General features: G+C 40.7%; 10 protein-coding genes, 1 long non-coding RNA gene and 2 other non-coding genes across 37 annotated transcripts in view; 7 read left to right on the top strand and 6 right to left on the bottom strand.

Annotated features, from left to right (window-relative positions):
• The first annotated feature begins 86,948 nt into the window (after window positions 1-86,948).
• Window positions 86,949-165,723, top strand: celf4 (CUGBP, Elav-like family member 4). 16 transcript variants are annotated; one of them, XM_061042201.1, is made up of 14 exons: window positions 86,949-87,680; window positions 107,575-107,657; window positions 148,701-148,749; window positions 153,005-153,133; window positions 154,074-154,153; window positions 154,461-154,625; window positions 154,941-155,079; window positions 156,300-156,452; window positions 156,879-156,989; window positions 158,426-158,488; window positions 159,024-159,104; window positions 160,509-160,652; window positions 161,695-161,891; window positions 164,641-165,723. In XM_061042201.1, the coding sequence occupies exons 1-13, from the start codon at window positions 87,404-87,406 to the stop codon at window positions 161,820-161,822; spliced, it is 1,602 nt and encodes a 533-aa protein (XP_060898184.1). In that variant the 5' UTR covers window positions 86,949-87,403; the 3' UTR covers window positions 161,823-161,891; window positions 164,641-165,723. The 16 variants fall into 16 exon arrangements, with proteins under 16 accessions (XP_060898184.1, XP_060898187.1, XP_060898191.1 ...); XM_061042204.1 differs by having other exon boundaries at window positions 160,509-160,640; XM_061042208.1 differs by having other exon boundaries at window positions 160,509-160,592.
• On the top strand, window positions 107,670-111,195 carry LOC132977556 (uncharacterized). The gene is made up of 2 exons (XR_009673832.1): window positions 107,670-109,810; window positions 109,927-111,195. It is a non-coding gene; the product is annotated as an uncharacterized LOC132977556 (long non-coding RNA).
• A 4,091-nt stretch (window positions 165,724-169,814) lies between the features above and the next one.
• kiaa1328 (KIAA1328 ortholog) lies at window positions 169,815-184,681 on the bottom strand. Of its 2 annotated transcripts, XM_061042198.1 has the most exons (12): window positions 184,575-184,681; window positions 184,181-184,216; window positions 183,824-184,086; window positions 183,552-183,649; window positions 183,252-183,367; window positions 178,535-178,659; window positions 176,368-176,723; window positions 176,015-176,233; window positions 175,750-175,845; window positions 175,550-175,629; window positions 175,203-175,311; window positions 169,815-170,197 (listed from the first exon to the last, which is right to left on the bottom strand). In XM_061042198.1, the coding sequence occupies exons 1-12, from the start codon at window positions 184,627-184,629 to the stop codon at window positions 169,969-169,971; spliced, it is 1,782 nt and encodes a 593-aa protein (XP_060898181.1). In that variant the 5' UTR covers window positions 184,630-184,681; the 3' UTR covers window positions 169,815-169,968. The 2 variants fall into 2 exon arrangements, with proteins under 2 accessions (XP_060898181.1, XP_060898183.1); XM_061042200.1 differs by lacking the exon at window positions 184,181-184,216 and having other exon boundaries at window positions 184,575-184,673.
• A 100-nt stretch (window positions 184,682-184,781) lies between these two features.
• On the top strand, window positions 184,782-187,768 carry tpgs2 (tubulin polyglutamylase complex subunit 2). Its single transcript, XM_061042217.1, has 7 exons — window positions 184,782-184,976; window positions 185,095-185,174; window positions 185,269-185,356; window positions 185,545-185,685; window positions 185,853-185,966; window positions 186,132-186,295; window positions 186,720-187,768. The coding sequence occupies exons 1-7, from the start codon at window positions 184,790-184,792 to the stop codon at window positions 186,936-186,938; spliced, it is 993 nt and encodes a 330-aa protein (XP_060898200.1). The 5' UTR covers window positions 184,782-184,789; the 3' UTR covers window positions 186,939-187,768.
• On the bottom strand, window positions 187,266-192,039 carry aqp7 (aquaporin 7). Its single transcript, XM_061042219.1, has 6 exons — window positions 191,683-192,039; window positions 190,561-190,687; window positions 190,319-190,456; window positions 190,086-190,204; window positions 189,782-189,999; window positions 187,266-189,603 (listed from the first exon to the last, which is right to left on the bottom strand). Exons 1-6 carry the CDS (start codon window positions 191,818-191,820, stop codon window positions 189,414-189,416), a joined length of 930 nt encoding a protein of 309 aa, XP_060898202.1. The 5' UTR covers window positions 191,821-192,039; the 3' UTR covers window positions 187,266-189,413.
• Window positions 192,040-201,384: 9,345 nt separating this feature from the next.
• zgc:64106 (uncharacterized protein LOC393348 homolog) lies at window positions 201,385-212,982 on the top strand. The gene is made up of 6 exons (XM_061042221.1): window positions 201,385-201,644; window positions 208,707-208,946; window positions 209,663-209,752; window positions 209,904-210,092; window positions 211,072-211,181; window positions 212,165-212,982. Exons 1-6 carry the CDS (start codon window positions 201,488-201,490, stop codon window positions 212,342-212,344), a joined length of 966 nt encoding a protein of 321 aa, XP_060898204.1. The 5' UTR covers window positions 201,385-201,487; the 3' UTR covers window positions 212,345-212,982.
• Window positions 212,722-215,524, bottom strand: mlnl (motilin-like). Of its 3 annotated transcripts, XM_061042224.1 has the most exons (5): window positions 214,655-215,500; window positions 213,999-214,124; window positions 213,213-213,314; window positions 212,992-213,097; window positions 212,722-212,849 (listed from the first exon to the last, which is right to left on the bottom strand). In XM_061042224.1, exons 2-5 carry the CDS (start codon window positions 214,116-214,118, stop codon window positions 212,842-212,844), a joined length of 336 nt encoding a protein of 111 aa, XP_060898207.1. In that variant the 5' UTR covers window positions 214,119-214,124; window positions 214,655-215,500; the 3' UTR covers window positions 212,722-212,841. The 3 variants fall into 3 exon arrangements, with proteins under 3 accessions (XP_060898207.1, XP_060898206.1, XP_060898205.1); XM_061042223.1 differs by having other exon boundaries at window positions 212,722-213,097; window positions 213,999-214,129; window positions 214,655-215,524; XM_061042222.1 differs by having other exon boundaries at window positions 212,722-213,097; window positions 214,655-215,517.
• A 2,363-nt stretch (window positions 215,525-217,887) lies between these two features.
• On the top strand, window positions 217,888-224,473 carry nop56 (NOP56 ribonucleoprotein homolog). Its single transcript, XM_061042220.1, has 12 exons — window positions 217,888-218,012; window positions 218,715-218,804; window positions 218,889-219,003; window positions 219,953-220,117; window positions 220,338-220,536; window positions 221,030-221,217; window positions 221,495-221,646; window positions 221,835-221,935; window positions 222,481-222,629; window positions 222,828-222,949; window positions 223,129-223,242; window positions 223,506-224,473. The coding sequence occupies exons 1-12, from the start codon at window positions 218,010-218,012 to the stop codon at window positions 223,812-223,814; spliced, it is 1,707 nt and encodes a 568-aa protein (XP_060898203.1). The 5' UTR covers window positions 217,888-218,009; the 3' UTR covers window positions 223,815-224,473.
• On the top strand, window positions 221,282-221,401 carry LOC132978278 (small nucleolar RNA SNORA26). The gene has a single exon (XR_009673892.1). It is a non-coding gene; the product is annotated as a small nucleolar RNA SNORA26 (small nucleolar RNA).
• Window positions 222,991-223,055, top strand: LOC132978275 (small nucleolar RNA SNORD57). The gene has a single exon (XR_009673889.1). It is a non-coding gene; the product is annotated as a small nucleolar RNA SNORD57 (small nucleolar RNA).
• Window positions 224,474-225,461: 988 nt separating the features above from the next.
• ubap2a (ubiquitin associated protein 2a) lies at window positions 225,462-241,858 on the bottom strand. Of its 7 annotated transcripts, none has more exons than XM_061042232.1 (26): window positions 241,688-241,858; window positions 238,080-238,157; window positions 237,814-237,924; window positions 234,020-234,182; window positions 233,819-233,899; window positions 233,671-233,734; window positions 232,476-232,567; window positions 232,236-232,300; window positions 232,075-232,145; window positions 231,588-231,777; window positions 231,235-231,499; window positions 230,829-231,133; window positions 230,435-230,649; window positions 229,691-229,976; window positions 229,400-229,439; window positions 229,105-229,279; window positions 228,818-228,869; window positions 228,231-228,543; window positions 228,021-228,112; window positions 227,773-227,823; window positions 227,591-227,684; window positions 227,035-227,445; window positions 226,790-226,894; window positions 226,627-226,694; window positions 226,337-226,528; window positions 225,462-226,247 (listed from the first exon to the last, which is right to left on the bottom strand). In XM_061042232.1, the coding sequence occupies exons 1-26, from the start codon at window positions 241,781-241,783 to the stop codon at window positions 226,152-226,154; spliced, it is 3,771 nt and encodes a 1,256-aa protein (XP_060898215.1). In that variant the 5' UTR covers window positions 241,784-241,858; the 3' UTR covers window positions 225,462-226,151. The 7 variants fall into 7 exon arrangements, with proteins under 7 accessions (XP_060898215.1, XP_060898209.1, XP_060898212.1 ...); XM_061042226.1 differs by having other exon boundaries at window positions 232,470-232,567; window positions 233,620-233,734; XM_061042229.1 differs by having other exon boundaries at window positions 232,470-232,567; window positions 241,688-241,857.
• A 2,748-nt stretch (window positions 241,859-244,606) lies between these two features.
• dcaf12 (DDB1 and CUL4 associated factor 12) lies at window positions 244,607-254,958 on the bottom strand. The gene is made up of 9 exons (XM_061042233.1): window positions 254,545-254,958; window positions 252,163-252,453; window positions 250,871-251,149; window positions 249,971-250,031; window positions 249,658-249,851; window positions 248,352-248,417; window positions 247,132-247,294; window positions 246,775-246,953; window positions 244,607-246,626 (listed from the first exon to the last, which is right to left on the bottom strand). The coding sequence occupies exons 1-9, from the start codon at window positions 254,602-254,604 to the stop codon at window positions 246,468-246,470; spliced, it is 1,452 nt and encodes a 483-aa protein (XP_060898216.1). The 5' UTR covers window positions 254,605-254,958; the 3' UTR covers window positions 244,607-246,467.
• Window positions 254,959-256,830: 1,872 nt separating this feature from the next.
• The window catches only part of ubap1 (ubiquitin associated protein 1), an 8,431-nt gene continuing 6,512 nt past the window's right edge, over window positions 256,831-258,749 (bottom strand). Inside the window, exon 7 of the mRNA XM_061042234.1 lies at window positions 256,831-258,391. Within this exon, the coding sequence (XP_060898217.1) occupies window positions 258,251-258,391 (141 nt within the window). The 3' untranslated portion in view covers window positions 256,831-258,250. The remainder of the gene's footprint in view (window positions 258,392-258,749) is intronic.

Consider the following 258,749-nt stretch of genomic DNA (forward strand, 5'->3'; position numbering starts at 1 on the left):
TATCTTACATATTGAACCTAGGGGTAAAGGGGCACCAGATAGCCTAGCGGGAATGTTGTGCAGCCCATGTATTGAGGCCAATAGTCCTCGCTGCAGCGGCCTTTGCCATTTGAATCCAACCTCAGCCCTTTGCGGCATGTCTTTCCCCACTCTCTTCTCCCAACATTCCCAGTCTCTTTAGCCAGCTGTGCTCTCCATTAAAGGCAAAAATGGTCCTGAAAAATAACTAACAAAAGTTTGGAAATAAGAAGGGCCATTTTTTTGTTTGGGTGTTTCTAATGTTTTCAAATTGGTTGGTTATCTTACAAGCATCAGCTTACAGGCTGTCTGAATGTAGAGGACGTAATTGGCTTTATTTTACTTGCAGCATCAGTACCGTCAAACCCACTGAACATAGAACCAAGCAGCATTTTGTCACTGCTTGGATGCTCTGGTTTTCACGGTAGAGAGGTAGTTTTTTATTTTGTCACACAAAGGCCGAACCTTGCTGCTGTGTTCATGGAAACAGGTATGAAAGAAGTTTTTGTTTTATGATATGAAAGCGAAGTGGAGTTTTTCCCACTAGAATGCTTTCAAAAGCAGAAAGATACATTTTTAAATCCTTCCATTCAAGCTTCAGTGAGTTCTAAAAAAAACAGCCCCACAATCAATAGGACGGCCTCCTGTGTTTTGCAAGAAGGCAGCGAGGGAGGGAGGCCAATTTCTGTGTTTTTCATGCAATGTTCATGGAACAGAGACACGCAAGCTTCAACAAGTAATATTCCACTGGCGAGTCCTCGTTTCATGTTTTTAAAAGCTTTGGGTGGACGGTAAAACCAGGCAGCTCTTTTGGTTCTTCACACTTTTTTTCACCAGAGGGCCGCGGCGGTGCTGATATTTAAACTCAGGCTTTTTAAAGACCATGGTGAACTTCTTTAACAACAGGCAGGATGAATGAGCTTGAGGAAACAGTGACTATTATGCAAATAAAATGCAGAATGTGCATCGCGAGGAGTCTACTGAGGTACACCTAAAGGTGCCACTAATCTAGGTTCCACTCGCTGCATCCCTGGGAAGCCGGGGTCTCTGCAGTTAGTTCGGGCGGTGGGAGGCTCAGCATGTGTAGATCCGACACAGTTTGACGAAAGGAGCCCGTCTGTTGTCGCAGTATGGATTCTGTAGAAATGTGCCAGCTGATGGGAAAGCAAGTCGGAGGGTGTCACCATGAAGGCTTTACACCCTTTTAAACCCCAAGAGCTGTAACTAACCTACAAACACACAGGAATAAACGCTCTGCTCTGCTTTCCACTGTGGGAGGCATACATTTAATCAAAGGAAATTAGATTGCAGATGTTGCTTGTGAATGCTGGTCCACCAGTAATCACATTGTCTCACAATGGATCACACATTGTATTGTATCATATTCCATTGTGGTACGTCACTTCATATCACATCAAGATGTATTGTGTTAGAATGTGGCATTGAATTACAATAGTGTTACATTCTTATTTTTAGATTTTTGTTTTCGGTCATATCCTCTTCTTCCTAAATAACTCCGCTGTGCTATATACATTGAGGATCAAAACACGTAGCATCTCAAACACTGAGATGCGTATTATTTATTATTGAAATTCAAAATAGATTTGATGACAGATTGGTTTAGAAAGGGCTACAAAGTAGGAGAATCAAAATGTTTTAAGGAGCTTTGTGCTTGCCTCTGAATGTGGTTTACTGTGCATTTTAATTTTAAAGTCAAAGGAGCACGTTTACAAAGACTAATCAGTGTCCATTTGTCACCAAAACTTACAACAAAAATCACGCAGGCAAAATACTTTGCCTGAATGAAAAATAGTGTTTTATACGTCTAATACAACTACCTGTATGTATCTGCAGAATCACACAATTTCTAACAGTTTTTATTTTTTTACCTAGATGCTAATTTCACTTTAATACGTTTTGAATTCTTTCAGCAGCATCATGTATCTTTCAGTAATGTTGAAGCACGATGGGATTTTGCAACACTTGTAGTATGACAAGTGTAAAGGTCAACTTTATTAACAAATTACCATTATAGCCCCAAATCTATCATTTGTTAATAAAGTTGATCTTCGTACTTCAAGTGTTGCTTGAGCTTTCTGACCTCTTCAAGCCTACCAGTAATGTAAACAGCGCTCTTGTTAACAGAGATAGATAGGTGGATTAGATGTATCTAGAATCCACAGAGAATGAGAGAAAACGATGCAACACAGCAGCTGGGACACATTAAAAGCCAGCATGCCATTTCTACAAAGATCAGCTAATGCTGCATTATAATGGGCCTTTTGGGGGGTAGAATAGGCTGCAGCTCTGATAGTGTTTTTGTTGTAGTTGAATATACAGGAAGGAAGATTTTTTAGTGTAAAACATCTCTCTGCCTCTGCAGGTGATTTCGAGGTACGCACAAAAGTTCTTAAATCCACGTTTGAGGGACTTTCGTTGGAAGGACTCCACGTGGCGTGTACTCCAAAGACAGCTGACCCACAAACTAAAGAAGACAAACATGGCGGAAAGTGAGAGTGTGCATGCATGTGTGTTCAGCTTGTGAGTACTTGAGCGTGTGCATGTGTGAGTGAGTGAATGGGTGAGTGAGCTGTTGGGCTGTATTGGTATTTTGAGATGTGATTGACAGGGGAGAAGTCTATTAGGTGAGATTGTTAACAGACTTGAGCCTGTTATCTGCTCCAGGCAGCCGTGAAAGGGGACGGCTGATTCACAAGGAAGCTATTGAGAATTTCAAAGGTGTTGTCTGACTGATTTGGGCCCGAGCCCGCGTCACACGGAGCCAGCCAGCCAGCCAGGCTTTTTCTCGAAGCCACGCTGATCAATGCGCTTTCACATCCCCCCCTCCCCTCCCCTCCCTCTGCTGCTCTTCTTACAAATAAGTTTCTCTGCTCTCACATTCCTTCAAGCTTTTTAAGCCTCTTTTTGTTTCTACTTTGCCAACTTTGCATTTCCTCAGCCTGTGTTACAAATTGTGTTTTTTCCTCTGTTCTGCATTTTTCAATGTGGCAGAAAAAACTTTGCTTAAACTGAGCACAACTTAATCCGCACAATTAAGCATATAGAGACGACTAATCAGGCTATACTTGTGCAGAGGCGAGCCTGAAAGCAAATAAAGTTAGCTGATTTGCTTACACTGTACTTCCCATCCTTGTTTTAGCTGCATGAATATTTTATATCCGTTTTGTTTATGTTGCTTGTGAGCATTAGTTGAACTGCCATCTCCACCCCTCGAATTGCTTTGAATACCAAATACAGTTAGCTGAGTGAAATCTCTTTTCTCAGTGGCTGAATGGGATCTTAGAAATTTGACTGCAGGGGCAGCCAACTCTTAGACTAAGTTAGAAAAAAAAAAAAGGAATAAAAAGTCAAGAAATGTGTGTGTGTATTTGAGACATTTGGGTGCATGTGTGCTCACTGAACTCTGTTTGACCTTGGTTTTGATTCACCAAACATTGCCAGGGGGGGTACAATGAATTCATGTGCATGTGTCTGTGTGTGTAAATGTTCGTGTGAATGTGTGTGTGGCAGCGTGCAAGGTTGCCCATTGGCTAAGGCAAACCAAATATGACATCCAGCTCCAGATCCTGTCCACAGCAGCTCAACATGCACACACAAACAAAGTCGCACACACATTTCATCACAAGCCCCAACATGTACATAACACTTTAACACAACCGCTGCAACACGAAGGCCTGTGTGTGTGTGTGTGTGTGTGTGTGTGTATTCTCCAAGCTGTGGGCAGGGCCCGAGAGACTGTCTGCTGGGCTCATCGGGACCCGGCTTTAAAAGATGTGATTAACCAGTTCAGAGAGAGGTGAGTGCAGACGCAGGAGGAGAGCCGCAGGGGAACTGGTCCAATAGGAGCATTACCCCCAAACAGCTTCTGCTGATACAGGAGGGTGTTATAAACAGCAGCCGGCCTGCTGTTTGTTAATCTTACATGTTTGCATAAATGTTGGTTTATGTGTTTAAAAAAAAAAATCCAATTTCAGATGTAATGATAATGTAAGATGTAAGATAATGATTTGCTCAATGTTGTTCAAATAAAGTGACCCAAATATTGATGAAGAGTGCAGAGTGAATTATTCAGCGTGATCTAATCACTCCTTATCTCTATGTCTCCTTTTTAAATATAATTATTACATGCGACCTGAGTAGAATGAATTAAACTAAAACACATTATTGCTCAAGTCATTGTTCTTTGACCGGGGGTAAATAGCCTATCAATTCTTAATGAGTTATTCAGGGTTATATTATTTTATCAATGTAAGTATAAGGTCTGAAGTGATAATCATAGAGGGTCACAGTGATTTAATCTTTGTGCAAAGTAGAAACAGGATGTCAGGCCAGAGGTTTTTACAAAAATATGGAATGCTTTAAAAACATGGATGATAGAATCTGTGACAGCAAAAGGACCGACAGTAAGACAGACTGCTTTAATGTATCCCTGAAACATATACATCCATTGTCATATCTGACAATGCTGTCCATGGATGATACACTTCATAAGTTATCCACATGGCAGTTATTCAAACTTTTTGTCTTCAGTCAAGTCAAGAACTTTTGCTTTTTTTGATATCGCCCCAGTTTCTAAACTTAATCAGCCTCCAAAACCACGAATCGACCATTTAGCTTGAAATGCTCCAGGCGGGAAGTTAATTAAAGTTACAGGAAAGTTAATAGGCATGAATTTTAATTTATTTTACAAATGAAAAATGGTAAACAAGCACATAAGCAATGAAATGTATAATGCATCTATTCTTCTATCTGTCTTTGATTGTGTTGTTGCTGTCCTCTTATAGATCTTGAAGTACTGACATCATAACAGCAACAGGTACATCTTTGTTTCAGCCTCTGTGCTAACAGAGCCTAAGCAGCCTCAGACTCTGCTTTGCACATGGTGTAACCATCAAACAATAAAGGTAACATCAAATCCACTTTTAAGTCCAGTGTCATGGCAATTAGTGGGAATCAAATAAAATAGTTAGTTTTTTTTGACAGACATTCACCAAGCAATCACCAATACTTCCTTAAAAACACAAGAAAAGATCATCCCTACACCTCTGCTCCTACGTTTTTTTTGTTGCACGCTTTTTATGACCATATTTGGCCTCCATTCAGACCTGACTGTTTAAAATGATGTGAAACATTTTCCTTAAGTTCCATTCAGAATCTTGAGATTGGTAGACACTAACAAGTAAATGGTAAATGGACTGCACTTATATAGTGCCTGGGAGCAGTGCAGAGTGCTCTACAAAGCACTTAATGATGCTATACATTAACCAGTACAACCTACACACACACACACACACACACACACACGTGCAAACACACAAAGTGGATGACTTGCCAAATACAGCTATTGTTTCTGGGGTTTAATGTCTTGCTAAACAACACAGCAACATTTGGAACTTTATATATATATGTATATATATATATATGTATATATATATGTATATATATATATATGTATATATATATATATATGTACACATATATATATATATACATAGGTCTGAAATTAAGCATTGAATTTGTTTTACCCGCATATCATTGGTCCCTTTCCGCGCACCTTAGTTTGCATCCTCCTGCAGTCACAGTGATGGAAAAGAACGATACAGCTGCACTTTGAATGGCTCATTTCATTTAAAAATATCTCCCAGACACCTGAGTTGACAATATCCTCCTTGTCATATCTAACACACACACACACACACACACACACACACACACACACATATATATGTATGAAGTTTGTGTTTTAAGGCTTTGCTGGATCCGTTTACACCCAAGCATTTTTTGAGCAAACATATCATTTATCGTATTTATTTCCCACTGCCTCTGAGATTTAAAACACAATGAGTGATGAATTTCTGGTAGCACAGCCTTTGTGTTTACATGTTTCTACATCAATTGAACAGTAAACACTTGATCAAACTATTTTCTGAAGGCAGACTAATAAATTATAGCAGAAATATGAAATACAAGTGATTGGTAATTGTTTCTCTATTACTTTACACATGCAGCCACCGACATGCCTTTCCTCTCACACGGTCAATTTATACAGCCGCCACTGCAGCAATTTCCTCCCTCTATTGAAAGTGTTGCCCAAAGAGTTTCTGCATCTGTCCTTTGATTGCTCCCCTACTGCTTCAGTCAGTGGCTGGCCAGGTGATTTGCTTCTCTGCTTGATTCCCAAACAAGCACAGAGAAAATGTTTGAGGGAAGGACACAAACCGATCATTCAACAACCTTGCAAAAATGTGTTTGACTATGGCTCAACTTTCTTTTCTTAAGAAAGATAGGTTTAACTATTGTAATTGTCCTAATAACTTCTGTATCCAAATAACTCTGCTTTCATCTTTCATTTATTGCTGAAATCTTGACAACCAGCAATATACCGTCTTAACAAAAAGCTTCTGTAACACATGAAAACATATCATGAAAATGATTCCTAGTTTTCCTAGAATCAAGCTTTGAACTTTAAACGTTTTATCTTACACCGTACATATACACTGTGGGTTTTTACGATGCGCAGAACAATTAAAATGGGAATTTTGTATGTGTTTGACTTCAAGACTGCTTCAAAAATAATGAGGTTAAGATAAAATGGCAGAATGGTGGATTTGTTCACAGCCTGTCAGACAGTCTGACTGCTCATTTGTTTGCCCTGCTGGGCTCTGTTGTAAAGCTGTGACGAGCTGTGTCAGAGAACATCCCGATCTGAGGAATTAAACTAGTCAGTATGTTCTAGTAACCGGCAGGAATGATTGTGAAATTACAAAAAAGTGTGACCCAGGTTGAATCATGAGAGCAAAATAAAAATGTGGCCCCTGAAATAACTGAAGTGATTTTTTTTTCTCTATTAAACCAACTACCTCTGTACCGTGAGGCTGCCTCAGCTCACTGTTAGCAAGTATTTTTTTTAAGTTCTTATTTGACCCCATCTGACTGAGTCATTGGATGAAACTCTCGGTGCGATTCATTCTGTAAACAGGACAACAGGTAGAGAAAAACAGACAGTTGCATAAGTGACTTTAAAGTCCTGGGTTGATTCTTGCTTTATGCTCATGATTTCCTCAGAGGCGCGGGGTAGATGAAAACATCAAGGTGTGAAATAAATAACACATGATGGGAAGTGTGTAAATACTGCATTCTCTCGACCTCCCCTGCACACACACGAGCGCGGCATGTCCCCAGGATGAAAGTGGTAACTGGCATCTGAGATAAGCAAATGCCTTTGAGCTGCGTCCCTCACATCCACGCAGATGCATTATTGATCGTTACTCCTCATAGTACGGGGATTTACCCCGGCTAGCAGATGCCCCCAGGTGAGTAGCACCAGATGAGCTACTGGTTGCATTTCATTCCTGGTAGTTCGCTCCCTGCTTTTTCTCTGCTTTCACTTTTTTTTTCTAATTGATCTAAGAATTACTGAACAGAGGAAGGTAATGGATCTGAGCATACAGAGGCTCTACATTTATCCAGCAGCCTATAGATCCATGATAAATATAGTTTTAAGTAGGTGCTGTTTGGTTTATTCTCCATGGCACACATGTGGGAAATATTTTTTGGAGACATTCCAAGGGAGACGCAGAGAAGACGTAAAAACTGTGTTTGTGAAACAAATAACAGCTGTATGTATTTTTGACAACCATTTACTTTACTTTACTTTATTTCCATCTAAAATGAAATGATACTTAGCTTTTTAGAAATACAGTTTCTTGCAAAGACTCAGGTTAGAGAACAGCATGCATTTCTCTGGATTATTCCTTTGCTTATGGAGCTAATGTTTAGCATGCTTAAGCATAATGACAGGAATCAGGGGGGAAAAAAACACAAAAGAGTATAAAATACAGCAAAGTATAAGGGTGTGTGTGGTTGACTGCTTCATGGCTGGAGGCAGTAAATCCCCAGTGGTCTATATATGCTAAGTAAGGCTAAGTGTGGTATTGGACTCATCATCATTTGACTTCAGCCAAGAAAAAATTTAAGTGTACTTCCCAAAACAATAACTGGTCCTTTATTAATTAACAGTGCCAAAATAATAAACAAATACATCTAGTGGCTCTTCATTTGAGTTTTTGTGAAACTGACACCTCTTTGCCTTTTTTAATTGCTCTGTATGAATTGTACTTAATTATCTTCACTTCTCTTTCTTACTATGTGCAGGTTTTCGAGTGCTTCATTGGTCTTCCAGTTCCAGGAAGGCAGATTTTTGCCTGTTCTCTTTAGCTTGGTTAAATATTCCTGGCTATGCTTTAATTAGAGTGGATAAATCAATGATATATGGAGGGAGAAGGTGTTAACCCCTTACTGCCTGTTGTAGCTCAGCTTCATTCTGACTTCAAGCAGAGTAAACATTCAGAGTGCCTTTCTCTCTGAAATCTGGTAAACTGTGGACAGTGTGTTGGGAAAATCAGTGAAGAAAGAAAAAACTGCACACTCTCATGTCAGCTGAGGTACAGCACTGATGTTGCATCATTTAGAGTGCAGTCGTTCAATGCCTGAAGGTGGCATTAGCGATAACTAGACATTGAATCATGGCTTTTCATAACACTATAAATGGTGATTGTCTGGGCTTAGTAGAGTTCAAGAGACACTAAAAAAATAGGGGCTATCATGTCTCAGTCCTTTTCACAGGAATAATTGTGTAGTCTAATATAAATCCCTTAAACAAAGGATGAAATAATGAGAAATATATATTAAAGAATAGGTGTAATATAAAGAAAGTGTCAGTGGTAGGATTAACATTGGTCATGTCAATAAATGCCTGTTTGCATCAGTAAGGCAAGCTCAGTCAATGCGTCTCATTGGAGCAATTTCCGCAGAAGGTAGATGATCAATAATGAAATTGCTCTGAATGATATAAAGAATATTGACTTATTCTAATGCCAAACTTAACCATTGGGCATCTACAAAAAACATACTGTGGAAATTGGGCCTGAAGTGGTTTTAGTGTTATTACTGCACCTCTTCTATCACTGGTATCATTACTCGTTGTTTTAGGTTTACTATCTTATCTTATGATGCATTATTATATTATTATAAGCACAGCAGAATGGTTAGAAAGCTTGGTAGTAATGTTCAATGTGTCAGAAAAATGTAGGTTTAAGTTGAAGTTTTTGAAGTATTGTAAACCTTGTATATTTTAGGCCTACTGGTCTGAAATACAGCAGCTGATATGTGTTCAGAGGCTGCATAGTGGTGCAGTGGTTAGAGCTGTAGTCTCCGAGCAAATACATCTCAAGTTTGAATCCATTGCCGGACAGAGGCCTCTGGGTGTAGCTTGTATGCTCTTGTGACAGTTTTTTTTTGTCTCTATATTTCAGCCCTATAGTGGACTGGCAATTCTAAGCAAATGAGAGCTGGGATTATCACCAGCACCCTGCAACCCAAACAGGATCTCAGCCCTATACATGATGTATATAGATTGATGTGTTCAGCATCAGAAAGTAAGATGGAAAAAAACCTTTAAAATGTATCATCTCTCAAACCCAAAATATTGCTACGTATGTTGAGTTTTAATTAATCCTTCCTCCTCCTGGGTCTCCTCACCAGGTCCTCATTACCCTCCTTCTGCCTACTACCTCCACTCTGGAGCCCTCCTTCTCTCCTGTTTTATCCCCTCCTGTAGCCCTGATCCTTTTCCCCTGCTCTCTTATCTGGGCCTGAGTCCTCCCCCCGCCACAACCACCACCACCACCACCACCACCACCACCCTCAAGCTTGTTGCTATCTCCAACCGTCTGGGTAATCCACTCCTCCATATGTGTCCGATGCCTGCTCCACTCCACGGAGCCTGGGATTATCTCCCCCACTGCCCGGCACCACAGCTGAAGGGGGAACCCTGCTTAATGGTCAGCCAGAGTCCTCCAAAAATTGCACAAGTTGGCCCCGGCTGCTGATGTTTTACTATCTGTATCGATGGGAGAGGACAGAAGTGGATGCACCAAATACTACAAAACTAGCAGAATGCCAGAGTGTGTTATGATGTTTCGATGAATGAGCACTGACAGCTGTTTCAGATCCTCATTATGGCTTCACATGTGGACAAATTAGATAATTCAATCTTCACAATTTTAATGTGGCAATGTTGACCAAAAATACAGTATAACAATGAAAAATGTGTTATCTTTCTGCAAAATAAGAGACACTTTGTTTCACTCTGCTTTTTAAATTAGTATGCAATATTATTAAGGGTTTAAATGTTAGTAAGTCCAGTCAAAAAGCAACAAAGACACTTTTACTTCTCTTCATACAATAGCTGCCTTCAGATTCTGTTTTTTTATGATATTTTAAGGATTGTGTTCAGTGGAATGCCGCCATGCCATTTGCTGTTTAGATATGTCCCTGTAATTTATACAGCAAGTAGCCCATTATAAAAATATATTACAATACACTATATTATCAGCTCTAACTCATCAACACTGCATATATTTCTGTTGTTGAATATGATATCATCTACTTTGGTTCCAGTTTATCAGCTAGGCTCAGTGCCATGCAGAAGCATTATATTTGTCACTAAGGTAATGTGGCTCTCACGTTGCAAAATGGCCCCTATACTGCACAATTGCATTTTTATACAATGTCATTTTATGTAACCGTAAATGATGGTGCCATAAATTCAGCCTGAATGGTTGAGCTTGTGAATTATAGTGGTAATTATTATGAGAGTGTATAATGTTATGTGCATAACCATAGGTTCTTCAGTGGGGAAAAAGAAAGGGAAAGAGTCCCGTGCTGGTGTAGCTGGAGTCTATATGCTGCAGTAGATTCACAGTCCATTCTGGACTATATCTGATTTCTAATCCATATATTCCACTCGCTGCTGTTCTTATTCAACTCTTTCTCCCCAAGACACTTTCCCATCCAATTTTCTCCCTTTCTCTTCCATCCGCTCCTTCCTCTCTTCCCCCTCCTCCTCCTACCCCTCACTGTTCAGTTTAGATTCGGGGATGGAAAGCTTCATAAACAATTTTCTCCCCTCGCCGTTGAGCCACTTTTACCCAGGCACTGTGTGAACGCCATGCCAATTTCCTGAATCCATACTTCACAGCCTCCCCCCCCCCTTCACTCCCCTCTACTTTCTTCCTCCCTCACTCCTCACTCCCTCTGTCCATCGAAACAATGTCCACGTCAAGACAATTATACCCACTCTCTGCCACACACACTAACTCGCTGTGTTTACCACCGAAGGGCTGGTGGCAGCAAAGCAATTTCCTCCTGATGTGAATGCTGCATCTCCCTCACCCTCTCTCTCTCTTTCTCTCCCTCTCTCTCTCATTCACAGTCTCTCATGGCTCCTCTAGCCCCGCAGACATCTGATCTCATAAGCGATATATCTGCTGTTATAGCCACTGGCACCTCCTTGCATCCGGCCACCAGCTCTGCCAGTGCTGGTTATTTCTGCGAGGAAGTGGCAGAAACGTGACAGGCACAGCAGCGAGCGGGGACACAAACCGAGGGGGCCGCCAGCTGCACGCTCTGGGCTCCGTGTGTGTTGAGATTATTGCCGAACCCGTCGGCTCTACCAGCTCCACTCAGCGTCTATCTCAACATGTGGCCATCGTTGGTTTCACAAGTCACATACAAACGTTCCTCCTCGGCCCCTCCACTCCGGGCGTAGTTACAAAAAAGAACAGCTTCAGTCACAACTTTATGACACCGTCCATCACGGCTGCATGTTGTGTATCCTTTCCGGGCAGACTCTGCCTTGTAGCTGCCCTGTTTGTGTGCTTAGAATAGGTGGATGCAGGACATGATTTAGACTTGGTAGAGATGAGAGAATATTAAAAAGTAAAGAGGTTAGATGCTACGGCCTCCCTGCGGTGTTTGGTAGTAGCATGCAAACACATTCACAGAGACCAAGAGTGTCCGCAAGGCAGAAAAAACACACAAATGCAGGAGCACATATGTAAATGCACACAGCCCAGTGAATTTCTTTGTTTGTCCTTGAGGAGAAAAAGGGTGTGTGTATGGATCCAATATTTGTGTGTACGGTTCTGAGGTCTTAAAGGTTGCAGCTAATAGGATAGAAGAGGCGAGGCTTAAATGAAGGGAAAGACAATGCAAACAAAAGGGAATACTGAGCCTCATCTCATTACTCCCTATACTTGACTGTAAGGGTACAGCACAAAAACCTCATTATAAACATGAAAAAACAATCTTTGATTTCATATTCCATCTATTTAAAAACTATGCTTGAAAACGTGCATGCTGTGATGATTTTTTTTACAATTCATTTATCTATTCTGTCTTCTATTTATTTGAATCATGAGGTTTGTTTCAGATTGATATGTGTGGTTTGTCTTTGCCTTTCTACCGGTGAATTCTGAATTTAGACTGGGAGAATAAAAGAAGATGGGAAAGCGGGAGCAACGATCCAATCTCAGGCACTGTGTCCGCGTTAGTGCCTAGTGTTTGCACGCCGAAGCTTGTGGTCTGCAAATGAGTTTGATCTCGGCTGACAGCTCCTGAGAATTCCTCTTGCTCGGGTCACATGCATTTTCCTCAGGGCTATCCCAGGCGGCAGCAGGAAGTATTTGTGATTCATGCTGTAATCTCCCCCTTCACAGATGTCATATTGAGAACTGAATTGGACTCAAGCGTATATTGGTGCAGCTTTCAACGATGGCCGCTACTTTAGCTCTTATACATCGCAGGTTTCATCCGGGAGATATAATAAAGGTAAAAACCTTCAAAATTAAAATAGAAATTAAGGGCAAAAAGTTTTGAAATTATTATTTTTTTCATATTTTTCATTTTCTTTCTGTTTTTCCACTCTTTCTCCTTGTATCCTTTTCTAAAATTGTAATGTTTCATGGACACCTTGTCTGCCAATGAATGATCTTGGATCAGTTTTGCAGTCACTCAATCAAGAGATGATGCGCTTAAAAAATCTGGGTCCATTTTTTCAAAAGGTTCAATGTGGATTAGAATAACCTGGATTTGGCAAGACATTTTTTCTTTCATCTAGATACAGACAATAAAATAACTAAATCTGGTTAGTGATCTGAATGGACCTACAGTACATGCCAAATGCACACTTAATGTGTGCAAAAAAGCTGAATCTCTAAAAGCCTTAGGGTCTCTCTAAGGCTGGGGTCTTAAACACATAGAAACATATATTTGTGAAAGACAACTTCCTGTATGTCTTATCTGAGGTAACATCAACAAAAGACCAACACGGAGCACCACACGCAAATCCAAGACCACTTTGTACTGGACTTTCCTGTGGGGCAGAGTGCTTAAAAATGAAAAGGTGGACAAGCTGATGAAACAGGCAAACGTGGAAACGAGGGCATCATTTTAAGTGGAGCTCGTCCTAACAAATCACAATAAGCCATTCACCGGCGAACGTGATAAAGGAAGACGTCATTCAGCGACCATAAAAGTAAGGCTGAAATGACTGAAATGTTCCATATTGCTAAATTACATCTTGGGGCTAACACAGTGGCACAGAGAGTGTCTGAACTTTCTGCAGATGCAATGGGGCCGCTGGAGTGGACATGATGACAAGCAAGTGGTTTTTAATTTCAGTGTGAAAAGTCAGACTGTGGCTGCTTGTTCGGATGGTGATGGTGTGCTCTTTATTTGGCTCTATGTTTTTTTGCGAAGCAGCATTTTCCGACATGAATATCATGAAATCTAAAAATAAGATAAAGACTGAACACTTAAATGACTCTCTAAGATTGAATCTAAGTGGACTACACTCCAGCACACACCTCTATTGTGGACTCAAAGCAGGGCCAGTCATCTCACTAACTTTAGAAACGCATGAATGGACATATATTTAACTTGGCAGTGATGTTACTTGAAGATTTTCTGTTTCAAAAATAAGTGTTTTGGGTATACACATGTAAGATGTGGATACATGTGTAAATAAATCATGTGATTTGATACGTTATTTAAATGCACATAAGCGAGTCTGTGAGATATGAGAATGATGCAAGTAGCTCTTGGCCACTTCAATTTTTTTCAGAGTGGCTCTCAGATGGAAAAAGGCTGAACACCTATGCTCTGAGGCAAAAATCTGTCTATTACCTCCGTCTAAAACTGCTAACCAAAGCACTCAATGGGCACCTACGGTCTGTCAATGTAGCTTTAAGAAGATTCTGTAGAGGAAATAAGCATGCCTCCTGTATCTACCATCAATGACTTTACTCTACTCTGTCTTGTCTCGGTCACAGACTGGACGGACTCCGGATTTTAAATCAAGGCCGGTCCAGACCACCAGTGATCGGCTATTTTTCCACATCATCACTGGGATTAGAAGTCACTTTCTAAAAGAACAAATAACTTCAATTCACTCATAATTTGATTTTTATCCCCCAGTCACGGCCGCAACCTTCACAATGTTACAGTCTAAGCGAGTGACACGCCCGCTGCATACAAGTTGATGATTTTTCAATTATTATTTATGGTCTTGAAGCGCTCTGGTGTCGTCTTGACTACAACACTACCTATAACATCTAGCACCCTCTTCCTAATAGGGTGAAACCAATGAAAAACTGCTCGTCTTTGCTAGGGGATTCTGTTTTGTATCACTCGCTCGTCTTTTTGTAATGCTATATACAAATTTTAAGTTTCACAAGTGGGATGATCAGTTCTTGTTCTTGGCTATCTCCTACAACAGGCTTGGATTGTGCTTATAACAAAACAGCTCATGATACAGGAAAATGGGTTTGGGAAGTTTTGCCTTCATGTCTTGTTCATTTATTAAATCAGACCTAATTCTTGTCATCTTGTCCAAAAATGTAAATTGCAATATAACAATGATGACACTGGGGCCTTTGGGTCTGTTTAGAACCATTGTCTCCCTTTAAAAGAGCTCTGCAACCTTAATCCTCTTGATAACTCACACTTCTCATGCATATTGTCGGTGGTGCATTCACTGGCCCTTCATCAGCCAGTTGGCAGCGAAGGCAGCGTCATCAGGCAGCTGGTGGCCCTGGCATGACTACAGTCAGCAGCACATGTTGTGGGATTGTGTTCATCTGACTTTGTTGTCTGAAGTTGTGTATTTCTCTTTTTAATTGTCAGTTGGGAATTTTCTTCATTTAAATCACTAAGGAATAGATCATCTGACACTTAAGATACATACATACATAGATGATAATATTGCTTTTGGCTTGGACTGGTGTAAGAGTAAGCACTTTAAAACTTTTACTTTGCAGTTCTTTGATTCCTGGTTTTTGTTTGGGCGATATAAACTAGAGAAATCAACATGTTAATGCCAATTAAAAAATATGTTAGTGTTATTCACACTAGGGGGAATACTTAATTACAGCTTAATCTCATTTATCTGTACTCATTTTGTTCAGAAAAAGAAACAAACTTTTGGTTCCTTCAACAAGGAAGTCAAATCAACAGCATCATCCATTTGGCTCGCATCATCAAGAACTTAAATTTGGAACACTATCTTTCTTGTAAAAACAGGAGATGATAACCAATTAATCACAGTGTTCTTAACCATATCATCTTCTCCACTCTTTCACCGTCTTTTACTCCAGAAAATATCCAGGGATCCTCTTAATTAGTCACTATCAGCATTAATACATCAAGACTTACAATACCCAGTCCAGTGATGCTAAAGAAAAGAAGGCTATCATTTTTAGCTGATTCGGTGCTTCTTTCCTGCAATTATTTAACATTATTTTTTAGGTACATTCAAACACTGCAACTTGAATTCATGGATAGTTTCTCCTTGTTGGAGCACTAGTAGAAATGAGGTTAACGGGGTAATATAATGGGACACCATCAGGTTTTATGCTACATGTGAGCTCTAACCCATAAGTCCTCTTTGGACTCACTACACTTAAAGTAACAGATTGCACATTTTCTGATCTCAACGTAACTAAGTCTGTGTATTGTATTTAGGTTCCCTTTCACAGCAATGATTAGTCAAAGTCTTTGTTTCTCTTTAATTGTGTTTAAGTGATTGTTTGGTCCTGCATAAAGTGTACCTCAAAGTTACCCATGGAGGCACACAACAACGCAGGGGGCAGACTTCCTGATCGAGGAAAGGTGCTGATATTCTTCTTTAATTAAAACACAGATGAATGAAAAGAAAAAGTGCAAGCGTTATTCTTTCTGACAAACTTTTACAGGCACAACTGTATAATACGATTCGTCATCAGCCTCCATTCAAAGAAGGTCTGCGCTGTAAGTGCAGGGTTGCAGAACAAAGTGGCCTTTTCTCTGCCGCTCGGTCTGTGGCCTTACTCATTGAATGAGAACTTTCAGAAACTAATTACAGAGAAACCATCTTCATCACATTGCCATTATAGGGGGAGAGAGGGGACAGGCTTGCTGACTCCCTGGGCTCCTGCAGAGAGCGAGTCTCTGATACACTTAGCCGCAGCCCTGCTTTAATTGTGCAGAAAATGTGATTTGTGCCCCAGCTTCACTTTCTAGGGAAAGTGGTGTTCACAGTTGGGGTTGTTCCAGTCGCATGAATAGCTCTGCTATTCGACCACCCAGGGACCCTTGCACATGTGTGTGTGTGTGTGTGTGTGTGTGTGTGTGTGTGTGTGTGTGTGTGTGTGTGTGTGTGTGTATGTCTAAGTATGTGCTTAAAGTCACTTGCACATATTCTGTTTGCCCTTCAACAGTAAACATGAGTTCTTCAGTGTGATTATTCATTCAATGCTGACAAAAAAGCGTTGCAGAAACCTAAATAAAATGGATATGAAAAAGTATCTGTCAAAAAACTAATTAATCTTAGATATGATGTCAAGTCAATCCCTTAAAAATCTTGCTGACACATTTTATATGATATGAATCAGATCTGACACCATTATCTACTGACGCTTAGCAGTGTCAAAATCATACATGTTGACAAGACACATTTTTTTCCTCTTTTTCAAGCTGCTGAAAAGATATCATGTGAAAACGGAGGGCAAATGTTGTTGTTTTTTAAATGTTAAGTAATCCTCTTATAAACAACCACACATTTGCAAGAGATTTTGGCAAAAAAAATGATATTGAAAAAAAGAAGATGTGGAGTCTGAAAGGATTGATATAAGCTTTGAAACATCTTGAGGGAGACAGAAAGAGAATTGTAAAGTGCATGAAGGAGAGGGGGGGAGAGCCAGGGAGAGACATATTGGCAAAGGATAAGAGGAACAGAGAGGCGGGGGTGCGGTGAGGAAGAGAAGCGTAAGAGTGAAAGAGACTGATAGGGGAAAGGAAGAAATCCTTAACATACACCCCTCACCTGGATATGGTGCTTGTGAGCTTCGCTAAAAAACTGCTGATGTGACATGAAGAGCGAAAGCTAGCTTTTCAGCGCAGAGAAAAGTGCTTACTGGCTCTTCTTTTAAGGGGAAAAAAGCTTGAGGTACACGCCTCACATATCCTCTTTGTTTGGAGACTTTGCAGTGGCCAGCACTTTCTATCTCCCTCCTATCTGTTCTCCATTTTTTTTTTTTCATTTTCTTATTCATTCCGTTTGTTCTTCTCCTCCTCAACACTTTCCGAGGACACAGTTGCACCGCCTGGCAGGCTACTTTTGGATCGATTTGTTCCAGAATAATCTCTGGCAGTATGGCTTTGGCTAAACTTTACTCTGGCTCCTCATATTAACAATGCTCCATTGTGGCAATACGCCTAAGGATACCAAAGGAAGGTTGTTTGTTTTAAGGAAGTGGTGATTCATCCATCACTCAAAGATCCACTTAAAGAGTCCACACACACATCAACTCTAAAGCCTTGTGTATGTCCTCTCTTTATTCAGGTGGCAGACACAGAATTCAATTTTATGATATAGATGATTATATACTTTCTATTACACACTGTAACTATGAATTTGCACAACAATTATCTGGATTTAAATGAATGCAAATTTGTCCAGGTTATCTGAGTAGTATGTCAGTATTGTAAAAATAAAGAAACACAAAAAAACTCTTACTATTCAAAGCAATAAATGAGGTATATTTAAAATTCTGACATATGACAGGTTTTAGGGGAGCCACATTTGCAAACTCATTCCAAATGACAAGACTGTAATTTCCAATTTAGGTCCAATTCATTGCCACTTGACGAGCACTTAAACAATGAAACAGGACTGAGTGTCAAGCCCCATATGAGTAAAGGTTGGCAGTGGAGCTTCAACCAGCTGAAACACTGAAATAATATTTAAGAGTCTACAGGCATGCTCACAGCTCTGTGAGGCTGAAGTCATTGCTAATGGTCAGAGCAGGGCTCACGTCCATTAAGCCGTTAATCGTTGATTATCTGCGTTCATTTAATTTTTTTTTTTTTTTTTTTTTTTTTTTTTTTTAACTTGTGTGTTAATTTGAAAAATGGTTATTGAAAAATGTAACTCCTTAAATTGCTTTCCATTTTATGTAAGTTATTACTTGATTTAACTTTCACCAACTCAAGCCTGCTGACCTCACTTGCTCCTGACTCTCCGAAAAGACAAGACTGCCAACACTGAAGTTAACCTCTTTTTTTAAACTGATACATCTGTATCATGTGTAATGAATTTGAAAATTGGGAACAGCGGTGGGAATTTTGAAGCGACCCATGGATCTTCATGGATGTAATGTGTTTGGATTAAATCTTTTACAGGATTTGGATCGTGGGGACCCTTGCTGATTGTGCATTACCATTTTTGTTGGATTATTATGACCGAAATAATACAGACAGTAAGACAGTAAGACAAATGAACCAGAAAGACTTGTTTGTTTGTCGTTGGTTTGTCTGTGGCTGCTGAGTTGGTCTGATCTTGGAATGGTTTAAATGGTGAGAATCACAGGAATCATAGCTGAGTAATGAATGGCATGAGTGATACTTATACACAGCAGATGTGAACATAACGGTGATAATGAGAAAACACACTGGAGGGGATATATGGAAAACATTATTATTTGTACATTTTCAAAACAGACCCGTGTCATTTTGAGTTTTTTTGAGTCATCATGACCGCTTAAGAAATCAGATCTATTGACATAAAGCTGATTGAAACTATGATTTATTCATAATAACATAATTTGAACTTCAGTGAATTATTAACAGAATTAGCATCTTTGTTGAGAGACTAATGGATAATGAAGTTAAATTTTGAATTACCTGTTCCCACGTCTGCTAATGGTTAAATGCTAACCTCAGCATGCTAACATAATTCCAGCGATTAAGCAGATAGGGTATATAGGGTATATTTTGCACATTATCGGCAGGATTCATCATTTATATTTGCTCACAATTCTATTGCAATGCATTCATTGTTTTTTCAGAAATCGTATAATCCATTGTCTATTATCTGACAGGGAATTAGCCTCTGGGAAATCCAACTTTTCAGCTTTTTGAAAAGCAGTTATCAATAAAGGACATCAATTTTTTATGTTTTTTGATGGACTGCTCATTGTTTACAGACCCACTAGCAACATGAGACGTTGTTCTCCACAATGACAATTTTCTTGCATACAACAAATGCCTGCAGAAATACCTTTCAGGCTGCAAATGAGAACCAGACTGCTTTCAATGCCAACAACTGTAACTTGCAAACAGAAATGAAATTCATATCCAGGCATATATTTATAGAGATACTTTTTAAAGATATTTCACCCAGGGACAAAGTGGTTAACACCTAATCAACAGACATCTCTAACGTCGCTGAGTCCTGTATTGTCAGGATTACTACATTCTTTAATTAATAAGAAGATTGTAAATACAAATGAGTCTTCATACCAACCTTGGCCAAATCATTTACATGCCAGTCTTTTGACTTCAATCCATTCAAAAGGTTTTGGCGATTCGCATGTTTGTTTTCGTGTGAGGCACAATAATATCCAGCGCCTAAGAGAAAAGCACAAGGGTTTTATCCCATCTCAAGGTTTGTCTTTTCATTCCTAAACCCCTATGGTTTTGTAATCAGTCTCTCTAAACCATCTTAATCTCTTAATTCACTTGTATCACTCAAATGGCTAGCTCTTTCTTTCCACCAGCGGCACTTTGTAGCTTCTAATCCTCTAAACTGCAGGAGATTTTCTGACCGACACCAACCCCAGCACACATTAAGAGACATAACCAAAATATATGTTCACGAGGAGAGGATAACAGCTCTCACTGGAGGGGACATTAAACTGGCTCTGGGTCTTGTGGTGGTCAGCATATCTCCCACAGTGATTCAGTGACTATGTAATCCCATTGTGTTGAGACAACCCTTAATGTCCCCATAGGGACAATAGCTGATGTTTTGTCATTGGCACTTGTAGACGTTGGTTGTGATTACTAGAGGACAAGTAATAGGAAAAAAAACGATTGACAGAAGGATGGACTTATAACCGGAGGTTAAAATGGCAAAAGTTTATGACCTTCCTGAACAAGGTTTCTGCCTAACCTTAAGGAAAATCAATCAGCCTTGTGTCCTGTGTAGCTGCTATGTACTGAGTGTGTAATATGCTATTGGTCTACTTACAGTGTGAGAAAAAAAGCCAAAAAATACAGTCAAATAAGTCAGCCTTTCTTCTGCCTTATACTCACATCTTTCCTTCTTCATTTAAATGTTTCCTTAAGGTCCAGAACATACTTGTGCTTAATTTTATTCAATACACATGGTTGTTTCCATTCAAGCGGAATTTGATTCACAATCAAATTTGACACATCCATTTATACACTCCTCAGTATAAGTTGTACAAACTTTGGTGAGTTTATTTTTTATTTAGATACTTTCATTTTTCTAAGCGGCATTCCCATCGGCCTCAGCTGTACTCGTGTCTTCAGTTCTATTAAGCAAATGTTGGCATGCTAACATGAACAAAATGGAGATGTTAAATATGAACCCCTTTTACATACTCTCTGCAATTTAGAAAGTTGCCTGATATTGGCCACATGGTGTGAATGTGTGTGGTATGTTCACCCCATGTTTACACTGTTTTTTCATCCAGCACTGTAAGAAAAAGTCCATGTGATGTCAGGCTGAGCCGATATGTGGATGAAGCAAACAGTCTAGAAAATTCACACAAGCTAGTATCATCAGGTGATGATATTAATCATGTTGAGCACACTGCTTTTTTTCTGTTTCCTTCTCCCCTTAGTTGCCAGATCAAAAAATTATACCATCCTGTTTGCACTGTGGTAGTAATGTCAGTTCAGATACGGCTCCCACTACTTAAGATTCCTCCTCCTTCTGCATACTCTTTACCTAAACCAAACTGGATGCCTGATTCACAAAGGATTGCATAGCTTTTGCGCCTGTGCAAATGAGTCAAAAAGACAACGTCTAATTCACAAAACACACGCAGGAGTTGAAAAGAATAGCAGAATAAATAACGTTTCTATGTGCTGGCGCTGGTTATGGGTAATCAAATTAGCCATTACTGTCATTTGGGGAAAAACTTTCCCCAATATGCAAATAATCATTATTGCAAAATAGCATCTGAATCAAGAACACCAACACTAATTGTCACACAGTTGTAGTGAAGCAAAAACCGTCTGCTGAGACCAGGTGGTAACTGCACTGATGTATTTAGAAGAGATGCCCCATGCAAACGTTCAAGTGACCAGGAAAAGAATTCCACCTTTGAATGACTTTAAAATAAAATATAGGTAGGCTATAAAAAAGTCTGTAAATATTACTTTGACATTACTATTATTAAAATAACCAGAGGTAAAATCAGTCTGTGGCTGTCAGCGGCTCGACACTTCATCCACATCTTTGGAGACGATCTGGAGCCGTTATGCATGAGGATGCAAGAATTATTTTGATCCACTGAGGAGAGGAGCTTTGTTTTAAATGGTGAAACTAAAATCAAAATGTTCAAGTCTGGCCCCTCCCCTCCTAGTCCATCGTCTTTATGTGGACAATACAGCTCCATCAGCATGGGAGCACATCTCCACACAGAGTAAAGAGGCTTTTCTTCATTTTTAGACGCAAAGCAAGCGCAAGCTACACAGAGCAAGACAACTGATTGTCATGTTGGTGCTTGAATGTAAAAAGCACAATATACACTGTAAATTAGACCTTGAGACTGAGCAAATAGCAGCACCATGATGCACAATTTTTGGAGCTGCTAGCAGGCCTCAATCCATTCTTAGTGATTCTGGCCCTGGATATTTTGAGTTGTGACAGCTAGTCTGACTCTGAAAAGTCACAGTGTGAAGCGCATGCGTGAAAGGCAACTGCAGAAAATATCAGAGCCTGCATTTCCTGAAATTGTCTTGTTAATGTCAGGAGTTAAAGGTGAAGTGAATGGGGCTGTACTAGCATGCTTATCCTAATAATAAAAAAAGGTATACTTTCATCAAGGCTATATTTTACAGTTCATTTCTGATCACCAGATGAATAGCTGCAGTGTTTATTTCAGGTAGTGAGTCAGTGTTTTATTTCCTACAAGATCCTCTCTGATGAGAGATTGACCATCAGTGACTCACCTCTGTGGGACCTGATCCCTCTCTCCAAAATAGCATCCTCCTCTTATCTAACCTGGGTGGAGGAAAAAAAAGAGAAAATGTTTCAATGCCTCTGTCTGACGGGCAAAATAAATTGCACTTACAAGATCCAAATTACATTGTTTAACCTCAAAATGATTGGCCCAGGCCCCTCTCCCAGGGCCTGATCAGTTGGGTGATGTATGGCTTTAGTTTACTCCAGCACTGCAAATCCCACAGTATTCTGCAGGCCCCTGGGGCAGAGCTGGGAGGGGTGTAATGTGCACACAGCGAAAGACGCCAGCGAACATTTAATGTTTTATAAGCCCTTTTTCTTGCACTCCACTTTAATTTGAAAATATGAAGCCCCACGTGTTGAAAGAGGGGGGATTATTAGCTGGTGCTAATCTTTCCCTTTCTCTCTCTTGCCCTTGTTTACTGCAGCCTTCCTCCTCAGCCCTCATCCTCATCCTCAATCCCAAACAGAATGAAAGAGGAGAGAAAATGACAGTGAGGGGGCAGAAGAAGGAGAGAGAGAAAGAGAGAGAAAAAAACTGAAATTGGTCCTCTTGTTTGTTGTGCTGTGTTGTGAGCATGTAATAAGGCTCAAAATGTCACTGGTTCAAACAGTTACCCGCAGGCAGTGTGGGATTGTGGGGATTTGTGTTGTGGCATGTGCACGCGTTGGAGAGATGTGCACATCATTTGGAGGATTAAGAGAACCCAATCATCATGGAGTTTGTTGGATGTTTTAGTGTTGAGTGAAATCTGAACAGATAAATAGCAATTGCAAACCTAATTGTCATAGAATGGATGTCTTTTATGATGAAAAGTGAGATCTAGCAATGGATTAAGTAATGAAAAGAAATGCTGTAATATTATGAGTGTGTGTAACAAGAGGCAGTATTCAACAGCTGTTATGTGGCCCTCCATCTTCAAGGTTAAAAGATGTTTAATTCAACTCTGTGGTTTTTTTTTGTCTCTATTTTGTCCTTCCCTCCAAAACAAAAGCCCCTTCCTGTCTGCTGGCCCAGTGGTGGTGTCTTTTGCGTTGTAGGAGGCACCATCTGGAAGAGGAAAATATTAATGACAAACCCACATCCCAGCATGTCTTTCTGTTCTAATCAGCCAGCTTTCGGTTCCACACTGCTCTGTGTTTCTGGAGAATGGGGAGGGGCGTGGTTGGCGGGGTTGTGGTGTGTGTGTGTGTGTGTGTGTGTGTATGTGTGTGTGAGGGGAGGGAGGGAGATTGGTGGAAGGGCTGGAGGTGGGGGTTGGCGGGTAGTGTGTGTGCTAAAGCACGATTGATGCTTTGTGTAGCGACTGAATACAAATGAAGGATTTGTCAAACTGCAATATTTGGGTCCCAATAGATTACCATACGGCACTGGGGTAATTATGCACACAGTTGATTGAATGGAGTCAAAACAGGGGGAATGTGTAAACTTGTGGCGGCTGCAGCGTTTGATTTCCATAGAAATGGTGGAGGTGACACACGCGCAGACACATACAAATACCCAGACAAATGCATATTCACAAACATGCACACACAGACACAAGCATGCACAAGTGAGCACCTCAATATAAACACACACACGGGTTGATGTGTGCACAAAGACAAAGTAATGCAGAGGCACACATTAACATACAAATGTGTACAACTTTTCAACCAACAAAAATTCATGTGGATATTCACACACACACACACACACACACACACACACACACACACACACACACACACATACACACACACATACACACACACGCACACACACCGTCCTCCAAATACAGGTGTGACACTGTAATTACAATAATTAGAAACTATGTTGACAGTCACTATTAATAGTCCCTGTTATGAGCACATTCAGTCTTAAAAACTTTTACTTGTTCACCTGCAGCATAGAGATAAGGCTCATTGTTTTCCATTTGTACCTTATTTCGCAACAAAAGCATGTTTTTGTTTTTTTTTCTCAAAGGAACTGGACTTTTTGTTCTGAATTTACATCCTGACATTCTCAAAAGGTGTACTTTCTTTTGCAGGAAGGTGCTGACCACCATAACTTAGCAAACTTGTCACAAAGACTCAAAAAGGATGACAAATGCATCATAAAAGCTTTCCTTAGACATTTATATATATACAAAAAAAACCACAAACCTTACACATTTCCTTCTTTGGAGAAACAAAAAAGAATCCATAATAAATTAGCCCCAAAAGCAGAATATTCAACATACAACTGCCCACACAGACAGTGCATGAAGCCCACTCAGAGGGGAAGTAGCTGGATGTAGTAGAGGTCATGAGCTACTGTAGATCTAAGTTTATTCAGCCAACCCCCAGTCAGGGCTCAATCATTCCCTGTGGGAGAGTAATTGCCCATTCTGTCGCTCTCTTTATTGTGTTCGCACGCATTTTGATTGTTTCCTTTTATCATTATTCCTGCAGAATTAAACACAGCATGAAATAAATGCTACTGGCACTTCTATTATGTATTATTGTCACATTGCAGCACACACTCACTACTCCTGCAATCATCATAAAGGCCTGTGTTGTATTTTGATTCAGTCATCAAAGATTGAACTCATCCATATATCTCGACTCAAAGTTTCATTTCCAGTCAAATTGTATTCGTTAGAACTAAAAGTGCAGAAGAAAAAAAAAAAAGCAGGGAAATCGTCTGGTTCATTCTAAATTATGTAAATGTCACTGTCATTGTGCTTTTCAAATGTTTGTACTCCCACATGCTTTTCTCTATATCTTGGCCTTTTACAGCATTTGCAATAATTTCAGGTTTCAGTGAAATACAATGACCGTATTGATCATTTCAGGGTTTGCAATGTGCAGATAGGCTTAGGTCATGTCGCCTTTTTTTTTTTCTTTATTCAAAGTTTGAGATAATTCAGAACGTGTGTAATGCATTCAATTCTTATTCAAATGCCATATCACAGGTGATATTTTCCTTCAGAATGGCATTTCCTTCTACCCATTCTCATTCCTCCGCAGCAGATTCCCATTATGCACTTTCAACAAACTCAATTTTCAGCCGTGGCCATTTAAATATCTGTAATGTTGAAAATGGCCTTGGTTGTACCCTTTTCACGAGGCAGTCTAGAGACAAACCAGCTTCTGAGGCGGTGAGCACAATCATTTCTGTCTGTTTGAGTGTAAAGTGGCATAAAATAGAGCTGCATTTACAGGGATGAGACGGTCCTTTGTGTCTTTATGATTCTTGTGCACTGTCATGACTCACTTTTTATTGTTCTACAAAACTCACACATAAAAAATGTTTAGTTGGAAAGTTGAAGCTTCAATTAAAAAGAGAAGTCATTGGAGGGGGTTCAGCTCTGTGCTCAGGTGCAATAGAAACCTCCCCTATTCACCTCGGCCATCCAGCAGGAGTTGATGTTGTCACAGCGTCTCTGTCTCTTTGTGTCCTTGCTCTACAAAGGTTATCCCGTACAATCAGATAGGACCGTGGCAGTAAAGAATCACTGCTGTGGTCGCTGCGTCGCCCACGTATGCTCTATGCCACCTGTCCCCTGAGGATAGTGTGAGTACGTCTGGGTCTGTGCACGTGCACATGCATATTTGTGTGTGAGTGAATGGAGCAGGTGGTGGTCCTTGTATAGGAAATGTCTACACCAATCAACAGACTTCCCCTCAACCTTGGGATCCGGGGTCCCGCCCAGGCCTCAGTCACATCATTTACAAAGTGAAAGAGACACACAGACAGAAGCTGTTATCCTGCCTTATTTACTCCCCCACTCTCACTGCTCTCACCTTTACCAAAGGAAACAACAAGGGCCTTAAAGACACGATTACTTTGAAATGGACTTAAAGAAAGAAACTGAGATTAGTTTATTAACTTAGTTGTGTTTTACAGTTGATTTAAACTTAAGTGTAATTCTGTCTTTTATATAGATGCAGCAGAGCAGCAACCTTAGGTTTTGACTGTCAGGCAACACAAAGGGCCCTATATTGACCACGTTAAGCACGCAGTCTAAGGCGCTTTTTAATGTGTCCTCTTAATATCAGGACCATACTGCACCACACACTTTCCTGGGCACTAACAGGAGTGGAAGTTAATTTGCTATTTAAACGATGTGAGCGCTGGGCAGTAAAATCACGACTGCGTCAGGAGGAAAGTAACCTGCTCTGTGCGCCAAGACGCTTTGCACTAGGTGTACAATAGGCCCAAAAGACTGTGCAGACCCTTACGTTTATGTGCAATCTGCCGAAGCAATCTGCTGCAAGGCATAAAGAGAAAAAAGACAATCCTAAACAAAAATAAATAAGTAATGCCTTTTTTTTTATTCATTTAGACCTCACATTGAATATGTATACATTTCCCGTTGCACTAGAAAGTGTCAGTGATGAAACATGGGGAAGGACTCAAAACTATCTACGATCTCCATCAGACAAACTAACTGCTTCTTTAACAAAGAATACAAAAAGTAGTCACAGTCTTGTTTTGAATATGTTATACTGAAGATTCATGTGTAGATTTAATCTCTTTTCTGAAAGAAAACAGAAGAAGAAATGCCATTGTCAGGACGGCCGAAGACCAATTAATTAAGACTTACTTACGGTTGAAGCAACAACAAAAATCCCTGTCTTTAGTTATGAGAGGCCGAGTTGATGGAGGTTGATTGTTGCTTAGCGACTTAAGTCGTAGAGTCAAATGATTTTATCAGATGAAGTTACCAAAGAGTGTGATTCTTCATGTCAAACTACTGCTCATGGAGTCGGAAATGTCAGCTAGCACCTGGGACAGCGCCACAATCAGCACCATGGACAGCGCACATAACCATGTTCTCTGTGAGGTACAGGATACTTCTAGATAAAAAAAACATTTAACTGAATGATCATGTTTACTGCTCCAGTAGAAGTGCATGCCATGATGGATTAACAGTGCTTTAACTTTAACTTGAACAGGTTCAAGTTAAGATCATTGTGAGCTTTGTAAACAGTTTATAGCATAGCTTTGGTTAATGATATTTAACCGTATAATATGTAGAATTGTATCGTAACGTTCACTTTAAAATATCTAAATTAATGAAAAATGTACTAAATCTATGTAATATGTATTTTTTGTTGAGTACTTACATTATCTCAAATATTTCCAACCATTATCAAAGCCAGAGAAATCCTTAACTTTATAGTTGTAAGAGGATTTGTCTTGTGGTGGCGGCCAACACTTTACAGATCCGCCATGGCAGACATGACGTGTTAACCGTTGCCAAGGAAACATCGGATGTCACATCAAAGGTCGCTGCGTAAGGAAAGGGTAACTGCTACTGAATGCTGTATGTGCTGCTCTGATAAAAATGTACTCATGTAAATTATTCTTGGATGCGTCGCCGGTATACATATTATCTTCCTCAGGTCTGTTTCGCCTCTTCGTCTCGACTATGCTCAACTCAGAGTTCGTTTTGTCTTGGAAGTAATAGCCCACCAGCCTCAACGTCATCTTTTTGTTATTGTTTTGATTGAGGCTGCAGAATTTAGATACTGTTAAACATTCAATCATACAAAGGAAACATTCAAGTCCTTCAACACATCCTTCATTAAGATTGTACTGTTTCCAGCAGAAATATTTCAAGAAATCATTGGGTTTTATTCATACTGTAAGCCGTGTTGGGAATACAGTGTCACTCTTTTTTCTTAATTACCGGTAGTTTGATGAGAAGATGGAAACAATTCTAACAGCTGGCCGCTGAATATGAGGCTGCAGGAGACCACTTGTTCTTTGTAGCTTAGCATGAAGAACTGGAAAAGCAGGAACAGCTAGCCTGCCTGTGTCCAAATGTTAAAACCAGCAAAGTTTAAACAAAAAAAACCAAAGTGTTATTATGAAAAGCCCAAGAAATAATTGAGCACATAATGTCCTGCAGGACCCCATGAGTGTTAGAAGTAATAATAGATACATGGTGTTACCTTTTGACAGTCACACTGGCTGTCCCTGCTGTAGTTAACCAGGTTGTCTCTAGCTTTCTATCTTCTGTGCACATACAAGAGTGGATTTATCTCAAAGCAAATAACAATGACTAGCTTTTCTTTTTCATATTTAACTCTCTTTTCATAGAGGTAACCCTGTTTTTGTATTCCTTTGATCACTTTGGTTGAGTGCTTCAGATGTTTTCAGTTGTCCATCTCAGAATATTGTTGCAGGCAGGAAGTAAGTGAAGCTATCAAGTTGTGCTGATAGATCATGACTCATCAGACGTGATTTTATGTCAAACATTCATGGACTGCATACTAAGCAACCTAAAACTATCTTAAATTACAATTACAGCTGCAACTTTATGAACTCAAAAGGCTATCTAAGAGGAATAAAAAAAATGTCCCCTACTGCTTCATTTTGACAAAATGTATGTGGGTTTGGAACTTTTTTTTTGTGAGATGAAGCTTCATTATAAGGGACTTCTTTAAATTAATGAATTCAGTTACAAAATTATTTATTGTTTACTTTTTTCTCAAATAAATGTCTGTTGTTTAATACAGAGAACCCTTTACACTTTCATAAACAGTGAAATAATGCATCTGTGGAGATTTAAGCCTCAACGCAGCACTGAAAGCACCTCAACAAACCTTCATTTCAAAGGAGGTCCAGTTTAATCGATGCTCTTTGATGAAACACTGCCATTAACTATTAATCATCATTATTTATCTTAACTACTGGTAGTTTTAACAAGTTTTGCTTTGAACAAAAGGCACAAGATCATTGGCATCTACTGAATAAGAAATGATTCTTATTCATTGGGCTTTTCTAACTGCTTTCTGGTTTTTAAACTCAAGTTTCTTGAGATTATTCAACTCATGATAAAGAATGTCAAATCATGATTTCACTTTTAGGATGGGGTTATTCACAACTATGGTAAAAAGCCTATAGTTATTGGCATGGTGCTCTTTTAAATATATAAAAATGTATTTGGCATTCATTGTGGACAGCAAAGTAAGAATTTCATTGTACAGGGAAACATGTTTCCTAATGTGCACATGACAATAAACATTTTGAATCTTGAATCTAATACAGTGGAATTAGAGACAGAAGTATTATCCAATAAGTCTGTATGATGATTGCAGGAGTTGTAAGTGTGTGCTGCAATGTGACAGTAACATAACAAAAATGCCAGTAGCACTTAATTCATGCCGTGTTTAATCCTTCAGGAATAAGACAATCCCAGGCAAAAAGAAAGTGAGCACAGCCTACATTTTGTTCAAATCTTTCTAGGCTTTTATAGACTGTCTCTCCATGCAAGCATGCGGAGGTTGTTGACTTTGTTAAGTGCAGTACTATTCTACAGTTGGAAACTTTGGTCTTAGCAACATGAGATCAAAGGTCAAAGAACAAGTCTTTGTGGGTGGGAGCCCAAAGGAAAGTTCAGGGCACTGCTGTGGGCAGCTGCTTTGCCATTAGTCCAGCACTTTTTGATGCATTCTGCTGCATTCATTTGTCATGGTTTCCCATCAATTCAATCTCAAGGATTTAAAAAAAATGTGTTTGCTTAGCAGGTTGATTTTTCCTTGCAGCTGCACGTTGTATTTCAGTCTCTTGGCTCGGCTCCAGTTTGAGATGCCTATCAGATGCTTGCAGATGAGCATCTGTCATCTCCGCTGTGTTTCTTGTCAAATCACTCAGTTTGCTCAAAACACTCTGCGGGGGAAAATGAACCTGTGTAATGCCTAGCTCTTTGGTGAACACAACATCAGAAAGTTAGCGAATAAAGAAGTTCTGCCACAGAAAGGGTAAAGAAAGGAGAAGCCCTCTGAGTGAGATTTCAATTATCATCTTTTTTTCCCCATCCACCTTTGTTTCTCTAATAGAGGTCCTCGATTAATTTCAGAGAGGTTTTCTCCCATTTTTCTCTCCGCTTCCTCGTTTTCATTAAAAGTCCCTGTTGGAGCTCTGCACACTGTGTATTACATTAGCTGGTTAGCCAGGAGAGAGCGGATACGCAGGTCCACGTTTTATTACAAGCCGTGTCTTTGAGATGCAATGTAAATCAGCGGGTCAGGGGGTCAGCAGAACACATTAATTCATCGCTGCGGATGAAACACAGAGAGGAAGCCTTGCCTCCAAGGCTGTGTTTCATTGCTCCATCCTCATCACATGCAATAATATCTAACACTGTACAAGGACCTTTTAAAATAGTATATAGTTAACATGGAATTAATCTCAGTTGTGGGATCTGAGGCGTTAAACACATTTCTCTGGCATACAGGAGCTAAACATTAGCCATAGTAGAATGGAAAAAAATGCAGTGCATGCACTATGATATTAGAATGGACTTATTGTCATTTTGTGAATGCAAATAATTATAAAACTGTGTCATATGTTTGTTCTTGAGATGTATAGACATACATTTCCACTTTGTTATGAATGAACATAGTTTTACAACATTAACAATGTGGGTTTTTTTTACGTAACGCATTTCTGAAAAGATGATGAGTTACGTTTGCTGCATCATGAAATAACCTGTGAGCACATGAATTCACAAAAATGAACTAAACAGCTTTTGTGTTGATTCACAGTAGAGCCTGTTTGATGGGGGTATCTCTAATATGTATGTGAAGGTCATTATCTCCAAACACACCAAATAACCAACTAAACTGCTTTTGACTTGTTCTGAGTTCAACAATGAAAGAAAGAAATCTAAGTATTCAAACTGATCCTTTATGTCACATGTATTCAGCACTTATCCAGAATATGTCACATATTACACTTGATTGAGTTCAGTCACATTAACCACAACACAACTGTACTGAAAAAACTCCTATACAAATCTGAAGTAAAAATGACAAGGATGGAAAAAGGCAGTAAAACCAGATTTTCTTATAATTACATTGTATTTTTCAGGATTCCCTCGACATTGCAAAGATGTAATAAATAAAAGCGGGCATATCAGCTCTGTGAGGAATGCTCGGTTCACTGATTAATCTGTCCTTGGATAATGGAAGGTCAGTCTACACAAGCAGCTTTATAGCTGCGTTTTTCATGTGAAGGTGAATAAGATGAGACACCACGTTGAAAAATGATACACATCTAATGTATCATCTCTGCCAGCATTTCATGTGTTCTGCTTTTTATTTGTTATTGCAGTTTGAATTGATGTAACAGAGGGAAATGATCTTATTTTGAAAGATGGGACTTTAGCAGGTACAAGAGTGAATCTTCAAGTACATGTTGAGTACATGTCACAATACAGTTGGATCGGTCATGTTTGAATGGGAACCTTTTCAGAGTTTAACAGTATAGAAGTGTCTTTTGTTTCCAGAAAGGGAAGCCCCCAAAACATGTCTTCCAGTAAACGAAGAAAAGTCGACGAAAGTCTTTGCCAGAAAGGCAGATAATGTAAATAAGACAGAAATGCATAAAATATATATGAACAACATATATTCTATGACTGAGTATGGAAATAAAGTTCTACAAATATGTTTAGACAGAGGAGGTCTATGTGTTTGCTTAAGTTGTAAGACAGAGAAACAAAGAAAGAGAGAGAGAGAGAGATACAGGGCAACCTGTGTAATGCATTCACTGTGTGTGGTGCGAGATACTTGGCTTTTTTGTATGTATATGTGTGTGTGTATGTTTGTGTGTGAGTGTTAATAGGTGTGTTGGCCAGGCAGCATGATCACCTCATGCTACAGTGAGTCCAGAGGCCTCTCAGCAGACGCCCCCTTTGGGCCGCCTCCACCACTGCCAGCTCTCCTCTGAGCGCACATTTAATTAATAATCAAGCTAATTGGATTGAGGCCCCCCATTGTGCAGACGATGCGTGTGGCGAATGTGTGTGTGTGTGTGTGTGTGTGTGTGTGTGTGTGTGTGTGTGTGTGTGTGTGTGTGTGTGTGTGTGTGTGTGTGCATTCAGTATGTATAACATGCACAAATTTAGCTGCATTTGAATGTGTGTAAGTGCGATTTATTGTGAGTCAGTGTGTGTGTAAGTGTGTGTGTGTAAGTGTGTGTGAGTGAGCGGGCGAGGCAGCCACCATTTAGGCTCTGCTCTCCTCGTGCGAGCTAAAGATGATAGTAAAAGTTGATGGTGCTCAAGAGGCAGCTCCCATTTTATAGAAATGTCTAGCTCATACGTTGTAAAACATGTACCTTTCACTACCCCTCCACACTCCAAAGGTACAATAAAGAGATAAAGTAGCACATTTATTGCATTTATTGCATAAACACCTGAAGAAAAAGAGAGTTTTCCCCTGAAAGCGGATTTGAGTCATCTATTGGAAGTGGCTGACAAGACTATAAATACATTAAAGGAATCCATGAACATATAGATGTTACATACATTTAAGCTTTTTAAGCATCATTAGCTCTTATTGCTAATGGCAAATTGTGTTTTTGGTTGCAAACAAATGCTTTAACTGGATCTTTTCTTTTTGAGGGTGTTCGAGTATACTCACTAATTCTAAATCTTTCCCTCGAATTTCACCTCTTTCTATTTTGTGGCTACTAACCTCCTCTCCTCTTCTCCCCCCTCACTTTCTCGCCCCTCTCTCTCTGCATTTCATCCAGCCTGTCTCCAACCCTCCCTCCCCTCTCCCCTCCCCCCCTCTCTCATTCTCAGCGTGGACGTTTGGCAGGGAAGGCGGTGGGCGCTGCAGGCCAGTTCTCTATATTAGATGTCAGGCCTCAGATAGGGACTCAGGCCTGTGGGTAAACACTTTGACAGCTTCTACAGAGGATATTTTGTCGGTGAAATGGAGTCTGCATTACTCCAGGTGAAAAGAGACAGGGGGAGAGAGACAGAGGAGGAGTGAGGAGACCCGCTTCTACAAAAAAAAAAGCTTCATTTGCAAGGATTGCATTTGTTTGAGTGTGGAGGATGAAAACTTAAAAATGCACCTACAAGCTGATCATGTCTTTTTTTCTGTTATCTTAAGGATGCATTAAGTTTAAGTGGATTTGCACAAATGCTAGATGCTAATTCCCACATAGTGCTCATGGAGCAAGCCAATGTCTGCCATCAAATTCTGCAACAACCTAGCTGCATAAGCAGATAATATAAGATTGTATGCTTTCATAATATATAATGAGCTCACTCAAATGTAGGGTATTCATGCAACATCTCCATTTATGACAGTATTAAAATCCTGAACATAAGACATGTTATGCATGTGTGTGTGTGTGTGTGTGTGTGTGTGTGTGTGTGTGTGTGTGTGTATAACACAAGGTGGAGGGTCTGCAGGAAGATTTCTTGGATGCATGAGCTTCAGTACGGCAAATTAAATTTGAATGCAAATGCAGCGGTATTCCTTGACAGTAGGTGATAAAAACCCTATTATGTTTAATGATATGCTTTGTGAATGTGCATGGGTGGAGAGTGGTCTGCAACTTGGGAGGGGGGGGGGGGGGGGGGCATCCGAAAAGAAATGCCAACCCTCTCGCTGCGATGGCCTTGCACAGCGGAGATGCACAGATGTGGTGATGCCTTTTAGTAAAGAGTCAATGCAGTTTGCCATGCAGCAAATTCTCTCACCGAGCTTCACCAGACAGCTGAAGATTTCCTTCAAAATAAGATGTTATAGGCTACATTTGGCAGAACTCCTCCAAACCTCTGTAAAACAGCATGCTCAAAATGTCTTCATACGATGCTCAGCTAAAGCCATGTCCTTCACAGACTTTCCAGTTTTTCTTCAGGTATCCCTGATGCTCTAAGCTTTGCAGTTGAATGTTAATTCACATATTTCATGCATCCCACAACACAGAAAAGAAAGCTTTTCTGGAATTTATTTATTGAATTCATTGAATGAGAATTTGTATTTTTCATACCTGGAGGTGTTAGGAAAGATAAACAGTTGTTTTTTTTATTTAAGACTATTTAAAATGTTGCTTTCCAGCAGGAGAGCTGAAAGGGTTAGGGGGCTTGTGTATTTCTCTGCCTGCCTTTGTGTGTGTGTGTGTATGTGTGTGTGTGTGTGTGTGTGTGTGTGTGTGTGTGTGTGTGTGCGTGCGTGCGTGCGTGCATGCGTGTGTGTCTGTCTGTGTGTGTGTGCGTGGTGTATTTGAAGTGTGGGTGTGTGGTCATGTGTGCATCTAAAATATGAGCTGGTTGTCTTAATGAGCGAGTGAGTGTTTAGTGACCTGTCCATTCACAGCCTATTGATTTGGTTTGATGTCTCTGTAAACAGCCGAGCACTTTGCGGAGATGCATAGCAGGCAGGATCATAAAAACAGATGCATCAGTCATCGCACAAACATACTCGTTATGTCACCACATGGCTGCACACGGGCACCAATTCCATTTCTTAAAAAGAGCCTAATGATTTCTAAAGTCCAGCCTCAACTGTAGTTAAAAGTAATGACATTTCCTGAAGATGAATCTTGTGTCGTGATAAGAATCTCTTTAAATCTGCCCTGGTGTGGCCCTTCTGCTTTTTTTTTAACCGTGATGTTTGTCATTACAGGCAGGATGAGCATTTCTTTCTTAATCTTGTGTAACACCTTCAGGTTGATCCTCCTTGAACAGTTGGTTTTTGCTTTTGATAAGAAATGTCTGCAGGAAGCATCCAGCTTCATAAGCTGCTTAACCAGAAAAAGATTGAGAATAAATAGTGATAGAAAACATGATTTCTGTTCAAACGGTTCGACACACTAGCTGCTTTGTGAAGGCAAACTACGGCACAGTTGTTCTTTGTGTTAACCATTAGCATGACATCACAATACGAAGCAAGCAAATAGTATTGTCCACACTTTGAGTCTTCTATTGACAAATAAGCACTGCACAGAACAGATTGCTGTGGGTGTTAAAAAGACATTTGAACCAGATGACGGTAGATGCTGGGCAGTAGATGGAAGAGGGGATTACTCTATGCATTTAATGGCAATCTAGCCAAAAGGTAGATACAGTATATTACCAAGAGGATCTGTTTTTTTGCATTGGGATGTTTTGTAGTTTCTGGATAAGTGAAAACTATAATTCGTTAGAGGCACCACATAAAAAGGGAAGTCAATTTAGTTCATCGTTACGGCTATGTGGATTTGCTTGTTGGTGTTTTGGCGAGCCATTAAAAATCTATTGGAAGAATCATCAATGACAAAAAGGGAAGTCAGAGGGATTCACCAAATTCTCGTTGCTTATCCTGTGTGGGTCATAAATGTCTGTTTTATTTTGGGGTTATATCCTGCCAACTTCGACATATCAAGACATATAAAAAAACTCCTATTAACATGTGCCTACTCCAAGCAAAACGTTTAATTGCCTTATCATGGAGAAATATTGAGAGACCACAGGTGACCCAGTGGCTGAGAGAAATGAGTAACTGTTACGCTATGGAGAAAATAACCTATATTCTGAACGGGAAAGGTAAAGCCTTCGAAAAGATCTGGGCACCTTTCCCCCATTTGCTGGGTAATGTTGATGTGTTCAATATATTGTAAAATCATGAAAAAGAAAAATGAAATTCCAAGACGGACTTGGTTATCAATTAAATAAAATAACTTTTCATCTGATGTGACTGTGTGAACTATATAGGATCTTGCTGTTTATGCCCAAATTATTATTATTATTACTATTGTCTATTTTTTTTTTTTAGTCTGTTTTGTCATGCTGTCTTGTCTCCTTTATTGTATGTTGTTGTTTTTTGTTTTGTTTTGTTTTTATACTGTCAATGTTATGTCTATATGTTTGTCTTTGTGTGTGTGTGTGTGTGTGTGTGTGTGTGTGTGTGTGTGTGTGTGTGTGTGTGTGTGTGTGTGTGTGTGTGTGTGTGAGTTACTGTGTTACTAAATGAAAATGCAAATAAAAATATTGTTTAAAAAAAATTAGATAAATGTCTGCACAAAATGTATTTAAATCCAGTCAATAATTGTTGAGATATTTATAATAAAGTGCAGGACCAATGGAAAAATATGCAGTAAAAAGACAAATTGGAAGTTTTATTCTACAGCAGTCAGCAACAGTAGATCACTGGAGAGCTGAATGGAGCTCTGAGAGGTTTCCAACTATGATGCCATCAAATAATGCCCTGTCTTTTTGTCATTTGAGATTTTAAAAAATGTTACAGATGATATAATTAATACTAATTCATATATTCTAATATCATGTCAAATATGAAGGAGGTATTTCTTGTATTGTGGACTGAATCTCAGGTTCTCAATCAAAGGGTTAACGGTGCTTTAGTGAATTGATAAACTGGACAGTTAATTAAAGCCCGGCTGACAGAATTGAGGAGATTGCTTTATTAAGCTGTATGTTTTGCTGCTTGCATAGCAGCAGCTTTGTCCTGTGGTGTGGCTCAGGGGTTGGCTGCAGCCAGGTGGAATGAGAACAAACAAGCTGTCAGAAGTAATCACATCTCCCAGACACTGGACATGTGAATGCACCAACATATCTGTCCATCAGTGCCGCAGAGCCAGTGGCCAGTGTCTGAGCCCCCTGGGCCACATCACAAACTGACAGAAAGGTTGAGACTGATGAGGGCTGTTGTCTTTATGTTTTCACCACTGAGGAAATTAAGTCGTTTTTAGATATTTTCTTCCTTGAATTGACAAGCATGGGCTGTGTGAGAAAAATAAAACTGCCTGTGTTTCTCAAACTGAATTCTCCTCCACTTTAACACACACACACACACACAAAAAAGGTTAGAAACACTGCTGCACTTCTTAAATGAATCCCTTAAATGCTTGTTTCTTGCCTCATTTAGGCTACTTATCATTTCAGTTCATTATTTAATGTGCTTATTGCAATTTTGTTTACTTCTAAATAAGAAAAAAGTTTGAGGGAGGACTGCAGGGAGTCAAGAAAAAAACATTAACTGGAGTGGAATAATTTTGCTTCTCTGCTAAATCCATGAGGGAATGTCCCTCCCTCAAAACCTGTTTACCAGCTAGAAACATGAGCACTCTTTCTAGTTTTAATCCTCTCCTTTTGAGTGAAAGGATTATTTTTTGTGGCGAGAAAACATTTGAGATAAGTATCACTATCTCTTCTTCCATCACTCCAACTGCAGGTTATTGAATATCCCAGTGGAAGGGAAAAACTAATTACGAAACGTGTCTGGCTAAGAGAGTTATCTGCGAGATAGCCCGCAGTGCAGCCATGTTTTAGCCCTTTTGTTTTTTTGTTGTGCAAACTAATTAGTTTTTTCTTCCTCCCTTTTTTTAAATGGAGAAATGCTCAGCTGCTCCGAACTAGTAATGACCTTCCATTGGAATTATGACACCAGCAGATGTAAAGCTTTTGATTAAGGCCGCTAACATGGAGCCTGCACCGGTCGAGACGTTCAGCTCTGATGCTCAGGATTATAAGTCCCATTCTGTTTTGCCGTAGGTGGAGTGCTTTTCTAAATTGCTTTCATTATGAATACTAAATCTCTCGCTAAAGTCTGATGAAACCTCGAGATGATAGATCTACTTACATTTCTAGAGCATTTCCCACAAACTTTTTTAAGAAGCTATCACCTGCACATGAGAGTTTGTTTGCCAGTTATTATTACAAACTACTTCAAAGTGAGACTTCTATTTAAAAACTGAAATTGACTTGGCTGCAGTACTGTATTAGTTCGGTATTTTGGGTCTTAACTTCGGGATAAAACAATACAATTAGCCGCTCTAGCGGATGACTGCTCAAATCCCTGAAATGTGTTAGCCTAATGGACTCTGTTATTAATGCAAGTCCAAAAGTCATGTTGACCGTTTTAACGCCAACAGATCACTGACTGCAGGCTTTGGAAAGCGAAACTACTGTATAGTATAATTAAGATTTTAGCAGGTTTGTCTCTAATGAAGCTGCTGATTATGTCCAACAAAATCAAGCAAACATGAAAGAGGCCCGTGGTAACCATGCTCATAAATAAATCTCTAAATAAAATGTGGCTAAAAGAGAATCAAGAAAAATGATTTGATCATGCCTTTCTCATTGCTTTCAAAGAGACGAGCCGATATAGCCAACATTTTTACTCTCTTATCTGTTGCATTTTCATAATGTATGAACTAAATGCAAATATAGTGACTTCAGAACACGTATTGTTCACTTTGTTGTTCATTGGTAAGAATCTTACTATTTTCTAAAAGGCTTTGTTGCAAAGCATTACATGAAAAAAATCCATACCACTCTCATGTTGCACGCTTCATGTGAAGATACAGCTCATTAGCCTAGCTTAGCATTAAAACTTGTAACTCTCTTGTTGCAAAAACTCCCTGCACTCTTGGTGTTTGCTCAAACTTACAGGTATAGCGGGGAGGTTTTCTCTCCCTTTAAGGTGATACTGAGAGAATAGAGATAGAAAGGAAGGGGTGGGGTGGGGGATGTCAGTGAAAAAGCAGCAGGAATAAAAAGATTCTTCTCTCTGTATGTGCCACAGGACCTCACCCCCGGGGACTTATCTCCAGTGCCCGTGTTGCCGATCCGTTAATGGCTGGCATCATAACTCTCGGAGCAGAGGCTGTTTGCTGCGGCTTCTGTCACAGGTTCATCATTACGCTGATAGCTTAACACTTGGCAATGAAACAAAGCAGCCTCCCACCGGTGTAGATCAATCCTGTGACGCCAGGAGAAACCCTGGGAGTACACCCTCAGCCTAACACAACCCAGTGAGAGGATAGAGGCAGTTATATAAAGCTTTTTAGAGACATAGACTGCAGCACTAATAAAGTGCCAGGAGTCAGTATAGATGTTTTTTTTCTTTTCATGGCTAATTGAGGGCACAGAATTCAGTTTTCCAGAACAATAATTACCATATATTTAACCCCTGATGTGGTATAACTAATTAACAATCAGTTAACAAACTGTTGTACAGGATTTAAATTAAATATTGTAATGTGTTTATCTTTTATGCACTTGAGTAAGGCTTGTACGAGTGTCAAGCATTAGCCGTACATACAAATGGACGAGGCATCTTGTGTTCCTCTTGTACAAAAGGTTTTGATGTGAAAACAAAATATCTCATGACGGAGAGTGTGTTGTAGAGGTCAGAAGGTGTGGTATTAGTGCCCTGGCCCTACCCTTTACCCTTAACATTTAACTTACCAACAACAACAAAATAGAAAAGATACCTCATGTTGGAACAGTCTCATGAAAAATTAAAGGACGTAAGTGTTAGCAATAGTAAGACTCCTCTCACTATTCCACCTTTTTTGTTGCTGGGTTACAGAGCAGTACAGATGAGTCAAGAGAGCATCAAACTAAATGCTAGACTTCTCAGACAAATTGACACCTGGACAGTGAAAGAAATAGAAACTGTTCTTGAAAAAAAAGTGTTATAATTATATTTTTTTAATGTTATAGTTTGACCCAAGTCCCGTCTGTCAACATGGAAAGAGCAGATTTTATGATCTACTGTATACTGCAGCTAGTCAGTGGGGTGTGGAAGAGATGTTTCGGCTTCACTTTAGGGGACCTGAAATGTTGCACATCTTGTTTTTACCGTCTATGGAGTGATGGGCAGAAAGGGCAAACCCGCTAGAATGGCCTAAATGAATTCTAATCAAAGAAACAGGCTGCAAAATTCTGGAAAAATTCCAAATTCAAATACATGTACAAATGTCCACAACAAAATAAGCAAAACAGACACTGATATGGAAAAAAAAAAAGTATTTGAAGCATGTTTCAGCTTTATGCAGGATGTTATTTTTTTTTTTCATTTGCAGGACTTTTTTGTGGTTGTATTTTTTTTAAGCCTTTAGCACGTGTTGGGAATTTAGAGGGCTCTGCACGGTGGTGCAGTGGCAAGCGCTGTTGCCTCACATCGATGAGGTTCCTGGTTTGTATCCCCGTCGGACAGGAGCCTCTCTGTGTTGAGTTTGCATGTTCTTCCCGTGTATCAGAGGATTTTCTCCGGGTACCCAGACTTCCTCCCCCATTCCAAAGACGTGCTCGTTAGGTCAATTGGTGACCTTTAAATTTCCAGTAGGCGTGAATGTGAATGTGAGTGTGGCTGGTTGTCTGTCTCTATATGTCAGCCCTGTGATTGACTGGCGAACAGTCCAGGGTGTACCCCGCCTCTTGCCCAATGACAGCTGGGATCAGCTCCAGCATCTCGCGACCAAGAAACAGGAAAAAAGCAGTAAAGATAATGGATGGATGTAAATTTAGATTATTTTGGAAGTTGAAGGAAAACATTTGGTCTGTTGTACCGCGATTGCACTTGTTGTGGACCCCCATACTACAGTGTCACTGGAGGGCAGGACACACTGAAGACATTGGACAAGGACATATACATATATATATATATGTTCACACTTGTTGTCACTGTGTTGTTTAAAATTTAGGTTTAAAACACAACATACACAATGGCAACCATTTTCCCCGCTAGAAGCACGTTCTACAAATACCTTACATATCTTCAGAAACCTAATACACAACTCCTTCTGTGAGGCACTGTTAGGAATGCATTATTGATTTTGTCAAAACACATTAACAGTGTTTACAGTCTCTTTATCCAAAGTGATTAGATTCAGTGTCAGACAGAAGTCAAACCTTCACACATCAATGTCTTCTCGGCACACTGTATTTGAAAAATACCGCTTTCTCAACTTTTAAATGACCTCCCTCAGGCTTCAGTACTAGAAGACATAGAAGTCTGGCTTTAAACTCAAAGTTTAATATTCTATGCTGAAAACATTTCACACATTCAAGTTTTAAGATCTGTGGCTCTGAAGTGAGGTTGAAAGCCTCTGGATACAGCGGCTGGCTCATGAGTTAGTTGGTAACAGCTAGGACTGCTTAGGAGATGTTTCAATTCTTTAACAAGAGCGTTTATAGACTGCCAAATTCCTGCAACAAGCCTCTCCAGCTACAGTAGCTTGTGTTTCACTTTCTCTGAGTTTCACCAAAGAGGGTTTTCTCTGATCAGCCTTTGTGAAAGTCTGATTCCTGGTTTTCTCCTTAATATTTCCTGAAGTGAATACGTACGACCTTAAAGGCTTTATATGCGATTTTTCACACTTAAATATAATAGAACTCAAGTATATCCTCTGAAAATAACTCTGTGAGTCATGACTGTCTACAATGGGTATAACACCTGAGTCCCACTGTCTGTGATGTTTTCAGAGTTTTCAGAGTCCTATCTTCAGTTTGTTTACATTGCCAGGACGGCGGCTGACTCCTCCCCTCTTGTATAAAAGTTGTTTAATTGAGGGACTAGAGAAAAGAAGAATAACATACTGTACTCACTGCTTAACTGTGTTTCTAGGTCACGCTCATTTCAGGTAAATTTACATGCAGTGTGAAGATACGAGCATAATAAAGATCGCTAGCATTAGCATGCTAACACAACAATGCAGCGCGAGTTGTTTTGGTTTCATGCTGGTGCTCAAGGGGCGACATCTGCTGGATCAAAAAATCGCATATAAAGCCTTTAAGCATTAATTCAACTGTATTACCTTCTCAGTCTTTGGAGAGCTGATGTCACAAATATACAAATTCCTCTTAATTACACCATAATCCTTATTGAACAGAATATTTCTGTAATATTTTTGCAACTGATTTTAGGATGTCCTGTCATTAAATTAAAGTATTTAATTGTATGAAAGGACATATGTACATGGTTTTATTTACCAATTAAAGAATTGAAGATATACCCCCCAAAAGTTACAACAATCTGTTTTACAATTTTTTGTAAACCAAAAATATTCTGTAGTTTCATTTGAATGTGTTATTTATCATTTGTTGAATGGAATCCTCATTTATTAAAGACTTCCAAATTAACTTTTTAGACTTTTTTTTGCCCATGTACATCTTATCATTGCTTCTTTTTATTGGGTATGGTTACTGTATATTATTATTGATATATTAATAAGGGATAAGATTTGAAAAATATGTCACATACAGTCACATAGAGTGCCTAGTACTTAATACTTTAAATTCATATCTGAACGAACAGAGAATTTGCTGATCAGGTCAAGAGCGGTGTACCATGAGGAGGGATGAAGAACATAATATGACCTCATGTAACATCTGAGCAACCTCGAGAAGTCAAAGTGCCTTTTAGAATTCTTTTAAACTACACTTTACACTTGTATTCATAAAGCAAAGACTAATGCAAACAGCACTTTCTGTACACACTTCTGGATCTTCAGGCTCGGCTATACACAGAACAGAACAGGAGTTGGTTCTCTGTGCACTCTGGGATGAGGCTTGTCACTTGCTATCGCATTTGGCTTTAGAGGCACAGCTATTAGTGCCCTGTTCTCAGCAGGGTCAGTGGCTTTACAATGGTTTCCCCCTGCACTTATAAAGATTGGTATGTTTGTCTGGTCTGTTGTGGGAGCAGAGGGAGACCTGGACCCTCTCAAAGGACAAGACCCTGTATGAGATGAAGGTAACAAAATGCAATTACGCATGTGTTGTAGCATCTGTAGGTCTGGGACAGAGCTCATAGCGAGTGACCAGAATGAAAGGATGGCATGTATACAAAAAGCATTGCTCTCACTCCCAAGTTGTCAAATACGCAGTGTGGCCAGTTGCACATTGGGCAAAATATTACACTGTACAGTATGTATTCTAGACCGTATCCTCTACAGCTGTGGCTCAGCTATAGATTTATTTAGAGTGGATTGTCTCAAGCTGCAGCCTACATGTCCAAGTTTACAAGACACTAAACCCCAAGGTGCTCCTAAAGCCATAATCATCTGTGTGAATGTTATAAGTTTTGATGGTCGTGTGAGCATTTGACCTCTTCTATCAGGGTATGAACATGTGTTTGAAAGGTTGAATGTGACGTGTAATATAAAAGCGCTTTGAGTAGGAGGAAGACTAGGAAACACTAGATGGTGGTAAATGGACATAGACTTGTAGAGCGCTTTTCTAGCCTTCTGACCCACATAAAGCAAAGTCCATTTACCGTTTACGTTATAGTTTTGATGTGGTGCCGTTGGTCGGTGTAGTTTAAAGCTACTACAAAATCTGCATGGGCCCATCAATGGATCAAGTAAACATGCAATTTTCATCCACAAAACCGGGGTTCAACTCCTGTGTTGAACAAGTTGTCAGTGGTGACTAGGGACTTGGCAGTTCAATCCCTAGCTCCTGCAGCCTACAGTACATGTCCAAGTTTCCTTGGGCAAAACACTGACGTTTTTTGTGACTTAAAATTCTTGCAATGTAAAAAACGTCTTAAAAATTGAAATAAGTCTTCAAATATGAAATGTTTGTTTGTCTATGTTTGCAAGCTTTTTTTTGCAAATCTAACCAAGTGTCGCCTATTATTGTCGCCAACTTCACTGATGGGACAATTATGTTTCATTGCTAATTGGACTGCCGAGCGTAGCATGTACAATGAAGCTCAATGGTATCTAGATGGTCATATCTTAACAGCTAGGGCTGGTAACCAAGCCGCCATATTTGATAAGATGAGATTGAGAACGCGTTGGTACAAAAAAGTAGCTGTGTAGCTAATGAGCAAATTGGTAAACAATTATTCTAGCTGATTATTCTGCTTGTGTGTCTATGCATCAGTTTTATGTTATTGTGTGTATTCAGAGGCAGCAGTGAGTCTATAAAGTTTATTCTCTCTCAGAGCAGTATGTAAGTAAAGGCAGACGAGGCACATCTGTACTGTTCTGCTCTGTAAATCATTGCTTAGAGAGCCTAGAGACTATTCATGTTGTCAATGAAGCTTGCCCAAGTGAAAGGCAACACAGAGAGAGTTTCTGTCGCAAATCTCATCCTCTCCTGACACCTGTCATCATTCACTTTTTTTTTGCAGAAGGAAAGCAGTTTCACTCTGTGGGCCCAAGAAGAAAATAGTATTGAATAACCCCCTTGGTCAAATATTTTTGAGGAACTTGAGGCGCTGTGATAAATTAAGTGGCCCTGTAGATCGATAGAGCCTTCCCTCGTCACAGCTTGAGATGGGATTTGTCAAATTCAGGGCTAGAAAGAAGTCTATTAAGTTCATCCCACTGGCTGGCTGTAATTTGGGGGTAAAAAATGTGCAGACTGTGCATTAGTATGTGTGAGAAAGACTCTGTAAGGTATTGTTTTCGATATGACTATTCCTTGCTTGATTCAGATTATTCCATGCTAAATGTTGTTCTCTTTGGTTGCTATTTTACTTTTGATATATTTATATAATTTATTCACGTGTTCAATTTTATTTCTGAATATGTTTTGTCAGATCAGACTTAAAAATTCTGGTAAATTGTGCATTTTTGTAGGGAATGTTGATTTTAACAACGTTGCTGGTAAATCATTGAGGTTTGTCAATCAAACATATGTGTTTTTACAAAGAGCATTGCTAAGGTTCAACGCTAATGATTCACACATTACACACATTTATGTTTTTAAAAATACTTCAACTTGAACATATGTACTATATTTATAATGAGTAAAACCTTTGAAGCAATATAATGTAAAAAGACAAACTGTATTACTGCAACAGGTTTGACACTTGGACAGTCTGGACAGTAGCCATAGGCTTCAAAGTAGAAATGTCTACGTACTATTCTTAAGATAACAAAACATCAGGTTAGAGTGTCAACATAATGTTTTGCTGACAGAAGTTTCAAATTCAGACATTAAGCAACTATTAGTATGTGAATGTAATTTTTGTTTATTTTTAGGAAACAGAAGTACTTGGTTAGATTTTTGACGAAAGATAATACTTTGAATTTAATTAAGTACTTACAGTATGTATGTATGTATGTATGTTCTAATGTTGTGAAACTAAAATTTGTTTAAAAAAAAATGTAAAAAAAAAAGAAAAAAGTTATTATTGACTCTTTGACATAGAAACTGCAACCCAGAGTTTCCTCCATCCTGGTTGTAGTATAACATTTACATAGCATCTGTACTTTTAGCAGACTGCAAAAATGAAAACCAGAATTGATTTCCGTTTGTCTGGCATTTAACTGAACATCAACTGAATGGCATTGGTAGCCTAGTGGTTAGTGCGAGTCGGAGGCTACAGTCCTTAGGCAGCCCTGGTTGGAATCCGACCTTTGGCACCTTTCCCACATGTCATTCCCCACTCTCTCTCTCTCCACGATTACTGACTATATTATCGATTACTGACTCTATTATCGATTACTGACTCTATTATCGATTACTGACTCTATTATCGATTACTGACTCTATCCATGGCCCTGTCTCTAAAATAAAAGCATAATTAGCCCATACATAAACCTTAAAAAAATGAAAATGTAATTCCATGTAACAACGAATTGGACCATCTACACTATGCAAACAGTCTGAGGAACAATATGTACCGGAGCTGCAGCTCGGTAATGTTTTAAACTGTGTTCTCATGAAGTATTCATGAAGTCAGTTCAGTTCAATGCTGGAAAATTGAAGGCGAAACAACATGCACAATTAAGGCAGAGAGAATCTTAGCAGAATTAAATAATATGTCACCAGGTTACGCAACAGAAAAAAACATAGTTCTTAGTTACACAACACTCAGCATTTTAAGAATATGATGCTGGCAGATCAAAGTTATCATGCAAATCCCCTAGATCCTTCTCACCTCTTCATCATGTTGCCCTATAGAAACTCATGTTTGACACACAAACTCAAGAAAAAATGGCATCCTGTCATTTGCTTTCACATAGGCTCCATTCTAACAGTCCAACTTCTGGCATGCTAATGGCTGGGAGTCTTAATTAAAATGTCAAGGTGGCGTGATGTCCCATTAAGGCCCCCCTCCCCTCCCCGTGCCTTTTCTGCTTCTGATCCTCCCTGGGGACCTATTAAGCCCAAGCCAAAATGATTGAAGTTCAAAGAGGTGAGCCCGAAGGTTGGACGCTCATCGCTTCGCGCTTCGCCGTCATCCCAGCATCCTCCAACCCTGACCTTTAGCAAGACAGCCGTCCCCGCTAATGTGCCTGCATATCTAATGAGAGGAGGCTTTGGACTCAGACCTCCCTGTCAGCCATGTAGGCGATAATGCCACCAACCGTTATCCACCCTCCTCATCCTGCCTGCCTCCATCCACCTCCACACTGACTAAACAAAACAAAAAAAAAAGGCAAAGTAATTCATCAGGCTCTCCTGTCCGTCATTGTTGGACCGTCCTTTGCCACTTTGCATTTTTGTGAATCACCTTTTACACTTTTTTCTTTCTTCTTCTCCTCCCGTCTTTCTCCTTTCTTTACAGTTTTGTCCCTCCCTGTCTTCTTCACTCCAAAGAAAGGTTATTGGAAAGGACAGGGCAGCGCCTGCTTTTCATGACAGGCTCCTGTGCCTGTCACAGAGTGGTAGAGCCATTCTAATGAGGCTCCCTCACTTACTGATGTAATAATACTTACAGCACATGAATGAGATTATGAGACACTTTCAATAATATTTGTTACTTAAACGAGTGAAAAAAAGTACATGACATTGGAATTTTGGGAATGAACTTACTGCCAGATCACCCAGTCTTATGTGAATGGTTGTAACCTTGAATGCAGGATTTTGCCACATTTCTGCAAAAATAGTTTGAACTGTGTTCAGTGTTTAGAAACATTACCTCAAAAGGTTCTGGATATCAAAAGTTCTATTTAAATATGCTTTGTAGATAAAGAAGTGCCCCTCGAGGTATTCCCCAAAGCTCCTGTCAGCATAGCTAGCTCCAAATCGAACAAAATAGAAAGAAAATAGTTAATGCTTATTTGAGGTCAGTGCTTACTAACACATCAGTAAAAGAGCCACTGGTAGGTGGAAGGTCATGAACCCAGCCTTTCATTGGTAGACAGAATTAATCCAAGGTATCATAGGAAGGCTAAGTGGTGGGAGCCAGTCTTTAACACAGAATAAAAGGAAATATAATCACAATATGACACTATGTGTTTGATCAAATTAAAATGGATTTCAAGTTAAATGTCTCCTGAAAAAAACAATCCTGTATGAGAAGCATCGAGAAAAGATTTGATCACACCTTATCTTCACTAGAACTCTGCTGCCATCTTTTTCTAAGAAAAGTGAGTTACTTAAAAGAATCCAAATTGCAAGTGGCACATGACACAGGGATTGGTTAAAGTCACTTAAATATCGAAAGTAATTTCCTAAACGGACTTTAATGCCATAACATGAAATAATGGATAATGTTGGTAAGACTTTATGTATATATATATATATATACATATACACATACATACACCAAAATATTAGTTCATCAATAAAAAAGCAACTTAGAAGACCTAAAACAAAAAGAGTAATGAAATACAGCTAATTAAGTTAACGTCTGCGGGAAGTTGTTTTTTTCCCTTGACAGCTGTGGTCAAGCAGGCCAGAGTGATTACTATTCATTTATATGTGAGACAGACAAAGACATGGTGTACACACACACTCCCAACACAGAACTCATCACATCTATTAGGTTCCTCCGACCAGTCTCCACCACAGTAACCACATACTGAAAGCACACACAGTTCCTCACTTATTCCACGTGTCTAAAACCTCAGGGACCCCAGCAACCTTCTCTGTTGACCTCCCCAGAGACAATTATCCCTACCAGCAACCCCCCCTCCACCCGCACTTCTTAATGGCTGTGGGTGGGATAGGGTCAAGGTAATCACTGGGCCATGAATATTTGTACCCACTCACTTCATCAGTGTGAGATTACCAACAGGGAAATCAATGAGCGGTGCCCTAATGAAGGATCTACACTTGTGCCCAATGGACCTGTTAGTTTTTATCTTTTCTCCTAATAACGTATCTATGAGGTCCCTGGATACCATGGCTCATGTATCATACAGCATGTGGCGCTGGTGTACAAGTTCACATAGACATGTCAAAGCATGCATAGTGTGCGAACCTCCAATACATTCAGGTGGGTTTAGTCATTCATTAGATGACACATCAAGCAGCAGGGTTACTTTCATTACCAATCGAGCTGAACAAGTCTCCACAAGCCGAGTTACATTCATGCCATAAAATAACTATGTGTCGTGTCAATGAGGATAAAATAACTCTGACAAAGTTGTCACGGAATAATATCAGTGTTTTATGGCAGGGAGAGTTGCAATTGTTTAAATGATGTCTGCTGAAATGACCCAATAAACAATGACACTCTGTCAGCGCACACAAGCTCTAGTAAAGTCAGAATAATTTGCAGGTTTGCAGTGGTGTGCATGGCAAATGTCTTCATAAACAAAGATGGTACAGATGAATAGCTACAGGAATTCCCAAGTTGGGCCTATGTGAGTGTTTACATTTTCTGTTGGTTTCATATATTTGAAGTCTGAATGGCAGACAACTGTCCTCCATCTGCACTCACACACTTTACCCCAAATAATGCATGCACATTAGCAGAGAATATGCCAGCACACAAATCCCACTTTTCTCAACACAAATACACATTCATTCACTTTTTTTTTCCTGGTGCGAAGCAAACACACGCACACTCACACACACACACACACACACACACACACACACACACACACACACACACACACGCACACACACACATTAAGATACAAACACACAGAAGCGCATGGCCCCTCGGTCTGCCGCGCTCCAGCGACCCTATCTTATTAAAGCCTGTCAGCATAGCTAGCACTATCATAAGCTTTTTATTATTGACTCGGAAAATATGATAATTTGGAAATCACAGGCCGCCTCCTAAAGACTCCACCGTCACTTTCAATTTTAGCTGCTCTCCCTTCTTTTAATGGGAATGATGAGATAGCGGGAACTTCACAAGCTTCACGAGTTTCTTCCTTCTCCCCTCTATATCACATTATTTATTTATTTATATGGGGGTTTTTTTATTAGTATAATTGAGGTCTTTCACCTATTGCACCTTCAAAGAAAGCTAAAACTAATTTAATTAAAAGCAGTATCTTCTTTCATAGAGGAAATTGAATTATGTCTGAAGAGGAGGTGATTGCCAGCTGACAATATATTTTCTTTATTAAATCAGCTTCTGTACCTTTAACTTTACTTTAATACCTAAAAGTAATTCTATGGCAAATGCATTTCTAACACAGCTTGTCTTTTTCGTCTTGTTAAAAAAGTATATGCAATGAAAATTTTCAACAGTGTAAAAAATGGAGCACCAATAATCTGAGTCTAAACACACTCCATATTATTGCATCTTCCAAATTAGAACGTGTTTTTTAAAGAAGTGGCTATGTTACAGATAGTAAGTTGCCAGCTGAAAGAAAACGCCAACCAAGATTCCTAACTCATACATCCACAGATTTCACTCCCCCTCATATCTGCTCCTGTCTACCTCCTCCCTCTCAGAGCTCTCAGCATTCTGGGATTACCTCCCTATCTATTCTTCGCATTCCCAGAGGCTCGCCGTGTGATCCATAATTCAACAGAGAGCCCCTATTTCTGGCCAAACTCGAATTTGAACTGTCCCATAATCTCCATCTGGCACTTGGAGGCTTAATCGGAGTAAACACTGTTGCTTCAATATTTTATTGACCTTCCGTCTTGATAAGACATAATTGGCATTTCTAATCTGAACCCAGGAAATCTCAGGAACAGGTCCACAGTGCAGCGCGCAGGTGGTCAGTCCAAGGAGGAGTAGAGGAAGGTGGGGGAGGGAGAGATGGACCAATATACAGTACAGTAATCCTTCTTTCAGGAAACATTTTTTTGCTAACAGAGGCCCTGCTCCCTCCTGGAAGATACAACAGGAAGGTATAGCCCTGAACTGTGGTCTGAGAGAGCACTCTGACTCTATGATTGTGAGTTTATAATCCTCTCCATTTGAGGAGGATTTGCCTGGAGAAGCTGCTCCAAGAACAATGCCGGGGACAAGAGTGATTCTGAGAAACTGTAAGGGCAATAAATTGTGCTGTCTAAGAATTTAAAACAAATCTTATTGCCACAGTTTAGGTTTTGACGCACTAGGAACAGTAGCTCTCTTAAAATAAAGAGCGTTCTGGTAATGCTTTCTGATATTCTGGTTCATTCAAGCATTAATCATGTGCATTTTGTGGTTTGCAATTGTATAGTTTCATCTGGGTCAAGCAGAGAGACATCTTAATCAAAATACATTCATGTGAATTCATCTTTTAATAAAGACCTTCGGTGAAATGCAGCATTTGCCTTCACTTTCCATAATGTGGGCCGAGGGACAAAGATATTACAAATAGCACCTTAAATGCTGCCACGCTCGCTGAGCCAGTGATGCGATTTTGGAGGTGGCTTTCCAGATTTCCCCTCCCTCCCTCTCTCCCTCTCTCCCTCTTTTCTTCCCTTTGATCATGCTTGTTATTGTCATCTCACAATCCCAGTTTTAAGGGGGTGGCTTCTTGGCCTCCTGCCCACCCGCACAGATTTTCTCGGTCGGAATCAAATCCTTCAAAACTTCACCCAAAAATTGTTGTAAAACTTTTAACTCCCGTAAAAGAATGAGCAGACTGTTATTAACAATCCTCACCTGCACACAATTTCACACTGCCTTAAACAACAGAACGGGTTAGCGTCCGACAGATATGTATCCATGCACATTTTGCATTGAAAACAGATTCCAACAGGGCCAAAGGTATTTCTCCTTGGGGCAGATCTTGTGAAAGTGAGAAAGATGGGGAAATTTGCCAAGGCGAGCAGCTGAGAGCTAATGGATCAAAATTACCCCATCACAAAGTTTGGACGATGGCTGACAAAATTGCTTTTTTTTCCCTCTAACCCCCATCTCTCTCCTTTCCTCCTCCTCACATACACCCGGCATCTCAATATGAAACGCAGACAGAGAAATCCATCTGTAACGCAGGCATTGTCAGCGTCTCGCAATTTACACCCATCCTTCTCTGCAGCTGTTCCTGTGCTTGATGGCGTGATAAATTAATCTTTTTCCGTGCCACTGCGTCAATTCTTTTAAAAGAATACATTAAGACACGTTAGAGACATTTTTTTCCTGAAGTAAACATTTTTTTCTATCTCCGCTCTCAGTCACCATGACAAATCATATTCTCAGATGAAGAGAAGAAAGCAGAGAGAAAAGAGGGGGAGGGGGGGGGGGGCAAGAGCGACAGGGATGAGGAGAAAAGAGATTTTTGTGGAGCTGAAGCACAGAGCTGCAGACTCAGTCAAAGCGTGTGATTTGAGTATTCGTCAACATTTCCTCAGGGCAAATATAGTGGTCATAGCTGATCAAGCATAATGTCTGACATTCATTCTCATTGCCAGAGATGACAGAACGAGCAGTGCTCAGGCTGATTCCCCCGACAGTCAAACCCACAAAAATCAACAGGCAGCCGTCATTTGTCTCCAGAGCAACACACATTGTCCATCAACCAACAGCACGCACATCAGAATTCAAAATTGCACCTCATATCCTCATACATTTTCATTGTCATTAAGATCTAAATCCCTCCAGCTGTTTCTGCAAGATACCACAATAAAGCTTAGACTCTTGATTTAGATGAAGTTCTCAAACGAATATTAGCTCAAATGTTTTATACAGAGGCTGACACAGAACCAGCAAATATGTTCTTTCTTGTATGAATGATGCTCCAGTTATGGCTTTGCTCCCAGCATTGTTTCCTTCATCAATACAACAGTATGCACAGCTACAGTGTTGTAAACGATGAATGACTTAAATATTAAACTTACAGTGATTTCCAATCAGGGGTACCTGACCCCTAAAGAAGACCTCTGGTCATTACAACAGAATGGTGAATAGCAAGGAGCCATATAATATAACATGTATACAATGCTGATCATATACATGTTTAATAAGCAACCAATAAGTAACCAGTAATAATCTGTACATTTGTTTTAAAGTTTTACAACAAAATCAAGTTACTTTAGACACAGATGAGTATGTGGATAATTTATTCCTTTAAAGTATAGTGGTGTTGAAATGAATCGTTTAATCAATGTATCGCAAAGCAGACGTGGACAATTGATGCATTGATGCAGGGACAGGATATAATCGATACTGATAAGGGTGGAAACAAAGCATCTGCCAACTGACAAATGCGGGTGTTTTGCGCAGTGTTGAGTGAGTAAGCAAAAGTAACCAGCCAACAGTGGGATTTATGACAGAAAACAATGTAAATTGAATCCTGGTTCTGCACGCTCAGACCACAGGGCTGCGCTGCTCCACGTGTCAGTCTTTACAGTGATAAGCTATGTGCTGAAACGGCTTGGCTCTGTCTATTTAGCCGACCGCAGCACGGATTAGCATCATCATTAAAGCGGGTCTACCTGCTGAAGGTGTGTTTGAACTGATATCTCGCTGTCTTAAGTCCATGATGTGTAAAAGAAGGAGGCTGTGGTGGTGACTCGTGGTTAAAGGGGCGGCTGTAAACCAAGTTGACTCCCGACAGCGTCGTCGAGATTCAGTGCTCGGCCACTGCGTTCATTCAACGATAATCGGAAATTCTATTTCCGACAAGTTCTTCACATTAAAAGTTCCTGGCCTATCTGTAGTTGTAGTGCTTGTAAATGTGAAAAATGTATACCAGGAAAGGGGACGCTTTCAGCAGTAGCAACTTACACTTGTGTGTAATACAAACCAAAGAGAGAAGCAAAACAAAGCTCACAGATTCAGATTCAAGAGTTACAACGTCCTGAGGACTGAACACACAGCAACCTAAAAACATCTTTCTCTGGTCTAATAAACTGAACACTGGGCTGACATTTTTTGAGGAGATGGTATAAAAAACAAGTTTATTTTGGCTGATTTCTACAGAGTTGCCAAGCCCAGTTTTAAGTTCAGGTAAAAGTATTTGCACTTTTACTTCCAGGGATTGTTACCACTTATCATTTCAGCTATAGGTAAACCTTCATTCACCTTCTCCCAACACGCCTCTAAAACCTTAAAGCTTAACATGGCAAAGGCATGCCCCAGTGTCGGACTTCATAGGATCCACTTGGCTTTAAGCTCTGCTAGAGAGGACAAAAAGGAATGGTGCACAGGTGTGCCTGGAGATGGATGAGAGAGGGATCAAGACCCTCCAGGGGCACTGCGACCTCCAACTCCCAACAAAGTAGCAGCTCCTGCTGGGCAAGTGGATCACTCAGCCTGGGGTTCTCTCAAAACAACTTAGACCACTTTAGAAAGAAAAAAGAGGCGCCTGAGAGCACCAAGAGTCTACTTTAGGAGAGATTGATATTTACACAGAGACAGATTGGAAGGCTTAGATGAAGACTGCAAACAAAGGGTTCCTGCATATACAAACATAAAGTCGATTGTATAGGAAAACTCACACATATGTGCCTATAATGTATAAAAGTACAATATCTGCATGTATTTCAAAATCAATTAAGTTCAATGAGCCTAAAAGCTGAGTAATGTTGCACTAATATGGAATTAAGTTGTTGTTGTTGTTGTTGTTTTTTTTGTGTGTGGGGCGGTTGTGATTTTTATTGTAGAGACAGGACGGTGGATGGAGTCGGAAATCAGGGACAGAGATTGTGGGGAATGACATGTGGGAAGGGAGCCACAGGTCGCATTCGAACCCAGGCCGCCCTCTTGAGGACTGCAGTCTTATGGGGCACGCTAACTAATCATTACGCCAAACTGTGCCCCAGGAATGAAGTTATTTTGTTGTAAAAACCACATCCATGCTTCAGATTAGTGACTCCTGAACTCAGTTTATGAGTTCATGTTTGTGCAATAAATGTCATTTATTTAAAGCTCCTGTGAGGAGTTTTAATCTGGTTATGAAACAGATTAAAATTAAAACTCATGCCTCTGTACGACCCAAATAAGGCAAACAAGACCATCCGTGACAAGATTGGATATTTCTATGTTGTTATTATAAATATCTGAAGGTGCCCGGCATTTCCGTAACAAATATTCTTGACTAGCTTGATGGAGAGGTGGGGTCTTTATCGCATTTGAGTAGGAGGGATATTAAAGCAGTGTTTATGTCTGTGGGGAGTTTAGATGTTTGTTTGGGTGCTGGAATGTATTACAAATATTGTTGACTAGTGAACCATTTGATTATTTAAAGAAAGCATGATGAGATTTTTTTGTTAAAAACACCACCTACATGTGCACAAAACCAGATCAGTTAAGAGATAACAACCTCTTTGTGGGGATACCAAAAATGAAATAGTGACTCGAGCTTTTAAAGGGTCCTTGTTTTTTTAGTGTTTGCATTTTAAATAAATATTGAATTACCTGCTGGTTTGTTTTCCATGCCACTTACATTTAAACTTTCCTAAAAGGCTATTTTCCTCAAAGTGTTAAGACTTCCTTTCACACACTGGAGATATACTGCTGCAGCAGATGGAGCAGATCCATGTGAGGAACATGGATGGATTTATAACCCCTCCCTCTGAGGGCAAAAAACTGGCATATACACAGCCAATGTGCCACAGATTGTCAGAACCTCCTGCATCAGACAGTACTATTTTCAGATTCTTTTTTTTTTCTGAGATCTTAAGCCCACTCTCACCTTAGGTGCTCTGGTTATGAGAAACAATTTCCTGTGTGCCGGTTCCCATGGAGACTCGCTGGAGACCAGGGTGCAGGTGTGAGCCTATAGCAGTGTGAAGAAAAGAGAAAGTTAAATGCTGCTCAGATGGTTTGGTAAGCCTGGTGAAATACAGAGCCCATCATAAAACAGAAGGAAAACATCCTGTTTCCCCTCTTTTGTCAGATCATTACAATAAAAAAAAGAAGAGAGCATGTTGACTACAAGATATTCACAGTCATGTTCATGAACTTTGCTCGGTCAGACAACTCATCTGGGACGTTAGGGGGAGTGCTGACTTTTCTTGCCTGCATTTTCAGCGTGAGGAGTATAGTGGAAGGCCCCTGTTGTGACCAAATTAAAGGATCTTCTTTTGTTTGACAAACTCCGTGGGGGAGATCAAGCGTAGGCAGAAATCCTTTTTTGCCGCCGTTTCTCAAAGATTTCTGCCTTTCTTTATTTATTTATTTTTCCCACGGAAGAAAGGATGTGAGGCACTGTCAAGACGAGCCCCCTGCGAGGAAGCAATTAAAAGCTCGGCCTTGTGAAGGTCTCGCCGCGGTACAGCCGGAAAAAAAACAGCCTTGTGCTCGGACGAAATAGAAAATGAAAAGCTTGAATTGGTTGTTTGATAGCAGGAGTTTGCGGCAAGTTTAGCAGAGCGGCAGGAATGCACCATAAAGGAGACACACACATGCTTGTCAATGATAAAATGCAAAAGACAGAGTTTAAATGTATTCCTCTCTGATGAAACATGCCCACATCCACGACTTGAAAAGGCAGGAAAAACAAAGCTTTGATACTTTTTTTATCAGTCAACTACAGGAAGAAAAAGACAGCAAATCCTTTCACACCTTCCAGAAATCATTTGGGTCAAAGAGTCTTCAAATGCTTACATGTGCTTCTACATCCAGTGTTGATTTAGCTTTGTGTTAAATTTGGTTCAGACGGCCTGTTGCACTTGATTCTTTTCCACTGATGCAACCTGAGGTAAGGTTAGCCTGCCTTACATTCCAGTTTGTCAGCTCCTTTCTTTGTGCGAAGGTGTTGCCAATCATGACGGCGACTGTTTCGCGAACATGTCGAGCACTTGTTGTTACGATGCCAAATTGTTGTCGAGGTGAATTAGCATTATCGTAGAGTCTGTGTGCGTAGGGTGACATAAGAGAAACTTGTCTTCGCCTGCTGCTGCCAGCTGGCATTAAGGAACGGGGTTTTGAGACACCGAGGAGGAGTGTGGGATGGAAAGAGTATGAGAGAGATTTACAGAGGAGAGAGGGGGGGGGGCACGATTATCGCAACAATTTCACTTCAGATGGATGAGGATTCATAAAGGCAGACACAGGAGAGACACAGAAAACAGAATGATACGATGCTGCTGCATGAGCATGACTGTAAGAACATGAATCAAAGACGGTGAATCAAAATGGAGCGCGGCAGAAGATGTTAAGATCAAGAATTTAAAACACAATGCTGACATGAATGAATTATGGGATACGTTGAGAAAAAAGTAAGTGACCATTTCAGTAACAACGTTTAAACAGGCGGTGAATGTTTGTCAAACCTGCACTCATTAATAAACAAATGTATCAAAAAGATGAGGTTTTGTCAGGATTAGAGAGAGGGTTATACCCAGTGGTGTAGTGCAGGGTATACGCAGGTATACAGAGTACAGTCTCCTCTGATTCACACCATTGATTGATTGACAGTATTCAGTTAGATGGTGAAGGGATGACGCTCCCTACTCTGTCTTTAATTGGCTAATACACTCTAACTAAATATGCAAGAGGAGTCTTATGTCACTGTTAGTAACAGGGGCTGTTTGTCCTCCACTGGACGGGACACTTGGGGGAAAGAGTATTCCCACTTCCTTAGGCACCGCTACACCACTGGTTATACCTATATGGAGGATGGATGTATTTTGTGCTGAAGGGTTAAGGTACACCAATGCTAACCATGTGCTCTGAGGCTGCAGTTAGCATAGACCCAACAGAGTTTGTTTGGTTTGTTAGAAACTTAGCTAATACACTGTTTTCTACATTGGTGTTCACAGTTAACTAACACTGCTTTGCCACATTGAAACTGTGTTTAAGAAAGTTACATTAACTAATTCCTTCTGGTCTTTCACTTACATGGCTGCTGAGTTATGGTTCCTGGTTTGGCAAAGATGAAGCTGTGGGCGGAGTCAGTGTCCATCAGTATTCACCAATCCCTTTCCATCTTGGATGAATCAATGAGTAAACACACAATGAGTAAATTGCAACAACTAAGTTCTCCAGGAGGCTGTGGGAAAAAACCCACATATTTGAAAGGTTTGGCTTCATGGTAAATTTGACATGCTAACACTACAGTGGAGTGTCATCATAAATCATTTTTACAACACCAAAATATGAAATATTTTTTATTATCTTATATGATATGTTTTTAGTTTTAGAAATGACACTTGCTATGTGCAGTATCATTTATGCTGTAATGCTTTTGTGCTCTGTGGTCCTTAATATTTTAAAAACCCTACAGATTTAAATGTTTTAAAAGTTTCAGATAAATTTCAAACACATATGCATCATTTCAATGTAAGTGTTTGTGTAACCAGAAAAATGTCATTACGGGAAGTATAGCCCACTTGTTTTTGCCACTAAATAAAACATTGTATCGTCTTACCTTTGTTTCCTGTAAGGTGTTAACCCACAGCTGGATTTATAGTTGATGCAAGAGATTTACAAGAGTTCCTCCAGAGACGCCTGGTCCAAGTCTTGATTTATAGTTGAGTGTCTGATTTCACCGTCACATGTATGTGTGCATATTCCCCAAAGTACCTCTGTTTACATTCTTTTATTCATTGTGTGATAAAGAGCTGCATGGTTGGCAGAAGGTGTGCAATATGGCTTTGCTACAGTGGATGTTTGTTTCTCTATTTCTTTACCCTCCCCTCTAATGTTTTCTTCACTCAACAAAGGCAGCTTGTTGTTGACCAAACATTCAAGACCTAAAAAATATATATGGATTTGAAGTCTTAAATAAGGATTATATTATTGCCAAAAAGAAAGAATTATAGACACACACATTCACACACAGCTGATGACAGAGGCTGCTGTTTAAAGTGTCCATCAGTATTAACTAATCAAATTATACCAATCACATGTGTTAGTCCTCCTCTGTGTGGGTTTATTAGGCTGATCAGACAGTATAATTAATTCCTTCAGTTTCTGTTCTGTGAGGTTTGTTAGACGAATAAACATTTGTATTTTTCTGTTTCTGAGTGATGTTACAATGACTTCTTTAAGGGCCCTGTAACTCTGTCTATATGTCTATAATTATCTCTTTTTTGGCAATAACATAACCCTTATTATGTGATGACACTCTAAGGTCGTGTTAGCATGTCAAATCTACCATGAAGCCAAACTCTTCAAATGTTGTTTTTTTTTGTCTCACAGCCTCCCGAAGACCTTAGTAGTTGCAATTTAATCCTCAGAGTTTACTCATTGATCCACCCGACATGTAGTAATACAGAAAGTAATGACTTATAAGACAGTGTAGAAGGCCTACTGAATGTATCAAACCAACAATCTCAGGTTGAAACTAAACAAAGAATACGCAGGGTACGTGTGGTAGTGGAGATATTCTGTGAAAGTTAGAGCACAAACTTTGGTGAACATTAAACATTGTTTGGCTCATAGTTGTATTTCTTCCATGGCAGTTTTAAAAAAGGTCTTGTGCCTTGAGGACACACAGACCTGTGGTTGCCTTGTGCTGCGTGAAGCTAAATATCTTGGTTTTATTTTGAAATATATACCAAAGCCAGAGGGTGTGTGTGCAATTGTAGGTCTAACTTTTATGCTGGGCTAATTTAATTGCTCCTATTTGTCTTATTTTCTGCTATTTTCCAGATAAATGGATTTTATCAATGTTTACTTTTGCAGCCTTTTTAATATTTGAACAGTGTTTGGGTGAAGCTGGCTCTTCTGTCTCCGTGGAGGTTTCCTCGAAGCAGCCTGTGGGTGCACTGGGGGCGCTGTCCATTCTACAGGTGAATGCTGTGTTTTGGTGTTTGAAATATCACATCATATCTGTTGTATCGCGCTCTGTTGCCTCATTCCAACACTTCACAGTCGGTTTTTCTGCAGGACCAGAGGATAAAACCATCATCTTTATTTTCCATCGGATCAATAAAAGTTCAAGTTAAATATCATCATCTTCTGCATTCAGTTTGAGGGGTTTTGGGCAACGCTGTTTTACTGTAACAGGACAAGAATTTAAATTAGCAGCATACAGGTTACATGTTTGAAAGCTGGTGACCGTCATCTTTTTACAAATTAAACTGAAAGTCCTTTAACTAAAGCTAATGGACAATTCGTTATAAATCAATCATCCGTGGCACACTGAAAATGACTTTACTATAACGTTATTGTGAGTGAACAACTCATTCGCCTGTAGCTGCGGGCGAACCTGATTTTATTTCATTGTATGTTCTTGCAACTGTGCGCACCTGAGAATGTATAGGCTTCGCACACTGTTGGAGTATATTGGGGCCTTGGCAAAATACAATGAAAGGGCCCTCAAATCAGCATTCATCACTGTTATGTCTGCAAGTGTCCATATGCTTAATACTCCTTTTCTTTTTTCTTTCCAAAGATAGATAACTCCTCTTTATTTTTCTCTGTTGACTTTCATTGACAAACTTTGGTTGTCACAGCATAATGCATGTGACGCTTAGCAGGGCAACGACAGAGAGTGCTGTCAGATGGGGCCCCCTCATGCAGGTTTTTCAACTGTCATTGCAAAATGTCCACATTTTGAGCCACAGTTGTTTTGTAGTTTAAAGTTTGTAATCCCTCACCTATTGGTCTGGGGCTCCAAGCAGTTGCCTGCCTTGCCTGTTGACAAGCAGCGCCTTTGTCTTTGGGGTTAATCCAATTGGCATCAACTTCCTTGTGAGAACATTTTAGAAAACCAGTGTTTCTTGGTGGACATTTCCATTCCAGCAAGACAAGAGTCTATTCATTTTATATAGAGCATATAGAGTCTGTTTTAAACGGCAGCATTACATAAACTCAACAGCACTGCCTCCTATTTCTTGCCTTATGGATGCATGCAGTCTCTACCTTTCCTTCCTTTCATGTATAAGTATTATACAAGAAAAAATTACAATTAACTTCACAAAAGTTACAGTTAACTCAGTGGCTTCATGCAGGTTTCCATTACTGCAGCACATATAAAACGAAGATCACAACAGACACAGTCAACAGAAGGACCAGACAACAGACGGAACAGCAACACAGAGCCATGCTTTCATCCTATTCTTCTTTGTTCTTCACCATAATTTCTATCAAATTCCCATCTCAGCTCAACATACTGTATCATATGCCTGAAAGCAAATGCTACAGAAAGGGGGGAACAAAATTCATATTACTTTTTGCGTTCCATGTGTCAAGTCGTTAATGGATGGTGAGTGGAAGTGAAAAGCAGGAGCATTCTCATCTCTCCTTCCTCTGTCTCTTTTACACTCGGCGAGGAAGCACATGTAAATTGGCTACGAAAGGAGAGGTAGAAAACAATTATGGGAGCGACGCGCCTGAGAGAAATGAGTCTATTGCTTGACCTGTAATGAAGTGGAAAGTTGACAAGCCGGCTTTGTGCGACTTGCAGATTTGAATGCAAGGAAATGACTCTTCTGTACTGTCAACCAACAGGAAAAGATTGCCAATTATAAGCGCTGGCCTTCTCCTGCAGCCCAGCAGGCATACTGATAGGCGAGGATGGACATGAATATTCAATGTACATGAATATTAATGTTAACATTTTATAATAATGTCGCTAACAAGACCTTAAAAAACTATTAGTTAATCATTAATAAAACATGGAAAACAGTCATTTATCATTAAATATATATATATATATATATAATGATAAGTATGTAATGTGAAAAGAGTTAATGATCTCTCTTGTAAACAAAGAACTACATTTAGTTTACAACATTATTTTCCCTTATAGAAAAAAAGCACATGAATCAAAATTAATATTAAATAATTAAAAATGAACATTAGGGAAATATTGGACATCTAAACCCATGTAAAGATGGCTCTGTGTCATGGCTGTGGAAGTTGCAGTTCCCGGTATAGTAAAGGATTGATGTCAATTGTATTAATATATTACCTGGAGTGTGCATGACCATTCCTTCCCTTGTCAAACACTCAGGACTGTCTGATGTAGTGATCCAGGTGGCCTTCAAACTCTCATTTCCAAGTCCACTTTGCACCTTATCCGTCCTTGTTAACAGAGCAGCAGAATTTCTCTGAGCGGTGCACAGCTGGTGCTGCTGCAGCTCTTGGGATGCAACGCTTGCCAGATTCAACATGAGGTCCCTTTTATTTGCCAGAAAACCTCTCCTGTGGAGCCCAGATTAAATATCAATTAATAAACCCAGGTAGGCTCCTTAAGATTGTGTTTATTTGTGTTGGATTGTGTGCCTCACTTGAACATTTTAGGGTGTGTGTGCAGCCTTAAACTGTGTGCTCAGCTGGTTCTGTGTAGTTTGAAAGGATGAGATGGAGGAGTGGGGTTGTGTGTACGTGTGGTTCTCTCTCTGTAAGAGGAAGGGAGTATGAGGGGGGTACCTTTGTGCAATGCCGCTGTGTGTATCCAATTTCAGTGTATTTAACGAGATATCTCACTTCCTCCTCTTTTTTTTAATCTTAATTCCATTTCTTGCCAGCACTCAAGGGAGCAGAATTCATTCGCACTATTCCCCCCCCCCCCCCCCCCCCCCCCCCCCCCCCCCCTCTTTTTACCACTACTCTGCTGTGCACACATTTTTTACCCAGCCATTTTCTGTACAGCGGGAACGTTCTTCAGCGAGTGATTGTCATTCACTTCCAAATTAGTTTGGGCTGATCTAGCGTGCAATAAAATCTCAACATGCCGGACAGAATGACATGCTATTCAGCGTGATTGTCTGAAGCTGACAGGATGGGTTGTCATTGTCTTTCATCTGTACAGCACATTATGTGTCATCAGAAAAGTTACGGCACGTTGCTTTGCAAGCAGCCAGCCTCGTTGTTTCTGCTGCTCAGTGTGTTCGCATTTTCACTAATATTTATTATGCATTTTGGCATTTTTCTGTTGCACAGTCACTTGCCTTGTGCATATATAGAGTATGATGTATCTGTATGACTGTGCATGTGCCACCGTCTGTCTCTCTGAGTGACTGACTGACAAAAGGCCCCCAGAGGACGGAGGCATGACAATCGCTCACCCTTCCACTGTCATTCAGCATAGCACGGGAGCCATTAACTTTTAAAGCCAGGCCTCTCTAACAGCAGGCCCCATGTCGTTTAGCTTCCCCTCTGCAGCACTTCAAATGGCCGTGATGGACAGGAGTCAGACCTCCGTCTCTTGGCGGGGTTGTGGGGGTGGAGCACTCTGCCCCTGTCCCGCACTGTGGCACTGTTGGCAAGGTTGGCACCTGGCTCAGACTGTGTGTGTGTGCATGTGTGTGTGTGTGTGAAGTTGAAGTGTGTTGGACAGCGAGGTCGAGAGAATGCTTCTTGATTGACAAGACTCATCAGGGGTAACTTAATGGCACCACCACCTACCAATTAGAAGTCATCAAGGTCCCCAATTGAAAGTGGTTGATAAATAATGTATTGCCACAGTAATACCACATAATCTGGATATCAGAAAGTCAAAGGTGGATGCATTATTAATGGGGCCAAATTGGACTTTAATAACTGTTCCACTGAATCCCACACTGCAGCAGAATTCACTTATGTTAATACGCCTTTATTATTAATGGGCAGCCATTTTCTAAAATGTTAACTGACTGGGGTGCTCCAGAGGCAGTTGCGAAGATTGACGAGCTCTGCATCTGGGGAGAGAGAGGTGGGGGCAGCAGGGGGGGAGGGATTGCTTATTTATTTATTCAGCTACCTGTAGCACGTCGGCCCACATCATTGTGTCAATAATTCCCTGGTAAAGCCATTAGGCATGATCACAGAGGCCCAATTAACTCTGCAATGTGTGAGATGACAATCGTACATCATTAGCCCCATAATGGCATGCAGTGCCACAGCCTCTTTAAAAACAAACATCAAGGCTATTACTGGGAATATATGCCACCGCTCCAACCGCTCCGACTTGTGCTCAAATGCTCTGCTAGAGATGTGCAAGTCAAGTGTTATGGCACATTACACCAAATGTGTTTCAATGAACTGCTATGCCTTTTTTTCAGATTGAATGCATCTTCATCAAGGCATATTTGAGATGATCAAGTATGTGGTAGCTGCATGCAATCGCTGCACAACACAAATTAGGAGAAATGCTGTGTTGGTACTGATAAACAGAATGCTGTTTCCAATAAAGGACGTACACTTCTTAAAAAGTGGGAAGAGCAATATGAAATGTCCGAAAGGCTTGTCTGTCACCCTGATTTAAATCCACACATTCTTCAGCTCAGTGGGACCTCACTGCGAATTCTGAGACAATTTGGTGCAGGCATCTCCAAAGGGGGAACCGATAGACTAGCTAATATGTTCTCTCATGGTATTTGCATAATGTCCATGGTGCATCGCCAGAGAGCTGTTCTGCTCCAGTTCCCCCTTGTAATATATCTGGCAGCGCTTCTAAAATGCAGTTGTCGCTGGCACTGGCTTACAAATCAGACGGTGAAGCCCCATCCAGAATATCAAAGAAAACACGCTCTCAAAATATTTGTTTACCATCTGCTTTTGGATGATGTCCTGCACAAATCAACTTGATGAGATTGACTCTTGGTTTTCTTTTTTTTGGAACAAAACAAGTCCAGGATCTTTTTTTAAGTCTCGTCAAAGGTATTAAAACTGGAAGGAAAACACTCTTGTGGTTGACGGAGCATATGCAGCTCTTTCCTTGTTGTTGGCACAGAAAGTCAACATCCTCAAAAGAGCTGCTCGGCCCTCACATTCATAGAAATGTCTGTCCTCTAAATTGGTGGCAAGAGTGTTATACACTCATGTAGCTCTTCTGCATAAGTTATACTGTAACGCATTGACTGAAGCTTGTTATTCTTAGTGTTTCAACATTTCTCTACACAGATGTTATTGTTATGACTGATCTTACCACCTTTGTGTGTGTATGTACGTTCCTCTGGAGTGCTTCTGGTGGCATTCAAATTCACATCTGAATTTTGTTTTTTCTCAAAAGCCACTTCTTTACAAACCTTCTTCCCTGAATTGTACAAAGACTGACGATATTCATTTGGATCATTTTGCAAGATTTGTATTCTTATGCTTTTTTTTTTAAGTCAGGGACATTCTGCGCTTTCTGACCTAAACTGACCCTAAAGTATTCCATATTCTTTATCGGAAAACAAAAAAAATGAAATAAAAAAAAAACGACTGTCCTCATTAGTGCTCCAGTATTTTTAGTGCAGAAAAATGGAATGCTATTTTTGTTTTGTTTCTGTTGCTTTCTCTGTCTCCTAGCAAAGCAGCAGTCATCAAAGGTGAATGTGCCTTATTCACCAGGGACATGGCAACACTGTTATCTATACATAGAGAGATACCAAGCCATGGATGTATTCATTTCATGCAACACTTAAACTTTTGCATAGATGGAATTTCTTGCCACCTCGAAAACAAAGGTTTGGAAGCTGTTTTAGTTAAATGTCCTCTTTTTTTTTTCTTACCACAGATCATCTGAACTCTTCCCTCTCACTCTGCTCAACCTAAAATCTTGTTAAGTAACAACTAATGTTTGTCCGGGTTGATGAACTGCAAGTATCGATGAAACAATCGACGCAACACTCAGTCTCCTCCTCTGTCACTCCCTCCTCATTAGTCATCTCGCCTCAACGCTCAGTTGCCTTTGCTCTTCCTGTCAGCAGAGGCATCTAATCGACTAAAGCGGGTGTTTTCTGCCTCAGTAACAGAAATTTGCGAGGGGTATGAGGAGACAGCAGGAAGCAGTGGATTAAATGTACTGTAGAGGGATTGCATGTGACAAGGCTGGCTTGTGTAAGAAAATGTTGTTTTCCAACTTTTTGACATTCAGTCAATATATTGACAGCATTTGTCACTACAGTACAGCTTTGGAGGCAGTAGTGAGATGCCATCCAACCCAGGCTGACCTGTCATGCTTCGATTCTCTGTCGCAGTGCGTCTTTGTGAGGGGAAAATCCCGACGCATGGAAGACAGGTAGCTTTGACGGTAAGGATAACTCTTCCCAAGCTTCCAAAACTGACAATCATCTCTTCAGCAGCACAGAAACTTCTATGTGGAAAAGTTCCTTCAAACATTTTGGATGTTCTCGGAAGAATAATAAACTACAGTGAAGCTACTATAAATCTTTATGCGTGTTGTTTATTATTTATTTATTTATTGTCTGTTGGGGAGCAAGCCACTTACCTCAAATTACAGACTTGTTCTACCATTACTTTTACTCTTATTATGGATTACCAAGTAGAAGAATGTTTATTTTTCGCTGCAACAATTTATCAGCAGCAAATCTAAAACTCCATCCCAAACAGTACTTGTTTAGTTTATAGTTCTGGATTTGTCTGGCATGGGGAAGTGAGAGCGATACACTGACTGAAGAATTTGGAGAATGTGTTTTTTTTAAGAGAACAAAAAAAAAGTGTAAGACTGTAAAGATTCAACAATGTGGTAACTGTAGATGTGAAATAAATACTTACCACGCAGCCTTATGCCTTATTTGTCGACCACTCACATTCCTGCAATGTCAACATTTTCTTGGGCCAAATATTTTTTGTTCCATCAAACTAATAAAGTCTATGGGTTGAGAAGGACCAGCTGAGTGAACACAATTTGCACTGGGCAACACAACACAGAATTTAACTTCAAAGCGGGGAATGCTTTTGTTTCGGTCTGAAAGAGAAAGTTATGTAAGTTTGAGTAGTTGCCATATTTTGTTTTCAGTTGTACTGAATATTTGTGTTAGGTGTTGTTTGAATGGTAAATCAATGTGTAACTGTGAAGATATCAATTTTTTAAGTGAAAAAAAAATGGCATATGGCGCACCAACAGGCTGTATAATGAACAAGGTTATTTTACTTATTCTGATCATTTGCCTCAAAATCACTGCATGGAACATAAAAACCTTTAAAGGTGTCCTGCATGTGGCAGCTTCAGGGAGGAAACACATAGGGAGTTTAGATCCATAGAAACATAGATACACTCCACTTTTCCATCAGAATTTGGCTAATGTTAGCAGCTTTTTCTTGCACTTCACTGGATTTGGACAAGTCAGCAGCCTTACCACAAAATTTAGCTAACATAACAAGATAGCATTAAGCTTGCACTACACATCAGAAATCCTATTCTATCCTTGTTTCAGAATATTGATGATTTAAAAGTCACATTCTGTCATCAATCATCACTGAAATTGTTCCCGACTCATTAGTATCTAGCAGTGGTAAACACATCCAGCTACAGTTTCTTAAAACTACATGAACAAATATGCAAGCTCTTATAATCTCTAAATGTGGGGACATTTAAACATTTGTATCAAATTACTTGTTCTTTTTTCCTCTCAGATAGTGTGTTTTTTGGGGCTCTGCAATCATTGGTTCCACAAGAGTTGCTTAACACTTCAACTCAAAAGGTAATCTCCTCTATAGGATGCCACTCAGAATAATGCAAATGTGTCATTCAGTAGATGAGGTTCAGCACACAAATGAGCAAGTACAACTCAGTTTATACCATACAATCTATTCTGTAGTGACTTATTATATTCAATGATATTAAAAAGCTGCAGGATGCAATGAAATAATGGGACTATTATGGATTCATTGGTTTGGTGATAATGAGACATTACATAACATGCATCTAGAAATATCAAAGAGTAAAAAATGGGTGATTGAATTGTGGAGAGTAGAAAGAGAGGGAAATGGCCCAAAAAAAAAATTGGATGTTTATATTTTAAAGAACAGAAAATGGCCTTCATGATGACTTTCACATGCCGGCTCTGATCTCAACACGGAAAATTGCTTCTTTTGGTGTTTCTGCGTCTGTTCGGCACTCTTTCAAATCATGACCAAAGCTCCTAAACATGAACACACTGGGAGGTTTGAAATGTCAAATGCTCCTCTTTTCTTCCCTCCCTTGGTATTCCATCGGTGTCTCACACCTCCACTTTTCCTTGCCTCTTTTGTGCCTGTCCTCTCTCCTTTTCAGTGGAGATGGAGAGGGTGAGGGAGCAATGCCAGCAATGTCACGGCTGGAGAAAGCTTATCCTGGGTAGAGGGGTCTGTGTACAGAGTCAATCAGAGCTGTACAAACCCTTGATTGCCATTGACATTTACCGGGGGCCCATTTCCAATTAATCTTCAAGGGCCTCCACCTCTTGAAGCCTGATTACGATTCCCCCCCCCCCCCCCCCCGACAAACTGGCTAATTTGTAATTGGCCATGTGTCTGGCAGGAGAGGCTCTCCTTTATCACGGCTAGATTGAGACATGGCAGAGAAAGATGTAGTTTGGAAAAGGAGACAGCCTGTCTGCGTCCTTCAATCATTGTTTTGTAAACAGTTTTAAATGTATCGTAAAAAACAGGCCATAGCTGCAACTTTAAAACAAAATAAAAAAAACACAACCTCCTTCCAGAAATTGTAGGCAGGATTCAGAACGCACTTTGTGTAAACTGTATGGTTTAAAGCATCTTTGTATTGTGTTGTATGACAATTGTGATAATCACAGTAAACACTGGTACAGTCTTTTGCTATCAGCTCATTCACCTTAATGTCCCCAGGTCAGGTCCATCGCTGTGAGGGCACTGCTGTGTTCATTTCTGTATGCCTTCCTAAACATTGTCACGGGGGGAGAGGCACAATAGCGGTGCCACATAAAAAATGATCTATCATTACTATCTGAATCAATATGTACAACTCCAAATTTCCATTCTAAAATAAATATCTCCTAAAAGTCTTTAGTGTCACTTTCGCAAGCTTTTTACAAATTGTCGTTCTTGGTCACAAACGACTTACAGTATGTACCATCAAACATCAACATTAAAAAAAAAGGAGCTCAATGGAAACACAATGTCCTAGACACAATGCATTTTAAGTTCCTCTGCCCTTTAACCAAGCTTTTCAAGGTTCACATAAAAACTGGTGAGTTGTTTATTTTTTTGTATGCATGTGCCCCAATGAAAAGGATCTTTGCTCAGTGAAGAAACAAATCCTCCCAGTGATGCCCCTGTGCCCTACTGATAAGTTACATAACCTACCCTATGCTTAGTTGCCACCGCAACCAAGCCAGCATTGTCACCTTCAACAGACCCAGGCTGTGTTTATAGTCCGGTTTGGTTCAGTACAGTTCGGTACAGTAAACCCTGAACTTGCTTGCGTTTCCACACAGCCGACCATACCCTTATTTGGTAATCAGAGTATAAGCCAGATAGAGATACACGATCAGCTATGTAATAGTGTGACATCATAGCAGCCCAACACGGTGTAGTCCGCTATTAATTAAGTGAAATGTTCAAGAAGAACAGGGACACAGTAAACAAGAAACCTTTTAGGGTCGGATTGGTACCCTTGGCACTCCAACAGAAGGGTACCAAAAAAAGAAGAACAGTACGGATCCCTTATTTTGGTACCATTCCCAACTTTTGACTGTGGAAACCCCAATAAATGGGTACCATACCGAGCCGAACTGAACCGGACCACTAAGTGACAACGCCAATACTACCTACCCTACCACGTGGCCCCTATTGGCCCCCACAATCTCAACCTTGTAGCACGATGGGCAGCAAGTGCCACTACATTTGTTTAGTCCTACGGCACATCGAGAGGGCTGGACATAATAACTAACAAAAAAATATGAATTAGTATTAGTAACAAAAACACATACTTGGCAGATTTTGCCATCAGTACAAGTTGTGGTTCAAACTTTGAAAGTCCCGTTGCCTGACACATCTGTAAATGTGTCCTGACTGTGTTGTGTTGCAGCACCGCTTGAGAGACGCTGTTGCCGTGGTAGCCTGCTGGATGTTATTTAGACCCTCACATATAGTGAGTGGATCAGATCCTGCTGTGACGACAGACAAGTACATACACATGCAACGCCTGCATGCTGGGAGATACTTACCGAGACCGCAAAGATGCATGATTGTTCACAGTGGCACACACACAGAGCAAAAGCAGGGGAGATAAGAGGACGTACGTGAACAAAAGCAGATTCAAATAGATGCGATTCTAACTTCGTGGGTATTTTTTGTTAACATTTCCACACACAGAACACCGTCATTATCAAACCGACATGTGTTCACATTGTGCACCTCTTTGTGTGTCGCCGCTTGATTCTCTCTCTCCTCTTTGTCTGCTTTTCTCCCCTCTGTTCCTTTTTAACTAACACACACATATTCACAAACACAGGTATGAAAGGAACATTGTGTACCTCACTCCTCTTTCGGCAATGTCAGTCAGAGACATGTCTACGCCCACAAACTCACACATAAACACCTTTTTTAAGGGTCTTTTCTTTTTCCTCTCTGGCTCTTTTTTTCTCTGTTTTCACTCTCTGTCTTGCTGGCTCACAGAGGGAGAGGGAGAGGGAGGGAGGTTGAAGTCAGATTCCCAGACTGCCCATTCGCCCAGCCCAGCCCAGCCCCTGCACTTGCTTGATAACAGCATCACTGTCTCCTTCTCTCCCCCCCCCCTCCACACCTCACCCTTCTCCTCCCTCTGCCCCTGGCTGCTGTGCTCTGCAGACCCGTGCCCAGGGCAAAGCCACCCAGGAATCTTATCTCCCGCCCAGACTTGTTCCTGGTCCTGCCTGTCTGCCTGCATGCCGTCTGTGTGTGTGTGTCTGTCTGTGTGTGTGTGTCTGTCTGTGTGTGTGTGTGTGTGTGTGTGTGTGTGTGTCTGTGTGTCTGTGTGTCTGTGTGTGTGTGTGTCTGTGTGTGTGTGTGTGTGTGTGTGTCTGTGTGTCTGTGTGTCTGTGTGTGTGTGTGTCTGTGTGTGTGTGTGTGTGTGTGTGTGTGTGTGTGTGTGTGTCTGTGTGTGTGTGTGTGTGTGTGTGTGTCTGTGTGTCTGTGTGTGTGTGTGTGTCTGTGTGTGTGTGTGTGTGTCTGTGTGTGTGTGTGTGTGTGTGTGTGTGTGTGTGTGTGTGTGTGTGTGTGTGTGTCTGTGTGTGTCTGTGTATGTGCTGTCCACCTGCTTCTCTCTTTTTCTTTCTCTTTCTGCCTATTTGTCCATCTGGATGTCTACAGTCTTCCCAGATTTCCTGGCTGTCTGCCAGATCGTCTTACACCGAGGTTCTGACTTGGTCATTTACAGTCATCTCAGTGTGTCTTAATGGATGCCTGTTGGACAGACTGTTAAGCCTCTCTCTCTCTCTCCCATGTCTGTCCTTCTGCTTGTCTACCTGCATGTGTGTCTTCCTGTATCACTTGTCTCTCTGCATGTTTTTCTACCTGTCGTCATACTGTACATGGTTGGCTGTCTCTATGTCTGCCCTTCGGTTTTCCTGTCAGTCAGTCAGTCAGTCAGTCAGTCAGTCAGTCAGCCAGTCAGCCAGTCAGTCAGTCAGTCAGTCAGTCAGTCTGTCTGTTTTCCCCCCAATGTTTTTTTGTCTGCTATATTTGTGCAACCCCCCCCCCCCCCCCCCCCCCCCCCCCCCACCGTCTTTCTACCACAAAGCCTTGAAAAAAAAAGTCTTGACTAGCTCTAGGTTATAGAGCAAGAGCTTGAGGGGACTTTAGTGAGGTATAAATAGCTCATAACAAAGCTCTAAAAAAGTATCCTGAGTGTAAAGCTGCTCTAATCAATACTCTTCTAATTATAATTAATCAAAAGACTTCTTAAATGTAAAAGGTGTTACAGTGTTGAAATGTAAGACTATTATCCCCCAGCTCTGCAGTTCCTCTCATCTGTGTAGAGCTTTATAGAGTGTTGGTTACAAACCCTGAAAATTTACTTTCAGTATCAGCAGTTCAATTAAGTGTAAGTTCCTCAAAAACAGGCAACACTTGTAGTTAAGTTCAGAAAAAGGTATTGCATGTTTTATGGTCAGACATGTATTAATCATTTAGTTTGGGAACACACAGTGTTACATATGCAGCCAAGAGAAGGAGTTGTTTAAGATCAAAAAGACAGTCTACATATAAATCCATCAAGTGGACAGACTGCCTTACTTTCAATGAACTAACTGGCAATGTTTCAAGTTGGACAGTGCAGGAGTTTGCATGCAATTTTTGAAGTATTTGAAATTGTGACTTTGAAACAAACACATTTGTGTCATTAAAAAGATTACCTATTGTTGTTATTATCCTGTGTTTTAAAAGTATATATGATTGGTGAGGTTAGAAAGAGGGGAATAATGGATATTTGTACTATAACTCTCTGATGTACATCACCTTGGATAAAAGCGTCTGCTAAGTGAATTCTAGAATTATAAGAGTAAGTTTGTGTACATATCATGCTTCGGCCACCCCTGTATAAGTCAGTGCCCAAGTTGGGCCACCCCAGTCAATAACTGGACGCCCCTGCAGATAGCTACATGGTCCCAAATGTGTGCTTTCAAAGTTCACAAGTACATAGTTAAAGTTACAAATAAAGTGAATAATGTCTATACTAGATGGGCTCTGAATTGAAGAAAGAGTTGAAGTTGAAGAGAAGAGTTTGTAAGGGATTATTTTAAGAAGTAAATTAACCAACATTTGGTTTGGTAATTGCTGCAGCAGGACTGTTGAAATGTGATTACTCAATCAAAACTATTGCACACCTGTTCATGTTTAAATACTGAAGCTCTGCGATGGAATACTTTTGTACAACATTAGAGGCTATGAAACAAGTTGATCAATCCAGTGTCAGTGTGTGTTGTCAATAAATATACCAATATACCACTTCATCTTTTTCACTTCTGGATCAGTTTCCAAGGACAAATCAGATCTAGTGTTTTTTTTCTACCTGACAATGCGTGTGTGAGTCGGTGTGCCTTTGCATGTGTTTATTGGTAAAGGAATTAAACCAGAGTTGATGGGGTTTGTTTTCTTTGTGTGACTTTCACGCTGCTCAACATGTGTACATCAGTTATTATTCAATTACACCAGAGAACAGAATGAGAGGCGTTCATTACCTTGAAACTCCTGAAAATGACAAGAAAACAGTGAGTGAGAGAGAGAGGGAGAGAGAGATGCCCCAGAGCACTCATTGTCTCAACAATTGACATGAGTAATAATCAACGTCTTCACCGACACGCCATTCAAATCTCCTCCCATCGACATCTTTGATATTGCTGGAGGCGTTGTTCATTTGCTGTTCTGCACGTCTGTCATGGTAGAACTAGCCTTCTCCAAACAACACCTTACCTACCCCTAAATTCACACACAAACACACACACACACACACGCATACACATCTCAGTCTTGCTTGTCTGGCTGAAATGACTATTGACGTTCGGGTTTGGATTTGAAATGTGTTGGATCAGAGAAATTTGATGTGTGTGATGGTGGGGGGGGGGGATTAGTTTGGACATACAGCAGCTCTTACCAAGACCACAGAGAGAGATGGGCATTTGCACAGTTAGTCCAAGATATATTTTTTCCTTTCCTTCCGAATTTAGCTAATGTTGATCTATTAAGGGCTCTATTTTGACGGTATAAAACGCGTTATTTTAACATGAGAACACACGTCCAATCTGGGCTAAATTAAGCACATGGCACAATGAGGTTGGATTAAATCATATGTGAATATTTCATACGCAACATGAGAGACTATCAACACCTTTTCAAATGAAGGGAAACATTTCTACATTATGGAACAAAAAGTGTATCCTCATTCATTATAAAAAATCTCCAGACATACTGACAGGATCCGTGTTCAAAAAGTTCTGTGTGCTTGACATCAAATACAGGTTGGCTGTAAACATGTATCTACTCATTTTCTCTGCTGGAATCCTTGGCTATATTCTTAAATATGTGCATAATGGATACAGAAGAGTCTGCGTTAATATCTGTGGCCTTGATTGTTGGTGGCACTCGCATTATTATGAATCCAACTTTCTTTAGCATGAGAGCGTCTGCGTGTGTGCGTCTGCGTGTGTTTCTGCATGTATTTGACAGAATGCTCAGTGGAGCGAGCGCCCATTATGAAGCTCTTAGTGTCGGTCTCGGCTGGAGTGTTTGGACATGTATGGCTCAGGCAGTATTCTGTGAAGCAGGCATCTAAGAGGTAGCAGTGAGCATTTCCTCGTATTCTGACACCATATATCAGAGAAATATATATCATATATTTCATATATAAAACGACAGGATTGTAAAAAAGCTCACTCTCACAGCCTTCTGTCCAATAATAAACTCAATTTGAATTTATCACAGAAAGAAAAAATATATTTAACTTAGCAGTTAGAGCACAATTGAGCATCTCTAATTAGCAGACTGAAAGTCCACAATAAACGTATTGATGTTAGCAATCTTTCTAATACGTCTTCTAAATAGCAGTCACATACTGTAGACAATGGACCAGATTTTAGGTGGTCTATGCGGCAGTTGACTTCTGCATCTTCAAGATGAAAACACTCCATCTGTGCACCTAAGAAGACCTCACAAATACACCCCTTTTCTCTATTGGGGTTGAAAGTTAATCTGCAATTTCCATGATGTGGGCCGCTTGTCGAAAAAATGACAATGACATCATGTGGAAAAAAGGACAGGCACATGTGCTGTAGCTACGTGGTATGTGCCAGTAATACAATAGAGCCCTAATTGACACTCAACCTGAGACCTAGACGACGGCAGCAAAGCAGGTTTTTGGTGGGGAGTTAAAATAATACCATAAACAGATTGTTCCCATAAAGTCATATTTTAAGAGAGAATATTTGGTTGAGGACTTAATCAGGACATTCAAGGATGGTTGAAGTTGGTCTGATAATAACATGTCTCTTAATGTTTTGTAAAAGTGATCAGAATGTGTAATGGTTTACCTAAAGATGCCACAATGTCCTGAAAGTCCAACAAACAGTCAACAAAACAAGGAGTTTTCCTTTACACTAGCAAAATACAAGTACCAAGAAGTATCATTTTTACCGATGGTCGTTGCTACACCCTTACACACAGTTCTTTGTATCGTTAGTCTGTAATCCTGCTGATTTTTTTTTTTTTTTTTGCTGTTTCTTTCCTCAAAACAAGAAACTTGAAGTGAAGGAGGGGGGGTTAAAGATGATGTTGTGTGTTTGTCTTTTCTGAGTCCTTGTGTCTTAGTCATTAACTGTTCCTTTAATGCATTTACCTCTCTGTGATGGAGGTCAGTCATATCATTTCTTAATCAAAATAGTGATGTGTAATACTGACGGTTTCTTAGTTTCAGTTCATTTAACAGAGATAATACAGATTGATGTTATTATTCCATATGACATATCATCATGCAGCTAATGATGTTTTGTTGATTAACACATTAGCTTTGCTAATTCCTATTTCTTATGAAAAATGATAGTAAACATGGGGATATTGCTGTATGAAAATGTGTAGTTTCTTCAGACCAACCGTGTTCATTGAACCAGTTTTTGTATGTTCTCGATCAAAATGAAGCAGCTCATTCAAAGGTTAAAGGAAATTTAACAATAATTGATCATGTCCATGACAATGTTGATCTCCATTAATCACTGTAAACAAGGAAGCTGGTGAGAAATGACAGAGTGTCATCAAGTTAAAACGTTTCTGACAGTGTTTGAATAAGAAAACGTTTTATAGAAGTCTACTTTCAGCATGTTTCAAAATGCCATCAAACAGAGACAACATGGGATAAAGGTTATGGAAAATGCCTTCATGTAATCCACCAATATTTGTGTTATGGTTATGATATAGGAAGGTGTAACAGAAATGGCACAGAGGCTCAGTGGTGAACTCTATCATCACACAGCAAAGAGGTCTTCGACTTAAGCAAAGCACACACAGTAAATTCTTATAACTGCACGTGTCACTGCTGTAGAGTTGATAAGTATGTTAACTCAAGAACAATGTTTAATTTGGCAATACAACAAGAGATGAGGTGCTGTTGCACTGAATGTCAGCTTGGGTATAATGTGGTCATAGACACAAAGCCAAAGCTCCAGTGCTGAAAGACTCAAAGCTTTGCTGGTACAACTATAACTCTACGAGTGTGATATTGCTCTTGTGCAAAAATTCTGAAATCTGTAGAAAAGCTGAAAGAAGATAGTAGAAACAAAGTTCATACTATGATGAAGAACTGTCACATTTGAAAATAAAATACATCTAACTAATCAACATGCATTCATTAGTTTTGCTGACATAATTCTTTCTGTGTGATTTAATACCTGCATGAAATCACTTGTCTCTGTTAAAAACCTTTTTTCACATATAAATGAAAAATAACATTATAAATATCTACTATATATTGTATTCAGTCAACATTCAGGATTCATATTTTTAGTATTTTGAGAATGTTTTCAGGGTTCCTTTTGGACAAAGCAAAGCCTACTGAACATATTTTTCACATCTCTATCCGTTTGGACCATGCTTCTGTTTTATGCTTGATATAAATGTACAAAAGGGGGAATCATCAATCCCACAACTCGCCTCAGAGACATGTGGTTCCCTGCAGGCTTTGTGTCAGAGCTTCACTTGGAGGCAGGTGTCTTCTCTTTGTGTTTGAGACAGAGGAGTGGAGTGCTGCGCTGCTGAGGAGATCGATCCACACGGGGAAGTGTTGTCTCTGCCTCTGCATGACACGAGGTCCTAACATAAAGGAAGAGGTCACCCAGCTAGAGTCAGGCCGACACACCTGTGTCCATTAGGCATTGTGTGCAGGAGTTCCCATCCACTCAAATGCACATAGACACTGAATATGACATAGACATGTACATTTCAGACACTTTAGGATTCACATCTTTATTTCTTTTTGTTTTGATTTAAAGTTGTTCAAACAGTGATTGGAGGATCCTTCTCTGGGGAGATGTGCATTTGTGTAGGATGAAGTTGCCTTGGAAACATTTTCAATAGGATCACCCGAGAGCCTATACTCGTAATGATTCATCACCTCAGTGATGAGGTTTAGCTTGTTAATTAACAACTTGGGCCACATCATATATTCAGCCATTAAGCACAGGGTCATATATAAGAACTTAAATTACACTTAACTCACAATACTGTTCTCTTTTATATAAAGAAAATACAATGTGCTTCTTAAATGAAACAATTTGAAATCCACTTCAGAAAGAACACTTCTTTAGTTGCACAATCTGATTAAAATGAAGACATTTTTGTAAATACTGTTCAGCTTTTTTTCTCTCTGTAATAAGCTGCTTTTCCTGATCAAACTTTTATTCATGCAAAGAACAAAAAAATGTAATTTAAGGATGTGGCGTCAGTGGAGTCAGAATAAGAGCTCCAGTTTATAACACAGCACTGTTAATACATTTTTCTTGTCAGCTGCTTGATTGAGTTGGGCAGAGAGATAGTGAAGGCAGGCTATGCTGAACCTAGCCCTTGTGTTGTGTCTCTCCCTGTGGGCTTACTATATCCAGATTAAGGGAGAGTTCACAGATAGGCGACAAGCTCCAGCACCCATATCCAATCAGACGGTTCCCTCAGGGGAGCCATGTGGCGCACACATATGTGGCCGCAGTCTCACAGCATGACACCCCAGTGTCCTCCAGGAGTCCTCCATGAGGATCATAGGACGCTGTGAGCGAGAGTGCAGCACTTTGACTGAAAACTGGGTGACGTGTTTGAAGATTAGGCGGCGCATTTATGAACACTGGGAAAAAATGTGTCATGGTTTATATTATGTTCTCTCTGCAGCGTGAGTACAAGGAAGACAAGAGGAGGAGGGAGAACGCTCATGTGCTGCCGTCTGCCTTTTTGAAGGCTCACACTCTTCAAGGCTCTCCTTTCCGTCTGCTCAAAAGCCTTTCTCAAAGTCTATTTGTAACACTGCTTACTTCTCTCCTACTCGCTTTATCCGACAGCACAATGCCGGTGCTGAATCTGCTTCTGTGTGCACTGTAATGAATATGTGCATATATGTGTGTGTGTGTGTGTGTGCATGAAAGTTCTTTATATGGTCCAAGTGTGTGCAGCACTGCCAGAATGTGTCATATTTTCCCTATCAAAAGGAGACACAAACTGTATAATGTACATCCACCTTCCTGAAGATGTTTAGGAACACTCCTCTCGTTTTCCTTTTATCAATTCCATTATGAATTTCCTCCATTGCAGCTTCATATATATATACACCTTTCCTCTGCTTCAGGACTGCATTACATTTTATGAAAAACCTCACACAATGTCAGAGGGCCCCCCAGAAAACCAAATAACCCAGCACCACTCCCCGAGCCATCACACTTGATCCGTGTATGAATGAATCACACTATGCTACCATTTTTCCCTTCTCATCTCCCTTCCTGCCCCCCTTACAGAACCAGAGCGAAGCCATAGCTCATATTTCCTCTGACAAAAGAGGTGGCAGTGAAAGGGGAAGTGAAAAGGCTATAATAAATGCTACGGGAGAGGTACAAGGAAGAGAGTGTGGCGTTTGAAAACGGTAACCTTTTTCAGATGCTGATTTAGTATTCATTATTAATGACCTTTCCCTACCTGAGCAAAGCTGTTGCCAGGAAGCCCCCTTCATGTTTGTGTCTACCAGGAGCCGGGGGCAGATGCTGCAGCCTTGTTCAGACTCGTTCGCTGATGGATTTCTACACTTGGTATGCGTCCTTTCGCACAAATACTGTTTAATTTGTCCCACTGAGTCCACTCGGCGAGTAAAAAACAATATGAACACAGTGGGAAAGGTGTTAAAGTGCAGAGGGGCATGCTAGACTCAAATTTGGGGTCAGACAGGGGAGATTGCTGTTTTGTTTTAATTTTTTGGTATTTACATTGTGTGTCTGTTTCCTGGCAGGAGGTTAGACAGGGGACAGGGAGAGAGAAAGATTTGCGATGCACAATTGGATCCAAAAAGATAACTTCCAGTCCTGCATAATAAACCTTTTATCTGTATCTGGAAATACAGAAACACAAGCTCATCAGCTCAGCGTTGCTGCAGTTTGATCAAAATCTCTGCCCACTGCCATTTTAAAGAGTATCAATAAACGTGCAGAACTACGACATAAACGGACTCTTTGCCCAGTCGGTAACTCTCACACATTCATTGCACACCTTTGTGATGTTCATTCACAGTTTCATCACTCTTGCTCAGGTGGAAATAGAAGCACGTCCGCTTTGCAATGTGTGCACTATAGCCTGTTTTAATAATGAACGCAGCTAGTGTGAAGTCATCTTTTGGTTTTCCTATGACAAATATGAAGACTTCATTTCTGCATTTGGCTGCTACACTTGATTTTCTAGAACCAGAAGTGACCATATTAAGATGAGTCGGAGGAAAAGCGAAGGAATGAGGGGGTCGGCCAACAGGAATTTATCAAAGCTACACAGTCAACATCTGTGGCTTGTTCTACTGGTAAAGGAGCTAGTTGGGAAAACGAGATTCTATCCTTGGTGGTGGCTGACCACAGCTCTTTATTGATCAGAAGCCTATAGAGTGGGGTGTAAACAACACATAACAGAGTAACTTCAAATGACCTGGCTATTATCACTGGCATCAGTCTTAATCTCTGCAGGGAAAAGCCATCAACAAATCCCTACTTCTAAGCAATGCTCAAGAAATAAGTAAATGAACGACTGATACTGAACAATCTAACAAGCCAAGTAAACATATCAATACAGTCAGTAGTTTTACTCACTGAAAAGCAAAAACCCAGACTTCTTGTGTGGCCAGTTAGTGCTGTAAACCCCACAAGAAAAATCAACTTGTCCAAGTTTATCCTTTAAAAATCTTGCAACACAAACACATCAGAGTGGTTCATTTCAGTGACAGGATGTGATATTACAAAGTGGATATTAGTACATGAACATATACCACACTCAAATTGAACAAGATAGGGGTGCTGGGGGTGCATTGGTTAGTCCAGGTTCAAATCCAGCCTGTGGCTCCTTTCCACTATGTCATTCCCCACTCTCGCTCTCTCTCCCTGATTTCCAGCTATATCCACTGTCCTGTCTCTCCATTAAAGGCACAAAAAGCCCAAAAAAAAATCTTTGAAAAAAAAATTAGGATTAAGATTAATATGTATTTTCAAAATTTCAAACAAAAAAACACAACAAAGAGGGGTTCTCCAGGTGCATGTATACGTCTCACATTACAATGGGTCCCACACAGGCAGGATGAGGAACCTCTCGCTTCCTCTCAGGAGTCTTCCATTTAACGTTTTCTATCTCATCAAAAAGCATTTTTCATGCTAATTGAACTTAGTGTGCGACCGTGCGTACAGCACACAGTGAGTGTGCACCCATAGGTGTGCATGTGTGTGTTTGTGAGTTTGAACAATTACCTCAAATGTGTTCATCCGGGCTTGGTGTTCTATTCACAGAGACTTCACACCGACAATGTTTCCTACACCATGAAAGACATACAACTAAGCACATTCCAACTTGACTGCAGTACAGTAAAACTGATCTATCTATCTCTCCCTCCACCTGCCTGTTTATCAAGCAATCCCTTCCATCATTCTGTCATCCTTTTGTCCGTCTGTCTCCATTCATCTGTCATTATCAGACAAAAAATGTAACACATACTTCCTCTCCTGAGCCGATAAGACTGCACATCACTCAGGAGCAAACCGCAGGGGCCCCCGGAAAGACACACTCACACAGCAAACTCTGCTAGAACTCACCTCAATTACACCATCATTTCTTTTGTTGTCATTTTTCTGTCTAAGACTTCAAACATATTTCTGTGCAGCCTCTTTTGTCTCTCCAAAAGCCAAATTATTATAATGCAATCACAGGCTCTGCTCTGTGCCAGGGATTTAACTGCACCGTCAATATTCGCTATCACGCCCCCTTAGCAGCTATAATTAGACTGCTTACTGGGATGCTTTTGTGGAGAACTTCAGCCAAACTAAAGTCGCACAGCCTTCTGAGAGAGGAGAGCTATGAGGGAAAAAAACAATTAAAAGACATTTCTTGCCATGATCATGTAATGTATGGGGCTGTAGACCTGAAAGAACCCGTGGTTCATTGATATTCAGTTCACTCTCAGCTGCTTTTTTTTTATCATAAAACACACGATGAAGGCGCTCTATGGAGGGAGTTAGCACTGAAGAGGTTCAAAAAGCACAACAGTTGTGAGTGAATAGTATAGTACATATGAGACAAGACCATCATTCATCCACTTTACAGTTGTAATCCTAAAGTTTCAGTCCTCTTTAATTGGATGACACCAGTGGAAACTACAGTTCCCGAAAACACTGCAGGGTGCTCAATATCCTTGAGCAACTACTTTGTAAGAAATGTCTATGCATGCCATCTGGTGTATCTGCTTACAGTTAAAGCAAACAAGCTCAAAAAAACCTAAAACAACACCAAAATAACCACAGTAGCATTGGAATAAACAGAAAACAAAAAACCCAAGCAACATAATAAACCCAAACACCAAGAGAACCAAAGCAACACAAGAATCCAGAAACATGAAGTGAGAACAAGAGGTAAAAGAAGTAAGAAGATTTAAGCAATAAAAAGAGAAACAATACAAATATAACAGGAGTAAAATATAAAGGTAGAAGCAGTAGAACGGGATAAAGGCATTAAAATCAGATAAAATCAGTTTTTAAAATATAAAGTAATAGAATAAATTAAAGCCATAGGAGCAATACATGAAAATAAAAACAGTATAAAGAGTTGCAATCCTTCATAATGACATAAAAAAAGAGCAAAAGAGAAGACATAAAAGCTATAAGAAAAAAGCCTTCAAATGAATCTGATTAGGTAAACGCCTGATAAAGAAAGGTACTTACAGATACTGAGTGGCTTTTGTTGTAAAACTGAATCTGAAGGATTATAACCTCGTTTTAAACGTTCTATAAAAATGTACAAACAAATTATATGTAATGTCAAACATACTATAATGTTTTTGTATGTGCATGTTACTGTTCACTATTTGTTGGCAATTCCAACTGTGTGTTATGATTCTGTCCCCATTATCAGTCTGTGTTGTGAGGTTTTCATGTTATTCATGTTATACAAACGTATAAACAGTTACTGACCAGTTACTGTGTGTGTGTGTGTGTGTGTGTGTGTGTGTGTCTGTGTGTCTGTGTGTCTGTGTGTATGTGTGTCTGTGTGTGTGTGTGTGTGTGCTGATTGACTTTAGATATTGATGAACTTAAGAGCTTAATTTCTCATTCATTGATATTTGGCTAGCTAGCATGCATGTGTGTGTGAGCCTTTTGATTATCAATAATCTGAATTTGAGGATTAACTTCAGTTCTACAGGATAACAATTGTTTACTTGTATTAATTAAAAATTTGTGAATTAAAAAGTACTTCTTGATAAAATCTAAAATCATAAGAGGTGGGAACTTTATACGATTTTTTTTGTTGTCATTCACAAACTACAATAAGTATACAGCTTCCTAAACCAAAGGAAAGAAGTTACAATCCAGCTTGGGACACTGTCATCTAATAGGAACCTTGTAGCTGCAAAAACACATGATGCGTCTATTTCTGCACAGGTGAAAGTCAACAGTCAAGTGGCTTCTCATGTGATTAGTTATGGTACAAAAATATATTTGTAATCAATTGTTTATCCATAATGATCCTGTTATGTGAACATTTGGACATCAGCAAACCTGCCACTGCAGCGTTGTTTCAGATGTGTGTGTGTGTGTGTGTGTGTGTGTGTGTGTGTGTGTGTGTGTGTGTGTGTGTGTGTGTGTGTGTGTGTGTGTGTGTGTGTGTGTATTTGGAAGGACAGTCTTGTTGTGGATCAAATCTCAGCTTGACAAGGCCAGTGGGATTTCTGGGTCACCTGAACAGAGACAGGCTCATATTTGCTTTTGCATTTTTTTTTTTTCTTTCATTCGTCTGGCATCCATCACTTGTGAATTACAGTGATCTAAAAATATATAATATGCACATACGCATGAATGACTCCCTGCACACAGTGTTCACACTCTCACATTCACACACTTCCACACACATGCGATGACACGGACACAGACATTTTTTCGCCCCGGGGGATACCAGAGAACCAGGTGTTATCTCACTCCCCTGTGACTCCCACATTCCTCCCCCAGAGCAATTAATGACACAGTGGAGTTGGAAACTGTGGCCCCAAAATGGCTGCCTATCTGGAATGGAGGTGTCACATCACCCTGACAACCAGGTCAAGCCCTTGGAGTATCATCAGTGTGTGCAACAAAGCCAAGGGTCAGAGTTTGGCTCACCTCGTGACCTCTCTGTGGAATTGATCTGTTGTAGGGGAAATAGGATTTTGGAGCTGCATGATTCAGACAGCAGACAGACTTTGAAGACGTGTTCCGTCTTGAATGATTGACCAGATGACTCATAAAATGGGACACAACAATAAGCTTTTATGGCCACAAAGGAGCTGCAGCAGAATTAGGTTAAATCTCTGTCATGTTCCTAGGCATTCAAGGATGTGTGTGGGAGCGTCAGCTCTGCGCCTAAAGCTGTATTTACATGTGAGTGTATGTGTGATGTTGTCAAGAATCTGGTGTTTGTCAAGGGGCTTGTGTTTTCCAGGCAGCGAGTCAGTCAGGGGAGAGGAGCTGTCAACTTGGCTGATCCGTGCAGCCGGCGCAGAAGCAGGGACGCCCACCCATGTCAAATGTCACAGCACTAATTTCTTTCCAATGCGGCCCAGGTATAACCGCAGGGGTGAGAGACAGACACACCTCACTGCTCCACTGAATCAGATAAACAGGAGAATTTGCAATTCACAAATGTACACCTCCAAAGCATCTTGTCATTATTGTTCTGATTATTAGGACTTTTCTGCAGCATATTTTGATTCTCTTACCAATTCTTGAGGGGGAAAATTGCTTTTCTGATCTATCTTGCACTGCAGTCTCAGTTAAATTTGGTTAAATTAGCTTTTTATGATTCCTGATAATTGGGTTATCAGGTAACTTGGGTTACGTTATGAATGTGTGTTGCAATTCTTCAAGGGTCTATACATGCCTGCTATTTTTTATCTAGTACACAATTTCATACTGTATGATCAACTGGGTGTTAAACTAAGTGAAGGCTGTCACACATGTTTGGTCCATAGATCTACTGGAAGAGTGTTTTACAAATTACTCTAATGGCTCGAATGCCTTATTGAACGCATTTGTGCCTTTGTTTGTTTTTGCCCAAGGGCAGATAATATGTGTCCTCTCATCCCAGTGTCAACAAACCACCACTGTAAGACTGTTCAAACCACACATGACCCAATAAAAAACATTTTGCCCAGGAAAATCTCCCAATTACCAGCTGTTTGTATGGGCTTCTGCGTATTTGTGTGTCCTTCCTTATTAATGCCTTAATAAACAAATTATACAGTGTGTAAACTAGAGGATAATCTTTGCATGTAATGAATATGAAAATCCACATGAAGAAAAATCCTCATGTCACACAGATGCAGCTTATGCAGGAACGCGGTGTACTTTTTTTTTTAAACAGCATGAACACATTTTAATTCACTGCACTAATTTTGGTCAAGGCACATCCTTTCCAATCTCCAACAAATTAATGGTAATCAAGTAAAAGGGGACCTTCCTGCCCTCCCGCGTCCCTCTAAACTTTCCAAGCATTTAGTCATGCCCCTGCCGTTTCCTCATTCCTGTGCGCTCTTCCCCCTAAATTACTGGGAGGTGATGTACAGCCCGGGTGTCCCAAGGCTATGGGAGATTTAGAACTCCGTCCCATATGAAGGAGAGGTGAGAAAAGACATTACTATGCAGAATAGGTAATATTGAAAACGCCAGAGCTCTTTATTGTGCCCCATGCAGATTATCAATCTATTTGTGTAACTTGGCTACCCAGAATTTCATTTCCCTTTTCATTTATTTGCCTTGCTGCAACCGTTTACAGTGCTGAAACTGAAAATTGGAGGCATGACGAGAAAAGGGGAGCAATATTCCAAGGGCAAAATAGGCTCTCTTCTGCTGTGTGATTGAAAAGGTTTATTTAGGGTGGGGGGATGGAGTGAAGGAGCTCACATATGGCCATCTATGCCTTGTCCATGCCGTTTTTTTTGTTTATTTATTTATTTTTTATCTTAAGTGTTATTGAGAATTTAGGGAGACATCTTGCCCTATAAAAGAGCAACACTTGTCAGTTTTGCCCTATATTAAATTCAGCACCATGGACAGAGGCGTGTGTGTGGTTGCATTGCCTAGCATTTGGTTTCAGCACCATGGACAGAGGCATATCTGTCAAAACCCTCTGTTTTAGGCACCTGTGACTGCGGGCTAGTCATTGGTAGGCTGTAAATATATATTTATATCTTTATATTATATATTATATCTTTAAATATATCAGTTTAAAAAATCTGGTATCATTCTACATTTGGAAACTACATCACTGGTCATTGTTGATGTTAACATTATATCCAACGGTTTTGTTGGGGTGGGGGGTGTGGGGGGCCTGCAGAGCTTAGGGTAACAGAGAATAAATGTGATAATGTTTGTCAGTTTTTGAATTGCTCTCAGTGTGCCTGTGCAGTTGGCACAAATGATTGCAGAAGCTGCAGTCATATTTGAGTATACCCAAACGGATTGATATAAGTGCCGTTTGGGGAGCCCAAAGACACACAGTTACACGTCTTGCTCGTTAATTGCGTATTATTCTCATCAGTTCAATGGGCTCAGTCACTTCGGGCGACTGTGAAAACTCTTCTGTGTGGCTCTCAGGTAGGCTGTGTGACGAGACAGACCGTGAGGGAACCATCGTGGAGCCATACCTTACATAATCATCACGGCAGTACCCACTGAACATAATTACGATGATTTGTGCCCTCCCATTTCACCCTTGTATTAAAAAATATTGCTGGAGGTAAGTCAGGCGTGAGCACAGGCGAGGCTGTCGTGGTGAATGGAGTGTGGCCCCGGGGGGGAAAGCTTGTAGAGCAGAGCACAGTGTCACGCCAAAGAAAGCCAAGTCCCCACCACCACCACCACCACCACCAACCCCCCACACCCCACTGGGGCCCGGTCATGCCGTGAGAACGGGATGACATTACCGGGCCATTTAGCTGGCGGAAGAGCAGGGAGAGGTGAGAGAGGCGCAGAGTGTGTCGCTTTTGTTATTTAATGGTTGGCTAATGTCTGGGCGGAGGGGGGGATACCTCATAGCCAAAAATGAAAACAAATAGGTCAACATTATGAGCTCGGGATGTTGCTATAGTATGAGGCCTTGAGGCTGCAGACACTGAAGCAGAACTGGAGAACACTAGCAGCTCATTTTGCTCATCATTTGGGAATGATTGGATGCCTTTTGGCCTGTTTACCCAACACTTCAACCTTTGGTTTAATATGAATATAAAATATTGTCATATTGTGGAGCTATATTGCTTTCATTATAGCAACTACTTTTAGCAAAGGCCAAACACTCAGCATGGTCATGAAGACATATGTACTGTATGTTGTGTGACTGTGGACCTATAAAGAAGTGTATGCATATTTATTCATCATATGATGTTATTAACTTGCCTGTCTACCTTTCTGTAATGTAATCACAGGCTGAGACACTATAGAAGGTAAGACGTGCTTTAATGTGTGTTTAATGTCACTGATTCATTTTGAACATGCTACTCAGCTGGCTATTTAAAAGGCCTTTATCAGAGTAGATTTCAACAGGAAAATCAGCACTCTCTATTTACTCATCGCCATGACCTCTGGTATAATAGTTGTCCTATGGGGATAGAGTTAAACAACATGAAGTGACTCCCAAGTGGATAAACTGGGAAGCTACTGGTCTTAATTGGGGGATGTCATGCCTGTGCTCAGTTTGATTATCTGATCTCATATCCAAAAGAAGCCACTTTCATCATAGACTTTGCCCATTCTTGCAGTAAATGTTAAAAACTGCTGTCATTCCACTCATTTCTAGGTTGCTAATAGTGGAGCCTTAAAATCTTGCATATGAGGAACAAAACAAACTCTATACTGTCAAATAATTTAGATCATTCTGTCCTGGAGCGAAAATGCAATATGTTGAACCGTAGAAAGCAGTAATTACTTTCTTTTCTTTACACAATTAATGAAGAATGCTCTTTCACTTTCTGTTATGTACCTTCCACTCTGAATTTAATATCAACACCCAGCTCCCTCGCTCATATTAAGATTTTAATAAATGAAATGCTGTTAGATAATCTGACCAGGCTCTCTAAATTTCATTAAAACAGATTATTTGATACCAATAGTTCCAGAGGAAGTTCTGAAAGGTTTTTTAGGAGACTGAATAATATTGGATGTCCTTCCAAAATATCAAACCTTTTTTCATTGGAGAAGGTTTAAAGTCGTTTTTTTTTTTTTTGGTGCATTTTGTATGTGGTTATTGGATATTTTATTTTTTTCATCTGCTCATCACCTGATGGAACCCAAAGAGTTGCAGACATCCCTGCGTGGTGATTTCTATGTGTCATATCAATTCATCCAACTCTTCCCCCCCCCCCCCCCTTCGATGTGCCCCCTCTCTACGCCACTCGGCGGTGCTCACAGACTTCCCCTTTCTGGAAATCAAACCATCCGATCCAATGGACTTTGGGAATGGCGGTGGAAGCTCATAAGAATAATTCGTGTCACCAGTTAAAAGAAAAAAGAAAATCGTGTTTATTCTTAAAAACAATGAGCGATCGGAACCGTCAGATGAATAGTCTTCATCAGTGTGTTTTAGTTACGCCTTTGGGAGCGATTCAGCACCACGGAGCTGTCCGCGGTGCTGAAGACGTGATACAGCGACTCACTGCTAGTGCAATGATGCTGACATCCACCGTGAGGAAAGCTGAAAGAGTACATGAAATGGGTTTTAAGCACAAAATCAAACCTCATAAGAACGACAGCCAGCTTGTCAATCACAATCCAACCGCAGTCGATGCACAATTTTCGTGAAATCAAAACAAGTAAGGGGTAAATAGATAATTCATCACATGTATATTATCACAGTTAATAATGATAGTTTATATGTCAGTCAGGAATAAATAAATACTTGATGTCGTATAGGTGTAGTCATTTGCTCTGAGTAGGCGCACAAAGGAGCGTATTCTCTATATTTCTCTATTTATAGACCCTCTCCCCTCGCTGGAATGTACCACTCTCTCGTCACGTAAGAAAACAGGGGGGCAGAGAACTCTTGGTTTGACATATGCGTAATTTTTTACAGCGCCCGTGTATCCAAACCTCCCCACAGCTCTGGCAGGGGTTGAGCCGGTCCTGTCCGTTTAAACCGAGAAGACACCCATACCGACTCCTCAATGCAAAAAAATAAAAGGGTGCCAAGAAGCTGGGACGAGGGAACGTGGGTGTAAATAGACAGTGAACGCTCTTGGTCTCTCTTTCTCTCCCCCTCTCTCTCTCTCTTCTCTCTCCCTCCCCCTTATCTCCTTCTCTCTGTCTCTCTTTTATAAAATCAATGAACGAGTTATTGGGTAGGACATAAATATAAGGAATCAAAGCCTCAACTGGGACCAACGGCATCGCGCGCTTTTGATATGCGTCTTCGCCAAATGCTACATGTGTTTTCACATCAGTGTAAATATTGGCTTTGATAAGACGGCAGCGGAATCAGCTCTGGTACAGCGCGGTCTCGGAGCCAAATTTTGACCAAGACTTCAACCAGCTTTTTTTAAATTGTTTTTTTTTTTCAACGTAAAAGCGATTTTCCACCATCGCCATCTATAGCTGCTGTCCTACCCATCCCAACTCAGCGGCCGGTCCGAAGATGGCAACTTTAACCAATGGGCAGGTGGACGGCACGGTGCACGGTGTCGGGGTGGTCTCCGCCAGCACGAACGGGCTCGTGAACGGATTAAGCCACAACCACAGCCCGGTGGGCTGCCCGGCCACCATCCCCATGAAGGACCACGATGCTATAAAACTCTTCATCGGTCAGATCCCCCGCAACCTGGATGAGAAGGACCTCCGGCCACTCTTCGAGGAGTTCGGCAAGATCTACGAGCTCACTGTGCTGAAGGACCGCTTCACAGGCATGCACAAAGGTAGGTGATGCCCAAATTTACTGAGACAAATATTTGTGTTTGTCATTGTTAAATCCATCACACATAGCTGAGAGCCAGGACCCTAAATCATGCAAGATTTGGTGCGTAAAACTGCGCGATTCTTGACCTCATCGTGCATTTTTTTTGTAAGAAATACTGACTTTATGCATATAGTTTTCAAGATTTGTGGTAAAACAAAAAATGAAGGTATATTCATCCTTTGTAAACCTGTCAGTGCCTCTCCTATTCTACGCATCTCGATTTTCTACCTTCTTGGGCAAACAAATCCAAGCATGAGAGTGTCACGAATCGGGAGTCACGACGGCGGAATTTTATGTAGGGTGATATTAGGAGGAGCAATGTTCCTACTGGGCAGTGTGAGATGGGAGTGTTCACACACAGAGACACGCACGCACACTCACACACACACACACACACACACACGCGCGCGCACGCACGCACGCACGCACACGCGCGCGCACGCACGCACACACACACACACACACACACACACACACACACACACACACACATACACACACACACACACACACACATACACACACACACACACACACACACACACACACACACACATCTAGTCCGGGCGGCGGTTGTAAACGTGCTTTCATTCACCACAGTGCTAAATCCAGGCCATTAACCTCACGTTTCACGTTGCAATAGCAGGGAGGCTGAGTTTGATTGCCCGCAGCATTGTCCAGTCTGTTGCCCGTAACTCTCCCACTGTGTGTGTGTGTGTGTGCGTGTGTGTGTGTGTGTGCGCGCGCGCGCGTGTGTGTGTGTGTGTGTGCTTTTTTTTTTTTTGGGTGGGGGGGGCGGGCGCTGAGATGGGCGTATACGCGTGCACGTGTGTATGCACGTGTACAACACAGGAGGCGTGGGCCTGCACTTCAGTGTTTTTAAGCTTATTAGCTTTTTAAGTTTTCGTGTTTTGTTAATATAAGATAGCAATCTTGAAATTGTAACTGAAAGCCAAATCAAAAACAAAACTTGAATTATAATTATTTTTGAACTGATTATTTACTTTTTTTTAACCATGTGTGCAGTTTATAACAAAAAGTATATATTTTATAAACTGTTTTCACAGTATGTTCTTTTTCTAACAGCGACTATGTCATTTCATTCTTCAATGCCTTTGGTTTAACAACGGTACATGGCCTTAACGACAATCCTTGTATTTTTTGGTGCAACAGTCAGTATTTTATTCTCTTCTCTCCAGGGAAGGGTCATTCTCTGCAAATCACCCTGCAATGAGAGATCACTAATTGATCTGCTATACCTGCAGGACATCTCCCAGGGGAGCAGAGCACATTAAGAATGATCTTTCACTTTTTGAAAGGCCCCCTTCTTTTTGTTGTAAACAATGTGTGACATGCGCCATGTGTCAGTAAATGATGATGATATACAAATAATTCCAGAGGGCGGAGACTGTCTGCGGGCATGTGGGAAACCAAAGAGGTGGAGAAGGGTAGAGAGAGAAATGGGGGAAGGGGAGGGGGGGTATCTTTTATTAATAGCCCAGCTGTAGTAGCGACTCCCTGTTGGACAGTTAATCACCAGTGGCCCCAGAACTAAAGGCCCGGCTCGCCAGCTGATTCTAAGAACTGTCTCCTCACCGCGATATACGGCCCTGCTCCCCGGGCCGGGCCCCCGCTTTCATTAGCGAGCCCCCGCTGAGCTCATATTTTAACTAGCTAGAGGCACTTGCTACTCCCCGGCTCACCAGCTCACTGGCTCCCTGCAAGCTGCTGGAAGGCTGCGTTCCCTCCATAGATTCCTAACACTTTCCTCAGGATTCCTTAGAAGATCTTAAAAATTAGCAGTAAAGGAACCATTGTTAACTAATAACAGACATATGTGACAGACTTTGCCTTTATTTTGGTATTTTTTCATATATGGCTTACTAATCCAACCAATACCTAAAAAAAAATTAACATTCATTTGTCCTATTTTGCTGATTTAAACCATAATTTACATTTTGTACAAACTACTCCTTCATGGGTCCTTTTTACCTCAGCACCTTCATGCTGTATGCATTTTTTAGACTCCTGCCATGGAGTAGAGCCAAACCGAGGGCATAATGACCCTTTAAGGTGTGAAATACTTCATCAAAGTAAAGTCTGCAGAACTGCCCACTAGCAAACTCCTCTTCGTTTCCTTTCTTCTATCTTTTTTTCTTCTTCTTCTTCTTTCACCCTGCTTGATACACTTTGTTACTTGCTTTCCCTCTTCCCCCTTTTGTCTTCACTTCATGTACCTCCGCTGACATGTTGCCTCTCCTGTGACAGTGCCTCATGTTGGATAATGGCTGTGGTAGTACAAAGTCTCAGCTTGAATAGGAGATTGTAGATGATCACCCGCGGTTTTTGCCTTAACAATTTTGTCCTATTTCAGCTTGTCAAATAGCAAATGCTTGGTAACTGTCACCACTAACAATGTAACACCTCATCTGAGGATACTGCTGTGCTTGTTTCATTTCACAGAAAAAGAGACATGGCACTATTACAAAGAAGTAAGTATGGATAATACAGAGCTTTGTCTGCAGGTAATAAAAGGCCATTTGGTTTTGCTGCACATCAACAAGCCAAAAGAAGCAGCCCTTGCTATGATAATGCTACCTCTATAGAAAGAGACCCCTATTATAGCTATTGTCAGCCATGCCTGCGATACTATTGCCATAACCCTCCCCATAATGACTCCATGTATCACTCGTAATCTAGTCTTTAGGATTCTGTCCCCTTGGAATGGAGGGGTGGAAGGGAGTATGGAGGAGGAGGGGACGGAGGTCTGCAGAGGCTGGGAGCGGGTGCGCGGACACCAGTGCAGGCCTACATTCTCCCAATGATTTTATTTCTCTCCCCTCTGCGACCGAGCCATGCTAATAGAGGCCATTTATAATGGTCACCGGCTGCTGCTGCTGTTGGTGCTTCTGCTGCTGCTACCGAGCTGAACGGTGCTGAGAGGCACGGCTAGCACAAAGAGCCAGCCCTCTTTCTCTGTCCCTTCCCTCTGCCAATGCAGCATGGGAGGTGGGGGATCTATTCAAGAAAAGCAGGTGTGGATAGGATGGCTTGCCCTATTCATCTGCCCAATTTTTGTGTGATAATCACCAGGCCAATTGAGCCGTGATGATATGGGGGAATGACATTTAATAACTGAAGGTTTTATCTATTGTTCACTGCTGTCACATCTTCAGGCAGTATTGTGTTCTAGCCCAAACCTTTATTATCTACCTCTTTGTTTTGTTTTGTTTTCCGGGAAATGCAAATGCAAGTATAAATTTGGTTAACTGCTGTTGTTTGTTTGGTGTTGATCTAGTGTAAGTAATATTTCTGTCCGTGGCCAAACTATATGTTAAATGTTATGTTGAAGACAGTTAACAGTAGCCGCAGATCCAGAGGGATGCTAATCATTGAAGCAGATGTTTTAACTTCATTTAGATATGGTCCAAATAGTCTTTTTTTTCCGATTTGAAAACAAATGTCAAAGGTCATATTCAGCATATCTGCATCACTAACTCACCATGTTAGCAAATCTTGTATGATAATGATTATACTTTAAACGATATGTGATTTAATAAAATAACTTGTAAAAATGGCTGTGTGATAACCTTTAAATATATAAATAATGGAAATCAAACAAGTGGGAATATGACAAACATAGTCATCTTTTTCTATCTACTTATGCTGCAAAAGCGTGATGCCACAGTTGGGTGCTGTAATCTGTGCAGGTCATAAAGGGAGTAATGTTTTGCCACTGAAAGCCTATAGTTTTGATATGTCAGCCCTTTTAACTGAACGTGTCCGGGGAACAGGATCAGAATAGATCATCAGTCTCATGATTTTTGGTGAGGCGGGGAAAGCATGATGCCAGCAACATGAAAGACCCACGCTGTTTTTTATTGCAGACGATTAGGTGTTACAGGTTGCCATTAGAGGAGTACCGTTGGACTATGAACAAAGAGAGAAAGAAGTGTGTGTGTGTGTGTGTGTGTGTGTGCGTGCGTGCGTGCGTGCGTGCGTGCGTGCGTGCGTGCTTGCATGCTTGCGTGTGTGTGTGTCCTGCAGGTTTGCGTCGATGCAGCATGTGTTTCGGCCGAAAAATTTCACTCTCGTTGCATCATCCTCTCTGTGGGATCGTCCTCTCTCCTCCTCTAGCGTTTGGTTTGTGATGAGTGTGTGTGTGTGTGCATCTCTGAATGAGTGCGCATGTATGTTTATGTACCTCCTTTCTCCTCCCCGGCCCAGAATCCTCCACTCAGCTCAGCTCTGAATGCACGCTCAGGCCCCACATTGTGCCCCCATTTCTATAAAGACGTATCACCATCAAATTGGAGTGTTTTGTCAGGGAGACAGGCAACATGTGTCACAAAGGAGGTTGCGTCTTATCAAAGTTCCCTAGAACTCCAGAACCCCCACCCCACCCACCTGACGCCACTGGCACCACCCCTTGTCCTGGCAGAGACCAGAACTGCCAAGCAACAAGAGGGAAACAAGAGGAGGAGCCAGAGAAGGGAGTACAGTGAGCCTAATTTGTCAGGAGAGCCGTTGTCAAGGCGGTGCTGCCTCTGTTGTCCGTTATTATTGGAAGGGACTGTCAGAGGGGGGACGGCTGATGGCCGAGCAGGGAGCCAGTTAGTCACAGTGAGAGATGACCGCACCGAGCCTAAAGGAGGAAGTGCTCATGGAGCTCCTGCGGGGATTAGCATGCTAACTGCAGGTTTGGAGTCATGGGGCCTGTCATGGAGGCGGGGCCCTCTGGCTCCTCTGACCTCAGCGCTGCTCTCATTAAAACGACTGACCTTTACATACAGACAGAGGGAGGTAATGTAAAGGGATGGCTGGACCTTCATGTTCATCTCATTACAACTACTTAAGGAATGAATGAAACACGCTGATATTTATTCAGAACAAATTGCAAATGTGTTCAAACATATGCAAAAAAGTAAAATATCTCTTCAACGTATGTACCTTTAACAACATTTGCAGGGACTATACATAAAAATAAGAATTAAACCAGAATATTGGCATTGATGGAGAATGCATTCAGAGTTTAATTTTGTACTGTAAAAACTGTCTAGTCAGCATAGTTCAGTCCGTTAGTGTTTAGTTAATGGTACGTCATGGCTCACTGTGGGCTGCAGTGCTGACCTGTGGAGATGCAACAACAACCGTGAAGATTTGTGGCCATCACGGCAGGTCAGAGAGGCTGCTGATGTCAACAATTTTTAGATAGATAGATAGATAGAGATAGATAGATAGATAGATAGATAGATAGATAGATAGATAGATAGATAGATAGAGAGATAGATAGATAGATAGAGAGATAGATAGATAGAGAGATAGAGAGATAGATAGATAGATAGATGCTTTCTAAACAAACACTCCTCAGTGAGGTCAATATTTTCTCTTTTACTGGCTGTTGCATCAGCCAAGTATTATTGTTCTATTGTGATACATTTTTAAAAACTTGAAGCATTAGGGCTCTTGTTTTTTTTTTTAGCTCCTCTTAATATCACTTTTCAGACCCCCTCCTAATCCTAAACGATTCAACCACCAGCGTCCAGTTCTGCATAACTTTGGAAATGTTGCATTGTCTGTCATGCTGTGTTGATGCTGTTTTGGAGTTTCGCTTTTTTTTTTTTTCTCCTGATGATTTCAGAGCTAATAATAGAGCTTCCTGTGGGGAAGTGCCCTGCTTTTTTTAAATAAACCTTTTAGAAGTGATTTTTTTTAATTCACTTGTTTTTAAATATGTAGGAAATGGATGATGAAAGTGAAGTGAGTTTTCTTAATGCTGCTTCCTTAACACGGCCTGTCACAGCGCCTGCAAATTAACTTCATGTGCTTTCTGTCCTTTTGTTAGTCAACTACTTTCACACATAACTTTTACAATTCCCTGCACCTTTTTATCTGTGTCTTTGCAATTGCACAGACACTCTGCTCTGTATGTATTTGTTCAGTGTAAAAGGCTTAAGCACTGTTTCCTTTGTCCACATGTCGAGAGATTATGAATCTCTGTGTGTGAACTTTGAAAACGGCTGTTTTTTTCTGCATGTAGGATTAGAGCTGCTGGTTTTATTGAGCTTTACACAGCCAAGAGGCCCTATGATAGAGAATATTATAATATCCATGACTAATATCTGTATGTATACAGTAAATGTGTGTTTGTACATGTGTGTGCCTGCATTTTATCTAAGCATTTCTAGTGTGTACATCTCCCTATGTGCATATGTTTTTGATATTTACATATACAGTATGTGCTAGTGTGAGTGTGAGTGCGGGTACGGGTGTGGGATGTTGCTGCAAAAGTGCTACATGTGCAACATATCAGCCCTAACACCTGCTACAGTTTTACTTCCCAGTAACGTTTTAATGTTTAAATGTAATTTTTATATTTCAGTCCCAATCCTGACATGAACCCTCAATGTGAAAATGACTTCAACTGCATCTCTCCTCTTTCCATACATATATCAGCATGACACAGCAGGAAGTTGAAACATAGAATCATGGCTAACTGTGGCTAATTAAGGCATATCAAATTATTATATATATAAACAATTGTTATATATAGTACTTTAAATAAGAAATCATTTTAAATAATTAAAAGAAAATAGTCTTTTTATACCCTCTCCCAAAGTCCTATGTTCTAATATTAAGCAAAAGTAAATCATTGTTGTTACCTGCCAAACAAAGGCTGTAATAATCCCTCCTTCTCCAACCACATGTACTTCAAATTACCTTTTTAGCCTGTACACAGTCGGCTCACATACACTAAACAAATCACTCGGCTTTGGAGATTTGCGGTTCATAGAAAGTTGAATTGATGTTTATTCTCAACCAAATTGCTCAGCATAACTGGAAGTGGCGTATCTGGGTCTGCCTGCTGGGTTTTCTCCAAAGCAGGGATTACATGAGCCGTGTACTATTTGTCCCGGACAGAAAGCAACGTCAAAGACTGTGTGTGAGCATGTGTGACTTGTCAGGCCAGACACATATTTAGCCTCCTCTGTATGCATGCATACAATCTCCCATGCCGTGCCATGACTGCCAGGTTTGGGTGTCCCTGATTCAATTCACTTTCTTCCTCATCTCCCTTCATGCCTATTTCATGTCCTCCAATTAAAAATGCACCACGTTGACTTGTAAAAGGAAGGTGGGAATGGAGGTTAGGGCTTTTCAAAGATCTCTTTCAATTATTCAAGGCTGAGTTTGATTCAGAAAATGGAGGAGGATTAATAAGTCATGCAGAAGTTTTTCGAGGGTTTGGGAACAAAATGTAATGCTGGATGCTCAACTGAAGATCGCACGAGCACCAACCAAGAGACGATGCTTGCTGTCCACTTGGCCTTGACAAAATTTGAATTTAGCATTCGACATTTTAATTTCAAGTTAGCTACTCAGTTCTGAAAATCTTTGTTACAGTTCCATTCAAGAAATGTATTTTGTTGGCATGCAGCATTATGACATGCAGCAGATGATCTGCTTTGTATTTCACACTTTGTAACTGTTTCTAGACACCCAAGGGGTCCATATTTTTCCATTTTCATTCCCAGAAACTGTGCAGATCACTGCCTCCGCTATCAGATATTACCATTCAAATCATATTGGCGTCACTTTGAGGGAAAGCACATCAAGGCTTTATCCTATCCTGCTGGTTGGAGAGTAGATAGACCAAAACATATCGCTGCGGAGGGAGATGGTGCAAGAGTGCGTAAAACGACAAGACAGAAAGAAAGAGAGAGACGAATAGAGACAGAGAGAGAGAGAGGTGGTGAAGGTTGGGGGGGAGGGAAGGAGAATTAGAGAGATGTCGAAACGGGGATGATGTAAGAGAATGCGTGAAAAGAGGCGAGGGAGATCCGTGGAAGAGAGTTCCGATGGGGGGGGGGGGGGGGGGGGGGTGTACACACAAAGACAGACAAAGAATAACAAGAGGCGGAGAGATATACAAGAAAGAGAGCTGAGACTGTAAAGAGAGGTGCCGACTAAAAAATGGAGGCACAGAGAGATCGTTCAATGACAGGAACAGAGCAAGCAAATTGAACGTAAAAGAAGAGGGAAGAGGCTGAAAAGCAGGAGAGGGAGTAGACACAGACAGACACAGAGAGAGAGCGAGAGAGAGAAGTAGAAAGAGAGTGAGGGAGTCCCAGAGACAGATGTCGCCCTGGCTGGCCCCGGCAGATTGATAGCTCCTGGCCCAGTTCCATGCCAGGCTTTGACCCCTCTGTCCTCTGCTGTAATTTATAGGCTCCGTTTTGCCAGATTTAAGCACTACTCTGTGGTCATCATGGCCCGAGAAGGGAGAATGACCTTCCTGAGATGGGGGCAGAATTAGACCCCTGCAGCTCTCAGCCAACCCGGGGGTAAACAAGCAATGCCGTCACATTAAAATGATCCCTGACAACATGTTAATGGGACTATTTTTACTTGCCGTCTTGGCCTAGATTTTAAGTCTTGCCATTTTCTGCATACATTTCAACATGGGTTATTTGGTACGTTTGTAAATAAACTACAAGATGTAGTTTATGCTGCTTATAAGTACAGTTACATTTATAGCTTAACCACTTGCTGCAACAAAGTCTTGATAAAAACATTCATCTTCTACTTCTCTCTCCAGTGCTATAACAAAAATGTAAAATTCAACAAAAAAATGAATTTTTAAGAAAGCAGATTTTTTTTCAAGAATCATTGTACTGTTTCATAGCAGTAAAGTTTAGAGATCTGATAAGCTGCTAATGAGGCTTTTTTCCCTTTTTTTCCCCCTCTGTAACTTTTGTGACAAGCTAGGAGGAGGCTTCAGTTTTTGGCACATTATTGAATTATGAAAGTCTGAGTACACTGTAGGTGTGTGTTTCCATCAGTGTCACTGACAGTAGCAGCAGATAGACGGCGGTCCGTCTATGACTGGTTCGACTCGAGGTCTCTGTTTTAACGAAGTCAATTCTTTCTGCTGTTGTCAGATGCTTGTTTGGGGTGGATTACTATTGGGCCTATCTTAATAGTTTAATAGGAGATTAAAGGCACAGCGTACGTTTCCACAGTTTATCTTGTAAACTAAATACAGCCTGTGTGTAACCAAAGTGTGTGCTCTAGAAGACTAACTTGGCTGACTAGCCGTGGGCTCAGCTGGAATCGTGCTTGGCCATTCAGAGCGTTACCTCAATGCACAAATCAGCCCAGGGAATGATCTGGACAGAAAGCCTTCAGCAAATTATTACAGATTTGCAATTTAATGGCTTCTGAGGTCTCTCCCAGCCCCGTACAGGTTCCCAACGAGACAGAGCTTATTAGTTTGGTCCTTTAATCACAGAACAGGAGATGGGAATCCTGGCCAAACCTATACATACCCGCTTCAATTGTTGTGGAATGATTTGGTGGGGTTTATAGATAGAGACAGAGAGGTCTGTGCATGCACACAGGCGTGTGCACAAGTGTGCAAGCGTCGGCTAGTTGATAAGCTATTGCTTTTCCCAGAGCAACAGCAGTGTGTGTTTGTATGTGTGTAAGAGGTGTGGGTGCAAGTGTGAGTGAGTGAAAAGAGGGAGAGAACAAGCAGTTCTCCATGGATCATTTATCAATACCACGAGGACGCACTGGGCAGCAGCAATTAATTTGGCATTGACTGTACCCAAGGCTACTAACTAAAGTCCACAAAAATTGCAAATTTGTTTCCAATGTCAAGTTCTAAAAATATTTCCATTAAAACTCCCTTTAAATGTGAGCAAAGTCTGCAGCATAAAAGCCTGCATGTTATCTTGTCAAATTAATTAGAGGGGCAAAGTTTCTATTGAAGCTCTACTTTTACAAAGTCAGGGTGAGTTTGTTTCCAGATGACTCTGCCTGCTGCGCTGCAGTAAACTGACTGGTTATAGACTGTGAGCTGTAAAACAGTCCCTCACTTTAGGCTGTAAATAAAGAAGCATTTGCTTGTAATTTATTGCACATTGTGTAAATGGATCAGCTGTAAAGTTGCAGACTTTGAACTTGTAGGCTATGGATTTACAGCACAGGACACTTTCCCACTGATACGCGCATAAACAACGTATTTTAGATCGTGACATTACTTCTGACACTATTTGCAACAAGCTTTCCGCAGGGCGTTTAAGCAAGTCTTTACCCATAGCTAAAGTTGCCCTGATTAATGTGCCATCGATGCAGAATGTAACAACTATCACTCCAATCTGCCTTTCAATGTCCCAATTTGTCCAAAAGGAAGCCAAGCTTTCTAAATGAGCTGGATAAAAGTGACTGCCAAAGGGAATGAATATATATAATTATCTGCGGCTGGAGTGCCAACAAAGGGACTTTGTGCACCAAAAGCTTCATTAGTCCGACAACAACAGAATGTCCTCGTAACTTGCCGGCAGAAGACACAGGTATCTGCAAAGCTATTATGAGCATGCAACGTTGCTGCCTCCCTTAGCCAAAGTGCTATCTGTTTGGGATTAGCAGCTATTTAATACGCTAATGTTAATATGCAAATGTGTTAATGTAATGTTTGAATTATGGGGTGATTTAAGAAACGGCTGGCTGGCTTCTGTTTTGTTGGTCTTACGCATTGACACGTTCCAAAGGATGGATAAGTGTGTTTACTCTGCATATGGAAATCCCTGAATGTCTTTCATCTGTCCTTCCTATAGTGACTACTGGTCCATGTTAGCTTTGCAAACATCTTAATTGTGTTAAATGGAGGAAAAAGGAGGGGGGGGGGGGGGGGGGGGGATTAAAAGCCATTAATGTGTGTTGTGTGTGAGGGTGTGCTATTCCCAGGACGGTGCTTTTGTTCACTTTGGCAAAGCAGACGAGAGAGTTTCACCTTGAAACTCAATGCACACCAGAAACATTGTCATTGTGTCTACCTAAAAACTGCTGCTGTCTCTCTCTCCCACACTGTTTTATTCACTGTCAGACCTGCTTTGCTCGTCTTTGCATTTCTTTTTGTGATCGCCTCTCTCCATCCTTCTTACTCTCTTTGTACGTCTCTCCCATTTTCTCTGTCTATCTCTCTCTTGCATTTTCCTTTGTAACACTGTTTCCCTCCACCGCTCCCTCCCTCCCTCACTCTCTCTCTGTCTGTCTGTCTAAGCGTCAGATAAGCTCACTGGGGGAGACTTTAGAGGACTCTCCATCTGTGTATAAATAGCTCTGGATGAATTATTGAGGGACCTGGGGTTGCTAATAATCCCGCAGGACCCATCTGACAATGACACAGAAGATGGAGGGAAAACAATTACGCAGGCTTTCTCCTTCAGAAGAGTGGGATTGGGGGTGGTGGTGGTGGTGGGGGACTCGGCGGCCTCTGGGAGCCTCCTCACGGGGCCCAACATCTTGGCTAATAAACCCAATTAAGTCTCCGGAATCAATCGGAGCCCCGGGGGCGTCCTCTCTCTTCCTTCCCCGGACGGCGTGCAACAACAGGAAGTGTAATGATTCATGTTTCCCCTCCTGCATTTGGATCGTCCTCTCATCTCCATCTTGCAGGTTGGCAAGGCGGACGGGACAGGACAGGATGTCCGCCGAGGCGGGATAATAGGACAGGGAGAGGAAAGGAGAAAAGGCGAGTGGAGTGCACAGAGGAATATTAATGGGAATGTTTATCCTTTAAGTGTTTTACCGAGGGGATGAGCCATGCGACCATTCCCATGACGGAATGAAAGCACTTTGTCTTCCTTGTGTTACCTGATCCGTCTGAAGGCGATCTTTGATTAATCAGCTTTGTCAGGTCCTCTTCTGCCTGTTGACACCATATGCTCTAATCCATTGGTTCCCAACTGGTGAACCCTCAGGACCCACTAACAACTCCTCAATGAGGAAACCAACATTTGGAAACTTTTCAAACAAACAGATTTTTTTAACTGAAAAAATTGTGCAGCTTGGTCCTCAGATGGTACCAAACATAAGAAATGGAACAAAACAAACATGTTTAAAAAGTGCCTCACAGATTTTTTTTTTACACTTGTTCGTGACCCACAACAAACAGCTCAGCGACCCACCAGTTGAGAAACCATTTTTCTAATCCATCCATCCATCAATAGATCTACTGCTGCCCAGCTAGCTTAAATTCCATTTTAATGGATGTCTTTGCCAGTATAAAAGCTGTGTAATACTGAAAGTAAAACTTTACTGTTTCTTTGCATTTTTTTAACTTACTTTCTGCAAAAGGTTCAAACATCATGTTTAAAGTAAGCACATGAATGTGGTAATAGTTAAAAATAAGTTATGGATAATTAAAAAAAAAAAATTGAGAAAGAGTCTGGAGTGCTCAGAAGTTCAAACAAAATGTGATGAAGATGTTCTTACAGGCCAACAGTAAAAAGTCTGGCTATTTCATCTTGACCTGTCCATGTTTCCAAGATTTACAAGACAAAATAACTAATCCAATAAATTTGCGTTTCACAACTTAGTTTCCCATCGTAGTGGGATTAATGCATTGCAGGTTGTTTGTCAAGTTTGCGACAAACAAGCTAGACAGGCTAAACATTGCTCCACTACTCAAACCCTCCATTCTTATGTGCTCCTCAGGTTTCATTTCTTCTCGACTGTCGTGGCAATGAACATGGGAATTGAACATTTATCAGAAGATGAGTCCTCCCATTACAGTAAAAATCCCAAGCCATACTTTTGGAGATATATTCTGTCATCCAAGCCCAGTATACCTGAGAATAACCTAAATCAATGTCTTAATGTGTCTTTGTTACAGGAGTCACAGGAGAGCTTAATTCAACAGCCGTAAATTGTTAAGAAATGGGATGAAACTTATCTTTTAACAATTTAACATTTTAATTTTAGTCAGCAGCTATACTTTTCCTAGGGTGTCGCCCTGGTACAGTACAGTGAAGACTTCTTGTTCATCTTAGGATTCATTCCACGTTTAATAATTCATATTGTAGAAAGCTAAATTTGGGTGTCCCAAACATTTCCTGACAAAATGGCTGAGGTAGGGCGAGAGTGAGGCGACTCGTCTGCTGGATGTGAGGCACAGCTCTGGGGAGCCATCAGGGGTGCTTTTAACAAGTGTGTGTATGTGTGTTCAAGTATTTGTTACCTTGGAAGGTTTTTTACTGTGAGGTATGAAAACTCAATAGTTTCATCTACGCCCCAGTTCATGTGTGTATACAAATATCTACTAATGTGTGTGTGTGTGTGTGTGTGTTTTCAGTCCCAGCCCATAAGGGACCGAGTGGACAAGTGAGGGGTGGAAGGGGGTTTGGTGTTGTGGGGGTGTGGGGGGGAACTACACTGTCCTAATGATGCATTTTCTACACCATTGATTCAGCGGCTTTGCTCTCCAGTAAATCCTTCACATGCAACACATTAAAGCCGGCCCTTTTTCCTCCTCCGCCAATCGATTAGCACAGCTTAGAGACGGCCTCTCTGGGAAGGAGGGGAAGAGATGGGACTTGTTATCTTCAGGGACTCTTTCACACACACGCGCGCACACACACACACACACCAATCGCACTAAAACACACACTCATAAATACCAGTTGAAGGTGGTGATTCTTTCTCACAGTTTTTCTAGTCTTTAAAACTTTTTTTTTTTCACATTGTTTATTTATGGTTTTAATGAAAAAGTAAATCACAGTGTGCGAGAACATCTTTGTTTACTTGCATTGGCTATTAATACCCATAATCTCTGGATTACTGCACGCCTGCTGCTATGAAAGTTGTCCACATCCATTTGCTGGTTGTCACTTGTTTAGATTGTTCTTGTTCTGTATGGGGCAGAAGTATAATATGCAAATAGTTTATACAAGTGGTACTGGTTTTTTTTTTTAAAGCTTATATTGTCATAAATCAGCTGATTTTTTATTTCCACACGAGTTGCCCTAAGAAATTCGTAAAACTTTGAAGCAACTTATTCAGGTAATTTTTCACTCTGTTCCTAAAAAGTTAGAGTCAAACCCTCAGAGCATTTCAATTAGGAAGAGGAAATGCCCAATAAAAAACTACCACTACCAGCCCCCCATCTGAACTCAGTATTCACAGAGGATACAGTATAATTACTTTCACTAGAAGAACATCATATCCTCATCTCAGGGAGTAATTGAGTTACAACTGGAGCCGCTATTTTTCTAAAATTACAATGTCCTGCACTTTTTAAGTTTAGGAAAAAAACGCAGCAGATGTACAGTAGTGTTAGTCCTGTCCCTTTGAGTTTCATCCGTCACCTCCTTATTAACTTTTGCTCTTTCTTTTCTTGCTCTCCGGTTCCCTCGGCGGCTGCTCGTTGCATGTTTCTATATTACAATTCTTTCTTTTTCCCCTGAAGAGAGGACTAAAGGGATCTGCATAAAGTCGCCCATAGGAGAGCTGGGACTGCCATTACACTTCTTTACATGAATACACCTCTTTTTTTTAATGACACTGCCCCCTAGATCTGTCTCACTCTGCTGAAATAAAACACACATACGTTGTACTTTATGTACTTTACGGCCAGAATTCATTAGTCCTGGAAACAGCTCCTAAAGCCATAAGTCCTGTTTAATACATCGCAAAAAAATGTCCTTTGAAAAATTGGTATATGTTTCTTCCCACTGTTTCAAGCAGGGCGGCTGATATGGTGAGCTTCAAAATGCTTTTTACTCAATTTAATCAGGCCAGTAAGCTGCCAGTTAAAGATTTTAAGACGATACGAGGAGAAAGTTGGAGTGATCCCAGAGACATTGACTTTGTCCCCTAAAATAGCCACTATCCTCTGTCACTTTTCTCCATTGTGAGTAACGATCTGAAAGGTCAGCAGAGGTGAAGGGGATATGAGCGATGGATACTTGTTTGATTGAATTACTTTTCCTTGCAGAACCAAAGATGGTTGGTTTTTGTCTTGATTTTTCATGATGATAAGATTGTCTTTTAGGTGATACTTTACTTAGTTAAGCGGGAATTTATAATTAATATCAACACAAAAAAAACCTATTAATGTGTAAAGGGCTGTGAAAACTCTTTATCTACACAATCAGTTAGATGGTTGGCTATGTTCAACATCTGGGGGAAATCCATTGGAGATTATGGCTGCAAAAGAATTAAATACATTTTTACCACAAGCTTCAAATCTTCTATTTAACAATGTGTTTTTTTTAACCGATACAAACTGTATTACAACAATCACATGGCTCATATTGAGTGTCCCAGTTACAGCAGCACAAGGGCAACTATATCACTCCTGATTCAGAAAGTCTCTTAATACCACACTTATTAGTATTCCTCTCCTGCACTCAGTGCTTCTCATTGTCACCATATGACTAAAAGACCAAGGCTTTATACGCTTTCTCTCTGAACACAATAAGTCAAGAATTTCCGTCTTTACTCTGACCCAATTCGAGAGTGAATTGAAGAGCGTTATCTAAGCCTGAGCACTCACAAAAATCCAGTCAGAACGTTCTTGTCTTAAGGTCAATCTTTTAAAAAGGAGAAAAAGAAACATTCTTCTGTTTATTGAGCAAAGGCTGTCCTTGGTCAGCCCTTTCAGGCGGAGATAAGTGCTAACAGAACTGAGGTAGGGGGGAGACGTGCAGATTTCTATTGACTGACTGAAATTGGACAGCCTCAAACAAAGTTTCATGCCAAAGTTTTTCGAGGCAGAGTTCCAGGACTGTGCAGCGTGGAGTTTGAGCTGCGCTGTGGATAAAGCCTTTTAATGCTATTGACTCTTTTTAGGCTCTTACCGAGATGTTCTGAAATATTTAAATGATCACTGGGAGTTTCTTCCTCGTCAGTGGCTGGAAATAAAAGGAAAAGAGTGAGAGGAGGGAACTTTTCATGTCAGCCTTTTACAACCCCGGAATTAATAGGCACTAGATAATTAGAGAACTCTGTGCAATAACATTGTCCCCGAGCTGTCTAGTCTTGGGTGGCGTCAGGCAATGCATGCTGGTAAAAAGTGATTCATCTGAGAAGTAATGCTGCAAAGCACTAGCTCAGGAATGCATTAGTAGTTTTACTTTTAGTACAGTCATAATTAGTTTCGAGGGAGAGTTTCAAGATTGGAGGAGTCCACTCAACCACAAAGGTCCCAGAGATTGAAGGTTTGGGAATTGCACCAACCTTAGAGGTTAACATTCTGTAATCACTCATAAAGTGCACACAATGAGACTAAATACATAGAAAATTGAGTGTCTTGAAGTAAATAATCTCTCGTTTAAAATGATTTAACACCTGCGTTCAATATTTTACTAAAAGCTTAACCCCATTTTCAAATATATTCAATTTAAGATTCACTTTAAAACTAAATGACGTCTCCGAAGATGCAGTCTGAAACTTTTTTTGGAAACTTCTTCCAAAGTAGACATCTTATAAAGTAACTGTTTCCCACAGTTAACAAGGTCAAAGCTCTATGTGGTTCAACACAGCTGACTTTTAAATGAGGCCTGGTGACAGTTGGTGGATTTCACCACTGAAACTTGTCTGTTCTTCCTCCACCAGAAAGTATTCAGTGTCTCTACCATTCCCTCGCTGCTCTCTTTCATCTGGTCTCTTTTTCTTTTTCTTTTTCTTCTTCATCTTCTTCCCCTTCTTCCTCTCTCTCTCTGTCTCTGTCTCTCTCTCTCTTTTCCTGTTTCTCTCCCTCTCTGTGGGTGTGTGTCCCTTTAGGGTGTCTGCAGCGGTTGAGATAAGAAGAGAGTGTAGGACACAGGGGGATGGTGTTCACAGAAGCTAGGTGATCTTATCTCCCCTCTCTCTCTCTCTCTCTCTCTCTCTCTCTCTTTCTCTCTCTCTCACCCAGCATCCCTCGCTGTTCTGCTCTTCCTCTCTGCTCATCTCCCTCCCCCCTCATTCTCCCTTTGCTCCCTTGCCCTTCTTTTTCTCTTTTCCCCCATCACTTTCCCTCACTCCCTCTCGTCTCGCACACACGCATTCTCTCAGATCCCCTCTGCGCTGCTGTTGATTTGAATTTGAAGTGATGGGAAACCAAATTGGCAGCATTGACAGCAGAAACAAACAGCTTATCTCTCTCTCCTGGGCCAATATGGGTCTTAGTCAGATACTAGAGCCTCTGCCAGCATCTGACTTGTGACAATGATGATAAATTGAACGTTTGTTGACTGTCACTCTTAGTATGTGTGTATAAGAGTGTGTGACCGTGGTAGCGTTTTTGCATGCATGCTTGTCTCTTTATACATGTGTGAATACACTCAGAGGTGTAATGTTACTAAATAGAAGTACTGTGTTAACCACATTTTCCTGTACACTTGTACTTCTGCTTACTGCTTTAGTTTTGTGTCGTTCTTTACTTCACATTTAAGAGGAACATGTTTCCCTTTTGCGTCACCTCATATGGTTTTTTCCTCAGCTATAGGTAGAGATATTTTATAGAAAATATTTTTGATTGACCTAACGGGCTCTTCTGCAGCCACCAAGGGGTAAATGGTTCATGGACCTGGACTTGTATAGTGCTCGTCTTCTGACTACTCGACTACTCTGTCACATTTACCCACTGATGGCAGAGGCTGCAGTGCAATATGACCAGTACACATGACACTTCTAACAACAACTTGAGTCAATTGTAGCAATTATACAAAAGGTACCAAACCAGACTCTTAGGGGGATATAACGAGTGATGTACAGGTGATATAACGCTACCAAACGCTGGGTCATCAGGTTGTTCCTGTCAATAAAAGCAACGCTAAAGAAATGTAGCAAGCAGGAAAATGAGAAAGAAAAAAAGCAGAAAAGTCAGAATAATGATTGACCAATCCGATACATATGTCATTTAAAATGTTATCAAACTTTACCAAACCTATTAGGAAAAAAAAAGAAAAAAACAAAATTCAAGAATCATAAAATGTCTCGTGGGAAAAACAAACGTTTACATATTTAGTGTAATATCCAGTTTTACATTTTGTTCAAAATAATGTTAAAATAATGAACATGACATGAAGCAAGCCTGTCACCCAGTAGTAAAATCTTTATTCTATTCATTTCAACATCAACGGTCACTCTTCTGGCTGATGGTCTTGTTTGCCGTTGTAGGCTACGTCCAGGCATCTGAATTAAATTGAGCCTAAGCCTTGATTTCTGCAAGTGGATATTGTATAGCACGAGAAGATGTGGAAAATAAAAAAACAATATAACAAAGTAAATGTGTTATTTTTAGAAAACCCTTTTTGCATTGAGTAGAAGGAAAAACTGGATTACAATGAATCTTCCATTACATACTGGCAGCAAAGAGTGCCTGTGCTTCAAACCTGCAAGTGAGTGTCAGGCGTGAGAATCATAGGCTCGCGTGTGTTTCCTGTGGGACGGCGCCGGCATGTAGCGTTAACACGACAGGCCCGGAGAGGACGAGGAGGTAGCCAAGCTGTCAGCGGCCAGCTCCCACTTCCCCTAATGAGAGAGAGGCCGGTTAATTAAAAACACCAACAGGCGGAGCTCCCTAGTGCCCCGCCATCAGGACGACCTGGGGTTAAAGACACAGAGCAGAGAGGATGGGAGGCTTGCTGCTTTTACATACAGTACATGGCGCTGCCCTCCTCAACAAATAGCCCCCAGTATGTAAAAAGAACAAAGCAAAGCACCCGTAGGATGAGCTATAAGAGGAAGGTTCTCTCCATTAACTGCACTGTGTTTGTGTTCTCCTCAGAGGGGGAGGGGTCTATGATAATTGTCTACCCAGACCTCGATGTTTCTTGAACAAAATGGGATTATTTTGTCTCTTTCTCTTGGAAAAAGAAAGACACAATTTGATTGCCACATTGAAGGGGTATTCAAAATTTGACAGCCATCAACACGCCACTTTGGCGCGATCAGTCTTGAAATGCGCTCTTAAAAAGGATGCAGCCCCTGAATGGGATACAGCTTTATATTCCTTCCTGAAAACCTTTTTTTTTTTCTAGCAGACTTTTACATAATTCAATTTAAATATCTATTTTAATCAGGTATTATGTTTCCATAATCTGAACCAGGGCAAACAAGAAAAACACCTGCATGTGCAGTATATAGTGTGGCCTCTAATAACAGTCAGCCTATCGAGTGTTTTATTAAACAATCAAACCCATGAATCATTAGCCTTGATCTGCAGATTGACAGCTTGTCAGCACTCTGACAGTGGAGTGTGCCTCGCTGTCAACCGGGGGTGGCGAGGGAGAAGCATACAACATTCCCCACGGCTTCTTCTTCTTCTTTCTTGCCTCCTGCATTTCCATCTTCCCTCCCACCCCCACATGTCAACCCAGGTGCTAACAAAACCGAGGATTGTGGGTAGTCTTGGAAACATATGGAGCAGAGAGAGTCGGAGAAATGAAGGGTGGAGGAGGAGGGGGGGCGGGGGGGGGGAAGAGATGGAAGTGAGAGAGAGAGAAAGAGAAGCTGTCAGGGAAATGTCTTTCCCTGTCATAGCAGCCAGAAGAGTGCGATGGACGAATGGATAACTGCTATTTCAAACTGCCATGGAGGAAGCCAGATTTGATGCATTTTACGGGTAGAATCACTCTCGCGCGCAAATTGTAGCATCTTCAAAGCCACATTTTTTTGTTTGTTTCAGGGCCTTTTTTTGTGTGTGTATGGATTGCGTACACAGGAATGTTCCGTTTGTTCATCTGCTGAAATACTGTGGACAAACACACGGGCACACACACACACACACACACACACACACACACACACACACACACACTCACACACACAAGTGAATTCCCACTGCTGCCATGTAGACAAAGTTTCAGCGTTATGGCTGCAGGCTTACTGTGTGTGTGTGTGTGTGTGTGTGTGTGTGTGTGTGTGTGTGTGTGTGTGTGTGTGTGTGTGTGTGTGTGTGTGTTGTTTTTGGCTATACGCTGGTGATCGGGGCAGCCTATGGCAGTGTTTCCTTCTCTGTCCTCTTGTTCACATAACATGCTTATCTCCCTCTCTCTCTCTTTCTTGCTGTATTTCAGGCTGTGCCTTCCTCACCTACTGTGCCAGAGAGTCGGCCCTGAAAGCCCAGAATGCATTGCACGAGCAGAAGACCCTGCCAGGGGTAAGTCAAACACGAGGACCACCATGGCGACCCAGAAGCAAAAAAAATCTTACATAAACCCATCTTTACTCGCACACACAAACATACACAGATGCCCCTCTTTTTTTTAAATATAATGCCATATATTTGAAATCAGAGGGGAGTGCCTGTCCTTGCCATGCTTGTCATGTACAGTTTATCATCACTGGGTTTACAACAGTCACGAGCAGAAAGCCCCTTCTTCCCTTAAATATCTGTCTCCCCCCCCACCCCCTTTTCCCCCTGCCTCCCTCTCTCTCTCCCCTTTGACAGTCACACACACAAACCCATAGGGAGAAACCACACACAGCATCACATCATAGGCGTACTATTTATAGTCCTTCCTCCGGTTTGTGTAAATGAGTGTGTGCCTCTGTGTGTGTGCATGTGTGTGGGCATGTGTATGAGAGATGGAAAGAGGGATGAAAAGAGGGCGAGCGGGTGGAGGTGGGCTATTTGTACACTGATGTGCACGTTCCTTATTATGCCCCGCGCTGGCAACAACAACATGAGTGTGCACAGTGAATGTACATCACGACGGGCGCATCTTCACGACAGCTGCTCACATGCTGTGGATGTTCCTACTCACATGTACAATGCAGCTGGAAGCAACGCGTGTCTCAGTTTAATGCTCAGCTCCCACTCATGCATGCTTGAAGGAGGTAGTTTTGACATTGTGATAGAAAAGAGGTGGATGTTTAATGTGTGTATGTGTGTAGAATTATATGCATTATAATCACATTTTTTAGTGTGTACAAGATATTGAGATTACATATTTTTGTGCACGTGTGTGTGTGTGTGTGTGTGTGTGTGTGTGTGTGTGTGCAATACATTTCAGGTACCTAAATGCACATGCATCCACCTTGTGTTTGTGTGCACACGCACGTTTGTGCATGTGTGTGCGTGTGTGTGCGTGTGAGGAAGTTTTGATGCGTCTCTGTCAGGCCCGGCTCCGTTTGCTCTGTTCGTTTTTAATGACGCCTCCAGGGAAGCTGACAGTCGCCGTGTTGAGCGCACAGCCTTTGATGTGAGTGATTATGACATCACAGACGTGCAGCCGAGAAGAGCGGAGGAGTGGGGATCCGTGCTCTCAGTTTTTTTTTTTTCTTCACTTCCCAGTGGCATATTATTCAGAAAGAAAAGAGGGAGGGAGAGGCAGAGAAACAGAGAGAGAGACAGAGAGAGAGAGAAAAGGAGGAGGAGAGATTAAATATTTGGCCAAAACCAGAATGCGATTTTGTGTTCACAGACAAATGTGCTGCCGATTGATGTTGTTGCCTTTGTTGCTACACGTACCAGGAGATATGGGCACAAAAACAACCTTTTTTTAAGGAGTCTGTCTTCACATCTTTAAGGGAAGGAGACTGTATTTAGCTCCAAACGCTACATAGTAAAGCATCAGCGGCAACTAAATTCAATCAGTCACTTGCGATCAACATTGTTTAAGAAGGAAATGCTAATTAGCGTTGCCTTTGCCAGCGGAGGACAGTCTCAGCTCTGCATTTGATCGATGGTGAGCGTTAAGTAAACAGAGGTAATGCTACAGGACAGACCTAGATGCTCAACAAAGCCTGAAGCAGAGCGACAGACCAGGAGCATGTCTGTTGTTGTTGCTGGTGGAGGTAGATCCAGCAAAACAGAATAAATGAGTTCATTAGAAAGCGAGTGAGCACTTGGCCCTGGGAAAGGCAGTGGGACGTTTTATGGCACACATCTACACCCTTCTTTCCTCAGTTCCTTCTGGGTTTTATTTTTCTTTTCACCTACCTTTTTCCCCTCGCTCCTTCCACCCTCTATCAATTCCCCCACTCACAGGCCAACACAACCAAAACCCTGCAAATGAAATTCCGTTTTTTTTTCCCCCTTAAAGCCTCTTTCCCCTTTACTTGGTGTCCTGACGCGCTTTTTATCGTCAAAGTTGCTCCCAAACCTTTGCATTTAAAAAGTTTGCTGCCATCTTTTTTCCTTGGCTGCCAGGTGAGCTGAGAGAACAGGGGATTTAGCTTCCTAGTGGAAATGCCCTGTAAGCATGGCTGTAGGCTGTTAGTGTAGCTCAGACAAAATACTGAGGGCTGCCTTCTGTGTGTGTGTGTGTGTGTATGTGTTTGTGTAAGCATGTGTGTGTCTGTGTGTGTGTGTCTATGTGTGTGTGTGTGTCTGTGTGTGTGTGTGTGTGTGTGTGTCTATGTGTGTGTGTGTGTGTGTGTGTGTGTGTGTGTGTGTGTGTGTGTGTGTGTGTGTGTGTGTGTAGTGTCAGGAGAGACTCTGGATAAACAAGTGAGAGGCAAAAATACTGATGTAAAAGTGACACTGACATTGAACTACTCATGATAGATGACAAATTGTTTCCACGTCCCACATTCCATCACAGCCCTACAAACTGCAGGTACACAGGATTATGCTGATGGAGAAAAAGTTTCTGCTGGCATAATTAAATCAACTCTGACACGGTGAACAGTGTGACTGCATTATTTCAGGACTTTCAAAATATTCAAAAGCTACAAGTTTAGGGGCCCAGTTGGTGCAGGGCCATGAGACAATGAAGCGACTATTGAACAAATCTTTTAATGGAACAATAAATAGGTCAGGGTCAAAGTACCCCATTGTGTTTTCTTTTCCGGTAACTACGTAAGTACTTTCATTTTGAGTTTAGATAACATAGATATGTGTAATAATGCCTACATATTGGATCATGTTGTTTATTTTCATAATCCAGGTACATTGGATATACACTGGAATAAGTAAAGAATTAAATATAAGGTCTAAAACCAAAGGTTCATTTCCCTCGTTTAAATACGATATGGTATCTTGTAATATACATGTTCTCCACTGATACGAATGCAATTTATCAGACAAACACATTTTCTGTCCTTGACAATGCCTTATAAGATTATAAGGTTAGATTTGCTGCAAGGACTACACTGTTATTATTTCTTGTTGTGACGTTAAATAAATCAGATCTTTGATACTGCTCTAAAACAGTTAATGGGCTCTGCTTGCTATGAGAACTACTGTGCTGTTTTAGAGCAGCAAAGAACACTTTTTTTAATTCAGGGTTTTTTGTTTAGGAATCTAGATTTGTGGCGTATGTGTCGATACCAGATCTTTCATTTTAGTTTAGTATTAGAGGCATTTTCAATACTTGTAATGGAACAACACTAATATCAGTAGAGAGGGGTGTCAGTAATGATCCATTATCACATGTATTGTTTTTAAAGAACTTAGTCAGCTTTTTTTACATCTTTTAAATCTAAAGGTAAAGTTTTAACTAATAGCAGAACTTTCAGTATGGTTACCTCAGTCACCAAAAAGGCGACAAGACTATATCCAATATCAAACCTGTCGATTTCTCTAAATATCTATTTAATTTAAACAGCTTATTAATCCCTTTTGGGAAATGGCTTTGCAGCAGCTTGTACAGAGAAAACATAAAAAAGACACAGTGACGTACAGACAACAGATTATACAAAAGAGCTCAAATATAGATTATGTTATGTATCAATGTTAGGCAGACTGATTAGTAATAAACCAGACTGGATGCAAATGCAATAAAAATACCTTATATATGAATATATATATATATATATATATATATATATATATATGTGTGTGTATATATATATATATATATATACATGAAGGCACCAATAAAAAACAGTTAAAAATGCCCTTAAAAAAGAGTTTATCCCAAACTTGAGGTACACATCTATTGAACAGATAAAAGGAAAGTGAGTTTTTCATGGGGGGGGTTGCGAGATGGTGACCTGAGACAGGCCTAAAATGGGGCGCGTCCCAAACGCCAGACCCTGGCTGCCATATTTGTGATCCTGCGCTCCAGTTTCAGACTCTACTACATGCAGCGAAAGGCATTAAAAAGCCTCTATTGATTCTGGCAAAAGTCCTCACATGTGGGAAGACGTGTTTCTGTGCGTGTGCATGTGTTTTTTTTTGCACGGATGTGTGGGTCACAGGGTGGAGCTAAAAAACTAGAGAGATTGCATGTTGTGTACAAACCCACATAGTGCAAATACCCACCAGCAAATCCTCCCTCACACGTATATATACTCACACACGCTAAAGAAATAAGAGTTTTTAAAAAATAAATCTGGCATCCACCCAAACACACATATGCAGTATACTGTAGGGCTCAGCACTACCTTATGCCTCCACATGGTGCACAAAAGAAGCACGCACTTCTGAGTAGTTGTTCCAAGATAGAAACCAACACATTTCAAAATACACACAGGCATGCAGGTACAAAACATACTCCAAACTCCAAACCGGTGTCTTGTAACGGAAACACACTTCCATTCAACAACATAACACTGTGATGCTCACAAAAAGAGAGGGAGAAAGTTAGAGAGAGGGAGTGAGGGAGAGAGAGAGAGAGAGAGAGAGAGTGAGAGAGAAATACGATGTCGATTGACTTGCACTGTAATAGTGAGCCAGATGAGAAAATATAGAACACTGTGAATCAATGCGTCATTTCAGAGAGCTTTCACACACAAACACACACACACACACACACACACACACACACACACACACACACAAATACATAATGGAGCACATACACACACAGTTTTTAGCCCAGGGGCAAACAAACAACAGAAAAGACGGGAAAGCAAATGAATAGCAGACGTGAGGAGAGAGGAAGGGGCTGATGATGGAAGGTTGGAGAGAGAGACAGAGAGAGAGAGAGAGTGGGTGGATGGAGGGAGTGGGAGGAGAGGCATAGTCGAGGTGCCTCCATAGTGACTGATTCCCTGTACTTGGCTCAGTTGAGATAATGCCAGGGCAAGAAATCCATGGCATTGATTGGCTCCTGCGACCCAGTTTCGTGGCAGCTTCTTCTCAATAAGTTGCCCCTCATTGGTCGATAACTGCCAGGCTCCCCAGGTGCAGTGGGTGAAGGGGTGTTTGGCTGGAGGGGGAGGGGGGTGCTCAATTATGATTTGTGACTCCAAAAGGTGCCCAAGTACAGAAGTGCACTCTCTGTTTTGCACATTCAGATGAGTGGTGCAGTGTACGGAGGCATCGCTACATATCGACATGAATAATGCTGCAGGCCACAACAACCCCCCCCCCCCCCTCCCTGAGCCTTTACCTCATCAACTATCCTAATCACCCTCATCCAAAAGACGTCCGATTCCAAAACGTTTGCCACATATTTCACTCCAATGACTGAATCCACAGTCACAGACAGAAAGCTGGAGTGATATACAAGAAAGTTTAATGGTAGCCAGAAAAGATACCCGCACCAGATACCTACATCGATAGAGATGTATGCGACACAAAAACAGATTTTTGTAAACTCACAGACCTAATGAGCAACTTTCTTTTCAGTTTAACAATAAAAAGAAAGAACAGCAGGCCCTGGCAGTAGTGACTATAAAAATAAAAACTGTATCCAGTGTCCAAAACCAGAGAGAGAAGCTTCCAAGTGAGGCAGAGAGCAGCCTGAGTCTGGCAGGTCATAAGCCTGCAATAAAAACTCTAACGAGTCTCCCAAACACACCGTACCAAGGCAGAGAGACATCCTCAAAGTAGTGTGATGAATTCAGAGTTAAACACCGAATCTGCTCTTCATCATAGTCTATTATTCTATTATCTATAACTATTCAGTCTAAAATTAAATCCAGGACTATGAATGCCCTCCTGAAGAGATGGTTCCAATTGGGGATGTATCTTGTGGCTAATGTTAACAGTGCTAGATCGGCCAGCCTTCAGTCCTCCCTGCAGGTTAACGTCCATGTTCCTGCGCTAATTGTGGTTACACATTGCTCTGGTTGATATGTCATTTTAATCTGATACAGTACAGTTTTATCTCCATTTTCTAGATCGAACTACTGCCAGACATGCTGCTCCTATGAGATGCTATCCGTTCACTGTGCTTTTTTACAATCAGGCAGTAGTGCCAGAGGAGATGGCCCATTAGTCTGGGATGCAGCCAGTCTCTGGCTACAGCCCCAGCTAGTGACAGGTGGATGCGTTACAGCTTTGGCATTATATCTGAACGCCCTTTGAGGGCCAATATTAAAAATATAAGTTATGCGTAACCAGTAACTCTGGTGCAAACTAGTAAGAGTGACAACGATTAATCGTTTAGTCGAGTAAATGCACACATCCCTTGTCTCAGTGTGTGAAAGATAGAATTCGAAAGATCTTTTGATCTTACACCTCTTTTTGATAGCCAACCCTTCTACCTTGCCTTTAAGTTTTACTGTTCTGAATAGCTATGCACGCTGTACTTTCCAACGTGGAAGGACAACACATCATGTGAACTAGTTTGTTCCAAGGAGACAGATCACGCCTTGACAAGAAACTAGGTAGTAACAGCACCAAAGAAAAGACACAGGGGTATTTTAAAAGGTCCATAAATAAAACAGAAATATGCAAAAGAAATATTCAGCCATCACATATGGAAGAAGTGTGCACTTGTCTTCATATTTTGGCAACATGGTGTCATTTTGGTTAAAATCATTTGTGGAGTGAAGCATAAATGGTGCCATTATTGTAACAAAGATCATTACAAGCCTCCACACCATCTTTTGTCATATAAAGTCTGAATGCTCCCATTATCACTGGGCTCCAGGCCTGATGTTACAACCTCCCATTGCCAAGCAGAGTTTGAGCAGATTGTACAAATGAGAAAAAATCATCTGTCTGGAGGCAGCAATTCACTTTAGTCCAATAATCCAACTCATTTCACAAGTGGTGCATGCAACCCGCTGGCCCAGTAGATGGATGATCCATATGTGGAATGACACACCTTTATACCATGAGCCATATTGCAGTGCATGCTATGTCAGAGCAGTGACCCAGTTTGTAGTTTTACTGTAATCTCATTAAGAGAGAGAGTTTGGAGATTGGGCTTGGCTCAGTGTGACTTTGCAAAAATAATAATTTTGCAAAATTGCCCCATTACCAGTCTCCATTGGGACATGATTCGAGTCAAGTCTTGATGTCTTAATGATTATAATACTTTTAAAAACCACATATTATCCCTTTTTAAGTACATTCACTAGAAAAGGTTTCAGAAAAGAGTGAGTCCTCAGACAGTAGTTTGCAAAAAGGTTTTTTGTTCTCGAAAAAAATGGATTGAACTGTCTGAGCGATTCAAAGCACCTCTGGTAAGTGCCATTATTGGGTGATCCAAGTGTTGTTGTATCAGCTCTAAAAGCATGCCCCTTCTACAGAAATTTCAGAGGTGCTATAGCTCTTTTCAGCATCTCGATCTATCGCTGGCTCAAGCGACTGTCACACTCTGAAATCAACTTGTCCTTTTCTTGAGTTTCTATTGATCCACAAAAGCAAAGCCTTACAGCGCGCCAATGAGTCTTCATCCCCTGGAAGGCTGCTCCACTGAGCATTTACAAGTGTTAATGTCACTTCTGGCACTTCAGAACTTTTCCTTGTACTCACCAGAATGGAAAGTGTCACAGAAAACTTTTTTTTTTCTCAGACAGATGTTTTACTTTGAGGTAGAAAGAAAGTTTGACACAAACCTATCTAATGCCAACTTGCTTGTTCTCATAATGGGAAATCATTCATATACCTCTCCCCTAATTATATTTTTTATAGACCTTAAAAGCTGCTTACTTATTCATATAAACCTGGCAGAATTTAAGGTTGTCATGTTGGAGAGGACAGAAACATGGGCTACTGGTGCTGGGGCTGTTCCTATTCCTAAAAAGACGTGGGGAAAAACACTTCACTTCATACACCTAAGTACCTCCAAAAGCTATGGTATGCGATAGTAACTCTGCCATCCTCTTGCTGCTTCTGTTGTATTGAGTCTGCTTGACTCCAGTTGCTTTGAAATGTCCTGCCAGTTCAGGGATTTTTTTCTTGACTAGTGTCCTACTGCTATATCTCTATAGCCGTTTTCACATATGCACTCTGGATAATATCTAGATAATTGCAGGAGGACCGCTCCGGAGATTTTCCCGACCTAGTCGTTCACATATGCTCCTCACAGCGGGGGACTTTTCCTGAGGTAAAACGTGATGTACAAAAACAATGCGGAAGTAGCGGCCGTAGCAACAGAGTCCGCTACACGATGCTATAATGAGAATATTTGAATTTATATATATATTATATATATGCTATGTTTAATCCAATGGAATGACAACATCCACAAAAGAGAGGAGAACAACATACTGACGAACAGAAAACATAATGCAGCCGTTTAATTACGTGCACAGAGATCGTAGTGGTCGCGTGCAGACACTTTAGCCGGTCACTGTATATAACCGTCACTCGGGTCCCATTGGCTCAGATTGAAAATCTCCGGAGTATATTCGGCCGCGTTCAGACATCAGCTCACTCGGATATTCTGCGGATAAAATACTAGGGGTCTGGCCGGATAAACTCCGGGTAAAGTCTGCGCGAAAAATGCGGCTGTTTGCGTTCACACATAGCCTAAATAACCTCCAGGTAGCCAAATCTCCAGAGTTTTTCAGGAGATTTCCGTATGTGTGAAAAGGGTTTATGTCTATATTTCAGTCATAAGCGTCGGCACAGGTGCTGTACAGTATGTCTTTCCCCAACAGTAAGTGCAGTGTTGTGTGATATTTTTTATTATTGCCTACTATTGCCTTGCTAAATTTACCATGCACATTAAATGTTGAGGAACAGAGAACAGATAACTGAGGCGATAAAATACTATAAATCAGTCACACCAACGATATAATGTATCTATTAGAGTGGTGTTTTATTGATTATTGGAAGAAATGATGGTCCATACTGTATCCCTGCTCTTAACTACACTGCTGTGTCTCCTTCCTTATCAGCGCCATAATGTTTATAGGCTCTGAAACACCTGAGAACATTTTCATTCATTGTTACTCCCTTCAAATAAATCAGATGCAATTTTGACCATTAAGCCATACTCCAAATATTTTGTATTCTCATTGCTTCGTTTTAGTCTTGAAATACTTTCTATTAGTTTAAAGTTCACTGACATCCGCTGACTATAAGCCCTTTAGTTTTATTGGAAGTATATTTAAGATAGGTTACTTTATTAAAGCAATGAATATTATATATAGTATCACTTGATTTCTGAAATGGCTTTAAACAATTTCAGAATAAAGCTATTCAATGGTTTCAATATTGATGTTAAAATTGCTTTTTGGATATAATTTGCTTCCTTTGGTAGCAATATTTTTAAGTACTTCTTTGGTGCAAAGCGAGATAACAAATAAATTATTTCACAATGACTGCAGAGGGAGAAAAATCGCAGGCCCAGTTTGAACAAGGGCTTTTGTAAAGAGAACAACTAAAGAAAACTTATTGTGTCAGTTCAAAGCAAAGGGCAATTATCATGCAACGCCTGCATTGCTGTTTTCTCTGTCTTCTTTCATCATAACCCCGATGTCAGAGTCTACTCAAAGAATGTACAAGTGATTACACAAGAGCTAACAGTGGAGGAAAGTAGAGTCATATAGGGAGTCATCATGACAGTGAGTGGAGGCATGTCCGTGATAGAAACAGGAGCTATTGATTTGTTGTTAGCACTGAATATGAACGTTTTTAAAACTAGGACTCAGTGGTGAGCAGTGCTGCAATATTAATGTTGTTTTTCTACTTTTTGAAAGTTCTTGTTAAGCTGAAACCAACCCCACAGTGTTCTCAAAGGGATTAAACTCTTCTGTAAATACCATTCTCATCCTCAATAATAATGTGCAAAGAAAAGCCAGAACTCATTTTATTCTGTGACCTTCACCACCTCACTCTCACTGGAGCTGTTGGAATATATAACACTGTATTTTCAATTCCTTCATTTGGCCGTATCATCCAATATGTTGGACAGAGTGGGAAGTGGTGCTTTCAAATCTTGTTCCACACGCCGCTGTAGCAGCTGGCCAGCTGGTGGCCGGCAGATGTGATAATGACACAACACACCATGCTGAGGCCGGATAGCGGGCCGCGACTCAGGCAGCTTTTAATAATTGATGGCAGCCAAGGCCTCGGATTGGCCAGTAATTGCATTACAGGTCACTTCTCAATAGCAATTTGTGAAAGTTGTGGTGATGTGTGCCGGGTGGCGATCAATAGCCACTGTCCAGAGATGTAGTCTTTCCCTTCCTCTCTCTCTTGTTTCTAATGCCTCTCTCGTTCTGTTCTTTTATGAAGGCGAGAAGTGTGTTGGGGAAAAAAAGTATATTTCAATGTACAAAGCTTAAACATCACAATTGAGATTCTTTCTCTTGTCTAATAAAAGTAATGGCATTAATATAAGATCTCAGTCATGGTGCATTGGAAATACCCATAAACCCCTTCAACACCTCTTAGTGAATATATTGCAGCGCATGGCGCCTTTTCTAATCACACGACCATCACATTAGATTATCATTATATAAAACACTGAGTCAATCTATATGGATACTGGTGTATGTCTTTTGTTCTGTCACAAATAATCACTTTTATTTTATTGTTATGTTGCCATAAAACAGCAACTAGTGTCTCCAGTATCAGCTGACCCATAAACTGGGTTACAACCAGCTGTTACAACTTACAGCACTGATTTAGTTTTGCACTATTGCCTCTTCTACCCTCAATGCAAGCTGACCTCAAACAGCTATCTGTGATATGGCAAGTAGCAGCGAATGCAGCCTCTCACTGCTCTCCTAACGCTTAAAGGGTAAGCAATTAATTCAGAAATTTCACCAAGGAGGTTAACACAACACCAGACCACAATGAACAACTAAAGAAAATGTCCAAGGGAACTTTTCAGTTCTGTAAAAATTCATCATGAGAATGCTGGTTATGCTAGTTTGCACCTGGACACCTGTAACATATCAGCTGGGGTGGTGTAGCTCTTTAACTCACAAGCTCACTTATAACAACAGTTTGACGAAACAGCTTTCAAGTAGGATTGTCAGCGTTAATGCGTTAATCGTGATGCAATTAATGTAAAAAATTAATGCAATCATTTTTTCAGTGGCATTGATCCTGTCCCTTTAGGCTCACCGCTGCTAAGGCTGCACACTGACAGCAGCGTCTCCCTGTAGGCAAAGTGATGGAAACACCCCTGCAGCTTTGAACAGTTCATGTCTTTTTTTTTTGTAAATCTCCTGGACGGTGAGTCAAAAGTAATATCCACCATATGACTTCAAACATTTCACTTTTTCACCGTGCTCTTTGACTGTATCTATTTGCCTTTCGATCCATAACAAGTTCCTTTTTTCTGTGATTAATTTAAAGTTTCAACCCCTCGGTCTAGCTCAAGTTCCTTATTATCTTTCAAAATAAAAGCTGTTTTGTATCCAGACAGGAAGTAAAGTACCCTTAGCTCAAGAAAGCACAACAATACAAAATGAAAGCAGCAAATGCAAAATAATGGAATTTCAAACATGTGAATAATAATTACATTTATTACGATTTAACTGTTGAATTTCAGCGATTAATCTCATTTTTTTTAAGTATTGTTTGTCTGCCCTACTATCAAATTCACCAAAAGTCTTTCATTTTTGTTAGATCCAATAGCATTCATTCAATGGACTGAAAGTAAGGATGTACTTTTGGTTTTTTTAACTCTGTCTCTTATCATTCCCCTGAAGATTTTGGAAGCCTAATGCTAAGTCACTGGACTGTCCCTTTAAAATAACATCATGCAGTGCATTTGGCTTTAGAAGAAGTGAATAAAAGACAGCCTTGGGTTCAAGAGGTTAAAATAGCACAAGAGATCAAATTTAGCCTCGTCACATTGAACCGAGTGCTTTACTTTCCACAGCAGCACACACTCGGAGCCCTGTGCCCCCTCTGGCTCCCTGGCCAAACTCATTCTCATGGAAGTTATTTACTGTGGTGGCCACAGACTCCCTCCCCCTGACACAAACACACACACTCTCACACATGCACACACACACACACACACACACACACACACACGCACTAACACAAAAAAACACACTTTAATTTCCTCTTTCTGAATCGTCCTCCCTTTATGAAATCTCACCTGCTTTGACATGTAAACTATCACTGTGTCATCTCGCTGCATCTGGTGTTCATTGTTTTGCTTTCTTTGTTCCTGTAACTCTCTCGCTCTATCTCTCTCTTTTTGTCTCCCTCTCTTTCCCCCCTCCTGCTCCCTCTGCTGTGGCACAGAGCGGGAGAGGAGAGGAGAGCGGAGGAGACAGTAGATTTTGCATGCTCTAAATACAGCCTCTACGTGTGTGGGGTGCTGTCATCAAAGGAGAGAAGGGACAGGGGGATGGTTCAGTTCTTTTGTGATAGTGCCTGTGCCGTGTGTGTGTATGTGGTTGTGCAACTGTTTGCATATGTGACCAAGTGTGCATTAATTCTAGCAAACATCAAAGATGCTCCCTCATCCATCTCTCTGCCGTTGCTCTCCTTCTCTACCTCCCTCTGTCACTAGACTAATCCTCCTTTTAGCATCATTTTGTCCGCAGTTCTTCTTTTTTTTTGTCCTGTATTGTCGTTATGCTCTGCCTTTGCCTGCCTGTCTGTTTCTGTGTGTCTCACCTTTCTTGCATGTGCTTGGCGGGGTGTGACAGCATTGAGAAGTCACCAAAGAGGTAAATGATGATAGGCCATCCATCATGCTTTATGGACTCTGTATGGTGCTGCCGTGGAGAGTGGCTGCACTGTGCAGTAACTCAGAACACTCTGTCCCTCCATATAACCTGGCAGGGGCTCTGCCGCTCGCCTCGCCTCTGCTGGGTGACTGTTTATGTGTGTGAGACACAGGAAGAGTGCTGGTCTGACTCACCCACTTAAGGGTTTGTCTGTGTGTGTTTGTGATTCAGTGTGTGTGTGTGTGTGTGTGTGTGTGTGTGTGTGTGTATGTGTGTGTGTGTGTGTATGTGTGTGTGTGTGTGTGTGTGTGTGTGTGTGTGTGTGTGTGTGTGAGCAAGGGGAAAACAGAGAGAGTGTTTGTCCACACTGCCAGACTGTGTGCAGTGAGCCTTCATTATGGCTGATATGCCACTGCTGGGAGCATCAACTCTGACCAGCAGACGTAGCAGCCTGTGTGTGTAGGTGTGTGTGTGTGTGTGTGTGTGTAGGTGTGTATGTGTGTGTGTGTGTGTGTGTGTGTGTGTGTGTGTGTGTGTGTGTGTGTGTGTGTGTGTGTGTGTGTGTGTGTGTGTGTGTGTGTGAATTTATGTGTATGTTTGTGTATGTGTGTGAAAGGCAGGGAGGGAGAGAGAGCTAGAGAGAGAGATCAAAAGTGTGTGCATACGTGGTATGTTTGTCAAAGCAATCCTTGCATTTATATTTTTTATAGAACGTAAGAGAGTGGGGCTAAGTCTTTCTTAAGTGAATTTCATGTATTCATTCTTACACATGCTATACATTATCATGTTAATAGAGTTCGTTGTAATCACTGCTCTCAATGCTGGTCATATATACTGCCTATGAACATTACACTGGTGCCAAGAACTGCAGTACCTGGAATGGCCACATGAAGCTGGCCACACTTAAAGCAAATCCTAGACAACAATAATATGCAAAACACAAAGTGTGTTTAAATTGTCAGCATTATTTTAGTATACAGAAGTCAACATGCCGCTCCACATACACAAAAATGCAGATCAGTAGGCCTATGCATAATACCTTCAATAACCTGACAGGATGTAGCAAATGAATGTACAGCAGAGTCAACAAGGACTGCAAAGAGACTCAAGTGGTCAAGTGACTGCATAGTAACTAAAAGTGAAACCTGGTTTTCACTTCTAATTGAAGTTGACTTTGGTTAATGAGCATAGCAATCAGAGTAATCCATATCATGTGGGCCACCTCTGTTTCTTATAGGGCTTTCACACTTGCAGAAATCTCCAAAGAGCTCCTGATATGTCCCGGAGGAGCTGTATGTGTGAACACAAACAGTAGAATTTTCACTCTGACTTCACCCAGAGTTTCTCCTGCCAGACCCCTAGTATTTTTAAGTCTGAGTGGGCTGATGTGAAAATGCTGCAGGATATTCTCCGGAGAATTCACCTCGAGCCAATGGGGGGGGGGTGACGTCTATTGTTACTGCTGCACGGTGCATACGCTGCACGCGACCACTATACGATCTTCATGAATGTTATAAAACAGCTGCATTACATTTTCTGTTCTCCAGTATGTTCTTCTCTGCTCTTTCGTTGATGTTGTCATTCCGTTGGATTACACATAGCATTGATATAAAGGCAAATATTGTCATTATAACATCGTATAGCGGACTCTGTTGCTTCGTCCGCTACTTCCGCGTTGTTTTTTTTGCATCACGTTTTACCTCAGGAGACCCCCTGACCCTCCCGTCTAACAGGGAGAGTCTCCAGCTGTGAGGAGCATATGTGAACAGCCAGGTCGGGAGAATCTCCGGAGCAGTCCTCGCGAAATTATCTAGATCTTTTCTGGAGTGCATATGTGAAAACGGCTATAGACTTGCTAAGGGGATCAATGACTCTTTCAACACCTACACTGCATGTGTTCTTTTAAGTGCACTGCCGTCATTAAAGCAACTCTACCAGCTGCTTTACAACCATCTCAAATCTTTCAATCCTTCTCACACTCTTCCAGCCTCCCTTGCAACCATTTCCCTTTCTATCCATCTCTCTTCCCCCTCTCTATCCCTCTCTTCCATAACCCCCTTCCTCTGGTGAGCCCTTTCACACTTTTCCTTCATCACCTTTCCACATGAAAGAACAATTGCTTCTGATGGTGTTTACTCTCTCTCTTTCTCTGCTCTCCTCTTCCACACCTCCTCCTGTCGCTGCCATGCTCGTAGATCCAGAGGGAATCGCACTGCCTGAACCAAATGTGCCACAAACTTGTCAGATGTTGTTTGTTTTCCTCCCCCTCCCTGTACCTTTTTTTTCAGAGTGCGTGTGTTTTAACTTTGTCTACATATTTGACAAAGTGCTGTGACATGCGCCGCACTCGCACGTCAACGCAATGAAAATCTGCAGCGTCATTATTGAAATAGAAATCTGCAGAGGGGAGAAAAACAGCGGCGGCCAGAATGAGTCACAGGGTTTGTGTGATAATAAGGTTTGCATGTTCAGACAGCTTGTTAGCATATCTGTGAAACCAAAAGCAAACAATCTTTCCACTGAGGCTCCCCGGAAACTTTGAATAAAGGATATTTTGCTGCAAACCAAGGTTGTTCAAGGGACTGAACAGCTGCTTTCTTGCTACCAAAACAAAAACTGCATAGAACTCCACCGAGAATCAAACTCTCCATCTGAGAAACTTAAGCACAAACACAAGTTTCATTTCACTGAGGAAGGTATTGCCTCCAAAAGAATCCACTGAAGCATTGTCTACAGACTGGCTTGAAAAGGAATTGGACTTATCATTAAGTTCAACAATTGCTGAGGTCAACATTCTGATTCTTGAGAGTGGATGGCAAAACTAGATTTGGGTGCTTGACCCAATTGTCATTCTAAAAAGTTAGAGTCAATATGTTCTTAGTTCCCACTTTTAGTTTCACACTTCATTCTCTTGTAATCCTTACTTCAGTATTTCAGTTACTTTGACCCAGTGATGCTAAATCCTGGAGGCACCTGGCCTACCAGAAGCGATACAGCCAAGGGCTCCTATCTGTGAGAGCATTTGCAGAATGTGAAGAATGGCCGAAAGGACAAACAGAATGGAAAGACGAAGAGCAGGGCGAAAGAAACTAGGCATAAAGGACAGAAAGAAGGGTAAGTCTGCAGAGGAGCATTGTAACTCACCTCTGGCAATACCAAACTGTAAATACACCTCTAAAACTCATCCCAAACTTTGGCAAGAAGCGGCGACGGCAACAGCATCCTTTATGAATGTCACACTTCGTGAGGAGAAAATGATTACGTTGCATAGAAGACAGGGGGGCAGAACAGGAGGTGGTGAGTGAAAGAGAGAGAAGAAAAATCACTTTGATGGATTATGCCCCTCTTGGGACAACCTTGTAATGTTTTTGGACAGGATTCTAACTCGCAAAGATTCTCTGTTACAGTGAAGATCTTCTTTTTTCTTCCATCTCCTTTTGTCATCCGAGACGGGCGCTGGCTGTGACAACTGCGCCGGGGTTGATACTTAATGATACCGCTTGCAGGAACTAATTACTACCAGTGATTAAGAGAGGAGACGTGGCTTCTATACCACACATGCTGTCTTTGGGTGGGGAGCTTTTTTAATTGCCTTAGCCAAATAAATGATGGCCAAAGATGCGGGGACCTGGGCTCCCTAATGGAGTCTCAGTGTTTGGTGGCAAAGAGCGAAGACTTCAGGGCCATCGGTGCTCCCTGTACACAGATGGTGCTCCCTGTTCAGGACCGACGCCTGTTGTTGATCGGCACGTTAAGGGCACCTGCGAAATTAACCAGACAAATGAATTCCCCACCGGCTGCACAACAGAATATTAGCATTTTGTGAGAGATGGCTAAACGAAGGCATGTATTAAAAGCTTTTTATGCTAAAGGGCAAAGCATTATGAGGAGATAGTCAAAGGGATGGGCCTGTAAAGCTACTCAAGGAGGCAAAGACACGGTTGTAGTAGTAGCAGTGTATTCACAGTCACGGTTATGAGATGTGGTGCCTGTGTCGTTTTGTTAGCCCTGAAGCACATCTAGACCTAATTAACAATCGTGTACCACAGCAAGGTTGTCTTTGGCAAGAATCCAGTCCAACCAATAATTCATTTAGCGAACAGTAACACATCTTCCTGGGCAGTAAAGGACTTAAAAGTTCGACATGGCTCTTGCAGGAGCACTTAATGGTAAGCTACCTAGTGTGTATGTTCTCCTTTAATGTTTGCCTTGAAAAGCTCGATAATTACTGCTTCTTCACCTGGTGTGTTTTTTAAATTCTAATCTTTAAGGGTACTATTGATTTTGGAGACATCTTATTGGGAAGCTGTTGCTTTCCATGTTGTGTACTGTATTTCCATGTGACCCCTAAAAAACTGTCACCAGTGATATTTAAAGTACTAAAAGAAGATCCCTTAATTATAAACTGATATTAGTAATGAAGACACAAGGACACATTTTACGATGGTGCCTATTAGAGATCAATCCACAGAGACGCAGTAACAACTTCCCTGCATTAATACATTATACATGATAACCATTTACTGATGTTATTACAGACCTGCAGTTGCAACTGATCCTTCACCAATAATTATATCACATCAACGTAACATCTGCTGCTTAATAAGTTTTGCTGCTGTGCCCACTGTACATTAGCTCTTTGCAATACGTCTAAATAACTGCATCTCAATCCAGGCACCCATCCAAAATATTAATATAAGTCAATGTGAACTGCAGCTAATAAATGACAGTTTAATCAGCCCGAGAGGAAAAAATATCTGCATCACACAGTCGCCATTTCGGTTCCTTCATCATGTTGGAAAGGCAATGCTGATGTTGACTCTTCCTCCCAACTCAAGGACAGCTTGCCGTTTGCCTTTCTCTGTGCGAATAATGCTTTTCTAGTGCGGGCCGTGTGCAGATGCCGCTCTTTTCTACATCCCCTCAGCCTCAATTAGTGACTAGGGTCATACTAACGACACAGTTGTTCTTTCATTTGTGCCATTGCACCAGAGGATGTTCACTAGGAAATAGACACACACCAGGTACTTGCGACTTTAAAATACTATTGCTAATATTATTCCTACAGTACAATGTGCAACCCTTCATTTGAGCTACAATGAAAAAAGAATGTGTGACATACATTTCTTCATCTCTGCACTTAATAAGCAAATGTGTTAGCAAATGGGAACCTAATTTGAATGCCATCATCTTATTCCTCATTATTATAACCAGTCACATCTGGTAGATAGATGCCTGAGTATTATATGGCTCTAAATGTTTTCTTCTTCTGCTCAACATTGTCTTTCTGGCAGAACTTTGATATACAAACCCTTCAGTTGCGAGCTTTGTGTAGGCAGTCATACTGGAGAAATCAATAGTAATTTAACAGTGAGTTATAGCTGGATATGTGCATATACTGGACAGCGTGAGCACAGTACCATTCTGGTGTGTTTACTCAATGAGTGCTGAGTCGACAAAAATGACACAGCATTTCTTCTCCCCCACTTTCCTCACTGTCTCCCTCCCTCCCTGGGATTTCTCTGCTATTTTTCTCCTCTTGATCTCATTACATCATGACTTAAGGGCTGTATTCATTAAAGTTTAAAAGTACAATGCACTCCAGAGTCAGTTGCGGTGAATAACACAGACCATGTTAAGTCTGTCTGAGGCAGCTCGCATGCTCCATCTCCATGCCCTTCACTCCTTCATGTCTGTCTGTTTTTTTTTCCCTGTGCAATGCTGAGATCTCAATGCTAAGAGCCTAGGAGTGAGCGGCTGCCACTCTTTCACCAATGAGGCGGGCCGCTGAAGAAATCTGCCGACATCCGTGGCTGCCTGCAAGCCGCAGAGCTTTTAAGAGCCCAGATGTTACGATTCGCAGTTGACTCTTGACAACCTATCTCCTCTCCTTTAATTAAACTTTGAGAGAGCCGCTTTTGTTTCTGCCGTTTAAGTTGTTCTGACAATGTGTTGTTCAAAATGTGGGGGTAGATGGTCTTTGATTGTTGCTTTGTTTTCATAAATTGGGACATTGCAAAGAATCATTTCCCTCCACAAACGGCAGAACCTGCTTCATCAACTGTGGTGAGTTTGAGAAGATAAACTTATGTAACTTGGCCTTGGGAGCAGGAAGATGGTGAATAAATCTCTCTAAATGGAGGCTGACAGAGTATGTGGCTGCATGCAGCCAAGAGTGATGGTCTAGCTGATTGTGACAATTTCATACTTCTTCTTCTCTGTTTCCCTTCATTGCCTCAACAAAAACATTTGGTCGTATTCATTTAAAATGATTTGAAGACGCCTGTTTCCTCTACAATGAGGCGATATTTCATGACTACATGACTCAAAGTATTTTTGAGAATCATTTTCCAAAGACACAAGAGTATCTGTTTCCTGTTCCTGCTTTTCTTTGACTCTCCAACTGACAAAATATGTTTGTCTGAGCTAGCATCAATAACTGTCTGGCAATTGATATTCATCTAATTAAATTCAGACACTGTTGTACGATTTCTTATTTCTTTTCAAACTCCTTTCAAAACTGCATCAAAAGTTGTGACCAATTATGTGGCATCAACTGTCAGCGTTTGGTGAACAGATAGGCACACATGTATCCAGTTATTCATCGTTGGATGTCATCTTTGGGGAACACAAAATGCGTGTGGTGATGAATTATTGATATGATCCTGGAGATAACATTCGCGCTCTAATTGCATGTCATCATTACCAGGTTGAAACCAGTCTGCATGTCCCCTTAATGTGATTACAAGTTTATAATTGCGCTGTTATTAGCCTAGTTTATTATTCACAACAGCAAAGAACACTAATTGGCATGGGCCCGCATCACGGTGTCACTCAATCTCTTTATTAAAGTTAGGTTTGGACTTTTTTCATACATGTAAATATTTTGAATGTATGGCTGAGGTCTAGCTGTTTGCACTGGGAATACTTAAAGAAAGTCTTTGGAATAAATAGATTTTAAATCAAAAGGACTGAAACACCGGATTGTGCGTAAAGAATTTGCCCTACTTGCATGCGGGTGTTAAATAAGATGAATGGTCTGCTTGTTCTGCTGTCTCCAGGACACAACAACGCTTTATGAAAAGTAACTGAAGTAAATCTTTAGATGTTCTGTAGTTGATCACAAATCACCAGAGGGTAAACCCTTCAGCAACAGAGGCATGTACCCTACCCTAACCCTAACTCTGTGGTCAGGGGTGGCAAGGGCCCCCCATTGAAATCTGATTAGCCACCCCAGGTGCCACCCTAAAATCTTTGACAACCATAACCCTAACCCTCCTGGAGCCAATTTATGTCATTTTTCTGCCTAAACTTAACCAAATCAATGTTTTAATTTAGTTTAAATGGCTCTGGAAGGCTTTTGTCATTCTTGACCTGAGATTGGGGGAACTTGTTGGCATGCTGGGAATGTGCTACATGCTTTCCCTGAAGAATTTAGATTGTGGTTCTGCTCCCTTTCTGTAGTGAAATGAGGATGCAGATATATTATTCCTTGGCGCCATTTCCACTACTTTGGTTTCTCTGGAGCGGGTACTCCAAAGTCCCATGGGAGCCTCTTTGCTATTATTTTCATATATTATAGTAATCCAACTCCCCTCGCTCTACCCCCACTCTTTAATTCCTTTTTGTCTGCATCAGGCCTCTCTCACTTTTTCTCCTGAAGATGTCCTCATCTTCAGCCCTCTTACCTCGCTCTGAAACCCCCTCCAGCTCCTCCCTCTATCTCCATCGTTCCCTCTCTCTCTCGCTCTCTTTCTGTCTCTGGCTCACTAACCACCCATCCTTCCAACCCCTCCTTCACCATATCTCCCCACCTTTCCCCTCAGCCTCCCCACCTCCCCTTCTCTCACACTCCATCACAAGCTTCTTATCGGCCTCTCTCTCTGCATTTGCATCACCCTCACTTTTCCCTCCCCTTCCTCCAGCTCTTTGCCAGCATGAACTCACATTCTCCCCTTCCCTCCCGCTCTCTCTCCCTCCCTCTCTCTGCGTCCCTCGGAGGCATGTTTAATTAAGCGTAGGGCTATGTGTCAGAGAAAGAGAGGGAGAGAAGAGGGGAGAACAAATGCTATCTGGAGCACCAGGCTAGACAAGGCAGGCTCTCCTCCTGCTCTCCACCTCCTCTCCTCCTATTTGGTCTTCTCCTCCTCACACCCTTTGGCCTGTACCAACTGTAATTACCCTGCTCATTAGCAAAGGCAAGAGGAAGGGGGGAGAGGTGGAGCCAACAGAGGAGTAAAAGAGGACAAGAGGAGAGGAAACAAGGAGCAGGGGAGGACAGGTGAGATAGAGGAACACCTAATGGATAAGCAGGATGGTATCAGCCAGAGTGTGCAAACTTTTGGTGCTTTTTACATAGACAAATAAATGACATGAAGGGAATGAACAGAAGCATCGACCCTCTTGGGCAAAAGACATGATTTAAAAATTGGGAGAGTAAGAGTGCTGATTTATGCTCATACGTTCCTTTGGTACTTTAAATGTATTCGTCTTTAGGATGGTATGCCGTATGTCTACCATATAAAATAAAGCACATCAACAGTAGGGTTTTATTGATGATAGCAACCATGTTTTTTCAGAAGATTTTGCAAAAGAGTATGAGCATGGCCCGATAATGTGTTCTAAGAAATTTAAGTGTTTTATTAGGGTTTACCCATGTTTATGTTCTTAAAAAATATGGATTCATTTTCTTGTGTTTTTCTATAAGAAATTGGAGCCATCACAACTTTAACTAAGTTAAGCAAATACTGTCACATGTTTGTATCTTGGCTTGTATCTGTGGTATTTAAACTACTTTTTACAACTTTTTACTTGTAATCTGTCTTGTCTAAAAGTGTATTTGCTGTGTCAGATGCACCTGAACTAGCCATGGCCCCTTGAGCTGCCCATGGCCTTTTTTTTTTTTTTTTGGATGAACCAAGGCATTCAGCCCACAATGGTCTATAGGACTTATGGGATACGGTGATCATTAAAATAGATTTTGGTGAGGTTTTATAACCTCCGAAACTCAAAGTTTAAATTCCACTCTTTGTTTGAAGTTCTCCAGGAAATTCTTTGTTTTGGATAGGAAGGTTAGTTATTTATTTCATCAGTTCATATTAAACGTTTGTAAGGGGGATCTGTGTACAACATGCAACCTCATAACTTGATTTCTTTCTCATCCATAATAACCACTAACATTCTCTTTTCTGAACTTTTAAAAAAAAAAACCTTTAGCTGTATTCTATGTTGTTGGTGTTGTGAAAAGGAGGATAGCTTCAATATCATATTATGCTAAATTTCCACCTGCCTTGCCAAAGTCTACATGTGTTCCTGGCTGGTGTCAGGTGTGCTGATGTACAGACCTTACAAGCTTTCTCTCCTGTTTGTCCAGGCAAGGTTCCAAGAGAGCAGGTTCATCTGGCCCACATGTTGGGAGCTCTTTGGCCTCCTGTGAGCAGATTGGCTCGGATTACTGGGTTACTTTTTCTTTCCCTTTTAGTAAAATTGGTGAGCGCAGGAGAATTCTATTTCAGAGGTGTGCTGTTTGAACACATCGTCAGACAGAAGGCCTCAAAAATTCCCTCTCGTCAGGTCTTCTGAGTTGGCATACTCCTTTGATTCATTTCATTTGTCATTGAGGGACCATGACAGAAAAGGGAATGTCAAATTTAAAATATTATACGTCAAAATGTGTTTGAAGTAAGCTGAGCATAACTCAGCTGGGTCTTGTAATGTGCCTCCCTTTTATCTCGGGGTTGAAGAACACTCTTCCTCTTTTCTCTCTGCTTCCCTTTTTCCCTTTAATTCTCATTTATTACCATGCATGTATCATTTCATGTCAGCCTGAGCTCTATCCGCACCTTTCTCTCTGCTTTTTGCTCTTTCCCCTGAAATGGTTTCCTTCTGTTCCCTCTTCCCTTCCTTAGTTTCGAACTATGTATTTTTTGTAGCCTTTATTAAAATGTACTGGTTCAAATGAGTGTCATAATATTGGAAGTAAAATTACATTCAGCTCTTGTCAGTGTTCAATCCTCAACATAGAGTTTAAATTACTAATTTAGTTGTTCGCAACATTTTTTTTTGCTCCTAAAAGCTACACATTAGTTGAGCTCTTTGATGTGGAGGATGTTTTGGAGCAACAGGGGTTTGCTTTCAAAGAAATCTTATCCATATGTAGTTCTAGCAATTAAAAAAGTGACTGCTCATTAATTCAGCCCACATTGTCCTATATTTAAAACAAGCAGCTAAATAAGGAGGGCTTATATTCTTCAAAAGTAAACATTGCCAGGTGGGAATATGACTGAATATTAAAGTTTTGAAAAAAAAAACACATAAGAACTCTTCTAAAGAAAGTACATGTAAAAACATAATGAACCTGGGAGGAACTATACTATTATATGCATGTTCCCAAAATACAAAGCCCCAGAGGGTAAATACTCACTTTAACAAGAATGAGATGTTTGTTGTTAAGGCTCAGTTCGGATCACAAAAAAAGGGGTTGGTGTGCGTGTGTTGTTAACAAGTTCACATATCAACTAAAAGCAGCATGGACAGCTAAACTTGTGAACCAGGCTGGCAGGCTTATATCTCCAAAATGTTGTTTTGCATTTTTGATTATTTATACTTTATTATGCTCACATGGTTTACATTTCCATGTAGCACAAGGAAATCTGAATGTGTGGAAACAGTATTAAGGGCCACAAAGTATTTTCCCCCAGTTTCCTCCTCACAGGTTAGTTAAGCCATGTCTGTCATAGCTGTGAATGTCCACAGATATTTGAAACTATAACAACATGGGCTGTGGTCAGGCTCCTTTTCTATCGACAAGCCGTCCACTAGCTTGGTTTTGCTGTCAAGGCAAACTTTATTGTTTTTCATTATCATCAAGTTTTTGGAGATGGAGATAAACCTGTATGCTGACGACTCAACGGTGTACATGTAGAAATGGCTAATGTAAAAAAAAGTAGTCCCTAACATGTAAAAATAAAAAGTGACAGGGGGGGAAATCTTTTAACAATCAAAGAACAGGTCGATGATGCTACTTAGAGAGAAGTTGTTTTAAGGCTTAGATCTGCACCTAAAGTTTTACCAGAGTGTACTGAAACCTTAAAAATCTAACTCATGTCTATCAAGTGGGCGAGAAACTAGATTTGAGAAAGAAACTTCATCACACTCCAAGAAACTATTCATGATCTAACAGATCAGTCCATAAAGAAAATAACCCCAAAGAACAGGAGAGTGTATTCACCAAGGACTGTTGCTGTTGTTGAGTATGCACAAACATCAGTATGTACTTTTACATATTCCCACATTTCACACCATACAGTACAATCTTTTCTCCTTGTTTCTGAGACCCTTTCCTAATGCATGCAGACAAGAAGAGCTGCATGTTTTTCTGATTACATCCAAGGTGGGCTTAAGTTGACAGGCAAGCTGCTCTTCCAGACCAGTGAGCTTGTTTGATCAATAACATGCATGTATTAAGACACAGAATACATTCGAATTCTAAGTACAAAAGCCTTAGCGCATCTGGCCCAGTGTGTCTTTTTCTATCAGTTAACAGAATGATTGTTTCTGATATGCATTTACCCTTCTACCTCAACACAAAGTTAACTGATAGTTACACTTTAGCCTGTCTGAATAATTGTTTCTCATTAATGTGAGGCGACTGTGTGGGCAAAGTAGATAACGCTGCATTAGTGTGCTAAATAGGTTGTCTGAGTGAGAAGGAAGAAAACGGGTTTATGCTTAGATTTCTTCTGCTCCCTTGTGCACATAGAGTTCAGTATAATTAGAGGCTTTTACTGGTCACGTGTGTTTTGTACTATCAAGGGAAACTGATATGGCGATCATATAAAGAGCTGTGTTGATCAGTGATGAGTCTTTAAAATAGTGAACTATAGAAAAAGTTATTTTTATATTGTTACAGTTTTACTTTCTATATCACGATCATCCTCAATTCCGGATGTTGCACTGAAGCTTAATAATTCATTAATTTGTTGTCATCCCCACCTAATGATTTATTCTTATCATAATTAATTTTCATTCTGCCCGTTGACATAAATGTGCACTGAACTACTGTAGCTGAAATGAGGTATTGCAGAAAAGTCTTCTTTCTCCAGGAGGGATTATTCCCAGCTCCTTGATTTTATCGAGCCATGGGAAGAACATAAATCTCCTGCACACTTACTTAAAGCAGAGAAAATGTAATCTGCAGTTTTTGAGGTGTCAGAAAAAAAAAAAGTAATTTGGTGTAAAACTGATACCAAGAAGTGTTGTAAGATTGTCACATACAGTATGTGACATTCTGTATATGTGTCTCCCACTGTCCCACAATTGTATTATACACCTACCTTAATAGGATTACAGCAGTACCTGTATCACAGAGCTTGGTGCTATTAACCTTTCCTCTCCAGGTTTCTTTTAATAAGGGCAAAGTGGGCGTCCCTCAGCAAAGACAAGCCCGTGTTGCAGTGTTTTCAGCCATTGTGTTTTTAATTAGAGGAATTTGGCTGCGGTCGACATCATCAGATCCCTCTCATTTGTAATCTGAGGGAGTTGGCTGGGGTTGAAGAGTTGACGTCCAAGACTCAATCGGACTCTTTAACCCCTCTGAGTAGACAGATTTCGTTTGAGACACAATTGCAGGCAAATAAGATGCTGCAGGAATCTTGTTTGAAAGACCACAACACCAGATAGATATTGCAAAACATAATTGCTTTCGTAACTTAAGAGCACATCAAAATGCTCTGGAGACACAAATTATGCCAAAACCTTTCAAAATGATGGGAATTCAACATAGCTCAACATAAAGTGACAGTTCTTGTTGTGCACTCTATTACAGCCATATATCTAGTCTCTTCCAGTACTTCAACGCACTTGGAGGGGGGCAGTCATTGTCACTGGGGGGGGCGCAGCACACTGTGCCTGTGTGTGCCATCTCAGGCAAGTGGCAGGCTTTCACCACATGGACCACCTCCTCTTTATTAGATTAAACTCTGTCCCTCCTCGGGTTTGTAAATGCATTTGCCTGATGCTGTGTATTTAAGAATAGAACAGCCTCAATCCCTGCGGCCCTCCCCTACCTGATTTCCCAGCTGCCTCCAGGGGGAGCAGACCAGCACCAGCTCTGGGATAAGAAGTCGTCATGACAACTAGCAGGCAACTGGTGAGGGGAAAAATCGAAAGACCTAAAGTAGTAGTCCTCGTTTTTCTCTCCATGACTTTGCACTTTCTTTGTGAGTGTATTTTCTCTTTGTTATTCACTGTTTCTTTACGTCTGCGAGGCATTTCACTTTGGTTCATTGCTCTGCATCCCTTGTTCTTGTTCTGAGGGGGACAAGAAAAAAAACAGCAAGTGTTTCTTTGTGCTAGGTCTCCCTGGGAGCTGGAAATGAAGGGCTGTCGAATGGGGACTCATATTTCATCCTGTCCATAATTTATGGATAGACTAGGTTTAGGAAGGGACATTGCGCTAACACGGGGGATGCTTGTCATTAGCGTCCCCCGCGAGTCCCCATGAGTCAGAAGCAACTGGAGGGGGTACAAATCGATGTTGACACATGTTTCAGTCAGCTACACAGTGTACTTGATGCCATTTTCCAATCTTAAGCATTTGCAGATAAGCCTCCATTAGGGGTCATTACGTGTCAGTGATACTGGCAATATTTAGCTATTAGCTTGAGGGTAATCAGCCAGACTTGTTAGGGTTTCCTGCTAGAATGCTAACAGCCACAGCAAGCGTGACATAGCAGATCTTGAAAAAGCCTTACTATGCCGGGTTATATCTTGACCTCCACCAGCCTGGTGTGCTTCAGTGAGACAGCATGCTCTACTGTACATGACGTAGGACAGTGACATTCTTTTGAACTGTGGGTAGTATATCATAAGGCACAACCTGTCTGCTAATCACAAATTACAGTCAGCCTCTCCCCTAGCCCTGATCCGCCGCTCTCTACTGGGAAGCCAGGGCCAAGGAGAGGAATACTAGCTCCTGCCAAGTCGCCACCACTCCCCACTACAAAGTGCTTATAAATCGGCATCCTCACTGATAGGTCAAGGTTTTGATTTGGTCGTGACCTCAGTTCATAAATCTGAATGATGTAGGGGCCTTGGTTAAAAGGCTGCAGGATCAACTCTCAGATGGGACACCCCCCTCCCTTGCTTTCTGTCTCTTTCTCTCCTTCTCTGACTCCCTCTCCTCTTCCATCTTTACAACCTCATGTGCCTTTTAAAGTCCCCACTGCAGCCTCAAGTCCCTGTGCCTTTATAACAGGCAGAGAGAGAGAGTGTGAATGAGACAGAGAGAGAGAGAGAGAGAGAGAGGGAGAGAGAGAGAGAGAGAGAAGAGAGAAAGAGAGGGATGGCAAGGGGGTGAAACAGGCAATCAATAAATCAATATGTTTTGCGCCACTAAGCTAGGGTAAGCTCACTCTCTCAAAGCTGCGCATGCATGTACACACACACATATATACTCACCAACCATCACAGCAAATTTCTTTGAACACACACACGCAAACAAACAAATGAAGGCCTGGGACAGAATGTCCCTTGCCAAAAGACATTTTGTTGTTTTAGGGACTTTCTTTTTTTTCTCATTCTATTTCCTGTTTTGGATCATTAAGCCATTGATTTTTGTTTCAGCGGGTAAGTGGTGGTGGGGACCCCCTGGGAGCCGGCTGAAAACCTCAACAGAGTGGCTCCAGCAGGAGTTTCTCTAGTTGTGACAGGCTACTCCCAGGGGCCAGTGGGCCCTTTTAACTCTACAGGGGAGAAACTATCGCCTGAAATCAGTCATTCTACACCGGCCTTCCCAGGCATTCCTCTATAAGAGTATTCACATGGATAGCTATAGATTTTTCTCGCTAAATGTCTTTGCAAACACTGAAAGTACAAATTTAAGTATTTAGTTATAGATTCAATTCTGGTCCTCACAGAAATTCTTGGAAGTGCAGAAATGGTCAGTATTCTTCATGGATTTTAAAGGATGTAAAAAGTTGGCTGGAGAATCTGCTCTGCTATCACTATGTCCAATATTTTTAGGTCTGTGGGGGCGGTGAGGAAAGAGCAGAGAGCTGAAGAGATACAGTGAGATGCAGTTGCAACACTGCCAGACCAGGATTCACTTGGCCAGCAGCCAGGAAGATATTACAGTCAGATATATAGTAACACAGATGGATGCACTCACCCTAAAGAGGCTGACATATTGGCCAGCGCTGTCATAAGAATGACATAATACCTATCCTGACAGGTAATGAAAATAAAAGCTGCTCCACCGCAGAGTTGCATAAGCACTTTAACTTTAGCTCATACAACGTAAAACACCACTCCTGACATGTGGGATATCCCGAGGGAAGTTTTCAGAGTGGTTTTCAGGTGCTTGGCTGACAATTGGAAGTGGTCCTCTAACATGCTCCAGGTGTAACTCTTGATTTCATCACTCAAAACCAAAGCATCAAATAAACTCAACTGTGGAAGTCCTTGATATACAGATATTATTCTACATGTATCTAAAATGCATGTCAGTGACTCAATTTGCTCTCTCCTTCAGAAAATACAGGCATACATATCCAGCCTGACAACTTATTCTTCTACAGCAAGAGTTAAGGTGTTCATGTATAGGGAAAGTTGGAAAGATGAACAACATTTTATAGCCAAAAAATCGTAATATGCCTCATTCAACAAAAAAATACCATTCATATCAGAGGTGTGATATAAAGGCTGTTAAAACGTTTTAATGACAAAGGGAAGAACAAATACTGAAAATAAAATAATCAAAACATCTCAATTTCTCTTCCATTTCTGTTCTCAGTTTGTAGTTTTCAATGAATTTGAAGCCATATTGGATGGAAAGTGTTGCATCATTAAAGCAAAATGCATCCCTGAGGTGGTCCAATCACCTACTTCAATGTGTATCTTGAGTGCATTTACACACACATTCATATGTGGTTAAGCTCAGTCTGGACATACTCCAAGTTCATTTGAGTCATTTAGTGCCAGATGTAAAGGGGGTCTGTTTCACAAGATGAGATAAATGTGAAAAACTGCTGTGTTTTGGCACCATTCCTGCAAAGTACATCAAAGCATAGGGCGGAAATTAATACCAAGGGAGCGTGGCATGTGAGCAGAAGCTCCTCTGCTCCAAAATTAAAATACAAAAAAAAAAAACTCTCGCTACCATGCCAGTGGGGGAATAGTTATATTAACTCAGTGATGAGGAACACCATGGCATACAGATGTTATAAAGTGAGCTATTTTGAGTGACAAAACAACATCATTTTCAGCTTTCAGATGAAAAGTAAAAGTCTCAAGCAATAAAACACCCCTCTTTTTACTACATTCACAAGTTCTGTTTGAACAGCTTTACTGACTACTGTCTTACTGTACTGTGGCTAATGCTAACAAAAGCTAATGCTAGCCAGTTTGAGAGACTGATATTGCTCAGAACGTTGCTGTCTTATTATCTTTCTCAAGTTGCCTTATACGCAATATTTAAGGATATCAAGGATTTATAAGTCATCAGATTAACCTCAAAAGTAAATGGACTAAACACAAGCTTCAGTAAGGTCCCAAACATTTGTTTTAACTTATCCCTTGCTTAACCCTCAGTCCCTCATTGAATGTCACGCTTAACTGTATGTAATTGTACCACATGCATCATTTCTGAAACTTAGTCTGACATGTCATCTGTACAGTGATAATGATCAAAGTTGCTAATCAGTTGCTAATGGTGATAACAGTAGCTTAAGTTACCAACTTTAAAGCAACTGTTCATACAAGGCCTAAAAAGGCAACAGCAATGAAAAATGATTCTGAATCAGAGTTTTATTGTTAGAGGGAAAAATAGCATTTTTCAATTTTTAAATATATGGCCTCCTTCTAATAATATTGACTCATAGGGCACCGGTTTAGCTCATTCGGTTTTCACAGAGGCTAAAGTTGGACACATCCACCACAGGTTTGACTCCCGGCCTCAGTCCTGTGATGGATGTCCATCCCACTCTCTCCTCCTCACATTCCCCATCTCTCATCAGCTGTCCTATCAATAGATAGGTGATACAGGTGAAATGGCCAAAAAATGGCTACTACTCATGATGCTTTCAAAGACCATCTCCTCTTGTCCAAATTTCCCTCTGTTCGAAAAGAAAAGAGGCTACTTCATAGGTTCAATTCGAAGGAACTTTTCCTCCATTAATAATGAAATCTTCTTCCCCTTTTCTTCCCTGTTCTGCACTTCCCCACAGGAACAAACCTGGTGCTGCTCTGTAGCTGCTACTTTTAAGCTCTGCCTTGCACTAAGTTTCTAAACTCTTATTTTTTCTTATCTCAAGCCAAACCCTCAGATTTGCAGGAGGAAAGAAACAGATTGGGTTGACGAATCAAACAATAAAAATGCAGAAAGAAGGAAAGTAAAGAAACAGAAAAAAAATAGAGAATGAGCATTTCATACTGTTACAAAAGTTCAATTTATTTTCCCGAACTGCAATCACTTTCATGGCCATCAATTCAATTTTTTCAGTCTGCTCTTGGCTTTTCCCTGTATGTGCCATTGCAGAGGGAGTAAGCGTCTGACATTATTACAGGCTGCTGAATAGCTGAAGCTATTGCTGTGAATACAGGAATGACTGGGTGTGATAAAAGACAAAAATAATAGAAAGATTGACATTTTGGCCAGTGCGTCCTTCACACTTGAAAAGGATGACGGTTCCTTCCTGAGAGTGTTTTATTGTCAACATCAACTCCTGTGAGTGTAGGCATGCAAGAACAAAACGAGCAAACATCGGTGCTCGCATGTGCGTGTCGTGTGTGTGAATACGCCATTCAATCACATGCCTGTGCATATTTTTGCCTCTTAAGTGTGTGGGAGTGAGAGAACATTCACATCGCCCACCTGGGCTCTAGCAGGGAACCAACAGAGCTGTCTTACTGAAAAACTCCCTGTTGTTTCTTTGGCGGAGCCTAACAGGCAAATTTGACTCTCTCACTTCCTTCTTCTTCCTCCAACTCCTCCAATCCCACTCCTCTCTTCTCCCTCAATCTGCTGTGTTCCTCTGTTACCCACACGCATTTCTTTCTCCGTTTTTCCTCTCTCACTGCCTTTTTTATATTTAATCAAGCAGAGAGAGAGGAATTAGTAATTATTTCAGGGAAATATGCTGGCAAGAGAAAGTATGTGTATACATAAGTGTGTGTGTGTGAGAGAGGGAGTTCAGGAGAGTTGATCTATCTTCTATCTTCATCTTCTCATACTACTATGAGAGAGAAGAGGAGTATTGAGTATTGCATAAACCCTGCAGTGTTTTAGTTGCCTGGTAATTACATACAGGACACCTCTGTCTACATTCTGTCCGTTTGCATCACTCTCAATCTCCCTTTATTTCCCTTTGCTCGATTCAGACTCTCTTTTACCGGCACAAATCAGATTTTTCTGCTGCAGATTTCTAACCTTTGCAATATTTACATTTCTGACTGTGCAATATATATTTATATTATTTACTTTTATACTGTGCAATATACATTATCTGATCAATCTGAAGAACTTTAACATATACTTGTCCCTCTTCTTCTACTTGAATGCACGCTGTTTGTTGCTAATGGATGCCTGTATGTCTGTGCACTTTGAGGCAAAGCATTTCTAATTTCTTTGTTCAATCGTAATAATTACACTAAAGTCCATGTTCAGAGTGAAATAAACGCTGCATTGTAGATGCATTCCTGTCATTCATTTCAGACCATGAGTTGAGCTACCTGCACTGATTTCGATGAGGAGGACTAGCCTGCTTTTAAATATTATTAGATATGTGCTAGGTTTTTGGATGACTCTAACTCTAAATACTTGGATTGTTTTCTGTCATCTGTCAAAATTCAAGAGTAAAAAGTACAAGTTGTGGTATTTCTTAGTCAGCTAACTTCCTGACGACTCTGTCAGTTGACTGGTAACCTTAACATTAAGATTATTTTTCTTGTATATTTAATTCTATTATAAAACACTCTTCTCTCTATATGCAGACAGAGAATCAGGTGAATATGATCTCCTTGTTACAATTAAAAAAAGTTACAGGGGGCTGAGAGTTTTTCTTTATGACTTTAATCGTTAGCTTTCCCACTTTGAAACACAACGCATGTGCGACAATTATTTCTCTCTGTACACAATAATAAAACAAGATTGTTTTTCAGGTGTTAACGCTTTTTCTGTGTGTGCATGCGTGCGTGTGTATGAATGGAGAACTAGCACAAAGAGGAAATATGTCCATTGCTGCCAACTGGACATGCCTCCATTTTACTTTCATACTCTTGTTTATTTTTTCATACAATTGTATTTGAATTTTTCATCACTGCGCCTCCCTGCCCTCTCCCAACACAAGGCCAGGCGACTGTGAGTGACGGCTCATTACAACACATATCCTCACCCGCTGACCTCGTGAGACAGAAAACAAGAGTGTGTGTTTCTGTGTGTGAGCGCGTATGTGTGCCCACCTTTGTGCCTTTTTTGAAAAGTAGAGTGGTAGCAGGTCCTGGTTGTGTGCCTTCGTGTTGTGTTTGCCCATGCTTCTATTTGTGTCCACATTTGCATTTGCATATGCTATAATGTATCTTTCATATGCACATTCCTTTTAAGTCAGCTCTCACTCTCTGCTTCTCATATGTACACAGTCGCACACGGTCCGGCAATACTGCAGCTCATGAATACTCTCAATTATGTGAAACCCACTCAGCGTCTGTGTAGCTCAGCGCTGGCTGGAGAAGGGGACAAAAGTTGTTGGGGGATGGATGTGAAAGCAGCCCCCCGTTCGCTTCACAACATGACAGCTTTTGAACTTGTTTTTTCTTATTCATTAGATAAGTGAAAAGCAAAAACCCAGTGATGGTAAGCCAGTAGCAGCCATGATTTATGTGCACCTCTGGAAAGAGAAAAGTAGAATTTATGGCTTTCTCGTCTGTCCTAATCTTCGCTATATGCTGCAAAGCCCGACCAATGCAGTCAGCTTAAGAGCGCGAGGGAGAGAGAGGCTGAAAATTGTCCCTTTTCTAGTTAGCTTTTTTTTTCTTTTTTTTTTCTCCCTCCTCCTCTCACTTACTAACCAACTCTATCACATTTTGTCCTTGTCATTTTTTTTCTCTCCTTCTGTGAGCTTACATACGCAGCGGCAGCAGCAACCATACGTACACACACTTGGCGTTTGCAGGATTCAAACACTTCTAATCTCACACATGCAGGTGCACTATGCACACAGACACACGCTTGCACATAAACAGAGAGCTGCTCAGCCCCTCTGAGACACCTTCACTTCTTCTCGCACCAATTTTCTCACACTTTTCTCGCTCTTCGTGTCTTCTTTTCCTCTTTCTTTCTTTCTTTCTTTCTCCCACTGCCTCGCTCCGCACCTCCGCCCTCAGACGCCTCCACATATAGATCTTTTTTCTTTTTATAGTCAAAGCTGTAAAGTCCCCATGGCAACATCTGAGTTGTTGATTGCCAAGGTTCTGTACATCTAATTATGTAACATTGCAAGATGGTGTGTGGTTTGTGTGTGCTTCTTTGCAGTCAGTTTTGTTTCTCACCCCAGCCTCTTTTGGCAACGCCTCTTTTCAAGACAATCAATCTGTGTTCAAAGCTTACTAAAGGTCCAGAGCAGAAATATTTCTGGATCTTTTAAATATAACAATCGACATGTTATATGTTTATATTTGACTAAGAGTGTGTGTCTGCGTCTCATTTACACATATCTGTAGTGTGAGGGTGTAGCATATGCTAGTGCATGTCACATACAAGTGTGAAGCAATAACACATTTTGACAGGGTAAAATCATTTGGGGATACAGATGATGTGCTTTTCCATCCAGTTATAGTGTGACAACAAAGTTCTCAGCTGTCGATTCCTATTAAAGTGTTCACAGGAAGCATAAAACCTGTCTACTCTCATTCCACATTGATCCTTATCCAGGTACTAGTGCGAAAAACAAGGAGGCAAAGGAGAGGGGAGGAAACACTGTTTTATGCATTAACTCGCTGTAGAAGAGATAGTTTTCACACTTTCACTCATTTACGCTGTTTGACAAACTCCAAGAGGAAGAAAAAGTACTAAGATGTGGGACAAGAATAGAAAGGAAAAAAAACTGAAAGAAAGGCACTCCATTTGCATTTTAACCTCTCATTCAAAACTGCTCAAAAAAAGCCGTCCCACTACTGCGAGCTTTCAGGCCGCTTGCCAGCGAGCGAAGGAGAAACAGGAGGAGATAAAGAAGAGGTGGGCTGGTGTGAAATGGATCAAACAATGGATGTGAGAAAAGCATCGCTGTTCTCAACCGACTGCAGGCGAAAGAGAAAAGGAGTGGAGGAGGAGTGGGGGGGTGTGATAACTCGCAGCTTTTGAAATGTCTGTGTTTTGTAACTATTTTTTTTTTTTTTTTAACAGCGGGTCTTCAGAAAGTTGGAGAAAGAATTTTCAGAGCTAGTTAGTGTGAAAAAGCAATTTAATCAGGAAGCAAGAGAGAGTAATGAGTATTTTGTCACACATACTGTTGTCAAGGTCGAGAATGATCCTCCTCGCTCTCGGAAAATCTGATTTGGATAAGTGTGTGCCTGTGTGTGTGTGTGTGTGTCCCTTGTGTATGCCTGTCTATCATTCTCTCTTTTCATGTTGTGTGTATGCTTCATCGGCGTGTAAAAGCCATGTTGATGAAGGAATCAGCGATGATCAGGGGGTCGGACAGAGAGGCTTCCTCCTTTTGTGATCTCTGTGTGTTTCCCTTTCATCTGCCTTTGTGGAGATGTAGTGATCTTGCTAGACGCTGCTGGGACAGCAGCACCACAGAGTGAGCAGCAGCATATAGAAACAGGCCGGGAAACATGGTGGTGACTGCATTTTTCATTCACCGAATTGCTCTGAGAGGGTAGAAGTGGGAAAGTGTTTCACATTGAATTGCCTTAGGATGCTCTTTGTGGGGTGTGAGGTAATTTAACGCCCAACTTGCGCCATCAAATCCAAATTCAGCAGTAAATTGAGTGTAACAAGTCCTTAAAAATGGTTTGCATGCATCTTATTGTCCAGCGCAAGTTTTGGTGCAGTGCTTCATCATGTTGCAACATTTTCAACATAAGGAAATACTGATAAATGAGGGCCAGTGTCTCATTTTCCATAATGCACACTGCAGACGCATTGTTGTTCAGTGATCAACCTTGCTGCTGCGATGTCACAGCCAAAGAAAGCACAGTCTGTGCCAATTCATAATTCATCCTGATGCTTCTTTTTTTTCTCTTGTATTTATTTTTCTCAGCCTGACTGCAGCCTGCCACTCATTCCCAGCCCAAAACAACTGGGCTGGGCTGCCCAGTTGTCAGAAAATACTCCTCTCATCCTTGATCTGACGTAAAACAGATTGCCCATTTCTGTTTGTCTGTAAAGACGAGAAGAGATAAAGGAGCAAAGGATGCAACAAAAGAAAAGAGATTGGGATGTTTTGCTTTATAGTCCTCTTTGCCCTCACACACAGACATTGATCTCGCTGCAATATGTTTCAGTTTAACATCAAAAGAGAGGTTTTGGTGTTTTGGCACATGTCAGGATGAAGAAAAACAGGGAGAGGAAAGAGCAGAAATACTCACTGAGATATAGAGGCATTAGTGCAGTTTTGATCAAAGACGAATTTCACCGTTATTTAACGTTTAATTCCTCATTTAAACTGCTATAGATTAACTTTAAAGTTCTTTTCAAACAGTCTGGAGATGTCATTGGGTAAATAGGCAGGAACTTGACAGCAGTGGGTCAACTCAGTTTAAATGGTAAATGAACATTTATAGTGCTTTAGTCTTCTGACCTGACATGTCACATTAACACATTGACACCACATTCACACACTGATGGCAGAAGCTGCTGTACAAAGTGCCCAACCACCCAACAGTCCTACTCCAGTCACACACCTCAACATGGGGTTCAGTGTTTTGACCAAGGAGACCTCATCATGGCGTATCCAACCCCCTAACCCTCCGTGAGACGACTGACCCTCGTGTAAAGACAGACTGTATTTCTGATAAATACAAAAACCGCTGTTTTATGAACAATGTTCTACAAAGTATGTGATGTATTGCCTTTGGTAATCAAAATCAGATTTTAAGATTTTTAAAGGGAGTTTTGTTAACTTTGTACCATTCGACAGAAATGTTTTCACGAATTTGTGTTATGAGTTGTAACGCATTAAGTTTTTAAAGAAGTTAGTCCTAATGGTGAATCTCTTTATTTTGTAACTTAATGGTTAGCAGTAACTATAGCTTTTTAACATTCTCCGGGGCTGAAACAACTCCACTATCTCCATCTAATTGCAACTTCAGCTGAAGCTTTTAGCAGTAAAGACAAATATTTCTGTGACTGAACACTCACACGCACAGAATGTTGATAGCATAGCATAAAACATATTTCTAAGGGAACAAACAAAAAGCCTGCTGCTGAACTTGATTACGCTGTCACTAAAATATTCAGTGGTTAGGATACTTTTTGTCATGCATACATTAAGACAGTAGTTACAGAAAGATCTTTTAAGCTGCACCTCATGTCCTATTCAGTGGTGCTGAATAGGACATGAGCCAGCATGTCCTGAGCATTGGGTAAATTGGGCATATTCCCCAACATAACTATATAACAACAGCTTTTTTCCATCTCTCTTTGGATTGACTCATTGCTAGATACAACAACTGTGCACTACCAAAGAAGATCACAGAGCATGCAGGGAGGGGATGCTATTTGATAGACATCTTGATAGTATTTTGCTCCTGATGAACACAACTACTGCCATGCAAATAAAAACCTTTCCTCCGAACATAATCTGATTGCACTTCCATTAGAAACATTATAGCTCTTCCCTCCACGATTGGCAGTAGAACTGTTGGTGGTGGAAGTGTGTGAGCTGCCCTTTTACTACAAATGTTGTAAAATACTGCTACGACCCAAGAGGTTGCAAAAGTCAATAAACTGAAAGTTTTACATGTGCTGTAGGAGCTTTGATAAAGATGCCGGGGGTCTACCATTGGAGTGTAATGCTGCTGTGAATTAATGTATAATCAATGCTTTTAAAATAGGCTGTCCTCTTCGTGACCACTGTGAAAATGTATTACATACCTGCTAAATGTTTCTACTTTTTCACCTCTTACTGCCATTTTTTTTTTTTTTTTTTACCCCTGCTCACGAGGGCCCAAAAGCATCTCAGGATTACAACCATATTTGTTCGGCTAATGTTTCCATTGGCATGTTTCCATCCCAAGATGTGTGTTGCGCATGCTGAGATACTTCGGAAAGCAGATCCAGGTCGAGTGCCAGTGCTTCATTTGACATAATGAATACCGGCGTTTGGTTGCACTTAGACCCTTTGGTATTTCTCCTGCAGAAGTGCTCCCTATCAGATACTTGATTTCCTATACAGAACACCTAAGAAGCAGTGAATATATGTATGAAAAGAATGCACAAAATACCCCCAAACACCTCCACATTCAAATGTGACAGAGAGAGAATGAAAGTGATGGAAACGCAGGAGAAAAAAGGGCCTTGAGCTGCAGAATGTAAAATAGTGCAAGTTTTGACAATAGCAGAGGAGGAATATTATGAAGGCAGCCTCCCTTGCTTCCCTGGGAGAGTTTCATGGAGTGCTTTCTCACTGTGATAATGAAATGACCTGGCCTGCACTGCTCCTCTCTTTCTCTCTCGCAAAAACACATCTGCTAGACAAGGGTGAAAATGAGAAAATCCTACCTCCTCTCCCAAGTTTCGTAAAGCATACTTTCAATATTATTTTCGCAGGAAATGATGGGAGTGTGAGTGAGTGTGTCCGCGTGATTGTTGTCTGTTACGCCGGCTGTGTGTGGTGCATGAATTAGTTGTGTGGAGTTTTTGGATGCAGGCACTTGAGCGGTAGGTAATAAACTGTGTTTAAAGCATATTTGACATAACAAGGTACTGGACAGAAATTCAGTTGATAGGAATCCCATAGAGTTGTCAACCTAACAGTGTTTTCCTAACTTAATTTCTGTGGTTTGCACGCAGTGAGATCAATACAGTAAGCAGCACAACTCCGATCAAGGACTTCAATTTTGTCCCATTTCAAGGTAGAATCCAATATAGCAAACTCAAGTCCCAGACTGTTTTGAACCAATCTCGTTGGCCTCGCTAGACATTCAGGCAATACTAGACCGATTCAGAAGAGTGACTCACCATTTTGGTAGAGCACAGGCTGCATGCAGACCATGTATTCCCTCAGCTTCTAGTTAGCAGGGAATCTATGGCAGCAGTGAGGCAGAGCGCTGTCATTGAGTTACATAATCAACAGAGGAGTGTAGCAAAGAGTGTGTGGGTGGGTGTGTGCCCGTGCATTTGTGTAGCCGCAGTGCTTTTTGAGCTGTCGATCATGTGGTGCACCAAGGCCACTCTAACACAAGGCTGCTGAGGTGGACTTTCAGCAACAATGGAGCTTAGCCTGCGTGTGAGTATGGGTATGGGTGTGTGTGTGTGTGTGTGTGTGTGTGTGTGTGTGTGTGTGTGTGTGTGTGTGTGTGTGTGTGTGTGTGTTTGAAAAGGCGTGGATAGATAGGCGGCAGCATTTACAAGGCTGAGCAGAAAACCCACGCTACATGCAAGGTATTAGGCGTGCATACTCAGAGATGAGCCAATTTACAGCACATGTTGACTCACAAGGACACATTTACATATCTATTTTGTATGCCTGTGTGATTATTTGTGTCCTGTTGTATGTTTCTATGCATGCATGGATGGATGCTTAGGCCTATTTGTGCATGCTTGTGTATGAGCCAAACTTGTGTGTAAGTGTGAATGTCTAGTCCATGTAAGCACACTTGTTCTTGTCTGTATGTGCAAATGTTTATATATGTATGTATGCTGAATCTTGATACCTTTCTGTGTAGATGTGGTTGATTTCTCACACTGGCAATAGGCGTGTGCGTGTGTGTGTGTGTGTGTGTGTGTCTGTGTACTGTACATCTTCTGCTGCTCAATGATGCCATCTGGCTTTGGCTAGCACCAGCACAGACATCAGACGGGAGCTATCTGAGCTGCTCAGTGTTTGGGTTTTAATACTGTTTTGGGATCGGTTGTCCAGCGGGGTGGTGCTAACTCACCCCATTATATGCAGGATGATAAAGCTGACCTTGAAGCAGTTTATGGGCCCGGGATAATGGAAACCACTGATAGAGAGCCCATGAAACTCCAGTCAGCTCTCAGTGACAAAAGAAAATAATGGTTTAACCACTTAACATTATTTTAAACCGTAGCTTAAAATTTATCAAGGGACATTCTTGGTGTCGCTGCTCAACAAGGGATGACATATTAGGAGATACTGATTAATCTGTGAGTTATTAATATGTTACTTTATGGGATTCTAGAGAGATTTTGAATGTTGAAACAAAGTGGAGAATTACATGTTTAATAAAAGTTGGACATCTTGTGCAAAAAACGACGAGGGGCAGTATCAAAATGAATGGCGCTGGGGCGGGGTCAGAAAAGCGTGATTATTCTGAAAATATACGGCATCAAAGGAAGACAATAACGTGAATTATGGATTCAAGAGGTGCGTTTTGTTGTGTGACAATGACTTTTAAATCACAGAGGAAATCTAAAGGAATTCATCTTGATGGAGAGCCATTTTTTCAGAAGAGTAAAATAGAAAGTAAAACTCCATATTGTAAAGTCCAAAAATGTCTTTGATTTTTTTTGACCTGAAACATAACCTTTACCATAACCTCAGGAGGTCAGCTTGGTCATATACTGCGCTGGTTAAAACCGCTGCTTGCATATAAAAACCAGTGGAGGTGGAACACAATTAGGTCAGATTGAGGCCAGACCATTTGTATGGGTCACAGTAAAAAAGCCGATATGTATGCAGGCTTATAGGACCCTTGGGAGCACTGGGGTGACCTTGTCCTATACTCTGATCTATGTCCTCATCTCCCCCCTTGTCCTCTTTTCCTCTTCCCTCCGCCCACTGCCTTTTTTTTTTTTTATCACCGCGTTTCTTTCCTCTCGAACACCCTCCTCAATTAGTTTCCCTTCTTTCTCAGCCTGCTTGATTTTGAAATCTCTCCTTTCTCCCGTCTAGCGTCCTCTTTAATTCACATCCTTCTTCCTCTCTTCTTCCTTTTTTTTTACTCGTTTTTAACTCGGCTTTTTCAATTGCCCAATTTCTCTATCCCCTCCCGTCCTTTTTCCATATCAACAGCCAGTCTGATAAATAATGCATCACAGCACATTAAAAACATTAGTAGGGTTCTCTTGGCTGGCAAAGAGAGGGAGGAGACGAGGGAGAGGAGGGAACGGGTAACTCCATTTCAAATAAGCGTTATGGAGAATGATGTGATTTAATATTACCAGCAGGAAAGCGCCAGCAGAGGCTGAAGGTCCGAGCATTAATTGCGTTTGCGTCGTGACATTGTGTCCTCGCGCTCAGAGGTTTCGCCTTTTGGTGAATCATCTGAAAGATTCATTAAGATGATGACTGTATCAGCAAACGCAAAAGAAAAGATTTAATGACATTTAGCAAAACACTGATGCTGCACGGAACCTTGACCTTTCCCTACTCCTCCCTCTTCCGTGCTCAGCTTTCTCCTCTCCCCCTCCTCTCACCCCCCCCCCCCCCCCCCCTTTCCTCTCAATCCTCCTGGCAGCGTGGCGATTGGCATTATTAAAAATTGATTGGCGGCGAGCGTTTAGCAGGGTGGCGAGGCGGAGAGGGAAGGTTTGACAGGCAGGAGTGAAATGAAAGGAGGGCCTCTGTGGACACACTGTGGAAAGGTCTCACTGGGGGACAGACAGTGTGTGTGTGTGTGTGTGTGTGTGTGTGTGTGTGTGTGTGTGTGTGTGTGTGTTTTCACCTGTGTGCACTAGCCTGTGTGTGAGGCTAAGAGAGGATCTTGCTAAAACGTTTTTGAAGTGAGGCTTAGGAGTCTTAAACTAAATCATACTATGTTTGATTTGATTTTATTCATCATCATTTTTTAGTGGCTATATCTTCAAGCTGAAACCCATCGGAAAAAATGATTAACAATGTCTGAGCGTCCCACCCTAACGGTGACATCACAGAAAAATTGTGTATTATGTTCGGTTTGTTTCTTTGTGTATCCATGCAGCACATCGTATCTTGATAGCACACAAGCCCACAACAGCACCCACGTGAAGGATACACAGTCACAGTAGCTCTGCTGACCTACCCTCATCCCTCTTTCTGTCGTCCTCTTCATCCCTCTGCTGATCCCCCTTTCCAACCTCCTTTCATCTCAGATCAAATAATATTTCCAACCAGCTATTCCCCCAATGGCTATAAGTGCTTCAGCTTTGGAGGTTTTCATTATACTTTACCTGCAATTTGGCTGAGTGATTCAAAAAAAAGTTTTTATTCTGGGGGTGGTTGGGGTAAAGCATGTGTTGCTACATGATGATGCTTACTGGCTTCTTTCTCTCTCTTTTTTTTCCCTTCCTTTCTTGTTTGCTTCTCTCTCTTTGTCACAGATGAACAGACCGATCCAGGTGAAGCCAGCAGACAGCGAGAGTCGAGGAGGTACTGTGCGCTCTTCCTTCCTTCACTTTTCACTCCCCACTTACTCCCTTGCTAGCTTCTTTCCTTCCAGCCCCTACGAACATACTGCCTGTGCATATCAGCCTCACCATTATCTGTCCCATTAAACGATGCTCTGTACCTTGACGCGGACTGACAGTGCGGCCTGGCCGGACCCTCGAGTAATCAGAACACATTATGTAAACAGTGCTCTTTCTGGCCGGCACTGGCCTCTGGCTCCTTTCTTGGAGTTTCATCATATGCACGCACATACACAGAAAGCATGCGTGCCTTGTCATGCTGCAGGGGAAAGCAAGTCACTTCTTTTTGTCACCTTCAATTTAGCTGCGTGCAACAAAGCAGATCCTGTTTGACTCCTGTCACCAGTTCAAATCAGTCAAATTAGCTGCAGATTTAAATGGCGGGTGTGTGAGACTTTAAGTGGACGTATAATCTGGTATTTTCTGCACATCCTGCTCTATTGACTTCTAAGACAGCTTAAAGCACATTTTTTATGTCTAGACATGTAGTGACCTGCTCCTGACATCAATCAATGCACTGTACTAGAGAAGATTGATGCAGTTGGACCAGTTTTGGCTGGACTCTTTCAAACTTTGCAGTTGCTAATATAATTGGCACCAGAGTGATTCTTCTGCCACAAGAAAGTAGAGAACGAGAAAAAAAGAGGAAATAGAGCAGGCGAGAAGTTGAAGGTTGATAAGCAGAGTGAAGCTTCTGGACTGGGAGAGAGGTGGAAGCCTGTAAAAGAAGAAAAAGAAACCTTTAAGGAGAGAAAGAGAGATGGCGCGACATCCTCCTCTGTTTAGTTTGGTGGCGCTGTGAGGATGATTGATGGAGCAGGAGGGAGCGGAGGCGAGCTCCAGGCGTGAGGAAGCAAAGTGAGGGCAATGCAGGCCGTCTATACCTCTGTCTGTTACCTGACTCTATCTTTCTTTGTGCGTCTGTCCTCGGCCCACTTCTTTTCTCAGTACACCTTATTTTTCCAAGATTATTTCTGTCTACTGCTTTTTTTTTGCTTCTCTATAGCCTATATGTTTTTCTCAGAGCTTAAAGCAAAGTTATATTTCACTGTCAGGGTGTATGAACTTAAGTTATTCATTAAAAATCCTCTTTAGTAAATACGTAATGTCAGACAAATGTTCCTGTAGTAATAAAAGTAAAAGTGCGCTTTGGGAGACAAATGGTGAATTATATGCTGAAATCATATATTTTACATACAACCCCTTTTTGAAAAATCTAATTTTTATTATACTAACCTGCTTTCCTAAATAGTTTTGTAGTTGCAAGCCTAAACTTGCACATCTGGTAGTAGCATTTTACTGGTAGCTGTTAAAGTGGTCACTATTCTTAAAATATTTTTAGAGGGAGACGTTAGTCCAATGATAACCAAATCAAACATCAAGCCCCAATCCCTGGGTAACATGTGTTGGGTGGTGAGATGACAAATGGAGTAGGAGAAGAAATCATTTCACTTTTCTCTAAACTTTTTTTTTTGGGGGGGGGGGGGGGGGGGGAGAAGCGATTACCCTAAGTATTTGGGGCTTCCAAATGAAAATCATTTGTGATGTGGAACGTCCATACACTCTGAAACAGGATTAGCCCCATAAAGACACACTCATAAGCAAGAGGTTAAGAAGCAAAAAGGTCAGGAGTCATTTGGTTAATATTTGTCAATGGATTCTGTTTTAGAAGCCTATTGAGTCTCATCCCTGTATCATTGACAATGTTAAGTAGAAGGAATGACCAACAGTGGACAGTGGAATTAGAGAGCCATACTTTTTTGGTTTTGTTAATACTCCAGGATAAGAGGATTCAGAGAGACAGTATATGATTATATGATGTGTGTGTGTGTGTGTGTGTGTGTGTGTGTGTGTGTGTGTGTGCGTGCGTGCGTGCGTGCGTGCGTGCGTGCTTGCGTGTGTGTGTGTGTTTTTATGTGCTAGAGAGAGAGCTTTACACTTACACTGTTGACACTCTGGTGTATATTGATTTGCTCTCTTGCTGAATATGAGTGCGTGTGTGTGTGTGAGTGTGTATTAACAGGCCTTTTCCCAAGTAAGATGTAACGTTTAATGGTCGCTTCTCTGCGGAATTGTAAGCTTTGTCCACCAATCAGGTGTTTACTGTGAATGTATGTGTGTGTGTGTGTGTGTGTGTGTGTGTGTGTGTGTGCGCGTGTGTGTGTGTGTGTGTGTGTGTGAGAGAGAGAGAGCAGATAAGGGGGGTGGTGGGGGGGCAAACATTTTAAGAGTTGTGTGCGTGTGCATATGTGTGTGTGTGTATTCCACCCCTGGTGTGCACTCCTCTCTTGTAAACCCCCAACCCGGTGCAAGGCCGGAGCGCAGATTAGTCTTGTTGACTCGGCAAGGACACCCTGTCAGGCTCAGGCAGAGGGGAACGGACCCTAAGCACGCATGGAGACACACATACATATACACACATATCATCATTTGTAGAGCGCATTCAGAGGCGATTTTCACTGAGGCTCATTAATTTCTCAACACACACATCCATTCCCAAAAAAGCTCCGATTCTGGTTAACGTGAGAACAGCCGGACTTTCACACTTACACATCTGCTACTGTGGTGCACTAACACACTTTCACCGTCTGCCTCGCACTCTCCCTCAACAATCAATCACTGACTCAATCACGCACTCATGGTGAATAATGCACCGATGCTAGACCCCAGCCTGAATTTATTTCATAAAAAACACGTTCTTGTCTAAATTGTATCTGATTATATGAAACTGCACTGACACTTGAGTGTCATTTTTTTCAAGTGATGTTTCTAGATCCCTTTTTTAAGGAAAAGATTGAAGAAAACAGCAGTTTCTATTGGAAAAAGACTGGTTTGTCTTCTTCTGGTAACTCCTCGGGTGTTTAAGGTTTACATCCAGCGAGCGGCCGATTCCTTGATGCTGTCGTAGTGAACTCCATTTGCTTTCTTTGTGTAAGAAAAAGTTAAAAGGGCGTAGCTGGCAGCTTCCAGTAGATCAGAGAGGACAAAGGATGAAAAACCTTATATTGTGTTAAGCAGTTAACTTTCTGGTGTGACCGGCTTCCATGAATAGTTTCTACATAAAGTCTCCAACAATGAAGACTTGTCTGTAACAGAAGAGCACAACTTCCCACTGCCGGTTTTTGGCGTGAGTTCAGATGGAGCAAAGTGCTGCAGATATAAGTTGGGAACAACATTGATTCACTGCACTCTCATCAAAAGTGGAAAATAACATTAGCCTCTTATCTAAACATTTGAGCTACTCTACAACTGTTAGCCAAACTGGTTGGAAGCTAATTGCAAGTGACAGATTGGCCCATCTATGACAGTGTTTTCAGTCACAAAAAGATCGGGCACACGGTTCTGAACACACATTAACAGCAGACAAAAGGTAGAGCCAGCAGCACTAAATATGAGTGAGTGCTGTGTTGTTGCTTTCAGATATATTTTGAAATGCTGAACCACCAGCATCTGTGAGCAGAGCTCACGTAGAGGGCACCGTGCCAACTGTGCTCCCACAGGACACAGACTGCTCAGAAACAGGTTTTCCTGCCTCGGTCATGAGTTCAACTTTCACTGCAAATCAGAAATGGAACACAGTCGGAGCATATCATCAATAAATAGACAACCCAAAATTCAAAAAGCCTTCTGTGACTCAGTGTAAGATTCATATATATATGTACACGTATACAGGGAAATCTTCAACTGTACCGCAGCTCCAACATAAAAACCTTACAGTGGCACTAAAACATTGTTCAGAGAGCAACATCGAATGGAGTGTTAGAGAGAACTGCTTACTCATCACATTAATCATTTTTGACCTAAAGTATACAAAAGTCATGATGTTGCTTCATGAAATATTCAGCATCTGTCATGATTTATATTCAAGTTTTCATTGTTATTCTGATGTTAATGCTGATTCCATGTGGAGCTGATCACCTGACTGTGCGCCTTTTTGTTGTGAATTATCCAACTTAACAAGAATTCATGCTTCATCAAAATGTTTCGCGCTAACAGCTTAATGAAACACAGGTGAGATCTAAAGCTGCCAGTAATACTAATAACTTATTGGACAATGAGTACTGTCAGTAAACAAACACAGCCGGTGGAATTGCAAAATACTTTTCTTCACGCAGCAAAGAATGTAGAAAAATGTGAGTAAGTGAAGCGTGGTTTTATGTACATTATCAAAAGGTTTCTCTGATCCTCTGATCGTGACCTATTCCTTTTCTTTTTAGAAGACAGAAAGCTCTTTGTCGGCATGCTCAACAAGCAGCAGTCAGAAGATGACGTGCGGCGCCTTTTCGAGTCCTTCGGCAGCATCGAGGAATGCACCATCCTCAGAGGTCCTGACGGAAACAGCAAAGGTGAGTATATAGCTGTTTATGACTTTGAGCTGACATCCGTTTTTTTCACAGGCTGCTGCACAGAAATGATTTGGCCTTTCAAAGTTGGTGACTTTGCAAAGTTTTCCTTAAACAATTCCATGCTGAGTGATGTCAAAGCAGCGCTTACGCAAGGATACTATAGATTCTGTCAAATTGAACAGTAAAAGCAACGGGAAAGCCAAGGGACCAGAGATATAAACCACCAAGTCTTTACAGATGAACTCCATTAACCTTTTGAGTCAACTTACACGGCTCTGATAAGGGTAAAAAAAAAAAAACAAGTGGACCTCCTTATTAACCACCATGTCATGCCAGAAAAATCTCCTTTGGAAATGTTGTCAGAGTGCGACACAAGTTCACTGCATGAAGTTCATCAGCAGGCTTAGCAGCCAATCAATGAGGCCCGATGATAAGTAAGCCAGATGATTACAGTGGGCTTGATCATTCTGATTCCTCAGTGAAGCTCCATTAACAGGGACTCATCAGCCAGCTTACTCGGCTAAGTGGGCTTTAGCTCAATAATTACTGGGAACTTGATCATTCAAATTCATCAACGGGGCTTGTCAATAGTAAGCGACACCAGAACGCTGTGGCATTTTAAGCCCCATCGGAGGATCCCAAAGTTGTTAATGGTGTCAGAGTGGCGTGTTTGGCCCCAATTATTGAGCGTCGATCTACACCGATGCAACCATCCCCAGTAAAGAGGGCTTTGTTTACTAAATGTTTGTTGCTCTACCGCTGTAGGGAATTTATCTCAAGTGATAAAACAAGAATGTTTTTTTACTTGTACTGGTTACTGGCTGTGTTTTGCTGTGGTACTGTATCATACACTTCTCAGCAAAACTTTTCTTATACTGTCTGTTTTACCTTTCACATTTTCTAACACCACCTCTCCTCTCTCTTTCTTTTTCCTCTCTAGGCTGTGCATTTGTAAAATACTCATCTCATGCTGAAGCTCAGGCAGCCATCAGTGCACTACACGGTAGCCAGACAATGCCTGTGAGTACACCATAACTGTGTGCGTAGATTTATGTGCAAGAGGTGAGTCACATACAGAGATGACTCACAGAGTGCTTAATTACCTTCTTTAAAGTTGAGTTAAGTTATACTTTATTAATCCCAGTAAGGAAATTCATCCTTTGCATATGACCCATCATAACTATTCCGAGGCAACGGCTGCCAACTCCAGCTTTGCTTTGGCAGGAGCGAGTGTGCGCATGAGTGTGCGAGTGCAGATTTTAAGCTTATGTCATGTGTCTAAAGATACACACTAACATGTACGGCCTGGCATTTGTGTGTTGTGTGGGTGGGTGGATGGGTGGGTGCACAGGGTGCCTCATCCAGTCTGGTGGTCAAGTTCGCCGACACGGATAAGGAGCGCACCATCCGCCGCATGCAGCAGATGGCCGGTCAGATGGGCATCTTCAACCCCATGGCCCTGCAGTTTGGAGCCTACGGAGCCTACGCTCAGGCAAGACGCCCCGCAAAACGCCTTCTTTATCCACATTTATTTATTCAATGAACCACAAAGAATAAATCGAGTGCTTTGGCCTAGCTCACATACGATTATAAAATAAATAAAATAATAATAATAATAACAGGAAGACTGTACTTTCTAAGGACATGATGTTAAATTTCTCTTCTAATAATGTTTTGGAAAAATAAATGGCCAATACTCGATTTCTTAAGTCTGTTTTTCTTGGTTCTATACTGTGCCTGACTTTTTTTTTTTCTTTACCCCCACTCTTTTCTACCGTTTCTAAAATCTTGCTCGATCCCTGTGTAGGTTCAGCAGCAGGCGGCGCTTATGGCGTCTGTAGGACAGGGAGGCTACCTCAGTCCAATGGCGGCCTTTGCCGCAGCCCAGATGCAGCACATGGCAACCATCAATGGTATCCCAGGGGCACCGATGACACCAACGTCAGGTAAGAGTAAGAAAGAAGAAAGGTTTAAGGGGACATACTTGTGTTTATCAAATAAAAAAGGTTTTAAACTGCACACATGAATTACATCTTAGACAGCTCTTTATGACGCAAGGACCTTTACTCTAACCAACATATTGCCACACTACACTGTCGGACTGACATTACTCCTCCTGACATTTTGACATTATCCAGGTAAAGTAATAGTGAGCAGCATTTGATAAAGTCAGCAAAGAGCCTTCAGTATATCCACAATTTTTCCATCCATGTTATCAAATCCAAACAGCACCCTCGCATTTCTACCATTGTTTTTCTGTCATCATCCATCCAGGAAGACTAGTTCCTCCATTTTGCATTAAAAAAAAAAAAGAACAACAATAGTCTGTCTTACTGATAGGGAAATATGGAATGCAATGGATCAGAATGACGGATGCCCTCCAGTTGGGTACAAAGCCGGGCCTGTTGTGCTTACATACTGACAATTTTGAATTTGAGAAGATCATTACAAATCAAATATTTGACTTTCACCCACATTGCAACAGCAGTTGGAATTTCAAATAGAGAGTGACAGTCCCATTAAGTAAAAGGCAGCAAGCTGTTTAACTGCGGGCCAATATTGTGTCATGTAAAATTTGAAATGTCAGCATAATGTTTTGTATATGTCCCTCTAGCAATGGATACTTCATTCTTCCTCAGTACATTTCTGTCTTCTTAATCTTAGTGATAAAAATAAAAAAATGTAGATGATTGCTAAAAAAATAGATGTTGTGCCTTGAATAAAATAAAGTATATTCCTTTAAGGCTTTACTGTAGGGTAGTCGAGGAGATTACAGTATTAAGGAACAATATATCACTTTGATATTTTGACAAGGAATCTATAGTGTAAATGTTTCTTGATGAATTTATAGCGCACAATCATCTAAGACAAAAACATAATTGGTGCCCATAAGATATCATCTATGCCGTGGACACACTTCCTCTACAATATGTCTAACATCCAGCTTTAATGGTTGTTGTGTCACTGTAAGGGCCTATACTGCGACAAGAAATCAGCCCTGACATTTAGTGTCTTCACCGGCCCACTAGACCGGCCCCTCTGACATTTCCCAGAGTTACTAGGTGTCCAGTCAAAGAAAAACTTTCTCCATTATGTCTCCGAGAAAACTGCAGCAGAATGATCACCGTTTCTCTCTGTCTTTTCCCCGTCTGCCCCATGGCTGCAGGTGGCAGTACTCCTCCAGGCATCAGCGCCCCCACAGTGACCAGCATCCCCTCCCCCATTAGTGTGAACGGTTTTACTGGCATGCCACCCCCGCAGGCAAATGGGCAGCCGCCTGCAGAGGCTGTCTTCACCAACGGGATACATCATTACCCTGGTAAGTCTGATCAAATTCAAAAGGATTTTATGCAAACATGCAGTATATTTTCCCAGAGATAAAGAAAAATATGCCAAATAATGTAATCCACATTATAACACATTTTTTTTGTATTAATGAAAATGAAGCTTTAAATCCTATGCTACACACTGCAGTAAAGCAGTGATTGCAATGGGAGAGTGTGCATGCGGCTGGCTTATAGGCGTGAATAGCCTTGAAGCATGTTCAGGTGGCCGAGGCCAGACAGACGTGGCCAACAGACAGTCAGCATGTCGAGGAGATGAGTGTTTGGCAAAGGTGCTTATGGGCTGCTGGAGCCTCAGTATGCGCTTGTGTCATGAGCCGTGGCTAGTACCTCATTGGTTCGGTGTGAAGAGGTGGAAGACAAATCTGTATTATTATTTTTTTTTACTCTTGTCTCTCCAGTGTTGCAGGAGGTGGTTTTTAGAGAGGACTCGGAGAAAAACGGCTTGGGCGTGGCTCCGCGGAGTTGTTTTGGGGTTCAGGGTGGCTGCTTCCTGTCCTCTCTCTCTGAAGGTAGCACTTCCCCCCCCCCTCACTGCCTCTCCCCTTATCCCCTTCCCACTCCCCTATGGGCACAAATAAGGGTCAATTACATTATCAGCTGGTGAAACAAATTTTAATAACTCAATATTTTCAAAGCATGTGGATTTGATGACCCCTCTTTTTTTTTTTTACATGTGAAAATCGTCTGACAAATTCGAGTGTGTGAATGTTTAGTAAATACTTTTAGTGGTAAAAGAAAAAAAGGGCATTACATTTTGCACAAACACACAAAGATGTTGACCTTGATTTATCAGGCAGAAGCTCGACTAACATGTATTAAAAATGTAAACATGTTAAAGGAGTAGTTTCAGGAGTTTTGAGTTTTTATTTTAGCACAATTTACCTTCTCAAAACCTTGTGTCTTCAAATACTCTGCGTTGATGACATTTCACTCAGACATTGATGACCTTTTCACTACAAGATCAGATTTATTCTAGTCATTCACAAACACTTGATAGTGATACTTTTCAAAGGGTCATATAAAACCACAGGCTTTCAAATAATTGACCTGTATTTGGACCCGTACTTCTCTTTTATCTTGTGGCGTTCTGAGCTGTTGTTCAGTGTTGCTGTTAGTCGTCAGTGTTCAGTGTTTCGTTGGTTTTTCTTGACAGTGGGGTGTGTTTGTGTGCATGTAAGCCTGTGTGTTTTTTTTAATGGTGTACTTAATGTGCATGTGTACAGATGGATAGTTAGTAAGTGTGGCAGAGCATCTGTGGTAAAAAAAATGTTTAAAAAAAGTCTATTTAGAATGTGGATTTTGTTTTAATAATTACCAGTATGTCCTACATGTGAAGTGATAGCAACAGGTTTGAACAAAGTCGTGTGTGTTGCAATTGTCTTGTTTTAAATGTTTACAGTAGAGTGTCAGAACGATTCAAATGTTTCTTTGATTCTTTCACATGAGATTTGTTCGTTAGAGATACAGGTTAATGACACAATCATTCATTTTTCTGTGGTGACTTTTTGTTTTTTTGGCTGTGGTCCTTCAAACTTTTATATTGGTTGGAAGAAGAGAGCCACTTTTTGAAAAGAGCTTTAGGAGAAACATAAAGTAAAGAGCCGGGCAAAAGAGAAAGAGAGATTCAGAATTCAGTTCCTCACACACTGAAAGTGAAGCGAGTTGACACCTCGCTGCTGGGCTCTCTAACCTTTCTGCTTTTCTCCACCTGTCTGTTCTTCTCTCCATCCCTCCTTCCTCTCACCTTTGTTATATTTTACCTTCGCCTCCCTCCGTGCCCTATCCTCCATCTACATTCCCCCTCTGTCTCACTCTCTCTCTGCCTCGTCTCTCTTCTCACACACACACACACACACACACACACACACACACACACACACTGCTCCATCCATCCATGCTCCCCTCCACCACCTCCTTCGTCTTCTCTGTGTCTCTGGTGGAACAGCTCAAAGTCCCACTGCAGCTGATCCTCTCCAGCAGGCTTACACAGGAGTCCAGCAGTATGCAGGTCTGTCTGTCACTCTCACAGAACCACTGATTTGTGCGTGTTTGCGTGTGTGTGATAGTGAGTGTGTGTGTGTGTGTGTGTGTGTGTGTGTGTGTGTGTGTGTGTGTGTGTGTGTGTGTGTGTGTGATAGTAAGTGTGTGTGTGTGTGTGTGTGTGTGTGTGTGTGTGTGTCAGTGAAAGAGTAAGAGAGAGAGAGAGAGAAAAGGAAAGATAAGAGATTCCTTTGTTAGAATTTTGTTCATGTAATATTAAGTGTTGCAGTCAGACTACATCAATTTATTCCTAGTCTTTGTTGTCTTCAGTGTGTGTGTGCGTGTGTGTGAGTGTGCGTGTGTGTATTGTGGGACACGTACACTCTATTGTCTGTTATCTGATCGATTGCCTGCTGTGCCCCTGCATATATCACATTGTTTGTATGTATTCGAGCGTGTGTGTGTGTGTGTGTGTGTGAGTGAGTGTGTGTGTTTGTGTCTCTCTCTCTCTAGTCATGACTGTTATCTGATCCGTGCTCTGCGTGTATGTGTGTGTGTCTCAGCAGCCTACCCCGCTGCATACGGCCAGATCAGCCAAGCCTTCCCCCACCCTCCACCTATCATTCCACAGCAGCAACGAGAAGGTAATACATACACACACACACATACACACAAACACACACACACACACACACACACACACACACACACACACACACACACACACACATTTGGCACACCATTCAATCCTAAATATTCATACATGCTGAAAACATTTAGTCATCCTCTGTTCAACTTTAATCCTCCTGCCAACATAGCCCTGGAATGAACACCCACGTTTAAAAATATCCAGGCAATTCACAGAGCTCACTTTGTTTTCAGGCATTATTTCACCTTCTGCCAGTCTGTTTAAAGCAGAATATACGGAATACACACACTAACACAGAGCATAACACTCAGCATCAGTCTGGATTGATTTGAGAAGGCTGACTATAACTTCTCATATCCTTTTGAAACAATCAAAGTAATATCAATCATTGAAAGATTCGTTTTTAGGTCGTGATGCAGTGGCTGTCGCTGCTGGATGTAAGATAACTAACTTTAATACCAAACCAAGTGTTTCAATCTGAGCTGTAAACCTGCTCACGAACTCATTGACCTGAAGGCTTGGGACAGCCATACCTGGGACAGTACTGCCCTCTTGTGGAAAATAAACAAAACAATGTTCATCTTCAAACAGCTGTGGCATCCCAGAAGCTATACTCTTCATGCAGTTAATAGTCCTTTGATTTGGGAAACCTGACAACTGTGAATGATGAAACAGTGGACTTTACCATGCAGCTGAAGCCGTCAAACCCTCTGTTAACTAATGGCTGCGTGCTGATATGAGCTGAGTTTAAATAACATTTCAATCTAGATAATCACCACATAGAAATACACACCAGTCAGTATTTGAAGCTGCTAAAAACATAGTTCTTCAACATTATAAAGGCAAAATAACATCTCTAGCTTTTAATTGTTTAGTTTGGTTCCAAACAGTGGCTATGTTTGCCTCCAGTTAATTTATTTTCCTTTAATTGAATTGTGTGTTTTGTTATGGCAGTTCATTTTCTTTGACTCAACTCATGGATTGGCTGAGTTTTTCAGCTTTAGATTGGTGTAACTGGTGAAAATGTAAAATTCACACTGATGCATGGTGCAGTAAAGTCCATCCAAGTTCTTGAAATTAGCAACGAAGCTAAAATAACAGATAACTCATGAAAAACAGATATTACCAGTATTGCTTTTGCTTTACCAAAATTGCAGGACAAACGTTGTTTTTAGGCATTAAAGTCGGGTACATTCTTACCAAGCTCAGTCTATAACATCCTGTATTAAAGTTCTGTTTGTTTTATGCATTTTTACCACTTTTTTCACGCAGCCCCCTCCTGCCATAGCAAACCTTTTAAGCTTCTATCTCTCTGTCCAACCGTTGCCCCTTATCTCTTTTTATTCTCTTCTCGTTCGTCCGTCTCTCTCTCTCTCTCTCTCTCTGTTTCTGTGTGCAGGACCAGAGGGTTGCAACCTGTTCATCTACCACCTCCCTCAGGAGTTTGGGGATGGAGAGCTGATGCAGATGTTCCTCCCTTTCGGTAATGTCATCTCCTCCAAAGTGTTTGTGGATCGGGCGACAAACCAAAGTAAATGCTTTGGTGGGTAAAAATGACCAAACCAAAAGATTATTGGTTATTTATTATTATGATTATTCTTTTTTACTAATCACCTTCTTTGCCGCAGTCAACACCCCCCCCCCCCCCCCCCACCCCCCCAACCTCTCAACACCCCTCCCCTTAAAAAAGGGAAAAAAAAATACAAACCATATTTTAGAAACATAGAAAGAATAGAAGTGAATGTCTCCTGTATAATGTAGTCAATCTGTTGTATGACTTATTTCCTTATTTCCAGTGATGTATATTACTGTTTTGAAGCTTCTATCAGAAGTTAGAGACGAGTTCTATTACAATGCCATATTTGTATATTCCTATTGTCCCATTGACATGCAACACGATTGCTTTCTCTCCGTCTCTAACTCACTGTAAGCAAAGGCATCGCATGCTCAGAATATAACAGCTGCTCCAGCATGCAGAGACAGAGGAGTGCTGTCTCGCTCTGCCACTGACAGCACAATTTAGCCGAACGTATAATTATGTTGCAAATTATAAATGGGTTGTGGAGAATATTTAATAGAGAGTCCGTCAGGTGCAACCTATTTGCAAAGTAGCATTTGCTCATTAATACAACACAATACTAAGGTTGTATTTCTCATGTTGGAGATGCAGCCTCTCCGATTTGATGCTTTCTCTGTTTAAAGTGGAAGTTTTAAAGTAGTACAGACAAAAACAGCTCAGCCATGTAATTATACATCCCATCAAACAGGTTCATGTCGTGATTTTGGTTGCATGCTTTACTGTCATAAATGAGATCTTTTGTGTTGTCATTCAATAGAGAGCTGTATTATTATAGACTTAACACTAGTAGTGCAATTTTTGTGGGTGTTGATTGTTTTGAGTTCTGTGTCCATATAAAACCATTTCATTCTTATTGCAAGGTTTTTATATGCATTCATAAATACTGCTTCATCTTCTATAAACTCATTGTCATTCTCCATTCTTCTGTAAATCCCCCGTAACGCCCTTGCCTCTCTGTCTAACCACATCCCCTATCTCTCTCTCTCTCTTTTGGCCTTTCCCCCAGGGTTTGTGAGCTTCGACAACCCAGGTAGCGCCCAAGCCGCTATCCAATCAATGAACGGCTTCCAGATCGGCATGAAAAGACTCAAGGTGCAGCTGAAGAGGCCAAAGGACGCCAACCGCCCCTACTAGCCCCCACCCCTGCCAGCCGCCGCCAATCTGGTCGGCCGGGGGCAGCCGTCTAACACCAGGGAAAGACAGGTCAGACCCTCCAATCTCAACTCGCCTGGAAACATTTTTTTTTGTCACTTTAGTTTGATATGTGATTAACTGAGCCAATGCTTGCACAACCGCTGAATAATATATCGACAAATGCTCAAATGGCAAGCCCATTTATGGCAATGCCTGATGTCGTTTCAGTAACCTTTTATAAATGTCATAAAACATTTGCAGATGCCTAATAACAGGCTGATCGTCTGCAAATTGCTTGTAAAGAATAGTGATGAAGTTTTACCCTCTTTGTTGATAGTTCAAGTACGCATTTGTAAATGCTAATTCCAGCACACATTATGACTCTCATTCAGTAATCTCTTGAGTTTGATGACTGACATTGTTTGAAGAATAAAAAATGTGTGATTTATTATGTTATTATTATCACCATGTCATGAAATGAAATGCCCTCTACCATGGAATAGAATATAAATATTACATTCAGCCATAATGGCTGCGTGAAACAAACAAAGCAGTAGGAGCATTTACTTACATGTCGCCTGCTCTATTTGTAGAACAGCTTTACAGTAAGTGACCCTGTATGTTACCCTGTAGGTAAAAGATAATTGGTAAATGCTTCAGTGTGTTGCACAGGGAAGGAATTGCTTCCAAGGGAAAGGCATTTATTACCCCTCAGGCGGGTAATTGTGCTGTTCCTCTTTGTCTCCCCCCTTCATCTGTGTGATAGAGAGTTTAGGCTGCGTCGTTCATTCACCACTGATGACTTCATTCAAGGGCAACTTATCACCCACTCCCAAACTAACAGAACGGCACGAGCCACTGTTCCGCAGAAGCATAGTGAATGTGTCACAAAATGTGAAATTTGATTCTATTTTCCATTTGCCTGCAATTTGCATTTATGACAGTGTGTAACATTTCAACTGATAAATAATATAGTGGGGTTTTTTGCACATGCACTCCCTGTTACACTATTATTATATTCAAATACTCTCAATGGGGTGAAGGTGTGTATTGATTAAAACCTCTTCATCATTTCAAAAACAAGATTAAGCCATTTGATTGAAATAAAAAACAAAGCCTAATTGTTTATCAAATTGGAGATTACAACAGCGGCACTGCTAGGAAGATCAATTAACTCACTGCAGGATGAGCTCTGGTTTGTTACCAGAGATGGCTCTTTTGTCTGTATCAGAACTTAGTGTCTTTGTTCTGGCAAAGACTCTTTCAAGAGGAAAGTTTTGTCTTTTTTTCCAGTGAGTTATTCAGCAAATATCAACAGTACAGGAGACAATGAAGTAAAGGCAATTTCAGCCCCTCCATTTACTTTCATTTATTTACTAATTGTTATTTTGTCTCTTACATAATGAATGTTTATTTAAGCCCAGAGGCCTGCCTTTCTTTCCTTGATTGGTCTATTATAGATCCAAGAAAACAAAGACAAAAAAAATCTATTTTATACAACCAGATAAACTTTTGTATTCCTATGGAAACTTTAAATGCAAAACTAATCATATCTAGAGTCATTTTTATTAAAAATCTACAGTCTATAAATTATCAACATAGGAAGTCACAGCCATGCTAGTAGTTTTATTAAATTGTCAAATGCTAATATGGTCACAATGACATTAATAGTATGATGTTTAGCAGGGTTCATGTTTACCATTTTTACAGTCTTAGCACTGAATAGAGGTAAGTCTGAGGTTAAAGTGGTCGTCTTTAAATTTGCAAGTATTAGCTCAGAAACCAGAGTCATGCACAAAAATGTCACGACGATAGTGTTTGATAAGTTGTCATCAAATGAATTTACAGGGAACACAGGTCTGCACCAAATGTAATGGAAACCCCTGTAGCATTCAAAATAATTCACATACAACTACACAAGTAAAAACCTGATGGTGGCACTAGAGGGAGAGTCTTGGGATCTCTAAAGTCATCAAGATACATCATGTTGCTTATTAATGCTACAAAATGTGCTCCCAATCCAGCCTGTGGATGTTGAGATGTCTCACTGAATAAATGAAAACTCTTGACTGCTTAAAGTGGTAGAACAATCCTGGAAAACCAGTCACACATGAGACCTCTTCAGACTGCAATTCCACTGAGGCGTAACAAAGCTCCGCCTTCATTACACCTTAAGACTTTCTTATTGATTCCGCAATGGCGTAATATTGGTGTCCGAGTCTATAAATCCACATTGCCTTACCGCGTTGCGGAAGCGGGAGAAAGGACGGTACAACAGGAGCTCCACATAGATACACAGTCAGAGATGCAAAAGGCCCTGCTCTCCCCCTCTGTCTCAGCTGATCCCCCCCTGTAACTCTGTTACTACCTCCGAAGATGGTACAGAGGGGGGATCGCTTTGTCGCCCCATTATGACCCTGGGACATTCTGATTGAGGGCAAAATGTCTCATCCTCTGGAAACCCTAAAAACGTGCACTGCATGTAATTTCAATCCTTGCATAGGTTGTAAGAAAATGTCCCGACAATCCACAAACACCTCAATCTTTGAGAGGTTTGGGGAAAAGACAGGTCATGCCAAAGGTCTGTAGGGTTTTTCCTCTGGGGACCACAAATGTCAAGCTAAAAGGGCAATCCATCTGACAAACTAACAGTTCCGCAGGGAACCACACATGACGCCATCAGGTCTAAAAATGTTGAGTCCCCACAGTATCATATACTTAACACCATTCTGACATGCATGAAACACCGTACTTTCTTTTTACTTAGCTTGTACATGTTCCTGCCTCAAACACTTTCTTCTTCTTCTGTGCTTTTCAGGTTTTGTTGAGCTGAATCATATGTTGACTTCTTGCTACCCACCACTGAGTGCAAACTCAACATCTGGACCACTGAGGCTGCTTCACAAACAGAGGAGAGAGAGAGAGAGAGAGAATGATGGACGAGTCAAGGACACCTCCTTTTGGATGTACTAAAACTTTGGAACTCAGAGAGAATTTGTACCAGCCTGGTTAACCCCAGGACCTTTTTTCTTCTGCACACATATACACTCTTTCCTGTTTCCCCACAAAATCCTGCTTGAATGACAGCTACCTTTTCTGGACCACAAAAACTTTTACTTGAACATTAAGAGAAAAAAAAAGTAAAAGAAAGTATGTCAAACCTAACTACAATGACCAACCCCACTGAACTCCTAAAGGGAATATGGATGTCAAAAATCCGACAAGAACAATACTTTTTAAAAACTGACTAGAGGATTGCCGTAGGAGATCTTTCTGTAAGATGGTTTGAGTTTGGACAGTTGAAGTTTGAAGACCAATTTATACGACTTGAAACAAGAAAGGACAAGACATTCTCGGAGAGAGAACTTAAGTAGGGAATGTGATATTTTCAGGACACAAATTGGCTTCAATTTGGGACGGCCATCTTTAGCTCGGAGTGCCTGTCCGTTTCCAGGGGATACCGTTGCCAAGGAGAGCCATAGCAACGGTCTCCAGGGAGTCTTACCTGTCATTCCTTAGTTGTTTTAGGGACCAAAAGACCAAACGTTTTTATTGCTGAGGACTTGTAGCTCTAATATACTCGGACCACTGCATCTCTTTCAGTCAGAGGTAACTGGTTGAGGAGTTGCACTTAAAAGAAGTGTACATTTCGAATATATACAACACATGTACATGTACATATATATTGCTGATATGCTTTTTGAATACAGGCAAAACTATTTCAGATGACCATATGGGGTCTCTCACTTCGCTAGTTTACAATTACTCAAAAATGTTTATTTTTTTCTCTTCTCATTTTGTCTTGGGAGGGATGGCGAGTGCATGGGAGGGGCTGCTCCGTATCACAGCCTTATCTTTTTTAACTTGACATCCTAACCTCATAGATAGAAAAACATCAGAAACGTTTGAAATATATGAACTTGTTTATATTTGCAGTACATATATATGTATAACAAGCATTCAAGCAAATGTATTCATATATACAGTATATATGGATAAATAGATATTAATCACAAACAAATATATGTATTTATATGCACATATTTTATATATGTGTGTCTGTATATAGAACAGCTACTGACTATGTTGAGCTGTAATTTTTGTAGATTTTAGCTGGAGTTTGAAAATTTGCTCTGCTTGGGAAGAATCGCAAATCTGGCAGCTCCCAAAACTGCAGGCATTCCTCTCTCTGATTACCTATATGCTGAAACACAATATATTGCTAAAAGATTCATGTGTGACAAAACACATATGGTGTAAATATTATCTGAAAATGCAAAAAGCCACATCTCAGTAGCAGGCTTTAAGAGAATCAGGCTACATGATTTTAGAGAAAAAGGACAATTATCTTCGACTCTATTCCAAACATATCTTTTGAACTTACACACACACACACACACACACACACACACACACACACACACACGCACACACACACAAACTTCTCTTTGAAACTTGAACCAAAATGAATCAGTCTCACAACCCTTGCTCTCTTTTGCATAAAGTGCATGTAGCGTATGGGCTGTCACCATGTCAAGGTGTGCCTTGTCACCTGCAGAATCTGCCATCAAGCACTGTGCTCTCAGAAAACAAAGAAAAAAAAAAACTAAATACACACTTCTGCAAGCAGCCAACGCGCTATTATGATGTCAAAACTACAGCCAGATCATCATATCATTTCTCAGCCATGTAGAGAGTTCAGTGCATGTCCAATAAAACAACCCATCAGACCTCTGCTGGTCCATCAATATCATTAAAAAAAAATGCTTTTAGCTATAATGGTCTCATATGGTAACACTTCAAATTACATTTCAGATAAAAGTGGGCATTAGGGTAACCTGGAAGCAGGTACTAACCAATCTGTGTGCAGGGCACCTGTGACTACCGCTTGGAGTTAAAACTGGGGTAAAGTTCAGGGCTGACATGATGTGACTCACTAAGAGGACTTATTGAGCTAACTGGACCTGACATTAGGTTTTAATGGTTATGAAGGAGATGTAATATTGATGAATATGTTATAATGAGAGAGCAGGCTTCCTGTTGAGCTGAATAAGGAAGGTTTTATGTACTTTCCAATTCCGTAGTTAATGTGTGAATCTCCACTGGTAATACTTGACATGAAGCATGTCCTCTAGATGTTATATTGCCTTATGTTAAATGTGCTCATACAATTAAATATACACATTAAAGTCAAATGAAACTGTAAAATGAAGCAATAAGTCTGAAAAGCCATTTATCCACTTCTGTGTCACTGAGGCTGCTTTCATATTGCTTTAGCATACAGTTTCTCATAACAGTCTACAAAAAAAGGTATGAACACCTACTATACACCTGCAAAAGGTCAACAGACTTGGATTTATTGGACTCTGCATTCAACACATTTTCAGCTGCTGGAGATTACACAATGAATATTTATGTATATGAATATTTATGAGGCTATATGACACTTTGGAAGACAATGCTTCCTGTTGGGTGCTGTTACTGGTTTTTCCTATAAACTGCTCATTATGCTGTTTCCCTAGCGTCTGTGTCTAACCTTTTTAGCAGATTGAATAATTTAACATTTACCTTCCAAATCCAGTGAGGCTAAAAGATGCCACGGCACATCCCAGGACACCGCTGTGTGTGTGTGTGTGTGTGTTTTTCACAGCGCCCTGATTATGGCGTACAGTGCAAATCGGATGACCACCATGCTCTGACAGAGTCCGAGGTTGGTTGGTACATCCAGCCTCTAAGCTAACAATACGATCTGAAGATAAATGTCATATGTCTGGTGTCCCTGATTTCTGCACTGTGTGCCCTCTTTTACACCCCAACCCACCATCACCACCACCACGCTCTGAGAAAATTGAAAAAGGTGTCGCCACAGTATGTGCTTTTCTAATGGTTTGTCTGGGCAATCACTCATGTCCTTCACCCGGCCCGTGTTTTCATATCGAGTGAACGGAGGGAGGGGAAGCGTTTGGCCACCACGGAACTAGAAAGCACCTCTTTTTTCATCCGCTCCAACTTAAAGCTGCAAGTTTACATGAGAAAAGAAAAACAAAGAAAAGTGGTTCAAAAACAGGAACAAACAGAGCAGAAGTTTGAATATAAATATATATATATAAATATATACATAAACCGATGAATATACTGTAAATGTTTCTTTTTTTGCTCTGTTTTCCTCTGTACATAGGTTTGCATATTTTATAGGACTTTTACTTCTATCTACAAGGACTGGATAAAGTACTTTAAATACTTAAAAAAAAATATATGAATGAAAACATGATAATGCTCAATAAAACCAGGTACAAAAAAAATAGTTGCTAGGATACGGTACAAACTGTAGGACCTGACCAAGGCATTTATCCAGAATACAGTCAGGGAGAGCATTGACCTCAGTTAGAGCTTAGACACACATTGACCTATTTTATAAAAAAAAAAAAATACTTTGATGGGTTCTATTCATTTCTCTATTTGTTAGATATTTATTTATAAGTCATGTCTGAGATAATATGCATGCTTTCATGGCATTATTTTTCTATGAGTTGGTACGTGACCAAATAGTTTTTATATGACATGCATGGGCCACTGTTGTGGTCCACAGATGATCATTGTTCCTGTCTGCAGGACCATGCCTTCAGCACTGCTTTGATGATGGAGAAAAAGATTTCTCCTATTGACCAAGTGATATCAAAGACAGTTTTTTTTTTTTTTTATCATTTATTTATCTGTTTACTTATTTATTTATTTATGTTTATGTATTAATTTATTTGTGCTGTTTGATTCAAGATCTGAGCTCTATTATTGCCACTGATCTGTTTGCTTGTGAAGTGCTACTTCTTATCACTGCATCACATGAAGATGGAGGAACTGATTTTATCGACTTACAATGACCTGTAGTGCTGATAAACACTTGAAAACAATGCAGTACAAAACTAAAGCCTTATGTATATTTGTAATTATCAATTCAAACCTTTCAGTTCCAAAAAGTTGGATTTATTTTGAGTAACATTTGCCAGCATTCTAAAACCTTGAGACCAAGAGGGGGAATCAATTCACAACTCAAAGAGATGTCTTCATAACAAACATATAACCTTTAGGTCTTTTTCATTTAACCGCCTGATGAATTGCTGTTCAACAATTAGAAACTCGATCTTAATTATTAAAAATGTTAATCCCTTCTCATATCTTCCTTATGCTGCTTGTTTTCTCAGAGCTCTGATCTTGTTCAACTGATGTGTTCTACCAAGAGCAAGATTCAATGAAAACTGCACTATCTCATCAAGAAGTATTGAATTACTACCATTTTATTTTTGCTGTTATTAGTGATTTTATTTTTTAAAGATCAGTAGAGTTACTACACTCACATTTTACTTCATATGGTTTTCAAAGTATTCTGGAAATCTATTTCCCAAATTCAGCACATACGGAGGGTGGGGAAATGAATGTTGCATATTAAGCTTTGCCAGGTTCCTGATGAGCTCAGCTTCAGATTGGGCAGCGCGCTTTAGGCTCCCGCCCCTTTCTCTCCAGACTGCACCATTCTCTGGTCCCTGAACTCTTTTTTTGTAATTTTAAATGAATGATGCGTCTCAGCTTAGCCCAATATTAAAGCACAGTCTAGAATAAAGCATTCTGCCTCCTGTCATAATTACTTGGTAATGATACGCAACTACCCACAAGCCTTTTTTTAATTATTCCCTCCATTCACCATTGGTGATTATTTGTTTTTTCATTTGTCTTTCATCCACAATTTCCCAAAATATATGAATATATTTATCTGAAAGAAATGTTTGGTGTTGGGTATGAACAAGCTATAATTTACCTTGAGATTTTCTTCTTCTAATCATTCGTTTAACTCATATTTGTAAAATCTGACATCTTGTCATTGTTCATTGAGTTTCAGACGAGTTTGCATGAATGCTGCCATCGTTCTCAGAGATGATATTGTAGCTCTGAGGTAAACAACAGAGAAGTTAATCAATTAAAAACTAGACGCAGCACAGATTCTGAATAAATACTTGTTTATTTGTATTAAAACCACAAAGTTAGAAGAATACAGTAAATAACATTATGATCATGCTCAGTCAGAATGTCAACTGAAAATTAAATGAGAGACCAACAAAAAAAAGTCAGTGACTGGATTCATCCTGATTCTGGGTCAGCAAATGAAGAAAATATCCTCCAGTATTTGGCTCTCTTCCAGGTCCTGCTGGGCATCCCGAGGATAAGGCCCAACAGAGGTACACAAGTTTCTGTCCGCTGGTTTTGGGGCAGCGGGGGCCAGCCTAAGCTGCATGGTTTTGGGTCTTTGAGTGGACGGCTTATTTAGCTCAGGTGCAGAGACAGGAGTAAAGATATCCAACAACTCAACCACAGAGAATTCCAACCTGGAAAGATAAGTAGAACTTATTACTTTTTCTTTGGTTTACATGAGACCTCAGCATGCATAAAGGCAGTACTGCCATATTTTGTTATATACAACCCAAAGGTGCCCTAAGGATGGTAGGCATTGTGAATGAAAATGATGGTGCTGTTTCATGGTAAACAGAAATGTGCAAGCCGAGATTTAAAGGACACACACAAGGCTAAAGTCCATTTGGAGTCCAATGCTAGTACTTAAGCATTCACCACTCACCTTTCACTTGTTACCACAGACAATAAGAAAGCAAATCTCTCTTTGACGTGTTAACAAAATCTTTCTTGCTGAGGTGTCTACTGAACCCTAACAAGCAGCCTTAACAAGTCAAAGCCACTGGGGCGTCCCGGCAGAAAACAGAGTTTCTTGCAGGTCTTAGAGAAAAAGAGGGAGAGGACCTGATGCTTTCTCCCCTGGAATAGAAATGAGGGAATGTGCAGAGAAATAAATAAACCAAAACGGGGGAGATTAAGCTAATAGAGATTCAATCCCTCAGTCTGGCTGGCTTGATAAATTATTCAGTGTATACACAGCCGAACGACTGCCATTCCAGATACAAAACATGAATTCTTTAAAGCACGCTCCACTGATGTTGCTAACATAATTCTCTGCTCGTTTGAAGCTGCATCGATTTGCATCGCACAGCTCGGCACACAGCCTTCCCAGGTAAGCGTGATCTTTGGCGTGTACTTGTTGATATGCATGCGGGTGGTCAGCAGACAGACAGGAGAAACTTCCAATCAGGGCAAATCTGGGTTTCTCCACACGTAACTATAGACCTTGATATGTCATGTTTTCACATAAACTGGAGGCAGAACAGATCAGTAGCTGAAAAGTTTTTAGAAGGGTTATATTTTACTTTAGGAGCATGATGTAATGTATGCACATGTTTGAGTCTGTGTGTGTTTGTGTGTTTGTGGGGGGGGGGGGGGGTGAATGAGGGTTAAGTCGGCTGAGGAATGTTAAATGTTAACTGAGGGAAAAAAGAAAGTGAGGCTCAAGTAAGTAAATCTGTCTTCCTCATTTGGTCTCCTGCCTGTCAACAGGAAAGGCGGAAGAGAGAGCATGAGCAACTTTGTTTGTTTGTGTGTGTGTGTGTGTGTGTGTGTGTGTGTGTGTGTGTGTGTGTGAGAGAGAGAGAGTGACAGAGAGAGAGAGAGCGAGACTGGAAGCAAGTGCAGCGCTTTGTGGATGGAGAGGAAGGCAGAGAGGGAATGTGGGGGAGGGACTTTGGCTGGGTTCCTTCTCTCGAAATGTGAGAATTTGCATTTTTATTTGTTGATTTATTTAACGGACAGGGCTCTCAAACAGCCATCCATCAACAAACGACATGTTGGTAATGAATAATGCATCACTTACCAGCGGTCACAATCTATAACAAGGGGAGCGCAGGGGGGTAGGGGTACAGTTTGGGCGGAATGTGGGGGAATGGGAGTGGGTAGAGATTGCACGAGGGCCAGAGAGAATGCCAATAGATTTTCACAGGGGTATACAGTCCAACAAAGAACTTCATTTCTTGGCTCCAGTTTGTGTGAGGTGAAGTTGTGAACTGCTGCTCAATATTAATATCCCCCCGGGGAGTCATGGCAAATCCATTTTACTGAAACATGCATACAGAAAAAAGCTCCGACCACAGTCACAGGAAAACAAGTTTCAGTCATTGTTAAAAAAATAAAAAGAAACTTTAGCTTGGGATGTGGGTCACTCTGACAGCATCTAGAAATGCTGCATTGCCAACATTAAAGGGATACTTCACCCATTTGCATTAAGCTTTGTCTCATTAGAAACCTGGTAGTATTTTTGAGGTCGTGCATCCTGCCCTCATTTTCCCCTGAGATGGGAAATCTTTGTATTTCTAAGTCTGAAAAGGAGTTTCCAGTGAAATGACGATTTTTGCGTCACTGGGGCCGCCGCTAGCCGGCGCGACACAAGACCGGCCTGTCAGCAGAAACCGTCTCGCGGCTATATTGCTATATTGCCGCCGTGGGCCGCTGCCAGCTCAGCAGCCGAGACATAAGGCCTGCCTGTCGGCGGCGGTGAGGACGAGGAGCCCGGGCCAGCTCGAGTCGGGGCGGACTGGTATTGTCGGTGCTCTCACTGTTTGCCAGACATAGAGTCTGTTTTCTGCCAGGAATTTCCAAGATCAATTCTGGAAGAAATCTCGGAATCAGTTGAGCAAACGGCCTTATGTGTTGAAGTAAATATGTCTGTAAATGTTTTTATTACTATATTTCTACTGCTATACTGTATATTTTGGAGAAACTGTAACGATCGAATTTCACTCTGGGATTAATAAAGTATTTCTGATTCTGAGGACCTTAGTGGGAGTCGCCTGCGGTGCTGTGCATTCTGGGATTCTACAGTGTACTACAGAGAGCTGATTCTGACAGCATACACGATTCTTCAATGAATTAAAGAACTCTCTGTATCTTTGAGCCTGTATGTAAAAATGAAAGAGGTCCTGTGGTGGTTGAGCTCCCTGCTTCCAAATACTTTCCAAGTCTTTTGAACACATATAGAACTGTACTTTCACAGTGTAATAAAAACCTTTGGGCTTCATTTCCCTGTGCACCAATTCTCGTTCAGTAACGCCAGATAAAATTTCCACAAAACTCCTCTGCCTATGCTCCCCATCGCCTTCTTCCCACTCGTAACTTTCACTGCTTATTTGGCTCCTCTCTTTCATTAAAGATAGCCGTCTCGCCCCGGCGCTCCTTTTCATTTGCAGTCCAAACAGTGAGATAAAAAACCTATAATGGCCACTGCGTATATCCCGCATGTCAATTTCCCAACCAATCAATAGCAGGCGGGCAATGGCAGGAAGGATGGAGATGAGCTGGGCGGGGTGTGCTGGAACTGTCTCATTACTAACTAGCACAGGATTCATGAAAGGATTAAGAAGGTCATTTAATGTTAACCCCAGCTTCGCTTTGCAATTTGCACATCAAGATTGAATTGGTTAAGATTAAATGGTCACGAGGGGCATGTTGTTGCTGAGTAAAACAGAGAGGTTCAGGTAACATGCTGAATCTGGCAGTAGGTAGATTTGCTTTACCAAAGAAAGCTGCTTTATTTAGTCTCCTACGTCAAACAAAGCTTTTGTGTATTATTCATTACAAACTGACAGCAGTTCATTGTCATGGTAGCACTCTACAATAACATATTTATGGCAATAACACAGCTTGTGGCTGACTTGTATGAGTATTGCTCCATTCCGCACATCATTGCTAACTAAAGTCTAAGTATTTTGGGAAGGTCTTTGATCGCTCTTTTAGACTCTAAATAAGCTTTGGACCACAACACTGAGAACTTCCTTTATCTCCTTTGCATCCATTTATTTAATTAATGTTATCTTACTATTTTCATTAGGTAATTTTAACGTACAGCAGAAGAAAAAATCATTACAACTATCTAAAGATATGCATGTTACAAAAAAACCACAAAAGAAATTTCTGAGGCAGACTTCCTCATTACTGGTAGTAAAAGAATCCCTGTGTGAAGCTAAGAGTCCAACTATTTTAATAGGCTTTGGAGGTGTAAATGGATGGTAATAAGATCTGATACCCGGGGTCCGCTGCTGGAATTAATGGGCATCTGGTGGAGCTCACAGTTCAACTTGGACCAGGCACTGCTTTGTTTAAGAGTAAAATATCTGAAGTTGTAAACTTTGAGCTATAAAGCTGTCTTACAGGTACTGCAGGCAGTCACAAAAGGAATTCTGACATCATGTAAGAAAGAAATTGATTAACTTTAGAGGAAAATTACATATAAAAAGATCTTCTGTCACGCTGTTATTGGTAGCTTTTTGTCAGTCTCTGAAACTTTTTGAAATTCCACTAAAAAAAAGCCCTTAAACAGAGGCAGGCAAAAGCCCACCTGCTCATGAAAAAATGCAGCAAACGCTAAGACGTCACACTGCCAGGTTAATTACCATTCCATGTAAGTTTGGAAGAAAAAAAGGTAATGAATGTCCTTTCCTTTTTAGGAAAGTCTGATGCTTGCACTCAGTGATTCATTCCTGTCCTCAAAATCTCTCTCGCTTCTTACGTCTTTCTCACCATTTCCATTTCCATCCATCTCAACCTGTTTTAACTTTCCTCTTTTCCCATTTCTCACTTTATCCGATTCTCTCACCCCTCACTCACCCTCAGACACACTTTTAACATCTCTCCCTCACTCTCGCTTTCTCTGTCTCATTACTGTGGCAGAGAGAGAGAGAGAAGGGAGCACAGTGTGCATCCAGAAGTCTGTTCAATTACACCTGCTGCAGGGTCCCTGCTAGGCCGACTAATGGAACGCAGCATGTCTCCTGACAGGCCGGCCACAGCGCTACCTAGCCCAGTAAAAAGCTTCATTTAGCTTCTCACAGCTCGAAAAAGTTAGCTTGACTACGAAAGGACATAATTTAGACTCTAACACTGCAGAAAACACAATCCTAGCATGAGCTTCATTTCTAAAATATATACAGTACATGTATCATATTTGTGTTTCAACATCAATGATATGATCATGACAATAATAACCAGAGAAAAAAACTCAATTGCATTAAGAGTTCAGGAATAAAGAAAAAATATATATATATCTATATGTATATTACAGATGGACAAGCCTGCAAGGTGTCCAACCCAGGCAGCAGAAGCGTGCTAACAGAAGTACTCATTCAAACTTTGCTGCAGTAAAGAAGTCCTTGTAACTCCTGAAGAAAGCCCTGTTTGGAATTTCAAACTAGCACAGATAAAAGATGTGTCCCCTTTGGATACAGCATTAGTCAAGTGCTTAACTGAGCTGTTTTTCATTGTTCAATGAGCTACTCTTCTCTATTGGTTGGCTCACAGGCTGTTACCTTGAGAAGTAATTCCTCTAGGAGAGCTTAAACTTACCTGTTTAATGTCTTACCACTTTTTATTCTTTAAATTCTAGAAAACATGATAAATCTTTGTTAAGAGTTTCAGTGATGTGTAGTATAGATTTGTTACCTGGCTTCTGGGGTCTTTTGGATCACAGACCTGGAGGCGGGTTTACTCAGGCTCACAGGGGGCTGAACAGGAGATGTAGCCATGTCCTTTTTGGACAGCTCGAAGGCCTCTATTGAAAAATGCAAAATAGGAAGGTTATAATGAAAGTAAAAGCAGCAACACTGAGAGCAATTCTGGCAAGACATAAAGAATCTATTGTGATATACCAAACATTATCAAAGCTTTGTACACATAGTGAATTACTTAGTAAATACTCAATGTAAAAATGTATATCTTAGAACTACAATGGTTTGCCTTTTGCAGACCAGTGAACAAATACTTCAGATTAATTAAAAGTTGAAGCTTACCATTGCCATTGTCCAGGCTCCGTGAAGGCTTTTCATGTAAGCTCTGTCTTCCAGTTTGTACCTCTGGTTCTTCACACACACTGTAGACCACAGACATAATATGTTAAGTCTGCTTTATGTGTGAGCGAGTTTACACACATCTACTGAATTAGTTGCAGTTTGTGTGTCTGTCTTAAATTCTACAAGGCTACTTGGTTTACCTGGAGGGTAAATCCTGGTGAGAGGGACCTGCCAGCTGTGGATCTACATTTCTAGAGGCAGAGCCGATGGGATCCGATTTTGTAGCTTGTTGAAACCTAAAGAGAATACAGGAAAATAAAAACAAAACTGGACTGAGTTTGCAAGGAAATGAGGTGGAACAAGGGACTAACAAAGTGACTTACTATTGAATTAATTACAAATTATGGCCCACATGTAAGCTTTTACCAGATGCATTTTATTACCATGTGGCTTCTTTCTTTTTACCTGCTGTAATCATGACGCGTCTGGTGTAACTGCTGATTCTGTCTGTGGAGTCTCTCCTCCTGCTCAGCCAGCCGCGCATGCAGCCTCTCTCTCTCCATCTCCAACTGCATCTTCTGCAGCAGCAGCTGGTGCCTCTTCTCCTCCCAGTCCTCGTGACCCAACTGAGACCTGGCCAGGGCTTCTTTGGCCTCTGAGCCAATGGCATTCCCACTGTGAAGCCTTTGTACAAATAAGCATTTCATTTGCTTTAATGCTAACAATTCTCTCTTGATGAAATGCATATATTGATTAAAAACTACACATTAAGTAATGTGAACATGTTGGATGATAGATCATTACTTCATGATCTGTACCTTGCACTCTTGTTTTGGTTGAAGGATTGGTATTGGTCATTCTCCAGACGAGAGCCATTATCAGTTCTCCGTTGTTGTGTTCCATAGCCGCTGTCTTCGCAGTGCTCACATCTGAGGTGTGGCTTCCTGCACTGCCTTTTCTGACTCCTTTGCTGTTTGATAGGCCCATCAATTGGACTAGACTCACTGACACAAGACAGTGAGTCAGCGTCACTTGAGATCTGTACTGCTCCCTTTCCTCGACCACCACTCCTGGACACTTGAGGCTGTTGTGCTCGAGCAGTGGCAAGGCCGAGGTATGAACCATCGAAGAGTGAGCCATTAGCTCTGCTGGGGGCTTCCTCACTGCTGAGCACCTGGACATAGAACAAAGAGAACAATGAATGCATTTTAGCCAATTTAGGAAGCCTCTGAAAAATGCATGCAGTATTTCAGCCAAAAACCCTTTGAGTGCTTCACAAAACCCTAATGTAGATCCACTCTACAGATGGAATTTTACCAATACAGAAATAGGAGCCACTAACCAGCCTAATTTGATCACGTTGCAATGTGCATTCAAAGCTTTCCCGTGTGCTTTTAATAACTGTTCCACAACAGCTCACACGAAACCTTGTCTCTATGAGAGTTGCCAAGACGTGGAGCAAAGATTAATTCCTCAAGTCTTACATTCTTCTCATCGCTGTGATGTGCTAAAACTCAGATGACATACACACCATTACCATTCCTGGATCCTTCCTGTATGGACACTGACCTAAGTCTCAGGCTGCTGCTGCTGTATAGACATGGTGTTAGGGGAGGTGTGCTGCTTTAGGGGAGGTCTAAAGCAGCACATATGCGAATCATCTTCCGAAACTATAAAAGTGGACAGCGGCCACAAGATTTAGAGGACAATTTTCCTCAAAGAACAACTGGCAGGTAAGCCAAGGTCAGGAAAATTATGAGATAAACATAAGGAGGAAAGCTCATCTAATAGTTGACTGGGGAAGAGGCTGTGACTAATTTGCTCAGGGTCAGAGAGCAAGCAAACGCCCATTATTCAGAGCCACCGTGGGACAAAGAGGTTGGCCAAGTCATCTTTTCTCTCAGAGGCTGAAGTCAGGGAGGCGTGATTGAATCACCTGGTCACCTTGCAAGAGTTTTCAGTATGTTGTTTCATATTGAACCAGTGGCTAAAGTGGACTCCATCAATTATGTATTGTATTATTACAATACACGGCAGAAGGGCTATGTGCTGTTTGCATTGGATATTTTGGCTATCGTGTTGTTACAAAAGTTTTAAATTCAAAGCTTCCTGACTGATAAGAAACTACACAGACAAAAGATAACGAAAATCCAGAGGAACATCGAGCCATATGAGTTAAAAAACATATTTAATAAGCCATTAGCTACGACCAGAACACGGCTGTTAGCATTCAGCCACTTCCTTCATAACCTCTATATGTTTCATAATCACAGATACTTTTGGAAAGGTCTACATTAAATCTAGATATCAATACATATCTCAAACATATTTATATAAGCCTGAGATAAAACAAGCTGGATCGGTTTCAAGTTTACAACCTACCGTAAACTGTGCAGATCTCCCATCACACTCCATTATTATTTTCACTACTGCATCATTACTGCATCATCAGTGCAATGCAGTGAAACAATAAAGTAAGATTATATAAAACAATTGCTTTTGATTGATTGATTACCTTAATAGCTGGAAGAACTTGCATGTGACTTTGACGTTACAGTTCATTTTGTATCCATGTCCACATACCAAAAACACAATGTTTGCAGTTTGCTATGGGCAGACGCTGGTGGTTTTTGAGGCTCAGTAAAGTTTCTGTATCCTCTTTTCAAGGACTTATTGATCCTGGAAAATTCATCAGCTTATATGTCAATGTGAAAATAGGCACTACACTGCACAGATTATTTTACGTTGTAATCTGAAATCGGCAGGTTTTAATATAAATGTGTTAATCTGGAAGAAGCTTTGAAATGAAAACAGTTGCTCAGTTTTGCATAGTATACCTGACTTAACATTAAGACATGATAACATTACATAATTAACATTTGAGCTTCCCATCCTAATGTTACGTCACGGCACCATGCGTTGGAATATTGTCAGTAACACATATATTTACAGCCTTGCACAAATCCACTCTATCACAAATCATACCTTGCTGTGTGCTGGTGCCTGGCTGAGCTGTGCAATGGACTGGTTAAGTTTGGCTTGTTGCTGAGAAAGATATTGTTGGTAGAGCCCGAGCAGCTCCTGGCATTCTCTGTACTGCTGCTGCATGCCTGAAGGACCGAGGGTTAAGGAACTAACAAGGTTAAAAAGGTATACAAACAAATCAGAAACATTCTACAACATTCAAACCCTCTTGTCCCTGCAGCTGAGATAAAGTAGACCCTACGCCTCATGATATTGCTTGGCCGACAGATGCAAGAATAAATGTATTTTCAACAATATAAAAAAAAGATTTACAAAGTAAATATGAAACTCACAGAACTAAATTATAACTACATGACTTCCCACTGTGTGACTCCAGTGAGAAGGTAACTTTGTGAACATCAGCAATTTTAGGAAGGACAGGGTTCTGTAATGCAACTTAAACAGAAAAAAGGACACATGCTGGATTTAGACTGACAATCTGCATTAAACCCTTTTCTACAATCAATTACACATTGGACCAGAAAAGTACAGAGAACAGCAAAGTTGAAAAACAGAGTTGGAGAGGAGGCCAGCAAAATCAAAGTTGTTGTTGTGGCACAGAGCTTTCGCCATCTGGGTCGGGCCAAGCTGTGTCGAGCTGAGCTGGGCAGTGCCGTGCCAGGCTATCTGCCAGACAGAGAGCTGGCAGACACAAGAAAACTAATCTGGAGCGGAACGACTGCTGCGCCTCAGGAGCCAACTAATGACAGTGGCAGCCCCACTCCACAACGACACATACAAAGATAATGAGCATGAGAATGGAGAGACTGCACACAGACACACTCGCACACCTTCAATAATCAACCACAGTCTGACTCTTTCAAGGAAACAGCGAGACACGAAAGGGGCACACTTTGCACCTGAACCCCCAAAAAGCTAGCACACAAACAATACCTTGAAGCAGGTAGACAGGCACACCCGCACGAGCTGACCTTAAAGTGTGTTCCTCCAGGCCATATCTATTTATGACGGTGGCCTTGCTCCCCCAGATGATGAGTTTCTCAGCATTCGTTTGGGGAAAAAAGAGCCTCCATTTAAAGAGGAAATCAAAGTTCAAAGCGGAGTCTTATTGAAGGAATAGATGGCGGAACACTCCATAAGAAAACACTTTGGTTGTTAGAAGACTTCAATCAGTTTGTTGAAATGAAACACAGGGACAGAGAAGAAAGCCGGGACGACTTTGAATTGAGGACCAGACACCAGACAAATGCAATGCTGCAGCTTCCGTAAACACGGGGAAATTGTGAGGAAACCTTTCATCTAACTAAAGCCGCCCTATCATTGCACTGATAATGTTTATGGAAGTCGTCTTGTATAGGAAGCTGAAAGACATCACAAGGACATCACATCATGTAAACCTGTGCTGCTGGTGGGTCTATTTATGCAGCATGACAAAGAGTCTTGAAGAGGCGATACTGAATATGTTTATAGAAATACACCTCACCTTAGTCCAAGAAAGAGAATTGTTGAAAAAAATGCCTCTAGCTCATATCTAAAAGATTTGCTATGTAAACCATTCTTACATGTTTTTCTTTCAAACTTGTTCAAACAGAAAGGAACACAGACAAAGTCTGTACAAACACTAGTGCCTCATCATAGCATCCCGCCACCAAAGATGACTGTAATGTGTGTTAATGTGTTGACAGGCTGACAAAGTCACTGGACAGTAAGTGAAAGGTAATCTGAAGCGAGTGGAGCGACACTGATAAGATTCCACCTCTCTCACTGTCGCCACACTAAACATGCTTCCTTCACAGCCTTGGACCTCAGCCAATGGGGGCCAAGCACTCGGAAAGCCCCTGGTTTAGGTTAGAGCTGCAAAGTGCCAACAATGACTTACTCCCCCCCCCGTTCCAAAAATACTCAAAATCAAGGGCTTTGGCTGAAGAAGCTTCAGACGGAGCCTGTCAAAATGATTCACTTCCCTGTCAGGCCCCGGCTCAAATGAAATAATGAAATCCACTTCAAGGTGGAACAAATTTGCACAGGAGGGGGGAATATTTTAAAGCCTGCTTTAGCTCACTGTGCCAAACAGATTGAGCCAGAGCAGAAATGTGAGAGGAAACTGGGGTGGAGACTGAAGAGCATAAATGTGTGTAAGGATGCAATGACAGGGAATTAATAGAAGAAGACAGATTACATAACAGCCTCACTGCTATGAAATCTGAACAAGAGAAATGATTTCAAGTCACTCAATAAACCAATAAATAACTCAACATGTCAGCCGATAATTATTTGGAAAATGCCTTCATGGTCCTCAGAGCAAACGTTCAGAAAACCAAAGCTACCCAGCCACCTTCTATGTTAGGACCACAACTCGTAATAATAAAAGCACAACTTCATTTTTTTCCTGCTCAATCTTTATACAGTTCACCTGTTCAAAGACTCAAATGTGTTTGTAATATGTCGACTGCAAACATACGATGCATGAGCACACTATTCATGTCCAAAAAAATACAAAATAAAGCTTTGTCAACAACCACCTGATTCAATCTGTATTCTTTAAGTACAGATTCAATGCCTTATGCATTATTAATTTCACATCAAGCCCTCAATTGGCTCATTTGGATTTTATTTAAACCAATTAAGCATCTAAATGGATTCAGTCAACAGTTATAGAAACCCTACATCAACCTTTACAATGCTTAACTTTGTCTCCGTAAATAATCAGTGACAGGAGCTCCGTGTATTTATGCTTTTTTAACAGCCCTTTTTATGGACTCAGCAGGGATGTGAAAGGCACAGCTCGAAAAAGGACATCGGCATCAAACAGCTTCACATTAGAAGGCATTAGAAGGTTCATATTCAGCATGTAACATGTTACACAGCACATAGCCTCAACCCCATCACTCGTTCTTTAAATAAAGCTAAGAGATGCCCAACACAAAAGAGAGCTGGTACCAAGAAGATTGAAGAGATTTGATAAGACAAAAAGACAAAAATCTAAGAATTCTCCGAAACACTATCTTCTCATGTAAGCTTATCACAAAATGCTTCCTTGTTAATGGCAGATTTCTACATTTTATTTTCATCTGTCAAAAACTAGGGACGGATGAATTCTGCTCCGCCATCCTCCATCACAACATGTAGCATTTTTCAGTGACATTTTCTAACAGGCCTGTTATTCTCCTCTCTCCACGGCCTCAGGATTCCCTCCAATTGTTTCAACTGAATAAATGGCATTAGCTGCAGCACCTGCTGTGCCTTGATCCGGATACAACAAGTAGAACACTGCATCGTGTTAGTAACGCCACCTTGACTTCAGACCATGCCAACATGCCTTGAAGTACAAAAGGCATCCTTCTTATCTGAGACACAAATTCAGTCCTGCTGTTCCAAATGTCAGCTGAACGCCCAAAATATCAAGGGTACTGTTTCCCTCTCATCCTCTGTGGCTTGGGGCTATGGTATTTTCCAACACCCCTGACAACTCCGAATCTTGGTTTGATAAGATAAGCTGAGGCGTAATGGAATTAAACTTGACAAGACCCTCGTTCACTGTGTTTGCCTTTGGTGTCTCCTTAACCTTTCAGAGAAGTGCCGAAACCTCCTGCCTGAGAAGAGCCTCCATGACTCCTGCATGCACTTTTAAAAGACTACGTCTCCCCCCTGAGGTGCTTGGATCCTTACACTTTTTCCACTCAAATACCTTTTTAATGGAGTTTAGAAGTTTGGTGTAAATGCCAAGTCTCCGAGCCAAAGTGCCTTTAATTGAGTTGTGCTTTCCTAATTTTCCCCGCCACCGTTGCCAATTGTGCAATTTACCAGCCGGGTCAATTACTCTTCATATTTTTGCAGTGTTTTTACCTAAATTGACTGCTGGCGATGCTGTGGTTTGACCTGAGCAGAATTGTTATGAAGACAGTATGCTGATTATGGGGTGCAATAACCAGCATAGCATAGCTTTAACACTCATGTTGGACAAAATCAAGAATCCGCTAGGAATCAAACTGATCTTATTTTGGGTGAAAGCACTAAAATAATTTCTGCAGCATTCAGGGAGGGGTACCGAAACATGTGCTAGGGAGAGCATATGCTGTAGTTTCTCAGTTAAAAATCCAAATTCATGCTTGATATTAAGATGACTTAGATGATTCGGGCCATGGCGCCAACCATGAAATTGATTCTGTACACAGCGGATAAGCTACAAGCACTTGCAAAAGACAACTGCAGGAGGCTTCAAATAATTTAAATGAATCTGCTGTATTCCTCTGTCTTTTGTATCAAATTGAAGCCTCTTGGCTAAAAGCACTGCATGGCCTTACCCAAGACAACACTGCCCCCTGCTGAATTTGTTATGAAATAGCACCCACACACCCGTAACAAAAAGCAATCATACAGCCTGCAATGAATAACGGTCCCATGGCGACTGTTAATTATTCCAGCCAAAGATAACGGTGGATGACTTTACTAAATACTCTGTCCTTTAAATTTCAAGTTCATCTACTCAGTGAAATCAATCAGGGTGTTCAATTATACATATTTGTGTACAACTTTGTGACTGGGATTCTTGTGAGACCTCTGGATTCCTCATTAAAGTGAGTCACATTTTGATTTCCCAAACATCAATCACTGCCATTTCATGTCTACCATACTATGAAAATAAAAAATTAAAATGACCACAACCAACACTTTCAAATAAAATCTGTTGTTTTGTTCATGTTTTGTGAAAGGATACTCTCTCTCTCCTGTGCTATGATCAGGTTCTGTTGCTCCAACTGCTGGATCTTGCGCTCAAAAGTTCCCTGTTCATCTTTCAGGCGCTGCACTGACACTTCTTTTTCCTCGCTCACTCTGAAAAATAAGTAATTACAGTGTTAAAGGACAAGTGATCTACATAATGAGTGACACAGTATACAAAGCTACAGGAAGCTTACAGGAATTTAACATTTTAATGATGTATTTTTAAATCATATCATTCATATATTTATATAACTTTAATACTATGTTCTCCCATAGCTTCAGTGTCATCTATTACCTAGCTAGTTCTTCAATGAGGTTTGCAATCCGACGCTTGTCTTCAGGGCAGAGGTCTTTCAAACATACCAGGCTCTTAGCTCTGTTACTCTCAGTCACCTGTTCAAAACAATGTTTGCAAAAATAAGAAAATGTTCAACACTAAGATTCTTTCAGCTTCAATATTTATTTCCTTATTTTAGAAATCAATACACTGTCTTCCTTATTCAGTGATTCCATCTGATATCAAGGAAAGCCAGAAGCAAAAACTGCTTACAGAAAACAATGTGTTACCTGTGTGGAGGACAGAAAGGTCTCGTTGGCTGAGGAGGGGATGTGTTCTGTAGCCAAAGCAACAGGGCAGCAGTCCTTGATATATACCCGAGAATGCTCACTTTGTAGGCGGCCTTGTTTCTTGGCACTTTTCTTTAGCGTGGTCCCATCCTTGCGGTCAGAGCTGTGCCTGGCTGGCATGTTGGAAACTCTTTTACTGGATGCACTGGTGCTGCCTGGCCCCACCCTGAAAGGAGTCTGAGTCTTCATCTTTCCATCCACACCTTAGACAACATTTAGGAAGACTTCAGTAAAGGCAATGTGTGCATGAGGTATACAGTGTTTAGAAGTTCTGCTAACATTGTCACTGAGACTCACCAGGAACAAACACTAAAGGTGTGTCATCATCTGAGGCTGTGTGGAAGAATGGAAGACAAGCAGACACCGAAATTAACTTTCAAGTGTGTAAAAACATTTCCTGTTTGTTAACACAATCATTATGTTGTATCTCAGACAGTTAGCTACCTCCAAGTAGCAATGAAAAAAACGTATGTCTTACAGTAAAGTAGTAATACAAATGACCTTTGTATTACGTTACGCGCCCTACACGTACATTTAAGTTACTTTGGTTAAACGAAGCTAACAACCCTAAAGCTAAGTTAGCTGCTTACTTTCAAGAACATAGAAACTTTCAGCAGACACACTCTTTCAAACATTGTAGTTTCTTTGTGGAAAAAGCATGCCAAGGACGGTATAATGTAAGTAAGCGTACCGCCGTTCATCCAAAATATCCCTGAGTTTCCACTTTCTGTTGTCGCTGCCGCCATGTTGAATCGACCGCCACCACTTCCAGGGAGCCAAGCGTTGCTAAGGAATCGTAGTCCCGCCCTTCGCTTGCATCGCAACAGCTTATTGGTTTTCATTTTTGAAAGACAGCTTACTACTGGCTAAGAAAAAAACCGAATCAACTGTGCCTTAAAGCTGCACATGTCGCTTCCTGTTTGTGTTGCCAGCTCCAAGCTGATAGGTTACGGTGTAGATATCTGCAGAGGATGCTTCAAGGATTTTGCACACAATTGTGATAAAACAATTTGGAAAATGGAAGAGACAAAAGAAAGCGTATCATTTAAAGGTGTTGCTGAAAGACTGACGATTGGTATTACTCGAATACTAGGTGTGTGTCGTGTTTTTTTGCTCTGAAACTAGCAAGTGGCGTCCAGGTTAGCTAGCAGGGATAGTAATGTCTGACTATGATATTAATGCAATGTATGAATGTGTCCCTGTTATGACAGAAAATATGCCTGGTGTGGTGGATGTGCGTTTTGTAGAAAGAGAGCCAGCGGAGAAAAGGAGCCTGCTGTCTTGGGAACAGGTGGAAAAATTAACACAAAAATGAACACTAACAGATTGAAATGTGGTCATTTTATTTCTGTCAACTAACTCATCTTGCTGTGTTTCTTCCATAGAAAAATACGTGTATTTTGCCAGAGGACCTGCGAGATTTTTATCTGACGACTGATGGATTCACACTTACCTGGGGTGTTAAACTTGACAGTAGGTGACCACATCATTGTTATGTTATGCCTGTAATAATAGCAATAATAAAGCTTTGATATATACTAAAGTAAAGGCTATTCATTCAGTCATTCTTTTAAAACAAAAATGAACTAAGGAAGTCTTTTTGTGAAGAATTGTTTAGCTCTTTGATAAGATCAGAATTGTGTTGGTTTGGTGTCTTTCAGATGAGTGCGTTTCCTTAGGATGCATGATGATAAACAGTGTGGCCAGACTGTGCCCACTTCTGCAGCCAGTATCATTATTCTCTCTCCCTAATGCACCCTCACTGGCTGACCTGGACTGGGAGGAGAACAGCACAGAAAGTGGTAACCATCACCTGTCAGATACTCTTGTGGGCTTAAATCAACAATTACAGCATGTCAAGTTTGATTAAGTCTGTTTGTGTGCTCAGCTGTGCAGAAAGCAGGCTAATGAATGAAATGTTGATTGGAAAGTAAATGTTTATTCAAGACTCGTTAATGCTGTTTGCCAGGAAAGAGACATGCTTCTGCCGCACCCCATTTTGATTCGCGGTGCCGCATCTTTGAGCTGGATTCTTGTGGTGGGAACGGAAAAGTGTGCCTAGTATACAAAAACTGCACTTCAGGTCTTGTTTTTATTCACAAATTTCACATATCATAATGTATGTAAAACACAATGCAGAATTTAAAAAAAAAACAAGATATCAATAAATAAATAATTAAGATACAAATGTATCATAAATCAACCTAAAATATATTTTTATTATGTATTTATTTATTGTAATTTGTAGGTGTTGTGGCCCAGCAGAGCGAAATTTGGTTTCTTGATCGCTCGCTGTGCTGGCATTTTCTGACAGCAACCTTCACCTCCTACTACCGGCTGATGATCACCCACCTTGGTCTGCCTGAGTGGCAGTATGCCTTCACCCCCTATGGCCCCAGCCCCCAGGCAAAGGTACAAATGGGTGTAACACACTTGAAAAGACTACTTGTGGATGTTTAAATTGCATCTGCAAAAGTTTTATTTAGTTCATTACTTTAGGCTGAAATCTGTCATTGTCTCTACTCTCTTTACTTTACTACATTCTGATTTGTCTTTTTCTCTACCTAACTATGTTAAGTTAAAAATACTTGCATACAATGTTTGCTTATACTCTGACAAGAGGATGCAATACGTTTTAAGACACTGACACAAATAATTAAACATTGTTGCCTCAGTATCTGAAACAGGACATTGACAGAAAAGTCGCTTTTGTCTTCAATTGCTGTTACTTAAAAATAATTGAACTACTTCTTGTCAAATATTCCCAGGAAAGCATGTTCATGTGTCAAGAGAAAGTTAGTTCCTGTGATGAATCTTTCTCCTATTCCCTCTACAGCAGTGGGCATCTCTGTACCAACCCCTGATTTTCAGCAGTGAGCTCAGCTTGGCCGATCCAGCTGGTGATTCCTATCTCAACAAGCTGGATCCAACAAAAGGCTTCAAAGGCAAAACAAAGGTGCCTGTCCCAAAGAAGAAGCAGTCAGCACAGTGCAGCTCAGGGAGCACTGGTAAGAGCCAGGGCAGCACAGGAAGACACATTGGTGTAAAACGGTGAAAACATTCCAACTCAGAAAATATTTTGATCCACTTTACAGTCTGTTCATCCAAAACGACTTGGAGGAGGAATCCGCAATTCTGTCAGTAGTTGGACTCTGATCAATATGTGTGTCAGCAGCTTGATCTTCCATGACAGCATACCATTAACGACTAAGGTTGGACTACTGCATGTCTGAATAGATGCATAAGAGGGATGTTGGTGGTACCACCTTTTGGAGGTTATGTGTTGGAGGTTTAATGAGTAAACTGTCCCTCCGATCTGGCTAAAGAGACAAGAAAAATTTTTAGGTTTGTCATACAATTCACATCACAAAGGCCATCATGATAATCCTGATGATCATATTTTACTCTACATTTCACTGCACAGTATAAGGGAGGAAGAAAAGAGACCTATAGATTACATTTTTCAAAGCCTAATTGAAAACAGTATATCACAAGTGGCATTCAGTGGTGAAAATAACTCCAAGGTAAACCAGCTCATAGAATATATCTGTGTACTGTAGACAAAGCTCCAATAATACTGTCATACAAATTGTGCCGGTGCTGTAACCATGAGGACTCAACAGTACTCAATATAACACAGTATCAGTTTTCATCTATAGTTATTATCACTAGGCTTGATTGTAAATATATATACTGTACATTTTGAATGTATTATACAACAAAAATACAAGTAACATTACAAAGGTTTTTTTTTTTTTAAATCTCTATGTGAGCAGTTAAGGGAAATAAAGAAGTGCTCAATACTATGACTCTGGTCAGTCAAAGGGCTTGTATGACCTGAAGCATTTATCTATAACTTTAAAATAAAGGAAGATGATTACATGATCCACAACATGTTTTTGAGTCCCTATTCTGAGTGTCTGTTGAAACTGCAACATGTGAGCTTTAGTTTAAATGTTTTTTCAAAAACTTGGGTTTTTTTGTTGTTCTTTGAAAATAGAAAATTTCTTCGTTCATCTTTGCATGCATTCTTAAAAAAAAAAAAAAATTAAGCTAAATCGAAAAAGTGATTTTTGTATAATGAGATCTGACTGCATTGCTGGTATGATATTCCATACATTTGACCAAATGTGAGGAGGTTATATTCCAGCTTTTTTTGAGACAGAACTTGTTAGCTAAGATACATATATGAGCAATGCTCTTTTTTAAATAACCCTGTAGCTCCTACAAAGTGAATCAAGAGCCCCCATTTACACTTGTTAGCTGCATGCTGGATTCTTGGAAGGATGAACGTGTTTATTATCTCTGGTTGTGCTGCTGCCCTTTCAAGCTGTGAGGAGCTGACTCCACACTGTTCCTATTTAATTTACAAAAAGATACATTTTTATTTTTGGATCATTTTCTTTGAGGCCACTTCTTTTCCTCACATATAAACTCCTCAAAAAACAGTTTGGAAACCTTATTTCTGTCAATTATTTTGCCCCTTTAATAATACTAATTGGTGTTGTATTTTATATCGACTAAGCCTGATTAGTCACCTTTATAACGAGGTATAACTTATAAGGATCATGCATTCATGAAATGAGCAACACAGCTAAACGTGTGGGTAGCGCCCAAAAAAATGTGCCAAAATGTCCTGCAAAGTTCTTCTGTTGGTATTCACTCCTGTTTTAAGTTGCTTGGTGGAATCGATGATTGCACTCTCCCACAGTAATACGCTTTTTACACTTTATTCATTTGACACTGTCATGGACCTCAGTAGCGTGTGGATGAGCCATAAGCAGCCACAACAGCTTGGCACCTCCTCCTCACCAGCCTGGTCACATTTCGGAATGGGATGGCATCCCATTCCTCAACATGTCTCAAGTTTAGCTGTGTTGCTCTTTCCATGAATGCACGATCCTTACAAGTTCTACCTCGTTGTAAAGGTGACTAATCAGGCTTTCCAACGATATAAAATACAACACAAATTAGTATTATTAAAGAGGCGAAGTGACCGAAATAACGTTTCCAAACTGTTTCAGAGGAGTTTAGTTTAGTGCTCTCCTGTTGATTGTTAAAAATAGAATGATATGTACAGTGTGCTGAAAGGTTATTTCTGGTGCTATTGCCTCAATATTAAAAAATAAATAAAATATAGATCAATGAGTGTTTTTTTACATCGTCTGACCCTAAAAATATTTTTCAGCCTTTTGTTAGTCCTATATGTTGCAATACGAGCTGTAAATGTAGTTTGTTTATGTTTTGTGTTGCAGTCACTCACAGTCACATCCACTAGATTAGTAACTAAATTAGTAGATATTATTAAAATTATTCACCTAAAGCGGACACATCATTTTAAAATTGCTTGACATATTCCAAAAAAGTCCTGATTTTAGAAAGTCTCTCTGTTCTCCATTCAAGCTTTTTTTTAACTCTTGGTCTGTTTTTTAAAGATACATTTTTCATGGAATGATTCTAGTGCATGCAGATAGCCACACAGCTTTACGAGAGCAACACTGTGCGTTGTTTTAAGTGGGGTGAGGGGGTCTTAGACGCATACATTTGCACAGTTGTTTTCCCGTTTCTCCAGAGCAACAGTCTCCTCCTCCAACAGCCCCTCACTCTGTTCAGAGAGGGGAGGGTGGAGCATCTCCACAAACGCCTTGTAGAGCCCTGCACCCAATATTCCTCCAATTGGGGGTGCAACAAGAGGCACCCACCACCAACCATTACCAGACCTGCACAGATAAAGATCAAACTGTGTGAACTGTTATATCAAAAAACAAAGCCAAATATAACATTTAATGTTAACCCAGTGCATTAGCCTCAGTTCACCCCTAGTTTATTTCTCCTAAGACAACATCAAAGTCCTTCCACCCCACCCCCCTAAAACAACGAAACACCCCTCTTGCATACCTGAACACATCTGCCCCCCAGCCTGCTATGGCGGTGAAGACCCTGGGTGCGATGTCTCTGGTGGGGTTGATAGCATATCCGCTATTGCTGCCCAGAGAAATGCCAATAAGCAGCACTAGGAGGCCCACTGCGACAGGCTCACTTCCTGCTGCGGCTGGTTTGTTCTTCTGGTCGCCCAGCGCCATCAGACACAGCAGCAGCATAGCTGTGCCGAATACCTTGCACAAAACACAGCTCAAGGGTTACTGCAGCATAATTCAGATGATAGTACTTTAGTCATCCTTCAGTCTGGTTTCATGGTTACCTGGTCAATAAATCCAGCCAACAAGGAGAGGTACGGTGCAGGATAGGTGGCGAAGATACCGGCTGTGGCCCTGGCACCAGTCACAGTCAGGTTCCCTCCACAGTAGTCAAAAATAGCTTCTATATGTGGAATAAAACATGAAAAATACAGAAACTATTTGGTTTATGACGAGCAATACAAATACAATAAAGTAGAAGTTCATGCTTGTGTTTCACTGCCTAGTGTGCTCTCACCATAATAGACACCATAAATTGTCCCTGCAGCCAAAAATGAACCCAATAGCTGTGCAAAAACATACAGAGGCAGCATCTTCCATGCAAGGCGACCAAACGCGCACATTGTGATGGACACTGCTGCATTCATATGAGCCCCTGATTGAGAAAGATTTTGGAATGAGATGTATATGTCAGATGGCAGGTAGCTGTATTGACTTCAATGGATTCTTGATGGTTGTGTTCACAAGGTCAAGCTGTACCTGAGACCTTCCCTCCAACATGAACCCCCATAGCAACACCCAGTCCAAACCCCAGGTTGATGCTGATGTACTGTCCAAACGCTCCCTGTCCTGTCACTACCTGGGCCACAGACCCCAGGCCAAAAACCTGGATGGAAAACAGCACAAGCAAGGTCACAGATAGTGATGAAATGAAAGAAAAATACAGTTCAAACTTCCGAACAGTCTCTTATAGGTCATGCAATCCGGTAAACAGGATGTGTAGCGGAAAATTAACAGATTGAGTTGTGCTGAATCAGAGAGTCAGTCTCAATGCCAAGATGTAATTTTGTGTTTTTTAGAAACATGAAATATGTTCCTGTGTCTGAAATGTGCCTATGGAGCACACTGTCTCTTTTCAACCTAAACCCAATGACCTCAAATGACTGTGTCGGTGAAAAAACAGGTTCCCTATAAATCAAGCCATTCATTCAGGAAACAGGAAACATGAATTTCCTCCACCAAAAAATGATGTGTATTTAGGTCAAACGTAAGACAGCCTTCCCAAGTGAAAGCACTGCAAGTTTGAATAAAACATGCCTCTCTCTGTGTGTGTGTGTGTGTGTGTGTGTGTGTGTGTGTGTGTGTGTGTGTGTGTGTGTGTGTGTGTGTGTGTGTGTGCTCACATGCTAATCTACATGTCGTGTTCAGCATGTGCCCACATACCATGTATGCATGTTTGTGTGTATTCCTTCCAGGCTTCCTAGTCTAGGGTTTTGTTGTAACAGCTGATAGAACATGTGACTTTTGAAACCCTGTCCATGTGGCCCACTGCCTGACCATTCCTCTGGTAACACTACATTTCCTGGTTCACCCACTTGAACCAGCCAATCCCCACTCGGGACCCCTGACATGTGACCGTGAAACACACTTGTATTTGACAGAGGTGGCATGTTATAGGGGTCAAGATCATGGCATTAATAATTAATAGCATGTGGAAGTTACAGATAAGAGTGGCACAATGTTCACAAAAAAAGATAGCAGTTCATTTATGAAGTGAATTTGTCCTTAGTGAAACATATTTTAACTATTTTAGTCAGTTTCACATCATGTTCACATGACAAAGAGCCTTTTAGAAATCTGTTACAACAGACTTTTTCTTACCATCATGACGTAAGTGCAAAGGGATTCAGCAAGTCCCACACGAACCACTTCATTCTGGAGCCAAGCTTTGGGTCGACTTACTTTAACTCCTTTCCGCTGAGAGACCCCAAGTTCTACTGACTGCACCAAGTCCTTCATTTCTCTTCTTTACCTCCTTCTGTTTCCTGATTGCGCAAAACTACAAGTCAAGTCTGTGTTTCCTTAGATGACTTTATGTTCTTCCTCCCATGTCAACAGTAGTCCACAAACAAGTCTCTCTGTGACTATTAACCAAACTGTTCCTCCTCTCTTTCTCTCCTCTGCTCACTTTCTCTTTGTGTGTGTCTCTCTCTGTCACACTTACCCATTTAGATTTGTCTACCCTTGTAAGCCATGACCCCACCCCTCAAACACACACACACAGCCTGACCCTCCCCCATATAGCTTTGTATCATCTGAGGTCCCTGACCACTATGAAGAAGGGTTTAAAAAAGAAGGGAAAATAACTCCCTGTCCAACAGAAGTGCTACTACACATCAGCTGGACATGATGATCAATGCCACTGTTTCTCCTTTGTATTTCACATCTTTAAAGAAGAGAATATTTAATTCTCCACTCCACCTCTCAGCATGGATCACACCCTTTAATGTACACCCACACGCAAATATAAATATACATCTATCTATTATATATCTATCTATATATATATATATATATATATCATCTAGAGATTATTAAAAGCAATGTGTGTGTGCATTAGGTGTTGAGATACCAAATTTATTAACTTCTAAAATATTTTAGTTGAAATCAATCAATCAACATCCAGTGATGCATGATTTTTTTTTTATAACCAAAAAATGCAGGCAAACTCCTACAAACTGTCAAATTGCATAAATACATCAGACATTTTGGTACTACAATGTTACAAACGTTTTTGTGCAATTTAGACCGCGCTAACTCCCTTGATCTGCATTTTTATTTGAACTTTGGTGCTTTTCAGTACTATCAATCATTCAAACAACGGATATCCTATTGAAACATGTGTTTTTGAAAAGTATTGCAGCATTCAAAATTCTGACTACCCTAATGTGTATTACTTTTCATTTGCAAAACATTCAGATGCATGACGTTTGATTTTTAGTTTGTGACATTCATTATTATCAATATTATTATGTTTCCTGCAGATTCAAGTTTTCACATTTATAATACACAAAACAAAACAAAACAAGTATGTAAGGAAAACAACAAATACCACAAATTGTTGATTAAATTGGGTTTAATCGAACACAATCACACGTTTTTGGGCTTTAAAGAGATCAAAAATGTTTATCCCACCCCAACCTTGTTTTTCTTTTTTTTTCAGTCCACATAAATGGCTTATGTAAACCGGCCTGTTACTTTATTTAGTACAAAAAGACTGTTCAAATATACAAAAGGACTGTTAGGAGGTGGACACAGGAGAGCAACAAGGCACTGCAGGACTGCTTTGAGTCCACATACTGGGATGTACTCTGCGAGTCACATGGAGAGGACATTAACAGCATGACTGACTGCATCACAGAATATATTCAATTCTGCGAAAACACTGCTCTACCGGCCCGGACTGTACGCTGTTTTCCTAATAACAAACCCTGGATCACCAGTGACCTGAAAGCCCTTCTCAACAAAAAGAAACAAGCCTTCAGGTCTGGAAACAGGGAGGAGCTAAAAAGGATACAGTACGATCTGAGGGAAAAGCAGAGGGAGTGCAAGGACTCATAGATCAGAACAACGTGAGGGATGTGTGGACTGGAATGAGGGAAATCACTGGTTTCAAAGGGAGCGAAAGACAACAATCTGGCAGCCTGGAGAGGGCGAATGAGCTAAACCTGTTCTTCAACAGGTTTAGTGCACAGCCTTCAGCTGCTTCTCCCACCTCAAACAACAACAACAACACCCCTGTCCTTCACACCTCCCAGCCTCCCTTTGTATTTTCTCCCCACCCTCATGACTCTGCGGTGGTGGGGTGTATAAGTGATGGGCAAGAGGGGGAGTACAGAGAGCTGGTGGATAACTTTGTGGAGTGGACAGGAAGAAATCACCTGATTCTGAACTTGGATAAGACCAGGGAGATGGTGATCGACTTCAGAAGGAAGAGGACAGAGCCACCACCGCTGTGCATCCTGGGAGAGGATGTGTCTGTGGTGGAGGAGTACAAGCACCTGGGTGTCAACATAGACAACAAACTGAACTGGAAGGCCAACACTCAGGCTGTGTACAAGAAGGGGATGAGCCGACTCTACTTTCTGAGGAAGCTGAGATCCTTCAACGTGTGCAGCAAGATGTTGGAGATCTTCTATCAGTCTGTTGTGGCCAGTGCACTGTTCTCTGCTGTGGTCTGCTGGGGGAGCAGCATTGGAGCTGGTGAGACTAAGAGACTGGATAAACTCATTAAGAAGGCCTGCTCTGTGATAGGCTGCAAGCTGGACTCTTTTGTAGTGGTGACAGAGAGGAGGACTCTGAACAAACTGTTATCCATTATGGATAATCCTGATCACCCTCTGCACACCCTACTGGACAAACAGCGGAGCAGCTTCTCCAATAGACTGATCCAACTCCGCTGTCACAAGGACAGATACAAGACATCTTTCTTACCGAAGGCCATAACTCTGTACAACAGCTCACCTCATGCGAGCAGAGAACTGTCATCATGATAATATCTGTCTCTCCATACTGTAATCTGTTCTGCACATGTTAAATTTACAAATTATCCCTGCACTCATGTTCACTTCATTTGTCTGTCTACTCGCCGTTATATTGTATAGTTTCTGCTGTCTACACTCATGCACTTTAACTTATGTGTCACTGATTGCACAGCTCTGGACAGCTCCCTATGTCAATACTGTCCATTTACAACTCTGTTTTTGCACATTTACATTTAATCTTTCATATTTAAGACGAGTAATGCTAAGTTAAATCCTGGTTGTATATATTCACATTCTTAGTTTTGATATTTTTAGTGCTTATTTACTTTGTATTTAATATTATATTGTGTTTAGATTGCTAACATTGTGTTTCTTACTCATATTGTGTGTTTGGACAACCTGCTGCTGTAACGCCACAATTTCCCAGTTTGGGATCAATAAAGTAATTCTAGCTATCTGTCTAAAAGCCATTCTAGTGAGTGCAACTGAAATCTTTTTTTTTTTTTTTTTTTCATTAGGTGCAATAAAGTGACAAACTGGTGATATACAAATGAGGCACACAAAAAAACAAACAGACAAGGTCAGGACAACGACTCCAAAATACAACAAAAAATAAAAATAAAAATAAGACAAATAAAGACAGCAAAATAAGACATCAATAGACACACATCATACTACGAACAGAAAAACTACAAAACTATATGAGATACCTAAGAAAGGATACAAAAAGTGAAAGAAGCAATAGAGAGAGCGAGAGAGAGAGAGAGAAGGGGAGGGAGAGAAGGGGAGGGAGAGAAGGTGCTTAGTAAAGGGGACTTGAGAGGTGGAAGAGAGTTGAAGAGTTGAGCAGTGGTATGTATTGAATATGTTGATATTAAACAATGTTGTGGTGTGAGAGGTGAGAGTTTGTGTAATGATTATGTTTTAGCGGAAGTTGACTGCAGCCGGGGTTTTGGGGTTGGTTTGAGCGTTATTTGATTGGAGGGGAGGATGGAGGGAGAGGCAAAGCTATTTTTTATTTATTTTTTTATTTTATTTTCTTTGGCCGGGTCCTGCAGCAGCAGCCCCCAGACCCTCAGGAAGGGACTTGTCGCTTGCAGGACCCGGCCTGTTCAGCGAGCACACATGAGAGGGAGGGGCCACCAGACCCAGCAGAGGGAAGCCCGCCCCCCAAATGCAGTAGCTGATATATTGCTGTTTTAAAGAGCACACACTTGAGAGGGAGGGACCACCAGACCCAGAGGAGGGAGCCCCCCCCCCTGTATTGTTATTGTCATGCCCCTCCCTCTTGAGCGTCCTCCCCAACAAAAACAGCTCTGTGGTGATTTGTTTAAGTGGTATGACAGAGTGTATGTGTGTGTGTGTGTGTGTGTGTGTGTGTGTGTGTGTGTGTGTGTGTGTGTGTGTGTGTAAGAGAGAGGAAAGAGCAGTATATATATATATAAAAAAAGAAAAGAAAGGGGAAACAGGGATAATAATAATAAATATGTAATACTAATTATGATGATATGTCTTATGATGGATTGGAAGTAATATGTAGCCGAAAAATTTGGAAGAAGGGAAAAACAATAATAAAAAAAAATTAAATTAAATAAAAAAATAATAATAACAATCAAATAAAGAAAAAACATAAAAAGTTAGCGTGATGGTGTTTTGAATTTGAACAGATGATATGATGCCTGATGTATATCGAAAGGAATAAAGGGAATAACATTGTAAATCAAAATAAATAAAAAAATAAAACAAACAAAAAGAGCAAAAAAATCAATCAATAAATAATGATGTAAATGACAAGAAAATAAAAATTCTATGTTTCGTATCTAATAATGATTATAATGAAATTAAGTAAAATAATAATAATAATAGTATGTCGCAGTTCAAGAAAGATAAAATATAACAGGGTGTTAAATGAAATAAGGCAGAAGTGTTGAGAGAGACTATTGATGTATTATCCACGGAAGTCACACAAATAAAAAATAAAAGCAACGTAATAATAATGATTATAATAATACTAATTGGGGAAAGTGTAAAATTATATTTCAGAGGGTTGGTTTTATGTAAAGTAAGGTGAACGGCTAAGAAAGGTAAAGAGAAAAGGGAGAATCGGATAAGAGAGCATGGGTGCCAGGTGGAAAAAATAAAAGTGTATGAAAATGTAGTCACTTTTGTGTGTGTGTGTGTGTGTGTGTGTGTGTGTGTGTGTGTGTGTGTGTGTGTGTGTGTGTGTGTTTGTTTGTTTGTGTGTTGGGTGTGATTGGTGCACAGGCAGAAAGAGTTGATGGGTGGGATGTTGTGTGGGTAGTTATGAGTTGAGGTTGATGATTGGGTTCCAGACAGATTCAAATTCGGCAGTTTGATTTCTGAGTGAGGCAGTTAGTTTTTCCATTGATATATATTCGGCGAGTACATTTTTCCAATGTGCAATGTTGATTTTTTTTCTCGACTTCCAGTTCATGAGGACAGTTTTCTTGGCGATGGTTAAGGCTATGAGGAGTATTTTGCTGGATGTGATATTTAAGTTGATGGTAGATATGTCTCCTAGCAGGCAGAGTGTGGGTGAACATGGGATGTGGCAGCTCAAGAGTACAGAGAGGTGGTCAGTGATGTCATGCCAGAACTGTTTTATTGGTGTACAGTCCCATGTGGCGTGCAGGTATCCGTCTGTGGTGTTTTGTGTGCAGTGTGAACATAATTTAGAATCAGTGAAGCCCATTTTAAACATCCTCTCACCCGTGTAGTGAACTCTGTGAATAATCTTGTGTTGTATGAGTTGTAGGTTTGTATTGTTTGATATGGAGAATATGTTTCTGCAGATTTGGGTCCAGAAGTCGGCATTGGGGGCTATCTGGAGGTCAGTTTCCCATTTTGTGAAGGGTACGGATACTGTTTGGTCAGATTTCAAGATTATTTTGTAGATTTTAGATAATATATTTTTCCTTGTTTTGATATTGATTATGTCTGTGGTTAGTGGTGGAAGTTCAAAGTTGGATGTGATAATATTGATTTAGCTTTTTATAGAGGAATGAATTTGATGATATTCTAAAAAGTGCTGTTCCCCAATGCTGAACTTCTGAATCAAATGAGGGAATGAGGCAAGAGTGTTGTTATGAAAAATGTGCTCGAGGTGTGTGATCCATGCTGAGAGGTGGAGTGGTTTCTTGTTTATTGTAAAGTCCGGGTTGTTCCAGATGGGAGTTTGTTTGGTGTAAGAAATAGTGGTGTTAGTTATCTGGTGAAATTTCCACCAGGCTGTCAGAGTTGTTGCTATGGTAGGGATTTTAAAACAGGGGTGGCGTTTGATAGAGGAGCTAATGAAAGGAAGGTCTGAGATGTTGATTTCTTTGCATAATGTTTATTCAGTGTCTTTCCAGGAGTTGTCAGATTCAATGGGATTGGTCCATTTGTGAACGTATTGTAGTTGGTGGGTAATGAAGTAGTGGAAAAAGTTAGGTGCTTGTAGACCTCCTTGGGGTTTGGGTTTTCTTAGTGTTTCTAATTTAATTCTGGCCATTTTGTTTTGTTTTTCCAATAAAATTTTGTAGTGATGGAGTCAAGGGATTTGAACCAAGATTGTGGGGGCTTTGTTGGGATCATAGAGAAGAGGTAGTTCATTTTTGGTAATATGGTCATTTTTATTGTAGCAATTCTACCTATGAGTGATAGTGGTAGGGTCATCCAGCGGTGGAGTTCATCCATTTATTGTTTTGAGAAGGGGGTTGAAGTTGAGACTAATTAACTCTGACAGCCTGGGGGAAATATTCATTCCTAAATAAGTGATGTTTTCGCTGCCACATCCCAACTATTTGGACTGAGAGGGAGAATAGTTGATTTGGACCAGTTTATAGTGTAGTCTGAGATTTTTGAGAAGGTGTTTGTGAGATTAATGGTTTCAAGTATGGATGATGATGATTTTTGTAGATAAAGGAGAATGTCGTCTGCATAAAGGCTGATTTTATGATGCATATTTTGTGTTTTGATTCCTGTGATGCTTTGTTTTTGGCGGATGGCTGCAGCAAGTGGTTCAATAAAAATAGCGAATAGAGAAGGAGAGAGTGGGCATCCTTGTCTCGTGCCCCTGTGTAAAGTGAAACGGTGTGAAGTGATTCCATTGATTGTGATTGTGGCCATAGGTGTTGTGTAAAGAACCCTCACCCAGTGAATAAAAGAATCTCCAAAACCAAATTTTTTAAGTGCAGCAAATAAAAATTCCCAATTGACTTTATCAAATGCTTTTTCAGCGTCCAAAGAGAGTATGACTGTTGGTGAGTTTGTGAGGGTGGTATATTCGATTAGACTGAAGAGTCTGCGTAGATTACTGGATGAGTGCCTTCCTTTAATAAAGCCAGTTTGGCCTGGGTGGATGATGGATGGAATTACTGTTTCTATACGTGATGCTAGTGCCTTACTAATAATTTTTGTGTCTGTGTTGATGAGGGATAGGGGACGGTAGTTTGATGGGGAGGTAGGGTCTTTATCGGGTTTGAGTAGGAGGCATATTAAAGCAGTGTTCATGTTTGTGGGAAGTTTAGATGTTTGTTTGATTTCTGCTGTTAATCTGTTGAAAATGGGTGCTAGAATATTCCAGAAGTGTTTATAAAACTCAGTGCAACTGAAATCTAAGAATAGGGATGTTTAGCTACACATACACTAGAATCAGATTCCAGTATTTAGGGTGCAACACTTATATTTTAGGCAAATCAAGCTATAGACATTTCAGACAGGCAGTTTTTGTCTGCTGTTGTAAGGAATGCAATTGTTAGGCTTCTTCCCAGGCAATTGTCCCCTTCCACCTGCATTGTCTCTTTCCTTTCTGATCGACAGTGATGGAACTGGGTAAAATAGATCACACCTGATTTCATTGATCATTGGGAAGGTCAGGTCCAAAATACTTTTATCCCATAAAAGTTAGCTCATCAATGCTTTTTATTATCACATTGACCATTATATGGACACAATATAGCCTAACTTGTACAAAAAATCTCCATTTATGTAATTACAAGTCTCGAATACTTGAAGTGACTCGAGTTTCAGTGAAATTTAAGCCTATTACTAGCATTGGTAGCTTTTGTTTCTTTTCAATTTTTGCAAGTTTATTGGTCCAAGACTTAAACGAACAACTGGAAAAGAAGAAAGAAGATTTAATAAGCATTATTTCCACTCAACACCGCTGCAATTCTAAGGCAGGTGCTGCCCTCTTGTGGCTGAAATGGTGCACATGATATTTTGGAGCAACGTATTTACACATATGAATATGAAATGATGTATGACATTGTTGTGTTATAATATGTCTTTGTAGCCACAGTCCCAAATCAATAATTTGATGCAACTTCAAATATCACACAATGCCCATTATACACACCACAGCACTTTATCCACCACTGAGGTGAACAATATGGGCTGTGTGTGTCAGTACAAACTTTTAAAGATTAAAAGATAAGACTTTATAAGCCAACAGAAAATAACCCCACATGTTAAGCTACTACTAAACAATTGAAACCAGTATAACTTGTTAGGGTGTAGTTTGCATTCCCTCTGCTTCTATCTCACTGATGACACCTTGGCACCTTTTTCACAATGGGCTGGACTTGTGCTGCTGACAATAAAATCTCAAGGTTTTCTTGGACCAGCCTCTGTCTAATGATCAGAGGTGTAAAGAGTACTAATATATTCTACTCAAGTAAAAGTACTGTTACTTTGATAAAATTTTACTTAAGTACAATACGATTTAAAATGTAGCTAATTACAATACTTAACAGAAAACCTACTTCAGTAAAAGTACAGATTTTAAAAACGACTTAAAAAGTAGTAAGTACAGCAAATAACTACTCAATTACAGTAACGCGAGTAAATGTAATTTGTTACTTTACACCTCTGTCTAATGATCAGAAACATTTCAACACTACAAAATATGTGAATAGAATGATCAACCAGCACTTAACCAGTGTGTTTGTCTGCCTCTGGTGCAGTCACAGGGGTCACTTTGACCTGCCAGGTTTTCTGTATTGACTTAATGACTGAAGAATTAGCATGGAGAATGCCACAGTCTGTTTTCTTCTCAATATTTTCTTTTAAAGACGTATATGTAACATATTGTTTTTTATTCACTTCTGTGATGAGTTTGTTTTAGCTGCCATGGTGTCCAGAGTAGGTGATTAACAGAAGTTGCACAACTGTTTACATTTTTCCACAGTGACTGATGTTTGACTGTTAACAAACAGCAGGAAGACTTTGTTTTCATTAGCAAATGCTACACACGCTCATACGAGAGATGATTCAGCAAAGATAAAAACATACAGGCTACCATTTATCCGTCCGGGTTGCCAAGATCGACACAAAATTAAAGTTCCTCGCAGTGGCTTTAAATTCGTTTTGATAGCCCATATAAAAAATGTTTAAAGAACTTTTGAGGCACTTCTGGTTTGTCATGATTTTGACACCTCCCTGTTGACCGAGAAGTACCTCTTATCTATTTGTTTAATTTAAAGTCTTAATTGTCCTGTATAGTTCACTTCACCATGTATATTCTACGTGTATATACCTCCTATTTTATTTGTATTTATCTCATTTATTCTGTTTAAACATTTATTTTGTATGATCTACTTCTACTTGTCTTTGTGCTGCTGTATAACACCTGAACTTCCCTTCTGAGGATCAATAAAGTACTATATTATCTTGTAATTCTTTGTCCCGTACATGTTTTGGTTTTCTTTAACACAAAATATTAATCCTGTTTTATCTGAAGAGTTTAATGTTTCACTCACTAAATCTGTTCTGTTTGTACCTCAAATCCAGTAAAAACACACAAATCGACTGATTATATTGTACTGTTTTTCTATTAAATAGCAATATAAAGAAGACCATACAGGCAGAGAGGCTGGTTTATCTCAGTGAGAAAGTGTAGAGTCTGCTCAGTGACGTCAGTTTAACCTAATTTAGTGTTGACTATTAGAACCAGATGCTGGTGCCCCCCCCCCCCCCCCCCCCCCCAAATGTTATTAAGCCACTGCCTTTAACTAACTTCTAGTTTAAGCTACTACTGTGGGAATGTTCAGACACACCTACTGAAAGTGATATCAGAAGTGGGTGCATGCTGGACTACTGCTCTTGGATTCCTTTCATATCCTCCACTGGCAGTCGGAGAAATGAGTTGGACGGACATATTTTGTCACCCGGTGTGGGCTTTTTCCACGGTGCTGCTGGCTTTCGTTGTTCGACTGCAGAGGAGAGGGAGATGGAATCCAAGCGAGTGCACGGTGAAGCTCACAGGAAAGACTGCGATAGTCACAGGAGCCAACACAGGTACATTTTCTTTAACCCGTTTCGTCAGCATGTGTATGGATATGAGGCTGGTTTGCTTCTAACATGCTAGAGAATTCATAACCCTTGTGCACCCTTCATAGAAAACTTTTGAAAAACTCCATATGACACTTTTATGCATATGCCACTTATTTAATTTCATGTCATATTTGATTTATTTGCTCAATTCAGTGTATGGTTTCAACACAATAATACACAACAAAAAATATTTTCTCATAATGCTGAAACACTGTTCATGAGCAAACAGGAGCAGGAAGAAGAAAACTTATAATACCTGCCCCCTTTCCTAATAACACAAGATACTGTTTAACAGAATAAGATGGCTAACCTGTTGTTTTCTCTTTCTTTCACAAAACAAAAAATAAATCAACAATATAGAAACAATCAAATACAATCAGTTAGATTAACTCAATACATTCATCATTTCCCAGAACCTTTTCTTTATACATTCTTTTAAATTGAATGATACTTGAGCAGCATTTTAGATAGATCGATAGATAGGTAGATACTTTATTGATCCTGAGGGAAATTCAAAGCATCCAGTAGCAGGTTACAAAGGTTATTAACACAAATTGGTTACAAATTAAACCACAAAACCGACGCCCCCCCTCCCATACATATATATTAACCCGGAAAAAAAAAAAAGATTTAAAGAATACGTCTAGACGAATCAAAACTTAAACTGTGCAATTAAAAATAGACTTATAACAAGAAATGTACATAACCTGTGCAGGGATAAAAATATATGTGCAATTTAAACAAGAACCTTTAAACAGTTGAGGAAAAAATCTGTAATTAGACCTGAATATAAAAAAATAAAAAAGTGTTGACCTTTTGAAGTTGTTTATATATGTACAGCAATGTTTAAAAAGCAGATCGTGCAGAGTTATCAAAAACAGACATTAAATAACAGGCAGTGCAAACATTAAATTAAAGGTGCTATTTAAATAATTGAGGTGATCATTAAAGTGTCCAACTAGAGGCTGACTCTTGGGACAGCTGTGCAGATGGGAAATGGAAAAAAAGGAAGATTTAGTCCAAGTGTGTGCTTTCCCCCTGCCATAACCGCGAGGTGTTGTACAGACGTATGGCCAGGGGGACAAAAGAGTTCTTAAGTCTGTCTGTGGAACAGGATTGTGACAGCAGTCTGCCACTGAACACACTCCTCTGCCTGCTGAAGGTGCTGGAGGTGCTGAAGGTGCTGTGCATTATTGAGAGAATTCCATAGCAACTTGCATTTGTGTGTAGGCCTATACATTAACTTCTTACAGATAATGATATTATTTCACTATTATCAGGCTATCCCAGTTTGACATGGGTGGATGATAACCCACAACATTGAGTTTGGTGTATTATGTTTTTTTTGTGAAAAAAGGTCCTCTATGACCTTCCTCCTATATGGTCATATGGTTTTATTACCCGTGGCAAGCGGCTGCACGTTGGGCAAGAGGGCATGAGTTCATGTTGATATCTGAATTTACATTGATGGGATAGAATTTCTCTTTTAAATGCTCTCTCTTGTGCATGCGCGCGAGGCTCCCTGTTGTGTTGGGCTTGTGCATGTATGCGCGTGCATCACTAACGACATGGGGAGTAGAATTGAGAATCACCTTCACTGACCTTCATTTCAAAGGAGATTTAAAAATGGGTTTTTAAGTCAATCTGACAAATTTTGGTCAAAGGGGATTCAACTTTGTTTTTTATCACAGTATAAAAAAAGGTATGCCTATTGTAATTAGTTCATTAGAAATCCAAAGTTCAGCAAAAACTACACTTCTCTTCCAAATATAAAGGCAGGGGACTGCTCACACATGCTATAGTGTTGTAGTTTGAAAGGTTGAATCATAACAGGAACACACAATCTGGACAGCAACAGGCACAAACAAATAAGTATCTAACCTCTGAATTTGGCCAAGTCATAAGGTCATGTTCTGATACACATACACACATACCCGCATGCTCTTTCATGTTAAGAGACCAGTTGTCCTTCCAAGAAACTTCTAGGAAATGGTCTTCATATAGCACACATGTTGTAATTGCTCAGTGTGTCGATTGCCCGTGTATCCAAGCTACCTCAAGAAGGAAATTGCAACTGTTTCACAATGTGAATTCATTTAAATGGACATGGTTTACATGTGTGAATATGTGTTTCAGTGTCTAGATGCTATAATTGTTAACTGTTAATATGTTTATATTTGTGCTGTTTCTATTTTTGTATTGCTGCAGGGCACCTCTGGAAAAGAGACCTCGGTCTCAGTGGGTCCTTCCTGCTAAAACACACACACACACACACACACACACACACACACACACACACACACACACACACACACACACACACACACACACACACACACACACACACACACACACAGCAGCTTTCTGTACATCAAATATGGTGAAAAGAAGCCATAGAGACACTTTGAATTGCAAAAGCACACACCTTACCTAAAATTGATCAAGTAGCGCACAAGGTTAACGTCAAACCTTACAATTTCAATGAGGCAATAGTCTGGTAGGATAATTGCAATAACATTGTGGATGGTTTTTGTGGCTTGCATGGATAATAACGTTTTTTATGCATGAAACTTAGTAGTAAGCATTAAATCAACAACTTTTTTATTGGCGTTTTTTTCAATAACTACAGACATGTATTATTAGAATGAAACAACAACTGAAAACTCTCCTCTCTCTCTCTCTACTTCAATTTCATGGCTCTTCCAATCGTTGCAAGAACTAACACAAATTTAACTAATGTTCTTTTTTTTTAAATATATTTTGGGCCATTGCATTTATTGGATAGGACAGCCTATAAGAGAAAGGAAATGTTGGGTGGAGAGAGTGGGGGATGACATGCAGCAAAGAGTCAAGGCCGGATTCAAACCCATCTGCTGCGGCGAAGACTATGGCCTCTGTACATGGGCAGGCAACATAACCTCTAGGCTATTTGGGCCCACTCTAATAGTCTTTGTTAAAGAGTTATTTCAAGTTGAACATTAAACACATATGTTTGAATCTTGCGACAACTTTCTAAGAAATAAATGGATAGCAAAGTGTGTCCTTACTTTGAGATCCAACACTTTCTTCTAACTGCATAGACACTCGTCAGTGTCAACATGTAATCACTTACTAACCAGTTTAAAATGAAACAGATGTTATTTTACAATCACATGATACATTTTAATTTAATCAAGGCGATTACTAACAGGTGTATGCAAAGTTTATACAGGTATATGCAGTATATTGTACTGTGATGTTTTCAAAATTTAACAGAACCTAAGTGAATAATTTTGGTTTTCATAATTGTCAAACCAATTCAGAAGCTGCTTCCATTTTTGGTTTATAAGAAACAGCACGAGAATCTTTTTTTTTCTCTTGTTTTTTTCTTTCTATATACATATTTGACTTTTCTTAGTGCACAAGATCAAGTTGAAGTTCACAGTGTCTTACACATTTTGTGACTTACAAGGTCATTTAAAAGTCAAGAGTAGAATAGAATATTTTAGCACTCTTTACACCTCTGCAAGAAATGCATCACAGTAAAAATGGAAAGGTAAATAGCAGGAACTGCACCAAAAACACTAAAAATACAGCTCTGATACACACAGATTAAGTAGAGGTAAAATGGCTAGGAGCACATAATAACATTTATTTCCAAATAGTACATTTTCTGCTCACTTTTTTAATAAGTTACCCCACCCATAGTTTCCCCAAGTCTGACTTACAGTAACAGTAACAACACCACTGCTCAGGAAAGAGTGACAACAAATACAAACACTGATGATGGTGTCTGATGATGAAAAACACAGTTTTCCCTTTCCTAGCCCAGCAAAAAGATTCACCAGATTTGAAGTTATTGGGACCATAGACAGACTGTGCTGTGTATGAAACACATTAGTGATTGTGAAACAGTTATGATTTGTGTTGAGATGTGTTTTGACTTATTTCAATATTGTGAGGGTGGCAGCTGTTTGAGAAGTGCACAGAACCAACTATTTTCTGTTTCTGCAAGTAAATCACTTGGACCCTTGTGTCTATCTGGAAATCATTATGTCAGGAAGGGGGGGGGGGGGGGGGTTGGGATGCAAGTGCAGACCCAGGGCTGTCTTAAAGTTATCCCAGAAGGATAACCACAAAATTGCAATAGTGATAGATTGGGAAGGGGGGAAAAAACAACAAAACTGTTTAGAGCCACAACAGGCTTCCTAACCTAAATAAAGCACTGAAAAGGATTAACTAAACCACTACTGCCAAGCAGCTGACTCAAAACCAAAATTGTCCAGGAGACCCAGAAAACACGAAACAAAACGCAAAGGCTGCCAGGGAGACCTTTGATAACACAAAATACTGGAGTAGACACGAAACTACCCAGCACCCCAAGTGATACACTGGGAGACAGGCAATGGAAATCTAATGCAGAAAGTTCTTGGTGTTTATAGATACACACAACCACTCAAGAAACCACAGGGAGAACCTCTCACGACCTCTGAAGGTGAGATAATAGGTCAGCACAGAACACTGGAGACTCACCGTATATGAAAACTCCCCACACCTGGGCTTAATCAAAGCCAATCAGTGCCACACACACCTGATTGAAGTGAGTTGATTCTCTCACCACTCTCAGCAGAACGAGTGAGCCTCACACATTAAATACCATATGCCATTTAACACATCCTGTTTTGTCTCTATTTTCTCAAACCTGGCTCATGAGGTCCCTGTGAATAAAGTACAGAGGAAGACTGCAGTGAATGTGAACTTTTTTATGATTTGGCAGCAGAGCATGTTACCTTTCCCTTATTGTGTGTTTTGGCAACATTAACATTCTTTCACAGTGGAGGTTCTAGGCAACCTGTAGTAAACATTAGCCTGATGTTAACAATTATGGCTCTCTTCTGGTCTGCACCGACGCGTGCAGGGAATATTTTAGCCCCCATGTGCTCCACTTTTGGGCAGCTGCAATCTCTGTGTTGTTCCATGCTGTGCAGGTAGTGCTCTGTGGGTTTATCTGATGTTCCTATTTTTGAGAGGAGAACAGCTACCTGCTGCTCCAACTGTTGGTTGAGCAGGTTTATCAGGCTAGACCAACACAAAACAATGTGAAAAAAGTGATATGCCTATAAGATTAATCAGTTTTATGCACAGCCATGAGTGCGAGAATATATTTTAGCCTCCATTGTCAATTGACAGAACAGATATGCACTGCTTTTAGAACTGACGGATGCACAGCTGCTTTCACTATCAGCAGACGATCGGCACCAAGGTCATTAACATTATGGAACTCAAATGAACTGGAACAGCACAAGGGGTTTTTGTTCCCTCAATAGTTTGGCAAGACCGGAGCATTAGACTTCTAATGGCTAATTGTTGAAGGCTCCCTCATGAGTCTGTTATAAACAAACTGTTGTGTTATCATTAAAGTGTTTCTCAACATAATCTATTAATTACCCGACAACTTACAAATAAATGTGTTCAATTTATTTCTCTCCTTGTACAACATACGCAAAAACACTTTTAAAAGAATGTCAATTCCAGTTTTGTTAAATTCTGCTATTAGCCTTCTCGCTTTCAGCTCTTCTTATTCCTTTTATTTGTTAGTGCATTTCTTTATTTCTTGCAGTGAAATCATGTAAAACCGTTGATGTCATGAGCAGATTGATGAAAAATACAGAGGAGGTGGACCCAAATTCAGAAACTCAAAATAAGATTTATTTTAACAAAAAGGCTAAAAACAAAAGTTACTTTCAACCAAAAACTAGAAGTCAAAACACTAGAGCAGAAGACGACCGACAGCCACCATAGACTCATATACGACAATCAATGATCTAACACAGAAGGGAAGAAACACAGAGACTAAATAGACATGGGGTAATCAAACACAGGTGAGACTAACAAGACACAGGTGAAGACAATCAGGGTAATAAAACTGGAGGGAAACACACAGAGGAAAGAATGAACACAAGACAAGAAACACTGAGGACAACTACAAAATATATACATGAAATACTGAAGAATTAAACATCAATACACAGTAGAACATAGAGGGACACAAGGATATGAGATCACAAAATAACACGAAGACTAAACTAGGAAACACCACGGAAAAATTAGACCTAAAAGATAAATACATCTAAACTGTGAAAAACTAAACTAAACAGAACAAATCATGACAGTAGACTTGAATCTGTATCGAGTCACTTGTCAGAAGCAAGCATGTATACAAGTGTGTCCTTGAGGGCATGCACACAAGACAAACAAACGAAGACCCAGACATGGAAAAACAACCCCATAATGTTACTAGAGATCAACAACCCCACATCACACACTTACCTTCCACCTGTAGTTTTCCCTTTAGCCCTGGGTACTGTGGATGCTACTAATTCACTTATTGACGTTTTCAGATTGTCATTGTATTCTCTTTTTTTAGATTTACACACAGCTTATGTCTTTTACTTTACATTTCACTCCATGAAAACATGATAGACGTTCAGCCAACTACAATGAAAATGAAGGGAAATCATTTTAAGAGGATCTGATGTAGAGCTCTTAATCATGAGTAGTTAGTTACACAGATGTTAATTTCATTGACAAATTAAACACACGTATAACTATAATATTCCTTCAAACTTGATGAAAGTCATCTACACAAAGAGACATGACAAAATAAATCTCATTGAGAACATGAAAATCTCACTAAACATTTGTGTTGCAAGCCCCGTCCCACTGGTTAGTCGCAGGTTTAAAAATGAGACAAACTGACAGATAGATCTCAAGCTTCTTGAAGAAACACGTTTCACACATTTTTAGAATAAGCTGTTTTGCAAGAACTCTAGGCTTCCGCCTTTTCATATTCCTCGACATGGAGGTTGAAAACAGAGTGTTACATGTATTCTGATTAATTGTTACATACTCAGTGGAAAGTTTTCAAAAATCCAGCATCGGTTTTATAATTCATTCCTATTTCCCTGTAACAAAATGAATATGTTTTTGCAATCTGCTTCATGGTTTATTTGGTATGAAGCAAATGTCTTTCTTCACCTCTGTTAGGGATCGGGAAGTTCATTGCGTTGGACTTTGCACGTCGTGGTGCCCGTGTTATCCTGGCCTGCCGAAGTGAGGCCCGGGGGACAGCAGCTCTCCAAGAAATCAGGGAGAAGTCAGGAAACTCTGAAGTCCACCTGCGTCTGGTGGACCTGTCCTCCATGGACTCCGTCAGAACGTTCGCCAATAGGATTCTCGAGGAGGAAAAAGCTCTTCACATCCTCATCAACAATGCCGGAGTATCAGGTGATACATGGACCTACAGAAGGAACTGAGTCATTGGCCAAAAATATGAACAACACTTGACTGATCACTTCAAATTTAACAAGATACAATAATGATTCAATACATTTCATGTTTCTTTTATTCCTTTATGTTTGATTCTCACTTTCCCTTATACTTATTTTTCCTTCGACATTTTACTACCTATGCCAAAATGTAATGGGGGGGGGGTCTTTAGATGGCATGTCATAAGCTTGTATATCTGAGACTTCAGCATTGGCAGCAAGAAAGACCATTATCCACCGAAAAAGAACATGAAGTCTGCATTTCCCAATCTGGCAATCATCCTGATGAAAAGAACAAGACATGCTAGAGATTGGCACCCTGACACTTAATGTTGTTTACTTTGATTGGACACAGCTCCAAAAAAGTGTGATGCATCAACAAGAAAATAAGGCCTGATGGCAGGAACTAAGGGTTAGCTTCTGGGAACTGATAAAAACTCCCTCCAAAGCCACATGAGCCATTTTTACGACTTCACTGACAAAACAAGTCTGTGGGTGCATTTATGTGTGAGGTGAGGCAAGGTTAGGTTTAATTAGAGAGCCTGTTATGTCAGTGTGGTTTTATTTAAAGTGTAGAACAAATACATTCTTGGTTTTGCCAATTTATGTGCATATTTGCACATCCAATCCAGTCTGTTCAATTCAGTTGCGTATCTTGTTTGCAACATTCTACAGGTTTACCCAAGCAGATATCCAAAGAAGGACTAGACATGACTTTTGCAACCAACCACCTTGGACCATTCCTTCTCACCAACCTGCTGCTGGGTACGTCTCTGCAGTCGACAGAAGCTGTGTTGTGCACATGAAATTAAAGTTTCAGGACCACATGTCCTTGTAACGATGTACTAATTATTTAGGCTTCAACATTTCGCTCTTCATCTCATCTCTCACTCTTTGGGTTTCTGTTTCATTGCAGACCTGCTGAAAAGTTCCGCTCCGTCGCGAATAGTCACCCTCAGTTCAGTCAATCACGTTAAAGGAAAAGTGGACTTCTCTCATTTCCATGGGGAGAATCTCACTTACAGGATGGATAAAGTCTACAACAACACAAAGCTGCACAATGTCATCTGTACCAACGAGTTAGCGCGCAGGCTTAAAGGGACAGGTTGGCTAAAAGCAAGATTCTTGATCTTTGTAGCCATGACAGTCCATGTATTAGCATAGATAGGGACTGTGTAAAGAAAAAGTGTTGCAGAAAATGTATCACAATGCAAATGAAAATGGTTGATACTGATTTTAGGTTTCAAATGTCCACTTAGATTGAAATGAACATTTTTAAATGGCTTCACCTGAGTCCTCTCAAGGTAAAAATAATTGTCAATGAAAAGGACAAAAAACACCTTATTGTTTTTGCTTGTTTTTAGCATTGTTCAGTGCTCATCAGTCATTTAAATGTCACATATTGTACTTCTTTTTCAAGAAGTTTAAATTAGTCTTGGAGCTCTCCAAAACATGTCTGTAAAGTTTCTTGCAAAATCCACTCTGATCCTGTATTTGATCATGCCTATACACCCCTCTATTTCAGCCCTGCTCAGAACAGGCTGTTTCTGTGTCTGTAGCTTTAAATGCATCTGAGCCTTGATCAACCACGCCCATTAAGGGAAAAATCTCCAAACAGGCTGTTTGAGCAGACATTTTCTGTGGAGCAGGCAAAAGATGGAGAGGATGGAGTTTTCTCTTAATTTGGGGGTTTGTAGACAGACATGGTAAAGTGTACTTTGCATACTATGTGACCTTTAAATACTATTTTTTAACTTGTTCTTAGCTTTAGTCAAACGCTCCGTGGTTTTAATCACAAGTCAGAATAGTGTTCATCCTCTGTGTGTTTTTCATTAAAAACATTCTTCAGGAACAAAAATGAAAGAAAAAATGATTTTCTGTCTTTTAAAAAATCTCTAAAGAGGCAACAGATGAAGAAGGAATTCAAGCTTTAAGCAAAGCAGCACAACTAAAACATGTTTTAAACTCCTTTAGAAACTCCTTTTTTTTAAGGAAAAAGGAGGAAATGTCTGCATTCAAAGAATAAGACTAACCCTGCTAATACTTTATCTTAAATATGTGTTTCTGTGTTTACCTGCCTGTAGACGTGACTGCAAACTCTGTCCACCCTGGTGTCGTCTTGACAGAAGTGATGAGACACTATCCATTTCTTATCCGGTTCATTTTCAACCTCATTGGATTTTTCTTGTTCAAGGTAAGTATGCATTTGCTTTTAAATAGCAGATTTACAGTCCACATCATTTCCCCAATGTCATGTTGTCAAGTTTCAGATCAATCAGGTTAGTAAATGTGTAAACCAGATCTCTTGTTTGTAAGCCTAGGGAAACAAAGTTAGAGTATTACCACATGTGTTATAGCTCAGCCCCACCCCATGAACTAAATTTAGAATGTATTTTCTAAAGAAAGGCTTTGTATGTGACTTCCTGTTTATCAGAATACCAGTGATTTTTGTATTGGTGTTTGGCTCTAACTCAAGCACATAGGATTCAAGTATAATAGAGTTACACTCTACTTGAATATGTTAAAATGCAGAGCAGAGGAACAGTTCAGGAAATGTTCAGGAAACGTCTTAGACTGTATAAGCCTTTATTGCTAATCTCATTTGTTTTTCTGGAGCAAGAGGACAAGGTCCGAGTTAGTCAACTATTTAGTCACACTACAAAAATGATGTTATTTGGAGATACATTTGGAAAATAATCTCAAAATCTGCAGGACAAATGTCAAGTTTGGTTAATTAGGATTGTTCAAAATGTTGTCATGGTGTACTGAGTAGAATACAACAATGATGTCATACTCACTGCAGTGTAATCTAAGCAAACCCCCTCCTAGTGGTTTATTTGTATTCATACAAATACTTTGGTTGGATGAAATTCACTGTTTACAGCATGTTGTTGTGCGTCACATGTAACCAAGGCAACACATAAACAGAGAAAGTCTACACATCCATACCAAGTTCATAAACACATTTAAATCTGGGATCGATCACCAGTTGTCTGTTCAAACTCTTAAGCTCGACTTCTGATGTGAATCTGTGATGTGTATCATTACTGCAGAGTATGTGCAACATCTGGTTTAACTAGAAACACATCCAGACAGCGATCACAGGAACATCCTGTTTGCATTTTTTGTACTAACTGCTTTCACATTTTCCGTTCACCATCCTTATCTCCCTCTCAGTATCCAGAGGAGGGTGCGGTCAGCTCGATCTACTGTGCCGTGGCAGAAGAAACGGAGGGGATAACTGGGAAATATTTTGACAGCGACTGCTCCATTGTGCTCCCCTCCCCGTTAGCACGAGACGCTGCTCTGGCGGTCAAGGACTTTGAGATCAGCGAGAGAGTGACATCAAAGCTCTGAAACAACTATCAGGCCAAAGGGGAGGCTTGATAACAAAGAAATGGGGGTCAAATTCCAACCTCTTACTGCACTTCTTCAACTACAACTCTGACATCATCTCTTTTAAATAGCAGGGGAGGTTTCTGAATCCATTTGTACAGGCGTTACATAATTTCAAGGAAATTGTTTTGTGTATTTGTGACGTGACAAAGCTGTGTTACTCTTCTCTGCAGTGGTTTGAACAACAGGCTTAAGACACATAATGTCACTTTTCCTATTAAAAGAAGGTTCAGCGACATATGTGTAGTACCAGTGAACTGTTTTTCTGAGAGTGACGGTGACACCATGTGGCCAACTGGAGCTTACATTCCTCTTCAAAAAAGACAACAGGAGCTCCATAAAGTGACACAACAATTTCCCTTTATTGAATAATTCAGTAAAACACAACAAAACATTTAGGTATTCAGTGCTTTTTGAAGAATCTGTACAGCATTCATCCCCTCCAGTCTTTGACCTCGCTATTTGGCTGCAGAGAAAGAGATAGTGAGAGAACAGTGTTTTTACCAAAGAGGGTTTTTAATCAAAGCACTATCACTTGTATCACTTCTTACTATGTGACTGCTTCACTTTTTTTGATAATAAAAGCTGATACAATGTCATGCTGTAACCTTTCTGATGTTCCTCTGCTACTTCTTGGATGATCTCTTCGAGCACAGGAGCCACGTGACCCAGCTGTTTGGGTGAAAGAAAGACGGCAATCTCGACTGTTTTATCCTAGACACACGGAATAAGAGGTCATGGTTTGTAATTAATGGTACAATTCATTCGTGAAAACAGCAATGATATTGTGGTTGAAAGGTGTGTAGAGTGTGGATGGATCTGTGCTCACAGGATTTCCTCCATGCTCCACTGGAGGAAGCTGTTGGACTGTAACCTCTTCAAGCTGACCGTCCTCCGATCGAGGCTCCATGTCCTTTCTACCTTCTCGCTCCTGCAACACAGGCACATGTATATATTTTACAAATCTAAAAAACCTAATCTCTTACAACCACCAGTCATCCTTTCATTGTACAAAATCATAAAGAGCCCCAACAAAATCATTTATCACCGAGGCAGAGCAGTTTATGAGCTTCTTAATTTGCTTTGTAGCTACCTGGAATATCGATATGAGCTTAATGTGTCAAATTATCATCAAAGAAAAGTTTGTTAAACTAACACGACAAATTGCAAACCGCCTGACAATCTTGGTTCAGAGTTCTGATTCTTTATTTTATGCTGCATTTAATGGACACTTCACACCATGAATTTTAATAAGAGCTCTTTCATTATGTGTTTTCCTTACTTTGGATCAACATTTTATTTGTTATTGATTCATCACCATTTTTCTTTGTAAGCAACACATTGAAAAATTTTACAGATTTTCAATCTCTTACAACAAATCACAAAAAAAGGAATAAACCTTCCAATATGAAACTTGGATTTTAAAAAAAGTGTATTATTTTTATTATAAAATGACTGATGATTTTAAAGATTTGTTTTTATGTTGGTCGACAAATCATTTATGATTAATTCAGAAAACACAGTCAACATGATGCTTGACAATGTCAAGTTAAAAAAACAAATGAGAGTTAAATGAATGATTGCACATTGACTAAACCAAAGATAAGCGTGTTACCTTCATCAGCATCATCTCCTTTGGACTGAAGAAGGTGATGTGTCCCTCTGTCCTCACCGCCAACAGTGTCACCAGGCAAGCCAGCACAACGCAACCAGTTACTGCCCCGCGCATGCTCATTCTGCTCTGTCCTTACAAACATACACAGACAAACATAAACACATACTGTACATAAGTATGCAGAGTGATCAGGCTCATACAAATGTACAGTAGAGTCAGTGTTTCCACATGAACAGGTCACTGCAGCCAGGACACTTACAGAACCTTTGAGGAGTGGACAAGAGAGGCAACAGTCAAAATAGGTCAACACAGAGTAGTTGACGTGTGTGTGTATGTGTGTGTGCTTGAAATAATTACTTTGAAAGAAGGACAAGGAGGATTCTATGTCATTATGCATTATGCAAGGGAGACGTTGTCAAATAGATAGTAGATAGGGAAAGAGAGGAGGGGGGAGGCATGGAAGTAACAAACTACTCTACTGACAGGCGAGATAAGAGGCCAGAGTGGACCAGCCATATAATTACAACAGCGAGGCAGCTATAAACACAAATGTCAGAGAAGGAAAACTGGATGTCAAAGAGCAAAAACACAAGAGTTTAAGACAGCGAGGGAAAGAAAGAAACACAGAGAAGAAGCAGAAGCCATCTGTTACTCACGTAATGTGTCCGCTCTGGTCGGTTCAGTTGAGAGAAATAGAGCTTTGAGATGAGCTGAACTCCACCAGTCTGACTGCACCCTGTCCCGGTCCAGCCTTTATATCAAGCCCTCTCCTTGGTCCCTGTGCTTTTTACTGTCCTCCCTCACATCCGCTCCTCAACAGGCTCCTTCATGCACTCTCCTTTGTGCCCCTAGAAACACACATATTACTCAGGAATCTGGTCTTTTATTGAAGCAGGAAGCTTCCAATGCTGCATGTATGATGTAGGCCTTTGAAATTATTGACAAAATGACACATTGATGAACAGTCTGAATGTATCTTTATATGATGGGGGAGTTTGCTGCACATACTGGATTAGATTGATGTGTTTGTGAATTATTTATAGAACAACTTTTCCATCTTCTTGATTTTTACTCGTGACTTTTGCAGGTTTTTAAGTTTAGCCAGAAGATAAAGCTGATTTCCAAATGTATCTTAAAATAGACTAATGCTATTTGAGAAGAAAAGTTAAAGATTTGGGATTCGGGTTCACAAAGTTTTAAAAAGGAAAAATGTTCTTGGTTTAATATACTGGATTTCAATTGTGTATGTACCTGCATGAGTGTGTGTGTGTCTGTGTGTCTGTGTGTGAGGGAAAGCAGGCAAGAGACGATCTGTCCAAAGAGGTCAGTCATAAATTCTCTACCCTCAACTTAAATCCAACACAATGGGACATTTATGACCTGCCTGTAATTTATACTTGTGTACTATCCGAGCCACATGTATCTGTTCCTTGGAAACCTCATGCCTTTAATAATGTAAATGATGCAATTACCAAAATAAAACACTCAACTGTTTCCTCCATGACGGTGATGTTTTTGCTGGCAGGGTTTATACTGCTGTTATTAAAGTCTTCAGAAGTGGACCATTAAAAATATTGCCACTACTGTATTTGGCTTGATGCAATTCAAGTGCAATTGTGTCGCTTTGTGTCTCTTCTGTAGCACTTTGTGTAACAGCACCACAATGGCACACAAGCTATTACATTTTTTCATCACCTGACATCAAGTTTTTCTTTCAACAGGTTTCTTCTTTAAAGCCACAGCCTAACATAGCTTGTTCCTATTTTGTCATGGGGTAAACACTATCTAGCGATTAATTGAAAGGTTGATTGAACGGTCTACTGAAAATACTGAAAGTACAAATTAAAACATTTAAGTAATTTTTTTTTGCATAAAATGACAGGAAAATCCACAAGTTTCCAATTTGAGATTGGATATTGTTTTTCTTTCTCTCAGGAAAATATTTGTGTAACCTATTAAACATCTGGGTTTTCCAGAATGTTTAAAATTATTATGAATAAATAAACAAATAAATAAAGGGACCACATCCATGAACTTCCACATTGCTGAGAAAAGATGGGAAGACCATAAAGAGAAAAAAACGGCATAGGACCAGCTATGATTCCCTGAGGGACTCCACAAGAGAGATACTTGCTCTCTAGTACACAGACTTATCAACTCTGAAAGAAAAACTCATGTTTGATACAGTACTCAGGACCTTTTTTTTTTATTTTTTTTTTTTAACATTAGTCTCTTGAATGTCTCCGGTCTCTAAAATGTCCTTAAAAGGCAAGGGGGACCACATCTGTCAGGCTGGAAATTTCATATGATCAGTCATTTTATTAAGATGAGAAAGAGACAAAAATTGTTTAAAAAACTAAAAAAAACACAAAATGAGTGATTGTATAATGGGTTATAAGAATAGGTTGAGATGTGTCACACAATCGTATAGCCTCACATCATGTGTGCTCTAATTTCTACCCTTTTTCAATAAAAATATAAAGAGGTTTCTGAAGAAACATCAAGACAGGTTATGTGTTTTATAAATATCACAGCTGTTTAGTTTCATAATTTACAATTATGTCAGATAAATATTGTGTCTTCTGAGCAATGACAATATTGTATCGGGACCAACTCTCCCTTTTCATTTACAATTGAAGATTCAGACTCTTAAGAAGGAAGACGACAGCTTCTGGCTGAGGATGTCACCATGGTAGAGGAGTGCAAGTACCTGGGTGTCAACATTGACAATTAACTGGAAGGCCAAAACTGAAGCTGTGCGGCAAGATGTTCAAGATCTTCTTCCTGTCCATTGTGGCCAGGGCATTGTACTGTGCTGTGGTCTGCTGGGGAAGCAGCATTGGAGCCGGAGATATCAACAGACTGGACGAGCTCATCAAGAAGGCAGCTCTGGGACCCATTTGTAGTGGGGACAGAGTGAAGGACTCTGAACAAACTGTTATCCACTATGGATAATCCTGACCACACTCTGCACCACCTGCTGGACAGACAGTGGATCACCTTCTCAAACAGACTGGTTGAGCTCCGCTGTCAGCAGATACAAGAACTCATTCCTATCGAAAGCAGTAACCCTGTACAACAGCTCACCTCTAGTGAGCAGTGAAACTGTCATCCTGATCGTCTCTATCCAGTTCAAATTCACATTTCATCCTTGCACATTCAATTTCACTTGATTAGTGTTTCTGCACATTACTACATCTGATCTGGTCATGGCATTTGCTTATAAAATCTCTCCACACTGTTTTTGCACTTTAACATGTCTAATTACTGGATTTGCACATGAACAGCTCTCTATAATGTAACTCTATTTATCTATCTATCTATTTTGTATACAATCAGCTGTCTTTAATTACTATCTGAATGTCTTAAAACCACTTATGAAAGCAACATATACATTTACAGCAGTTGAGGGGCTAAGCATAGACACCAATTCACCAGAGAGTTCTGCAAATTCAGATAGAAACTCAGAATATGGGCCAGGAGAGCGGTAAACTACAACAACTAGAACTGGCTGAAAGGTTCTTGAGACTGGATGTGAAAGACTAAGAACAAGGCTTTCAAAAGAAGTATAATTCAGCTTTGGTCGAAACTCGTAAATTTACGACTTTATTCTCGTAATATTTACAGTCTATGGTCTGAACTCTGTGTTGTTGTCAAGGATTTGTACGAATAACCTCTGCAGTAAAGTATTGTTGTTTAAGTTCCCTTGTGTAATTTTCTTTATATATACATATCTATATCTATATATATATGTACATAATCCTTTCTTTTTTTGTGTTTTGTTTTACCTTTACATTTTACTGCATTGCTGATGGGCCAGTCCTCTCTTTCAAGGGCTCACACATGGCTCACACGCGGACATGTCTCTGTTAGGTGTCGCGATGTTTTGGTAATCTCGCGGTATTTGGGTCATGAGTCACATTGGTGAAAAACGTACAACCCAGTCTATTTCTCCGAGGTGAAGGAGCTGAGCAGACACGCGCTGCGTGCTGCTGCCGAGATTTAATAACCATGGTAAGAAAAACGACTTTACAATGATTATGAAATCTGTTGTAATATGATGTGGTCAAAAGGACTTAAAGACCATCATTGCTTTTATAGCAAAACTTCTTATTTGAACGTTTTGGTGTTGTTCAGTTCAAGGCCTTTCAACTTAGTAAATCGGTGAGCCACCCTCATGGCTAACATTAGCTGTAATATACGCATTACTATTTCTTTTTAACACCGTATGCTGTTCGAACAGATCGTGGACATGTCCAGCTTTGTCAGTCGCAATCATTACGGTACAACTATGCAACTTGTGCTTATATCAGCTGCACATTTTATTAAAAAAAAAAGTTAGTTTTCCCGGGTCAAAGTTAGCAGGGCAGCTAGCTTTAGTTAGCCACACTCGTGGTATGGGCCTAGTTTAACACGTGGGTTCACGACAACGTGGTTACGTGGAAAGAAATGGACTCAGATGGGGTGAATGGACACCGAGGTGGATTATGAATCATCTTAGTATTGTTTTATTACAGTTACATTACATGTTAAACAAACGATTTATAAACCTGAACTGAGTTGAATTTCTGCATCCACTGTTAATATGTGGAGACTGGTAACACCAAAAGTAGATATTGGATAATTAATTTAATGATAAATGATGATTGTAATGAGTGTTTTTTTGTGAAATTGGCTTTAAGGTTCAGTCTTTAATCCAGTCTTTACCTCCTGTAGGTTTTGTTACACGTGTTGTTCGAGCACGCGGCGGGCTACGCGCTGTTCACCGTCAAGGAAGTGGAGGAGATCGGCATGCTGCTCCCTCAGGTAGATTAATCAATACATGCTAATGTTTACCCCCGTTCAATCTTTACTCTGCCCGGACCAGTAATAACTTTGAATGTTTTACAGGTGGAGGAGAGCGTACTGAGCATTGGGAAGTTCAACAGCATGGTGAGCCTGGCCGCCTTCTTTCCCTTCAAGTCGGCTCAGGCTGCTCTGGAAAACATGAACGCCATCTCTGAAGGCAAGCTGACTACTCACACTTTTATACGTTTTTAAGTCTATTTCCTCAGTTGTAATGATGTTTTACAATCTGTCAATCCACTGAGTTACTGTGCTGACAACAAATATCAACCCTGAACACCTGAGAAAATCCTTTTGAATATGTGAACATGACCACAGTGAGAAGGCTTCTTTATTGTCCAACCAACATATTTATGTATGTATAGTATTAGACGGTTGGTTAGGTTTTATTGCGTAAATATACTTAATCTATTTAATGATTGTGGTGTCCAGACTTATTTCTTGCGGACCAAAATTGTTGTGGGCCACAGGTTTTGTTTATTAAAATATAGTTGAAAAAATAGTAAGGCTTTGTAGATCAGAATAAAAAGGCTCGCTAAAGAAACCCTTTAATAAAAGGAAATCAAATATTTTGATTTCTTCGTTCTACTTTATTTGTTTCTTTCCTCAGAATCAAGCCTGTAACGTGGTTCATTTTTTTGGGAAAAGCTTTCTGCATTTAGCTCAGGTCATTAAATGGTTAAACAACAGTCCGCTTGTTTGCAAAAACTTTAAATATGTTTTTTTCATACTTAAAATAGTAAAAGCTGTAGATTAAAGAAACAACAACATACATGTTACTGAACATTTTCTATTTTAGGAATATTGTTCAGCCCTTGTTAACATGAAAAATAAAATGTGCCAATCTTAATCAAGGGGGCCAAAATCTTCTGATTCTTCATTTGAAGTCAACGGCCGCAAAAAATCCCCTCAAGGGCCGCAAATGGCCCTCAGGCCGCACTTTGGACACCCCTGGCTTAGACTGTGGACATGCAGATTTTAAATTTTAAAGGGGCCTGAATGAACTGAATTTCTTGGTCAATGTTGCATATTTCAAATGGATCTGCTGGAGAATTAAGGCTGTCTTTAAACTGGGCATACAGATGATTTATCGCCTCTCTCAATTCCAGGTGTGGTTCACGCTGACCTGAAGTTGTTCCTGGAGACGAACTTGCCTCTATCTGGAAAGAAGAAAGCTGTGTTGGGAGTTTCAGATGCCAAAATAGGAGCAGCTTTACAAGAAGAATTTACAATTTCCATCCAGACCGGTGGGGTGGTGGCAGAGATAGGCCGAGGTAAGTGTTGAAATGAGTCAAGGGGAAGCTGACTTCTTAGCTATTTTAGCATTATACTTAAACTTGTGGGAAATTGTGGCCTGTTGTGATGCGACCACTTGATCCTGAAACTCATGAAGGTTCATACTGAAAATCTGAACAGCCACCAACTTGATGCTGTTCTACTGCTGCTGGATGTATATCAAACAAACCCTCTTTTTCTGTCATCTGTCCTGTCAAGGTGTGCGTCTGCATTTCCACTCGCTGGTGAAGGGTCTGACTGGTCAGGCTGCCTCAAAAGCTCAGCTGGGTCTGGGTCACAGCTACTCAAGAGCTAAAGTAAAGTTTAATGTCAACCGGGTCGACAACATGATCATCCAGTCTATCGCTCTGTTGGATCAGCTGGACAAAGACATCAACACATTCTCAATGCGTGTTCGGTAAATTCCCTCTCTCATGCTTTTCAAAGAATATGTTTGTCTATTGCAATAGAAATACACTAAAAAAGATATGACTGAATATATTTTTGGGCTGTTGCGTGGTGTTTTAGCCCTAAGTATCTGTGCAGGCTTCAGCAAAAAACTTTTACAGCATCTGCAAGTTGTGTTTTAGACTGGTGACTGATTGAAAGTGAATGTTTGGTGTTGTACATCTTTAAACTGACATCTGTCTGGGACTAATATTTCAATTAAAAGCTGAACAAAGCAGTTAGATGACTCTTTTGAGATTGGCTTAACTGATGTAATTTCTTGGGAATTCATGGCGTAGCCGCCTACTTCTTACTGTTGAAAGTACATTAAAATGCTGTCTAAACGATTGGTTGAGACATCACTTTCCATTAACATGCATGGTCACTGGGTCTATATTGACATGAATGCTTGTAAATAGTTTAATGACAGTTTCCTCCTAACACTCTCTGTCCTCTGTCTGCAGTGAATGGTACGGCTATCATTTCCCAGAGCTGGTCAAGGTTGTGTCGGACAACTCCATGTATTGCAAGCTGGCTCAGCTCATCGGCAACAGGAAAGAGTTGTCGGAGGAAAGTCTCGAGAGTCTGGAGGAGGTGGTCATGGACAGCGCCAAGGCTCAGGCCATCCTCGATGCATCCCGCTCATCCATGGGTCAGCAGAGAATCTTGTTCAAAACATGTCATTTATTTTTTTTAGTTCACACGATGCCCCTTTTTTGCCCACCCTGGACTAATAATTGTCCTTGGTGACTAACACAGGGGGGCAGAGTACCTCTCTCATAAACCTGTGGTGAAGGCACAAATCCTCGCTTCGGATCCTGTCGGGAGAAACAACACTGCACTAAATATTACGATTTCAAGTTTTTGATGCACTACTGTAAGTGTGAATAATATCCTTATGTTAAATTGTCCTCATTTTCCCCCTTCAGGTATGGACATCTCTCCCATCGACTTGATTAACATAGAGAGGTTCTCTGATCGTGTAGTGTCTCTAGCTGCATACCGGCTGGAGCTGCAGGAGTACCTGAGATCCAAGATGAGCCAGGTGGCTCCTAATCTAGCAGCCTTAATCGGAGAAGTGGTACGTAGAGGAAATGTTTGTTTACTGTTTGTGTTAAATGGGACCGATGATGTTCTACCAAATCTGTCAATCCCCTGATTACTGTGATGACAAACTCCGTCGGTGCTGATGGTCCTCAAACCCGTTCTTAAACAGGATCTCCTCTATAACCTGTATATCCATAAAGCTGACACGTTTCTTCTCTTTAGGTGGGAGCTCGTCTGATCTCTCATGCTGGCAGTCTAACCAACTTGGCCAAGTACCCGGCCTCCACCGTTCAGATCCTGGGAGCAGAGAAGGCCCTGTTCAGGTACTGGGGCGCCCCCTCCCTGCTGGGGAAAGAAGTGGCTGCAGTGATGGCAGGGCTGGGCAGGAGCAGAGCAGGGTGACTGGAGATGATGCATTTGCTATTTCTCTGGAGTGATCCCTCTCACCCTCATGCACCCCCCCACAGTCTGAGCAGCCACTCGCAGCACTGAGGTAGAAAAGTTAACTCACTTTAGTCCACATGGTGGAGATGTTTACTGAATATAGACAGATGCTTTATTGTAGAATGAAAACTTAACAAGTCTTTAAATGCATTTGTTTAAGGGCTGCTATGATTTGACATAAGACCTGAAGTGATTAGCTTTTAGGCTTCAGATTGATAAAACACTGCTAGGGTCTGCACCTTGGCTTTTTACATGCCTTCCACTTATTTTGTTCAACAGTCATTGTGGCTCTGAGATAGAAGGCACCATGTTTAAATGTGATAAAATAGTATAGTAGATATGTACCTATGGCCAGATGAAGACTACTTTTCTGCTGGTCATTTTGTTGATTATACTTGGGGATTGTGCTATTTTGTTGTTGCAGAGCCCTGAAGACTCGTGGTAACACCCCCAAGTATGGATTAATTTTCCACTCAACCTTCATTGGACGCGCTGCTGCCAAGAACAAGGGCCGCATCTCCAGATATCTGGCAAACAAGTGCACCATCGCCTCTCGCATCGACTGTTTTTCAGGTGAGTGACAACACCTAACGGTTTGCTTAGAGTCCTTGTGGCCTTATTGCGATGATGCTCAAATTTTTCGTCAACAGTATTCATCCCTCGGGTTGGTGTTGAAAAACTAATTCCTGAGCAAAGCCACATGTCTGTTAAAGACGACTGTAATCCTTGTGCTGGTTTTTGTTAACTTTTTTAAATCGATTATTCCCACAGAGGTGCCAACAAGTGTGTTTGGCGACAAGCTGCGTGGACAGGTTGAAGAGCGCCTGTCTTTCTACGAGACGGGGGAGGTGCCACGGAAGAACGTGGATGTCATGAAAGATGCTGTGAAAGAGGTGAGCGGAGATTATACAACAAGCTCCCTTCATGTAATTGCTGCGAATGATGAGCACTAATTTCCTGACATCACTGAGGGTTAAACTGATTTAATGAGCCTGACTCAGCATTATAAACTTCGGCAGAAGAGGCCTTGATTCCACCCTGATTGTAATCACATTACTTTCTTTGATCTTAGGCTACTGATGTTGCAACTGAGATAAAGAGGAAATTGGAGAAGAAGGAAAAGAAACGCAAGAAGCGTGAAAAGAAGTTGCAAGAAGCCAATGGTGACGCCAATGGGGAAGCAGAGGTACGTGTGTTATTCTGGTATCTGGTAACGCATGTTTTGATTTGAGATTTGACCCACGCGTGGTCCTGTCTCAGTGTACGACATGCTACATCAGCTCGACTCCGAACCATTGGCTGGTCCAAATCAATGGGCTTGATCACTGAAGTGAGTCAGACACTGAAAGCACTTTTTAGTGATGTATAGTTAATCCATTTATGGCTACCTTAGTGATGTATCGTATACAAATTATCACTCCTTAACAAACTTGTTTTACATCCTTGCAGGCGGAGAATGGAGAGGCAGAAACCCCTGTGGTGAAGAAAAAGAAGAAAGACGCAGCAGAGGAGATGGAGGTCCAAACAGAAGAGACCCCTGCTGCAGAGAACGGAGCCGACACCCCAGCCAAGAAGAAGAAAAAGAAAATAAAGGCAGAGGCCGAGGAGGAAGAGGTACCGGCAGAGGAAACAGAACCAGCAGCCAAAAAGAAGAAGCGAAAGTCTGAAGCTGTGGAAGCAGAGCCAGAAGAAGAGGCCCCAGAAACCCCTGTGACTGAAAAGAAAAAGAAAAAAAAGAGGAAAGAGACTGCAGAGTAGAGCGGCCAAAGACTGACACTTTATTTCAGTAAAATTTTATTTTAGTCCTTCAACTCAATATCATAAGCTCTGTCACATAAGCAGCTGTATGTTGTCCTTTTGTTTTCTTCATTTGGAAAACCTCAGAGCAGGTGAGACTGCAAAGAAATGCTTACAACCAGGGATGTGATTGTTCCACAGGAATCTGTTCAAGGATTGACTTGAATCATGGATGTGCATCAAAACACATTTTCAAAGGGGAGAACTTCTGGACTTAACAGAATAACATGTATATTCATTTCCTGGTATCCATGCTAATGTTACTTCAGTGCTGCAATCCGTCTGTAAAGTGAACCGGTGAGCCATGCAAGTGGTGTTTGTTTATTTGCAGGCTTTACATGTTCTTGAAGTGCGTTAGCAGCCGCTGTTATATATGCGCTTTGATGTAAATATGGTCCAGAACTCTGTCCCAAGTTTATAATTTTCAGTAATTGTGCACTGTACAGCATGTCTAGCTTGCAGTTGTGACAAAGTAGCTTGCAGTGGAGACACTGATTCAAACAATCACTACTTCACTGCATGTTTTTCTTGTCCAATCACATCCCTGGTAATTGTGCCTTGTAGTCCATGAAATGTACTTGTAAATATTTTTATCAATTAAAACCTTTGTTAAATAAAAACATCTCCTATGTTATGATTTATTGTAGTGGCTCATATGGGGAACTATAATTTTCTTCTTAAATCTGAGTTATTGGCTTGTCTACTTTCCACTGCAGTTTTCTTTAAAGGACTAAGTCTTAACTTATGCATCAGTTTATGTTGCTTGGTCCTCTTGTAACCCTGTCCCACAATGCCATGGACTAAGGTCACTTAAACCTTGCATATCATTAAGCTAACTATAAAGGTTTAAAAGAAATAATGATCTCAGAATTCTTCTGCTCAAAGTGTGTGATGAGAGATGTGTCATTCATTACACTGACAAAAGCCCGCTAACACCTTTTGTGATCACATGTAATGAACAAGATTCAAGGATTGTTTGCATAATGTGTTATTAACTTAACTATCTAGATACAATTAATACCTGAGTAATCATTTTTTAGTGCCATTTCATAACAAGTCAATCTCGAGATGCTATACAGAAGACCACACTCATTATGAAACATAGGATAAGATGCAGTAAGGTTTTCTCCACTTGTTCCTGTTGTCCACATGTCCTTGCCGTGGAGGGCTGAGCATGTCACGCATGAAAGATGGCGGCGGTGGCTGTTCTGGATGTTTTCTGATAATTGGCACATTTGAGGTGCCTGAACAGGTACTTCTAAACTACTGGTGACCTGAACATTGATATAGTTATGTTGCCTTGGTTACCTAGTTGTTTAAGACAGGAAAACAAGAAAATGTAACTAACTTGGGTTGGTGATAACTTGTATTATATTGCATGTTTTCCCATTATTGGTGCCTGAATCAGTGCTTCTATAAAATAGGTTCAATAACATCTTTTGGTCACAAGGAATGTCAGGTGTATTAGTTGTGTAATGATTAGCTGCTGTCTAAGCTAACCAGAAGTGTAAGACTGATAATAGAAAGAGAATAAAACTGCATGTTAATGAAACTTGTGGGTCTGAGTTCAGAAAAGTGGGTGGTAAATATTGATGCCAGACCCTTAAGAACTGTTCATAACTTTTAATTTGGACAACAAGGATTAAACCAATGTTAAAATGACATAAAATCCAAGGCCTGGCTGGTAAAACCAGCCAACTATAAAGAGTTGAGGAATGAGAGACAGATGGAGGGAAACGGGGCAAAAAAGAAAATCAAGCTATAAACTGAAGTCACCCTCAATATAAGGATTCACAGATGCAGGGGACCAAAGTTACAAAAACTTGTTTCTTCTAAAATAAAAAAGGTCTTTGCTGTGAAAATGATGTGTAGAATCTATGTACATCATCCTCGATTCATGTATGCATACAAAAAAATCCACATCACAAGATGCTTGTGTTCAAGTATATTCACCAACTTCATCTCCATGAATTAGCATTCTCGTCTTTCAACATTTTTTTTTTTGAAATAAAATGTCCTTCAAAATTAAAAACAAAATGCAGAAACCACATTTAATGTCCTACCAATACATATATACTGTATAAATACATACATAAATATATTTTACATACAACAGCCATAAATTTGAAAAGGGGATATACAGAGTAAAGGGTAGGGGGGTGGTAGTGTGTGTTTTAGCTTGTGTTGTAAAATGGTTTGTCCTTCTATGATCTTGTCAGTCAGATACGTTGGTGTGGCGCTGTGTGTTCGTGTTTGTCCTTCCACACAGCGCGCACACACATCAAAGTTGTAGCCTTCTCAGTTGGCCCAGTAGGGAGAGCTGCCATAGCTCGACTTGTTGACTTGGCTCTTCTGCTGCAGGCTGCTTGACTGGCCACGCTGGCTCGGACCACCCTGAATGTGAAAAAGAAATGGGAATGATCAAAGAAATTCTAAAACAGGGGAAATCTGTTCAACGCCTGCAAATGATCAGCAAGAGCTACCTGTCCATCCTGAGCTAGATGGTGGTGCAGCAGCTGTGAGTGTGGTTGCTGGTGAGGCAGGATGTGGAGGAATGGGGCTGGTGCATAGCCTCCAGGAGCTGCTCCAGGGTTCAGAGGCCCTGGACCCCCCAGTGCTGAGGGCAGGCTGAAGGGGGGAGGGGTCCCCGCATGGAAACCCTGCTTATCAAAAGACTGCAAAAAGGGGATAGAGGAATAATCAAACTTGAAACTTAACCTCCCCACACAATCTTAGTTTTATTTGTATTTTTGTTGAGTTGTTGGAGGCTCACCTGGGTCTTATTGTAAACACTTCCACTGATGTCTGGCACACCAGAGTTACTGGACGTCACCGAGACGCCTGGAAAAGCAATGGAAATTATATTTACACATTAGACTAAGTTAAAAAAAAAACATTTTAAAAGACATTAGAAAGGGTGGTATTTTGCTTTGTACCTTTGCCAGGCCCAGAAGCAGCAGATTTGGCTTGTGCCTGTGAGGAGGAGTTGTATCCTTTACTGTAGTCCACTCCTGCTGGCCCTGCTGTCAGCTCTTCATACCCTGGGGGGGGGGGGGGGGGAAGACAACATTAATATCCACAAAATATAAAAATACAAGATTTTGGAAAGCACTTAACCTTAAATCTGACATATTTCACAAACCCTAAACTCATTTGTGACTTAATCCTTGTTCTTACTAACCTGAGCTGAAGGTGTGCTGGCCATAGCCGCTTGGCTGCTGCTGGGTCTGCTGCTGGAAGGGGCTAGCAGAGGGGTTTCCCAGACCGAGACCCATACTGTGCTGCTTGGCTGAGGCTGGCCCCCCAGGAGGAACAAACATAGTGTGGCCATACTGGAAGGCAGCAGCACTTGGTACAGCACCGGGGACCCCTGGGTAGTAAGGCAGGCCAGTGTAACTGTAGCCCGGAGGAAGGAAAGCCTGCTGACTGCTGTGGTGCTGCGGCTGACCCTGCGGCTGAGGCTGGGCCTGTTGAGGCTGAGGCTGGGCCTGGCTCTGTCCTTGGCTCTGACCCTGGGGAGGCTGTGGAGCTGAGAGGCTTGTAGGGGGAGCTGGGGAGGTGGAGTCATTCCTGCCGAACTTAGTGACTTCACCTGACAAATGAGGGGAATATAACGTGAGTACACCAAAATTAAATCAAGTTAGACAGTGTGAAGGAGAGTTTTTACAACTCTGGATCCACTTGTCTCCCTCTCTCTCTCCTATGAACTGATCTCATTCAATAATAATGTGCTTTACCTGAGTAAGGGTTGTTGGTTAGGCTCCCATCTCTGCCCGAGAGAGTTGCAGCGGGGCCGGGGAATGTGATTCCATAGAAATCCTGCAAAGAGGGCTGAAGGGACATTACAGGATCAGGATGGCATCCACGGAACAATCAAAGAAAAAAAACGACTAGAGTAAGGACTGTCGATAAGGCTTACCATTGGCAGTCTTGACTGGAGCATATGGAGGTCCTCATAGCCATAGATTTGCTGTAAAACACAGGATACATATATAGTCATCTTAAAATACAGCAAATCATGTCCAAACGCAGACAGGTATACAGTACATATGATGAAAAATATCACATTTTGCAGTGGCAGATTTAAAAGAAAAACAGGCACACTACAATGACTCCATTGAATCGTCTATATACAATATATACATATATATATGTAAGGCTACTTACTGGGTATGCTGGCAGTAGCCCCCCTGGGCCCATAATATACTGGTTAGGCAGTAGAGGAGGCACTCCCTGGGACAGGTTAGGAGGAGCTTTACCTGTCAACACAATGAAAGAATACCCATCACTATGAGATTCCTAACTTACATGGGAATAATTCTTCCTTCTTTTTTGTCTCAACTCCTCAGGAGGAAAAAAAAAATGTTGTGTGTGTACCAGCAGAGGAGGAGAGCAGGGGTGTGGTCCTTGGTGCAGAAAGATTGGACGCGGAAGTAGCTCCATTGGAGCCGAGTCCCAGCGCTGCACTGGTGGCAGCGACAGAGTGAAGTCCAGCGGTGCCAGCGAGAACACCGACTGTGTGGCTCATGTTGTTGCCCATGTTGGGCAGGTTGGCCAGGTGGCTGATGCCACTGCTACTGTTGCTGCTGTTGTGGGTTGAGTGGAGTGCTGAAGCAGGGGGCTGCGATAATGTGTACGAGCCAGAGGAGGGAGCCAGAGAGCTTACACTGCTGTTGTCAACGCTCGTGTACTGTAGACGGGTACAAAGAGGGGGATCAGTTGAATTTGGAAGTAGTCTTTTTCAGATATCGGTGTGCTGTGCATGCATGGGTCTGCATTGCACTGCACCTTTACTACACAGTGAACACCAAGGTGGGATGGCTCTTTATTTGTATTTTTTTTTAAATGTTCTTTTTGATATTATAAATATATTAGGCAAACTGATTCAACTGTTTGGTGGCATATTAGAATTCAGGATCAGAAGGTTAGCAATCATGCTGGTAGAGAATGAGACAGGAACTTACAGTGAGGGAGCTGGAGCCCAGAGCTGAGACTGAGGAATGACTGTTGACATGGCTGTAGAGGGAAGACATAGAAGTTAGAGTGATGAAAAGAGTACTGGATTAACAGCATTATAATTCAGTTTGTATAGCAATTCTTTTCTTGATTTACTTCCGATGTTTGATCTTTTTGTTAGACGCAAAATACCATTTTTAGCATAGTCTGCTTTCTGATGAGCATGCTGACTTTACAAAGAAAATGAAACTCTGCATTGAAATAGTCAATAGTCAGCCCTGTGCATAGGTGTCACCTGTTGAGTGAGTTGAGCTGGCTGACTGAGGGCAGGTCTTGTGCCAGGCTTGAGAGTGTGCTGGAGCTGTGTGCAGGTAGGGATGAGGATAAGTGTGAGGAGGGTGCTGAGGAACCGTTACTGCTGATGTTCATTGACGGCGAGTCTGGCTTCGGCGTGGAGGACGCTGAAGAAGCTGGGGAGGAGTCAGAGAGAAAAGAAGTCTTTATTTGTAGTTAAATAGAAACATGGTTGTTGGTAAACTTTACAACATAAAGTATTCAATGATCAATTTAAAAAGTCATTGGTTACTTACTGTCTAGAACAGCGGAGGTCCTTACACCATTCATACCATTCTGGTGGTGAGAAAAACACAACTTTATGTTTGTGTATATATTGAATAACAGATGTCAAACTCATCACATTCTCCACAGTAAAAGGTGAATACCCTCAACGGAAGGCATCAGCTACATTTCTTTTGGGATATTGGCAATGTTTCTGCTCAGGTGTTGATGGCAAATAATAATAAAATCTTTCTAATGTAAAAACTAATATTGAAACAATGTGTACATTCACAGTGAGAATTAATGCCGGCTACTCTACTCACCATGACTGGCCCTGAGGTGTCTTTGCTCTGGGAGAAGGCCAGTCTCGTGTGAGGTGGCATGGCCCCGTCGTAACTCCCACCCACCGAGGAAAAGTGAGAGGAAGGGGGTACAGAGGAGGAAGTGGTAGAGACTGTGGAAGAAGAGGAGGGATGATTGGTGGAGCCAACAGTCCCTAATGAAGAGGGAGGGTGGCTGGATAATGCCACCGCGGAGGAGTGATATACTGGCTCGGATGATGAGAGGGGGAGGGGCAGGGCGACGGAGAGAGGGCTGCCCAGCGACTCACTGCAAGATAACAGCAGGGAGACATCATGTTAGGAGACAAAATGAGCAAAGATTAAGAATTATGTGGAACAATTTTCAAATGAGAGTTAAGTTGCCTTCCCTGGTATCATACCGTGTCTTTAAAGAGCTAGTGTCTGAACTACTGCTTAAACATGTGACTTATTAACCAGGGCATGTGTTTGAAAGATTCAGTGTGTGTTTATGAGCGTATTTGTAATTATTTTAACTGTTTTTTTCCTTTTTCTATCTTTTATTGTATTGCTGCAGTCTCGGTCTCACTGGTTTCTGCCTGCTAAATTAAAGAATAAATACAAATGTAACAGAAGATTTGGTTTTGGGAAATAAAATGTGAATGTTGCAATACTATGAAAATTACAAAATCCCCAAAGCTAGCTCAGGGGTCACAGTTTGTGTTATACCATGACCTAAGGAAAGTCAGTAAACAGCAGTGACAGTACCTCAGTGGTTTGGAGTACAGGCTTGTCTGGCTCTGTGTCCCTGGTGCAGTTGGTGCTGAGACGGGGGCCGGTGTGGACTCCCTGGAAACTGCACAATTATCCACAACTCCAAACTCTGGCAATGCCGACTCTGAGCCAAAGTCTAGAGCCCCGAACTGCAAGTTCAGCCCAGGGATGTCAGCTGAGCCTGGCATCTCTACTGCCGTGGAGGGGATCTGCGAGGAAATACAGGGGGAAAAAAAACCCTCAGGTCTCAGGATAATGATAATAAGTTTATATAACCTTTCAGTTGTAAAGCTGTCTATTAACAGACAGGTTTTCCAGGTGTAAAACCCCTGTGACTTAGTTCAAAAGTAGCAACATGCTCTTCTGTTGCGGAAGATCCATCTCTTACCTTTGATGTGGGAGGTATCCTTCTTTTCTGGCCTTTTAGTGCTGCCCGTTGCTGCTGCGGTGTAGTGCTGCCCTGAGGGTCCAGCCCTGCACTGGGAGCAGGAGGTTTAGCACCGGCAGCAGCCATCACCGGGCCTGCCTGTGAGGGTGTGCTGCTGTGCTGCGGAGCATGTGAGGCTGAAACGGGGGCTACCTGTTGTTGTGATGGCGGGCTTGCTTGTCGTGCCAGAGGCAAGGAAGGAGCGGCATGCCTCTGAACCAGCTGGCTCAGCACAAGAGACGGCTCAGGCTGCAGGCCAAATTCACCTGCGCACACAGACACACGACAAAACATAGGGCAAGGACTTTAAATATGAATACTAACATGATTAGTTATTACATGTGCTTACAATACATAGAACACTTACGACTGAACTGTGAGGTCAGCGAGTTGGATTCTGAAGCCTTAATGTCCCAGCTAGATGTGGAGGGCGGAGGTAAAGATCCTCCAAGGACTGGCAGTCGGCCAATAGAGGTGCTGCTTCCTTGGGTGCTGGCTGGAGGTGCAGCCTGGGATGAAGGTAATGGCCCCAAGCCAGGACCCTTCAGCTGCTCCAGTATCTGAGCTCCAGCGCTGGGTTGAGTCCTTTTGGCCTGGCCCAAGTCCCCGAAACCAGCTCCCAGAACTGATGACTGGCATAAACATAAGAAGAGATAAATCTCTGCCTCTGTTTGGATGTGTAGAAAAAGGGTAGATAGTATCAAATGCAACTGTTGTTACCAGAGCTGCATGCGCGTAGCTTGTGCTACTAGTGGCGGCGCGACTTGGAGGTGGCTGCTGATGCTGCGGCGGAGGCTGGTGGTGGTGGTGGTGGTGGGAGTTGGTGAAGACCAGACTCTGCGAGGAAGAGGATGAAGGGGGCTCTCTTCCTCCACCCACTGGCTTCTGCAGCAGAGAGACGAGGTCCAGACTAACAAAGAAAGAAATTGATGATTTATATATATTTTTTAAATGGAGAATACCAGCTTAAAGGATGGCAATGTAAAGTATTACATTCATATTTCCATTTTAGCCAGAGCATTTAAAGTGACCGGATGTAAAATATACCATCCAAAAGTACATTTAATTTTACATTTGTGACAGGCAGCTCATACGGATGAAACCAAAACTACAGAGTACCTTTAGTCACATAATAGATGGCACACTGTTACATTGTAGTAAGAGTCCCGGGCTATTTTCCCATACTATAACTGGACCAGTTTCTTACCTTTTCCCAGGTGTGATGTGATTCTCAGAAGGCGGAGCACATGAGGATGTGAATACTTTGGTCTCTGAGAGCTGCAGGAATACACAATATAAAAAGGATATTAAATGTGCAACAAAACATTTTCTTTGTTAGACCGACTATCTTGCTATGTGTCAACTCACACTAACGTCTTCACTCCAATCCTCAGCTGTCCAGTCATCCAAAGTATTCCTCCAGGTACCAGTAACTAGAGGACAAAACAAGATGAATCACATAGTTCAAATACACATGGGATGAGCAAGTAAACAAGATGCAGGATGCATGTAGTTTATCTTCATTTGTAAATGACACAAAGAGCTAAACAGTACCGTCTGCTTCATGCATAACTAGAACATATGGAGTGGAAAAGAGGTTACCTGTACCATCTGTGCTGTTGTCGGCCACCGTGTCCCATGACTCATTCTGTGTGGTCCCAGTACCAGCCTCTGAGGTATAGTCTGCAGGATTAAAGGTCCTGGGAAGGATTAAAGATGACGTATATTTAGTTACACTCAAATAATTAACTGCAGGGCCATGTTGGATTTTTGGTGTTGAGGGCAAATCCCTATACTTGTAAATTGTTTTCCTCATAACCCACATCTGGGGCCTGTACTACAAAGTGGTCACACAAAGCTGGTTATCAACAAGAGCAATCAACCCAGAGTTTCTGTTAGCATGTTCACTTGAATGAGCAGTATATGACCAATCAGACATGATCAAATCTGTCAGCAGCAGATCATCATATTCCATGAGCTCATAGATCTGAGTAAATCTCCTGTTTATTCCATTAAATGAATTTGTTGCACAGAGGCCTATAGTCTTGTGGCACCTTTGTCAGTTAAATACGTCATATTATAGCTGCAGCCTTGACAGAAACAAACAGGGCAGTATGGAACTAATAACAATGAATATGAAAGTATTTAGTATGCTAAGAGATTATCTTGCGCCTAAGACGGACAATCAATACCTTTATTATCAAAAATGTATCATTAATGATTAAAGTAATTGTTTTCTGTTCACACAGGCCTAGCCTGATTCATAAGTAAACCAACAAGGGACAGACAAAGTGTTTACCAGTACTGCTGACAGATGTGATTGGTCAGTAGGCATTTCTTCCTACAAACTGATCTCCTACCCTGAACATAGGTGTTCAGCATAAGTTTCCATGGCGATCTACCAAGGTAAGGTCATAGTGCACCCAAACTAGTTGGGGCATGGGTGGTCTAGGGGTTAGTTTGGGTGCACTGTGGCTTCATTCCGACATGTTATCCCCCACACAAAAATAAATTAATTTAACCCTGAAGCAAACTCAATAACCAAAGAACCTGCTTCGTAGTACAGGCCACTGAAGTAATACTGTTTATTGTTAATGCTATTCATGAGGCAAAGCTCCCATTAGAGGCCTTTCAAGCCTTTAGGTTTGTGATACAAGGTAGAGAATAAAGTGGGATATATTTCATATTTTTTGGGGTACCACACAGGGTTTGAACTGTTGACCAAGGACATCATGAGATACTACATTCAAACCTTTTGGCGGAAGAGTCCCTTGAATGTGCTGCATGTGTGTTGTCACCATACCCCATGCCCTGGGCTGAGAACCGGCTCCCTGCTGGTGCTCTGCCTCGGCCTCGGCCTCCAGATCCTGCTAAACATTCACACAAAAGTCAACAACATCAACCCAAGTGTGAGTTGTACTAAAAAGAAATGAACATCTACTTATACTTACCTCTTCCACCTCTGACCCTCCGACCTCGATCTGAACCTCTGTCCACTGGTGTCATCTCTACGCCGTTCTCCTCTGGACGGCCTGTGAAAACACAAGCAATACAATAAAGATAAGCAACCACGTTGGTAACAGTATCATGTGCTTTATTTTGATACTGAGAAGCTAGAGACGGTTAAGGATTTTGAGGTTTTCACTCCATACCCTGTCGGCTGCGGCTGGCTCCCTTGCCCTTGCGAATGGCTGCCGCACGGCCCTTGCTCGCCTCCCTCTCTCCTTTCTTCTCCCTGTTCTCTTTGTTCTCCTTGCCTTCTGATGGACCCTCCTTAACCAGGGGCTTCTTCTTCCCAACTGTCTCCCAGGAGGTCTAAAAACAAAGTAAACAACAAAAAAACACACTAAAAAATAGACTTAGACTAGAGCTGCCATGAATCACAAGTTTGAAACTCCTTTATTTTGCATTTCAAAACAGTTTTTGAGTAGCTTTCATTTTTATTTTTGGTTTCGTCTTGAATTAAGGGTACTTTACTTCCTGTTTGGATACAAACCTGTTTTTATTTTGAAATAAAATAAGAAACTTCAGGTAGATCCAAGTTTACGACAAACTTAACCACATAAAGGGGAACGTCTTACAGATTAAAAATTCAATGAAAACAGCTAAAGCCTCTGGTGCTCTTAACGTCATTAAAAACCATACTTGACCTTCAGTTCGAGAGCAGAGAGACACTACAACAAGCTCTACAGGACTCCACAAAAATATTTATGGAAAGTCAGAAAAGCAGTGATGCCAGCTCACTTTTGACCTTGTTCTCTCAAGTATGAACTGTATTGCAGGAAACAAATACCCTATGAGGTCATCTTTGTCTTGAAATAATCATGGCTCAGTTGTGATGTGTTATCCCATCCTTCTTGTCTCCCATAGTTGAACAGCTGAGCAGTATGGCATGGTAATCTGGACTTTCTGTTCATCAGTGTTGTTCAATAGGATTGTTCAATTGTATTCTCAGTGCACATCACTAAAGTTCACTAATAGAAGATTAAATAGTGGTAACTTAATATTACCTGATGCTTTATAACCACATATAAACAGCTTTTGTTACTTTATAATAACATCCATATAATGCTTAAAGGTGTTTAAGAGACCAATTATTAACCGCTAAAAGCATTCACTATGCAAATACAATTTATAGTATCTATCAAACTTTTATCAAGGTGAACAGTTCATCAATTGAAACTTTATTGTAGCAAATTAACCATCTACTAAGGTTGAGTTTATAGATGTTTTAAAATTTTTTTAATTGTTTAATGGTTTGATCATTGTTAACAAATACTTTAAACATTAAATGACATGTTTTAATGTGTGCAACAAAAACTTTGGGTAAAAGGTTTCTGTAGAATGTGATATTTTTTTCTGTATCAGCTACCATATAGAAGCTATAAACTTGTGATTTCCCTTGACCCAAATTGATATAAAAATAACATCAGTAAACATTTAAAGTTTATCATTTCGGTATCACTTTTATGTTATTATAAAGTGTTACTCTATTTTTTTATCCAAAACTGGAGATTTGCCAAAGTGCTTTGTTTAACTTCACTATAAAAGATGGCAAAGAAACTATTTCCCTTTCTTTTCAGTGTTTCAATGGTTTTACAGCCATCTCTCTTACACCTTGAATCAATACAACTGTCACAGGGATCGCAATGACTCGATTGTCACTCTACACACTTTATATAAGGTAAAAATTCCATGGTTGTGTTTTGGGCCTCAAGTACTGCTGACACAACAGTGACCTCTACCTGAGCACATCCTGTGTAAACACAGATAGAGGATGTGCTATAAAGCCTGTATGGACATTTTGTTGATCTATAGTGGTTAATAACATGTGTGTTTACTCAGTTTTTAGACAGGTAGTAATGTAATAGGCACATTGGCCCTCACTTATCAATCTGGTGTACAAACCAGCGCAGATTTGGGTGTAGAAATCATCGTACGACAGAGTCCACGTGGGACCTATGAAACTTGCGTATCTGGCTGATCACAGCGTACGCAAGATCGGGTGTTGCGGCTGGAAACGATCGTCATTTAAATACCACGCCCCTATATATTCACAGCTCACCTGTCCTCCCCCCCAGAGTTTACGGCATGGAGATACTTAATACGGTAAAGAAGAGAAACAAGATATGACCTGAGTGACACCATAACAGAGAAAAGTAAAGAGGAATAACATTGTGTTGTCTGGCAGCCTGAAATGAAGGATTATAGAGCTTCAGAAGAAGTGCGCCTGCATGAAATCTCAACGTTGGTTTTAAATATAAAAAATATATAACATCCGTGATATGTAACGTACATAATATATATATATTTTTAATACTTTTAGTTTAAAAAACCTGGTCAGACCATACGATCACTACAATATATCCTAGTGTTGCGGGTCTTAAAAGAAGCAGCTCCCGGAGCGGACCGGAGGACGCCAGCCGTACCCCACCTGAAATTATCCCAGATCGTGGAGCGAGTAGCTTCCTTCATCGGTTCAGCCTCAATATCAGGCACAAGTGGTACAGGCGAACCTGCATCTGTGTCGGATAACGTCGGCTGCACTGGCAGCTCGCCATTTATGAGACTTTAAACGAGAAGAGAAACCTGAAACGTCCTGCATCACATGAACAAAGTGTTTGATCAAACGCTGTGCAATGTGCACTTCTCATCCGATTAGCCTTCTTTCCAAACATAAGAATTTAACACTTACATAAAAGAAGGTCCTGACTCCGTCTTACAGCCTCCAGAATTCTTTATTTGTTATTATGTCACATGTAGTCTCTGGCCTATGTGCGTCTGCTGTGCGCAATTACGCATGTGGCACATCAGCGTATTTATTATTTTAATCTCCGGACATACCGATTAATTAATGTTAATGTTCTGTATTCCTAAATATTTCATACTTCAGAGGCTAAAAGTTGTGTTTACTATCCTCTGGAAGTTTTTCTGTCCTTTTAAAGTAACTGTTTGTAGTTTTTCTGTTTTAATTTGTCTCAGTATTTTCTGCAGTGATATTCCTGTGTACATGAACGTTTAACATGTATTTACCAAAAGCAGCCTCTCTAATCTTTAATCTTTCAAGTAAATCGATTAAACAAACAAAAATTCATCAAATAAAACACACAACTAAAGAAATCACCTGACAGCTCGCGATGTGCAACATTATTTAAAAAGCGATGTAGTCTACAGAGATCGTTTGAGGTGAAGCGTAATATAAAATACATTTGTGATATCTTATCTAACAGTAAATCTGTGAACCTCTATCTATCCCTCTTAACAAGCACTGTTATAGTATGATCTAATTATTCTCCGACACAGACAGATTAGATTCACTGCACTGTAAGTCCACACTGAGTTGAAAACGTGCGTACACGAACTGAGACCTGGTGTGAGATTTGAGCGTACCCTCCGCTCACGTCCAAATTGATAAGTGCCGAACTTTGCGTGGAAATGACCGTACACCCATTTTTCTGCCGTACGTACGTTTGATAAGTGAGGGCCATTATGTGCATGTATACATCTCTATGAAGGGCAATTTTGTAGTATGTTGATTCAGTTAATTGGGATTTTTTCAACCTCAACCTCATTGTGTGTGAGGTATAGCTATTCATCGACCCACACATCCAATAGCTAATCCTCCTGTCTTTAAAAGGTAATAGGGGGCTAGAGTTGATCTTGGATGCCAATTGGGAAAAAAGCAGAATATAACCCGGACAAGTCGCCAGTCAATGATAGGGCTCACACAAAGATATAGACAACCACTGACACTCACATTCATACCTACAGGAAATACAGAATCACCTATTAACCTTCCTTCCATGTAAGCCAGAGGTACAATATATTCAATCAAAACAAATCTATTCACACCATGTAAAACAGCCAATTTATATACTTTACAATAATGGTACACTAGTTTGTAAATGTTTAAAGGGCATTAAATCAGACACACACTGTCACTTACCATGTCAGAGGTGCTCTCCAAAAGGAAGTTAATGGCTCTACTAACATCCTCATTGCAGTCATGGAGTGCTACCATGCACTCATCCTGGTTCTTCCCAGTCACTTCCATCAGCTGGTCAGAGCAACAAACACAATCCAAATGAGAAATGTCTGATAGTCATAAAAGGTGTACCAATGACAAAATACAACAGTTTTGCACAGTTATTATTTCATAACGGCTGTTACAAAAGAAGCCTTGTCTGGAAAAACGCCATAAGTGTTCCTCACCTGGTTAACTTTGTCCTCAAAGTCAGCATCATTCTTGTCATAGATCATCTGGGCAAGCCGAATCTGTTCAGCAGTAGCCTGTAACACAGAGAGCAATGTTTAATGTGTCATCAACTGAAAAACAGGAAGAATATAAGTATCCATTTTGTAGCAGACAGGGTGCACAGCAGAGCTTCTGTGAGAGAGTGGGTGTGGCCCAACAGAGGAGAGAGAAAGATGATTCCTGGCACCTGTGACCTGTGTGTAGTGTGTGAGAGGAGACAACAGGACTGACTCATGGAAGAGTTTCTGGAGGACTGCAGACACATTATTTAGGCTGAATTAAGGTTTTTGTGAGAGTAAGAGTCTCTGTGCTGCCCAAGGTTAAATGAGGAGATTCTTGTGGACACCAATAGTGGGTGGAGTGTTCTTTTTGCCTTTTTTTGGCTCGTAAGATGATTTGATCTGTTTGATGTTTGATAATCATGCTGTGGTAGGATTCTCACAGAGTTCGGTAGAACTTGATGCTGAACACACTTTCACAAAACTCCTCCTCAATAAACCTCTTTAGGTTTTCAGGGTGAGGTGCATGTGTGAACAGCTGAATTTTTCACTTTGAGAATTCACCTTGAGCGAGTGGTGGGAGATATGACCTGATATTTTTTTTTTCAGTCTACATTAACTGTATTATATCGCAGTATTACAGTACTAAAAGGGATTGTTCATTTGCATATTAATGCACTTCGACCACCCTTCTCCCCCTCAACAAGCCGGTAGTTTGATATTCAACTCATTCTGCATATGAAACCAGAAAAAAATGATTTATAAGACAGTGTGTGTTCCCTTCTCAGTAGGCTACGTTTTAGCTTGTAACAACATGCTTTTGTGGTTTTACTTTTTTCATTTTAAAACTATTTATTTTACTTTGAAGCAAAAACAAATTCAGGTGCTCTCCTTTCAGCCAATTGCAAAGTCAGATTAGATTTGAACATGAAGTAAACTACAATTAGCTCAATGAATGTCAACAAAAAAGTGCATTGGTGGCATGCTGTCATATTTCTCTTTTAGTTACCTCTCTTATTCTTGTAATGTTCAGTATTGTAAATATTTTACAATAAATTTTACGATTTAAGAACATTTCAAAAGACATCAAACCTCACACTGAAGGTTCAGACGTGGTTTATGACCAGTTTAGAGTTTTTAATAAGAGCAGTGAGGGTGATGCGCAGACGCACAGACAGAAGAGCACTCAGTTGATGTAGAAAGACATCAGTTAGTTAACAGACAGCAGCCTGCCATGTAGTTCACATACTTCACTGGTTAACATGTAAACTGTAGAGCAGATGATCAATTTCACTTTTGGTTTCTTGTCCGTCCACTTATATGCGTAATGGCACGTTCCCCGACTCTCGCTTACCCGTATAGCTCTCTCTCCCTCTCACGTGTGCAGACCCACAGTTATCTTTTAATGCATGTTTTTGACATAATGAGGGAGAGAGGCTTTCCGAAAAAGGGCGTTTGCGGCCGTTAATATACCTCGACGAGTGGGAAACACTGCACAGTACATGTTTTCCAGGCGCGCACGCTCGCTCCACACTATCAGAAACTACTACGCTACTTGAGCAATGACTGCAGTCTGTATGATCTATAGACTGTCACTTCACCGGCACACCAGGAATTGTCCCGGTTCTCCTGATTAGCCACTCCGGGTCTGGCTGCTCCTCACTGCTCGCCATGCTAAAAGTAATGTTGTTGTCAGCGTCACCAAACTTTAGCGCGTGGTGATTGGCTATTAACTCACTTGGCGAACGGGGTTTCCTCATCCCTGCGCACTAACTCACAGGCGCACACAGACAGAGCCAATTTAGAGAGAAATACAATGCGCGAAAACTAGTTCAACGCCAAACGGTTAAAACCGCAATTCACAAGTCAGTATTGAACCGCGGATGCCGAACTGAACGGTTCAATATTTTATTAAGAATTGTTGCATGCCTAATATTAAGTGAGCTTTAGAATGAGCTACAATTACCTGATATTTTCAATAACACTGTCGAGACCAGCCTACAGCTACACCCACTGTAATTAAGATGCAAATACTTATGCGTTGGGCTCAAGTGACACAGAGACAAGTTATTCAAGCACAAAGCCTATGACAGAAGGAAGGAGAAGCCCTGCGGACAAACACACCCATCTAATGTAGTTGTTATTTACTGAAACTTGGAGAGGGGAGGATTTTACAACTTCACCAAGTTGCTCTGCCACGATTCACTTTCATTGTAAACACCTGCTCTGACATGGGGAGGCGGCTGTACCCTTTGGTCAGTGAGCATGTGAGACCGCTTGCTCTGCTCTGAGTGTCTGAGCAAAACATGCAGAAGACCAGGGGACACAATATGAGACGTTGTCTTGTCAGAAATCACTCTGCTATGCTACATTTATTTAGCTGCGGCTGTGGCCTGTAGGTTGAGCAATCAGTGTGCCCTACAACCAAACATGTTTATCTTAAAGGTCCCATATTATGCTTTTTCTGGTTGTATATGCCCTTTAGTGTGTTTTCCAAGTGTCCTGTGCATATTTAGACACATCTATGTGCAAAAATTCAAAGTCCGGGAGCTGCATGTAACGCTCAGTTCTAGCCCCCCTCGAAAAAAAATTGTCAGTGTGACGTCAGTGTCAGTGTGAGATCACTGATCTAAGCCCATTGGCTCGTTGTGGCAAGCCCAGCAACTCATGTTGCATACCCATTAACTTCTGTAGCACGCCCACGATATGCCGTAATCTGCGGTAGCACAGTAGTGCTAAAGTGCTAATGTTTATGCTCCCCTCGGATGGAGCCAGTGGCTGCATTCCCAATATGGTAAAAGAGGCGGGACATTTCCGAGAACCGTGCTGAGCGACTGACCAATTACGGCAGAGCCGACAGGCCGACCAATCAGATCAGACTTGGCACACGTGGGGACTCTGAACGTGGGCACTTCAGAGCCTTAGAGAGAGTCAGAAGCGAGCCAGTGCATGGAGCGGCAGTACATGAAAACAGACACTTTTTTTATAACTTTAGCTATTGTGAACATACTTTAGTAGGTACATAGATTAAATATATGAACCCCAAAAAGGGCATAATATGGGCTCTTTAAACAGTCATGACGTCATGGCAAAAATTCCAGTCACGGCAGAAATAATACCAGTTCTGGTATCGGCAACTCTGCCACTTCTGCGTCGTCCGCCACGTGTGAGTTGTTAGTTTTACGTGCTTTAATTTGGTTTTGTGGCATGATTTTGCATTTCACTTAGGCCTCAATCGTATGACGTATGCACTGAGCTTTTCAATGACAGACTTGGCTGTCTGGCACCCAATTTTGATAAACCTAATAATGTATGATAATAATGTACAATTCGGTGGCCACTTAATTGAATACACCTGTAAACGTCCTATGCAATCAAGTTCATCACCAGCATTGCCAATGTTCTGGTTGAAAGTTTTAAAAAATGGTGACGTTATTAACACAGTATATTGGCTGAGCTGTTGACTTGATACTAAAATAATCTGTAGTTTATTACTATTACTGTAGTTTAATGTATGCGGCTGAGAAGGGTGTGCTTTTTGTGATCATGTGGTTGCGGTGGCTCACCTGTATCTGTTTCTGTGGTTGAGATGTGTGAGTGGCAGCAGGCAGCGTTTTTTCCCGAGGGCCCCGGGCCTTGTCGCCGCCCAGCGAGCTCATCATATACAGTATATACAAAACTCTGTATGTACAAAATAGAAAAAATCTGCAAAGAACACAACAAACATGGAATAATGAGTGCCACCGACCAACAGGTTATTTTCAAAACTCTCTCAGACACACACACTGGTTTCATTTCCAATGCTGTTAGAGCAGAGAGTCAATACTTTCCTTCGAAGGAAATAAGGAGTTTAATCCGAGAAATGTGTTATTGCACAATCATGAATACTGCCCTTATGGACGCTGTAAGAGTTGGCCTGGTGACAGAACAGCTTTGCTGAAAATCTAGGTCAAGGAGGGAGAGCAACTCAGTGTCCTTTTACAAACAGCACAGACCAGAGTGTGAAGCAGAACAAACACTACAAACTATGACCTCACATCCCCTCTGTTACGTAGTTCAGCGCAGCAAAGATTTACATGTATGTCACGGATCCTAAACACTACACTATGCCAGTTGAATTACTCTGAGTATTTGACAAGCGAGTCCCACACACTTTGAACGTTGCTTGAGTGTTACAAGATAAAGCACACAGCACTAGTATTTTGTTATGCCTAATATTAAACGACTGTCAACAAAAGATAAACAGAGGGCTTTATCCACCTGCACATACATTTAAAATGTAAATCATCATCACCTTGTCTTGAGTAATACTTTTTAAAGCAGCTAGACGATGGTGTCCATTACTACTATAATAACAAATAACCCTGCTGATTTGTTTCACATCGGAGAACAATAGCGACCCAGCTTACAGCGACTGAGTGACGTAGCCAAATACAAAGCTGCCATTGGCTGTTAGAATGAACAAAGCTAAAGCAAAAAGATAATCTGTTTATAAATGTGATATTCATTGAAAATGTCAAGAGACTGTAAAACCTATTTAAAAAATAGCTAAATTTGTAATTTAATCCAGTTTCGACATTCTTTAAGCGTCGACGGTCTTTGTCGCAATCAACAACAAAACAGTCAGTCAGTGGCTCTGCACAGCTAAGATGCTCATCCATATATATTAAAAACTGAAGGAAAATACGTCCACGAAAGTCACCGTAGATGTTTATCTATATTTATAATTAACCATGTTATGGTGAATTTATAAGCCGCTATACATTCTGATACTAATGCGAGCACATCGTTGTTTTTAACCAATGCTAACATTAGCCCGTCGCTTTAGTGTAACTTATTTCTTGGTCACGTAAACGACTATTATTAAAGCGTTACTGTCTATCTTCCATAATCAAATCAAATTATCTTAGTGTTGCTCTCGATTCTAACTCTGGTCGAATAGGTGCTGTTGGTACTAGGGTCTCTTTGTCCTCGCGTTAGCTACTAGCATGCTAACGCTGACACCACAGACGATGCAGTGGGGATGAAGCTAGCTAACGATGCTATCTAAATCTGTTCCAAGTTGGTAGCCAGCGAAAGAAAAGAAATGTGCGTGCTTAGGCGATTGTACGTATTTAAAGATCCACCGACTAGTTTAAATATAGTAGTTGTTCCACTAGACATTTATTTGACATGTAGACAACAGGCTGTCCAGCTAAAAACACAACTGTATTAATTTAAAAGAAAAAGAAAGGCCTCGTAGCGGAGCAGAATCCCGACATTGCTCCGCCGGGGAAACAAGACAACAGAAAAATTGCGAAAAGACATCCCTTACAACCCCGTGTGAGCGAAACAACGAAGCCACTGACCAACTATTTCAGGAAGAATGTGACTCGCTATTAGGTTTATATGCGTTCAAATAAAGGAATTGAAGTTGAAAAACATGAGAAAATGAATGTTTTTGTTACCTGCTAACACGCTTCACTCAGCAAGCAGCAGACAAGATGGTCACGTGATGTGCGCTGCTGCCGCGGTGGATGCTTCTCTCTCTTCTCCGGGTCACAACCAACTTCTTAACCTTCAGGGTTTACTCTCCTGCTGTTTGCCGAGGTGTGTTTATAATGCTGCCCTGCAAAGGCAAAAGGCAGTAACTTCATTTTTGGAACATTACAGATGTGCTTTATCATGTGGACAGATATCTTGAGTCAATTGTGTTGTTCTTTTGAGAAAATAGTAGGTTGTATTTGCCTTAACTTCCAAAAGCCCCCGAGAAACCAAGGCAGAGTGCTGTAACTTCACTCATCAGGGTCTCTGCCTTTGTATTACAGCTGAAAGAATGCTCAAACTGAGTTAAGGTCTTCTGCCTTTGTTTTGCTGCGGATCAAAGTGAAGTTACTTTTTCACTGCAGTGGAGTTAAGGTGTTATGCCTTTGTTTTAATATCTGTCATCAAGCACTTCTGACACACACAGTAGCTTGACTAAAGTGTAGCAAAGAAATAGTGTTGGTTGTGTTATTTTAACCATGCAACCAAGTGAAATACAGTATCAAATGGAAGTTAATGCCTTTTGCCTTGGCAGAGTATCTTAACTTCCAAATGAGGGTCAAAGGTCATGTTTGAGCTAAAGATTTTTATGTACATTAATAACCTCATTAAAAAGACAAAGATTTTTTTTTAGACACATTTCCAATATTCTGCCTGCAACTCATTTGGCTGGACAACAAAAATACTTTAAAGTCATTTTTCTCAGTTCTACACTCTGGAGAGTTTAGGTCTTTTGCCTTTGTAGGGCAGAATACTTGAGCCTATTTAATGGGTACTTCACTCGTCTAAAGCATTTCTACATTATCGAAATACAGAGTAATTAACAAGTGTTTATTAAACTTTAATTTCATGACATCTCCTATGTGCTTGGATATTACTATGGCTCTATAGTACCCCAAACCCATTTGATTCGAGTGAAATTTGTTTGAGTTGTAAAAATTAAGACAAAGTTTGAAAAAAACTTTACATCAATATACATTTTATTTTTATTTACTCTTTTTAAAGATTTAATAGCTTGTTTTTTTTTTGCAGATGTTTGTATTTTACAATATCCTCAAATTCAGTCATTTGTAAAAACATTCATGAGGCATGTATAAAAAAAACAGGGCATCACCAAGTATACAGATCGATCCACACACTTCCTCAGACATATACATAAAAATGTATGCAACTGTCCCTATGTATTTTACACATACATATACACATATTTATATAAAATACACTTTCAAAGTGTTGGTTGTTTGTTAAATTTGTGTTCTTAATTGGGGTTTCTCTTTTCAATCTGTCATTACCATGAAAACTGGACAAAATTTCCATGTAGAAAAGGAAAACTATGATACTCGTGGCAGTCTTTCACAGAAAGACTTTTAGGAAGGCAAAAATGTAACTAAGCCTACCCTGCCTCTACCAAACAAGGAGAGGTGCAGCATCCCTCACTGCTTGATACACAAGAAGAGAAAACAAAACAAAGTTCTTCCATCTATGAAATATGTGTGTTGCTGAAGCATCTAATATCAGGGTTGAGTCCAGAATTCTTATTGGTTCTCCTTTCGCATCATTCTGACTGGATGGCTGAAAAACTACATGTGAGACACTAAAGGTCTATTCCCTAGTTCCTGTGGAGGAGTCAGAGAAACATTAAAGTTAGGGGAGATTGAACCCAGAAATTAAAGGCTACTGTATCTTTGAATAGTCATATATATGATGCTTTACTTGCTACCAAAACTTTAAACCTTAGGGTCAATTCTCTAGTAACAATAGTACGCTTACAGAGCAGAGTTGAACATCACCGATTGGCCAAATGTGTGAAGAGAAAAGGAACACAAACAAAAGTATAACAGTACAACCAAAAGAAGCAGATATGAAAACCCCTGATTGACTAAATAAAAGGGACAGAGAAAGGGGAAAATAAATACAAATAAAGCTTCCTAGAATAGCAGGGGTATACCTGTCAAATCACACAGAGTCAAAAATAAAATAAGCTTTTTTGGGGGGATTAATTCAGAACAACAACACTGCATTTAGCATTTTTCCTCTACATCATCTGAGGAGAAAACTCTGTCCCATATTGATTGGCTTCTTCATTTTACTTCCGACAGGAGAAGAGAGAAGTTCTTTGTGATTGTTGCAGGACAGGGCGAGCTGTCCAACCAGTAAATATTCTCTAACAACAAACTGCACTCTGTGTCAGTCCTTCAGAACGGATCTTCCCCTCAGTCCATCTCCCTCTCTTTTACTTGTCCATTTCAGTGAGATAAAGAAAAGGAACTTTTGGGGAGAAAAAAAACTCCACCTGTATTTTCCACATAGACACTGTCAGTTATCACAGAGGAAGCAGCATTTCACTCTATCCTTACATATAAAAACAAACCAGCAAAAGACCAAAGCCTAATCCCTGCGGGTCAGATGTAAATGTTTTAAATGATTGGAACATGTTTTACTTTATTCCTAATGTATCTTAAAACTCTTCTGAGTTCCTAAGTGGCAGATTTTGCAGCTCTGGAGAACATTTTTATTTAATTCTTTGTACATATTCATATAAAACTGAATAGCTGAGTTTAAAGGAGCAAAGGAATAACTGCAGAAGAAGAGGAAAGTGTGATGGTGGACACAAAGATACACAACAACAATATACAAAGCTGTGATCCAGTGGGTGTAAGATCATGCTCCTGAGTCTATGTGTAAGCAAAACTTGAGTGATATTTCAATGAGCAAGAGGAATACCTAAGACAGTGATGTCAGCAGACGTGAAGAAAGAGAGGGATGGAGGGACTGGTTTTGTAAAAATATGGACAAGGTGCAGTGATGGAGGAGACCAAGAGGCTAGCTCCACAGTCCTGCGTAGTTGCCGTGCAGGCCCGAGCAGAGCGGTCCACCTGCAACAAACAGCTTGGTGCCGGAGTCGTCATAGCAGTGGGTGTACACGGCGTTGGGGAAAGAATGAATGTCTGAGAAGTAACTCCGCCACGTCTCATCATGATTCTGAGAGAAAAACAGAGAGGGAGATTATTGATGAGGAAAGAAAATGTCCAGTAAAAATACAATGTATCTAGAAAGACAATTATCTGTGTCAAGGTTAAATCCATTTTATTACATTGGTTGGAAAAGAAGTTTGAAAAAAAATGCATACCAGCCAGCCTTTCCCTGTAGTGAGCTTAAGAATGCCATCTCCTGGGCACTTCCTGTACCCCCCGGCTGGATTTAATGGGTTCTCCAGGAATCTCTGGGCCCGGATGTCGTAGAAGAGAAGAGAGCCTTGGCCGGTGCCCACTGTCACAATGTGCTCATAAAAACTCACTGAACGGATCCCTGCACAGACACAGAGCCAGAGGTCTTCAATGCACAGCCACTCCAAAGTAAGAATGTAACTGTCATGCTTTTAAAGTAGTCATGCTTTTAATGTTTGGCTTATTAATCAATTAAGAAAGGTCTGCAGTTCTAAATGGTGGGCTTAAAGTGTGTTTTTACAAGTTTACGGAACATTTACCGCTTCCTCTCTCTCTGGAATTGACCGACTTGATGGTGTGTGTCGGCTGCCGTGGATCCAGAAAGGAGACATGAGCCTGAGAACCCACAGCGTACACCGACCAGTCCTGTCCATACGCCAGACACACATTCTCTTTGCAGTGAGGCAGCTTGGTGGACAGTATCTGGAGGGAATAAACATCACATTTTAAATAGGAACTAATGAGGATTTTAGCCTTTAAGAAAACATTCTTTCTTTGTGAATCAACATGTGTAAAAAAGTGTAAGAAAACAATTGGAATACTTGATAAAAAATATTTTCTTTTCATATCTAACGCTACTGTGAGGAGCTTTTATATTTTTGTGTTGATTTTGGCGACTCCTGTGAACAAAGCAGTACATCTCATCTCTTTGCTCATTCTCTCCTATACATGTTTGTAAACTAAGCAGCTTGCCGACAGTGATGTCGAGTGCTGAAAAAATCTGAATGTAGTATACCCTTACATGATCATTGATTTTTGGATATTTTTTTTAAACTTTAAAATAGCTAAAGTCATTGGTACCAAAGGCCTTTAGCCTAGTTTCCGAGCTGATATTTCAGCTGGTTTCTCAATAAAGGGGCCGAGCTGACCGGCATCTCCTGTATGTTTGACACTTACTATTGAAAAGTGCCTCATAAAAGCCCACTCCTAAATAACAGAACTATCTCTTTAACTGAACTAATATCATTGGCTAGCTACAGTATGGTAGTTGAGCTCTCAGCCTACGATGAATGTTGTAAAGTACAGACAGCCCGCAGGTCGTACTGCCCACCTTCACTGGTCACTTAACTTTAATTGAGGAGTCTTTTCAATCAGTCCAGCACTCCATACAGTTTATCTGCTCAACAATATGCCACAGTTTTCTTTAAATGCATGATTTTGACCTCATGAGGGAGAAAAAAGTGTCGCTGTCAGTTTGGTCTGTGTGGCTATGTACCCCACAGCTTGCACTTCACAATGAATAGAGGCGAGTTTTCAAACATTTCAGGTCGCATGCAGTGTGTGATGGTGGTGGCTGCACTCTCTATAATGATGGCACGTTTGTCAGCTTTTTATACTGATATATTGGTCCACCCAATATAGAGGGATTTGTCAGCATTTTATAGGACACATCTAACTTTTTAGATGAAAAATTAGGTATTAAAAGTGCGTCATCTACACTGGATTTTACAGAATTATTATGTATCAAACCATGTATTACCTTGCACAAGTTGTGCTCAGCTTTCCAGAGGTGGAAATAGCCATCCAGGGACACAGCACCCAATTCCTGGAAAAGTTAAAACATGCTCATCAGTTTGCTGCAAGAATTTTCTCACCACATTCAAGTCCTTTTTTTCGCGTTAAAAATAAAGGAGAGGGAACGAAGGGTAGCTCCGATAAAATCACGATGCAGCGTTTCAGAGATTATCAATATACTGCAAGATAATTATATAATGATACGTCTCGATATCTGCTTAACTGAAGTATACAAATCGCTAAAAAGGCAAAGTGCAGGATTAATGGATTTATTCACCGCCGTTTAGTGTCAGTTTCACAGTCCACCAGTTTGAGCCTCGTGCCTCGCTCTAGTTTGTAGAACATAACACGTGTATTTTATTTTAGTTATCAATGAAATAGGCAGTGGATGAGTCCGAAATCACTCCCTATTCCCTAAACAGTGCACCATATAGTGAATCAGCATTTTTGAGTGCTGTCCGAATTCTGAATGAGCATGATCATACCCTATATAGTCCACTCATTGAATCCCACAATGCATTTTGAAAAGTAGTGTACAGCTGATGGTCACTATCAGAGCAATATATACCATCATGCATTAGGATTCAAAGATTTTTACGAGCGAAGAGTGGTGTTTGACTCGACTGCTCTCAGACGGACTCATTAGTTAATATCAGTTCATTTATTTTTTTATTTTCTATACCCTTTAATTCATTATTACATATCATCTTTTTATACACTTGTATTTTTCTACTTATTTTTATGTATGTTTATTCAGAATGCTTTAGCGTTAAAAGTGTTTCAGTTGGATAACTGTATGTGATGCAGATGTAAGATAATCATGATCTCAATATCAATCCTAACTATCTCAGGATGAGCCTGATATTGCCATACTGATATTTTGTCCCTCCCCTTGGTAAAATGTGTCATGCGCCCCCTCACCCACCCGTAAGCTCAGTATATGTTTCCAATTCCAAACACTGCTCTGTTCCCAAAAGATGGATTAAAAAAATATTTGGAAATCTTAATTAGCATATGTTGCTAACTCATTAATGTGTTAACATCCCTGCACTATGATTCCGTTTAACTTGGTGTGTGTCGCACACAGCACAGACAATAAATGAAGAGTATTACTGAATCTTGATTAAGCGGAAGAGCAAAGTTACTACCACCCTTGCATGTTCTTCATCATAAACCACATGTGTAAATTTCCAATTCGATAATGACATAGATGTTAAGTTCATGGAAAAAGTCTCACTGAAAACTAGCACATGCATTAGGATGAGCCTTACTTTATGGTTGTTGTTGAAAGCCAGAGCACGGACTTTACAGTTGTAAGGGTTGGTGTACTCCTTTGGGATATCCTTGAGGGCGCGGTGGGAGATGTGGGCGTAGGAGGGTACAGTCTCTTCATTCTGACTGCGCTCTGCCTGGCTCATGACATCCTCTGTCACTTCCCAAAGGCCCATCGAACCATCCCTGGAACCTAGAAATATCAACACAAGAGACATGCCCTGATTAAAGAGTTCTTATGCTAACTGCATACAAAAACAAAAACTAAACAGAATAAAACATTTAAACACTTAGCTCACACAAACAACTCACCAGACACCGCCATGTTATCACTGATCCATGCTATGGAGAAGATCCAGTCGTTGTGACCATCCTGAAAAACAAACAGATAACATTTAAAATCAAAACAACTTGTTTTAAACTTCTCTATTTACTCTAATTAAGCTGAACATAGCACAAATAAAATAATCACAGCTATAAAATAACAGTAATTCACTCTTCTCTGGCTGTAGGCTATGTGGTCTACTCTTTGTCTTGATTGGAAATTTTCTTTACTGTTAGCATACAAATATGGCTCTATTAGCATTACCTTCTAAATACAACTGAGGTAGCTGGATTCCTAGACTAATAGAGGCATTTCAGCATTTAAATACATTTGCATAACTCTTATCTACACTTGTAACCATTGCGGTCACTTTTACAAGTGCTTTATTATCTCGTCATGGAGATTGTTTAACTGACTTGTTAAATTTGACAATCTGCAGCTCTTCATATAAAGTCAAAGACATTTTATTGGTATTCATCATCCTGAAATATTTCCCTCTTGGAACAACCAACATTTAAGTCTCTCGAGCTCTTCTGCCGTTGGAGCCACAAACCAACTGAAATGGCAGGACACACTCAAAAATCAGGGCTAACTGAATAACTGTGTGGCAAGACTGTATAATCACCCATAAGCCATAACTCATTCACCCTTTTCAGGCTGCTTTTTTTTTTTCTTCATAAAAGTGATGTAACAAAGCTTAGCCATTCTAAAGTCTTGGTACTTTCATATCGATTCAGCTGCAGCGTAATATTGGTGTTTCGTTGCTCCACATACACAAACAGTCAGACATGCAAGCACACAGCGCTGCACACATAAATATCGTGGCTTGAAGCGGCAGTCTAAACAGGGCTAGTTTCATTGAAGACAAAATGATCTAACCCACTTACATCTCCAACACAAACAGGGTCCAGTGTAGGCAGCTGGTAGATAGCCAGGCTGTTGGGGTTGTCGCCTCCCGTGGCTAGCAGCGTTCTTGAGGGGTTGAGCTCAATAGCGTGAATCCCACAGCCCTGCTGGTCCAGCCGGGAACGAGAGCCTGCTGTTGGGTTGTAATTCCTCCCTGCCACCACTGTGCCCCCCACCCCAGACCCTCCACCCTGGCACTCCCTGTCCTTCAGCATCGGAATGCGTGTTATCTGCCCCGTCAGGACATCAGCTACAAAAAGCTGCAAGTAAACAAAGTAAACACAAGAGGTTAGCCTAACGAGTTCAGGAGTCAAAACAAAAAAAATATCTGTTATTTAGAGGAGTGAATATGATGGATATTGCTTTAATGTTTAAATTGGTCCTTTCGTAAACACAAGTTGACATCATCACAGGTGACCCGCTAAAAGTATGTAGCCGTGTCTTCTTCTTTACAGAGCCCGCTACCTGATCTTACTGGAGCGATGTGCTCTGAAAATGTACACCTTTGGGAAGTGGGTGTTTAGCCCCCAGCAGATGATATTGCACAGGTGTGAAACTTCATCTTTTTATTGAAACATAGAAACTAGATGCCAGATTGTTAGGAGACGTAAGAAGAAAAAAAAGAGAGTTTCTGATGTCTGAGACCCGGGGAGGAAGGGCCAGCCTATGAATGTTGTGTTTACAAACTGACAAATTCGGACTTTTCTGCCTTAAAAATCAAACATTTACTGAAAAATATGGATTATAGTGGCACCTGTATAAAATACACAGTCTGATTTCAGAGGTCTCCCTGAGAGAACTAGGTGATGATTTCTATTGTGTTAGCGAAGTCGACAACGTGCAGTTTCTGTGCTGCTGTTTCGTTCTTTCAGTCTCGTCTGTTCTCGCTTTGTGGAGTTTGCACTCCTACTAGCTAAACTACAGTGGTTGAGCTCTCAGGCTACGGAAAGTTGTGAAGTATCCTACAGAACCAGAAAGGACAGCTAGGACAAACATCAAGCTATTTTACGAATCGGGAACCCTGCTGATCCAGGTGATGCATCATTGAATCAACAAACAAGACAATTTGAAAACATGACAGCTTATTCTTCTGTTACTGGCATTAGGTTTAGTTTGAGATCAACCTTTTGGCACACAAGCCAGTTATTGAGTGAAAGAAACTAAAATATAATTTTCTATTTATACTAAAATTGTGTTGATGCACATAAACTTAGTAATTATATGATTTATACCATGTGCTGGCATTAGAAAAAATAAAATAATAGCATCTTACCGTGTTGCATTTGGTCCCACACACCACCTGCCTGTGATTGAGCCACTGTGAAGCAAACACCTTGTTGAGTCTCCCCAGAGAAAACTCCCTCTCCTTTAGGATTCCAGGGAGCCTCCCAGCTGCAAAGCCCCGAAGGCTTCGCTGAAGCCGCACCTCATGCTGCTGTTGAGGTCTGAACTCCCGTCCCCGAAGGGCACATACCACGGAGTGCCGACTGCACCACCACTGCTGAGCATGACGTGAAGAAGAAGAAACACGGCTCCGCTTGTTTGGTGTCTGACTCCAGCCCAGCTAAAGAAAAAGAGAAAAAAAAAGGGTTAATATCCCTAAGATTTTCTATGGGAGGATAATGTTTTTTTGTCGAGACCAAAAGATTACAAAATACAAATACAATAAATATTTTACTCACAGTAGGGTTGGACCTTTATTGCAATAATAAATCAAACCAATGTACAGATCAAAAGATTAAAATTATTACCATAATCCAATAACAATAATATGTTTGATTAATCTCTAATTCAGTACAAAAAAATTGTACCAAGCCACTCATCTCCCAGAATACTGTGGACACATCTTTGAAGCTCAATGACACAGATTTAAGAGCCCAAGTGGATCATGAGTAATTGAGCAATAATACACAACTGCAAAGGCCCTGACACTACATTAGGTTGGTTTATTACAGGAATTAAGTATAATACACATCTTGCTAGGCTAGTATTATTAGGTTCCTATCGCGGAGATGAAAAATACATATATAGACTGAACAGTTATTGGTTGACCTCCTAACAATCGCAGCCTGATCAGAAAAAAAACAAATAAATAAAAATAAAAACCACGCACTCACAAAATTTCCAGTCAAAATATTTTCGAGATACCTAATCTAACCCGATTCCCAATGGACAACCAGAGACAGTGCTCATTCAAAAATAATGTTCAAGTAAATTGTCGTTCATTCATTTGGTCCTCCTCAGACAAGCCCTCCAGCAACGTTTCCGGTCATCCTGATCTTTCATGGGTCAAATTAGCTCACCAGTGCTTTCTGCACCTGCATCTTTCTCCATGGTGATATGCGCTGCCTGCTTGGTAGTGTAGCATCCAGCCTGGGAATTCTTCAGGGTGGACTTTACTGTCCAACATTCACGTCTATTCAAGAATACTGTCTCAATGGAGCTGTGTATGTAGTGGATGTATGGACTTCCACACACTGGCCACCAAAAGCAAAAAGTATTGCAATTCATCACAATGGTGAAATTATTATCAAGTAAGCCACACAAAATAAAGCAGCTGGCAGAACAATGAATACTGTTGTCAAGTGAAGAAATTATTATTATTATCATCTAGCTTCAAGCCTGGACACTTTCAGGGGTCCAAGAATAACCTTCTGACAGTTGTACTCACTAGTGGCATCAGATGCATCACAATGCTATTAGATGTTTGTTATTCTTACTTTGATTACTGGCAAACAAGCTAAAAGAAGCATCTGAATATATTTCCAAAATGACAACAAATATTGATTATAAATTGACTCTGACCTACTTATCCATTAAACAATATTGGACAATTCTGTGTTAGAGGAAAATATTTTTAAAATGTCTAATTAATTGATCTGTAGAAATTAATCTGAGTGAAATTAATGTTCCGTGTTTCTGTTTATTTCATGTGATTTTTAAAGTCTACATGTTGTTATTTCTCTGTGGTAGTCCTACAAACACGAGGTACGACACAACATTGTTCACATTTACTCATAATCTCACAAAAGTTGTTAGAAATGATGCCACCTACTTGCTGGTTACATTTCATACATACTCTAGGATGTCAACAACTGTACCCCTGAGTGTAAATGAATGATGTTATGAGAGTTCATGTTCACACATAAGAGGATTGTCTTGGTCAGCCTGTTTGTAGGTTAAATGACTGATAATAATAAACACAGCAGGAACAGACATCATCTACCCCAATTACCATCATGTAAACATAATTTTAAACGATTATTTAAGGGTTTTCTATGACGACCTGGAGGCGTCTAGTGACGACTCCAGTTAACCAACATACTTTACTCATTATATCGTGATAATAATCAAATTACAGCCACAATAACAAGGTGTTCGCTCGTCGTGGCTAGCTGTCGTAACGACCTGCCGTTGGCGATCGCCATGCTAAAATTAGCGACTGCTGACGTTCAAACAGAAACACGTAGTATTGTTATTTACATTGCACCACAATTCCCATATCTATAAACGTCGTCGTTGTTAATTTTGTGTAATGCATAAATATATTGCAACAGACTTGGCCTGTATCTGCGAAACCTGGCTAGCCCACTGCTAGTTAGCATGCTAAGTGGCTAGCGTTAGCTTTAATTGATCCGCACCGGTTTCCGCCTACCTGTTGTTGGTCCTTGGGCTCTCCTGCCTTCCTTTTCCTGCTAACTGTTTTTCTCGCCATAATCTGATACACACAGTTCCCTCACCCACATGGAGGGTAAAAGTGACTCTGGACACTGGATCATATAATGGCGATATGCTATTTTGTTCCTTGGCCCTCGCTGGCAGCGTCCGACGAGGAGGAAGGGCGATCACATACGGGAGAGGTTGGTTTGTCGCTGGTAGAGATAGTCGCTGAATTATCCTTGGCTCCTTAACAATGCCCGCCTGGGGTCGTACAATGTATTCAGTTTCGATAGACTCGCTAGCAACAGCCAGACGGTGAACTCTCTCTTTTTTTTCAACCAAGTCGCGTCAGCAACGGCGAAAGCATTGAGCAACGCGCAGCCGCACTCACGTTAAACATCAACAAAAACAAGGTCGTACGTGAACGCGAGCGTCATGCGTGCTCGTTCACGTCAGCTGCGTAAACTTTTTAGATTATTCTGACCTCCTGCTGATTGTTGTAAACTTTGATGCTCATATAAAAAAAACTGATTTATATTTTAAAACAAGTTTAAACATCGTACGTTTCAATTTGACGGCTTTATAATCATACAATAGAATCTAAGACTATGAAAATGGCGAGTTTCGATTTCATTCAAATTTCATGTATTATATTTTATCTGTAACGCTTCACAAAAATAATTCTAGTAATAAAATACAAATACTATGCAGGGGTTCTGTCTGTCAGATTCCTTCATATTTGTATTATAGTTTCTTTGAACACTTAAGAGTTCAAGTCAACCTGAACAATCTCAAAGATGAAATGTATTAAGCTTCAATTTAATTTGATAAACTTTAACCAGAAAGTTGTCTTGCTTGGCTTATGGTAAGCTAGTGCCTATTTGCATTAGCACAAACTCATGGTTGACATATCACACAGATGACATTTTGTAAGCCATTATCTTAAGGTTTGCTAGAGATGTAAATTGTGACTGTGATCACCTGTTATTTATCCATGGTTAGCACAGGCTGACCAAATATGACCTCTATTCTGATGCATAATTGTCTTTTTATCAGCTGACCGGGCAACAGAGGTGGACGCTTCCAGTTGCGACTCACAATACCTGGATGGAGAATCATCTGTATTGTTCGTGCCTTGTCTGCAGAACAGAAAGAATAAAAATGCATAAACTACACAAGAGAGACAACAAGAAGCCAGAGAGTTGTACTTCCTTATCAGCTTCTGTAACTAAATAAGGAACACCAGCAACTTTCAATAGTCCCACCACTGAAAAGATGTGCACATTTAATCATGTTCATTTTCCAAATAATTCCAAGGAAAATTGAACATTTTGAAAATCACAGTTTATGAGCTTGGGGGGGGGGGGGGGGGGGGGGGGGAGAACACCCACCCACCTTTAATCACACCATCAAGATATTCCAATGTTCATTAGAGTCATGTTCAATTATGCAGGGACTTAGAAGTGGATCTGATATATTTACCCATACACGGTGGCCTAAATAATAAAAAAAACCTAGTTGCAATCTATTCCCACAATTAGAAGACCAAACACAAATAGGAAGAGTTACAGAACCTACTTTCTTGTATTCCCTTCAATTTGTGTGGCAGTAAAATGGGAGGCAAATGGAGATCGGATGTATTTATGTATGATTAAGGACACCGAACTTGTGTTTAGTAAGGGCAGCTAACATGCTTTTGTATCTGTTAAAGTAGCCGTACCGGTCTTCTTAACCACAGAAAAACAAGACAGGAGGTATGGACAATTAAACTTGACCTGGGGGAAGACTCTCCCTAACAAATCAATATTATGAATGGATTGAATGACAGATTCATGAAAAAGAGCTCGGTTTACTTCAGTTGCCTGTGCTTATCCTTATCGTTTCAATGTTCCTTTTTAAAGTGCAGACTCTTGGTTGTGATTTTACAAAAAGTAATGTTTGTTTTGACATTAAATTAAGTTGTAGAATACGTAGATTGGTGGTTTGAATATTTTGCATTCCTGGAACATAGGATAAAGTATTGGACCTTCCCCCAAGCCAAGTGCCATTTTAAGCCCTTAATCTGTTACCGTGCCAATATCAATCCCCATTACCAACACAGAGCACAAGATTATGGACATTTCTGACATTTTTGCCTGTGTTACAACTGACCAGATATGTTTTATAAACATATGTAGCATGGAATCAGGAGGGTAATTAATACAAAATATAAAAATGCTTTTGTGGTGTCATGACTAATGCTCATTATTACACATGAAAAACAAGTGAACAAGTCGTCAAACCAATGTCATCCAATGTTTGATTAAAAGAGCGGCATGATATCCAATTACAAAGAATAAATGACAAATTACTGAAATCAAATCTTTCTTTTTTTAAAGTTATATCCAAATTGCCAGCAAGGCTCGATGACCATTCCATAACTCCCAACAATATTTTGAGGCTCAAAGTGCCACCTGACAATCACACAATATGAAATGTCTCTATTGCACTGTGACGTGGCTGCAAACACAACCCTCACTTACATTTTGTTTCTTTTTCAACCACTCACTCTTTTCCAGTCTGCAAAAAGAAAGTCCATGACTAGAAAGCGCCACGTTTGTAAGTTAACATATCTCACATTAACAAATCAAACTCTTAATTTTTAAATGAAAGTGTCAGTGTACTATTTTAAATAACTTGAAAATGAAGAAACGCGTGTCTGTGCAGTGTGTGTCACATCAGTGCCAATGGGTTAGGGGATATTTTGTGTAATTTCCTATGGAGAAACGTTATTCATTTCTCCCCGCTCCTTTAAGAGGCCATTCCAGTGCAGGTCAAAGAGCCTGCTGGGGCAGTAGTATATGTTATGTTTGGAGTAATAATGACTGAGGATCTAATTGTGCAGTTCCTAAAACAGAAAGCAAATAAATGGTGTCTTCAATATCAGATGACAAAAGTGCCCAGATGAAGACAAAAATAGATATGAACAAATGAAAGAATAAAGTAGAACAGAAGAACAAGGTGCAGGGCACCAGAGCAGAGAGGGCACTTCTTGAGACTAAGTTACCTTTCTGGCAACCTGACCTTTATGTTTTTTTTTTGTTTTTTTTAAACCTTTTCTCAAACCTTTTTTTTGTTTTTATATATATCTTTTTTTACTTTAAATGTTGGTTGGTTTAATCGGAAGAGAGCCTCTTCAAGACCCAATTCCCTCCACCATTTACTAGGTCTGCAGTGAGCAGTGGAAGAGTTTAAAGAGTTCAAACTGGTCTCTTTGACGTACTCAGAGGCTGCTATCAGCGTCCCATTCAGTCCTGAAGTCACTTAAACACTTCCATTTGGAAGTAAACCAGAACAGCATTAAATGCCACAGCCCAATTCTTCCAGTTTCTCCTTTACAGCCAATATGTTCTTTCCATTTTAAATACCCTAGAAGTACCAAATCCTGGAACCACATTCGAGGATTTCGTAGAAAAACAACACCACCATGAATAATTGTTACCCTTTGACCCCCTCCACTCTAGGCACAGAGTCTGTAAGAAGTGCTGAGACACAATACATTTTAGCACAGAGAGAAATACAACTGTCTCCCAGCTGTCCCATCCACAACCGAGGCAAGGGCAGAGCATGGTGTGATAGGGTAGGCAGAAGGAAAGGGGCTGTGTTGGCTAGTAGCGGGAGGCAAGCCATGGGCTGGGCTTCAGTTGGCTGGTTAGCTTAGCTCAGCTAGCCGCAGCTCGGGCCATCAGGTCCTCTAAAGCCTTGTCCTGATCGTTGTTGTGGACCAGCAGAACTTCTTTGATGGCATCTCGTTCAAACCCCATTTCACCAAATCTTGACATGAGCTCAAGAAACTGAAGGGCCTGAAAGGATAAAAATAATAATAATAATAATTTGATCTAATCATAGATGTAGAAGCATTGCTTATATAAAAACTTTAGGTTGTTTTTGTAACCCCGGTTCTCTGAGTAGCGAGATGTCTCACTATGGGATACTCTCCTTGCACGTATTCACAGCAGCACTATACCAGCCCTGAATGTGCCAGTAGGTGCCACGAGATCCAGTCTGCGAGCAGTTAAGCTAGTTAGCCGTGATACAGGTAAGGTAAGGCCGGCTTCTGTAGCGAGAAGAGGTGTTTGAATGACGAGTGACACTGCATCAGGGTTATATATGGACAGGAGCCCTGACACAGCCACTCAGGGCTGGCATAGTGGTTCTGTG

This window comes from Labrus mixtus, chromosome 7 (genome assembly GCF_963584025.1).
Source record: "Labrus mixtus chromosome 7, fLabMix1.1, whole genome shotgun sequence".
Classification (NCBI taxonomy): domain Eukaryota; kingdom Metazoa; phylum Chordata; class Actinopteri; order Labriformes; family Labridae; genus Labrus; species Labrus mixtus.

Coding starts and splice junctions, on each gene's coding strand:
- celf4 (XM_061042201.1), top strand. CDS start 87,404: ATGGCAACTTTAACCAATGGGCAGGTGGACGGCACGGTGCACGGTGTC. Junction 156,990..158,425: donor CCTGTCCTCTCTCTCTGAAG/GTAGCACTTCCC, acceptor CTGGTGGAACAG/CTCAAAGTCCCACTGCAGCT. Junction 159,105..160,508: donor TCCACAGCAGCAACGAGAAG/GTAATACATACA, acceptor TTCTGTGTGCAG/GACCAGAGGGTTGCAACCTG.
- kiaa1328 (XM_061042198.1), bottom strand. CDS start 184,629: ATGGCGGCAGCGACAACAGAAAGTGGAAACTCAGGGATATTTTGGATG. Junction 184,087..184,180: donor ACCTTTAGTGTTTGTTCCTG/GTGAGTCTCAGT, acceptor ATGTTGTCTAAG/GTGTGGATGGAAAGATGAAG. Junction 183,368..183,551: donor CTCATTGAAGAACTAGCTAG/GTAATAGATGAC, acceptor CTTATTTTTCAG/AGTGAGCGAGGAAAAAGAAG.
- tpgs2 (XM_061042217.1), top strand. CDS start 184,790: ATGTCGCTTCCTGTTTGTGTTGCCAGCTCCAAGCTGATAGGTTACGGT. Junction 184,977..185,094: donor TGGTATTACTCGAATACTAG/GTGTGTGTCGTG, acceptor CTGTTATGACAG/AAAATATGCCTGGTGTGGTG. Junction 185,175..185,268: donor GCCTGCTGTCTTGGGAACAG/GTGGAAAAATTA, acceptor TTTCTTCCATAG/AAAAATACGTGTATTTTGCC.
- aqp7 (XM_061042219.1), bottom strand. CDS start 191,820: ATGAAGGACTTGGTGCAGTCAGTAGAACTTGGGGTCTCTCAGCGGAAA. Junction 190,457..190,560: donor TGTTGGAGGGAAGGTCTCAG/GTACAGCTTGAC, acceptor TTTCTCAATCAG/GGGCTCATATGAATGCAGCA. Junction 189,604..189,781: donor TGGGGGGCAGATGTGTTCAG/GTATGCAAGAGG, acceptor TTATCTGTGCAG/GTCTGGTAATGGTTGGTGGT.
- zgc:64106 (XM_061042221.1), top strand. CDS start 201,488: ATGAGTTGGACGGACATATTTTGTCACCCGGTGTGGGCTTTTTCCACG. Junction 208,947..209,662: donor CAACAATGCCGGAGTATCAG/GTGATACATGGA, acceptor AACATTCTACAG/GTTTACCCAAGCAGATATCC. Junction 210,093..211,071: donor GCGCAGGCTTAAAGGGACAG/GTTGGCTAAAAG, acceptor ACCTGCCTGTAG/ACGTGACTGCAAACTCTGTC.
- mlnl (XM_061042223.1), bottom strand. CDS start 214,118: ATGAGCATGCGCGGGGCAGTAACTGGTTGCGTTGTGCTGGCTTGCCTG. Junction 213,315..213,998: donor AGGAGATGATGCTGATGAAG/GTAACACGCTTA, acceptor CCTGTGTTGCAG/GAGCGAGAAGGTAGAAAGGA. Junction 213,098..213,212: donor TGGAGCATGGAGGAAATCCT/GTGAGCACAGAT, acceptor CCGTGTGTCTAG/GATAAAACAGTCGAGATTGC.
- nop56 (XM_061042220.1), top strand. Junction 219,004..219,952: donor CATGAACGCCATCTCTGAAG/GCAAGCTGACTA, acceptor TCTCAATTCCAG/GTGTGGTTCACGCTGACCTG. Junction 221,936..222,480: donor GCAGAGAAGGCCCTGTTCAG/GTACTGGGGCGC, acceptor TTGTTGTTGCAG/AGCCCTGAAGACTCGTGGTA.
- ubap2a (XM_061042225.1), bottom strand. CDS start 241,783: ATGATGAGCTCGCTGGGCGGCGACAAGGCCCGGGGCCCTCGGGAAAAA. Junction 232,301..232,469: donor CAACAGCACAGATGGTACAG/GTAACCTCTTTT, acceptor TTTGTCCTCTAG/TTACTGGTACCTGGAGGAAT. Junction 228,870..229,104: donor CAGCTCAACTCACTCAACAG/GTGACACCTATG, acceptor TTCCCTCTACAG/CCATGTCAACAGTCATTCCT.
- dcaf12 (XM_061042233.1), bottom strand. CDS start 254,604: ATGGCGAGAAAAACAGTTAGCAGGAAAAGGAAGGCAGGAGAGCCCAAG. Junction 249,852..249,970: donor TGATAACATGGCGGTGTCTG/GTGAGTTGTTTG, acceptor TGATATTTCTAG/GTTCCAGGGATGGTTCGATG. Junction 248,418..249,657: donor CTTTCAACAACAACCATAAA/GTAAGGCTCATC, acceptor TAACTTTTCCAG/GAATTGGGTGCTGTGTCCCT.